This window comes from Pogoniulus pusillus, chromosome 17 (genome assembly GCF_015220805.1).
Source record: "Pogoniulus pusillus isolate bPogPus1 chromosome 17, bPogPus1.pri, whole genome shotgun sequence".
Lineage (NCBI taxonomy): Eukaryota > Metazoa > Chordata > Aves > Piciformes > Lybiidae > Pogoniulus > Pogoniulus pusillus.
In genome coordinates, this window is record NC_087280.1 from 5,725,533 (window position 1) to 5,949,499 (window position 223,967).

Consider the following 223,967-nt stretch of genomic DNA (forward strand, 5'->3'; position numbering starts at 1 on the left):
AGAATCCAGTCTCTTAGGCAGTTACAAGACTGTCTTGGAGCAGAAGATTTTTCCACTGCAACAATGCACACTAATTTGAGAGAAAACCAAAGTCTCTACTGCTTCATTATTTGAAACAGTTTAAAAAGTATCAAAGTGGCACTTACTTGTATCTCAATAAATGACAGATAACAATCTTTTGGGAAAAGGAATCATGCTGTCAGGTATGAACTGTCACAGGTATAGCATTTCCACAGTCTCTAAGACATGAGGTTGCTTCAGCCTGCCCCTTGAACTGGGCCATGTCTAGTTGAGATTGATTCTCTTATTGAATTTCTCTGATGCTGAAACAATGCAGCCCAGAACAATTCTGCAGTGTTGAGTCTGGCAGCATGCCTCTATGAGCACTGTGATGAAAGCAGGGATGTTGCCTTTCGGGCTGCAATACACCCATGGGGCTCTACCCAGTGCTGTGTGCGTTCAGTGACATTCACTCGAGCATCTCTGCTCTGCTCTCCGCTGAGCCATGCACTGTGCCCACGGGCAGAGTTTGCATGTTACTGTGTTTGGCATCAGAAACTCTGTGTCACACAAATGTGTTGCTCATTAACATAAACAATGTGTTTAATGACTATTACTGAGAGTTGGGAAGAGCGGGTTTCAGGAATCATGAGTTACGGGCAGATAACTTTCTCTCTGTTAATCATGATGCAGTACACATGGACAACACCTTCACAGTATGTGGCAGAAATTAAAAAAAATAAAAAACCCAAACTCAGAGATTAAAAAAATGCTGGGAAGGTAAACAGTGATGGCACATGCCATACACCTAGGGTGAGTATCTTCTCAGTTTGGAGTGATTAGAAGCAGATGTATGCTCATGAGCTGAACACATTTAGTGAAGAGGTTTCTAGATTATGCACTCATCTGTCATTAGGAATTAAGCAATGAAGATACAGGAAGTCAACGGGAAAGAGACAGATGAAACAAGAGTCTAGCCTTCAATTTTTGTTTGAAAACTTCTCTTGCTTTGAGGCTTCTGATGTAGAAAAGATATAGACAAATGATAAAAAGCTCAAATTATTTTCTGAATAGCTGGAGAAACAACACTAGACTATTTGTACACAAACAACTTTGAGGCATTTTGCTTTTAATTTGTATACAATTCCTTAAAGTGAATTCCACAGGAAGAAGAGCGAGATACAACAGAGCTTGCTTACCATTTCACAAGTTAACAGAACAAAGTAAACATCTTTCTTTATTAACTACCTTCCATCCCTTACTCCAACTCGTCACTTCCTCCAGCAAGTCCCCATGCCAAATAAATGCATGGACCTGTTCCAAACTCCACTGACATTCATATGTGGACTTCAGTGGTACTGCAAATTATAACAGCACAAAAAAAAAATTGAAAGATTTTAGGTGAGCTTATGTTCTCTTAATGGTTCTCAAAAGACCCCAAATTGGAGTAAAAAAATACTTCAGTTGTTGAGCTCAGATACTCATCTGACTGTGGTTCTTCTATGAAGCACAATAGCTAAAGAGAAAAAAGGGCATTAAATCAGAAATAGAAAGGTCTCAAAATAACTGTGCTAAAATGGACTACCCAAACAAATTCATCTGGAACACAGTTTGAGCGTGCTCGTTTCTCCTGTATGCTGATGAAGTTTTCTAGCTATACAATTTCCATACATAGTTGCATTGGACCAGGTTTTTGGCTTCTTTCAAACTGGAAAATACCATCCTGATCAAAATATATGACAACAGTATTATACCTACAATAAAATACTGGCATGGTGCTAAGGACAGCATCATCTTCGTGCTTTAATGAGACCAAATAATGAGAGTTTTCTTTAAGTCACATAGCAATAAACACTAACTTTACCCCCTGCCAAAAAATTACAGGAAGCCTTTGTTTGGTGTAGGAATTCTTAGCGTCAAGATTCTGTGACACTGCTCACAGTAAGTGGAACTCAAAATTTCATGTCTCTGATAGAAAAGACTTGTATATGCACATAAGCCTACACATCACAGCATTATCTGTCAATGCCAGCAATTCCATTTGGGATTTGCCCTTTTTTTCCTCTCATGATTGTGAATTCTCCAGCAACTCTACCGAGTCTGAAACACGTCTGCACCAGAGAAGAGACTAACAATAAACTTTGTACACTTCAGTATTTATCAATTGTCTAGTCTTTTTTTTCCTATATATTTTAACACTAGTGTGACAAGATTCCTGATAATTATAGCTCATGCAGGTAACTTAAATGCAGAGTTAGCACTATCTAAACTGATAAAAGTACCACTAAGGGGGTTACTGTTGAGTCTACAAGACAAGTATTTCTGCAGCAATGACAACTAGGTGGGTATGCATGTAACGTCACAGGCTCAGCTGAATGTACTTGGCAGGTATCTAAATGATAGCACAGCCTTCAGAAGGACTGAAGTGGCAATGTCCTCTGACCTAAATAGACTTGATGTTATTGTTTGAAAAGGCCTGGAGCTGAGTTTGAGGCATGTTGGAAACTGGTGTTAGGAGAGATGTGTTTCTGTAGTCAGTCAAACAGTCTAGCTTTTGCTAAAGTTGCTGTGATTTGTGCTCTTTCTTTGACAGGGTAAAACGTGTTGCTAACTCTACCCCTATTACTATTGTTTAGGTCACAACAGAGATATTGAGAGCATACTATACCTTTCTGCAGCTGATGACAAAGACTGCTGATTGCTGCTATTCCTTCTCTGCAATTCCTTGAGGAGTACTTTTTCATCAATATCAGCTATGAACACAAATGCCCTAGTGTCCAGATTTAAAAAAAATGTATCACAGAAAAAGTCTACTTGTAAATCACTTATTCTTTCCTCCTACAATACCCACAGGTTTCAAAAGAATAGAATTCTAAATGAAATCATTAAAAGGAAAAAAAAGAGTTGTGATAGTCTTTTGTTGTACTGGGCACTTGCCTTTTTTGACTAACATACATTCTAACAGAAATCCCACAGTATGAGCCAAAATGCAAGCTATTCAGTCCAATGTTAGAGCAGATGTATGTGTGGGTAATACTGTAAAAGTAGTCACACATCAGAGGTATATCACTGAAACAGCATTTTCCTTCATGAACCTCCTAGTAATGAGGCAGTGACAAGGTTTCCATATCTTTGTTTTCTGAGCTCTTTTAAAGAATGGCTATTGCCACATTTTGTAAACCTAAATACTGCACAAGCAGAAGCTTGTTGGTATCAGGTAAGGAGCAATAGTGCAAACAGGTGCAGAGACACTTCCTCCAGTTTTGGGGAGAACCAGCTATATCACACTGAAAGAGGACAGGCATCTTCTTCAAATCCACTCTCATGCATGTTTCTCCAGTCAGACATACACATCCTTCTCCGCCTTGGTCTTTTCACAAAGGTAGCTGGGGGAGAACCACCAGCTCACGTGATATTTATCATATGAAAGATCATCTCTTGACTGTTTTCCTATTAATATTATGAATGTTTTATAACAAGTCAAGGAACAATAAATACCTCAATCATCAGGAAAGTGACAATAATACTGACTTAGTGTCTTTAGTAAAAAATGAAACATTCTCTCCTGAGATACAAGTCAAGGAAGGAACAGGAATGATGAACCTAACACTGTACCATTGTTTGATCGTCACGCATCTCAGCTGACCAGATGAAAAAGAACAATTGTTTATTGCCCTCTGCTCATCCAAGGCTATGACAGGCAGTTTATTTAGGTAAGTGCTTGGCATACCAGAATGTTGTCAGAGCAGTTCTCACTGTACTGTCCTCCTTTAGCTTATTTCTTTAAAAGAAAAGAAAAAGTTAAAAAAAAAGGGAAAAAAAGGGGAAAAAAAAAATCTCAGCAGGTTAACCTTCATCTTCTCTCAGCTCTGTGGGTAGAAATTTGTATTGCTGCTGGCGGATCTGAGCCAGTTTTTTCCTTGCCTCTTCCAGTTCCCTCTCTTTCTTCAGCATTTCTTCTTGAGCTGCAATGATCTAGAAAACAGAAGCATAAATTATGACAGCAAGGAATACTGTCTATAAAGCAACACTACACTTCTGCGATAGTTCTTGTCTGCTTTACTTCTTGAGTGATTGTACTAACCTGAGCAATGCCACCCACAAACTTTGTTTTGACCACAACGTCATCGTCCTCTGCTTTCCCAAATGCTGCTTTCTGGGCTGCCCGGACAAGATTGTCTGATGCTCGCTTGACAGCATTTCCTGCAGCCTTTGAAAAAGGAAAGTGTGTAACAACAAAAATGCCTAACACACACAGTCACCCGAGCATCCAAAAAAAACCCCAACATCTTTGCTTGACTACACAAAAAAGGTGTGTTTTGGTTTGTTTTTTTTTTCCCCAGTGAAAAGCAAATAAATCTTTCACGATCTGATACAGAGGGAAACACAATTCCCTATAGTTTGAAAAACCTGGTGGATAAAATCACAAGCTGTTTTACACACAATACTGATGAGATTTGGGTTTTATTTGAGGAAGAAGCACAGAAAATGAAAGGTAGTGTATGAAGAAACAATTTAAGCAATGAAGTTCTTAAAACAATGAAGTCCTCCCTCAGGGTAAATTAGCCACCTAGCCATAACTATCTCACATTCAAGCTTTTATGTCCCAACAGTAAAACTGCCCACAACCCAGACTGGCACTTAGACAAGTGCTGCATTGAACATATGCATAACCTTGCAGAGGCCAGGAGCATACTCACACGTGCCCAAGTTAAGTATGCCTACTTGTTTGCAAGTTCACTGGCAATCCAACTGCAGAATAATTCCAGAGAAACCAATTGTGCTCAGTGGCTACAAAAATGCACACAGTAAACATTCTCCACTCCTCTCCTGTGGCTAATCATGAGCATCAATCTACTGATACTGCACCTAAACCAGAGCTTGACACAGGCCAGTCAACTTCTCAGCAACTTTTACAAGTTAAGAGTGAAACGAGCAGTGAAGTGAGCTATAGCTGAATAATGATGAATGCACAATCGCTTCACCTTTTATAAACAGAAGTACTCCAGAACCCCACAAAGAAGAACAATTTGAACAGAATTCTGAAAATTCAGGTTGGGCTTTGGTGACACAGGCCTAAAACAGCATTTACATAGCACCACTCTGGGTTTTCAGTAATAGAAAACACAAATACCATACCTGTAGCCTCCTCATGGCTTCAGAGTCATGATCAGCCTTCACTTTGCAAGCCACAAGCAGCTGTGCTGTAGAAGCTGCCACTTGCTTGGCAGATGAGATGAGTTTCTCCTCACTAGCGTGGCCTTGTACTGAGGCATTAGCTGCTTCACAGAGATTGCTGGTTGCAGCTGCCACCATTCGGGCCTAGAAGAAAGCAATAATAGTCACTCTGTTCTCTCAGAGGATATTGTTTATTCATATACCTTAAGAGAAGTTGTTACTTACAGCGGAAATAAGTCCCTGAGACCACTGTCCATCATCAGCTGCATTTGCAGGGATTGCTCCAACCTGAAAGAGCATTTCAGAGATAGCTTACAATGGAAAAGAAAATATCATTGTTTTGGCTCAGATCTAGGCAAATAATAATCCACAAAAAAAAGAAAATACCTGCACCTGTGACCATGCCCAGCAAATATGGGATCAGAAAACCCATATGAAAGTTACTTGTCAGAGTAAGTGTGCTTCCAGCACATATCTGCCAGCTCATGTAGCATCCAACTTGCTATGCTGCCTAACTTGTCTTATCCTTAGAAGATGTGTAAAAGTCCCATAGTCTGGATTGCTGCATCTGAGACTTCGGCTTAAACAACAGTATTTTGGTTGTGATTAACCTCTTCCCTTAAAGACCACAGTATTATTTGCAGATTCTCCAAGCACGGTGAAAACTACCAGTAAAATTTCCTGATCTTTCAGGAAGTTGCTATATCAAAATGGCTAAATTCTGTAAAGCAGGATGAACAGATCTGATAATATGGCACCATATTTGACAGGTGTGCTTCCATCATAACAGCAAGCTGCAGCTTCCCTCAGGCAGATTAAAGTGATTCTAGCAGCTACCTGAATTTGTATGGAGTAGCATACAAGTGCTGTTAGCCTCAGTATGAAAAACACATATAGAAACAAAGCTGAGGGAGCAAAGAAGCCCAGAACTACCTGCTACCTGATAGAGATTGAGGTCTGATCTCAGGATATAAATACATTCTGTCTTATTCTTATCTGTATAACTTCACAGTGTTGAGGGAAGTAAAGCAAGCTCTGTGTTATAATGAAACTAAAAAAGAACAGGTCTTACCACATAAAAGCAGGCTGCACAATAACCTAAGAGATGCAGGGAAGTAAAAAATCTCATTTTCTGGACTGTCTTCACAGCCAGATGGATATTAATATCTTGGTTTATGCATTGGTAAGTTCTACAGCTACAGCTTATGATGAATCTTTTCAAACAGTTACATCACTATCGTTCTGAAATAAGTGCTTTGTGCTCCTGCTAGAACTAATAGCACAAGGTCCCCAGGAATCCTAGCTGAATCATGGACCACACGTTATAAACACTCTTTCTCTTGGTCTCAACAATGATTACAAGCACATTCACTTAAATTGCATGCAGGCCTGTGTCCTCATTGAATCAGGCAACAAAACACTGAGAGAGCAATTAGTGAGACCCTTTGCCTTTCTGATCCACAGTGGTACTGTATACTGTGACACTTGTTTCTGGATCTCCAACTGTCTTGTAGGACTAAACACAACCAGCTTGAAGCACAGATCTTCACAAAATATCAAAAAAACCCCAACTTACAAACACAAAACATTCCCTGCAGCTGAAACACTGAAGAGCTAAAACACTTCATTACACTTAGGAAGTTTAAAAATACATACAGAATCAGGCCTAGGCCATATACTGTCATATGCAATGAGAAGACTTACATTTTCATTAGTCATTTACAAGCTCCTTTCCTACTGACTTAGCAGAGAACAGTTAAAAGATTAGATGTATGTTTTAGGCTTTCCCCTTACACTGTTGCTGCTTGTCCTGTTTACCCACCTTTCCCTGTGCCACCAGTTCTCTCTGGGCTGCTGAAGCTGACTTCACGAGGGCACTGGTAGCAGCTGCAATGGATTTAGCTGCTTCCAGGATCTGTTCTTCAAAATCCAGTGTCTCATCTGCCTGCTATAACCAAGAGAGAATGATGTCACACATTACTCACTTGAAAGCAGTTTTATTTGCAGTATTGTGTCAAATAACTAGAGGAAGACCAGCTAAGTGAGCTTTGAGTTAGATAACTGGGCATTTAATTTACAAGTCTAAGTGCACCCATCTAAACCTAAATCGGGTTTAGTTCTCCTGTTAACTGTGATCCCATGAAAGAGTAGTCAATTATAAAAGCTAATTATAAGTAATTACATATCATTACAAAATGGTTCATCAAGCAGACCTCAATCCTAAAACACTTCACGCAACTGCCATATAAAGTCCAGGAGATGAAACCATGGCAGCCACAGACATCAGAAAATCCAAACTATCTGAAAATAAAACCTGATGTATAGAGGAAGTTGCTTGTCACTTTAAAACTTTTCTTATCCTTTGGAAAAAGCCACCTAATTCAAGGAAAGTAGTTGTCTTGCCTTGCTGTTGGGCTAATCCCATCAACTCAAGTTGATACGTCTTTGTAGTAAGAGTTTAAGAAGTTGCCAAGTGAGCAAGCCACGTTCCACATGAATTTCTGGCCACGCTTGCGATGTAACATCGTGGCCATTGTTTTTTAAGTAGCAATCACAATGGTGGTTTGTGAAAAATCAGCCACCAGAAAGGGGCTGAAGAGAAGTAGTTGTTTGAACTTAATTCATCATAGTGAATAGACTAAATATTGCACTTAAGTGCAAAGCAAAAATGACTGCATTCAAATGGAATTCGGAGAAACTAAATCTTGCATTAGTGAGAAAGCTATTGTACAATGACTGGATCAACTTTCATTAAGCAGCAAGTAAAGCCCACAGGAAAACAGATAGCTAAACATTAGTATCTCATCAGACAGAGGATTTCCACCCCCCTACCCTGCATACTAAGTGCATTTCATTCCAATTATACTGAAATCTTGGGGATGGGGAGAAGAAGGCACACCTCGAGATTTTCAAACTTCCAAATCCTACAATCCCTATCCCACAACTTCTTTTATTTCGTAGGGTGGAAGGAATAATGTTTTCTACTGACAACTGATGCCTTCTGTGGAAAATTTATTTTTGAAGCAACCTTACACACTCCATGGAAGTTCTACTCAGTGTGCATCTTCACTAAGAAATCGTTGTTTTCTAGTCCTTCCCTGAAGTTTTCCCTTCAGCACTCTCAAGAATGACATCTAAGGGCTGGGCATTCATCTTTGAAGTGGAGATGCAGGTCATTTTACCTGCCCATACTCCCCATTCCTTAGCAATAAGGACATGTCCAAGACTGAATACAGCAAAGGGCCCTACAGGAGTAACTCTTCTACCTATTCGCATTGTTGAAGCGTTCACACTCATTGACAGTGTGGGCATAGTACAACATGTCAGTTCATGGCCATCATGAGCAAAATTAGGAGCAATGGTATGATGTATGGCAGAAAATGTCTTTAGAGAGCTAGGTGGGTTTCTTTAGAAAATCAGATCCATGAGACAAGTGGTTAGTTTCTCCTTTCTCAGGTAGTCCCAAGAAGACCAGCATCTCTTCTTCCACAAGCTTAAACTACTAAGGCATTATTGACTATATACAAGTATTAATGGACTGGAAAATAATCAGAACAGAAACAACATTTAGGCTAGCTACAAACTCTGTAGCTTTAAATAGCCTGAAAATGTTGACTATGCCATTAAAAAAAACCAAACATGTTTTGAGATGGTTTTGCTCTGTATTTTAACTAGTTTTCTACAGAATCTTCCTTATTAGGGGTAGCATAAATAATGAGTTAATAGGAGAACAAATGAGCCCCTGGTCTCATTGCTAAAGACTGGAAAAAAATTACAGAAGACAAATCATCAAGCAGCAGCAGCAGCAGCTTCCACCTTCTGTTTTATACAGATAACACCAGTACAGGTAAGTTACTGCAATGAGCCATGGAAAACACAATAACCATTTCAGTCAAAGTCAGTTCTTGGCACTGCTACTGCTCACTGTCATAAAAGGCTCTACAGAACTTAAAGACCCCTCCAAGAGCACCTCTACTGATAAAGGAGCCCTCTGTGTATATATTTTAAACCAAGTTAGAATTCTGCAGGAAGTCTTCTAAACCTGATTGTGTGTCAGTGTACTCCTTCATATTGCCTTCTACTATGTAAAAACCCCCCGGAGACAGGACAGGACACTGTAGGAATATGTTTGATATATAGTTGGATTAAATAACAACCTAATATATCAAACATATCACACAGAGTCCTGCAGAAAAAGGCATCCAGGTTTGATTCATCTTGGGGAAACAAAAAAAGGACAAACTGCTGGAAGTTAACAGCAGGGAACTCATGGTGACTACTATAAACACTTGTCTTGGAATGCATAAGCCTGCATAGAAGCATGAAGAGCATATCAACAGAATCAAGTAGGTACAGCAATGCTCTCTGCTGTTGTACCACACCTTTTTCCTTAAAAGTGTTTGTTTTCCACTATGAGTGAAGCATATGGCTTTCATTAGGTATAATATTTATCTTCTAAAAAAAATACATCTGATTTTAGGTGGTTGGTTTTTTTTTGCAGCCAGTGACATATTTGCATAACAGGAGGAGTGGTTGCAGCCTAAGAAATGTGACCCTCCAAAAAGGGAAAACTGAAAAAAGAAGAGTCCACACTCCATACAAACATGTTGTATTAAAAGAAAACATGATGGCCAAAACTTGTTTAATAAACAGTGAAGATCTCATTGCTTCACAGAACATCCCCCACCTTGAACAGCACAATGAGAACACTGAATAGGTTTTGTGTTAGGGGAAGGAGTAGTAACACCTGCTTAGAACAGTCCTCAAAGTGCTTGCAAGATATCAGGTCAGAAGACAAATACTAACTGGGTATCAGTGGGACAGTGGGCTAGGGACCAAGCATTTTAAGAGCACATTCAGCAGCAGCCAAATGACCAGGATTTAAAGCAAACAGAGTATGCACCATACCATAAAACACAGGCAGCAGTTACCACATCTGTGTCTTATTAGAGATTATTCTCCAAGGTGATTCCCAGTAATGGAAAAATCTCATACTTAGACTAAGTCCCAGCTCTCGGTCTAAGACATGAAGGGATTATGATCGGTGCAAAAATATGAAGAGAAAACAAAGAAAAGAAGAATTAAAAAAATACATAAGAGTATAAAAACTACTAAAGAGACTGGAATAAATGAGAATTAACCCCTCTATCTTCAACTTCTGATTTTTCCTTTAGTGGTAACAGATGAACTGGAACAGAGAAAGATGAAAAGTTCAAGCCTAAATGAGATGACTCCTATTCTCTGCCCAAATAACAGAAGCTTACCCAAAAAGCCAGCCACCAATTCGTGATGATGATTTCCTTCATGGAGCTTATTCTAAACCTACCAACTATGGACTTCTCTGCAAGTTTACTTGATGGTGATCACTGCGAACCGAAGTAGCAGATATTGATCTAGCTGTGCCAGCAGTCTCTTCCATTGTAGAAGGTAACTACCATTCCTACCTTCCACAGACTAAGTATAAGGAAAATCAATATTATCAACTCCATGACCTAGTCTAAGCTTTCACATTACATCACTGTGACAAGCATCAGAAAGACAGAGTCTGTTCAAGCAGGAAATCCAACTCTGGGAAGACATGAGCTACAAGTGCTCAGCAGTAAAAATGGTATTTGAGTCACTCTGTGATCTTCCTAGGGCCTTTAGTGTGTGTTGCAACCCACATTCTGAAACGGATTAAACATTTAATGAAGGATGTAAAACAGCTGGATATGAATTTTTGTTTCAGAAAATGACAACAGATCAGGGGTAGGCTGGATACTCAATGAACATGTTAAATGAGGAGCAGGTGTGAGGTCTCTATTCACTGGGAAATAACAATGACCCTGGAGTGCCTCAGAGGTTGGAAGGAAACTGCTCCATGGTTACTAGGCAACATACATATGCTATTGTGCAGTGATTGTATAGAAAAGGTGATGGAGGACTCTTCCTCCCTTAGACTCAGTCTGTGCCCTCTGCTCTGTAGAATCTCATTATAAAGAACCATTTTTCTTTATAAACAAATGCAGAACAAAGAGCATTTCTTTTTCATGAGCTAATTTATTCCCCTTACTAAGCAAAGGGAGGGTGTGTAAGAGGGTGGGAAGTCCTCAAAGATTGAAGCTACCAAAAATTATTTCATCTGATGTTCCTGAATGACAAAATAAATCCCTGCACCAAAGCCAATCATCCAACATTGAACCTTCCTGAAGGTCTACTTTTTAGAAAGATTTCTCATTACCTTGCCTTAGAAAACAGTTTTGTAACTACAAAGCAACAAAACCAGGGTAACAGATACACAGTTCTGAAGTCAATTATAGAGGCAAAGCATTATTTTCACTTTGAAGAGAAGCAATTCTAGGCAACATGGTAATTTCCTCTAAAACATGCCTGTTACTCTACAATAGGCAAAAGGCAGCAATTCTCTGTGATCCAGTCTTGTGAGCTAAGCACCCAACCGTAAGTACCAGCAGTTTCACCTACTCCCTCTGTACCATGCATGAAAATCATTGGCTTAATTTTACAGAACATACTCAAAGACACGTTTGGAATGACCTGGAAACATGCAACTCCACTTGCTTTCATAATTAACTGTAGTTACTTTTCCTTCAGGGAAATGAAATAGAGACAGACATACCCCATATATGATTTGATACTGAAGCAGCTATTCTTTAAGCATGGCATGAAATGCTACATTTATAGTCTTAGAAAATCTTGAATGTCTTGCATTCTGCTGAATCCCTTCTGTGTTGCTGCTGCTTTCTCCTGCTATACTAATATGCATCAGATGAGAACAAAGGGTCTTCAAAAGGAAAGCACATGAGAATGACTTCTCACACCAGTAAAATGTGTTTGGAAACAGTTAAGTAAATAATCAACAGTAATGACACTGTAACTCTTAAATGCATTTCTAATGGTTGGCTTTTCTTCTTGCTTGCTCAAGGCTGATGCTTGACCCACTCTCTTGAAAAGCATCTTTTTATACTCTTTCTTCAGGGTGAAATCCAGTGCAGTATCTGGCTAGTGGCACTGAGACTGCTGCATGTTTGACTGTTGATACCATTATTGTGGACGCTAACAAAGTATATACCAATATAAGGGCCATATGCACCTTCTGCTTTATTAACTTCAAAGAAACAACGGGGATGGACACTCACCTTTGGCTTTGCTCTTGGTTTCAGCTGCTCTAACTTCTTTGCTGCAGCCTCAATTGATGCTGCAGCCCCTAGTAGCTCTGTCTCTGCAATGACTGTTGGGTCTTCTGGATCCACCCACTCCGTCCCTGAAATTAATGGAGATGAAGACAATAACTTCAGTGCCACTGTGAGCTGCCATTCAAAGAGGATGATTTACAATCACACTTCAAGTGTCAAATACAGAACGTACGTCACTGAAAGCTGCTGTTAGTACCATAATGGCATACAAAAACTGGACTTCATACCACTGAGAGCAGAATCTAAGTCAGTGGGGAAAAAAAGTATTTAGTAGAATTATTCTGTTCTGAAAGTAACTTAACAACTGTGTAAGCAAAGCAGCTTCAAAAAGAGATACTGTCCATACTGGGAACAAAACTGGCTGCCATTCAACTTCTGTTTATCACAACTCTTCCTAAGGCGGTTTCTACCTTGAGCAAGTCATAAGGTACACTAAGAAGTCTGAATGGTGAAAAGAACATGTTATAGACAGCAGATACTCCTTGACAGAACACTTCCCAGAGTCTCTTTTTTTTGCACTGGTTAAAGATGAAGTTGAAAAGGACATATTAAAGGACATGCAATCATGGATCACACTGTTGTGAATGTCTGCTACAGACCACCAAACCTGGTCAAGTGCAGAGTGCTGGATCTAGGGAGGAATAACTGCAGGCACCAGTACAGACTAAGGGTTGTCCTGTTGGAAAGAAGCTCCGTAGAGAAAGACCTTTGGAGTCCTGGTGGACAGCAAGTTATCCGTGGGATAGCAATGTGCCCTTGTGGCCAAGAAGACAAATGGCATCCTGGGATGCATTAAGAAAAGTGTGTCCAGCAGGTCTAGGGAAGTTTTCCTCGACCTCTACTCTGCCCTGGTGAGATCACACTTGGAATACTGTGTCCAGTTTTGGCCTCCCCAGTTCAAGAGAGAGTGACTTTTTGAAGGCAGTCGACAAAGAGCTACAAAGACGACTGAGTGACTTGAACATCTCTCCAATGAAAAAAGACTGAGAGATCTGGGGCTGTTTAGTCTTGAGAAGACTGAGAGGCGATCTTACCAGCATCTTCAAATATCTGAGGGGTTGGTGTAAAGATGAAGGTGCCAGTCTCTTATGGGTGGTGCCCACTGATAGGACAAGGAACAATGAGTACAAACTGGAACACAGGAGGTTCTGTCTCAACATGAGGAGGCACTTCTTTATGGTGAGGGTGACTGATCACAGGAATAGGCTGTCCAGAGAGGTTGTGGAGTCTCCTTCTCTGGAGACTTTCAAAACCTTCCTGGATAAGTTCCTGTTTAGCCTGCCCCAGGTGATCCTGCTTTGGCAGTGGGATTTGATTCGATGGCTTCTTGGGGTCCTTTAACCCCTAACATGCTGTGATTTTGGGAAAAAAACCATGCTTTTGCCAAAGTGTTTCTAACACTGTAGAGAAGGCTAACATATCCAAAGATTCAAAGATCAACTACTTTGCTGTTGTTGAGTTTTTGGCATTTCTCTTGGTTCAAAGACATTTTGCAGATCCACAAAATGAATATATGGCTGGAGATGGTCTTAGATTTTTGGAAGCTCTCAGTGCATTGTTTTTCACATCATAACATTACTCTCTGGATGACAAGCCTCACAAAGCACCCGTGTTCTGGATTGAGGGAAGCAATGGAACAGCCAAAAGGAAAACCATAGAGAGAGAAAAGGAAACAAGAAAACATCTAATGTTGTAACTACTAAAGGCAAGGGGAAGTGACTTGCAGATGGAAACACAGAAAGATGGAAAGCCGCATACACCAGGTGACAAAGAGTAAACTAGAATGAAGACAATAAAGAAGAAAATCCCAAACACCTCTTGTGGCCTCATTAAACTGCATTATGAAGTTTCAGTGAACCTAATAGTGAAATATTGACTGAAACATTAAGAGCAACTGGAAAGTATACTGGCACTTAGCATCAGAATAGCACAGGCCACGTCTGTTCGATCATACAAAAGGAAATAACCTTTAATACTTATAGACCAACACTGCACCAGCCAAAGAATGAGGCAGTTTCTGCTATGGATGACTAAATCACAGGAGAACACAAAATGACTGGCTCCTATTTATGATGTGCAGGGAGAAGGCTGAAGCCCATGGTACTGTATCCTAGTGAGCTGTTTCCAGCTGCTGTACAGGGTTAACCCTCCTGGGGGGAGTGACCTTGACCCTGATCCCAGGTGGGCTTGAACCCTCCCCAGAGGTGGATCTGAACACTACCAGATAGTTGTTAATCCACTCCCCCTTCTTGTCTAAAGATCCATAAAAGCAGGGGGCCTTCCTGTTCTTGCTCTTCTTCCTGCGTTCCTGCTCACCTGCCCTGCGTTCCTGCTCACCAGAAATCACCATCCCTGTTTCCTGCTGCTTATTGTTTCACCCCGTGGCCATCATCACCACAAGGCAGACAAAACCCATCACCATCAAATCTGGTTGTATATTTACATTTTTTGTATCTTGTTTTCCCTTCCCCACACCTTTGTAACTTCCCTACTTCATATACCTTGTATTTATTGTTAAACATTTCTTCTTTTAACTTCCAAATCACAGTGAGATTATTTATTTGGGTCTGCATACCTTTTCTTTCTCTCTCCATCTAATTCCTTTTAATTTGGGAAAGAAAGGGAAAGAAGGAAGGGCACCCTATAAATTGTTACTGGTTCTATCAACTATATTTGAGCCTATGGGCAATTTAAAGTAGAACTGAGACAGCTGCTAATCCCAACAGGACAACAAAAGATTTTTCAAAAAGCCTTTAGGGAAACAGAAAAATTCTGATACTGGTTTGGCTTCTTAGCAAATGGGAACAGAAATTCTGAACCATGAGTGCACAGAAAAGTGCAGAAGTCGTCGATAACTTTACCTGCACAGGGTAAAACCATCATGTAGATCACTGTAACTACATTAGACGTGGTGTGGGGAGGATAGGCAGACAACACAAACCCTAAGAAAATAATAAGGGATTCCTATACATGAAAAAGTGTTTCATTAAGAATCTTTCCCAAGAAATAGTTACTTATAAAAGCAGGAAATAACTGAGGAAAATCTGCAGTTCAGATTACTCAGAATATCAGGAAAAAAAAATATATAGTGTTCTCTGGTCCAGCTTAGGAAAGAATGATTAAATAAATATGCATTTACTACAAGCCCTTAGGGAGTGGGAGCAGAATAAAGAAAAAATGATTATTTTTTCTGTGGTATTCTATTATCTCTGAGATTAGAATGGTTAGATGCCTTCCTGATAGCTGCAAAGAGGTCTTGAAGTTCCCAGTAAATCTAGCAGTAGATGTGCTTCAGCAGTATACTAATCACATGTGAAATGTTAAAACTGTTGCTCTCAGAGTTGGCCCACACCATTGGATAAAAATTGTACTCAGCAAGTCAGTATCTGCCAAAAACATCTATTGTAAGAACAGTGAACTTTGGCTAAGCAATGGAATGCATTGCTTATCTGAGTGCTGAATTGTACTTACCCACAATTCTCTTACGTCTTATTGTTTCATTAAGGTACTTTGTCAGGGCAGGACCCAGGCAAAGGAACGTAAGCACTACGGATCTAAAACTGACATCAATGCTAGCAGATGAGTGTTAGTTCAGTAAAATGACAGCAGCCCCTCTTATGTGAAGTTGGAAATCAACTTATCACTGCAAAGGAAAGGACTGTTTGACTGAACGCTGGGTGACAGAACACTGGAACAGGCTGCCCAGCGGGTTGTGCAGTCTCCCTCTCTGGAGATACTCAAAACTTGTCTAGACACATTCCTGTGTGATCTGGTATAGGAGATCCTACTCTGCAGGGGAGTTGGACTAGATGACCTTTCGAGGTTCCTCCCAGCCCCAGACAGTCTGTGATTCTGTGAACAACCATGAGTGTAAGGAAAGGAACCAGCCATTCAATTAAAATTCAGTCACCCGTTCAAGAGGAGTGGTGTTTTATTTTGTCTCTGCTGCTGTGGCTCTCAAGTGCTTTGCTTGATGGCTTGACCTGCAAAGGCCACATGACTTACAGATGAGTTAGGATCAGTCCTATGAAGTTAGAAAGGAACTACTAGACATATTTACCAATGCTGTGCACATGTGAGTATCAGTAGAGACATTAAAAGAATGGAAGTAGACGGCACCAAGACACCCATAACATACTTCAAAGGGTCTTAGTTTTAAACTATAAATATGATGTATCATCATCCCTGAAGTAAAAGGCATACTGTACTGGTAGCCATGCTACCCCACTCACCTTTCATTGCTTCTGCTGATTGGATGAGCTCTGTAACAGCACCAGCCACTCGCTTGGAGAAAGAGGCCAACTGATGCTTTAGTTCTGGAGTTGGCTTCTGAAGGATCTAAAGAAACCAACCAACCAAACAAACCAACTAATGCATATTAGTGAGTATTCCAGAAAATGCTGGAACAGTCCCAAGGCCCAGCAGTGAAAGATTTATTTTATACAGCAACTGGCTGAGAGCAAACATGACTCCAGTGAAAGAAATGCAGTTGCCAATGAATCACTAGGAGCAATAGCTTATACTGCAATGTAAGAAAATGGCACTGCTGTGCATGCCTACAGGAATTGACAATATCAATTGCAATTACCCATCACTAAGCTAGGATGCTCCAAAACAGAGATGTGTGTGTGTGCAAGAGCAATATGCAGCTTTAGCAATACATTATCAGAAATTATCAACATTGGGCTTAGTCTCTCTCAACTCCTGAAGAAGACCCCCTTTTATAGTATTACCAGGGGGTGTTTTCTTGTGCCCTGCCTCTAGTTAGGTGACTCATGTTGCCCTGAGCAATCAAGTCAGTCTTGTTCCACTTGCCCAATGCAACCTCTGCACAAGTCAATACACTGGCTTAAGAAATCATCAATACTGCATCTGATAATTCTTGCACCTAAAAAGTATTATAGAATCACCTTCCAAGAATCAGATGCTGAATACAACTCCTTGTCATCCCTGTGTTGAGGTATCTATGCAATCATCCCTAACTACCAAGGTCATGATTACACTTATAAACAATTATATCACAAGATGCCACATCAACTAATTAAAGATTTCTAATCTGAGATGATCCATGTTTCTGGAAGCTGCACATTAAATAAAACTGTAGATCTAGGGATTCTGAACTACCAGAGAAACAAGCATTGGGAAGCAACAAGATTTTCTGACGCTGAAACCGTCTTGCTAATGTTTTCTTCTACCTGAGCAAAAAAAAACCAAGGATGTTAAATTAGCAAGATTATGGAAGGGGAACAACTCAGGCAACCGCAGAAACAGATCACTTGGATTACATCTAGACTGTGTCTCTGCCACAAGTCTAAGAGTTAGAACTCAGGGGAAAGAGGGCAAAAGTCCCCAGAGCAAAAAGTCTGTCGTTTACTCCTTCCACTGCTCCTCCAAAAGTGACCTTTTTTTTCCATCTACTTTCCAGATCTTGTTTATATTCACAGAGCACAGCACAGGTGCATGATGTGACTAGTTCTAGAGAGACTGCAGACAAGAGTCAGGATGAAATTATCATTCCACACATTTTTTTTTCTATGCAGGCATTGTGCTTTTCACTTGCAGTTTTAATCTGGGTCAATTTTCTAAGACAGCAAACATTGCTGGGGAGAGAGTGGGACATTTTCTCATGGCTTCAGGGCTCTGCAATTAAAGCCCCTTAAGATTAGAAAGGCCTTTTCTGCTTTATCGAAGGAATAGGCCTTTCTTACCTTAAGACTCTTTACTTAAGCAGAGAGGGAAAATTAAATGAGCAAAAATTGAATGGAGTCTTTGGCTTGTTCTGACATAGAGTTTGAAACAAGTACTATGAGTTCAAAAGACCCAATCTGAAAATTTCACCAAGATACTTCTAAACTAAAAATGGATCATGAATCAAATGCTCACTTACTTCTATGCAGCTCTAAGAATTACATTAGCAAGTTTAATCTTTCTTTTCCATGCCAGTGGCAAGCATAACTGCACCTTTACTTCTATGTTACATAGATTTCAACATCTGATGTAAATGATTAGACATGCAGTAAAATCAAATTAGATTTGCTAATCTGAAGTTAGTGGCTGCAGATTCTGGTTTTGGAGACTTTAATATGCCATGTTAAAGGCCTTAAAAAGACATCTCTGACTGTCCAGGAAGCCAATTCCTGATTTAAGTCACCTCCAGAAACTCCAGTATCTCACAAGTGCTAGCTCAAACGCATAACTGCTTCCTACAAACATAACAGCAACAGAAGAAAAATACATAATGTGGTAATTATGTAAGGTCAAGAAAATCCAATTGACAGGAAGATTCATGAGTTTTGATTTGAGTGGAGAAGTTTTATGTAGAGCTTTCAGAATGCCACATCTTGCATGAGCTGGAGTGTTTCTTGTGAGGTGGCACTGGCTTGGGATTTTGGGATGGCTTTGAGTAAGTGCCTCTTATTTTCCTGGACTGAAGAAGGCATGTTTAAGTGCTTTCATAAAGATTATGTCAGTGCTTTGATTTGGGGGAAAGAAGTGTGCCTAAAGTATCTAACACAACAATCTTAAAAGCATGCTGTTGAGTCTTATTCTAATTTATTTCTGGGGGGCATTTTTTGGTCAGGGCTCTTACTGCCTACAGATATGACCCAGAAACCAATTTCTGGATTTAAGAATCCCATATAAGTATTTACAGTCTTCCTTCTGTCTCACAGTTTGAGCTGAAGTACAGAGTTTCCTTCAGTTTGCTTTTCTTGAATAACGAAATTGTTTGTAAACTTGTGACAAAGCGATAAAGATGTGTCATTAGCAGCCCATATAGAAAGAAGTCAAGATTGTTCTCCTTGGAAGAGATCCAGCATGTGGATTCAGACAAATCCTTACCAGGAGAACATGTTCCAGGAGTTCCAAGTATCCCAGGGTACATTCTGTTCCAAAGCGCAGGGCTCGCTCTCGAACTTCTTCATTCACATCTGGATGATATGATGCTTGCTGAGAAGGCAAAACAAGATTAGTACCCCAAAACTGCTCCCACAAGAGAAGGGTGACACAGAGAAGATACGGGAAAGGAAGAGATTTTTCATTAAGTACAAATGACATTTGAGATCGAGGGCCAGTCGTTTCTGTTGTAAAGGTGTAAGCCAACCATGCTCAAAGAGCAGCAGAGCTCCAGTTCTGAGAATGGCATTGGGAACACTTGTCAGCACATCTTCCTTTCTGGCTGTGCACCTGCAGTCTTTCTTAGTGCCTTTCCTCAGGGACTGTCAGCACTACTACTACTCCTTCCTGCCAGTTGATAAAAACTAGAGAAATCCCTGAAGAAGCATCTGAAAATACAGGAAGAGTTACGATTTCTTCTAATGAAAATACATAATAACAAAAGCTCTCGGGGCTGAAGGGCTCTTGGGTTGCACATATACTGTTCTACAATGCCAAAGTTTTGCTATCGAGGCTCTTCTTTTCCACTAATAGCACCACCACCAGAAATTAAGTGTCACCCACAAATGGCTGCTTACATCTTACAGGTTAGAAATACACTACCATTTTTTGGTTGTAAGCCTGTAAGCCTGCCTACCATCAAGGAATGAAACCAGAAATGACCATCTGGTTTAGAGACTGGGCTGACTCCAGAAGCCTTGGGCCAATCAGAGATCAACCACCAGCCCAATGCGTGGGTCAGATGTAGGTCTGTCACTTTTCCTTCTTCACTCAACAAGCTGAACATTAGTTCCTTATAAAAAGCTCTGGAAACAGCAGAAGGAAAGTGCTGTGGAAGTGCCAGGATATCATTATTCTACACGAGAGATAAAATCAAATCCAACCAAGCCCCTCAGAAAAAAGCCTCAGAGCCGTATCTGCTTTCTGTTAATTTGGTAGCACATTGTCATAAGCGCTTATTAATGGTTTTAGCTTGATGCAGGTATATACATAGCAATAGGCTGTGCTGGAAACATCTATTTAAGGACAGAGGAGAAGCAACAGAGTCGGTACTTCAACTTCTGCAGGACTTTTACTGAATATCATGTCTGACATGAGCCTGACTCATGAAACAATTTCCTTATTAATAAAGTGAAAATTGCAACAAATCCTAGTTGTTGACAAGTGAAATTTCCTAAGAATCCTTTTAAAATCATCGTTTCCTCTCACAGAACAACTCTTTCCACCCTGGCAGCCTCCCATCTTTCAGGGTGTTGAGGCATAATCTCAGCGCACTTACTAGGAGCCCTTCCTGCGGCTCGCAACAGCCTGAGCAAGCACTGCTGTCAGCTGGGCTATGGCGCCCTCTGCCGGCAAGCTCAGCATCAGCAGAGCACAAAAATGGCGCTCGGTAGCCACCTCCCACCTCCTAAAATACTCATCTGAAGAGAAAGGAAAGGGGACAGAACAGGACAGCATTTCCCCCGTCTTCAGCATGCTTCAAATAAACTCTATAAGCCCAGAAAACGCAGTGCAGCTTATCTGACATTTTCAAACAGGGCTGGAGTATCCTCCGGTGTTTCATGTGTGAATATGCTGTAAGAACCTCAAGGTGCTGCTTTTCTCAACATAACACTGTTACACATGCCATTAGAGCAAGCATCTGCAGAAGAGCAACAGGAACTTTTTCATGTTTTACATATCAAAATGTTGTGAGACCACTTTTTAAGTTCAGTGAGTCTTGAAAGAAACCATATACATCACAGGAGACTAAAGAGGTGATAAGTAATTTTAGTAACCCAGAAACCTCGCAACAGAAATCTCACTATTACTTTTCCACACTTGCTCAGAAAGGCCACCAAAGCATCTCAAACTGAAAGATACATGTCAGAAGAACCAGAACACACATTCATTCTCTCATGTTGAGGCTTCTTTTTACTCTCAGCCCTCTTTTTCTGCTTGGGCTTTCAAAACAGCAAGGCAGCAAGGACTCTAGTACTGCAATTTCCAGCTTGTGAGCACTAAGGATAACTCATGGGGGTAAAATATACTGAGGTAGTCAGACTCAAAGTCAGTGCTGTTTGGAGGGACCTGGAGAACTCACATATTCCACCCTGCTGCTCAGACTAGATCACTCTGGTCCTTGGAATCAACTGTGCTCACAGCAGAATAACTGGAACTTCCTGTGTTTCAAGTTTTGACCACCATGTTTCATTCTCCTGTCACGCACCTCAAGTACACAGCATGACTCAGTCTATTCTCCTGGCAGGCCTTAATGCACTGCTTTGAGGTTCCACCAAGCTGAAGAACCCCCAGGCTGCAAAGTTTTTCTCCAGGCCAAACAGTTCTTTACCAACTCCTCACAGGGCATGTGCTCCAATCACAACTGTCTGCTAAACTCATTCCAGTTTTATCAGCGCCTTTCTTATTTTGAGAGCCACCAATATGTATAATCAGAAATTGTTATTATCTTAGATACTGCTCTAAACTTCAGCAACTGCAATTACAGTGTTTCTACTGACTTCTGACTTTAAAGTTGTCTTGGTTCATTATATCCTACAGTAACCAACCTCACTGTCCTTTGAAATGGCATCTACTTGTAAGTGTAGAATTAGTAATGAGCACTGTAAATTCCTGTATAGCAGAACAAGCACAAGCATGTATGTACAACTGCCAAAAAGTCAAATCCCTTACACTACTTGCCTTCAGCAGCTGACAATGAAATAGAGCTTCAATTTAAATTCCTGACATGGGGGAAGGCTGAGCTGTGTTCTATACAATTCTAGCACAGATCATATACACACACTTTCACCTTTGTCCAAAGTCTTATTATTTACCATTCCTTATTGTAACCTCACTGGAACCTCCTCCAGTATCTGTCTCACAAACCCCAACCTGCACTGCACTGCACAGCTGTTCCTCTATTGTAAAGTAGGACTGCTGCTCCTACCACTGATGTTCAAGGGCTGTGTCTTGTCATGCAAATGCCTTGTGCAGGCAATCAATTTGTACAAATAAATGGCAAAACATTTTTTCATCTGAGCAGAAATTGTAGAAAGAGGATTTTCTAAAGGAAGTCTGGTACAAACTGTGTATTTAAAAGCTTTGTTAAATGACTAGGCTACTTTGTTGCACATTTTAAACAGTGCATGTATTAGCATACCCAGAGACTTTTATGGCTATTTGGCTCATTTGGGAAAGCTAGACAAGATTAAAATAGATCTTATGTCTTGTCAGTGTGTCATTACAGGTAAATAAAAATTTCCCGCTGCAGGTTGTGTGCTTTGTGTAGTTAATTCACTGGGAAATCATGAATATTCTTCTAGCATTCCAGACTTCCACTGACTAGTTTGCTGGAAGTTGCACCTTGTCAGCCACTTGAACTGCGTAAGCTCCGAAGCCATTAATATTAACTGAGAGCAAATATAAACTTCAAAGGATGGATGTTCACAATGAAATGTTTGAAATTATGCTTTGAGCTACAGATCGTGTATCTGAGTGTCCTTGTAACATTGTTTGAAACAGAGGATTCTGGCCCCTGAGAATTTACTCCCTGTTTGGAGAGATTGAAACAAAAAATGTGTCTGCAGTAGCCACTTCCAAATGACAAAAGATCTTCAGTGCACCTCATCATCTGAATTCATGCCTGAATTGATTTGCCAGAATATTGTACAACTATGAACTGATCTTAGCCTTCCTTAGATGTTCTAATTAACTGGATTGCACCTAAGATGTATTAGGCTATGTTAATTCTCATTTAAGTAGCACACTTGTTTAATTTTCCCATGCAAATTAGAGCTTCTTTCTTTGGCTTACTTTCTGAATTTAATAAAGAGAGGACAGAATCAAAATCTGAACCACACAAAGTGGTCAAGAGCTGTCAGACACTTAAATTCCGGTCAGAAACTGAAGTAAAAATATAAAATCTCACTCGATACTTTTGTATAAATCCAGTTCTAAGCCACATAATTTGCACTTCTGTATGAGGATCATCGTAAAAAATATCAGCCTTTCCACCTGAGCAGTGTTAGGCTAAAAATTATTGTGGGACTGACGCGTGCAGCTGGGGTTTGACAGAACAGAAGAAACCACACACGTCAGAGAGCACCATTATCCTACTGCCATCTTCCATACACACAAAAGCAAAAGTAAATACATATAATTTACAGGCAAAGGTGCTTTTGTGTTACTACTAAAGACCAAAAGAATGAGATATTTATAATGCCCCCCCTTTTTAATTCATGTGGTTTTTATCATGAGAACAAAGCCACATGGTTTAATAGCCATTTAACACATATACTTTCCCCTCAGTTGTTGCAAGTCAGTTTTTGCAAGATGTCTAGCTCAAGCAAGTGTGAAAAACAGGATACCAACATTTTTAGTGCAAAGGCACAGAAGAAACTGAGCCAACCGACAGGTTTGATTAGGAAGGCAAGGGCTACTAAAAATAGACCAGAGTGTTTCCTGTGACCATTCTTTTCACTCCTCCTAGAAATACTGAAATCATATTGGTGACCACAGGAATACATCCATTACTTGCACAAATGGTTTTGTTTCAATTTAGAATACTGAAAACAAAGACATTTCAGGCCAAGTACAACTCCTCATTTTCAAAAACAAAATAGTCAGTATTAGTTTTGCTACTTATCTTTTTTTCATGTGCATAGCACAGGAAAATCCTGAGGGAAACGTTCCCTTAAAATGATCATAATTTTCAAAATTACCATACTTCCTTATCTGGAAGTAAAGCATAAATATAAAGAAACTGAACAGAAGAGGGTTTTAGAGGAACACACAAAAAATAAAATCACATCAGTCTTAGGCAAGGAAGTCAATCTTTACCTTACAAGCTGTTAGCATGTCAGCTACTGCTTTGCGGCTCAGATTTGCTGTAGCAATCACATCCTCCTGTCTGCATGAGTTCCCAGCTGCAACAGCTTTGGCAGTTGCCATGGTGATTCCTTTCGTCATCCGGATTGATTCTTCAGGTGATGATGCCTTTTCTGGAACCTCGCTTGACTGAAACACCTAAAAGTGAAAGCAGAAGGAAGGTCTGATACACCGTTCACGTCAAAGCACAACAACCACCAGAACGAGACAGCAAATGGAAGCAGCCTTTGAACAGCAGGAAATTAGAAACACATTCAGAGTACTTGAATATCATTCCTGCTTATCATGAGCCTGCTCATGATATCAGGCTGATAAGCCTGCTCACCTATAGACAGCAGAGAGAAACAATAAGCTGAGGGAAGCATACAAAAAGGTTAACCCATTAATTTCTTCTGCCATTTCACTACTTGGATGACAGTTTGTTGCAGGAGCATAAGAATTATTATTCTTTTAGTTATACATGGTCTTTTTTTAATCCTGACTGCTGGTTAGCTCAACGAGGAGATCCTTCCCCTGAAAAAACAGACCCTCTCAAGTCACTACTGATAGCACAGTGCAGGACAGACTGAGAGAAACACTGAAGTATCCACATGTCTCTTTAAGAAGTGGAGATGGCAGGTTGTCTCCTACACTACACTTAGTCCCCTTCGAAACCTAAAGACTTAATTTTGCAGTGTAAATGGTGTGCAAACAATTTGAATTATCTGACAGTACATACCACTGTCATGAATGCTGAGGGACATGAACTGTGCTAAGATGTCAGTAGTAAGAGCAGGGTAACGTGACTTTTATCTTGTATTTCCTTTTCCCAAGCTCTAATCTGTATTTGCTTGCCATTTTTCTACTCGCAGGGCCAAATCTGAATGCACAGTTAATCAGGAGAGGTTTCTTGACTACATGCAGTACAACCTCAGCAGGCTAGTGGTTAGAGAATGTGGGATGTCTGGACAAAAAGTGAGCCTCATCTATCCCATGCTTCCAGTTCATTAGTTTACACTTTCTCTCTGAAAATGGAGAGAGATGTTAAAAAACAGAGTCTAGTTAACTGTGTAAAGGACATCCCTCAAACTGCTCAGTTTCAGTCCCTGGACTTGGAGAAGTGGTGAAGTCCTCAATCTCTGGAGATATATAATAGCCATGTATATATGGTGCTGAGGGACAGGGCTTAGTGGCGAACTTGGCAGCACTTGGCTAACAATTGGACTTGATTTTAAAGATCTCTTCCAGCTAAAATGTATTCTATTCTACCAATTTTAGGTATTAATTTATGTCAGTGACCTGTGCGCTAGTGGAAAGAACTCAATTGCAATGCCAGCTGGAGGCTTCATTTTTCTATCTTATGGAGGAAGAAAAGCAATTGATATGGTCTAACACCTACTTTGGGAGAGAGCTCCATGCTATTGTTAAATTCTTGCTGAGACAGAATCTCAGCAGGCTTTGTGTCCCAGAGTGTCATTTCACAATGCAGGAAAAACAGAAACAAGATTAAACTGCAGGTACAATATAGGTGTGATGATGAGGAGACATTATCAGAGCCAGGATCAGAAAAGTAAACAGCACTGGACTCAGTGTAGTAAAAGCTTAACATCTTAAGAACAAAGAAGCAGTCACATGACAGTATCATCTCAAATCTCAAAGTAGGGACTGGTAACCTCTAAAAGTAGACAGGCTGAAGTGGCATTGTCATTTGTGCTAGTTTGAAGTTAGATAGAATGTTTTGGTAAGAAGAACTAGATTACAGGCTGTGAAAGGGAAACACTCAGGCTTGCTGAGAGGTATAAGAACAAGAGTATAAACAGAGATAAGGCATTTGGTATTCGGGCACTGCCTGGGTTCTGGGCATTTTCTCTCTAACCTCACTCTCAGTCTCTCTGATTAACGCACTTGCTTCCTAACCCCCCTGGCTGACCCTCCATTCTTCCTTGGGGCAGAAGGCAACATCTGGGGTAAGGTAGAAGGGTGGGAGAAGGTGGAAGGGCGGTTGGGAGCCCCTACTGGGGGCTTAGGTTTCTGGGAGGACTGTTGTGTTTCTGTATTACCTTTTACCTTGTATATTTCTGTATATAACTGTATATAGTGCAAATATCTGCTTGTATATTGTGCTAAGCTGTAAATAATAAGCTTCATTCAGTTTCCAGAGCCGGTTAAGTCTAGTCTGGATGATTTCTAAAGGGTGTGGGTGGGCGAGTAACACCCAAACCACCACATAATTGTACTTTCAGAGATGGTTTGCAACAGGTAGAGAGAACCAAACTGCATTCACTGCACTGCAAGGCAGTAAAAGACAGCTTGAGGAAGAGGCTCTGGGCAGGCTGGTTTGAAGGTAAGCGCATACTTTCAAAAACTGCCACGTATGGCCACTTTGTTCTGTACCGTGAGTTCCTGTTTGATGTACTCAATTGTGGCTTCAAGAGCTCTTGTCCCTCGTGTAGCTTCATCTTCTACTGCTTTAACAGTCTTCAAAAGTGAAGTAACATTTGTTACCATCACCTGAGGAAGAGAAAGGTGGAGACAAAAATGTGATTCTTTCCTCCCATTTTTCAGAGACAGCAGCATATGAAGTAAAACAAATTAAGCTAGGTTGTATTATTACTTCCAATAGATGTAAAAAGCGTCATCAACTGTACATCTCACAGGACTAAATACCAGCACTCCTGCTGGCCGCTTTCTGAATGTTCCCTGTGAGCTGTAGAAACTTAGCACAGCTGCAGAGCTACACCATTTCAAGTGTGACTGTTCTGACAACAAATTCACATTTCCAGGCCAAGTCTCTTATTCAGATTGGGTATTTTCTTCATGCAAATCTTGTACTGCAGGATGAAAGAAAAGTGACTCAAGGTATGGTATTTCTGTTTGAAACTTGCCCAGTACATTCTCTGCAATCAGAGATAAACCCAGGTAAGCCAGCAGCCAGACACCAGCCTCAAGCCCATATAAAAGCACATAAAAAATCAGTGTTACTGTTCCAGTTACAAACTGAATAGTCCTGGTACAGAACAAGCTAGTTGTCACTGCAGTAAGGACACCTTTCCTTATTCCAGGATGTTGAGATACAAACTGTAGTTACAATGAAAACAAAAGAGACAGAAACGCCTGCTCCTCAACGATTATGAGTTAAAATACAGCGAGCTCTTTGCAGCAAGAGCAGCCAAGAAGTCATATTCTTGGTAAGTAATTTTCGAGTAACATCTCAACAGTATACAATTACCATGCACTCTGAAAGGAGAATGAGAAGAGCTTCTGGTTAAGCAAGAAGCTGTCATGACACTCTTATAAGGTATAATAGACCTAAATCTCTGCATTTGGAAATATTTTATTGATATGAAGCCACAAGATCTTCATGAGACAATTGCCATAACACATTTCAGGTGAAAGGAAAATGAAGTACACAAGTATCACAGGTGTGGTGTGATCTCGAGTTCTCAGATTTGATACCTATGTACTTCTTGGGAAGATCTAGGGAAGAGGGGACAGAAGTGCACAATATCCTGCTGTATTAGAGTTAGTGGAGGAGTCTTTTCTTCCCCTTGTTCCCCCTCTTCCTCCTCTCTCAAGCTGCGACGTCTAAATAAGAGGGCTGCATCCTTATTCTGTGTATGTATCTTTGTTTAGAATGTAGTATTTTGGGATGATGCAATACTACATAAATTTCAGCCTATAACTTTATTAAAGGAGACCCTGCTCTCAGATACAAACATGCAAACAAAAGAAGTTTCTCTTCAGAAAGAATACAGTTCTTTCATGAAAAAACATGAAAGTAATCTGACAGCCTCCAGAAATTGAGAGCTTCAGAGAAACACAACAGTATTATCCTGTTTTCCTGTATTGTGCCAGGATGACAAAGCAACAAAGCAAGCAGTGAGATGTCAGGCAAACAGGAATTATTAAAACCAAAGCTTTGCATGTTTAAGTCTGATTGCACAGACACCCTCGAATAAAAGGTAAGAATAAGCTTTCACCTTGGCAGCACCTTTCAGCTGATACATGGATGGATCATCTGCTGGTTTGCTGGCAGCTCCTTTGGTAGCGCCAATGAGATCAGAAAGGGCCTTTGCAACATCTTTGATAGCATTAATCAAGACAACCTATAGTAATGAGAAATAGCTGTAAGCCTCAGATGACAAACAGTAGCCTGGATGAGGTTGTGATTTTTAGAACATAGCTAAAACGTCTACTACTGCTTCAGAAATAGTATCACCCTCCCTCTACCCTAATAGCTTATATAGAAGTGAAGTCTTAGCTTTTGATAGCTCAGAAGCTCTTTGGGCATGGAAAGAAGCAGATGAAACGCAGCACAGACTGGTGTGATTCTCTGTTGTCTAACTGCCTACTCTGCAGAGCAGCTTGTGGTGTAAGACATATGAAACTATCACTGCAGGTAAAGAAAGTGTTGCTGCTATGTAAAAAAATGTTGTGTGAGTACTGTGTGTTCCATGTATTAGAAATGCTCCACTTATGACACATGATTCCCCCCCTCAGCCTGCAATTTCTGCAAAACACAAATACTTATGCACAGTAGCTTCTACTCTAAGTACTGCATTCTTGGCTTTTACGTATAGAGAGAAACAAATGTATGATGAGTATTTTGCAAATGTTGCTTGTTGATGGAAAACAAGAAGAGGGCTTTCAGAAGTATTTTTCCAGAGAGGCACATCTTGGAAGTTCAGTCTGTAATACAAGTCAGATAAAAGAACACACATCCCTTTTTAAGAGTACTGTGTAAACAAGCAGGCTTTTTCTAACTCATCACAGCCACATCTGCAATATGGTTGCCAACCTCCATTTCACCAAGAACCAAACTAAAGAAACATTTGAGATAATCCACATTGGAGGCTGAAGTTACTGAGTTAAATAAAAAGAGAACGACAAGAACTTATTAGTCTACACAAGTAACACACAGTGCGCAGCCCAGTATCAGCTGCCTAAGAACCTTCAAAGTCATGTAAGCTCTTTAGAACAAAAATGGTATGAGTCAGGACTCCAAGCAAGGCAAATACTTAGCCAAAAGTATCCTAGGCAGCACACACCCATGAAAGGTGTGTTCACTTTGTTAAACAAGGGCTTCTCTAGTTTCTCTTGACTGCATTCTCAAAAGAGCAATGTCTGACTAAAGCCAGGAAAATGCTAGAAGAGATGAACTGTATTGCATTGCTTTAAAGCAGAAGTCCCACAGAGTCTGATCAATTGAAAAATGTCTCTCAGGTCTATCAGAAAGATCTTAAAACATCTCACCTGTGTTTCTGGATCATCGGATCCCAAGCTAGCTGCTCCCAATTTTACTACCTCTGCAAGTTGAGTGATGGTGTTAGCTGACGACTGAGCAGCTTGGGCCAGTTTGTCCTGACTCGAGGCAGCACCAGAAACCAACAACTTTGTATCTTCAACTAAAGCTTTTGCTGTTTTTAGGATATTTTCCCTGTAGGGAAAAAAACATGCAGGGAAGGAAGTGAAAAAGGAGAAGAGGAAAAAAACGTGGTTTTCCATGTCATGGTGACTAACAGCAACATAAAAGAGCTCATGTAAATCATCATGCCAGTGCCCACTCCTGAGAATATACCACAGGCAAGGATGCGAGTTTAAAGACAAAACAAAACGCAAAAGCAGCCTGTCTCAATTTTGGGCCACGAGCTTACCTGGTTCTAGAGAACAGAATTGACTCTTACCCCTTTTCAGGAGTGAGAATAAGGATGCTGCACACCGATTGGAAGTTTAGAGAGAAATTCTATTTACAAGAGCAAAGGCAATCAAGTAGAATAAGCACAAAAAACCTATTAAGCCCAAACTGGGCTTCCAGAATCCTCCACCCCTTCCACCATCAGTCGGTCTGAGGCTGAAATCACACACTCCCACCCCAAGCTGTGCCTACAAGGCCTCAGTGGTTTAATTCTCTGCCCGTGAATTCCCCCACGAACCATGAGATAAGAGCATGTGCTGCTTGGAGAAGTGGAAGCAGTAGCAGCAGGGGAGAGATCAGGCACTATCTTCTAAGCTATGATACCAGAAAACTGAACAGAATAACAATGTTACAATATTCTGAGACGAGCAAGTCCATCCCCCCAGGATGGGCCTCTGTCCCTATGGTTTTGTTTAAGGGGGACCTAGGATCCCTCAAACTACCACGTTCCATCCCTTTATTCTGTTTTGTTTCCTGCATCAGGCATATAATTGAATGATGCAGTAGACTATTCTTCATCCTGGCATTTTGTTTAAGGGGAGCCTAGGATCCCTCAAACTGCCACACCAGACTAGTAAAACAGCAGCATATTATTGTAATTTTGTATTTTGGGCTAGACTTAAGGCAGTTTATTAAAATGAGAAGACATGAGATAAATGGACTAGTAGAAGAAAGGATCTGGTCATGCTGTGGAAATGCAACAACTGTTAAACTTCCAGCATGTTGTGAGGAAAAGAATTAGTTGTGAGGAAGGCAGCAGCAAGTATGGCAAAAGGAACGGAGAACGTGTCAGAGTTCTTCCCCTACCATATACATATTTTGACATGCCAGAACAACAAGTCCAAAGCAACGTTTGGGTTAAAAAAAGAAGCCATTTTGAGTATGCACTTCACAAATGAGTCAATTTAACTGAGAACTAGAACCATATTCGTGTAGAATGCCAGCCTGGAAATTGACCACACCTGTATGAAAATCCCTGACTTTCAGTCTGCAGAACGGCAGCCACTTAAACATCTTTCCTCTTCCCTAAGCATCTGTCAAGTCAGGAAATAAATGCTGGCCATGCAGTTTTTGACAGGCCAACTAGGTTGTGAAGCAGTTAAGTCAGTGTCTTGGCTGTGAAGCCCTGGAAAGGAAGTAACAGTCAGATGCAGCAAATCCCTTAATGGGATGAAAAATGCTGTGGGATTATTTTGTTGCAGATGCTACTGGAAGGGAAAATGAGCTTATCTCTGCCAGCAGGGAAAATGGATGGCATAGCTGTGCCATTTCCATTATTACTGTCCACAAGAACATTAGCCATAAGCATGATTTAGCAAGACAAACAGCCAGACAGTCAGGAACAGCTGTTGGAAAAAATTATATAGAAGATTCCTCTTTGATGTCACAACTAACTTTTGCTACTGGAATAACAGTGTATGGCAGAGTGTGCAATGAGATGGCTTGAATAAAATCAAGAAAAAGCCAAAATAGTGCTAACAATTGTCATCTGCTGTTGGAATTGCTCTCAGCTGATGTTCCCCAGCTGTTCAAAATTCTTTCCTCACAGAAGTCATTGAAGACAAGTTTACACTACCCCAATTTTCATACTTCTCACTCCACTACCACATTCAGTTTCATTCACAGGAATCTAGAAAAGTAAAATATTATCTCCACATGCCAGTTGCTTCAGCCAGTTCCACTCTCCCGCTATGCACACTTCCATCTTCTTCAGTTCCACTGACCTGTGGTCTGCAAATGACTCGTTGTTCTCTGCGTTAAGGGTTCCAGCAGTGGCAAACATGATAGTGGTGTCTAGATCTGCAATGATCCCAGACACTGCACTAGCTGCAGTAATACAGGCTTGTGTGCCTCTGTTTCCTGCTTGAAGAGCAGATAAAACTAAGGAGACCTGGAAACAACAAAAAGCAACAAGTGGTCATTGAAACAGAGCCTCATGATGGGACATTATGTGAAGAGAGCTCTTAGCTTGACTGTAATCAACATTTGCAAACTTGTCTCAACTTCACCTTCCTCTTCCTTGTTCTATTTGTGAAGCAGTCATTGTACCAACTAAAGTTTGTCTCAGGTAGAGTGGACTTCAGCTAGGAAGCCCACTTCTCAGGCAGCATGGAGTGATCTGTTCATCACGGGATGAAGCAAATCAGTTAAAACTTCCCTGGAATACCAGTCAGAGGCAATGTGGTGAACTTCCACCAGGACAGAGGTCACAGCCAAAAGCTACTGCTTTTGCCCTAATAGCACCAGCCTCAAGCACCTCTCGAGTCCTGCACAGCACACTGATGTAAACCTTAACATCGGAGCAACAGGAAGCATAGACACTGAACATTGTTAGAGTTACACAGAAATACAATCACTAAAAAAGCTAGAGATCCAAATTTCATCTAATTAACGTACTAACAAAGCTCCACAGATGGGATGCTGTTCTCATGGTATACTATGGTTCTAAGTTCTCCTGTGGAAGAAAGGGTCCAGAGCTGTGGTTGTGTATACCAACTGCTAAAAGTGCAGTTCTTCCTGAGGATCTGCTCAGATTCAAAATTGTCCCCAAGCAGTTGGTCCCTGTTATTTATTACAACTCTCCTTACCAGCTTTAATTCTTCCCACATGAGATTGTCCACCCCTGCTTAAGTTTGGAATTGTTACTCCTGGGACACGGCACAGTGGAAAATCTATACACCTGCGAGCACACTAATATAGGCTGAACAAGTGATGTTTGATGAAATCTAGAAGCAACTGACATTCGACTCTCAATGTTCACGCACAACAAAAGGATGGCAGCAGTCAAAAATGTTCAGCAAAGCTGAGCTACAAAAGCTGTCTCTCTGAAGCTGACATTTCCAAAGACCATGATACCTCCAGGCAGTTTGAAGATGCAGTTATAATGCATTAACTTGGCCCAGTGTTAAAGAGAAGGAGATTGCTACATGAAATCACATCACTGACCAGCCTCATCTTGGTAACTGTAGCCATCCATGAGGCCTTGATATTTGCAAAGCAATGCTTCATAGGAAATGAATGATACCTCATGTCTTCGGGATTAGTTTTGGATCAGTTTCTGATGCAAGGCTGAAGGTGTATGAGACATGAGCAAGGGCTAACCACGGGCTAATTGAGCACATAGACTGCACTGAACACATGCAAGAAAGAACTTAGTGTAATTCAACCAATGTTGTACTGTAATGGGAAGCTAAATGCCCCATAAATTCCAGAATCCAAATGACTTGACTGGGGAAGTTTGGCAGACAACACAGAGGGAGGTCTTACCTTTTCTGTGACTGCCCGAGCACATTCTATCAACTCCCTTTTGGTGTAGCTGTCTGTAGGACAAATCTGGAGAGCTCCAGCTTTCTGCACAAGGAAGATACAGCCATGGCCAAGTTCTTGCACCCGAGTCCTGATCTGGAACCCTATCTGGATGGCAGTGGAGGTACAGGGAGAAAGAAAGCAAGAACAAAGTGAATAAACAACTGTCCTGCTGGTAAGTTGTGTCAACACAAATGGGAACACAATCATTCTAGGGACTCTTTGTTACCAATACTCTGCCCACTGATACACTCTGCAGAGACCAGAGAAAAAGGGATAGATGTAATCTACTCCTGGAGCACAACCCTACAAAAGGCTTACTGATGAAACAGGAGTTCTAGGGCACTGGAGTCCAGCAAAGAGAAAGCCTAAGATGCATCCCCAGGTCAATCATGTGTAGTTCAAGCACAGACAGCTTCACCACATTGGAATAACACAACTTCTCCCAGAATGGTTCTGTCAGCATGAGCTGTATTCTAGTATGTACAATGAGTAAAAGAGTAAAAACTACACATTATTCTCCACTGCCGAAACGCTGCCAAACAGTATGTTGCTTGGATTGATTGGTTTTGTATCTCACACTCTCCAGAGCTGATCATGTACACGTGGAAGTGTGGAAAATCATGCCCTTCTGGCTTCTGATTCAGTTACGATCCTACAGCACAAGCTGCATGGTCCCTGTTTAGAGACACATGATAGTTTTTGTACCTGCATGTACTTAGGCACACCAGTGTGTGTTGGGATTGATAAGTAGGCAGAATTACAGCCATTAGTATCACAAATAGAATTATTTCAACTTCAGGCATAAAGTAACATGCAGAAGTTTAATAATATCAAGCCAAATGCAAGCTATTGCTTTTTGCATAGCTACTGAGCATTAACACTCAAAGCAGTCCCTCAGCAGTGGAATGTAATCACAATGACACAACCTCTTTGAAGGTCTTCTATCTAGATAAGGTGACACATCCATTGATGGCAAGACCACACCTCGACAAAGTTTGTCTATGCTCTGTAAACAGAGGCATGCAATGAGAAGAGAGAGGCAAAAGGCTTTCTGTAATTGTGCTCAGACAATACATAGCAACTGTTGTAACAGGTTAATGTACATGAGGCAAAGAGTTCCTATGCCTCTGTTAGCAGGAAGTGTGTCAGCCTCTGTGAGAAGCCTGCCCCTCTTGCATCCTATTCCCACTGAGTTACAAAAGATGTCCCAAAAGCAGAAAGATAACTTGTGCTCCTACAGATTGCATGCATCTCACTTTCAGGACAGAGAGTTAAACTTGAAATTGCTTACAGGCAAGACAAAAAAGGATTTCTCTATACATGTTTTTATATATATATACACATACAGATACATTTGTAATTCATCCAAACACAGATTGAAGGAAAGCTGTGTAGTCGACCATTGGGAGTTCTCTGTGTATTTGCAAATTATCTGTAAGTGAAAGCCCCAAGCAATTTAGGAGGTTCTGTCCAGGCCTAGTAAATTGTCCAGTATTATTGCAAGCTCTTTCTCTCTGAAGTTTGCTAGAAGCTTTCTCAACAGGCTTTAGTTCATTGACTGGATAATTCTTATAACTAGACTTGCAGCATAAAAGGCCACACTTGTGAAGTAAAACATTACATCTCTGCATAGTTCCTATGGGTTTTTAACAATCTGCCTTTCCTAGCATTCCCAGAAAAGACTTGTTCTGTAAACAATCACCTATACTGGGAGCAAGAGGAGGGTTGAAGAGAAACAAAAGCGATTTTCTGAATATTCACTGAAAACATTTTGCAGTAAATCCCAATTGCTCTTCTTAAGCATCCACACACAAGAGTAGTGTTAAAACTGAGGTGTGTTACCAGTAAATACATTCTCCCTACTACTATGTGAAGCTCTGCCTCACTGTATGAAGGCACAATGAATAGAGAGTATATTTTGAAGAGGGAAAGCTTGAATGAAAGACTAAAATAAGTAAAATAGGTACCGCTCCACTAACCACAAGGAGGAAACATCACTTCTACACACACATATAAATAACTCATTAGTCTAAGATCTCACAGCACTTTGAACAGAGGCAATTTCACTACATTCAGTTCCTTTCAGTCTAGCTCAGTAGAGTTCTTGTCTGGCTTCATTTAGTTCGTGTCTTAAATTTTGTTTTCAGCAAAAATAGGGGTAGATGGTCTAAGTGAGAGATACGTGTAGCCGAACTATACCTATAGTGCTGACTCTGCTCATGTCATGGATTCAGTCAAGGATAGTTGGCCAAATGTTATTCTGGGAAAAGGTGTGCTTGCTGTCCATACTCCCAGGATCAGTGGCCAGACATAGTGCATCTGTTGGTCTGTCAGACAGAGCATGTGTAGCTTGTGTACAGAAGTGGCCAACGGTACACAGGCAGTGGAAACATCCACTGCTTTCATTGTAGAATCATCACAAAGACAGAGGTTAGCAGATTACCAGAGGGCTTGGAACCTATTATCTCATCAGACAAGGGGTGTATCACAGCTGGCAGTGGCTGCAAGCGTGGTGCTGCAGCTGAGTGAGGCAAGCTGCCCCTTGTCCCTTCGCTCTGTATTTGCAGTATCCCCTATGGTAAAAGAATACCCGTGCTGACGCCACCGTGTACAGAGAATAAAGAGGCCTGAAAAGTGCAGACCTCCTCTGGTTCTGCTGTAGCTGCAGCCATTCGGCCCTGGAGAGCCAAATGCCCATAGTCATTGGTCATTTGTGAAGCAAGTCCTCCCAACTCTTCTGGGTTAGTAACCGACTTAGTCATCTGAAAAAAGAACACAGGCAAGAGAAAAAAGAAAAACGACAGGCATGAGAATAATTTGTTAATACACTCCAGCTTAGAAGCACACTCATTGATTTGGCCACATTGATGAAATGGGGTAAAGTGCTTGCCATGTCAGGGACTCGTCCTCCAGCAAGAACTGCATGAGGAAACCCAAGCAAACATGCTTTAGTAGAGTCATATGAACCAGGCACTCGCAGAACATTCGGCATAATCAAAGAGCAGCAGTTAGAGCTGGGAGTTCACTCTCTGACACAGCAGGGGACGGGCCAGGTACACAGTTACTATGACTGGGTGGGGAAGCAGGCACTGTGTGTCACAGCCACCTTATTTTGTCAAAGGTGAGCTAGCCTACATCAGGAGCATGGAAATGCAAAATGCCTCAGGACCAATGCAGAACATGTCCATGATATGATAAGAGCACCAAGAAGAATTAAGTAGGACTACACAGAATGTCTTGGTAGAACATCAGTATAAATAACCACCCCTGTCCTTAGAAAAAGCCTACCTTCCATCAGAGATATTTCCTCTGTCACCAGTTTGTGTTAGTAAACACCACAGAATTCCATCATTGGGGTGCAACTAATTTTAGACAAATTTATACTATTTGCCAATAAACTGCATTGTCACAGATAGCAGAATCCTCAACATGTCTTGACTGCAACAGCAATTAATTTTGTTAAAAAATCTGGTCTGTAGGATACTCAAATATCCCCCTCTTAACAACAAAGCAGCAGTGGAAGTACTCTTCAAAAGGCAGACATGTCTGTGAAATAAAGAGTTCAGGAAATCCTGATTCAGTAACTGTCCTCTCTGGATTTGTAAATACCAGGTGAGTCACAGAAATGCAGGAAAAGAACACTCAGAGATGTTGATCTGTATTTGTCCCTAAGAATGCCAGGGGTCTGAATATACTGGCATTATTTCACAGCTAAATGGCACAGTGAGTGGGAAAAGGTAACTTGAGGTCAACAATAAACCTAAGATGGTATTTGGGTGACAACTGAACAGGCTGACAAGGAAGTGCATAGGTGAAATATTTTCCTTATACTTCTCATAAAAATGAGCAAATAAAAAGTTTTTGTGCAGAACAGCCACAAGCCAATCCAGCACTTTTCCTGTACAGGGCCTGCAGATCAGACCACTAAGATCCCAGAGTCATCACTTGGCTCCATTATCTCTACAGAGATGAGGCTAACAAAAATCACCATTATAAGGAGTTTCACAGCACTGTGGAAATCATTACAGGTTCCTTATGCTGGCAGAAGAATTTGGATTTAATTCTAATCACACAGCTTACCATTTCCTGTGCTGTCACAGCAATGGCTTTAGAATATTTCACCACCGTGGTCTGATAATCAACAAATGTTCCCTTGGGATCTGGAGGTGTACCTTCATCCAGCTGCAAGCAAAAATAAGAAATGTGCCAGAAAATAGAGGGTCATAACCCACAGCATCCTTGACATGTAATAATGAAATTGTATTAAATACTTGTTCTTGTAATCTCTTCCCTTGAAATCTGCAACTGAAATCAGTGCACCAGTGTGTATGAAGAAGCTAGAAAAGACTTCAGCCCATGTTATGGGCACGGAAGATGGAGAGGATTTACAGTATAAAGTTTTTGTGCACAAGGGCAGTTTCTAACACAAGTTAAACCATCTGTTTTTCTCAGCTAACACAGATTAGAAACTGTAATAGTTAAGAAACAAAACCTTCCTGCAAGAAAATAAGATTCCTCTGTGGGTGAAGACCTCAGTCCTGCACAATTTTAACTTCAGACAGCAAAGCCAAATATTTGACTTAATCTCATTTACACTGGCCAGCTATACATTTTATTAAGTACTTTACAAAGCACAGCAAAGCACTTCAGGCTTTGATCACAGGATGTCAGGGGTTGGAAGGGACCCAAGGAGATTGTTGAGTCCAACCCCCCTGCCATAGCAGGACCATAATCTAGCTCAGGGCACAGAGGAACACATGCAGACAGGCCTTTGAAAGTCTCCAGAGGAGGAGACTCCACAACCTCTCTGGCGAGCCTGTTCCAGTGCTCTGTGACACTTACAGGAAAGAAGTTCCCCCTTCACAGTGATTCTATCGACAGGCACCAAGAAGGTTATTACGAGCACCACTGCCCACATCAGTTTGCTTTCACAATCTGCAACGTTCTTCAGGTTTCTTAGCACAGAATCAGTCGCAGCCATAGCAGAAGCAAATCAAGAGTAGCTCTTCCAACCCCCTGTACTGCGGATTCACTTCTGAGTGCAAAACAAACAGGGTTCTGGATTTCTATGCTCACCTTGCTCATTGCCTCTGCTATCGAGTCTACCATACCTCCAACCATGCCCACTTCACTTGCAGCTTCGTTTAAGGTAACCATGATATCATCCACAGCTTCTTTCATCAGCTGAGCAGCCTCAGTGATTGCATCATGAGTATGGGATGCCTTGAAGAGAGAAAAGCAGAAAACAGACCATCAGTGAGTGCACAGATCAGTGCACAAATGCAAATGAAGATGCAGGATTCTGCCCCACTCATGGGCTGCTGAGTACAGGGTGTGAGTCACATTGTGCTCCTGCTCTCTCCCCCTGCTCTCCAATAATTCCTTAGTTATTCACAGCAACTGTACCTTGGGGTTTCCTCCCCCTTCTTTGGCAGCATACAGCATCTGTAGGGCAGATTCGGCTAGAGTCTTGCTCTGGTCCAGTACAGTCATCTGTTGCTGATGATCCAGTGTTTTGGATGCCACACCAACAGCAGCTAAAACCAGAGGCTCGAAGTAACTTGCCAGTTGCGTTACCTAAGAAATCAGGACAACCCCAGAAAGCCATTAACTCTGTTTCTCAGTTACAACTCAGACGAACCATATTCCCATATCACCATAAGGCTGTTGATTAGCTCCCTGCTTTAGTGCTTCTGTGCCATAGACTATTTAGTTTGTATGAAGTGCCTGTGTCATTCTGCCTCCCCTCACCATCAAATTCCTTGATACAGACATGTATCATCTCCCATAGTAGGACATGGACTGTGAAGGTCAGAGGCAACTGTGCACAAATCTGTCAGAGAAGCTGCACACCACATACGTGCAAGTGTGACAAGTGTCTCCCCCACGCAAGGGAAGAATTTAATCTTTGCTGCAGAAGATACACAACGAACGCGAATGCACTGCATTTGGACAGCTCTGTCCACCTCAGGCACTACTGTGTTACAACTTCTGCTCCTTAGCCTCTCAAACCCTCTTCATTAGTTCCAGTGCAGACCTAGACAGTTCTCTGCTATGTTAGACACTACAGTGGGCATAAGAGCTAACACCACCTCCAAACACAGTTTATCACTCCTGATGAATGAACACCTCCCAAAGACAGGTATAAAGCTCAACCCTGCAGAGTTTCTTGCTGCTAAAAAGACTAGTGGGGATGTGCCAGTCTACAAGCCAGTGGCTGTCAACTTCAGTCAACATCTACATAACAAGCAGAAGGAGAAAAGTGACTCTCTACCTATATCTCAGTGGCTGTCAACTTCAGCCAACATCTACATAACAAGCAGAAGGAGAAAAGTGACTCTCTACCTATATCTTAGAAATGCCCATTTGTCTTGCACCTCAAAGGGCGAGGCAAACCGAGAATCAAAACTGCAAAGAGCGGAGAAGCTATAAACTACTTGATGATTATCTAAAGCTATATGGAGTTACTTGGATACAACTCTGGAAGCAATCTCACAAAGTGATTTCTTTCCTGATGTAGAAAACATGTATTTATTTTTCTCCCAGGAACATACTAGAGAATGAAGAATTACTCTCTAAGGAACTACTAAAACCTTGTAATAGTCATGGTAAATAACACGCACTTCTGGTACATGCACTGTAATATTACATTTTTGGACAGAGATATAATGAGCACAAGTTCTACCATACTTAGAATGCATCTAGCAGAGGGACATGGTCACACAGCAAATACCTGGGCAATGGTATGACAGTACCTTGTGTCCAAGCTGTGCTGCCTCTCCTCGAGCTGCAGTAGCTATGGGATCAATGAGGTGGCCAATTTCCTGGACAACAGATGTTAGCTGTTCCTGTAGAGCCTGACATGAAGAGCAGTTGTAAGTTACTACCATAGCTCCTCCTTTATCAAGTTCTACCATAGTGCAACAATAACTCATAGACCAATCAACATGCTTAGAATGCTCTTCAAATGATCCCTCACAACAGGATGCAGAAATCCATGCTGTTTGCTCTTCATATTCTTGGTTGTTTCCTCTCCTTCACTGAGTTTCAATAAGAACCCTGAGATTGACTTGCTCCTCTTTAGATTTATATGGCAAACATGAGGAGAGAGGAGGAAGACAACTCCCTTCTACTCACACTGACAGTAGCTAACTCAGGAGCAGGTGTCCTTTGTCACTGCAATGTAACAACATCTCTGCTCACATCAAATCATTCTTGCTTTGCTAAAGGCTTAGTATTACTGCTCTGGTCAGAGAAAGCGGCAGGAGCTCTCACACAACTGTGAAGAAACATTGTTCAAAGCAGAAAATACAGCAGAAGAGCAAAAGGCTCTACTGGAAACCTACAGCTAGCAGAAGAAATTCACTAATAAGGCAAGACAGAAGGAGAAATATAACATCTCTAAGGGACAGAAAAGACTGACCTCCTGAATACTACCTGCACAACAAGAGCATAAGAAAAACATTTAGTGGGCTTGGCAAGAGATAAATACTGACTTGTAATTCAGAGGCACTCTTAATGTCTTGGCAGTCACTGGGATTTAGCTCACTCATGAAAGGAAATAAACACTAATTTTGCACTTCGTTACATTCTTATACTGCTTTATAAATAACTGCCTTTTTTCAATGACATTTACTTCATATCAACAGGGTGTCCAGATGACTTCATTATTTAGGCACAAAGATTTAGATCAATGACCTACCTCCTTGTATAGTTTCCTTTAGTTAGACATGTTTCTAGCATGCAGTGATACAGGCCAAATAACAAACACTACAATGAGACACTAACTACCAAGCTGACACTGATTAGGAGTTGCTATTTTTCACTGATATTGTGGCAAGATAGCCCTTTCTCAATGAGATAAAGGCTTAATAAGAATGAGATTGGCCTCCATACCCATAGTGGGGGAGAAGCTTTTTTAACAAGAACATATCAATATCAGCTCCAGATTGCACTGGCATTAAGAAAAATGGCACTGACATTTACATCACCAGACTTGTAGTAAAAGGGTAGTTTCAGAAATATCCTGACTTCCACTCAGCAAGGCACCAGGGAAACAGTAACTATTGGTCACACTAGCACAGGAAGTCAGACAATACCAGAGTGCAGGTTAGAATAACTACTATCACCCCTACTTCTGTCTGGTGATTTGAGTGTCTTTTGAGAAGTGATAGATTTTGGCCAGTGTGTGGTTTTTGCCTAGAAAGACTCCAGTAAGAATACTTGTCCCATCATTATTAGTAGATTGTGTCAAGTATATAGCTGCAAGTCTTCAAACAGAAATAAAAGCAGCAGGGTAAGTGAGGCTCCTCAGCATGAGTAATGCTTGTTCCTGTGCTATCTCACTTACCTCAACTGAGATGTCATCCCTGGTGGCGAGACTCTGACTGACAGCTGCAAGGGAGGCCTGCTCAATGTCTCTGATGCATCTGTTGATCCCATCAATGGAGAAATCACATTCTCGCTGGCCTGGGGCCTTGTCCCTGAAAGACACAGACAGGAAGAAGGGTGTGGTGGGAAGCTGGGAAAGAGGGTGTGGTAGGCTCTTTCGTGAATGCACATGAAGCATGTGGGAGGAGAGCAACACATAAAGCTAGCTCTGTTCCTTCTACTGCATTTTGATGTATGTACAGGCTACTCTGCACGCTTTCATACACACACTTACACACTGCTCACTCTTACTAATCAGACAGGGAAAAAAATTGTTGCCTTGGATGAAAAGTGCAAATTCAACCTCCTTGGGATGGTCAGACTGACCCAGTAACAAAGGTCAACATGAAAATGCAAGAGACACCGTGGAAAAAATATTCATGTTTCTGTACTGTGTCAAAAAACATTTCCCTGGCCATCAGGTGTTACAGCCAGTCCCAGGCAGCTGTCAATGAAGATAAGATTCCAAGTACTTTAAGAGGACATGCACTCTGCTATTTCAGTATCATCATTAATCAAAGAACAATGAAACTCTAACTACTCCTTAGTTCAACACTTTCTAACATTTTAATTTTATCAATATTAAGAGGTACATAGAATTGTACTTGAAAATTTTCATTAAGAAAGAGACAGACAGGTTTTGTCCAGAAAAATAAAGAATATCCACTTTCTGCTACAGTGTTCTTGCAACTAAACAGAAAATTAATAGCAAAGGTAATTTATGCACTGTTTGACCTCACTTAAAAAAAATGTACTATATGTTGGCATGTGATGGAGATAACACTAGGGGTTTTTTTGTTTGGGGTTTTTTGTTTGTTTGTTTTACAGAATTCTCTTTTTACCTTAAACTGAATCAAGAGTTGGAACCAGAGAAGAACAGAATACAAACACAGCATTATTGAGTCTGATGAAGCACCCAGCATAACTGATAAGATACTATGCATCAGAGAGTAAATGATGTCCACTACTGAAGAACATCAGAGTGCTAATTTGCCATACAGTGTACTCTTTGTGAACAGCTGCTCAATTGCTACCACAATTTTGTTCCTGCAAAAGACATACCTGATAGAGGTGATAAGACTCTTGATAGAATCTGAGACAGTATGGGAATGCCCAGCTAGTACAGACCACGTTGGAGGGTCTTTTGGATTGATAGCCAGAGAACGAGCAGTTTTGATCAACAAAGACGAGCTCTCTAACATGGTTTTAGCAGAGACTAGAATTGGCTCCTGTGCTCGTGATCCCTGTGGTCAGAAAGGTACAAGACAGTAATGAACACTGAAATGGTTACTGACATTTCTGATCCTAAAAATCTGTTCTATTATAACAGCATTACAATGGCCTTATATCACAGTATCACAGTATTATTAGGATTGGAAGAGACCTCACAGATCATCAAGTCCAACCCTTTACCACAGAGCTCAATATAATTATAATTCCTTCTATCAGACTGTTACATATACACATAATCAACACAGGCATTAAATCATTACAGTCTAGCCTTTTCCTCTGTAACATACTGAAAATACTTTTCAAGTTTCCAAATCCAGCTGTGTAAAAGGGAAAAACAATTAAATTATACCTAATGACAGACTACAGAGATATCACTGAAAACAAACTTCATCAGAAAACCTGGAAGAAGCAACCAAAGGTGCTCTTTTCTCAAGAATTAGACTAGAACACTCTAATTAGGTAATTTTCTCTGTATCTATTTTATCATCAGTACTATGGTGAAACATGGGCCTGAAGGACAGGCTCAGATTGCAGTTATAGTCCATGTTAAGACTGAAACAGTTACTGCATCATCTGATATTGCCAGCTGCAACACAGTCTGCCTAAAGCAAGCAGGAGCAGCTGAAGAGTCAGTAACAATACATGGACTGTACTTCAAAGCTTTTATGAAGCTTGAAGCATTTGTTTCATTATTTGCACACACATCCCGCCCTAACCATCAACAACAAGGAAAAAAAAGCACCAATTGACCAAACCAACCCAAACAAAAAAACAAACCAAAGCCAACCAACCAATAAAACCCAAACCACACACATACACAACCCAAAACAACTGAAAAAAAAACCCAAAGCAAAATCTCAAACCCTGTATTAGTACTATTCTGTGGTAGTTACAGGGGTTGAGGATGGAGAATTCAGGAAAAAAATATGGTAGGCTCATAGAAAGTTATTCTTCCCAGAAAACCTGCTTTTTGTCATCATTGCTGCAACATTTTTGTAAGGGAAAAGCCTCAGCAATGTCCCTTTAATCCTCTTCAGAGCTAATTAGGTTCCATATGTTCAAGTTGCTCACAAGAGAACCCAGGATATTTGTCACACAGAACAATCCAGCTAACAAGATGTGTGGGTTTCCTGTAGAGTACTGCTTTACTAGCACGAGACAGACAGCACTGAGAACCACAGAATCAGTCAGGGTTGGAAGGAACCACGAGGATCATCTAGTTCCAACCTCCCTGCCATGGGCAGGGACACTCTACCCTACATCAGGCTGGTCAGAGCCCCACCCAGCCTGGCCTTAAACACCTCCAGGGACGGGGCCTCAACCACCTCCCTGGGCAAGCCATTCCAGCCTCTCACCACTCTCATGCTCAACAACTTCCTCCTCTCATCCAGCCTGAACCTACCCATCTCCAGCTTCACTCCAGTCCCCCTAGTCCTGTCACTCCCTGATATCCTGAAAAGTCCATCCCCAGCTTTTTTGCAGGCCCCCTTCAGATACTGAAAGGCCACAATAAGGTCAGCTCGGAGCCTCTCCTCCAGCCTGTGCAGCCCCAACTCTTTCAGTCTGTTCTCATGATAGAGGTGCTGCAGCCCTCTGAGCATCCCAGTGGCCCTGCTCTGGACATGCTCCAGCATCTCCACATCCTTCTTGTAATGGGGGCTCCAGAACTGGATGCAGTACTCCAGGTGGGGTCTCAACAGAGTAGAGTAGAGGGGGAGAATCACCTCCCTCGCCCTACTGGCCACACTTCTGGTGCAGCCCAGGCTCTGGTTGGTCCTCTGGGCTGCAAGTGTACATTGTTGGCTCACACTGAGCTTCTCATCCACCAGCACCCCCAAGTCCCTCTCCTCAGGGCTGCTCTCCAGCCAAGCAGAGTCCAGCCTGTATTTGTGCTTGGCATTGCCTTGACCCAGATGCAGAACCTTGCACTTGGTCTTGTTGAACCTCATGAGGTTGGTTTGTGCCCACCTCTCCAGCCTGTCCAGGTCCCTCTGGATGGCATCCCTTCCCTCCAGCATGTCTGCTGCATCACACAGCTTGGTGTCATGAACAAACTTGCTGAGGGTGCACTCAGTGCCAGTGTCCATGTCACCAACAAAGATGTTGAACAAGACTGGTCCCAGGAGTGATCCCTGAGGGATTCCACTTGTCAGCAGCCTCCACTTGGACACAGACCCATTGACAGCCTCTCTTTGAGTGTGGTCAGCAAGACAGTTCTCTATCCATCTCGTGGTCTACCCATCAAACTCATGTTTCACCAGCTTGGAGACCAGGATGTGGTGTGGGACAGTGTCAAAGGCAGGTCCAGGTAAATGACATCAGTTGCTTGCCCCTCATCTATTAATGTTGTGACCTGTTCATAGAAGGGCACCAGATTTGTGAGGCAGCATTTGCCCTTGGTGAAGCCATGTTGATTGTACCCAACTACCTCTTCACTGTTCTCCTGTCTCAGCAGTGCCTCCAGAGGAGGATTTGCTCCATGATCTTACTGGGCACAGAGGTGAGACTGACTGGCCTGGAGTTCCCTGGCTCCTCCTTCCTACCCTTTTTGAAAATGGGAGTTATGTTTCCCCTTTTCCAGTCAGTGGGGACTGCACCAGACTGCCATAACTTTTGGAATAGAATAGAGAGAGGTTTAGCAACCTCATCTGCCAGTTCCCTCAGCACCCGTGGGTGTATCCCATCGGGTCCCATGGACTCGAACACTTGCAGGTTCTTCAGGTGATCAGGAACCTGATCTTCACTTATGATAGGCAGTTCTTCCTTCCAGTCCCTGTCATTATCTTCCATTGCTCCAGGAGTGTGGCTGAAGGCCTTTGCAGTGAAAACTGAGGTAAAGAAGTTGTTGAGAACCTCAGCCTTTTCCATGTCACTTGTGACTGTTTCACCTGTTTCCCTTCTGAGGGGACCCACACCTTCCCTAGTCTTCTTTTTACCATTAATATACCTGAAGAAATTCTTGGTGTTCCCTTTGACTTCCCTGGCTAGATTCAATTCAAACTCTGCCTTGGCTTTCATAACCAGATCTCTAGCTGCTCAGGGAGCTTCCGTATATACCCCCCCATTCTAGCTGTCCTTTCTTCCACTCCTTGTAGAGATTCTTTTTGTGTGACAGCACGTCCAGAAGCTCCTTGCTCAGCCAGGCAGGCCTCCTAACAGTCTTCCCTGCTTTCCTCTTTGTTGGTATGCATTGATCCTGGACACAGAGGAAGTGATCTTTGAACACTAACTTCCTGCAGCCTAACTACTTCTATCCTACTGGGCAGAACTCAAGGTCAGAGGCTAAGCAAAAGACAGCAGAATGCCTTCTGAACTCCCAGGAAAGCAGAGACATTTCAGGCTCAGGTCACCACACTCACTTCCCCTCTCCCAACAAACGATGAATCCAGCATTTCCAGCTTGAGGGTGGAAATGCAATATCCTGCCTTACCTCTGTGCTGATCTGTGCTGGTATGCTGACAAACTCTGGATTTGAAGCAAATGCTGTCAGATTCTCCACAGCCTCTATCAAAGGTGCAGTAGCAATCCTGCACTTGTTGCGGTTCTCCTCAGAGAAGTCACCATCTAGGGCCTGGAAACAAATAATGACTGAGTTCAGTAAATTAGTTTATTCACAAGATTGAAGATGGATGAACTTCCCTTCAGGTAGTTGTAGAGTGTGAAAAGGTCTCCCCCTGAGTTTCCTCTTCTCCAGGCTAAACAATCCCAGCTGCCTCAGCCTTTCCTCTTAAGACTTTCCCTTCAGTCCCTTCACCAGTGTCTTCACTCTCCTTTCCATCTTGACCATACAACAGTTATATCACTGAGCATGTTTTCCATTTCAGATCCTTGAAAATGTAATTAACAATTTCTTAAACAACACATACCCCACAGAAGGTAAAAAGATATTTCTAACTATTCTGTCTCGACAGAATAAAAATCCCACAAAAGAAATAAAAACACAAATGGAGGAAGCACAATCAAGGAGCATTTGTACCTTGATAGTTTTAACCAGGTTAGCAGTGCTGTTTGCAACTTCTTTGGCAGACTGCACAAAGTGTCTCTTAGCAACGGGATTTGCTGTCTTTGAGGAAGCAATACGACAAGCATTGCACAAAGCAGAAGTGTGTTTGGCCACAATTGTGGCAGCTGATAATACCTGCAAAAATAGATGGCACAAAACAAGCAGATTGGCAAAGAAGCATGACATTTACCATACTCTAGCTCTGCAAAGTTGTAGTTCAAAACCATATAATACTTTCAACCCAAAACTCCTTCACTTGGTCACAAATGAAGTGAAAATGTGTCCTAACGATGGTCTCACTGCAATCCTCTGGAATCACCTGTGATGGGCTGCTTGCTGGATCGACCAAATTCTGGCATGCCATCTGGATTGCTTGATTGGCTCTGGCAAATTGAATTGGATCAACGAGGCCCTGCTGACCAGCCTGACTGTTCGGATCTGAGATGCCAACCAGATAAGCGGCCTAGAAATGGAGAAAGGAAGACAACAATCCTAAAAGTCAAAGCTAAATCCACCCTGGTTCCTTGCCATGTCATAGCACAGAAATTATACTGTGAGAAGTACCACTACCATATTCTTTTAGTAATCAATTTCCAGAGTCCTTAGAAGCAGAAAACTTACCTGTATACTTGTGAAAAATCACTTAGCCAAAACAAAACAGCCCACTGTTTAAGCAGCTTCCTAACCCTGACAATGTTATTTTCCACTTGTACAGCCAGTGGAAAGAGCTTTAATGGTCACAGGCTTTATTTACTGGAGTAGTCACAGCGGGAGGTGGTGCAGGTTTCTGCCACGCCTGAGTAGAAAACTAATTCACAGCAAATGCACAGTCATTCAGGCTAGGACCCCTCAAGTCTTCAGTGGCTGCCCGTGTTGCAACTCAACATATCTGATGGCCAAACCTACTTTGTCAATTAAAATCAGTTTATTGATTTATGCCTCTCAACAGAGAGGAATAGTCTGAACTGCCAAAACTGTATTGGAAGATTTCTTCATTAGTTTCCATTACAGATAAAAATTATCTATCATTCTGATATGCCAGTACAGCAATGGAGGATAAGGTGTGAAGGAGATGCAGAGTATGATCCCCCCACAGCCAGATTCTTTACTGATGAGGCTGTATGGGCTCTAAAGAGTTCAAGTCACCCAGTTATCAGAGTAGTGAAACTGTCATGACCAGTTCCAGACTCTAATTACGTGTAGTAGCTTCTGCCTTGCAGTTATTCTGCAAGTATCTGAACAACTGAGACAGGATGCTTCTTATTTAAAATGTATCAGTGCTCCCTATGAATTTTTACAAACTAAATAAAACTTGATTCATCCATTTCGACTGTGTCTGGGGTTTGTGCCCTTTGCTGTGATGAAACTGAGCTTGAGCTACAAACACATTCCACGTGCTGCAGCTTTAAGATTCTCTTCATCTTCAGAAAAGTGTCCCTCTTGATGTCACCTCCCTTCCTTATAAAATATGCCTGTTACTGCACTCTGCTGTTTCTGCAGGGCAGAGCACTCTATACACAGCTTCAGTGAATCTGCACAGAGCACACTGCACAGGACAAGGTCATTATTTCTTTGGCCACAAGGAAAACCTGGATTTACACACCCACAACAAGAGCTTGCTAAAAAACAATAACATGCTTGCTTTACAGACGTCAGTAGCTTACCTGAGCTGCTGCCTCTGTCAGGCCACAAAGCGCCTTGGAAGCAACTCCAACACATTCTCCAAAGACTAAAAGATCCCCAGTTTTTGCATTCTGGGAGATGCCTGCCATAGATTCTCCAAGAACCTCAGAAATTAAAAAAAGAAAAGTTACCTTCCCAACATGCTTCCCTACCACTCAACAGCAAGTGAGTCTTGGCTTTGAGCCAATTCTGCCTTCCAAAACTGTTAGTTAATTAACAACATCATGGAACTGTGGTGTAAGGGAGAAGGCATGCAGATCAACACTGGAGTGACAGTGCTGAGCATAACACACCACTACAGCACGAGTGACTATGAGGACAGAGAATCAACCCTGATGAATTTTGCTATCCTCCACCTATCATCAGAGCCACCCTGATGCTACCTACATGGACCACAGAACATGACAACCAGTCCTGCAGCTGTTGTTGATACATCCAGGATCATCTTTGACTCCAGCCCACCGAAACTCAGTTGAGGAAAAAAGCTCCAGCGAGACCTTATAGCTCCTTCCAGTACTGGAAAAGGGCCTACAAAGAAGCTGGGAAGGGACTTTCTACAAGCATTTGTAGTCACAGGATGAGTGAGGCAGTGGTAAGATGAGTGGGAACAGATTGAAGAGGGCAGATTTAGACTGGTTGTTAGGAAGAAATTCTTCACAGTAAGTGTGGTGAGACACTGAAACAGGGAAGTCATGGATGCCTCATCTCAGGAGATGTTCAAAGCCAGGATGGCTGAGGCCTTAATCTGCTAGTGGGAGGTGTTCCTGCCCATGGCAAGGAGGCTGGAACTAGATGGTCTTTAAGGATCCTTCGAAACCATTCTACAAATATATGAATGAAATAAAACTGCATCTAGTTTGCTGGAACCTTCTTCATGTCAGAGTACACATTAATTGTCAATGACTCTCACTGAACTCAGTTTATTTTCTTTTGAAATTCAAAATAAGGTCTGCCTGCTATAGAGCACTGCATTTTAAGATGACACTCACATCCATTAAGTGCTTTTTTCTTTTAGAAAAGATCTGAGATGATTCCAACACGTCAATTAAAAAGGGCACCAAAAGCAAAGCTTCAAAGAAAGAAGTAGAGCAAGATATGTTTAAAAATGCTTTCAACATTCCACACACATTTTCTGATGTACTGCTTTGCACAGAACAACATGACAGTATTTTATTGCCAAGCCTCCCATTTCAACTTTGGGCCATTTAAACATAGCTGTGGCCAGAATATGTCATGGAAGTACAACATGCTGTCTCATGTGAAGAGGAGGAAGGGGCAAGGGTATGGAACCCTCAACAGCACTGCATAGCAGTCACTTAATTAAAAATGGGAAAAGGAAATTACCTTTGAGTTTTCCATTACACTCTCAATGCAATCAAAATACGAGAGATCGCTCACAGGTTCATTTGGGTTATCCAGCATTCCTTTAACTGTCTGAAATAACATAAAGATTATTTACAGCCTGAAATATTGAGCTGAAAAAAACACAGACCATCACAACTGTCCTGCTTATATCAGTGTACTTGTACAACCTTGTCTGCAGCAAGCAAATAGAGCTGCGCACTGAGCGCACACATAGACAAGTGTGCAACACATTAAATGTTGCCCTGCATTAACTAAATGATGGTAACCACACATCTATGCACTGCAAAATGGCTGGAAGCATAGGCTAGTGTGGTTTACCTTGAGTTTGTAACGAGTAATTCATGTCAGTTAGCCATACCCAGCTGACACAAGGAAATTTGTTTGTTCATCAGTTGTCAACAGACTAACACGTGTTTTCAGTATCACTTTTAAATTTGGAAATGAAATTACAAGAGTGATAGAAAAATCAGCTGCCTTGCTGAGTATTGCCTAGAGACACCAGTGATGGTAAAATCAGTGAGTACAGGAAGAGACTATCATCTATATCTGATGTTTGCCTTCCACCTGAAGGAAATCTATTCATAGATTAGCCTTAGATTCTTTCATAACTGAACCCCTAAAATTAAGATACATCGGTATTAATGTTAATATCAGCTCAGCTATTGCCTTACAGTGATTAAACTGTGAGAACAAGGTGATGTGAAATTGCATCTATAAAATATCTCCAATTGCCTCTCATCTCTTTCTCAGATGTCACAGACATTGCAGCAACTCTTCATTGTTGTGCTCCATCTCAAAATAACAACAGTAAAGTAAAGTAAACAAGACAGAACAGCAAGATAAAAGCTAGCACACATTTTCCACTGACATACTTCTATTACTGCAACACCTTTGTTAATCCCTTCCACTGAAATTCTGGGCAAGTTTTGCTGCTGCATTGGAGGTCATACCATAAGGTCCTCTCTAAAGAGTTTTCCAGAGTCTCAAGGGAGCAGACTGACAGTCTGTCAAATCCAAGGTGAGAAACTCTTTCTATAGAAATACTTTCTTCGTAGGAAAACTAGAAATAGCAGGTGATGAATTGGGGAAACACACAGAAGAGGTAAGACCCTTTTCACTGTACAGAGAGACAGCAAGTAAAAATGATGAGAATGTTTTCCCTCAAGTTGCTAGGTTGCTCAGGTCACTTTGATATCAACCTTCAGTCTGATTTAAGGACTGTGTGGTTTTGCCTCACTTTCTCTTTTTTCAGAACTTAATCTATCTCCATACAGTAGACTTTCCTTGCTAACTGTTTCCCTCAGGCAAGTGCTTCCTGAAGCCCGTCTCAGGCTCTGTTCACAATCTGTGTGACCCATCAGCATTGTCTGCAATGGCTCCTTAAGTCTGTGCTGCCTCACATTTCTCTCCTAGGGTCTTGGTTTCTGTGGCTCATTAGCAGGGAATTCTCATCCCTGCTCTTTTGCAGATCTTTCCCCATCAGTCTTTCAGGAATTCCTGCAAAATGGTGCTTCATTCCCCTTGCTTGCTCCACTCCTATGTTCTGCAGTGACTTCAAGTAGCCATTGTAGTGGGGCTCAAATTCAAGTTTTCTCTCTGTTTTATTTGGACTTCTTGTCAGTCCCAGATAATCAGAGAAGGAAGTTCAAGTAAGCAAACACTTGGAGCCCATTTTTATTTGTAAGAAGCTTTGAAATGCAGTAATACCTCCAGTTCTCTGAGTGCATTGTCACATTCCTTCTGCCCAGGAGCTTGCTGAGTGCACAGTGTGATGAGCTGGTTTATACTCTCTGTCACAGCTCTAAGGAGAGTAGAAAGGTAAAATAAGGTATATTTTAAAGTTAACCCCTTCTTCTTAAAACTTCTGTCTCATTAACTGTACACTGCATAAAGACTTAAAACTTTGATGTTCTACTGCATTTTCCATGTTTGGGTGTTAGCTATGTGTTGAACAGTTCACTTAGAGACCTCTTCAACAAGCTTCATAGGAACAAAACTATGCTCATCAATACATTTGACAATGATCCATACCTGGAAACTTATCCCATCAGTGCAAACAACTGAAAAGTTAGTCCTGAAGAAACCAAAGCTTTGTCTCACACCAACAAATATGTTGGGTATCTGTGGCATAATTTTAGCTGCAAAGGTGGCCTCTATGAGAAGAGAGGCTGGTCCACAGTGGGCACAGCTGGCTCCAGACCACTCCAAGAGATCCACTGCAGGACACAGCTGAGCCCAGCAGCTAAAGAAGTGGCATCTCTGTGAAATGAGGTGCCATCAGTAAGAAAGAGCAAAGCCAACACCTGGCAGTGAGTCAAAGCCAACCCACTACACTGCAACAATGACATAACCTAGTTTTTAACACTTCCACAGTTCTGATATTAACTGAATCACTTCCCAATTACCAGAGTTGTCAAGCCTTGCAGAGGACACAACATGGTCTCACAAACATTATTACCATGCACCAGGTACCTGTCACCAAGTAATACACCCAATATATAAACAATCATCTTTGTAGGTGCAGTTTGGAAGACAACAGTCTAAGTCACATTCACAAGAATTCAGACACTCATCTGATTTAGTGCCAACACTTCTGTGTGTAATGTCTACCTGTCCTTCAGTAGTTTCCTTCCAGTTTAGTATATGAATACTCCATTCACAAAGTTAGATAACTAATGTGGAATTTTTTTTCACTGTGAGGGTAGCAGAGCACTGGAACAGGTTGTGCAAGGGGACTGTGGAGTCTCCTTCTCTGAAGATATTCAAAACCTGCCTGGATGCATTCCAGTGTCATCTACTGTAGGTGACCCTGCTCTGGCAGAGGGGTTGTACTAGATGATCATTCAAGGTCCATTCCAACCCCTAACATTCTGTTATTCTGTGAATAAAAGGTTAACACTGAAATGCAGTGTTATTTTTCACATAAAGACTGAGCATTTTGACTAACAAACAGGGTCCACAAGAAGAAATATGAAGTATGGTCAAGAGAATGTTTAAAGTAAGGGTGTCATCCACCAAATAAAGATAGCATTTAATCCTTTCAAGTGTTCTTGATCACAAACACAGTTAGTGACAGGTCACTACAACATGATTTGTAAACATATTTTATGGAAAATAATTATTCAGTTCCTTTTCTTTGTAAGGGATTGAGAAGCTGTTAGCCAGTGCCTTGTCAGAACACAGACAGTGAAAAACCAGCAGGTAAAGCACTCTAGTTCCTTTCAGAAACCAGGCTAACTCTTCAACTACTGGTTCTTATTGCCACCAAGGGTAACAAGTTATGCCACTTAAGGAACTACTCTATAATAAACAGTTTTCCTGCAGCCTACTGTCATTTAAATAGAATTACAAGTTCCAACCACTCAGTTAACTGTCAACAGCAGAAGAGTACAAAAATATAGTTATTAGAAAGGAAAGCAAATACCTTAGGAAAACCTAAAGCAAGCAATGCATCCTTACCTTGCTGCTGCTGCTAAGAGGTTCTTGGCATTAGGAGCCCCAGGATCAACAGACAGAGACTTGGCAGCTAGTAACAGCTTGCTGGAAGCCATAGAGATGCTCTTGAGGTTACCTATTACTTGAATCTGGTCCTCTTTAGTCTGGAAAGCCAGAACAGCGTAACATTAAGGTCATTTTGCAATAAAGACAGTGTGCTAAACCCATATTCAGAAACACACTTTGTTTATCTTCTTTAAACCACTGACACGCAGAAGACCACAGTCCAGAGAAGGACATGGACCAAAGACTCTCTTCACCCAGACAGGTGCCTCTAGCTTCACTCACAGAATGAAAAAAGAACCCCATATTATAACAATTCTTGGTTTCTAACAATGGCAGTATTCACAAAGCAGCAAAAGGAGAAACTTCATTACTTGTTGAACAAAGCTTTTGTTATCAAGAGTCCCATGTGTCTCTGCCTGGCACAACTGATCCGCATTATTCAGTATACGCTCTCTGTATTCCAGCATCATCTGCCAATGATCAGTATAAGTTGAACTCTTCTTTCTACAAGTCTGTTCAGGGGGTTATGTAATAAGATTGCATATTACAGAGATTATGTCAATAGCTTTTACTCCATATTTACATTCTGCTTCCTTCCTAGCTCAAGATTTAGCTGGGCATGCAAAATATCTGGTACTGCTTCTGTTCAGGCCCAATAAAGGCATAGAGAGAAGGCATTCTCTTTTGCAAGACTGGTCATTAACAACTAAGGTGGTTTTCATCCCCTATGTCAGCAGCATAAGCAAATCCACAAGGGCCACAAGATCATCGGCACCTGGGAATCTCTTTTCAAGCAGCCATTTCTACTTTGGACTTCACTGGATTGTCTCAAGAAAATGGCTAAAAAGATAATCAGATACCTAACTTCTACTCCACTTCAGAGACTCATCAGATATTCGGTGCCTAAATTACTTAATGAATCTAGAATCTGAATCACTACGTTTTCATGGAGAGTAATCAGCTTTCTTTGTCTGTTCTCTCTACTTGGCTCTGTCTAAAAAGCATCTCCTCTATAAAGACAGTTTATAAATTACTTCCAAAAACTGGTACACTCAAAACTTTCTGGCTAGTTCTCTTTTTTAAACATTTCTTTAGGTTTGCAAATTCCTCCTACTAACCAGGGCAAAACAGCCTGCAGGTATTTCTTCTGCAAGTCCTCCTATTCCTACTGGTACATGACCATTTTATATGCTGATATCTCTTACGCTAAATCATCTCTGAATGACGAAATTAGGGTAATTCAGTACATCTAAACCAAAGAAGATAAAACAACACACTTCCAACTTCAGATGAGTACTTAGAGTAGTAGGAATAAGCTAAGTGACATGTGACATTGCTGAGTTCTTCAGAAGAGAGCTCTGATTTTAAATCACTGAAGAGAAGTCCAAGGCCTTACTGTCAGATCCATGGCAGCTTAGCCATCCCTCTTCAAATGCTTGCTCCACTCTGCAGCAGGCTGACAGCAGAAAGCATGACAGACTAATATCAAGTCTGGATTCTAAATGCACCTTCTCCTCTTTCTATTCAAATGATTTGAAAATTAGCAAAGAGAGGTGCTAAATTTTGAAAAATGTTGCATAAAATGCCAATGTTGATCTGACTTCACCCCAGATAACCAATGATGGAAGATTGCTTCATAACAAACATCACCTGTCATATTTGGATAGGCTCACACTAGCAGATTGTAGGGTGCAGCTAGACAACCAAGATACTGCACTGCAAGATAATTCTTGATCACCATCAGCATGTTACAAAGATACTTACTTGCGCTTGGCCAGCCATTTCAATGCCAGCATCAAGAAATTCATCAAAATCATCACTGAATTTTCCAGAAGCTGCAGCCAGTTCACCACTTTGGCCCCGTGTAGCATGAACAACTTCTCCTGCTGACTGATTCAGGTCTGCTGCTGCCTGGTTCAGTTCACTCTGAGCTTCTTGAAAGGACTTAGAACTTGGAGGTAGCTGTAAGACACCAAATGCTGTACTTCATTGTCTGTCACATCACACTAAGTTCTCCTTGAACAAAACAAACATGGATCCACCAAACATTTTTGATTGACTGCAATGCTCCTTAAACTAAACTGATCACTGCTAGGTGGGAGAAAAAAAACAACTCATTTTCTAGTTTTCATATTCTTCAAAATGTTAAGTCACACTTTAAACAAACCAAAGCCATGGTGATCTGTAACAACAACTTTCATCTTGCCTTTACAAGCCACTGACACATTTTCATCTTTCCCATAAACCAGAAGAACAGCATTTCTGCCCAAGCAGCAGCTTCTCATAATCACATAAACAAAACTTCTATGAGGTATACTTGAGGCACACTATTAAATAATAATTTGACACATTTCTATGTCAAAAGACATCTCACCGAATCAACAAGCAGCTTCTTGCTAGATTCCCCAATACTCTTCAAGGCCACATCCACATCCTTTTGTCCAGGCAGACAATTTACACAGTTATTCAAGGAGTGAGACACTGCTTTTGCCACCTGCAACACATAAACATGCAAATCTGTGCCAAGAAAGGCTTAAGTGGTCATTTATCTAATATGAGGGACATACTACAGCCAGCAAGTCCCATGTTCCAATGCTGGTGAGTCCACTTTGGAGGCTTGCTGCTTCTTTGGTTTGCTCACCTGGAGTCTATGTGTAACAGTTATTTATGCTCAACTGTTTGACAGGAGAGTGTGGGCAAGGCAGCTCCACAACTGCTCCCAGCACCTGAGATAAAAGCTGCAGCACTGCAGATAAGGGAATGCCCTTGAGGGTAACTATGCACCAATCACAGAAATCTTTGCATGCTTATTTCTTCAAAGGCCTAATTAAACCAAGTATCTCCTCACAAAAATAATTACTTGAAATACAGGCCAAATTTAGAACTTTCCAAGCCAGTCAAAAAACCCTCTTACTTCTTCAAGTGTTCAAAAGCAGTGGTGCCACACAGGTAGAGAAAATGCATTCACTTTTTGAACGTACCATGAATACAAATCCTTCACTTGATAAGAAGCAGTTTTTAACAGCTGGTTCATTTTCATAGTCAAGCAGCCTGCTCCAATATGTTGTTGGTAAAAGCATTTAATGACATTTTCAAATGATGACTAAAACATCAAACTTTTCACCATCTGCATTAACACAAGCATGATGTGACTATAGCAGCTGCTGAAAGGAGTAGAAAGAGGAGAAAGAGGACGTTCCTTGCAGCCTTATTTTCTGTGCTTCTCTCCTTGTTTAATGCTGCCTTCTAAGGCACTTCACTGGGTGTTTGACTCACACTGCTGCTCAAGCCACAGCTTACCTGGGCTAACCTCTGCTGACTGTCTGCATCCCCGGGTGCAGCCAGGGCTTGCTTTGCCTCCTGAATAAGCATAGCAGATCCTTCCATGACATCTCTTGCTGAGTCCAACATTGCATGTGCTGCCACAGGATCAGTAGTAGACGCTGCAACCCCTCGTGCTGCCTGAGCCAACGTCTTCAAAGCCTGAGCGGTTTCTCGGGCAGCAACTCCTAAGTTCAAATTTCAGCAAGGATTCTGTTAGTACTCTTGAAGGTGATCTTTCTATTTTATGACATGAATTCGCAGGTAATGATGTAATTTCAAAACACATTTTCACAGTAAATCTTCAAATGTGAACACATTTGAAATACACAGCATCATTTGCCTACGGAAATGACTGCAGTAAAACCTGAAGCAAATGCTATACCTCAAAGACCACATTCCTGGCACAGCTCTGAACAGTGGCTGTGCTTCAAGCTATGGAGGAAAGTGATTGTCTGAAAAACAAGTGTACATGACTTGAGAGTCACAGCAGCAGCTCTGCTGCTTCTGAAAATGCAACTCTGGATTTTTTTACAGAGTAAGAGACATTATTCATTAAATTAGTTTCTGTTATATTACACATCTTATATACTACACATATTATATCTGTATATATTACACATATTAATATTATTATTATTCAGCTCTAGCACTAAGGTGTACAATTATGAATAATGGCCTCATTCTTCTCTATCTGAAATTTAATTCAGCCTTTAACAAAAAACAACATAGTTTTCTGAGACCTTAATTAGCACATAGTCTAGTCAACAACACATGCAATTCACGTGGGTGGTATATTGACTGAAAAAGTTAGAATCATGATGTTCTTACTGAAAGAAACCTACAGAAAAAGTTCATGTTTGCTGTACAAGACCTCTTGGTTATCCATATTTAGGCATTGAATATAATTGGAATGCTCTAATATCCCTACTGGAACTGTTAGAGAGCTAGGACATTACAAATAAAACACACAAAGTAGCTGTGTTGGCATTTTAACACCAGTGAATTTTAATGTTTTCTCTTCTGATCAGCTGAACAGTTTCTAACACAGAACCTTGAGAAGATAATGAAAAGCAAGTGATATGTCAAAATAAAGCCAGCAAGAAAGAGATAGAGTATTGCCTACACTGCACTTACGACCTGTTTGACTAATCACAGAGATTTTCCTGGATTCTTACTGTAAGAAAAAAAAACCACCAGGAAAAATACCCACATGTTTTGCTTTATTTAGAGCATCAGTAAGCATTTTTTAAGTTCAACTAAAGATTTATCACAGCTTCACAAAATCATAAGGTCTGATTGGTTTCACTGAGTTTGATGCTGCTTTCATCCTTTACAATGACTTTCAGTACAAAGTGAGAAGAAATTTATTGTGGCAGTTTCAGACAAGAGAGAATTATTAAATAGTGAATATAGGCTGTGAAGAATTTTTATGACAGAGTAACAGCAGAGTGTCATAATACAAACACTCAGTGCTTCCTTGAGCATTCAATAGTTTCTGCATAACCAGAGTGTAAGATAGAAAATAGGTTCATGAGCTTTGAAAAGGAACTTTGTAGAGCTTCCCAATGAAACAGCTCTTCTAATTGGATATTCAATACAGCTACCAGGCTACATTATTCAGTATCAGCTTCAAGTATCAGTATTCCTTCACCAGATACCCACTGCTAACTTCTGTCCAACTATGTGACAGAACTGAAAGCCATCTTACTGCAACTACATCCACTTCAAGTGAAGGAATCTTTAAGTTCAGCAGTTCTGATGCAATTAAATCCAATGGAGTGCCAATTGCTGTAACTACTTGCATCCTACACCTCAAAATAAACCCAGAATCCAGCGACCCTTTCAATCTTCTGAAAGGACATAGCAGTATTTCCAGTGGCATTGACCTTTCAATTGCATTACATTTGAGTTCTGTCCTTCAGAGTTTCAGTGCCATACATGTACATAAACAACAGATGCCTCAATCTGTTCTGATTACATAAACACAGCAGATTTCTTCCATGAAGCACATTACTCACACTAGCAATTCCCAGTAAGTTGCCACAATTTACTATCAGCATTTAAAACAAGTAATTTTCCTTGACTTAAGTAGCTGCAATAAGAAAATCTTCTATCAAGTATTTTATGGAAAGCAGAAGTCTCACTGGGACATTTGGAATAAAATACTACCTGTGTAGTGCTCGTTGCCTTGTGCAGCACAAGTTAACAGCTGGGCCATTGATGAACCAACTGCTTTGGATGTACTTCCCAGGTCCTGAGTGCACTTCTCAAGCTGTGAAAAATTGCAAAGCACATAATTCTTTGTTTAAGCTCAGCTAAAACACACTTGGGTTTTTTTTTAGATAGTACTAAAAAATTCCTCATTGCACAAAAACCAGTCTTTTATCTCAGCTACCAAGCACATGTACAGTTTCTTTGAAACCTGACTAGCATATCTGCTCTGAAATAAATAAATAAATTAGGTTAGATTAACGATTAATAAGTTATAATTAGAAATTGAAATAAATACATTCATCTGATGAGAAGGGAGCTTTGCTAAATAAAACATTAGGTTTTGTGAGTCTACCAGGACTAGCATTCTTAGAATATTGAGTTTTTAATCTTTGTCACTATTGATTTTTTTTTAAAGAAAACATCAAAACATTGCAGCTACAAATTGTAGGTTGTACAATAGAGGAGAAAGCCTTACACTCCTACAAGTAATTCTGCTACAGAACATGCTTCTAGCACAGCAGAACATATCCCTTTTAATGGGAACTGTTATCTTATCAAAACCCTGTCCATGTCATCACTATCCCAAGCCTCCTGACTTGTTTTGTCTCTAAAATTTTTAACAGCAGGCTTTGTGTGGTTTTAAATCAAGAACATCCTTCCACAATTACAGTTTCTCCTGGGAGAGGTTTTAGCTGTCCATCCACAGCTGCCATTTTCGCATCTTGCAGTTCACTTTTGAGTGTCTGGACTGTATTCAAAGCAGAATCAATTTCCATTGGGCCACATGCTTCATGAGCCTATGAGAAATCAGATCAATATCACTGTTAGCAGCTGTGGGTCACTATCAGAAAGAGTGAACGCTTCACATATAACCTCCCACTAAGTCCTGTGGCTTTAGGAGCTATTGTGGGCATTTGAAGCATTACACATCATGGATTCCAAGCCCCTGCAACATATTCTTAGCTTGTAAATACAATAACACACTGTTAAGAGCCACTAAGGGAATGAGAGGCACTTGTGTACACACACCTTCACACCAGGCAATCCAGGTACTTGGAAAGTAACTCACATACACACAAGTGGGCTTTCCACTGATTTTTTTTTTTTCTCTTAAGTTTAAGAATCTGTGCATGAAACACAGATAAGCTCTGCTTTCCTCAACTTTAGAGACGACAGTTCCAGTTCAGAATCACACCACTGACCATAGAAGTGCCATATCTGGTTTCTCTTTGACTTGTCAGAGTGCATGACATTGGCTCCCCTTTCCCTGCTCTCCTTCAGAAATAACAGTAGCTCAGTCACCCAAGCCATCTTGCTGTAGCTGATTAAAACTAGTGTTTACCTACCTTCTGGGAGGCCGTTCGTAGCTCAGCTAAGCTGGTAGCTAGATTCTTTGCACACTGGCTTAGCTGCATTGCTGCTGCTTGATCAGTCACAGTGGGGACTGCAGCTTTGGCAGATGCCACCATTTTACTTCCAGGCTGTTCAAAGAAGAGCAGTAAACACAACTGGTTTTACTAGCTCATAGGTCATTTCTTTAAAGAAGGTTTAGGATTCAATAAGCAAACTGCTACCTCCATTCACCCACTCATTTCTAGATTTTCTGTAATTACGATTTCACGGACTCCTCTGCTCCTTAAACACACACTTTTAGTTTCCAGCCTTTCATATGTATACTGCACCCTGTCATACTTCCACATTGCAGTGTCTGCAGCAGGACTCGTTTGTGCTTCACTAGTACAACTACTTCACTGGTACCCGTGTCATCCTGAGGCCTTTGTGTACTACTTAAAAATACTGACATATCAGTATTGTCATTCAGCATTCATGTAGTACAAGCAGGTCCATGTGGCACAGAGCAAATTTGTCTCAATGTTTCTATGTATTAAAGCCTGCCAAAATTCTAGAAATTGAAAACTGTAATCCAAGCAGACACTCTTTCAAAGGGTCTGCTGTTAATACAATTAAAATGCTTTGCTGATTCTCACCATCACCATATTACACAAAGCCAGCCAGAGAAAAGTTGGATGATCTTAATGACCCCAGAGAGAATAATATGGCAAAACACTCGAACAGATCAAGAGTGTGGTTCACAACATCTCTGGCTATATGGGACCATAAAACCACTGCTAACAGCAACCAATGAAAGAGTTCATTCCTACTCTACATTTAAGGCAGGACTAACTGGTGCTGACAAATTATCATGTCATTACACAGGCAATTGTTTTCTTCTGTTTGTTTCTTGTCATGTCAACAATAAACTAAATAGATTTGTTATCAGTGCTCAATGTTTTACTTTTTAAAGACGTTTTTGAAGAAGCACAGTGTCAAATTTTGTATTTTGCTGAAAATCTCAACCAAGATGCAGGTTATTATCTAAAAATCATAGTACTACTTCCTTTCATGAAGAACTTTGGAGCTTGTTGCTGCAACACTAACTTTACCTTCACTAAGAAAGGATACAACAGCATCTCACATATTCAGACCTCTGCTTAGAAAGATGCTGAATTCTCTTAATCTTGGAACTCTTACCTAGAAAGCAAGTGCTACAAAAATTCATGTTACGCCTCCATACACTTCTGTTTTCTTATTACTTTTATCCTTGATTTTGTCAAGAATACAGATTCAAAATAATTCAGCCACCTGAGCTGAGGAACTAAATTTTCCTTTACCTATGGCTCACAGTCAGTGAGGAACTTCTTCACATAGTTCTTAACAGTTTACTGCTTATTTATCACAAATAAAATCACACAAGTTGCTTTTTGCTCTAATGGAATCAAATAGAACAATTCATTCACTTCACCTGAAGGAAGTTCTGGCTGGAATTTATTAGAGCAAGCTGGGCACTGAGGTCTTCTGCCTGAGCTTGACTTCCTCTTACACCCTGCACCAGCTGAGGAATGTGGTCTGCAACATTCTACAATAAAGAAAGGGAAAAACTTTTGAATGCATAAAGACTCCAAACCCTCAGACACTAAAACAAATGATCTGACCAAACTGAATTAATGCATGACAGGAATTCTCAGAGACTTACTTCAGTGGTGCAATATTAACGTATTTCCTGCCCTCCACCCCAAAAAAGTGAACAAATACGTGTTGGGTCTTGTCTATCTAACAGATAGTCATGATCAAGATCAAGTAAGAACTGCAAATAATACAGTGGATCAGCCTGCTTTTAAAAAAGAAGCATACTGAAATAGTGGCTGCCTATAACATATTCTTGACATGTACCTGAGCTACCTTGTTTAATTCCAACACCTCTTAGCACTACCACCATGACAGGAAATAATTGCTGAACATTAATGTAGCTTTTAATGATGCCACCTTCATTGGTTTTGTTCTTGTTCTCCACATAACTGCTCTTCCATCCAGAAGGAAACCCTTTTGCATTCTATTGTCTTTTTCGGTTTTTTTGTTTAAATGTAATCTATTTAAAATCCCTAGGGCAACATTAGTCAGAACCAGAAATTAAGCTGCCAAGTGTAGCTTAAATACAAAGGAGAACAGTTCCACATCAGACTCTGAATTCTAGCTTTGAACTATAAACATGTGCTTGACTTCAGGCATGCTCTGAAATCAAGCTAGGAATCACATTGGCCCTATAGTAAGGCACATAACTTATTTTTTGCAGTGACTTTTAAGGCCCCAGTTGCTTGTAGGCTGAACAAGAGAACAGCAGGATCAGTGCTGTTAGTTACATGACCAATTATTTAAGTAACACATTAAAACAGGATTTCACTCCATTATAGTATAAATGACTACTGCTAATCCATTTTTTGTTGTGGAAAATTAAAGGGTTACCTTCATATTACAGCAGACCTCAGTCCCATTTCACTGCATGCATCATTCAACAGCCTGTTTTGACAACCGTAGACAACTCATCTTCTGAAGAGCACACTTGTGTGCTTAATGCATGGGCAAGGCTATTCATCAGTGTACAAATTTCTGAGACACTGGGCCACTCTGCACAGCTCTGCAGAGACAGTCCCACTCAAATTTTACTTAATGTACTTGCTTCAGGTAAATTGCTTGTTACTCAAAAGATACATGCTGAGGTACATAAGCATGTCAATCCTTTCTAGTGGGGTGTTGGCAGGTGTATTTGTAACAGTCAAGCACTTAGAGTAGCTCAGCTTGTCAAAGCTCAGCTCTCTGCACAGTAATGCCGGGAAGCTATGGATAATATAGTAAATGAGGGCTCTCCAGAATCCATACAGATGAACACGAGTGGGGCTGGGTTTTAAACAAAACAGTATTATTACAGAAATATTACTACAGAAGGTGCAACAGTGTTATTATAGAAGGTGATCCTTACTTCCCCATAAAGCAGTTATTTGTCAGTGCAACACATTTACCTTACAGCTCTGCACAAGTTGCTGGTGGGCTGCTGTGTTCTTATTTGAAACAGCTGCGTTCTGAGAAGCTGCGATAGTCTGAGTAGCAGCAGCCGCAGCTTGTTTAGCTGCAATCTTTGAAGAAAATGAAACAGAGTTAAATCGGTGGTAAAAGTCTTGAGCAATTCGAAGGATGAAATACAGGTTAACTTCGACAGTAACAGCTTCAACAGACCAGTGAATTACATCTCTTGATTAATTTGATTTGCCTTAAGGGAATTCAAGACTGCTCTTCCCTCAAGATGAAAATCATCTGAACACTTATCTAGCTCTAACTTGCCAATAAAGAAAAAGGTTGAACTACAAGTATTCTAAAGCTCTTACTTGTCCATAGCTTAGATTGCAATATGGCCAAAAGAGAACAGAAATGGCGTGATTAGTTCCTTACAAAGAAGGCCATAGAAAATAGGAAAAGTACCTACAGTGCTTTTCACTGCTACATTAACATCTCTGACCAAAGACTCAAGGGAGCCAGTTTCTACAGAGACGGCTCTCTGGCAAAAGACATGAAAATGCTGCAGAGGTACAAAATATTTATATTACTTAGACTAAATGCACTGAGAAGACCCTTCAAACATCTAGGAGTGCTTTTATCAACCTCACTCTATTAAAAAGTCAACAATTTATCCAAGGTATTCAAGTAGTTTGTACAATACTTCAACTCACCCACTAAATATAGACAAGCAAGAAGTATTTCATTTCATCATCACATATTTTGGTCCTTTGTAAAGCAGTACATATAACAACAACAAAGCAAAGTCCTTTCTATAAGGCTTTCTCACATGCAGATGGAAAACTGACACATTAGCCTTTATTTCCCCAAACACTCCTGATTTTCGGTTCTAGCCAGATACAGTAATTTAAGTGCACTTCTGGAACATGATTCCCTACTTAGATCTCATGTTTTTAATCTCACTGCACCTGATTCAGACTATTGTAAAACTACATTTGAAAACTAAGAATTACAAAAGGCTTCTTTTTCCAATCTGCCTTCTCTGCATTTTAGTTGAAAATAGGAAGATCAAAACTTGCCTACAAGACCAAGTTCAGAGATATTTAATTGTTAGTGCACAGTAAATGGCCTTCCCCCTCCCTTGGCTGTGCTACCAGGTATGTTGTGTCTTTCCAGTTTCCTTTTTGGTCACTGAATTCTCTGAAAAGCTTACCAGTTTAATTGGATGTGTTGCAATTCAATACATCTTTGTATGGAGATTCACATATAACTCTGTCAGATATACTAGTAACACCATCAAATGATATCATGTGTAAATGATAGATTATACGGATTATACAGTAATGAAGTAGTTTCAGCTCAGCTGTTTGAAACCTCAGCTGTGTAATGTTATGACTAAGCCGCTATTAAAAGCCTTCTAAATCAAATTCTTACCTAATTTTATTATAGCTGTGATACAAATTGCTCCATTTTCTGAGGACTATGGCATGATATATATATTAGCATCTCCAATCCCAAACACTGTGCCCTGGCTCTGAGCTTACAGTGCTCTCATTTCTGTGCTTAGCACTCTTCCTGAAATAAGCATTTCTACTGCTTTGAATTATCAACAGACATTAATTATGAAAATGGAATAAACTGAAAACTTAGCAAATATTTAGTTTCCAACCTCTAATCTGTTGACAATTTTCTTCTTGATGGCATTCTGAGCAGCAGCATTTGTAGCAACCCGCAGTCCCTCTGCTGCTTCCCTCAGACGCTGCTGTTGATCCTCATTTTCTGGATTGGCTGCTGCTCCCTGCACAAAATTTCAGAGCAAATAACTCAGTAAAAGTTCCTGGACAAAATGTAGATTACTATCAAGGTTTTAGTTCCAGATAGTGTTTTCTACGTCAGCCTTAATATTCCTTATACTATTCTAACTGAAGTTAGAAGAACATGAAAATGTTACAAGTCTTTGAAGTGGAGAGTTTATTATTCGTGTGAGATTGTTACTATATGTGTCAGGTACTTTGAGGAAGAGAGTTGAATATTTGCTTCATGGGCTGCTTCAGGTACTTGGGAAAAAAGCATCAGTAAACTGCTTCCACTGTGACCTGCAATAATCTCCTTTGATAAACATAGGTTTCAAAAACCAGCTTTTAAAATTCCCTATTCGATATGCCTTTCAGTAACTGCAGTCCAAACCTTGAGACTTAACACAATGGTCTGAGAGAAATCAAGGATATGCTTAGAAGCCTGGTATATATGCCTTCTAGAGCCCTGGCAGAAAGGCTGCACCTCATCTGGAAAAACGTTTAAATGTAGGATCTGGGAAGCAATTGAAAGAATATACTCCTCCTCAGTGGATTTAAATAGGTGTCTAGCATGGAAAGGAAAAGTTAGAGATTTCCTCTCTTGTAAGAATAGAGAAATAGGGGGGGAGGAACAAAATGAGTAGTATTCCCTAGGCAGAAGAAACTTCCTAAGACACTGGCACAGTCACATCATTAACAGCTTTTGCAAGAGGCATTTGTAAGAGATTGCTACAGGTTGATTGTTCCATTTGAATCAGTAGACCGGCAAAAGGCTTTGCATCACAGTGGTTACGGCTGGTGACAATTGCCCTAGATGGCTTGAGTCACAACCACCCTGCACAGAGCAAAGCAGTGCAAGATTGATTTTTAAAACAAAAAAAACTCACAGGTAACTAATACTTGATCTACTTTTTCCTGAACCTATCTAAGGTAAATCACTAAACGAAGAACATCTACAGGATAAGTATAAACCACCTTCTACTATCAGCCAGATCCTATCTCTAATGTCCCACATACCATTGCTTCATGTACAACCAATTTTAAGCTGACAGTTTATTTCTCTGGTACCTTTGCAGCTTCAACCATGCGGGCAGTAGAATCTGCCAGGAGCTTTGCAGCGGCCAGAAGCTTCTTAGAGTTGTCCATGTCAATTTCTGCTTCAGCGTCTGACCTCATGGCATTGACAAGATCAGAAGTGGCTTGAGCCAGTACCCTGGCCTGCCGCACCATTTCACCTGTGGTATACGAACATATTTTCACTTCCCTTCTCTCAGCATTTCAGTTTCAAAAGTCATCTCAACAAGCTGAAAATCACATTATATTTGCTGATGTATTCTTTAGACTTGAAAATCATATACAAGTAGTTCATAATTTAGAAGATTTTGTTTATGAACCTTGATCACAACACAAGTGAAAGAAACTGCTATAAAGGCGATGAAGAAATAATGTGGCGTTTGCATTCTAGATAGCAAGACAACCTCCTCAAATCAATGCCTACAGTAATTCTGAATATACAGTTTAAGGAAACTCCTAGCCTTATAAAGATTAGTAATTATGCCGTCAAATTACAGAGAGGGTTTCAGTCCTTTAATAAAAACTACCCATCTTTCACCTATTCTTCTTTTTGGGCAATTATCTTTTATCTATTATGAACTAAATTAAAAGCTGTCAGAAGAGACTCAGCATCAATTAGGTGGTTTTGGACAAAAGTAAGGTGTACACAGAAGATACTGGAATCATGCTCTGGTGATGGTGAAGTACAAAGACAAAACAGCAATGCTGCTGAAGAGGTGACGTGCAGAGAGGGAACAGCGGTGCTTCTGAAGTGGACACATACTCTTTCTAGTGCCAATTAATTTGGTTGTTAAAATACACACTTGAACTCCTTCATAACAGACTTGAACCCATGAAGCCTCTGGCTTCCTGTATATCATCAAATCCATACATGTTTGGGTCCAAGACCTTATTCTTTTAAATCACAGAATGGTTTAGGTTGAAAGGGACCTCAAACACCATCCAGTTCCAACCCCCCACCAGAGGCAGGGACACCTCCCACTAGAACAGGTTGCTCAATGCTTCATCCAACCTGGCCTTGAACACCTCCAGGGAGGGAGCATCCACAACACCTGTAGGCAACCTGTTCCAGTGTTTCAACACCCTCGCTGTAAAGAACTATCTCCTAATATCTAGTTTTAATCTCCCCTCTTCCAGTTTAAACCCATTAATCCTTGTTCTGTCATTACATGACCTTGTAAATAGTCCCTCCCCAGCCCTCCTGTATACTCCATTCAGATACTGGAAGGCTACTATAAGGTCTCCTTGAAGCCTTCTCTTCTCCAGGCTGAAAAGCCCCAGCTCTTGTAGGCTGTCCTAATAGGAGAGGTGCTTCAGCCCTCGGATCATCTTCATGGCCCTCCTCTGCACTTGCTCTAATAGTTTGATGTTCTTCTTATGCTGGGGGCTGCAGAACTGCAAACAGTACTACATGCTTTTTAGGCTCTTCAAAAACCATGGGAATGAAAATGAAATCAGCATTTTTCTCATGTTTGAAGGTGACCTGTGGATTTCAGAATTTAGTGTCTTCTCACCAGGCTCCTCTGGTCAGGCAGAGGCAGGAAAAAAACTTTAGGCTAGGAAAAGTGAAGTTTTACAGCTGTTTTCAATGACTTCCCAGTGTACAATTTTACAATTAAAATTTCTCCAACAATAAGTAACTCAGCTTCCAGTCCAAATATTCCACATTAAAAAATGCAGGAACTTACCAGCATCTCCCATGGAACTGAAAATATTCTCTGTGACACACATAATGGTATCTGTTGCCTGGTCATAGCGTCCAATAGGCTCTCCTCTGCTGGCAAACTGACGGACATGCTGCAATAGGTCATTCAGGGCTTGGCTGACAATGCTGGCAGCTGCACTGACCTGCTTCAGTAACTCAGTGTCATCTGTGGCAGCCTGGCAGGCCCTTACACAGTTCTCCACTGAGCGGTCTACCAGTTTTCCTGCCTCAATCAGCTGTTCCTGACACACTGGAGAACTAATGGTGGGACTCACAACCTGCATGGGGAGAGGATACAAAGCATTCAGAAAAAGGCATATCTGACCATTTCCTAACTACTAACAGTTAAGCAGGTACTACATTAGTTTCAGTTCTTTGACTTATCTACTTTCCTCAGATAGAAAACCCAAATACTGTGCATTTGAACACATAGCTTCAGACATATAGACTATGAATCTGGGCTCTGCATATCATGAATTTAATCTCAATTTAGATTCTGAGAGTGCAGGCTCCTACTTGGTTACATGCATCTTCAGCAGCTACTGAATTAAGGAAATACAAGACAGTTTCCTTGAAGGCAGGTATCAGCCAAACTCCTCCAGAGAAACTATGTCCACTGGTAGACCTCTGTGCCCTGGAATTCCATACAAAATTGATTCCTAATTAGAATTGGTCTTAAAAAGGCTTCATAGATCAGGCTTTCATGTGCTGAAATAAAAGGAGTGCCTGGCACAAGCACTGTGTTTAAATAAAAGGAGTGCCAGACAAGATTCCACTTCTGAAGCCACCAGACAAGTAATAAACCCCTTAGTTTGTAGATTAGAAATAACCCTCCCCCCTTCTGTTGAGGTCTATCCTAACAGCATTTAGCAATGAGACAACTGTGCATCTCCTACAAGGAAAACAGGATGCCACTGTGTGTCTTATGCCATATTGGAGAAATGCATAAGCAATAACGACATCAAGTCCAAATAATGAAAATTCATATATGTATTACAAAAAACCCTTGCAGCAAGAAATAAAAAAGTAGGAAACTCTAAAGCCTAATACTGGCTATTAATTTTAACATAAACCTTCTGGACGTTTTGCAACAGTTGAATATCCATTTCCCTGCAAAAGATGTCAGCACAAACTTCAAAAGCAGCCTCTAAGCAAGAAAGATGAACTGCTTAATTATATTAATTAAAGGAGTATTTTATTTATTTAAAATAAAGGCTATGGAAGATGTGAAGCTCCAACTGCAGACTTCAGAACTTGACATCTATTCTCAGCTTCCTTGTAATTTGACTAGATTGAAAATCAGTACTTGGCCAAATGCAATATTTCTGTTGAAATCACTGGACTTCTGTAAATTAGCGCAAACATATTTCAAACCAGACCATCAACTTGCTTTTATTTTCGGCAAGAATACCAAATTTGATTTATGTAACTTTACATGAGATAAACCCTTTCTAATTCTAGGCTTTATTAGAGAACTTACATAGTCCCACAGGCAAGCTGTGCTTCTGAAACTAATGTATTAGTACTTTTGTTTTACTGATATTCATCAGATGGGTTCATTGGAACTTACTCTGCAGATTACTCTGCAGATCCTCTGGGGTCCTGATTGTGAATATTATGGTGACACTTTCATTAATCAAGGACTTGCATAAATCTAAAGCATATTGCCTAAGACCCTTAGAAATGCACAGATCTTAACACTTGAGATGCTGTCTCCCCACCTCAGGAACACTGTTAGCCTTACCTTTGCACAAGCCACAAGCTGGGATGTAGAGAGTGCACACTGTGTAGCAGCAGCAATGACCCTGTTCTGCAGGACTGTATCCTCAGCAACCTGTGCTACATTCTTGGCCTTCAGCACTAACATGGCAGCAGCATTTGCAACGGCTTTGGCCAGACTCATCAGAACATCCTGGTAAAACACAGAAAAAAATCCGTCTTACAATCAAAAAGGTTTATACTTTGCATATAGCAACACAGAGTCTCCTGAAGGTAAGAAGGTCGCTTGTACCAGAACTCAAACTTGTATGGTGTAAAGCAGCAAACATGACTGCTAGTATTAAAACCTGAGTTTTCTGTTCCGAGTGCAGCAGTTTCACTAGTTACGTTATCAAGTTATCAGACTGAAGGAGTGTGGACTGTCAAACTTCGACCTAGCTCAGGGTTTTCAAGATAAATCTATAGTGCAGGCTGCAATTGCACTATTAGTACCAAAACATCTGAAGTTCAACACTAAACATGGTAAATAACTAAGGATGACAACGTGGTAAATAAATAAGGATGACAACCTCAAGGGGCAAACTGCTGAGGACAGACAGTACTTGAGTTAATGCTTAATTCAAGCACTTAACTGTGCTTAACTGTAACTGTCACATCATTTTTCAAAATGCCATTTCCAGCCAGAAAATTTCCATGTCCATGATATAAATATAGCTCTATAAATTGTTGCTCCAAAACATAACTCAAAACAGAAAGCATCTTTCTCTTGTGCAGAAATAACTCTGAAGCTGCAAATTATGAATGCACTCAGGTTCATTCTTGTGTGGAAAATGTTCACAAAACTTCTTCCTATTTCTTTTCTTAAAATGCTATGTACACTTCCAATTTTTTAGTGCAATAGAGTCCTCCTAATGCCTGCAGTGCTAAAATGGTCTGGATTTCCTGTAAGAGGTTATGCATAATTCTAACTTCACAGCAGAATCAAGAAACACAGAAAATCAAGAACACTACTTTTCATTTTGCTTTTAGGATAAACCACATTTTTGCTTATCCATCTTCTCCCAACACTCTATAGCAATTAGCAGAATGTTTATGTGTTTAATTTTAGCCAAGAAAGAGAAGGCTGTAATAAATATTCAATTAGGAATGTAAATGAGAACTCTGAGCTTGCAGACAGATTTACTAGTGGAGCAAGTGTCTAAAATGGCCATCAAGTTACACCAGCAGACATCATAGAATCATAGAATCAACCAGGTTGGAAGAGATCTCCAAGATCATCCAGTCCAACCTAGCACCCAGCCCTATCTAGTCAACTAGACCATGGCACTGAGTGCCTTATCCAGTCTTGAAGACTTCCAGGGACAGTGCCTCCACCCCCTCCCCAGACAGCCCATTCCAATGCCAATCACTCTCTCTGTCAACAACTTCCTCCTAACATGCAGCCTAGACCTAGCCCGGCACAACTTGAGACTGTGTCCCCTTGTTCTATTGCTGGTTGCCTGGGAGAAGAGGCCACCCCCCCACCTGGCTACAATGTCCCTTCAGGTAGTTGTAGACAGCAGTGAGGTCACCCCTGAGCCTCCTCTTCTCCAGGCTAAACAATCCCAGCTCCCTCAGCCTCTCCTCATAGGGTTTGTGTTCCAGGCCCTTCATACCGTGCACTTCACAGTATCACAGTATCACCAAGGCTTCAGAGGTGTATCTGTTGCTGTAAATTACTTCCTCTTGGTTCCACTGCAAATTTGGTTTTGGCAGCAAGTGAAAATGTCAGGTATGTTTTTAACAGGGCATTAAAGAACAATGGGTTTAAACTGCTACAAGTTAAGACTGTTATTAAGTCACACAGGCCTTTATGATAGTTGATAATACTAATAATCTTAAAGAAATTATGTTTGTAATAGAAGAATTTCCTTTTACTCAGTTGAACAAAATTGTGTAAAACTTTGGTTTACATGCATACATGGACACACCAAATGTGAAAATTGGAAATGCTGGCTATTTATTAACAAAAATCCATTCTTCTTCATAAATCCTTGGTATAGCAAGTGGCTTGCAAAGGCAGTGAAACAGAAGGAAGAACAAGGATTGAAGTTGTTTGTGTGCATGTGCATTGCTTCTCACAAAATCCCTAGGGCCTTCAAGACAACCAACTAAGACTACACATGTGCCCCTGGGAAACTCCATTATAATCTTGCATCTGACACAGTGACTGAGTGAAGACAGGCAGAGTTTTCAAAACACAGTTATTTGCTGTACCTTATTTTCTGTATCTGGCTTGGTACTGCATAACTTGCACACCACTGCTAGTGAAGCAAAAGCAAACTGTGACTCAAACACTGTCCAGTGTGATGTTATGCTAAGAATACAGAGATTGATGGGTCACACTGTATCTCAGATCATCACGTAGCTGGACTCCTGGGCCAAATTTTTATCTGTAAAATGGAACGAGTTTCACATCCTACAGGAAAGCTACAGAAGCTATTATCCGTGTAACTCTGAGGTACTGTAAGTCACCATAAAAGAAGCCAGTGATCAATGTGTACAATCTGAAAAGCAACAGTGTGACCAGTATGCAAATAGCACCAGCCATAGATCCTAAAAACTAAGGGGAGATCAGTACAAAAAGCTGTGTCCATAGAGCAGGAAAAGAGCCATACAATGCCCAGAATGAACTAATGGCTCCCATGCAACCAGCACTCTGTGACTGTATTACTAAAAACAATTTCATAATGGATTAACCTCAGTTAGAATTGAGAAACTTCAAATCTAACATTTCCTAACTGTGCTTTACACAGTAGCTGTCTCATTAGTAAGCTGCACAGCTCTGACAGTGACAAGCAACACCCTTGTTACCTGGAACCTTTCATCTGTTTCATTCTCTCCAATTTGTCTCAGTAGCTCCCCACTTGCTTGCCCAATGCTTCCAGCTGCAGTCAAAACTGTCTGTCGAGGCTGAAAAAATAATGGTGAAATAAATTAATTCAGAGAAAATGAGCTTTACTTGAATTTTCTGCATTAGTGTGCAAGCAATAGAATGGGAAAAAAAGAAAACTCATTACACCACAGAAATACTTTGGAAAGTCTTCACATTTTCATATGCACAACTGCACATCCATATTTCAGTGCTCCCATCCAATGCATTAAGAATTTTGGAAAAGTTGAACAGATGTTGTTGTAATACCACCAAGTATAATTCAAGAGAGGCAGTCAAAGTACCAACTGATCTTAGATACCAGGAGAGTTCATGTTCTTCAGAAAATAAATACCTGAAGAGATCCAAGACATACTAGTTGCAGAATCTAACTCATAATAAACTGATCAAGTCTATACTGATTAGTACTACTCTCATTCCTAGAAAACTACAACAGAGGGGCTAACTTTTTGATTTGTATGTCAAAGCAGACAAAGAAAAAAAATTACTATCTTTCCAGCTCCTATTAAACAAAATCACAGTACTATCTGAAATTTGTTTCTGAAAGAGAACAGGGCACCCAGACAAATCAACTATTTATTACACAAATCCATCAACCTCCTCTTGTAACACAGAACACTCTAATATCAGGGTGCAAGACTTGAAGGCATACAGAGACAGATGAAGGAACATGCAGTTGTCAAAGGAACTGCCTGCACAGGGCACATTATGTAGTACTGTTGAGGCGCACGTCGCAAAAAAGTCAAAGCCGTGCACCTGAAAGAGTGAACCTGAGAAGTTTCCATCTACTCACCTCTCCCGAAGTAGGTTGCACAGCCTTGAGTAAATCCGAGACAGCACCAGCCAATGTTCGAGCAGCTTTCAGGAGGTCTTCTCCACTTCCAACCTCATCATCCATGAGAGCAGCAAGGAGTTTCACACCTTTAGACATCTCGGTGAGGTTGGAAGAGATGGTTGTAATTGCACATCCCACAGCAGTGTAATCAGTGTCAACTGGGTCTCCTGTAGAGCAAATGTTTTTTTCATGATCAGATTGCTTTGTGGTTAAAAGGGAGAGGTAGCTGCCACAAACTATGGTGCTGAGAGACAAGAGAGAAGTTTCAAAATAGCCAAGCAATGCCTACTAAGTGATCTCATTGTCAGAGTCAATATATTAAAGACTATCATTTCTCAAATTTCTACATCTCTTCTACAAGAATTTGTCTTCTAATAGGCTTTCTCTTCATTTGATGCAACTTGCTAAGCCCACAATTTGAGCTATCTTTCAACACTGTAAGAACTCAAGGTAACTGAGTATTGACTCCTTTAAGCCACTCACCACTCCTCCTACATTTAATTTGCAGAAGAAAACAGTCAATAAACACAATCTCTCTCTAACCACTCTCAGATCAATATGCTTTTTTGTAGCAACCTTGCAAAAGCGCTTTGTTCTACGCTGTTAAATAAACAAAATTTTATCTCATCAGTCGTCGTATCTTTAAGGTAAGAGATTAAGTGAGGATCGTGTTGGGAGCGATGTGCTTCTTCTGCACATCTATGCACTTAGCTATTGGGGTATTGCCAAAAAAACCCTCTTCTCCAGTTACCCCATGCTCTGTCCCTATGTTACTTGAATTAGACTGAGACATTACTAGGAGACTAGGAGGAAATCCTTCCCTTCAAAATTTACCTGCTGTAAGGTTAACAACAGAGGCAGTTCCTGCAGTGATAGCATCAACCTGAGAGTGTATTTCATGTTTTGATTCATCAACCTTGTTCTGAACCCATACTCTTGATGCCTGAAGAGCAGTAGCAAAAACAAGAATTAATGACTGCAGTGAAGTTTGGTAAGAGAAACTTTAAAAGTGAAACAGAGGACAACAACAAAGCCTTTAAATTAGAATATGAAAGGAAGCATTTTTCAGTGCCAAATCCTTCACTACAGAGTGCCCATTACATTTCAATAGCTGCCCTTTTAAGGTAGGTGCCATAAACAGTGCATCCATGAAAGCTAAACAGTCAACTGACAGTTCCCCATAAAGCAATATCCTCTTAATCTATGCTCTTGCTCTGACCTGGATCAGGAATGACAGAACCATATTTTGTTCTTATTTTTAAAGTATCCAGGAGGCAGTCACTCCCACCATAAACACTGCCCATCTTTGTATTTAATTGTACATATGCACATGAGATAAATAGCATTACAGACATGATTATGCAAGAAAGCCTGCTACATCTCTTCTCAGAAGACCGGTTACAGCACACTTTTAGACACTGTCACTGGATCTAAATTATCTGTAAACACCCCAAAGCATTAAGATCCAGTGTCTGCGAGGGATTAGAACAACTCACCATGTCCTGCCCCAGAGGTGGTAGGTTATCAACTTCATTGAGGTCAGCCTGTGCCTGCTGAACAGCATGCATGCTGGTATTAATAGTCCCCATCAAGGCCTGCTGAGCTGAGGTCTGAAAGGCAAAATGAGGCAATGGCTGTGTGCTACATTCCAAATGGCACTTCGGGCAGATGTTACATAGGCATGACAAGACAGTGAGTGACAACAATGCAGAAGACATACCAGACCATTTCAGATAGTTAGATTTGCCTTGGTGTAAAACAGAAAGAAAATCTCCCTAACATTCCTCTCACACAGTCTTGATTCTGCCTGTGCCATCTTATAGTCCTCTGTACTTGCACAGCTCCACTTCTAGTGGTGTGTCATGATCTTGAGCATTGATTATATCCCCTACAGCTTGTTTTGGGCTTTTAATAGCTTTTTTACATTTAATGAGAAAAGTCAGCATCAGCTTTAAGACTGCTAAAAAGTGTCCAACTGGTGGGCTAGTGATAATTTCACTGTAAGTCTTTTAAATTTGCTTACTTTTTGTCAGTCTATGAGCCTTTGTTTTTCCTAAACCTTCAATACCAGTTTAATTTCTTAGAAGTAAAGATAAGGCTGGAAGAGCCAGCTTTAAAGAAAGTGAGGAAATCTGATACCCTAAACATTCAGAGATGCTCACTAAGACAGCCAGGCAGTCAACACTTGTTATCTTCCTTCTTGCTGAGTAATATGCATAATGTACTTTTCCTGACTACTTGCAGCACAAACAAGTTGCAAAGGCAGAAAGAAAAAGAAGTTTCAAATACAAAACAAGGAGAGTTCTCACAAGGGGTGGCATATGTCCTCTGTGCATCTGACCAATTGTGACTTGTTGCTGGGGAGAAGGCATGATGCCAACGTTGAACGTCTCTGGGCCACTGGACCCTGAACGCATAACAGCTGGTAGTGCCACTGAGCCATGCTCCACCTTTCCTGTTCGGTTGAACTGCTGCTGCAAGATGGTAGACCTAACAAAACACAAAAGCAAAACAGAAGAGAGACAAATCCAACACAAAGAGAATTAGTTCCTGTGTTCTGTCAGCTGTTCTTCCTGTCTAACCATTTTCTAACATGCTAGAAAATAAACTAATCTGGGGCTTTTAGCAGATCAAATACTAACAGCACTAATGAACAAGGATGGCAATGTGCAGTTTCAGCAACTGTGCTACAACAGTTTTGTCCCTTAAAGATGTATGAGAGAGAGAATCTGAAAAAGGTTTATAACAATTGCTTTGTTTCAGTTCTATCATAGGCTTCTCAACAGACGTATAAACCCTGTGGAGGTGTCTCTTGCAAGTCCTAAATTTGGGATAAAATTTGGCATTCTTCCTTCCCTCTTTATACAAATATGTGCACACAGTGCTTGCCAATAATCTGGCAGTTTACCTGACAATGGACTGAGAGGTAAGATACTTCCAAGAATAATAAAATCTACTGTCATCCATGGTCACAAACTACTTTGCCTTATATACTGCTCATATTTAAATATGGTTCAGGCTTTAGCAGCTAGAAACATTGACAGAAATTCTTGTTTTAACAACAACAATCTGCTAGGGAAAAAAAAAATAATTTCTATTGTGAAAACCCTTGTACCCATCTGGTGTAAGTTTTCGGCTTCTTTGCACAGCACTTTCCCAACAGTACATTCTGGAAGCAATTTGGAAAGGGCAATGCCAAAAAGAAAGCTCATCTGAACATGTGTGATCTGTCAAAAGCTGAAATATCACACAAGTCCACATTAAATATCTAACATGTCTATCTCCCGTAAACCATATGTTTCACAATAAATCAGACAGACTTTTCACATACACACTGCTGACACTGCCAACCTTCAGACCTCCAAGAGGAGGCTTGAGTTGCTCGTTACAGCTTATAATGTCACAAATCCATTTCTATTGCATCAGTGGAGGGAAAGACTTAATATTCCTTTTCAGGAGTATGGCCAGCTCTACAGTTTTGCTTTTAGCTATCTTCAGTGACTTCCCCACCAGAACCACTGACTGATCTACCAGTACTGAAACCATACCTTGAGCCACCTCATACTTCTGATGGGTTTGTCTACAGTGACTTGCTGAAACCAGTCAGTTCTGTTCATAGCACTGGGTAAAACTGACCTGACAGGAGCGAATTTTACTACAAAACATGGACCTAGCAGATACAAGCAACTAAAACCTCATCAAATCCTAGATGCGTTCAAAGATCTAATATGAGATTTTCAGGTCTGTATCACTACCTCCCCTTGATATCAGGATTTTACTGAACATAGTCTGAGTCCCTTTGTGCAAGGGTCATGTTACCACAAACACAATGCTGGTTGCCTTAACCAGTAATTTTAAGAATATATTGACTCTTTGGCCCTCAGACAAAGCTAGGAGCCTTCCTGGGCACAATATTTCCTTCTATTGAAGTACCCTGTAGGAAACAGTTCTTTTAATACTAAGAACTATACTGTATCATTTGTAAAAAGCTGCCACAGCTAAAAGGTGTCACTCTTAAATAAAAAGTATTTCCTCATGTCATATACACTCACTTCTTAGGTGAAACAGATTCTTCCAACATGGTTGACTCCTCATCACCTTCAAGCCCAAATCTATCTTTACTTTGTTTCTAGAATGGGAAAAAAAAGTTAAACAATGTGTATTGTTCTTGCTTTCTCTCGATGGTTTACCTGCAAATAAATCTGCAGTCTTGTCTGGTGCTGAACACTATGCTTTTTGGCAGTGTGTGACAACATAACCTCCCCTTCAGAAGGGGTGCCCTTTGCCAGCGAACATTCCAGGTTTTAAGCCCTCACAGATTAAGAATATAAAGGAAAAAAACCTGTTGGTGGCTTTTTGAGCAAAGGTATAAAGAAAGTGCTGAGATACTGTCTTTCTCACAAATATATTAAAAACCCCAAACACACCAAAGTTCCAAGGAGCAAGTGATGTGCAACAACAGCAAATCCTAGCACAGACAGGACATGTACTACCACTTTGCACACTCTCTTCTAAGTCAGAAATATCAGACTGACTCAGATAACTGGAATTCAGCTACAAGTCATATTGAGCATCCTAAAATGTTACTATATGATACTACCTACTGCTAAAGATGAGAAATGGAATACTGTATCCAAGTTTACCATAGTTCCTTTAAAGTTGTAGAAAGTCTGCACATCTGACTTCTTGAGGCAGATTTTTACAGCAGTACAAGGAAGGCAAATATACAAAGGGAAAAGCTAAACCACTATAAACAACGGGGAACTACCATAAGTCATAAAAGTAGAGCTTTATAAAAATAGCCTATTGCTGCTTATGACCCAGCACCACAATATTGTCTGCTTTCCACCTCCTTATGTCTAAGTATATAAACATAAATCACAGGAACTCTGCATGCACATCCAAACATATAATTTCCACCCCAACTTTTGCCAAAGAATTTCTTAATATTATCGTTTGAGTTTATGCATGAGCTGCCTATTTTTAATCAAGACTGTGCCTTACTTCTGTATTAACATGAATTAAAAAAAAAATCTGAATTGTTTTTAAAAAGGTAAAACATCATCAAGTTCAAAGTTTTCTCTCAACTAATTAATGATTTATCACTGAGAACAGGGGATGGGGGGAATAGTGCTGCACTAAAAATGTTAAAATAAACAACCAACCAAATCAAAACAAAACAAGCCACTAACCCAGAGCAGATGAGTTAGAATGCTCCAGAAGGCACCAAGAATTAGCACTATGTAACTGAGAGCACTAAGCCATACTCTGAAGCATGTATCACAGAGAGAACCTGGGCTTGACAATTGGAAATTGCATGCTTCTCTTAGCATCATGGGTGTTTATTACTTAACCTGCTTCTAATTCATTCATTTTAAAACTAGCTGTGTCAGCAGATTGTAAACAGAAATCAAAGGACTGAAGTGGACTAGAAAAATGCACATCTGTATTCTATCAAGACAGAAAGGCTGCTTTCATTTGGCATTAGAGAGCAATGCTACTTTTGAAGCTTAAGGGTTAGAAATGAGTTTTAATTCATCTTTAAAAACCTGCAGTTTATTTAATGTTTATTAAATTTGAGCCTAACAGCCTCAGAGAAAAAGGCTTGTGCTGTGATGAATTTTGGCAATCCTCCTCAACCTCTCATTTCATAATGCCTGATGCTACATCCTACATTGTTCACAGGAACAAAGGCCATAAATTCTCCTAAGCTGCTTGGCTTTCTGAGAGTCTTTCCTTTACCATTAAATATATTACAGCAAATAATGATGTAGTTCAGTCAAACCTTAATAAACTAAGAATTTATCAAGGAGCAACCAGTGCTGCTGGAAACACCTCACTTTGCTATACAATGTGCTTAAAGTATGGCCATCCAGCTACATGCTTAGTAACACAACTGCCATTTTTTACTATTGCTCTTATTTACTTCAGAATAATTTGAATGCTGGAGATGTTAATCAGCCTCTCCTCTCTCCTGAAAGGCACACTCCTTAAACCCAAGTTTTAGGACAGTCTGGCCTCCTCACAGTGATTTTATCCTCCTCATTGTACAACTGAGAAAATCTTTGCTTTTCTGATCACAGTATTTTGAAATCAAGAAAGAATTGCTGGACAACTGTTGTGCAGCCCTTAATGTAGTTTTAAATGCTTCTTCCAGGGGACCATTTCTTACCACCTGATTTTCCACTTTGGTTCACAGATGAAAAATTATAGCTGAAGCTTTTGATTCTGCTCTGGACACTCACAGTTAGCTGTCTACCTTCCAGATCAAGAAACAAAGCCCCAGTATGCTGTATAGACCTATACTACTGATACAGTTCGCAGCTTTGACACCTTTGAGAAGCCCTCACTTAAATTAAACAGAAACAGCTCAAAGGTAACAATAAGTATCAGAAAAACATAATACTGGCATCATGAGAGAAAGAGAACTGTAGTTTGCACACATTGGAGCATTTGTACTGCTGTATAGTGATTTTTTACTACATGTCATCTTAATACTATACCTTCTTTAGGATGATATCAATGTAACCTGCAATTAACTGAGAGATCTGTTCTCCTTCAGTGGTCTGTACTGAGTAATAGCTTTCCTGATATTCACCAAAATCCTGGTGGAAGGAAGACAAGAGGAGGGAAAAAACAAAAATGAAATCTCTTTGAAAACGGGCAGTAAATAAATGAAAAAGCATACCAAATATAAGCGAGAGAATTCACATTTAAAATTCATTTGAACAGACATTTTATTACGTCCAACAGTAAATGAAACTGTTCCAAGATTGTGAGCCAGTCTATATGTGCAGTGAGGGTGGAAAGTATGCTTTTTACTGCAGCTTAATCATGGAGGTTTCATCAGTTGAAATGCCAGAGCACTAAGAGATATTTAGTCCGCCTTTATCAGACTCAGTCTCTGAAGGATTGAGAGATCTTTGGGATTTTATTCTAAAGCACAATCACTGTGCCATTGGAAATGAGGTGTACATGATAAAAGTGAATATAATTTTCTAGCCATTGCCTCTTGCCCTACCAGTGTAAACGATCTTTTCACATCCAAAATACTTCTGCTGCAGTGGTCTCTTGTGAGCCATGTAATTAACAAAACATCACTTTCAGGATAGTCCTTTAAATCCATAATTGTCCAATGTATTAATGAATCTTCCAGCTTTAAGTTCCTACCTTGCAGGTCACAAAGTGCATCATGGCAAGCAGCATATGGATTACAGTCTCTTAACTGTTTTAGAGGTTATGCACAGAACAGACTTAAACAGTGTTTTTTTGGAAAACATTTAAACAGTACCATTGAAGAATTGGTCTGTCTAGAAACATCCCAACAGAGAATGACCCTAGACAGACTGACCCTAGACACCATCAAGGGCCAGTTCACTACTTTCAGACACAAGTGACTTGGACAAAACACATACAGTATCACAGTATCATCAGGGTTGGAAGAGACCTCACAGATCATCAAGTCCAACCCTTTACCACAGAGCTCAAGGCTAGACCATGGCACCAAGTGCCACGTCCAACCTTGCCTTTAACTGCCCCAGGGACGGCGACTCCAGTCACATTCCATTCTCCTTGCCACATAGATCTGTCTTCCTCTAAATATACACCAAAAAATTACCAGAGTGAAGCTTTTAGGTGATGCAGCCCAGCGTTTCACAGTTGTTAGTGGCCATTCCTGCAACACTTCCTTGGTCTTTTCATCCACACGCATCACTGAGTCTTTGGTGACACCCAGCAAACGAGGAACCAGTTTGTTTTTGCCTTTCATTTTTTCCTAGAACAAGATGTGAAAGACATTTTTTCATTCAAATGGGGGCTTCCCATAGAAGAAAGGAAAAGCATGATGGAATACACTGACAAAAGGAAGCAGCTGGCATGCAGTTTACAAGACAATTTAAAACAGTAGTTAATTTGATAGTCTTTTAAAAAGATATTAATGGAAAAAAGTATATTTTTACCTCCTGCCGTACAGGGCAACTACTCTGTTAACAACTCCCTACTGAAGCAGTGTATTGTTCTAACCATGTATGCTTTTTATATTTAATATTTTAGTGGCTGAATATTACACACCATAACTTTAGTATTGCTTCTAATACACAGCTTAGCTCAACAGCTCTGTTAGAGTTGGGACTCTTTTTGCCAGTAAGGGTACCTAACAAGGCATCGTCCACTGAATGCAGACAAGATACCAAGGTAATTCTTTCAAAGTGTACCTCTGCACTCCTTTGATTATATTTTCACCTTCTACCTGCTTCACTAGAATTTGTGGATGACTAAGTAGTTTAAGGAAAGGCAACATATCAATAATCAGGTACATACAAAGACTCTATAATAAATGTGGGAACCTAAAAATGAAGATGTTTGCCTAAGTTCAGCCTCCTCTCCATTCTGTGTGAGTCGTACTGAATACTCAGCCACTAATGCTTCAGTCTCATTTTCACATCAGTACCCTGCTACCAAATTACTTCACCCTTCAGATCCTTGCAGCTGATAAAGTTATTCCTCAGATGCAATTTTTCAGCATGCAATTCCTATTATCATTAAACTTCTAAACAGGAACAAATTATGAGTTTTTTGTGCATGTTTTTCTGAGGACAGTACACTGTTGGCAATCAAAAGAAAGAAGAAGACATGTCAGTTTGTAGATACTGAATCACAACAGACTCAATTTTCTCTGTGGTAGCAGCAAAACAAGAATCTAACCTGAAATTATAGTTCTGGCCCACACACTAATTTACACCTTTTTCTAAAATCTGCTTTTGGACAGAAGCTGAAAGAATCTCTTTTTTTGCTCAGTGTAGAATCTGAGGTGCAACCACACAGTATTTTCAACCTAAAATCTACCTGACCTTAACCAGAAAAAATGACACTCCGTAGGTCCGCAGAGATCGGGCGAGCTTCACATACTTCACTTTGGCTTCTATTTCAGTCATCTCACCACAGTTTTTGTGCTCCTGTAAATGAGAGTTCAGTATCATTTGGGTGCAAACAATGCCTTCTGGAAACAAACAAACAATGGTGTAGATTTATCTGTTTAATGATGCTTAGTCAGTAATCATTGCAAGTACAGTATTGAAAAAGTACTAGATAGAAATGTTAGCAAGACTCCATCCCACAATTCCTCACACTGCAAAACAACCAATTCATGCAAATGGAACACTCCTCTTGGGTCCTCATCCATTCTATCACTGCGTCAGATCAAGCACATTTAAGTCACTTCCAATAGTGTTAAATTGTAGGTATTGCTGCTATTTGATTCCATTGGGTATCATACAATGAAGATCTCCTCATTTGGCTTTTTGAAGTCGAACAAATATCCAAACACTCATAATTTTTTCCAGGAAAAGATTATTTATTCCTGCTGTGTGTCCAAAACTGCTGACTCACAAGAGACTCATGCCTTCTAAGTGACCATTTCTCATCTCCTGTCTTTCCCATGTTTTTTTTCCTGCCAGTTGTCATGTTATATACTTTTTTTTTAATTTCATGAAGAGTTCTACTAGTGAGAAAGAAGCAATGATTTTTCTCAACATTTCACCCTGACATACTCATGTAGGTGTGTCTTATAATTCGATTTCTGTTTGTTAATTTACTTATTAATAAACTTGATTACCTCTAAGCAATGACAACTACCAATATTATGTATTCAAACTTCAATTCAGCATCTGTTCTCCTACCCCTCACCGTTTTGCTGGAAGTCCTATTGTAAGGTCCTGCTATTCAAACACTGTTTATGGGACTGTCTTTCACAGTCCATGTTCCCATCACGTTCTTCTGAACTGTTGGTGGCCACCTCTTTCATGACGACTGATGGCAGCAGGGGGAGCAACAAGAACATGGGAAACACTCCTACTCCAATTAAGTTACCATCTTGACAACGTTCCAAGAAGAGCACAGAAAGGAGCAATTTCAACTCCAAAATTCCCCATGCATCCCAAGGGCACAGATTGATCTTATCTGTCTAGTTTAGCACAGAGAACACAACCAGGATCCCAAAAGAGCAAGGAACCCAGATGTAGCCACTGCAGATGGAATATTGGGCGAAAAGAACCTGCTAAATAATTTTATAACTCAGGAAAACAGACGATTTTTTTAAGTAAAAACACCTCCCAACAGTCCCATCCTCCACTACAACAATAAAAACCCAACAAACAAAACCCACAAAACCACCCAAACAGCTTGCTTATTCTATCCTGCTATTGCTTTGCTCAGCATCAGTGCCCTTACCAATGAACTTCTTGTCTCAAACTTCTAATAAATAATATTTGACATGGGCAAAAATCATGTCTATGAATAGCACTCAGAATCGAATTCATCTTTTTTTGCAACACCACTTCCAGCAGCTGCAAGCATACAGAAAAGTGTCAGACCTACTTATCTACAAGGAAGCACTATGAATTTCATATAGGACAAGCCTATTGAGATACAGAACTCTGAGACATGGAATATAACAGCCAGCCAAGTACATCACCTATTCCTGCTCTTCAACTCATCTTCCAAGCCGAGGTCACAGATCACTGGTATTCTGTCCAGACACCTGACGACTTCATTTTAGCTGCGCACCTCAGAATTTTTCAACTTGTGTTATATCACCAAACTTGTATTTCGGTAGGCACAGATATTTAGTGCATCTGCAGCACTTAAACTCTGGGACCACTTCTGACACCACGAATACATTTTATACTCAATTGCTTCAGCCTTCCAATTGTGTGTTTCTCGCACACGTCACTGAACTCAAGCATCGGCTAGCCAAATTCCATATTTATTGAAGCTCATGTTCGAAGAAAGAAGGCACAAAACTAAACCCAGATTTCCTAAATGTGCTTCTTTTTTGCTACAAATACACATCCTTACATTTAAATGCAACTGAGAAAAAGGTCCTAAGAATATTGAATATTCACTCTCTTGCCTTCAACAAAGCACACTGAATAATCATCAATGAAGAAAAAAGAATCAGGACCAAACAATATGCTTAAGAAAGGAAATGCTGTCAGATTCTTTACACTTGATTTTCTCTTAGCTATATAATTCAAGTATATATAGAGATTATGCACCTGTGAAAGCTTGTATTTTTCTTATAAAAGGAAGTGAAATTATAGTAGGTTTTGCAGCTTCAAAATTACCTGAAATATTCTCTTTTCAGCCCCTCTTTGTTTGGTATATTCTTTAGGCAGGAATTCTTTTAGGCTAGGGAAAAAAAAAATCATAGTTAATGCTGCCTTCATGAGAAGTAATGCTTTCCATTAAGTCCCCCAAGCTTCCCAAGATGGACAGAAAATAACTACACAATGAAATAAAACTGACTAAAAAGGATAAGGATACCTTCCACAATGAAGGAAAACACTTTAGTTACATTCCCATGTAGTATCTCTTCATGTTTTGAGAAGTCATAAGAAAATAAGTAGTATCTGGGAACCTTTCCTTTCTTAAACACTATGTCATCTTCCAGCAGCTCAGAGGAGTTAACATCCAAATCCTAATACACTCCTTGTAATCTAGGGGAGAAGGGAACATCAAACCTTGTGCCAGCTGTGTCTGAATTCAGACACTCCTATTACTTTCCAGTAGCACTGATTTACTGACATATGGGACCAAGCTCTTCCTCTGTGTCTCCCAAGAAATGTTAGAGCACAAATATTTTACTGAGAAACTGCAAAGCCATTTAAGTGGACACCTAGTATCAGCCACTATCTCAAAAACTGTCATAAATAACTGCTCCTAAACCCTGCTACTCTCAGATACTAAGGGTTTCAGAATACAAAGTAAACTACGTACATGAGGCCTCAGCCATAGAATTTAGTCCAAAGTGTCATCAGTGACCTGGATGAGAGCAGAGTGCACTGACAGCAAGTTTACTGATGACACCAAACTGAACAAGGTGGCTGCCACACCAGAAGGCTGTGCTGCCATTCAGTCAGACTTGGACAGGCTGGAGGGTTGGGCAGGAAGAAATTTAATGAAATTACATGAAGGCAACTGTAGTGTCTTGGACTTGGGAAAGAACAACCCCAGGTATCAGTACAGGTTGGGGACTGACCTGTTGGAAGGCAGCAAAAGGGAAAAGGATCTGGGGGTCCTAGTTAATGGGAGGTTGACCATGAGCCAGCTATGCACTCTTGTGGCCAGGAGGGCCAATGCCATTCTGGAGTGTATTAGAAGAGGTGTGGCTAGTAGGTTCAAGAGAGGTTCTCCTGCCATCTACTCTGCCCTGGTGAGGCCACATTTGGAGTACTGTGATAAGTTTTGGGCCCTCCAGTTCAAGAGGGACATAGAACTGCTTGAGAGAATCCAGCACAGGGCCACAAAGATGAGGAAGGAAATGGAACATCTCTTTTAGGAGGAGAGCCTGAGGGAGCTGGGGCTCTTTAGCTTAGAGAAGAGGAGACTGAGAGGTCACCTCATCAATGTTTATAAATATGTAAAGGGTGAGGGTCAGGAGGATGGAGCCAGGTATCTTGGTGATACCTGATGACAGGACAAGGAGCAATGGGTGGAAGCTGAAGCACAGGAAGTTTCATTTAAGCATGGGGAAGAATTTTTAAACCGTGAAGGTGACAGAACATTGGAACAGGCTGCCCCGGGTGGCTGGGGAGCCTCCCTTTCTGGAGATATTCAAAACCCGCCTGGATGCATTCCTGTGTGATCTGGTATAGATGATCCCGCTCTGGCAGGCAGGTTGGATTGGATGATCTTGTGAGACCCCTTCCAGCCCCTGACATTCTGTGGTTCTATCTTTAAGAACCTCCTCTGTATCACCTTTCATTATTTTTCAATCACCTGAACTGAAAGGGTGAAATGCTAGTTGTAAATACACTGAAATTATTACAGTGTTATCTATAATCAAGGTATTTTCTTCATGATGCAAACAATAGTTTCACTTCATTTAGCATGTAGTTTAATGTATTTGGCAAGACCTCCTAGAATATTACCAATTAGTCTTCTCTAATCTTTAATTATAGATTATTACATGGTCAATGAACTCAGTTTTAAAAAAAATCTAATAGAAAGCAGTTTTTATTTAACCTGGTTTACTCTGAGTTTGTCCATCCAGTTCTTAAAACAATTACACACAAGTACCAACATATTGGTGGGTTTTCCTTAGTGCAAAGATATATGCACTGCTCTTGAAAAAGACAGTTTAAGACAATAAATCAGTGGAGATTAAGGAATTGAACCTACTGGTCATCGAGTGGAGAATAAAAAGCAGAGGAGGGGAGTTTCAGCTGGTCCCTTCCTGTCTGCATATGAACAGTACAAATTCTGTATTAGATATTCCCTCAGCAAATTCAAACACAGCAGAGTACACCTCTGTAGGTGTAATGCAAAACTTCAGCTGTATGAGGGAGGGCATGAAGAAGAACTATTTGCAATTTGATAGTTCAAAAGCTTTCACAATTTACTTTGGCATGAGCTTCAAGGACATTCCAACAACTGATACCAATGTGCTAACAAGATGCAGGCAGTAATTTTAACCTGTGCCAAGAATAATCTATCAATGACAAAAAAGAGAACAAAAGATCCCTCTATATAAACATATTCTAGACATGGCAAACCACACTAAGATGTTCCAAAACAATGCTATGAAATATTAACGCTGTTCTGCTACAAGTTGTATTCTGTATGGGCTGACAGATTCATATGGTATGGGTTGAAAGGGACTTCAAAGATCACCTCCTTCCAATCCCCCTGTCATGGGCAGGGACATCTTCCCCTAAGCCAGATCCTTCTGAAGGGAATATGTAATGTGGTAAGTGAATGAACATCTCGAGTGTACTTCATATATTGAGCTATACCATACAGTTTACATAAAACTTAACTACTTTAATGCTTTAAAAGGATGAAAGAGGAAGAAATAGTCAGAGAGATTTTAAAAATCTCAACCTTTTTCAAGGAAATAAGACTCATCAGAAAGAACAAGATGCATTTTCAGAAAAAAATCCAGCAGTGATCTGCACTGTTTATAGGTATTGTTCATGATGAGTCAGGAACACTTGGCTTGTTTAGACTCACAAAACAAATGAATGAAGTTTCACAAAAAAGCTGTCATGAAGGCTATGTACAGCCAACTGCAAACACTAAATTATGAACATGCACACTTGAAATTAGAAGGCAATGACTAAGCACTTTAGACTTATGGAGTAGGCTCTTTTACAGTGGGGAAAAGAGAAATCAGAAAAATCTTAATGAAACTGATTATACACCAGACCAGCAAGCAACTGTTACACAGTGTCCTGTAAGGTCTGACCTTAATTTAAAAGAAAGGAAAACAATAGCAGAGAAATTTTCCTGCAGAAAATAACAAGGTTCTACATTTTGCAATTCTGTTTCTAGATGACTTCCAGGGGAGCAACATTCTCTTTCTAATGTACAGCTCGACTATCCAGACCTTTCAATTTTCCTAAGATGAAAAAAACCCCCAACATTAAATAATTATGCACTTAGATAACTTCAATCTGTGATTGCAAACTCTGCAGCACTGTGTATGAAGTAGAAATATCATCCAGCCTGCTGCTTCAGTCCACCATAAAACACAATTATATGGAAGCTTAAACTTAAAAAATAAAAAATCTTTACACAGAAAAGACCAATTTTAGCACCTAAAAAAAGCAAGGAAAAAAGGCACCTGAAGTCTGCACATCAATTTGCAAGAGCTGTGGGGAATTGCTGCTTAAAAAATTAACTTGCCCCCACTGCTGGAACACCTAACTCTTGAAATTACCACCACACTGCATTGGCCTGTCATAATATAATATCCTAATAGTTTGCTGCAGGAGTACCCAAGTGAGTGGATGGAAAAGGGAAGAATAAGTTGGCAATGGTCACAATTCCAGAGAGTAAGAATCAGGAGTCCACTGAAGCTATTAAACTAAGTGCCTACTAGGAAATATCCATGGGCCAGTCAGCAGCAGACAAGCAGTACAGAGAAAAGCTGACTGTCCACTGGAACTTGGGGACATTGGTTCATGTGGTGTGTTTACATAATGGAATTGCTACTTCAGGAAAATCTTTCAAAGGCAAAATGTTTCAGACAACCAGTGCTGCAGCACTGCACGTTCCAAAGCATGCCACCATTATGAAGCGATTCCCCGAGATAGAGTAAACCCCAGACTCAGGCTCACAAAGGGACTACAGAAGTGGAAACTGAGCTTCACCAGTGGAATAGGATGGAAATCAAATATGCACCCATTATTTGTGCATGGCATTAAGGTATCTGAGCCTCATATGCAGGCAAGACTGTCCATAAAACAGCTTTCTTCTGCCTTCTCACATTCCTTTCCTCAAACTCTCTACCTTGGGCAATTCCACTACAGGCAAACCAATCCAAAAAACAAAATGGACATTACAATGAGACATTTAAATTTCAGTCAGTCAAGTTGCCCTGCTGATAGCAGTAAAGTATGACAATAAAGGTTAAAGAATGGGCCACCTATAGGCAAAGTTCCTGTCCACAACTGAAACAATGAGCACAATTCTAGATGTCCTATTCATACAACACCACAAGAGGGTGAATTTGAACCAATTAGTGTCACTAAAATGCTTGGAATATTTAAGCTCTACACAAAGCAACATTAACTTTATTCAAATGACACAGCATCTTGCTATTTATGTATCTTGCTTGCAAATTAAATGTCTGTGACATGTATTGGTATATACCTCATTCACATGTGGCATTACTAAATGCAAGCAGAAGTAGACTTCCAATGAAGAGGAAAATCCAGTTTTCCCACATCATGAGGTGGTTGGGAAACCCAGCTGTGTACTTAACTGGAAGCCTGGGAGGAGATGGTGCCCAGTGCTACCTGATAAGCCACTGCCAAAGGTCTCTTCATCAACTGGGTTGCTAATTTGTGCAATATGCCTCCTTGCAAAGGGAGACTGTTATAGAAAACATTGCGAATCTGATGGGCTCTACCTGGAGTGTTGAAACACAATTAGTCTGTGACAACTCAGCCTTAGTTACACTTGAGGTCACCCAAATTTAGAAGTTAGAAGTGTTTACTCTAAAAATCCAGGTTTGTGTTTGTGTTCCACATGAGGTCCAAACTGGATCTGTGCTTGAAAGCCTCCAAATTCACAGGCCTTCTCGAAGGAGACAGGATGGGAACCATTCAGAATGTCATCACGAGCCTACGGGAGGTAAGCAAAGCCATGTCAGAGACATCCAAAGTAACTACTACATCTCCAAAATTCCTTGAAAGCTTGAACACGGCCCAAGAATCCCAGCACCTCACTTTTCAGTCTGAATGCTTTATTTCATTCTGCATATGTCTATGACTAAGAAAGGGCTAGACTATTTTTCAGGTGATGGATTATCTATGGAGACTTATTGAAACCTTGACTGTAACAACTTGCATTAAAAAGTGGACCTGACACCCATTTTCTGCTGCACATAGAACTCATGTGCATATTCATGTATATTTGTATGTACATATACAGAAATACATGTGCATAAGCATACTTGCATGCAAAAGCTTTTATCACACCACTTGGTAACAGCATGAAAAATCATCTGCCTAAGTAAGCAAAAACCAGATTACTGCTACATAAATGGCAACAAAAGAAAGCAAACAGCATTTTCTTTCCTTTTGTTTAAGTTTAGTGGTGATGGAAGATGAGAGGTTTTACAGCTGTGGCAATAGAAAGCTTATCTATCCGTAGACAAAACAATGACAAGGCAGTATCAACACATACTGTCATAACAGTAGCCTTGGATAAATATGTAAGTGGCAGGAGAAGAGCTCCATGTGACATAGTCCTCTAAGATACCTGACAAATGTAATTCAGTCTTACATTATCTTTTGCCTCAGAGTTTTAAAATGTAATTTAAAGCAATTCCATTTGACTCATCTGCAAGTGTAACAACTGAACATTCCATTTCAATGTAGGGGTTTTATTTTTAGAAAAACACAACTGTAACTCAGTATAAAAGCCTGAATTTCAGACTGCATTAGAGACAGCTGCATTGGAGCATTCAGTTATATATTATCTTATGAATATAACTGTAAGCCTTGCTAAGGTATCTATAGTACTTCTAACAGTGTGAGAGCCTGCCTAGGTGGACTCACACCATGTTACATGATAAGGTCCATTTAGAACAGGAAGCCTGCCTTTTGTGCTGACTGAGCTGAAGACTGTAAAGGGTGCAGAAGCAGCTCTCTCACTGATTGATGGAAAAGAGACGAGAAGTGAAAAGCTGGTGGGAGAACTGACCTCTAATTCCATATGACAGAGAACGTATCACCTAGAGAAGACTCAAGATATTCATGAATTTTAAGGCAACCAGGACAAAGATTAAGAGTTGCTGATTTTTTGTTGAGCATCCATTATTGGGTTAAAAGTACTAGATTAAAAACACCCAGCAAAGCCTCTGCACTATCACATGTTCTTACTGGGACAGACTAAAATATGAAACCAAAGCACATCCAGAACAGGGATTCTACAAGATGTTTCAGCAAGATGTTTCTACTTAACTGACACAGTTTTCCTCAAAGAAGAATCTGTATTTCTGGTCCACATACTTTACCTGAACATAAAGCAAATTAAGCTGAACAGGATCTCTTGAATCTACATTTTGGTCTGAATAAAAGAACTTCCGTCTCAGCAATAGCGTTTCATTTTCATCAACTCCTTGCTCTCTAAACGTTCGGCTATGATCTAGCCAATTCACTGCAACAGAACCACAGACATGAGCACTGTTAAACACACAGCCATGTCAGTGTTAGAAGCTGTTGTGAAAATCATGTGATAATTGGCATTTCCACTGGAGGGAGGAACTACAAAAATGTGGGGTTTTTTTTCATTTCTCTTTCTAGCCAGTGCTGAATTTTGCTACAAATGAGAACTGAAGAGCAGCACTGCAGAGAAACAAGAATGTACCACAGTGTAACACTCAATTAATATTGTTGAAGAAACGACTACAGCAACATTTTGATACTTAATTTGCATCCTTAAAACTTCACTGCAAAATTAGCTACAAGTCTAGCACATTCTCCCTCTAAAACCATTTGTTCTGTTTACTTCTCTTCTCCCTGAAAAGAACATTAAAACATCTTGCTCCCAGTCACAGTTAATCTTAGCTCCTTCATTTAAACCAGAAAAAATGTTTGCCATGACTTTACACACAAATCAGACAGTCTCTTAGTTCATTGGCACTTTTCATTCATACTTAAAATTTATACCTTCAAAACCGAAACTCCTTTGGAATGGCTTTCAGTAAGCATCGATATTTAAATACCCGATTTTAATGAATGGGAGAAAGTAGTCATTGTAGAAATGACCCTTCACATTTCAGTAACAAGCACCCTATCAGAAAGTAACAGAGCACACTTGAAAAGACTCACTAACTCTCACAGCTGCAGGCAACAGCTTGTCCATTTTCGTAATTAAAACATATTCAGCAGCAGACAACATTATATACATAACAGGATGCAAAATACAGGTAAGGATCAGCTGAGACACACTGGAAGATCTACAAATGCATTCCTGTATAGTTTTCTTGAACCACACTGTGGAAATATATTAACTGGAGAAATATCCTGCAATACATCACTCACAGTCATCATCTGTATGAAGCTTTGCCTTCAGTTTTTCCATTTTTCTTTCATCACGCAACAATGTCCTATCTTTCTTAAGTGTTCCTGTACTCTCCTCTTTCTTCTCTTCTATGCTCTCCTGGATCAAGGAATATTCCTCATAATTTGTTATTCCTAAAATGATAAATAAATCCAGCATTTGTAAAAATAAATGTATACTAGATGTCAGGTCAAGTGGAGTATTTGTTTCTCTATATTGAAGTGCCAGTGGTTCATTTCAGGTATCGTAAAGGTATTTCTGATTAAATGCTAAAACAGTGTTGAAGGAAATCCCAAGAATGATCTGCAACTGCTGCATCCAAGACACCTCTCCAATATGTGACATTATCCTTCAGAAACATCATTTCTCTGTCATATGCTGTATTTGCCACTTGCAGAAAGACTTTAAGAGGCTTTTTGTTAATCTGCCAAGAGATGCTGCCAATTTAAAACACGATGGAATCTAAAATTCCAGAACGGAGACACACCATAGTAAATTTCATTACATGGATGCCTACAATCACTTCCTGAGAAGTGAGTCATTTCAGCTTGCCCACAATGTGCAGAAGAAATGGGATAGAGCAGGCTGAGCAACAGAAACCATGTGAAACATATTAAATATTTTGTCTGGTTTAAAACTCAACTTTCCCGAAGAACTTTACATGAAACTGAAGTGAAAAGCAGTTCACAAGTTTATTTGCTCAGTTACTCTTACTTCTTCCCACTGTTTGGTAATGCAGATATATGTGCTACAGGAAAGCAAACCAAATGCTCATCTACATGACAATATTCATGAAAATAAGTCAAACTACTTTTTGAAGTAAATTAGTTACAGCACATTGGAATCCAACATAGAAATGGTCAAACAAGACTGAAATGGATTAAATTCAGCTTAATTGACTTTTCAAGTCAATTCATCTTAATCAAATTAAGGCCACTTTTGTTCTTAATAAGAATTAAGTAAAAGTTTAAGATTATTTAAACTAATCCACATTGGATGCATGTTTATAGTTAAACATGAATTAGTTTTCCAAAATGTCTGTATTTAGATAAATACAAAGACAGCCTATAACCAAGACGACACATTTTTGACCAGCTGCTCTGGATAAGCTCCAGATGTCATTTCACAAACAATACAGTACTGCGATCAACTCTTCATCACAACAATGCAGATCCCCAAGTTTTGGTGCATTCCAGGGTTAAAAGTATTTATCTTTTATCTCATTAAAACCAAGCATAAATTTAGTTCTGTTTCTCAATCACATAGAAAGTGTATGTAAACATAACAGATTCTAAAAAAAATTATGACTGTATTGTCAAGAAAATTCGTGTCTTCAACTGCTAAATACTGAGGTTTTAAGACATAGTTAGCTCTGACTTTCATAAACCCTGGATAACAGACTTTAAAGAAGCATTTGGCAAATGCAAATGGGTAGCAAATTTAAGTACCTTTTTAACATGTGCCTATTTGTAGGCAGTAATGCATGTAACATCCTAAAACTCTAAATGCAAATGTAGCACAAAAATACTTTCTTAAGTGTGTGGGTCCCAAATTCTTACCTATCCTACTGCAAATAGTAACCAGCAATTCACCAACTGTTTTAGAATCATCCACCATGACTGTTTTCACTGATCCATCCAGCATACGTATTTTCTGAGGCCTTTGTTTCTTTTTGTACTCCAATATATCCTAGAAAGCAAACAATAATTTTTCTAAATGCTTTTGGAAGCCACCACAAGCCAACCCACTAACTTAGATGCCGAAAAGAGGACTTCCTCCCCATTCCCCAAGCCTTTTAGTTGAAAGCAAGCTGGCCATTATGTGAGTATGTATGACCTTATCATCTTTAGTATAAAGGAAACCCAAATATAATACTAAGTCACCTTAAATTTAAACCTTCTTACAAGCCTTTTTCTTTCTGTTGATCATTCTGTGAAGAGATTACAGGGCACCATAGTTCAGAGTCACTATCAGGTACAGAAAAAACCCTAACTACTGAGGCAGAGCAAGGAAGAGAAATTGGTCATTTTCAGGAGCAGACTCAAGACCCTCCTGCCCCTTCTAATGCTAAACATTTCTCTTGCTACTTGGGAAGCAAGTTTTCTAAAATTATGTCTGTGAAAGAAGCAACAGACTTGCAGCCTACCCCATTTCTCAGCATGTAATAATCCAGCGTTCTTCCAGCTTCCAGCCATATACCTTTCCGTGGATCATCATCTGATAAGAACAATCCATAGTCAGAGGCTGCGAAACAGAAGAGACAGAGATTCACTGACAAATAGTAAAGCCATGAAGTCAGCATGGTTCTAATTCAAGGTTGTTCAGCTTCCACTACACCTACCTTTCATTCTTAATGAACTTGGATATAAAGTTTTTGTCAGTGCTTCAGAAAACAATCAACTTAGCAGGGAGAGGAGGGTAGATCAGGCTTTACAGAAGACTTGGAAAAAGCTTCACTAAGCAAGAAACTTGTCACACCTACTGTGTAATTTATATTACATTTGCAATTATTTCTCCAAGACTACCTTTTTTAAATACTCAAAGGTTCTGCTTCAGAACTGACTAACCAAAATTTAAACTAGTTTTGGCTTAACCACAGTATATTCTTTAGAGCAGTAGTCCCAGTTGAAAAAAACACACAGTTTGTTTTAAATCCTTCACATACTGAGGTTATGTTAAACTTGGAAGTCTTTTTGGTAGATGCTTCAGGTTTAGGCATGTAAAGAAATACAAGGCTTCCACAATCCATTATAACCATCGCAGGGAAAAGTTCCATCTAGTGCAGGGTACAGATACGTAAACTGATTCTTTCAGAGTAAAACAGGTAAATGATAACACTTTCATTGTCACAGAAAAACAGACCCAGGCTTAGGCTTCAAAGGCTAAATTCCGGATAGACAAAATGAAGGACTGCACCTCTCAACCTAAGGCCCATGCATATGCATGAAGAACTTATACAGGAGTACACTTCATTATCACAGAGTTCTTGTCTGTCAGCAGAGCCTGCTCTGATTACAGTTTAAGAGACCTTTTTCACACGAGCTGGCCTGCACTCAACCTGTTACAACAACTTGGTGCAAGGAACACACCTTGTTTACCTTCAGCCACGTGTTCAGACGCTCTGATGTGAAAATGTTAAAAACAGCTACATTTTTTAACAGTGTTTCACCTCTATATCTTGCGCAGCAACACTTTAAACAGTATTTACATTAATCATATTATGGCTTACACAAATACATAAAAGAACTTAATATAAGACTTAGCATTTCAAAGGAAGAACACTTCCAAAAACAACTGAATAAGATGAAATATTTCTTCTGCTCGCCTTAAAACCCACCCTCATGTAGAGCGATGAGAACTTCAGTACAGAATCAGCTCTGTAAAATTTTCAAATTTGAGCCTATAAATAGGTTGTGACCTTTAGAAGCACACAAAGCACCTTGCGCAGAGCACAGAATTATCAAGGCAGCAGCACAAACTGCTTTGATATTTATTTCTAGGGGATGCACCCTAGTAAGGAAGCAGAAGCGGGCATTCAGCTTCCATGTTAATATCATGGTCACTGTTATGCTAGAATGTAAGCTTGTTGGAGAACTCAGGGTGCAGGACAATTACATTTTCTGCTGTGCAGGAAATAATCTGATCTCTGAGCTAACATGCAGACACATACATTTTAGCAGATACAAAAGAAAAAGAGTATGTTAGCAATCTTATCTCTGTTTATCACACTACTTTGTAAAGTAGGTTGATGGAAATGTCTCATTGTATAATCCAAGGGCAGCTCCTCAACTTTTCTGTGAAGTTCATGATATTTAGGAATATTTACTACTAACTTCTCTGAACACAACAGTGATTCAAAATTTGTGCCTTGAGAGATCAGTATGGGACAAATGTGAGGCTCATATTTGAAAACTGAACCTCTCTAACTAGATCTCCTGCAAAACACAGGTATTTTTAACTAGCGTCCATTACAGGTAATCTTTTCTAACAGCTCACATAAAATATTCCCAACACCTCTAAAGGTTGAGAGCTGTGCATAAATCCAAGTTTTAACAACTCAAACTGCGTTTAAACTAGAGCCTTTGTCCTAATGAAGACTTATTAATCAGTCTGTATTTGCCTAATCTGCTTAACAGGTGCTGATCGTTAAATCTAATTAACACATACTAGCACTGTGAATATGGTACACACAGCATGGTGATGCTGTTTGATATTAATCAGCTTTGAACATTTCCTTTTGCATAGGAAACATCCATCCATTATTTTGCAATTTATGTAGTCCCTTCCTTTGCTGAGGCACAAATTAAGTCTGCCCAGATTTTGTTAGAAAGTTTTGCCATAAATATTGTTTTAAAAAGGGAGTACCGCAGAACCTGTTCTCCAAGTGAGCAAACTCCATATTTCAGGCAAACAAGCAATTTAATTAAGAAATCAAAATTACACACACAACAAAAATCCTTTCTGGAAAAAAAACGCTCTTAGGACAGAAGAAAAATAATGCAGCTGCCTTTTGTAACTTAAAAACCTATTTGCAATTTTCTGCCTTCCACTCCAGAAGCTTATAACTTCAATAACACAAACCCACCAACCTAAAAAAAAATCAGTGGAGGAACAGAGGAGTGTAAAAAACCACGAGTTTTCAATTCAGTCAATGAATGGACTAAGTACAAATAGAGGAACTCACCTTGCCCTGTTTGAGCCTCTGGCACTCGTTCACGAATTACTCTACAGGCATCATAGACTGCAGTGGACGGCTCAAATTGCATTGTCTTCACTACATTGCACTGACGGACACAGATCTTCAAGGAAAGAGCTACCATGGTGTCAGGTCACTTGCAAGGTTCTGCTAAAATATCTGAAAAGGCAGTAATGGCATTGATTACAGGTTTCCATTTAATGCTCTAATACACTCAACTTTCTTAAAAAAAAAAAAAAAAAATCAGTGAAATTGTAGGTTTTTAAATGCAGTTCTATGTAATGTCTCTTCAACATAGTTAAGCTAGAAACCACCCAAACCAGATGCTTTTCTTGGTATATTGGATATTTGTTTTCCAAAAGCTTCTGTACACAGTCGTTAATGCTTTGTCTCAGGTATGTCAAAATGGTGCCCAGGAAAACAACTGTGCTTACTGGGTACATTCCCAACATAGTTATGGCCGACAGAAAATTACTTTTCTCTCATTACACCTTTTTATCAGACTATTTAGATTAGCTGATAATTAACAGCTTAGAATAGCTACCTAAACAAAAGCAGGATTTTCTTCACAGCTTCTCCTTTGTGAAGATTCTGAAGTGTGCAATACTGTGTTGGTTTTTTCCCAGGTCTCCACACAGATGTGCTAGATGCTTTTGTCTTGTTGCACAGCTATGCAGAGCTTCAAGAAGCAGCTATTGTTCATTGCAGTTCTTTTTTGAAAACTTCACTGCATTTGACAGCATTTTTCTACAGAAAGAGGAAGCTGCAGATGCTTTTGGTTTTGCTTCATTTTAGAGACTGGGGTTTGTCTCAAGTGTCTTCCCTGCCCGTCAGAACACTGCAAACCACTATTCCATCATAAGGCTTTCCACAGTGATCTCCAAAAATGCTTCAGAATTGAAGTCCTTTCTGAATAAATACAGAATCTACCAGAATGTTCAAACCTTTTCTGACTAAGTTTATCTGTGTGCTTTCAGAGACACCAAAGGACGATTTAACAAAAAAAAAATCTTAGGAAAAGAGCCCATGAGTTATCAGCTTCCTCCAACACCAGGTTCTCAAACTTCAGAGAAAGGTTTTCATCTGTCTCTTCCAGATTACCCTCAAGCTCGAAACCTTCCCATTTGGCTTTCAGTAGCAATCAGGACAGGCAGTTTCCATCTCATGAGTAACAGCCAAAACAGGACAGCTGTCTTTACTCAAAAGAACTAAGAACTTGGTCAGGAAAATACACTGAGATCACAGAGGAAAACAAGGGACTAATACCTTCCATGTTCCCTTTATCTTCTATACCACATTTGGTATAGAAGATAAATCCACACCACATTTAAATATTTCTCTGTGCAGGTAATAGACTCTTTCTGCTTCCTCATACCAGTCAGTCTTGGGAATGCTTGGCCAAAACTAAAGGGACCCTGGAAATTAAAATTATTTTGGAAGGAATGGTTTGCCTGCTATAAGGTCCAACTTTCTCTGAGTCATCAGGTAGGTAATTTCTAAATCAGACTACAACTGATATGTGCTTGCAAGGCTAGAGTACTGAAAAGAATCCACTATGCATCTGACAGATCTGGGAGAGATAGCAGCAGCTCTGAGCTCTTAAAGGACAATCAATAGATCACTAGTGAAAGAACCCAATATCTGCAGGTACACAGCAGAGTGTACACACTAAGGTCTGAAGTTGAGCTGCCATAGATCCCAATTTCTAGGAAATCCGAACAGAAGACAGTAACCTGCTCATAACCTTATGGAAATGTTTGCGGCCCTGAGCATCAGCCTGTTCACTTCTTCTCAAGCAAATTTAAGGAAAAACTCTAAATTATTTCACTTCCAGGGAAATTCTTTCTAGAACGAAGGAAGCTTTAGGATATCCAAATTTGCTTAGACCAAGTTTTCTTCCAATCATTCCAGAAATCAAGGCCAGTCTGCTCTATTTGCTCCATGCTTCAGAAAGCTGTCTTGCTAGGTTGCATTTAGGACTTCTTTCGGTCCAGGAGATACCTTACCAGGTATTGCAAAGAGTGACTCAAGTTTTAATCAGGAAACTTATCAGTCTTTCTGACCATGGGCAGAATATACATGAAACCAAATGGCACCACCATGGAACTTAAGGATGTTTTGGTTGGTGGCAAATTTCTGTGCTGTTCCAATATATGGCTTTCCCAAACAGCTTCTTGAAAAGCCTTCTATAACAGTAAGTAATAATGACTGATCTGCTGTTTGTGGGTCTGTGTATGTTTAAAGCATTCAGATGTCACCCGCACTGATCAAGGACAGAGCTGTCAGTAGTATTTGACAGACTCAATAAAGAGTGCTGAAACAGTTAGGAATCCATCTCCACATTACTTTAAGAGTTCATGGACAAATCTATACTTATGAATATCACTCTCAGGTCATGTACAGAACGTGCCTCTGTCCCACAATATCTTCCTCAACCTAGCATAAGTCAAGAATTAATCAAATCCCACAAAATATTCCCCAAGAATCACAGAATCATAGAATGGTTTATGTAGGAAGAGATCTCAAATATCATCCAGTTCCAACCTCCTGCCAGAGGCAGAGACACCTCCCACTAGAACAGATCGCTCAAGGCCTCATCCAACCTGGCTTTCAGCACCTTCAGGGAGGGACCATCCACAACATCCCTGTGTAACCTGTTCCAGTGTCTCACCACCCTGACTGTAAAGAACCCTCTCCTAACATCTAGTTGCAATCTCCCCTCTTCTAGTTTTAACTCATTACCCCTCATCCTGTCATTACAAGACCTTGTCAATAGTCTCTCCCCAGCCCTCCTGTATGTCCCATTCAGATACTGGAAGGCTACTATAAGGTCTCCTTGAAGCTTTCTCTCCCCAGACTGAAGAGCCCCAGCTCTTGTAGGCTATCCTCATAGGAGAGGTGCTTCAGCCCTCTGATCATCTTTTAGCCCTCCTCTGGACTCACTCTAACAGTCTGATATCCGTCTTGCGTTCCAGAATCATAGAATGTCAGGGGCTGGAAGGGACCTCCAAAGATCATCTGGTCCAGCCTCCCCGCCAGAGCAAGATCACTTAGAGCAGATCACACTGGAACGCATCCAGATGGTTCTTGAATATCTCCAAAGAGGGAGACTCCACAACCTCCCTCGGAAGCTGGTTCCAGGGCTCTATCACCCTCACAGTGAAAAAAATTCTTCCTCAGGTTCATATGGAACCTCTAATGCCTCAGTTTTCCCCCCATTGCCCATTCTCCTGCCACTGGGCATCACCAAGAAGAGGCTGGCTCCATGCTCCTGGCACTCGCCCCTTACATATTTATAAACACGAATGAGGTCATCCCTTAGTTGTCTCCTCTCCAAGGTTAAAAGCCTCAGTCTCTCCTCATAAGGAAGATGGTCAACTTCCTTAATCATTTTTGTGGCTCCATGCTGGACTCTCTCAAGCAGCTCCCTGTCCTTCTGGAACTGAGGAGCCCAGAACTGGACACAATGCTCCAGATCAGGCCTCCCCAGAGCAGAGTAGAAGGGAAGGAGAACTGTACACAGTACTTCAGATGGGGTCTCATGAGAGAAAAGGGGGAGACTAACCTCCCTTGCCCTGCTGAAACTAAATCATACTTGAGAACTCAGCTCTGTTGGAAGGGTGGCACTGATGTACCAACAACCTTATCAGACTACGGCAAGGGGAGGTGGAATTATCTTGAGAGGCATTTTACAAGAACTCTCAAGAGACACTGATGAGAACACAAGTCAGCATCTTCCAACTGCAACAAGAAGCAACTGTCATCAAGCTAAAAGCATAAAATAAAACCAGCAGAAAAATACTTACCAGCTGCATAGGAGAAATGAGATTTAGAGAGGAGACTAGTTAGTGAAGATAGATCTTCCTTCACACACCCATCTGGCTTAATTTATCCCATTCCATTAGTCTGTGGTGTTTGACAGCTGATAGGGCCATGACTTTACCTGTATTATTTTCAACTACGCTGCTAAATAAACAAAGAATGCAAAATTTGGCCTTAGTATAATCCATAGTATATATAGTATTATTTATAGGTTGGACTCTATGATCTCAAAGGTCTTCCAACCTGGTCAATTCTGCCATCTCTCCTTAATGCTCTGAGGATGTGAGCACTTCTACACTTTCTATTTTGCACCCTTGCCGTAGTGTTTGAAGTAAAACACAATCCAAAAATATCTGCACTTCTAAACTAGGCAAATGTGGAACAGCTAACACTGGCGCTGCCAAATATGGACTACGCCTACCCAGTTAAAGCTAAGTTGCACTGCCAGTGCTATGTTTAAAAGCAACGCTCTGCTATGATTTAGTAGAGGTTGTCTCCCTGGAGATATTTCTTAACTGGTTCATTCAGGCTTGAGCAAACACAAATCTAGGTCAGAAGGCTGTCACAGACAAAAATCCTGCATGCTACTATAGGTAAAGTTACATACTTGTTGATAAGTCTGAAGGATGAAATGCCATCCAGAGGGACAGGCTGGAGAGATGGGCTGAGAAGAATCTCATGAGGTTCAATAAGGTGAAGTGTAAGGTCCTGCACCTAGGCTGGGGCATCCTAGATATCAATACAGGCTGGGGAATGATGAAATTGAGAGCAGCCCTGCGCAAAAGTACTTGGAGGTGCTGGTGGATGAGAAGCTGGACGTGAGCCAACAGTATGCACTTGCAGCTGAGAAGGCCAATGGCATCTTAGGCTGCATTAAAGGAAGCGTGGCCAGCAGATGGAGAGAGGTGACTCCGCTATTTCACTCCACTCTGCCAAGACATCACCTGGCGTACTGTGTCCAGCTTTGGAGCCCTCAACACAGGAAGGACATGGACCTAATAGAGAGGGTCCAGAGGAGGGCCATGAAGTTCACCGGGGGGCTGGAGCACCTCATAGAATCACAGAATCAACCAGGTTGGAAGAGACCTCCAAGATCATCTAGTCCAACCTATCACCCAGCCCTAACCAATCAACTAGACCATGGCACCTCTGCTACAAGGACAGGCTGAGGGACTTGGAGTTGTTCAGCCTGGAGAAGAGGAGGCTCTGAAGAGATCTAATAGTGGTCTTCCAGCACCTGAGAGGGCCTACAAGAAAGCTGGAGAGAGACCATAGCAATAGGATAAAGGACAATGGTTTGTAATTATAGAAAAGAAGATTTAGATTGCATGTCAGGAACAAGTTCTCTACCACAACAGTAATGCAATACTGCAACACATTGCCCAGTAAGGTAGTTGACATTCCATCCCTGGAACCTGACCTAGTGAAGAATGTCCCTACTTAGTGCAGGGGCAGTTGGACTAGATGACCGTTGGAGGTCCCTTCCAGCCCAAACCATTCTATGATTCTATGATTTTTACACTAGATTAACTCTGTAAGAAAATCCAGTGCTCCCACTACCTATTGGTTGGCATGGGGCAGCAGCAAAGCAAGCCACATGACATTTTCTGTTGTTCACAACAGTTGAGCTCTACTGCAATGTACCAAATACTTGTTTAGTGGACTGGTGCCTAGTTAGACCTCCTCAAGCAAGACACCTGAAAACACAAACCTAGGTGAACTGATCCTTACATGTGGTATTTCCAGAATCACTAATCTAAGTGCATCATCCTTCAAAATCAAGGCTGATAGAGCCAAAAGGTAGGCAAGTGGGCTGATGATGGCACAGGCATGGAGGGTAACACCACCCACCCATGTTACTACCAATTCCATCATGTAAAATGCCACACTGCTTATTTCCAAGGAAGACTGCCCTTTCTTTGGTGCTCCATTGCTGTTTATTTGGAACTCATTTATACTACAGTTCTCTCAAAGGTGCCGAATGAACAACTGCAGGTTGTATGCCTGAAATGTATGCATGTCATGGCATGGCCTTCATCATCAGCTCCCTGTCAGACAGGACACTGAAGATGTCATTGCTGGACAGACACTTTGCCATTCCACTAAGACTAGCATAGAGAGATGCTTCTGGGACAACTAAATTTCATGTGCAGATATCACACTTGTAAACACTGGAAAATGTGTCTGGTCAGTAAATTTGGAAGGGAGCAGTATGAACTCTTCTAGTGGACAGAAAGGAAGAAAGAATACTCTCAATTTCCCCCCTAAATAGCTCAGAGATCACAAGAAAAGCAGCAAATCAATACATTAAAAGTTGATATTCTAAATGAGCAATGAGGACAAAGATAACATCTTAGGGCAGTACAAAAGCACTCTGACAGTCTCAGGCACTGCAAGCTGTCTGGGGTGACTAGTCATGAATATTGGGAGTTTGAGCAAGCAAGCAAAAGAAAGGATGCACCTTCCTTCCATCACACTTCATTCCGTAACACAAAAAATTTATGACTACAACACAAACCATTATTTATTCTCTGTCAGTGTGTGTGGACAACTAAATTGCAAGACCTCTTACATACTCTTCTGCCCCAAAAAAAGCCTTACTCAAGAACCATGTCTGATAAGCAAGTTTACAGTTAAGACCTTCAAGAATTTCAAGAAAAAGTCACAGATTTTATCTGTAGCATGCAATAATGAAGCTTTAAAACAAATTATCAGGGAAAAAAGAACAGAACACCAAAATATATATTAACTAGAGCAAGCTTTAAAAGATTACTCTGAAAGTAGGCTTTAATCAGTAGTAAGCATTAATCATGCCATTCTCAGTTCACATATTTCAGTTGCACACGAACAGTATCTGTTTTGCTAAGAACCCAGGAAGGAAGTACCCTCAAGCACAATTATGTAAGGGACAAAAATATTTGAGTCTAATTAAAAGTTGTTTACAGGACAGCCAGCTTATTAGTGGTTCAACTTGAGTTTGCTCAATTTTTAAGTCAAAAGGCGTATTTGCAAATTAACTTGCTTGAGGGTATCTTCAAAAGGAAGTATGGATTACGAGGGACCACAGGAGGAATGTCATTGTTCCAAACAGAGCTGCAACAGCTTTTAGATAACAGAAGCAAAGCCTGACTAGAACTAGTTGTAACACAGAAGTCACTAGCCTCAGGAGTAAAGCCGCTGACATGGCAGTCAATGACAAAACACTGAAGGGGCCTTCCTGGCTTTTGTCCCTGTTTTGCAAGAACATTGCAGGAGCAAGGTGAAAATGAGGACCACGAGTTTGATGGGAACCAGAAGTGCATCGACACTATTTTCCTCGGTTCCACCCCAAATGCTTATGTTGTGGTAATGAGCCTCTTACAAGAGAGGTCTTTGGAGGCTGGTAATAACGAGGTTCAGATTCTAGGAGTAGTTGAGATAGAGATGACAATTTTGTTCACTGGGGTTTCATTTGCTTTTGCTGCTGTTGTTGTGAGGGTTTTTTTTGAGGGGTTTGTAAGAGTGGGTCAGTGTGTGCTTTTGTTCAAACCAGAGAGAACTGCTTGTGAGGTTATTCTAGGTTCATCACAAGAACTTTGCCCCACTTGATTACAGTGGGATATATATTTATGCAGCTTCAACTACATTTTCTTCTTTCTGGTAAATTCCAGAATAGGAAGAATGAAATATGTCTAGAAATATCTTACTTTCTATGGAAGAGTTAAGCTGATGCAAAAATGATTTTCCAAAGCAGCAGATTTACTTATTTGAAGCATTTCACTCACAAATTCTAAATTAACACTAACAACAGTTAATAGGGTGAACAACCAAGTGAGCTGTTAAATCCAGGCTTCCACAGTTCTGAATATTCACACTATGCTGACCTGCTGAAATGCTAGAATGTTTTGAAGGACAATTTTGGGCTTTGTGTCTAAGTTTATAATCTTTGAGCATACTCACTTCAATGATTCTTTTCACTGAATTCATTCAAAGCTGCCACTCCAAGGTCTGAATTATATCTCCCTTTCTTGGTAACTGCTCCAAAGTAGCATTGGAGCTGTTAGTTTAGTAATTGAATGACAGTGCTGTGGTCTAAATGTTATTCTGCATTTTCTGCTTTTCTTTTTAAGTGACACGTGTGCGCAGAGTTTAGCATTAGTTCTGTGCAGCAATACACTCTGCCAATGCAATACAACATCAAGGAATCTTTTATTTTGGACGCAGAACCAGTATTGCTAAAATCCAGATAAAATGTCATGTAAATCATAAAGATTCTTCTGCTGCTGCTTTCCTCCCACCCCCCTGTACACTATCTCATACTGCCCTGGAACTTTTTGATTATTTTCAGCAGCCAACAATTACTTCAGAAATACTCCATTTGATTACCTACCTTAGGGAACGTGAAGCTATCTAACAGTCTGCTCAAGTTTCCTGTAAGCTTTATAAACAACTTTCATTACTTGCTATGGAAGCTAAACTATTGAATAAAATAAAATCCACTTAGCTACTGAAATGAGAAAGTTCTTCACTGAGAGAGTCATTGGCTACTGGAATGGGCTGCCTAGGGAGGAGGTGGAGTCACCGTCCCTGGGGCTGTTCAAGGCAAGATTGGACGTGGCACTTGGTGCCATGGTCTAGCCTTGAGAATTGTGGTAAAGGGTTGGACTTGATGATCTATGAGGTCTCTTCCAACCTTGTTGATACTGTGATGACTGAAATCAATTCATATTTATAATTTTTATCAGCAGCATCTAGAATTACACGGGGTACACAAATCTTCAGAAACAGCTCTGCCACACAGAACAGGAAAATTAGTGAGAATCAAGAAAAATTATACTTTTGAGTTTTATACAATAGTGGTCTGCTCTTATTGATTTGATCTGAAATTGTGTGCTGAAGAGGTATTGAAATTGCTTTTCGTTTTGCTTGATGAATTGATTCCAACAATCATTTAAAACAGTTCACTTAAATTAGAAGTGAGGTAGATTAAAAAAGTTAAACACTTAAAAATAAATACATTTTAAAACAAATTATTTAATAAGTACAACTATAGTCCAGCAAGTTAATATCCCATCTACTTAAACATGTCTAGAAGAACTTGAAGGGGAGCTACAAAGAACTGGTGGACAATCTGACAACCAAACCATCACCTTCACAAAGAACCTCATTTGCCTATCAAGAATCTTCACAAACTGAGGATGAAGGCAAAGGGATTCCTGACTTGGGAAACCATTATTTTTTCCAGGCCCATTTGGAAAGCACAAAGCTTGGTGAAGAGCTAAGTCATTTAGCAAAAATTTGGGTTGGCATCTCAAGGACTGATTATCATTTGTATTAAAGCATGGCAAAGCAGTTCCTAGGCAGAATGTTATAGCTACTCTTCAGGCAAACTAACTCGTATTTTCTCTGTTCAAGTACATAGACTGTATTAAAGTTCATTCTGTGGTAAGCAGGCATACACAGGAAGATTAAGTGCACTTGAAAACTATGATTCAAGATAAATCTAAGTGCCTGAGCTATTATTTTCATTTGAATCTTCAGTATACACTGAGCTACTAATGAATATAGATGACAGCAAAACCAGTGTCACAAGAAACATTTGTTGCCATTTGTGTCAGTTGTCCTAAGATGGTGAGTAAAAACAAACAAACAAACAAAAAAACTCCACCACAAATGAAATACCAAAACCCAAACAAAAAAGAACCCAAACCAGAGAATTAAATAAGTATGCGGCATACCAAATGCTATCTTTCTTTCCCACCAGGATACAAGTCCAAAACTTGTCATATCACAGAATCACAGAACTTGGAAGAGACCTCCAGAGATCATTGAGTCCAACCTCTCTGCCAAGGCAAATTACAAACCACCTCCTAGCCCAACAGCCCAGCATGCATCCTAACACTGACTTTCATAATACACCACTTCTGTATAAACCACACAATCAACCAGACTGGAAAGACCTCTGAGATTGAGTCCAATCTATCACCTAACCCTTATAATTAACTAAACCATGTCACTAAGTGCCTCATCAAACCTCATTTTAAACACCTTCAGGGATAGTGAATCCCTGGGCAGCCTATTGCAATGGGCAATCACTCTCCCTATGAAGAACTTCTTCCTAAGAAGTATACAAGATGTCATATGGTACAGTTAACGAGAAAATAATTGAGTTAGTAATGCTTTTAATACTTCAGGTATTTGATTGTCTGACCTGTACATATAGCATTTTATCAAGTATTTTTTCTACTTCAATACTTAGGCACCTCTTACTGTGATTAACATCAAGCGTTACTCCTGTATTTCCAATGACTATCAGATATTTTAGATTTAAAATTCCTCTGCTGCCATCATGGACATCTCTCATTGAAATAGAATAAACCACAGAACAAAGAGAACATGTAAAATCATCCAGCTGACATTAAACCTCAATTGGGGCAAACTGAAAGAAGCCCAGAGGTTAGAAACTGCAAAACAATCATCAATCTAACAGCCCAGCTGGCAGTAGTAGTTTTAACAGAATTTGTTGCAAGCAAAATAATCCCCTGTTGGACTCCTAATATGAACCACAGAACATATGGTTATAGGCCTGGAGTCAAAATGGAAAAACTCACTAAGTGCTTTCCACAGATACTTTTCAGACTTGAAGATACATTTTTTATATCACACAGAATGTTGAAATTGAACATGAATTTCTCCCCGCATAAACAACTGGACAATAATAGTGATTCTACTGACAACACAATGCAACTTCCCTCTGCACAAAATATTACTGAAGAGGACAGGAAGTAAAACAGGGAGGATTTCAACCAATAAAGGTACATAGTAATTCACTGCAAAGGACTGGCCAAAGAGACACTTGAAAAACAACCCTGAAAAAGTACTAATTGAATTGTGCAAAATATCATCTACAGTTCCTCTCTCCATCTTTCAATACTGCTTTTTAGACCTTCCATGAGGATTCAGGCTGTCTGGGATCAAATGGGCAATAAAAAAATACTCATAACAATTCTTCAATCTTGACTTTACATAGCTCATCCATTGGAACTACCCCACAGGCTGCTGAGCTGATTCTTGAAACAACAAGTAGAGTGTTAGAAGCCAAGATACTGGACACTTCATTTAAGATCATTAAAATGTGTATGTGAAGTGTAAAATGAATATGTGAAGTGTTCTTCAAATTTGAGCTATTCCTCTCTTACTCCCACACAGAAATCAGACTAAATCAGGGTTTGGAAAAGGCAGGTACACATAAGAAGTGAGAGAAAAGAAACCATTTGACCATTTCTAACCGCTAAACAGTTTGGTTTGTTATTTTTTTCCATTAGCATTGTCATAGAATCAGAGAATGGTTTGGGTAGGAAGGAACCTTTAAAGGTCATCTAGTTCAACCTCCCTGCAGTAAGCAGAAACATCCCCAACTACACCAGATTGCTCAGTGCACCATCAAGCCTACAGTGAACATTTCAACACATTTTTTCTTTCTGTTTAATGACATTTACTGGAAAATTTAGAAGAAAGCAAATCGCTATTTGAATCTAACCTATAATTAACTGAATTCTGTTTCTGCATCTTACTCTAATCTTGATCCTCTCTGTTGTAGTACTATCCAGACAATTTTGCCCACAAGCCATGAAAAATTAGATCAGTATGAGATTAACACAATTTCTGTATATATCATCACTTTTCATCAATTTTCATGTCATGGAGAAAAAAAGCTTTACAGAAAGATAGTAAAAATCAACAAAAGACTTGCATATTGGCAAAGGCAGCAATACTAATCCAACACATTCCTCACTGGAAAGGTGGTCACATAGACCTGGAAAAACTGCACTGCATTCTGGCAAATGTGTTTAAGGAGGTAGCCAGACTATGTAGGAGAAAAATTAGAGAGGCTAAGGCTCAGCTAGAGCTTAGGCTGGCCACTTCCGTGAAAGCTAACAAAAAACACTTTTATAAATTTATCAATGCTAAAAGGAAGGGCAAGAAGACCCTCCACTCCTTACTGGACCAGGAGGGGAACACTATAACTGATGATGAAGCAAAGGCAGAGGTCCTGAATGCCTTCTTCACCTCAGTTTTCAACAGTAAGGAGAGAGGAGGAGGAGGCAAATGGCCTCTTAAACTGGGGGATGGGGTCGGGGAGCGGTGTGTTCCCCTGGAAATTCATGAGGAATTAGTTCAGGACCTGCTGAGCCATCTGGACACCCACAAGTCCATGGGACCAGATGGGATCCATCCCAGGGTGCTGAGAGAGCTGGCAGCTGAGCTGGCCAAACCACTCTCCATCATTTTCCAGCAGTCCTGGCTCACCGGAGAGGTCCCAGGAGACTGGAAAATGGCCAACGTGGTCCCCATCCACAAGAAGGGTCGGATGGAGGAACCTGGGAACTACAGACCCGTCAGCCTGACCTCAGTGCCAGGGAAACTGATGGAGCAGGTTCTCTTGGGGCCAATAACTGCGCACCTGAGGGATGGCAAAGATCTCAGGTCCAGCCAGCATGGGTTTAGGAAGGGCAGATCCTGCCTTTCTAACCTGATCTCCTTCTATGATCAGGTGACCCGCTTGGTGGATGTGGGGAGGCCTGTGGATGTAGTCTATCTGGACTTCAGCAAGGCCTTTGACACTGTCCCCCACAGCAAACTGCTGGCTAAGCTGTCAGCCCGCGGCTTGGATGGTAACACTCTGTGCTGGGTTAGGAACTGGCTGGAGGGCCGGACCCAGAGAGTGGTGGTGAATGGTGCCACATCCAGCTGGCGGCCAGTCACTAGTGGTGTCCCTCAGGGATCAGTGCTGGGCCCCATCCTCTTTAACATCTTCATAGATGATCTGGATGAGGGCATCGAGTCAGTCATCAGCAAGTTTGCAGATGACACTAAGCTGGGGGCAGAAGTGACTGAGCTGGAGGGCAGAAGGGCTCTGCAGCGGGACCTTGACCGCCTGGACAGATGGGCAGAGGCCAATGGGATGGGGTTCAATAGCTCAAAGTGCAGGGTGCTGCACTTTGGCCACAACAACCCCATGCAGAGATACAGGCTGGGGTCGGAGTGGCTGGAGAGCAGCCAGACAGAGAGGGATCTGGGGGTACTGATTGATACCCGCCTGAACATGAGCCAGCAGTGTGCCCAGGTGGCCAAGAGGGCCAGTGGCATCCTGGCCTGCATCAGGAATGGTGTGGTCAGCAGGAGCAGGGAGGTCATTCTGCCCCTGTACTCTGCACTGGTCAGACCACACCTCGAGTACTGCGTTCAGTTCTGGGCCCCCCAGTTTAGGAGGGACATCGAAATGCTTGAGCGTGTCCAGAGAAGGGCGACGAGGCTGGTGAGAGACCTCGAGCACAAGCCCTACGAGGAGAGGCTGAGGGAGCTGGGGTTGTTTAGCCTGGAGAAGAGGAGGCTCAGGGGTGACCTTATTGCTGTCTACAACTACCTGAAGGGTGGTTGTGGCCAGGAGGAGGTTGCTCTCTTCTCTCAGGTGGCCAGCTCCAGAACAAGGGGACACAGCCTCAGGCTGCGCCAGGGGAAATTTCGGCTCGAGGTGAGGAGAAAGTTCTTCACTGAGAGAGTCATTGGGCACTGGAATGGGCTGCCTGGGGAGGTGGTGGAGTCGTCGTCCCTGGGGCAGTTCAAGGCAAGGTTGGATGTGGCACTTGGTGCCATGGTCTAGCCTTGGGCACTGTGGTAAAGGGTTGGACTTGATGATCTGTGAGGTCTCTTCCAACCTTGGTGATACTGTGATACTGTGATACTGTGAAATGCTGGGGAAATGTATGTAACAGTTTACATGCAGTCTATGGCTCAAATGACATAGCTACCAAACATATCATATCAAAAGATCTGTACATCATGCAATCTCTGCCCCATGTGTTTAAATAGCTACTAAAGAAAAAAAAGCATTCTCCTCTTCCAACCTCCATCATCTACTTGACATTTGCTATGAATGCAGTTCGCAATGACAGTTTACAATACCTAGAACACTGATGGTTTGGCAGATTGTGTTTCTGCAAGCTTGGATGAGCTTAGTGCAATGCTCCTTTCATTTATTGATGCTAGCAACTGAACAGAGAAGGGAGAATGGAAGGAATAACAGGATGTCTCAATATTTAACCATTTCATGCTGTCTAAAAGCTCAGTGCTACTTGTAATGATCTTTTAAAGCCTGAAGCTCCAGGTAGAGGTGTCCAGTTTCTCTGTGCTTTTTGATTACTAATTTCCTTTTTGTTTTAACTAAGAATACTCTTTCAACAGAAGAAATAAACATGATATGGCTAGCCAAAGAACTCTGAGTAAGAACTATGTAGAGGAGAAAACAGAAAGAAATAGTACCTGAGAAAAGGAATAAGAGCTATAGCAAGAGACTGCAGCAGGCTCAGCTATTACCAGAATCACTGACACTAATGGAAACATAAAAGCTGAGTAACTTGCACCAGTCAAATCAACATCTGTGACACAGTCACAAATCAGGAGAACATGGAGAGGCACATGATAAAGCTAATGTACATCAGAGTGAATGTTTCAAGCAAGCACCACAGCATTCATTTCACTCCATCTTTTTAAGAGTAATCCACTATCCCAAGGTGAGAAGCTCAGAACTACTAGAAGAGGGGAAGGTGATTACAATTCGTGTAATCTTTAAGAAATGTTCTGAACACATTTAAGCTTCAGAAAAACCATTACCTCTAAAGAGATTTGGATCCAACCCCAAAGCCCTACTGCTCCAATAGGAACAGAAAGGAAGAGATAAACCAGTGCTGAACTTATATCAGAGTGTAACAGCGTGCACAAACATTACATGTCAGTTAGCCTAGCACACTGCCAACTGCATGCTAATCTAAGGTCAAACCTCCTCCACATCGAATATGCTCAGAAAGAGATTATGACAATCTTAGTGAAAAGCTCCAAGTCAACTTGGCAGACTTGAAATGGTCGAGTCTGAATTCAGATATGGGAAATCAACCTACAATTCACAACTACAGATACAATTTCCTACTTAACAACATGAGATTCCAAGCTATTGTTTCAGCTGAGCTGTATCTTTGACAGTTATCATTTTAGCTACCTAGAATCATAGAATCATATAGTGATTCTATGATTCTACCTGAGAAAAAACTTTCCATTAAAAAAAAAGTCTTATGCTAAGAAATGCATACTATAAGTAGGGCAGCAAGATTCCCCAGTTGGGAATTTCAGAGATTCAGCAACGATTACCAAATGATATCACCATTACCAAATAATATTCACCAATGATATCCCCAAATCTATAGTCTGAGAATACCTCTCTCTCACAATAGTTCCTTAAAGGAAAAAAAAACACAATAAAGTGACTTCGTGGGGAGATCTTTAGAAGACCTAAAAGTAACACCTGAACAGCACTTTTCCCACTGCAATATATTATACTCCTGTTTTTCACTTCCAAACTTCAGAGGGAAATTCAATGTTAATTTCTGCAGACTACATCACACAGTCAAATTAATTTGGTTTTCACTTTTATGTACTTTGTAGAGCGTTCCTAGTTCTTACTCTTGTGACAAAACTTTTACTACTGACTTCTACTGTGAGTTTCAGGCAGTTCCAAAAATAAATCCATGAAAAGACAGAAAAGATGACTTGGATAAATAACAATATACAGGACAGGTATGCAGGAGATACACTTTTGCCATTACAGTGTAAAATCTCTTCATCTCTGAGTAGCTACAGAATCATAAAATTGGTTGCCATGAGATGTAGGCTCAACTTGATCCCCAGCAAATGAGCCTTTTGTGGAACCAGCACCTCTGAGAAACAGAAGACTCTTCACAAGGTTTTGATATCACACATATAACTTTCTGTTTCTTTTCTTTCAAATGTTTAAATGAGTTTTCAAAACAATTCCTATGTCAATGGAACAGTAAGACCATTGTAATCCCTAAACTGCTATTAATACTGTGAAACTTCAGAGTTATAAATCTGTATTTGAAACTTGAGTAAGCTATAATATCAACCCCCTAGCTTTATACTATAAAGAGACATAGAGAGGTGCATTTCTAAATAGAAATCCATCTCCATTCCTATCTGATCCCATCAATGCTGTCTTTTGTACACAGTGTTGTTTCTGTAGCAGCAAGAAAGCACAATGTATATAGGCAAGAGGTTAGGCCAATATTTAGTAAAGACCCATTAACTATTTTGGTATCTATTACCAGGTGAAAACAAACAAAAAATCCACTAAACACACAAGATATTCACCATCAAACTAATAAATTACTCAGCTTTTTGAAAAACACACCTGTTAGTGAAAACATTAAAATTACTAAAATGGTAAATAACATGTTTACCATTGTAGCAAGTCTCAGTCTTAGAAGTACCACCTGAATTTGATACACTATACTTAAAGGTTTGTGCATACAAACATGTCAATATTACACAAATAAAGTATATTTGTGTGTGCATAGAAACATAGTCACACTCACAACACATTCCTTAAAATCATTCCTTTTAGGCAGAGTATCATTGATAAAGTTTCCATCTGAAAAAGAATTAAGAGAAGACACAATTCCCTAATAGGTTACCCAGTGCAGTGAGTACACTCAAGGTCAATGCCCTCCTATTCTTCCTCCTCCCTCCACTACAATCACTGACTGAACTGCTCACTATTTAAATTTACAGCTGAAGACTTCAGCAACACACATTAAGCATTTAAAATGCAACCTCCTTGTAGTTGCTGCAGGCTCAGCAACATTAATCAAGTCCAGTTTCTACAGAATGCTTATTGGATTGCTCATAATGAACTAAATGTTCGCAACCTGATTAATAATGTAGTACTTTAAAAAACTGAAGCAATCCTATCCATGGACTAGCAGCAGCAGCTTGATACAGATTAAAAGTCAGTGGAGTATTCTGAAATGAAACTTCAGTGTAATTGCTGATACTAGTGGTATTACATTACTTTTTTGGGTTTTGTGAGGATACTATCATAGGTTACAAAAGAAACGTCACAAACCATTATTTTTGCAAGGTATTTATCTAAACATATCTAGAATTAAGCATTGTGCTAAATCTTATGTTATGTACCTGAAGGATGTGCATCATTGACCCAGCAGTACGCAATTTACACCTACACTAGAATTCTTATGCATAAACATGAGACTCACTGACCTACTTTTGAAGCCTTCCACATCCCTCTTACTCTTACAGAAATGTTCCATTACAGGGAAAAGTCCTTTCATGATGCTGTGTTTTATTTGCTTCTGCAACTCCAGTCCTTTCCCCTCAATATGTTCCTTACTGTATCAACGAGGCAAAACAGGAGTGAAATGTTTTCTTCTGCAACACCTTTCACAGAATATAATCATAGAATGGTTTAGGATGGAAATGACCTCAAAGATCGTCCAGTTCCAACCCACTGCCAGAGGCAGGGACACCTCCCACTAGAACAGGTCGCTCAATGCTTCATCCAGCCTGGCCTTGAACACCTCCAGGGAGGGAGGGTCCACAACATCCCTAGGTGACCTGTTCCAGTGTCTCATCACCCTGACTGTAAAGAACCCTCTCCTAACATCCAGTTTGAATCTCCCCTCCTCCAGTTCAAACCCATTACCCCTCATCCTGTCATTACAAGACCTTGTCAATAGTCCCTCCCCAGCCCTCCTGCAGGCCACATTCAGGTATTGGAAGGCTACTATAAGGTCTCCCCGAAGTCTTCTCCAAGCTGAAAAGACCCAGCTCTTGTAGGCTGTCCTAATAGGAGAGGTGCTTCAGCCCTCCTCTGGACTCACTCCAACAGCATGATGTCCTTCTCATGTTGGGGGCTCCAGAAATGTACACAGCACTCCAGGTGGGGTCTGACGAGAGCAGAATAAAGGGAGAGAATCCACTCCCTTGACCTGCTGGCCACACTTCTCCTGGTGCAGCCCAGGACACATTTGCTTTCTGGGCTGCACGTGCACACTGCCTGCTCATGTTGAGCTTTTCATCAACCCAGACACCCAGGTCCTTTTCCCCTGAGCTACTGCCCAGTCATTCACCACCCAGCCTGTATCTGGACTGTGCCAACCCCAGCGCAGGACCTTACACTTGGCCTTGTTGAATATCCTGCCCAATCACACATCACCATTTTCTGATCCACTCTACATTTCGATTAAAACATCAAATCAGTTTCTTAACAGTTTCAAGGTCTATTTACACCCTGTTCTCCTGGGATAAAACATTCAAAATGGAAAAAAAGCATGAAAACACTGAAATTAAGTACTGACTAGCAAGCCAGATATTAAAACCAGGATTTCATCCTGCTTTGTCATGAGTTTCAGTTTTACTGCAAAGTCCTACTCGCTCATTGTGTGTTGGGCTGCCAACTGCTCTGCACTAGAATGCCCCTTTCTTGTGGAAAACATGATACAGTAGCTGTCTAAAGTGCAACTTCAGCATTTAAGTGACATTATTAACAAAACCTGAAAGTAATACACTGTTTAGAGGTCAAGACACTCTCCAGAAAAAGAAACTTGGACCATGCTATTGATCTGCCTATATCATCTTCTCTCCTCAGAGTCTGCTTCCCCACCTATTCTTTTTCAGAACCAGCACACCTTCAGCAATGCCTTCTTCCACTAAGCATTTAATTAATGTTTTTCTTGAAAAAAAATCAATTATTTACAAGCTCCTCATACTGAAGAAAACAGTTACATTTTGCTGAGCCTCAGTAATATTAACACCAGAAACTCAGGAGAATTGAATGTGAAATTACAAATAGATGGTTTGACGCTATTTAAATGAAAGAAAGAAGATTAAATATGACTTGCAGTTCATTTTGAAGTGAGCTAGAAAACTTTCCACCTGATTATTTCTTTCCCATAAATGATTAAGTCAATAAATTTTCATTTGTTTGGATCACATAAAAAAAAAAGTTACCATAATCTCAGTTTTAACAATAAACTAATTTACTGTATTCTCACTTGAGCAAGTTCTTCCAGTGCAGGGCCTACAAGAAGGATAAAAGGAGACTGTCTGCAAAGGCCTGTAATGACAGGATGAGGACCAATGGTTTCAAACTACAGTAGAGGAGATTTAGATTAAATGTCAAGAACAAGTTCTTGACCATGATAGGGGTGGAACACTGGGAATGGAATGCCGAGGGAGGTGGCTGTGGCTCCACCCCTGGATATATTCAAGGTGAGCCTCAATAGGGCTCTTGGCAACTTGATCTAGTTGAGGATGTCCCTGCATACTGCTGAGACTAGATGACCTTCGGAGGTTCCTTCCAGCCCAGGCCATTCTATGACTGAAAAAAAATCAAACTGAACAAAAACTCAGTGAAGGGAGCAACGCTCATGAAATCTTACAACACAAGACCAAATTCTGGTCTGCTTATCCTGTATTACTGCAACAGCTGCAGCAGAAGTTAGATGCTGACACAACATATTTATCTTTGGATTAAGTCCATATACATTTTGTGCACCATTGTATCAGTACTATTTTTTTTTTAATTATTCAACTATCACCACTAATAAAACAATATAAATGTTAAAACACAGTAAATTAAGAAAGGTTACTACTTCCTTCTCAGAAAACTGCCACAGTATTGACTCAAGAGCAACACAGGTAGCTTTTCAAACTCATTCAATAGCAATAACTCAGTCACCCCATGAAAGCCACATCAGGCAAGCTTTCTTTAACATCAAGTGTCTTGTGTCTTAGTATCTGACCTATTGGATGCAGAAAACTCACTGAATCATGGCAGACAACAACAAAATCCATTTCCCTGGCCATTTTGGCATCAGTAAATTCCAAGTATACATGACATTAACTCAAGAAGTCTTCTAATGAATGAGATTCCCACAATCACATAGTAGTTAAAACTGACTCAAAAATTTTTCACAAATTTTAGCTTCTGTTTTCCTTCCAGTCTGTGCATGAAAAAGGCTTGAAGTGCTCCTTACTACTCATATTCTTCCCTGGCTGTGATTCCACAAATAATTGTTACTCAGTTACTTTCTGCTTCTACTGGGATACTGTTCCATCAGTTCACCAAGATTCTGTGTGAAGAGGTCATTCGAATTTCCTGAGTTTTGGTTTCTTCTCCTACCGTTCCCTTACATAGACACCAGCCAAAAGCACCGACATATTGCCAACAGAATGAAGGGAAATGACTCTGGACTTAGAGAGATTCATTCCTGAATCAGACCAGCATGAATGAATTGAAAGTGTTTCCTAGGGGACTCTCCCTTCACAGAAGAATATTCCTAAAAAGGCTGGCATTATCTGATTAGCAAATAGCTACCAATCCAGTACCACCAGTTGTAGAGTCATGTACGAAGAGTCTAACCGCACAAAGAGAGAATATTCTTTTTTCCCCCCCATATTTCTGAAATATGAAGTTAATGAATACCTTCAGCCATGTTATTTGATACCACAACCCGTAACAGTGAACTGACAGTGAAATAAAGAAAACAGACATTGCAGAAGGACTTAAAGCAGTGTTAATTCTTAAGAATGCAATAGTTAAAGGGTTCTTGCTGGCAGGCTTGATTATAAGAACACTCCATAAATATTTAGCTCTAACTGTAAAATAACAACAAAACAGTGCTAATAACCATCTACTGCTCTCTTAAGATTTGCACCTATAATAAAATGCGCATCATCACAGAACTATTTACTCTTTAGTGCTTTTCTTTCACTTAATCTTGTTCTTAGACAGATCTGATGTAATCTGACATGCTGCCTTAATTATAGGCTGCTCTGAAAGTTCACTGAAGACATATTTTCAAAGATGGAGAATAGCAGGTCAAAATTCCATTAGCGACCTTTTCGTATTACAAGCACCACTTCCAGATGAGCAGTCAAAGCCAGAAACACATTTAAAACAGTAATGTGTGCAAGGTCAAAATAACTCCAACAGATGAAGGATCTGGTATAAGATTTATCAGCAAATTGCCCACAGCCAGTCCTACCACTTTGTGACATTCTCTTCTCAAAGCATTACTGTATGGACGCAGTAATATGTCTGTGAAGTTTTTCAGGACTGATTTTCCCTTGCTCTTTTTGCCACCTCTCTTAAAGGTTTTAAGATAAAACAAAGTTAAGTCGTCTTCTCAGCTATTTGTTCTCATACCAATGAAATGCATGGCCCTTTTTCCTAAGGCTTGGAGAACTCATTTATTCTATCATCATATTCTTCAGTCTCCTTGGAAACTGTTTAAAAATAGTCAATAGCTGTAATGGTCAGGATAGTATTTTAGCTGTTAGTTGCAATGTTTATTTAAAGCTTCTATATTCATGCACCACATTTATTTTTCAGCTTGATTTCTCTCTTCACAAACACAACCACAGCTGTACAAATTTTATGCAGTCTCTAAAATAAAATTACACTAATATATATAGGCAGCAGATAAAAGGTTTTAACTTTTCTAAGAGTTTTCATGTCATTATATACATAACAAAGAAAACAGAACCTTACCTCAGTATTTTACTTCATTTAATAGAAAATAAGCTTGTCTGGAAGTACTGCTTTATCATGTGGAATGCCTTCAGAACCAGCCCTGTAACACAAGATACAAACAAATTGCTTTCTTTTCCCCAGTGTGTTAATTTCTAGTTTTAAAGTACCTACTGTCAACATACTGGAAAGGAAGCAACTCAGGAAGTTGCTTTTCTCTTTGGGAGTTGAAATTGGCATTGACAAAATGAATAGCCTTAAGTTCAGGAAAATAAAATTCACTAGGTTTCCGAACTACTCACACTTAAAAGCTTAGCATAAATGAAGTCTTGAGTTTATAAAATGTAAGTACCTTGAAATTGCCTCATCACTGAACAAAACACTTGTAGCATAACTCTGCCTGTGAACATAAAAAAATACATTGACCCCTAAGAGACATCTATTTGACATTAACTGGACTTTACAGTCTCTGTCTAGAGTAATTTAGCACAAGCCTCTCTGAGCCATTTCTCTTCAAAGTGACACCCCATCTGAGAGTACAATTGCAAAAAAAATTTGCAAAAAAATAAAGACAAAACCTATAGTTCTGTCTGTTAAAGATGGTTGAAACTCCCTTTCAAGGTTTTGGTTGTTTTGAGAAGGTTGGCTTAGTTGTTTGGGTGATTTTAGACTTTGGAGTCTAGACTGTTTTCTTTTTATTCCCCTGGTTTGAAATTTATCCATTCCCCTTCTGCTCTTCCCCACAGTGCTATGAAATAAACACAATATTATCTTTAAGTATCTCTAAGTTTAAAAGATCAGTCACTTTTCAGGCAAAGTAATAAGTCTGGACAAACAAAAAGCACAAGATGGTGCAAGCAAAGGCCTGAGTATGTTCTGTGTGTGCAGACTGTAGTTATGGAAGGTTCTTGTCCTATGTTTAGAACTCTTGGAGAATGCTTACTGCCACCAAAAAATTCAGATGAAGTTCTGATTCATAACAGCTATCCAAATTTGACATTAGTTTATTTATCAGTTTTAAAAGACCAAGGAGTTACATGAGTATATAGCTGCATAACAAGGAATGCCTCTGAGCTGAGAAAGCCCAGAGAGGGAAAAAAAACATTTAAAAAATTAACCACAGTTGGCAAAAACATTTCCAAAAGTAAAATCATCATTCAATGGTTTTCTTCTCTAGGTTGGTTAGAGAAGTTTGTGGGCTTGTTTTTGGTTTGGTTTTTTTTTTGCTTTTTTTACTTTCAGTGAACTTATAAAAACAACATCAGCTCCATGAACTCCAGATTAACTCATCTGGTGTAGGACAGGTGTAAAGAAATCTACACTGAGACAATTTCCCCAGCCAATGGATCATCTGCAGATGCATTAAAACTGGCACTGTAGTAGCTTGCTATGAAATTCAGACAAACTAATTCAACTTTTGAACTACCCAGCCTCCAGCCACCCACAGAAGGTGGAACTAAAAGGTTTGTCATCAGCCTGCACCTCATGCATTTTTCTGCTAAAATCTCACATCAGGATAAAAGCAAGTTCAGTGCACAGAACGCCTGCATGCATAATGCAATCTCAGACAGCTGTATCAGTGAAGAAAGGATTTATCTGTAACGCAACTATTTCTATCACAGTAAGAAACCAAAGTCTCCTGTTCAGTACAGGCCTTGAATTTGCCAGCCATCCAGCTTCCTGGAAGCCATGACTTAATTCTTCATACTTGCATACAGGTTACATTTCTAAAATTTGTTTTTAACATGACTGTGAAGTATTTCAGTCACAGCACTGACACCTTTCTTCATTTTGGGTCCTTTGCTGACAAAAACCTTTCAAACTTCCACGTTCTGAGAGCAGCAAGCACTAGCTAGACACATCCTCACCTCTACTCTGAGCCACCATCAATTAAGGCTGACATTTACTGGACTTGCATAAAAAAATAATGTCTGAAGAAAGCACCACATCTAGCGAACAACAAAACCTGACAGTGCAGAGAATGAAGTGACCATCCTAGTATTGCTTCTTTCTACTTATATCTAACAAATATCCCCACATCTCCTCATACGAGCCTTTTATCAGAAACTTCGCTGATAAAGAGGAAAATGAAAGAACAGCTCTTGTGACAGAAGGAGCAAATACACATGCTGCCAAAACAACTTACTGAGTAGAACGCCATCTTTCAAAATTACAACTTCATTTAAAATAGTGGACTTCCAGTATCTGAACATTTAACAGCAGAAAAAAGAATTTTGCAAAGGCTGAGGGAAAAAAAATTTCTTCCACTACGTTACATTTTAAGACTAGCTTGAACAAATCTGACTGTGAAAGAATGTTCATTTTTCAAGTGGATTCATTACTGCTGAGGCAGTCATATATATTTTTACTTAGCAATTGCAGCTAAAGAGAGCCTAAAAACTATTAATCACTGTTTGTTTGTTCCATTGTACTCACTTCCTGGAATGTAGTCAGAGATGGAACTAAACTGCCCAAAAGCCCAGTCAGCAAATCAGCTGCCTGAACCCTGCGTTTGTTCACAGCATGATTCTACTTACATGTAGAATGGGAACAGTAGATGGATAAAGTACATAATTGTGGAAGTTGACAAGAAATTCAACAGTGCTTTGAGTATTTGGAATTTTTTTTAGCATAAGTGTAAGTAGTTTTGGTTTAAGTGTTAATCATGTTATTTATAGGATAAGGTGATTAAATAAGAAAAGCAATAAAACACAGCGTGTTTTGTCAATTCCACTACAGAATTCTACACCGTGAACTACAAGTATATTATTATTTTGCCCTTACAGATATTTCCTAGATATTCCGCATTCTCAACATCCTTGGTGATGATATAGTTGAATTCAGGATTATTTGGATTACAGGGTCACTGAGACTTCAACAATTAACTGCAGCATCTTTTTATACTACATCTTTTGCATGAAAAAATAACTACATATATTTGTACATGATGTACATTTTCTTATAATGTGTTTCCTGTGGATTTTGTTTTTATCAAGTTTTTTTGCCAGTTCAGTCTGTGGTTTAGTTTTTTTAATCATTACTTCCTTACTGTTGTTAGCCAAGTTTTAAAAACCTAAAGCAAATCAAAATTCACAGTCCGTAACACAAAGGATAGACACCTATGTTTTAATTGTTTTGCTATTCATCACGTTACCCTATCAACCCTGCTCAATCAATCTGATAATAGCTTAATATGTTAAGCTATAAATAGGGAAATAGTTGTTTGGGTTTTTTTTAACACTCAAAACATTGGGAAGTTTAGTTGCATCATGTACTTAGTTCCATCATGCTTCAAAACTATGTTCCCTGCACCCAATAAAGGTACTGAATGTCCATTTTAATCTGGTGCCAATTTAGATGTTTTGTAGTGTGTGACTTCTTTCCCACACTACACTATGAAAGTTCCTCCAATGATCTGTCTTTTGATACTTTCTTAAATACTACAAGAGAGCAAATTTTTATGAGGATATGAAATAAACAATATTACGAGGCAGAGGTACTTCAAGCATAATATTCAGAGACTAAATCCCTGCTACCAGTCCCATGCCTATAAAACAAAGTTGAATTCCACCAAACAGACTTAAGAAAGAACGGAAAGATGCAGTCTACACAGCCATCCACTGTACACTGTAAAGAACACAGTCCACAGACTACACCCAAAAGCAGACTCTCACTTTCCCTCAAAACTCTTCTCTGCAACTTCTTACTTAGATTTCTTTGCACCCTGAAACTAGATTCCAGCTCTATGTATTAAAATTACCCAGACTGACCCAGCTCCTATCCTCCTTTTAAGTGCTGCCTCTTCTCTCTTCTTCTGACCTAATCAGCACAAAAACCAAGGTTACTCCTTTTAAGGTAGGCAAAGAAGGTTTAACAACAATTAAATGGTAGCTTACTTCATTATTACTATTATTACCACTACTACTACAGAAAACACCACATCAAATACTCAGTCACACATGGCAAATTCTCTGAAAGCTGTTTGCCCAGAACAGTATGTGATCCTGGCATCAAATTGAAATGCCTTTCATTTGATGACAGAAAGTAAGTTTCACTGATTCACAGAAGGGACATGAAGTATGAACAGTTATGCTTTACTGCCCTCCTAAGAAACCATGCACTAGAAAGATGCCATGTATCAAACCCACCTATCCTTTTGTATGATGTGACTGCCACTCACACTCCAAGCACTACTACAGGAAGTGTATAGAGCATGACAAGGATCAACCACTTGTGATGTCTACAAGGAGTTTAAAACATCATCAACGCTTCTTCAATTATTATAAAACCTCTGACTTTTAAAAGCTGAGCTAAACATCGATTTTCAATCATGTGGCACAAAACATAACAGTTGAAAATTATTTCACATCACGTAATGGTTTGAAGTAATAGACGTTCCAAAATATCTATCTAGAACTTTCTTTATCAGTGTACCAGCCACACTAACTCTAATTTCTGACCTCTTGCAGTTTGGAACCCACAGTAACATTATCCTTTATTTCCAGCCAGACAACCTGCAAGCTTGTAACACCTGAGCAGCGAACACAACTCCACAGTATCACAAACTCCTCACCACAAGCTTTGTTTTCTTCCCATGCTATGATACTGTACACTCAGAATATCCAAAAGCTGACTTGCACTCAGGTCAAAATGAACAGTAGCAATTATTCAGCTCCACTGACAAAAATTCACTGGTTCAGAAGAAGCTCAGCAGTTCTATGGCACCATTTAAAAAAAAAAAATCAACAGTATATTTGCATCATATTCATGAAGACGTGTGAATTCAGCTGACATAAGTAACTACTATTGAAAAATAACAAAAAAGAACTTCTGCTTTTCTTTACTGGTAAGTCATGAATCACTCAGGCCTTGTACCCTTCTCCTAAATAAACATCTTTCACAATGGGGTCACATTTCCCTTCAAGTTATTCATCCAAGAAAGGCATATTAATCCATGACATAACACTGTCCCTGCTCCAAATCACCAGTCAAGCTTAACTCTCCAGGAAAATATATTTAACTTGCAATTTCCCCCAAAAACCCAAACAACAAACCATTCAGATGAGCTTACGGTTGGATGAAATAGAAGATTACAGCACAAAGCAAAAAATGCAGAAGACTGTCTACTGCGATGGCTACCATTCTTACATTTCTTCTCAAAAAAGTTCAATAAAATACATTAATAATAACTTTTTAAATAGCTTGGTAGATTTTAATGCCATATGAAATAACAGCAGATGCAGATTTTACAATAAAATCCCTGCAGGAAGTGTAACAAAGGTGGCTGGTTCCAGGTACAAAGAGTTAAGCTAACTGAAAAGAAAAATCTCTTGCTTTGCCAATAGTAATTTAAATATGTCACTACTGAGAGATACAAGGTTATGATCTAATTAGAGGTTTTCCGTAATGTGAACACTTTCATCTTGAATGTTGACATTAAATTTCCATGCAATTTTGGCTGAATGTTTGCAAATAAAGCAAATAAAGTCACCAGCTGAGTATTAGCTTCAAGAACATGATTTCACATCCCAGGTCATTGCATGAGCTGAATAAGCAACAAAAGGAATCACTCAATGGACAGATAAAAATAAAGGAAACAATACCGTCCCCCAAAAATCCCAACACCTAAACCCACAAAACCTAAGTTTGTTTTGTTGGTGGTATAATTCCTTCACAAGTATATTACCAAGAGAGCACACCTGCCATTCTAACGGCGTAATTCTCAAGCTGTTTATATTTAGCATGAAACTGTCCAGCTCACAATAGAACTAGGCCCCATTTACAAGGGCGCATACAATTTACCTCTTTGGCATGCCTAGCAGGAAGTCTGCCAACTTTCCAGGCATATTCCTTGAAAGCTGGGCTGCTCTATATTTGCATCCAAAGGGCCAGTACCATCACAATTTAGACACTCCAGTGTTGCACATTCACTTCTAATAGAAATAGAAGTTGGGGTTTTCAGTTTCATACTATCCTTGCTGTTTTACTAGACTGAAGAGATTGTTATACCTCGAAGGGTTCTAAATCTCTTTAGAGGAAAAAATGCACTCCTCAGTGCAGACTATCAGCAATAAAGTTTTGCACTAATTTCCAAGATAGCATGTTTTCATTTTCTTCAGCTTGAAGATCATCTTCCCAGCACAAGGATTTGCTATCAGCATTCCTATACAGTATTTCTACCTTGGCAATCTGTGATTTTTAAATCACTTCCCTCTCTAAGTAACAGCCGTTCATGCAAGTGAAGCTGCATCAACCAGATGAAGCAGCTGAGTGGCTACCTCCCACATTAAAATGCTGTTGTCCTTTTGGTAGGAAGTAAAATAAGTCTTTTGATATAACTTAAGGGGAGAACAGAATTTAAAAGGCAGCTTTATTCACTACTACTTGTTAGAGTTTCTCAGTGACTGAGAAATTAGTAGTCCTACAGAGTGTACATGTAACTGTTGCAGATGCAGATAAAGCAATTCTCTTCCTTTCTGATTCATCTTGGAATATATTTAGTTAACATCACAGAAAAATACAGCATACCTTTAACTATACAGCTGCCAAATCAATTCTTTCTCATTAAAATACACTTAGAATTTCATAAGGTCTTCCCTCAGACATAAATCTTTCAGTCCCAACCACTTCCTGTCATTTTAATTGCTTCACTTCATGTCCCCCAAAGAACAAAAATGGAATTCTGCAGTGACCACAGACAGGCTGAACAGCACTTGTTGTGTCCTAGGGGAGAATATTGTCTGGAACAGCTATTTAAATGAGGGAAGGAGGAGAGACATCGATGAAAAATGGATACAGAATAAATACATGCTGCTAATACTCTTGATTGAAATCAAACACATGAGAAGTTCAATCTGACCTCCCAATAAAAAGAACAAGACCAGTCCTTCCAAGCATGTGTTTTTGGACTGAGGCAGTGTTTGAGCTGTAACAAACATGAAATAACCCTTTTCAAGATGCTTTCAGTACTTAAAAGTTACGTGGTCCTAAACCAAGTGTGTTTTATATAAATAATGTAGATTTATACAACAGAGCAAGGAGCAAGCAAATTCCGTCATGCTTTGGCACTGAAAGAGTCCTGAACTGAACTATCCAGTTGCACACATGGGCTGTCTAACCCCAAACACTTTATCTCTTTCAATCACTCCCCATACACGAGCTGCTTCCATTTCAAATCTTCCTACCTCATTATGGTTCACTTCTCAAGTTAGCTCTTTTAAGTTTCCTCCATATACTAGTCCAAACTTCTGTAATCTTACAGTGAAGAAGTTTAATGAAGTCACCCTAAGACGTTTTGAGAGACAGAAAGCATTGTTTGGCTTTACACTCCAATAAGCCACTTAAATACTGCGAAAGTTGAGGGACACAACAATCCTAGTTGCTTGGACCTGGTTTCTGTTGCAGACCTGTAACAGTGCTGCTGCAAATAATGCCCTTCACCTACCACTGAGAAGCACACTTAACACGGGTGCCAGGATGGCGTGGTGGACACAAAAAAAGAAAAGCCAAACTAAAAGAAAACAAACCACAAAATACCAAAACCAAACAAACCAACACCCCCCACATGAACACATTTTAGCAATACATTGAGTTGTTTGCATTGACTCCTATCACAGAAGAAACACCTGAAAGAGATAGATTTGCTAATTTTCCATTCATTGTCCTGGAATTGAAGGTAAAAAAACCCAAACAAATCAAGTGGTTTTCCTATCTGGTCTTTTTGAAACAGGTTATTGTGACACCAGACTCCACAGACCTATGGCTCTAGGAAGGCAGAGGTGAAATACTGCATTCTTAGCTCCAGTACACACTTAGCAGTATTTCAGTATTTTCAGAATATCATGGAGTGGACTGCCTAAGTTAATTCCAAAGATTTTTTTCACACACTGCCCAAGGGAATGATTCCATTGCATTCAGAAAGAAGATTTGAAGTGTTTATTGCTTCCAGATTTTGAAAGGAGAAATTACTGCTATAACTCAGCTGAGTTGTCTTAACAGCTCTGCTAAAGTCTCTCTGGTTTTCATCCCAGAGTCTCACTTCAGAATTAACAGATTTCCTGTGTATCAATTCTTCATGTATATAAAGCTCATATTCAAGTTTTAGACAGAAGAATCTATTTTGTAAGGAGGATGAGCACAACCCAACCCTTGGACCACAGGCTACTTGAAACACATAGAAAGTATTTGTAAACTTGAATTGCTACATATAATGCCCCCTAACCTTTCTGCCATTCTCTGCCAAATGTCTGAAGCACTGCATTTAGAATTTGCACTAGAAGCAAAATGTGATAATCACAACACACATCCAATTCTTTGCTTAATGGTTTTACTGGCTCAAGCTAGCACATAAGTGTCAACTGACCTCACTATCTTACATGTATGAATTGTGTCCTGAAAAGAGCAATAGCTAACACAGGTCTGCTCATTGATGATAAATGAAGTTTATGTATAACATTCAGGTCTGAAGGACCAGCACTGTAACAGCCTGCCTACCAACCCGCCTCTTCATCAGAGATTGGATACTGGTCACAGCTGCAAAACGTCCAAAACTTCTGCCCAGACAGCTTTTGCTCTCACACGTCACAGATATTAAAATCACGAGAGTCTACTAAGAATACAACTGACTGTCAAGTACAATAGCTAAAATATCTGCTTAGGAGTGGGAATTGTAGTCATAAAACACAGGAACATAAGAGACAACATTAACTAAAAGCATGAGCTGTTTGGATGCACAGAGGAAGTGAACATGTCCATGAAAAGTGGGAATGTAATGCAATTCCATTTTGCTGTGTAGCATTAGCAGGTAAATAGCCCTTCATTGTTAAGCTTCTAAAGCTGCATTTCAATTATTACATGGATTTTATCATTAAAACTTTTAAGTGCTGCTCATTAGGCTTTTAAGTGATAGAATCCAGCTATGTCATACTATACTTTAGAAGCTCTGACAGTTCAGAGCAGTCCAACCCAAGTACACAAGTGCATGTAACTGCAGAAGATAGTAACAATTCTGAGACATTACTGAGCATGGTATCAGACAATCATTATCTTCCATAATTAAAAAGATCACATGTTAATAATATTTAAGTATTTTTGAGCTATTTTCTTGAAGGTAGATGCTTCAAAGAGACAAGAACACTTCTAAAAATTAGCTACCTTTTTATGAATTCCATTCAAGAGGAAAGCAACTGCAAAATATCCTTTAACATTAAATTTCAGTTTGAGATAATTCAGAACTGCTTTCTGGATTGCCTTTCACTCCAGCTGCTCTCATGAATGATTAACACTGTCTTCTACAACTATGTATTACTGGCTCTGCAGACAGCACTTTGCTGCACAAACAGATGGACAACATGCTTTTGGAAGGAATTCTAGCCAAGATCGTCCAAGTCAAACCTTCAATTCTGGACTGGCATTGGCAAGACCACAGGGGAAGAACGGCACTTCTAGTTGACATATTTTCCATTTGGCATGTTGCTCTGAACTTGCAGCTGGCAAGCATATTGGAGGGGCAATTTTTTTCTTGGTGAGAAATCTACAGGGGACATGTCAGTCTAAGTGCATGGGATATGACAAATCCAGTATTATACTTGGAAGTACCACTATACAATTAAACGGAAAATTAAATGCATTATGGCCTTAGTGTAGCTTAAAGATTAATGCACAACAAGCAGAGGAACAAAGTTTTATTAATGGAAAATAATCACTTGCAGGACATGCAATTCTTTCAAAACACTTCTGAATTGCTGGATGAAAGGAGGAGTATTCTTTTTGTCTCAAGGATAGGATATTTGCAGTCTGAAGAAAACTCCCAAATTGTCTAGAACTTCCACAGTGTGATTAAGAAAAGGCTCGTCTATTCTGGTATGGTGTTCTACCTTTGCATATCTTTGCAGGCATACAAAAACCTGACAAGGTGGAGAACAGTTTCCTTTGACTGCTCAAGTTCTCAGGAATGTGGATCCAGAAATGAAAACCTAAGAAATCTGAGCAGCAGAAAAGATTTTTCATAGCAGTGAGATAGCTGGGGAAGCACATAAAAAGCCCTGTGATTGACCGTCTGGATCCCTGAACTTTTAGTTCTTCTATCCAAAGAATACATATGCTTAATGTCATTACAAAATCACAGTTTGGCTTGGAAGAGACCTCCAAAGGTCATCCAATCCAGCCCCCTCTGCAGTATGCAGGGACATCCTCAGGTAGGTCAGGTTGCCCAGAGTCCTGCTGAGTCCCACTTAGATTATTTCCAGGGACAGGGCCAAAGCCACTTCCCTCAGCAATATATTCCTATGTTCCACCACCGTCTTGGTCAAGAACTTGTTCCCGATATCCAATCCAAACCTACTCTTCTGTAGTTTGAAACCATTGCCCCTCATCCTATCATTACACATGCTTCTTTTGACGCAACACAGGATGCCATTGGTCTTCTGGGCTGTGAGTGCACACTGTCTGCTCATGTCCAACTTCTATTCCATCAGCATTCCCAAGTTTTTCTCTATAAGGCTGCTTTCTGTCACCTCACATCCATGGGTCATGTTTTGTCCACTGACATAGACACTTTGTCACAGAAAGACACTAGGTTAGTCAGGCAGGATTTGCCCCTAGTAAAGCCATACTGGCTGTTTTGAATCACCTTCCTGTCCTCCATGTGCCTCAGCCTGGTGCCTAGGAGGATCTGTTCCATAATCTTCCCAGGCACAGAGGTGAGGCTGACAGGTTGATAGGTCCCAGGGTCTTCCTCTCTACCCGTTTTTAAAAATGGGTGCAATGTTTCCTTTCTTCCAGTCATCAGGAACTTCACTTGACAAATATCATGGAGAGTGGCATGGCAACTACATCAGCTCATTTATAGATGTCCTGTGCTCTGATGAAAGCATCCATAAAAATCTGCCAGCTCTGCTCTCCCCCCTTGTCTCAGAGGGCTGTCTCCCATGAGGTCCTGTTTACTAACTCCTGGAAGAGCAGGAAGTTTTCTTTCCTAACCATGCTTCTCATGAGCCTCATACCACTTAGGACAGTAAACTGCACTAGCACATGATAACTGCAACCCAGGCTGCCTTGAGCTTTGCCATCCCTGATGACTTCACTTGCATTTGTGACCATCACATCCAATAACACACCCCCCTGGATAGGGCTGTTATTTTCTTGTCTTAAGAAGTCGTCATCCAGGCACTGCACGAGTCTCCTGGCTTGCTTACAGCTTGTCATGCTACTTCTCTGACACATGTCAGGGTGGCTGAAATCCCCCAGAATGACAGACTGTAATGGCAACATCTCCTCCAGCTGCAGTAAGAAGGCCTCATCGATAGGCTCCACCCACAAGGCTCCCCTTTTTCACCTTGATCCTCAATTCCTACGCATACTTTAATTATGATACTGAAATTCTAGTCACAGGGAAAGCAGTTAAAAAAAAAAAAAAAAACCAGATGGAAGAAAAATAACAGAAATAAAGCTTTATTTTTTTCTTCAATTACTTTCCCTAGCCATGTATGTATAATGTGTATATTCTCTACAATCCTAACCTGTTTGTGACACAGGCAGCAAAGAGGACATGCAGCAAGTGAAAAACAAAGCCATCTGACAAGTAATATTAGCAAACTAAAAATAAAAGTTTGAAGGAAATGCCCCTGCACAAAGGAAGTGCATATAATGCTGCTGTACCACTAACAAGCAGATATAAAAACAAGTAGAATGCTACTCGTAACAGAATCAAGATAGCATAAAGCACATAACATCAATAGCTGTATCTGCAAGGAAACACATCTGAAGAAATTTCTGCCTTGACAGCAGTGGTTCAGTTGAACTGACAGGTCGCTGGCTGCTAGAATCCTTTGCACAGATCAGGCTTCCCAGAACAAAGGGACATCAAGGCATGCTCACCTGCTCAGCCGTTACAATTCTGGGACAGTAAAACAGATCTTAACAATTTCAGAGATGGAAGGAAACGACGCCTGCAATACACTGAGCTATATTACTCAATTACTGAAGTTACATTCCACCTCCACATCTTCCTTCTGGTTATAAAAGCCTTACTTGAAATCAGTTCTCCAGAACAACCATACACTGTAACTGTAGATTACAATTACAGACTACATAATTATTTCACAGAAGGTGAGGTGCACAGCAATACAAGCCTGAGTACATGGACAGAACACAAAACACATTTCAGCAAAATGGTCAAACTGCAGCTGTGACCTTAGTCAAGTACACTGCAATAGAGTGATAAAAGCTTAAAAAAACCCGTTGAATTTAGCCCAGAGAATGAAATCTGTGTCTCTGTGACTATTAAATCTGAGATTTTCAACAGTACCTTGCTTCAACTTAAACACTGCAGCAACCAACCTTCAAGTTTGCAGGGCAGTTCACTCGACTACATGATCCAGTCTCCTTCCACACAAGCTGCAAATTTGAAAGATATTCAAACTGGATATTATTCTAGGACTTCTGTAACTATAACTAAGATCTGCAGACAATACTTCAGTTAGGATGTTCTTCAGCAAGTAGTCAAATTTACCCACAAAAGTAGCAACTGTGAGGTAATTAACTACTGTGCTATTTCATACCTTTTAAAGATAACTGGAAACCTAATTTCTTTTACTAAACAATCAGGACTCCTGATAGCTCTCTCAAACCTATTTCTTAGGAATCTATGATGTCAGATGAGAAAAAAGGCTGACCTAAGAATAATTCCACTGAAAAAAAAGACCGCAAGACTGTTTTGCTGTTAGTTTTTTTGGAGTCATTGTGGGTGTGTGTTTCTTTTCCTTCACCTTTATGGTGAAAGTTACTTCTTTTTTTATAAAAGTATTTTTGAAAAAAAACCAAGGAACTTTGAATCAAAAATCTGTTGTTCTTCACTGAACAGGTCAATTTTGGATGCAAGACATCGCAGTTTGTGTGCACACTCAGTTAACTGGCAAAGAACCTCAGCTTAGCCCATAGTGTTTAAGAAAGGGGCATCAAAACTCTGCTCCTTGACTATACAACAGCTTTACACAGGCAGCTGCATTTTCTGATTAATAGTCAGTGTTTCTAACCAAAAAATTATTTCATATGCAGGTGGAACATCCCCAAAATTGGCACAGTCTATCTCAGATTTGTATTTGTTCATATACAGTGCATGCTTTGCTAGCATATTTTCAGATTTGCAAAGCAGGTAATTTGACAGCTACACTGTCTAAAGCCACAGTTTAAGTACTTCTAGCTCCAGCATGGCTTGATTTGCCCAGCTGCAGACTGAGCATGACGTGTCTGAGGTTAGATAAAGTCAGCCACTCCTAATGAACCGTCAGTGCATTCAGTAAGGCTATAATGTTTGTGCTTGTGTCTTATATCACTGCACCAATCTACTACTTCAGATAGCTTTTTAAAAGGCACCTGAAAACCAGTTTCTGCACAAGACCTCCCTGCATTCTTAAAACATACTCCTCCATGTCCAAGAAAGTTTCTGTATGTGATCATTAAGTCCAGAATCACAACACACCACTGTTTAATACCTTTACGTTTCAATTTGGGTACACAGTAGTTTCTGCCACGTACAATCATCTCAGGCTTCAACTGTTTTTGCCTTTTCCAGGCCACAAAAGGCAGAAACGAAAGAGAGGAATTCTGGGCAAGGAGCATGCTAAACTTACCTAATGCCTTCCTGAACACAATCCTTTTGAATCATACCTTGCAATTACTTCCTTTAATTGCACACAAAACCACAAAGGCGATTATGAATCTGGTTCTATTGACAATCAAAATTATCATCAAGACAAGTTGCCTCTGAAAATATAACTGCTGTGGACTACTAATTATTGTCAGCATCACAAACCATTCTGACAGCTTTCCAACAATTGCCCTGGATTCCTCCATGTGTACTCTGACATCCAGTCTACCACTTTGTTTCTTTCAGCAGTGCTTCCAAAGTAAGCTAACCTGATCCAGGTTTTGAAGAGCCTATAGAAATGGAATCCCCGAAGGGAACAGGTAAAAGGTGAATATCTACATTCTTAGCACTATCATCCATGATTCGTATACATGACAGCCTAGTCAAATACAAAGCAAAGTAGAACAGAATGAAAATTAGGGCAGCACTGACTCAGTTGTTAGAACAACAAAAAGGCAGAGCAACACACACACACAAAACCAAACCAGGCACAGAGGCCAAACACCAGTGCTTCTCTCACTTCAGCATCTCTGTATCACAAACTGCATGAAACTCAACTGCAACCACTGAGGCTGTCTACAACTAGAGTAACTGAACAAACAACGAACACATAACATTTTATGCAATAATTTTACAGAAATTCACAGTGACCACTCAATATTCAATTAACATATTCCACTATATAAGTTTTGATACAATTTCAACTGTTTCTGCCATGAAATTTTTCATCTTATGTGTCTACCAGCATTAAATGATAGGTGGCTGACACCATTACACTCTGATTCAATTCTGACACCTTATTGCTTAAGCATTTGCACAGCCCCCCACAAACTCAGTATTATCATTCATCCTAAGCTAATTTGCTTTACATAAACTTTGCTTTACCAACACCTATTCACCTAACTGTTTCTCAGAAGAGCATGCCAATAAATTAAATTATGCTACCATAAAAAATGTTTACTTGGTGTAGCTATAAAAATATTAAAGTCCTCTTTATTTACAAGGAATACTTTCTGAATGCTGAACTTTTGGGCTATGCTGCAAGGATATATTTAGCTGCTACACTACAGTTCATCTCAGATTACACAACTGTTTCACTCTAAAAAGCAATGCATGTGTTCATGAGAACTGTTACAAGTAAACATGCAAGTTGGAATGAACAGATTGTGCACACTGGGTTAAGCCATATAGAGATGAAAAAATGTAGACATTACATGGGAGAACTTAGATGTCTTGCTTGTCACACTTTTTGACTCTCAATAGCACCCACACTAATTCCTCAGTTTAAGACAAAGATTAATTCCTCTTCCAATTAGGGAAAAGAGTCTTTCTAACTCAGGCTAAGATAGAAACAGAGATACCCCATACTCTAAACCACAGATGACAGCTTAGTCCTGTAGGTCCTCACAAGCCACAGGAGGAAGAGCATCGTAACAGAATACTCCTTTCGCATTTCTAAGAAGTCTTTCACAGCCTAACACAGCCACATAAGTTTGAGATGGTTTTCTCTGGATATGGAGAGGTCTAACAGTGTTATTTCCTAAACAAAATACTTTAAAAGGACCAGTAATAAAGACTTAACCTGAAGGCAAAGAGTAGAAACCAGAAGACTAATGGGTAAAGAAACTTAAGTATCAAGCCTGTCAATTGCGCACACTTTTGATGATAAGAACCTCTAGAACAACAGTTCAGCCACAAGAAGCTGACCAACTAGCAAAACACAGTATGTGGCTGTCAGAAAAAAAAAAAAATTGGAGCCACAGCTTGTGCTGCTTATCAGAGCTCCCACACAATTCTGTACCACCACAGAAAAGTCACTGATTTACTCATGCTCATATTCTCAGTTGAATCAACTTCATCTTGCTGCAATGAGATGAAATACAGCCCCTCACTTGTAGCTAAATGAATGTCAGCACTATTTAAGGGAATCCCAGCTATGTTTAATTTCCAATACAAAAAACAACCAAAACCATCTGTGACATATTTAATTACTATCAACAATAAATAACAACAGGAAAAGTACTCTGTGTATAGAAAGCAGCTTACAAGATTTGAAAAAGGAAAGAGGAAAACAGTGCTTAAAATAACAAAAATTTACAGAGTTGCCATAGTAAGGAAAGTTGACATTTATTAAATCACCTGCCAAGTCAGGTGATTCAAGCTGAAAAAAACCCAAAAGCTAACAGTATCGAGTGATTATGGACCCATACTCCAAGAAAGTCATAATATCATCTTTGCATCATCTTCTTATCTTTCCTGAGCAATTGATTCTTTTTTCCCCGTTTCCCCCTTCTTTTTCCTTGTAACCTAGGGTATTTCTTCTCAGTTCCCAAACAACAGTAGCAGGGAGGAAGTGGTTTTCAGATATTTTGGTGAATGAAAATGGTAAAGGTACCACAGAAGAAGGAAAAAAGACACCAGTGTACATCCTAGACATGCAAACAGCTTAGAGAACTAGCCCCTCTCAAGTTCACATGTTTTATAAAATTCAGTCTGTTATTTTATAATCCCATTCAAAATTAGAGATATCTGATAATTTTGCCAAACCAAACCAAGTATAATTTAAACAAATCATCATGCAACACCTCCACCCGTAACTGCTTCAAAGGAAGCTTGCTTTGTTTTGCATAATCACTTGTTAAATTGTAGAGTGGATGTCTGAAGTGGTAGCATCTTTAGATGTCTCACTGCAAAACAAAATTTCAGATTCACAAGTATACAAAAGCAATCCATTCTTCAATTTACATTAAGCTTCCTTGCAAGAATTTTATAGAAAAAACATACTAGTTTGCATAACCTGGCAGAGAATGCTTTTTTTGATGACAAACCATGTCTTTGTCTGCAACACAGACTCTTTTAGGTTTAAAGTTTCCCAAGAGCTTGTGAAGACCTGGAAGCAGCAGCTGTTTGTCAAGTGGGGAAAATCCTAAGCTGCAGAGCCAGTTTCCACAGCTTTTGCCCTCTTCGCCTGGTTGACTCACATGAAAAAGCCACAAATCACTGATCTCACAAAAGGGTAAGAGGAAGCCTAATTCATGGACAGCAATCAAATCCTCACTTGAAAAACGGTAAAATGGCTCCTGCCACAGAGCTCCTTGACACATGGTGAAGTTTCTTCTGTAAGGCTAAAAGGGGATGTGTCCAAGGAACTTCAGTGAAATTCTAATAATTAAGCTCCACCCATATATTCTTTATCTTAAATAATTTCAGACAAAAACTTATTTATGTCACGTTGAACACTTCAGATCAAGAAAGCACAACTTCAACTCTGTTCCCTTCTCTTATCTAAATAAGATCTTTCTTTAAAGGACTCTTGATGGAAAGCCCCTATCAATCTTAGTAGCACATGAGTAATTCCTGTCCACTATTTCAAATATCACAGCCAATGACCTTCTGAATGCTGGAAGGCTGTTAGCTGTGTTTCTAGTTCCTATACACCTCAGCTTTCAGGAAAAGAATGATAGTGCTATGAGAATATATGCAGTCATGACATAAACCCAAATTTTGTATTACACACTCTGTGCAATATATTTGGTGTCTTGGTGGCTCAGTGGCTCATGCACTTAATTAAAAAGCAGACTTTATAATTTTAATATTCCTGAAAGGGCAGATGATTTAAAATGCGAATGAAGTTGCACTTAAAAGTGAGATTTTTCTCCACCACAGAAATGTAGTTTAATATATAAGTTATCCATTTTGGAAGCATCAGGATATCTTAACTTTGGCTTGGATTACTTCATTGCCACTAAAACTTTTAAGCTCTTCTTCTGTTTCACCTCACCTATAAAAATGCATCTTGATCATTTATTTGACTTTGTTAAAGCAACTGTTTTGAGCTCAAAATTTCTTTATACCTTTTCACAAGATAACTAAGTCCACATCTATTTATTTAAGATAACAGTTTCTGGCATATCCTGAAATTTACCTGCCAGACCTGCTTATGTATTTATTTTATGTATGGGAAACATACACAAGGAAAAAAAAAAATAGTAGAAAAGAATATTTAAACTGAAGTTCTCTCACAATGTAAGTGAAATAAACACACTCTTTCTGACCTTGCAGACCCAGATGTGAAAGTCATAAACATTTCCAAGGAAATTAGAAATCCAAATCACTTGAACTACTCTGCACTTAAGGCAGAAATCAGTGAGCCATTTAATGAACCATTAGCAAGCCCATCAAGGGTTTAAACATAAGTTCCAGAAAGATGTCAGACAAGCAGAATATACAGCCTAGACCTGTCACAGTAAGTGCTGGAAGCCCACCCTATACATGAAAAAAGCAGCACGGGGAAAGGAACAGAGAAAGCCATAAGTGCAAGGGAACCCACACCACCACCACAGAAAACCTCCCAAAAAACCCACACCAAAGGAAGCAACAAACGTTCTTTGCTGTGGTTGCCTTGGGAATTAAGTATCTTCTGGGACTGAACTCAAAGCTGTTCTGGAGCAGCCTTTAGAGGGGCTACGGTGAGGAAAAAGCAAGGAAAGACAGGGATACATGAGGCTGTATTGGGATGAATAAGGATATATGTAAATCTTTCGATGAGTTTAGAATAGGAAAAAAAAAAGTTACATTTGCAAACTACCCTCAGCATTCCAAGGGAGCAACTTGAGATTTAGCAGCAAGTGCTTTAGTCAGCAGACATAATGCCTTGATCCAAAACCTCTCCCCCTGCTAACTCTAATTCCTTCAGACCCTACGTCTCTGTGACATCTTCCTCCTTCTCGAACAAGACTTTCCAAGTGCTTCACATCAATTGAAGCTCCACATCACATATGTGGCCAACTACAAATAATTTCACATACACAAGAGTGAAAAGGTGTCATAACATCTGCAACACTCAACAGACAGCATGTGTCCAGACAAAAGGAAAAAGTTAAATTCAAACAAAGTGAATGCTAAAGCTGCTGAAAACACCTAACAGAACAAGAAAACATCAGGAAATTCTCTAGAGATTGACACAGTATTAAGGAAGATGACTGATAAGCCAGATGTCCTGATGGCCAAGTCTCACATTAGTCTAATATTAATTACAGAGCCATATAAACTGTGTTTAATTTTCTTGGAGAACACTGCACAGAAATCTAAGAGGAAAAACAAAAAAAAAAAACAAACACAAAGGCAGAGAGGAAGACAATCCTGGAATTACAAGTAACAGGAATAAGATTAAGAACATCAAGAAAGATGTTGAGGTGCTGGAACATGTCCAGAGAAGGGCAACAAAGCTGGTGAGAGGCCTGGAACACAAATACTATGAGGAGAGGCTGAGGGAGCTGGGGCTGTTTAGCCTGGAGAAGAGGAGGCTCAGGGGTGATCTTATTACTGTCTACAACTACCTGAAGGGGCATTGTAGCCAGGTGGGGGGTGGCCTCTTCTCCCAGGCAACCAGCAATAGAACAAGGGGACACAGTCTCAAGTTGTGCCAGGGTAGGTATAGGCTGGATATTAGGAGGAAGTTCTTCACAGAGAGAGTGATTGCCCATTGGAATGGGCTGCCCAGGGAGGTGGTGGAGGCACCGTCCCTGGAGGTCTTCAAGAAAAGACTGGATGGGGCACTTGGTGCCATGGTGTAGTTGACTGGCTAGGGCTGGGTGATAGGTTGGACTGGATGATCTTGGAGGTCTCTTTCAACCTGGTTGATTCTATGATTCTAACACTCTTAAAATTTGAACGGATGGAGAAGAAGCATCAGACCTTCCTACTTTAAAGTATATGAAGAAGAAAGAGGTTCAGAGTGCACCAGTGAGCCAGATGCACATAGTTTAGTTGAAATGCATACCATTTAAGGCCTGTTTCTACAGTGATTTAATTTATTTAGTTGAACTAAGCTAAGGCATTGTTCTTACTTTAATATCATGACAAATATTTCAAGGCTTAATCCAAAGAGTCTTCCCCTACAGCCAGAAAAGGAAAAGGAACACCCATTTAGCTTTGCAACAGTCTGCACAATTTCTTATAAGCTTTACATTTCCTCAAATACCACTTGACATGACTCTCTCAGTCATAGCACTGAAGGTTTCTGTATTATGCCATATAAACTGGCTTTTGACCTCAGAGTGCAATTTATTACAGCAACATCGGGCAGTTTCCACCAAGTCTTGGTATATCTCACAAAAGGAACCTTTGGAATCATCTTTAAACTGTGGACCCCTTTTAACACAATTCATTAGGATAGCAAGCAAAAAAATATTAAACCAAAAGTTGTACATTTTGTAGTCATAACATCCAGACAACTATTGTACTTGAGAATTATGCCTGTCAGCAGCACACAAAAACATAACCCGAGGTTGTAGTAAGTTTTAAAATAAGTTAAACCACAAAATATTGGCAATCTTCCCAGATTTCCATTTGAACAGAAGTGAAGGACACTTTGGCACCACTGCAGTATTGGTGATATGAGACAAACCCTATCTATAACAAAAAAAATGTTTCAGAAGCAACTTCAACTCTGCTTATGATCTGACTTGGCAAGCCAAAAAGGGGTATCAGCAGGACAGTAAGGAGCTAAAGCAAACTTCAGAGGTGAAAATTCCACACAAGCTTTGAGTGTTCACATTTCAAAATCAATCAAGTGTCAAACTAAAGTTAGTATTGAAGCAATTAAATGTAACTGATACTAAGAATCAACTGTATTGACACAAGAGAGCCATGTCAATGGAGACAAGAATGTCAGTGGAAGTAAAAAAAAAGTAGATTTTATTTATGCCTAAACATTCTTGTGCCTAAAACCAGCCTCAAACAAAACACTAGGAAAGCTAAGTTGCCATACCACTCTTAATTAAAAAAAAAAAAAAAAAAAAGGGGGGGGGGGGGGGCTTGTCACATGATGAAATCTTTTCAGGGCAGGGTAACTGATGAAGACATTATTAGAGTCTCTCAAAGAGATGTGCAGTTTCCACATCTGAACTGCCTTTCGACAGAAACGTTTCCTTCTTTATGCCTCTAGTCATAGCAAGATGTGTTTATGGTAAAAAATAACCTAGCATTTGCCATTTTTTAATCATCACTGCATGAAATCATGTTCACATGTTTCTCTAACACCAAATTACTGCAGGTCAGAGGCATTTGAAATATCATCCAGTGTTCTGCACATTCCCAGTAAGGAGCACCTGACCAGTTGTTCTTCAGACAAATACTTTCTTCTTTTTTAGTGCTCTTAATAGAACACTTTTTAGAGCAGCTATTATCTTCATTTTCCATTCCTCTACAGATAATACCATTTCCTCCAGAGTACTTGTACAAATATAAAATTCCTAGTCTTGCCCACTACTTTGCAACAATAACACAATGCAAGGCAGCAAAGGCAACCCAACCAATCCCCAGAAGCTGCTCTTACATGGCACTCAAACTCAGCTGCCTGAAATAAGACATAAAGCACTACAATCAACTGTTTGTTGAAGAATACACACATTGGAGATAACAGTTTCCGTATGGCTAAACTAGAAAAGTCTTTCAGCATGCCCACTAATGCTCCAGCTGTAGAAGTGACCAGGAGGTGAGCTCTACAAGAACAAAGGCAACAGAACTTGCTAAGCACGAGATCAGTGCAGAGACTGAGTCACCTCCTACAGCTACAGTGCTTCGGTTTCTGAGGCCAGCCCAGACACCTCAAGAGAACACAGAAATCTTAAGCAGCATTCCCATGACACTTAGAAAGAACACTGCTTGGACAGCAAGACTTGTTTCCAAACACAACTGCAACAAAACAAAGTACAACACAAATCTTTCTATGCATTTATCACATTCTACTATACTAATAACTTCTTCAAACACTTCACATGCCATGTGGTTAAATACCACATATATTACACCATGTCTTCAAAGATTTCAAGTTCATGGTAGCAAAGTCCACACTGTCAAATGAAGTCTTCTCATTTCAGTTATTTTCAATGTTTCCCTATAGTATTCCTCCTCCTGTTGATACAATGTTATAGATTATGCAGTCAATTTCCCTAAGATTTTAAAACTGTACAATTACAGCAGCCACTGAAGAGACATTTTATTAATAATTTTTTTCTGCTTTATTTTAGACATTTTATATTTTAAGACATACAGAGGTAAAATGTAGTTTTAAGACAGCAATGCCTAAACTTTGATTATTGAGCAGCTGCATATACTACATCATTGCAGAGCTAAGTGGTACAAAAAAGCTACTCCTAGCCACTTGTTTTGCAAGGCTTCTTAAAGTACATACAACATTCTATTAAATAGTACTATCTGTCTTTGAGCTATGTAGAACTTTAAACGACAGCAAAATATTCCCCCATACTTCTATATTTACTGATACCTTCCTGCCAATCTCAGAGCTTCAAATACTGGAACAGGTCAAGAGGACAATCCAGTAGCAAGCAAGACCTAGATGTTAACTCGCAGCAGGGTATAGCTGGGAAAAACAAACAAAAATTGAAGTTGTGAGAAAACTTTTAATATCCCACCTAAGTAAAGAGGTTAGAGAAAACAGCATGTTATGACACTGCTCTTCAGAAAGGTAGACACATCACACCAAATAACTAAAAAAAAAATCCCCAGCAACTTGAAATGTGGCAGCCAAGTCACCCATGCTGCAGTCCTGCTGCTTCAGAGTTAAGTTAATAAGAAACCAGAGCAGCTCATATTGCAGAATTTAGCTGGAGTGATCTGACAGCAACAACTGTTAGCCAAATGTGTATGAGCTATGGCAGATCTACAGTGTTCGATCAATACTCCTCAGAACGTACATATTGGAGGTGTGTTGAGAAAAAGGAAATTCTTGATAAATATTCAGATTTGCAGAGTCACTATTTCTGTCACCCAAGACTTCCTTGTACACAAATCACCATTACATTCAAGATAACTGTGGTAAAATAATATGACAAATCAGTGACTCTTCAGGCACCCAGAAGGTTCTGACATCTGAATCCACTTTAAATGCCCAAGTAATTTGTTCTGACATCTATAAATCTCAAGGTCACAGTCTGAGGCCGTCTACAATGACAATATTTTGGCCAAATCCTAACAGTTTGTTTTTTAAACTATAGAAGCCACCACTGCCATTTTAGCACTGATTCTCCTCTATGTAGTAAAGCTGGATATTTCCAGATACATCAGATACACACAGCATGAGTGCTTGTCTACCCTACAGTGCAGAGGGGTATCAAAGTTCTACAACTACTCAAGCTAATCTACAAATCCTAAAGTCTTTTAAAATATCAGCTTTTCCCATGGACTGAAGACATCTGAATGTATTAATATCTTTTCTTCAGTTTTAAGGCTCAGTATAAGGAGGTACTTCATAGACATACAGATGGGCAGATCAATCTAAAGCCATTTCATCTCAAGAGTTTAAAGATAAGGGCAAAGGTAATTTCATATAAGAAAACTGAAGGCATGCCAGAAATAACTGGGGATTCAAAACAAACCTATACTGTAATCTATTCTTAGGTAGCCATCTTTCTTTAGTCCTTACAGGAACTCTATGCCTGCTGACACCAGACAGCAACTTAATTTCTTCTGCAAATGCCTGTTGCACAGTTTAGAATCAGAAAGACACAGTGGCACAGAGAAAGCGTAAACTAACACTAAAAAAACTGGCTCTCATATAAATTTGGGTTAGACTCCATCTTCGAAAGTCCCTTCCAACCTTCACCATTCTGATTCTATGAAATAAATCTCTGCAATTGTAAATGAAAACTGCATGTGACTTGTCTACTATGGTAATGCCAACTAGAGACCAATTCACAGCTCATTGATTTTACATGTAGCATTGTTTCCTCATGCATCAATCAAGATATTTTGCATCTCCTGATGATTTAAGGCAGACTGGATCATCTCTCACCTCTATACTCAACTAATGCAAATACAGAACAAGTGCTCCAAATGCTGTGCAATTGGGTTCATTACAAAGAACAGCAGGAGCAACTCTCCCCTAGAAACATTGTCACTTTATTTAGTTTCTGTCCTAGAGGAATAACTAATGGTATGTTCTGAAGATATTTTGGCACTACAACATTGTATGACTCTAGTGCTACAAAGGGAAACTGTCAATGAATCCATTCTGATAATATGATGGGGAATGAGAGGAGTTGTGGCATGCAGCACAGACTAAGCTAGACTGGAATGCTCAGATCTCAACACAAAATGCCTCAGTGTGAAGCCTGTCATTTAAATGATGTTCAATGTTAAGGCAGCTCAAATATAGTTTGCCCTACATTTGCAATTGCCTCTTTATTTTACTAAAATAAAATTGCTCTCTTCCAGAAGCTCAATAGTAAACTCTCCCTGAGCAGCAAAAAGTATTGCAAGGAATATCTTACAGTCTCACCATGCTGCTTCCATTCAGCACATTTTTTTATGGTGCAGACAAAGGTCGCCAAGAAGTGTCACAGCAGCAGTCAGTGCTGACTATCACAGGGTAAGAACTGACCACTTCAAGTTGCACCACAGCTTTCCTATGTTTACCACCAGCAGCCTATATATTCATTCACACAAAAACATCATTCTGCACCTGCTTGACCCTGGAGTTGTCTTTCAGACTGGTCTACTCATAAAAAAAACAGGTGACATTTCCTTTGCAACCTCTTGAAGAACTTCAACAGGCTATGCCACAGAGATAGCCCTTTTTTAGCAACATAAACTTGGTGCCTCCATGTCAAAGAACAAAATTATTCTAAGCACAAGAAATAAATTTCTCTCATTTTCCACAAACAGAATTCATGGCTTCACATTTACTTAAAAGGAAAATGCCAAGTTATGAACGAATTAGGTTTTCCTCACTCAATATATTTGACAGCTAATCGTGCAAATTACTGGCTTTTTTAATACAGTAGAATCTTCTAGACTGGCAACAGCTAACCTTGAACATCTGCTGTGCAGGTTCTTAAAAACAGCAACTGTCATTTCCATCATCAACAACAGTGAAGACTGAGTAACATCTCTCTGAATTTTTTCTAGTACATCCAGCTTGCAAATTTGGCCCATCTAAAGTAAAGATACTAAGAACAGCATTCCAAAACCATGCTACTTTAGTTTGTCACTTTATCTAATAGCTCAGACAAATACTGCTGATCTGTCAGAGACAGTGGTTGAACACTACCTCTGAACATCAAATGCTATGCTGAATTCTGAGGTCCCAGTACTGCAGCTGTATGACTCCAGCAATTCCCAGGACAAGAACTTTACAAAATGCAACACAGCCAGCACTGTTGCAGTGTTTGGTGAACTCGCTGCACTCTTGTGGAATTCTTACAACAGCGGTTGTTCCCAAAATGGGAACCTATGATCACTACATTTTCCAGATACAGAATGTGGTATTATGTTACAAAATTCCACAATGAACATTCAGATTTTACTTCTTTAGCATATGTAGGACCCACTATGTATCAGGGAACAAGGACATGTAGTGTTACTGCATTTTGCTATTAGCAGCAGATTGTAAACAGTACTGAAAGCCTACTCAGATTCTTCCACTGTGACAGATAGGTTGAAGTGAAAGATACTCCCATTTGTACATGTCTAAGTCCTTGTAGTGTTGAGTAAAAACAACTGCTCAGACCCAGCTTTCCGTTTGTTGTAGAGGAAGAAAACACTGCCAAGGTACCAAATATTGCTAAGCTAATCACTCGAAAGTAATTAAGATTCATCTCAGTGAAGTAACATAAAACTGCTCTCATTTACACACAGTTCAGCTAGTTCATTATATTGCAGAGACCTTCCTAGACTGATATATGTAGAAATGTTCTGATCTGTTGCTGTATTCCTCAATAATAAAAAACATAGCTGCTGGCTACTACTACTTCTAAACCTGACATGAACCTTCTACCAGTGTCTATCAGTACCTATCTAGGACAATAAAAAGCAATCTCACAGCCAAACAACATAGTCAGCATTGCCAAATCACAGTACAGTACAATTAACTGGAAAAAATGTGCTGGTTTGTATGGGAACTCTCAAGAAATCTGCAAACTCCAAGAGGCGCTTTAGTTATATTTCCTGCTATCATGTCAACCCCTCTTTCATGGCACCCAAGAATAAAAGCGCTGCTGGTAAATGCATACCAGGAAAACTAGGGAAGACTTTCCATCCTCAGGTACACCACACGCACATTTAAGATGCACTTGGGAAGCTGTTATCCAGTGAATTCAGGTTTATTACTCTCCACTTCAAAGCACAATGGGTTCTGGCATTAACGATGTTGCCTGTAAAGCACTTGCATATTATCCTATTAGCCTCTTGTGTGATGTGTTACAATAACACATCATGGCACTAATCAGTACTGGATGACTTGTTTCTTCTATTGATCCAAGGCTAGTACTGAAAACAGCATGTGTGTGAAATAGATATAAAAAGAAGTTACTCTGTTACCTTTTACACAAAGCTGGCCCATAAGTGCAGAAAATGATGCTTAATTAACTTCTAACTGACAAGATTTAACAAGTACACTGGACATTTCCAAATAATTTGAACAGAACGAAAGCCAATCTATATTTGCACAGCTTGATATATTGAAGTATATTGCACTGTAATTATTGCTATCTAAGTTATCAGACACTTCAAAAACACACTATGTGAAAATTAAATTCCACCCATGAAGGCAAGCAAATTGAGGTAACAAAACACAATTAAAATAAAAAACACCAAAGATAACTGCTTAGAATTTTAACTGCATTAACAAATTTGCAACCACTCCAATTCTGACACACAATGCTAGTTGCAGAAGGCTGTGGTGGTATTATTTGATCCTACTAAGTATGTCATACACAATTAACTAACTGCAAGACTATCAGGTAATTTAACCTTTAACTAAATTATAATTTCTAACCTTCAGAATGCTAAGTTGTAACTGGTATCCTAACAATACCATCAGCATACACAGTACTCCATCCAGACGTATCTTAAAACATCCAGTCAACTTCCCAAAAGTGGCCAGTGTGAGTCCAGACAATTAAATACTCTTCAGAAGCATCATCTCTTTCAGAGCAGACAATGGGTGAACCTCCTAAGAAAACGCAGAGAACAACGTCTTAGAACACAGAGTATTCTAAGGCAGATAGTGTAATAACTGTCTTCCTGAACAGCACAACTTTGAGGACCCAGAAACTCCAAACACAGCAATAAAGCTACTGTTACTGTGACACAAATTTTTTACCATCTCATGGGCAAGATCTGCAGAATAAAATTCACGTCTTGCTCTTGCTTCTAGACCTTCTATTAATATCAAAGATCTTTCAGGTCTAACTCAGTTCTTACAGCTTCACTTGATACCCTTTTGCAGTTCTGGACATACACCTGGCACAACCCTGCTCATTTCTCTCAACAGATAATTTCTCTCTGCTGCACATAATAATACAACTATTTCAAATTGGCACCACAAAACATTTTTCACGTTCATTTGGATACCACTTGAAGAAAGCCTGTAAAGCAAACACAGTTGTTTGCTTGCCTCATATCCACTTTCCCATATGTGTATCATCAAATGAACTTGGCCAAGGTAACAGCTCAGTCAATGCCTCAAATAACAAATCACCCAAGAGCATTTAAGAATTATTTCCATCAAAATCATTAATGTGGAAACTGTGGAGTAACAATGACTGCTGAATCCTTTTCCACTTGCATTAGTACTCAAAACAGGTGTCTATAAAGTCTACTTTTCCCACCTTCTCCCATCTGATGCCTCTGTCTCTGGATACAATGGCAGGAAAAAAAAACCCACAGATATTCTCAGACCTGCACTCTGAAGAGCAGCAATTGGCCATCCATATGATTTTATGTAGGGTTAGAGAAAAAAAACATTTAGTTTACTTTTCAGTATGTGTCTAGTAGCTTGCAACAAGAACATTCATCATTGTTAGAATATCCACACATTTCAGCACAGGTCAGCAAGCTAGTAAGAAAAGGTTTACTCACAGTGAAAGATGGCATTTGAGAGTTGTTTGTTATTCTTTCCAATTGGCCAAAATAACAAATTTGATACAATATAACCATATAGTCTTTGCAAGAGCTAGCACCTCTTCAGCTGAAAACAGGCTGAGCTTTTTGCAGGTGAAGGACATGTCTTTTCCCATGTTCACTGGACAGAATCAGAAGGCAGGGGGGAAGGGTAATACTGAAGAAATCAAGTAAAACAACACTGATTCAGAAAGTCAAATTATTAAACTCCCACAATTTTACACAAATTTTGGTTTAGGAATCGATCTCTCCCCTAATAAACTCGCTCCCATGTGCGTTTCCCCCCCCCCCCCCTCTTTAAAACTATCCACTCTCTCCATCAATTCTTTCTTGATCAAGTTTTGGTAGAGAGGCAAAATGAGTATCAAAAAACAGGTTAAGAAGAAACTGTCCACTATAGTCTTTAATTGCATGCTCCAACTTGGTTTAAATTTTATCACAGAATAAACTCTGTTCACACAATTATTACCTTCCTAGAAGTTGGCTTCAACAAGACACAACCAGTCTAATAATTTTGCTTTCATGCAAATGAACAATGCCAGCTGTAGTCAAACTTTGCTGCACAACCTGTACTCACTAGAGGGCATTAAAGCAAACATTGCACTCCAGAAGAAACCTTTTTAACTAATTTCAAATTACAAGCTCATAATGCTGGAGGACATTAACAATCTCACGCCTATCAAGGAGGCTACTTCTCCTAAGAAAACTCTATTCTAAATGCAGACCCTGTCTCAGCACTGCCACAATCCCATCCTTCCCTTTACCCCAGTATCAACTTTTTCCTATTCCCACTTTACACTTGCACTCTGCCTTGCCCATAGCACATATCCAACTTAGTCTTTATCCCCATTCCTTTTCAAGTTACACCTGAGGCACTCACAGAAACAGAAGAGACAAAGGTCTTCTCTGCACAGTAGTCCACATTACTTACTCTAACACTAGGAAAACATGGCCCAGGCAGAGGACTGCAAAAACCAAATGTCTTTTGTGCTTTACGGAAGATAAGGAGTGTATCAGAACAGATTTGGCAATCCCAAAGTACCAGGAAGGCCTGCACTGCTGAGCTAGGCTTTGAAATCCTTCCTGATAGCGAAAATATCCAAGCATAGATGCTCCAGAAGTAGTAAGAATAACTCAAAGAGGTTCTTTGTCAGATTCAGTTATTATTTATAGCCTATCAACAGAGATTCAAAGTTCGGTCACCTCTTTTGCTATTTTCACTCTATTGGAAAAAATAAACCCTCATAGGCATGTTATTTTGCACAAGAAGTGGCATAAGGATTTATCCAAATCTGCCTAATAAAGAAGTTTAATTGTCAAAGCTTTTACAAAACCACAACCACTGCTCAGTTCAACTTAAGAGCAGCATTTATGGCAACATCTGTCAAAGGGAGAAGGCATAAAACTATTATCTTTCTAAAGCAAATGATCATATTTATTTATTCCCAAAATTCATTCACTTCATCTATTTCAGCACAAGTCATTTACACATTTCAGGCACTTCACTGCAATGCTTACAGGAGACTAAACTTTTAGACATATGGAAAAGAAACAGTGTGTTATTAATATCAAGTTGGATATCACGATCACTTCTACTTTCTACATTTGTGCCTAAGAACAGTATTCCACAGTGAGGGAGACTGCATTTTATTTATCAGCTGCAGAGCCATAATCTAAGAGATGATCCTGTTACCTTAGCAGCTGAAGCAGCTATCTAAAATGTAGGGTAGTGGAAATTTCTTCATTCTGTTCTTAACCCATCCAAGTATAAAACTGGTTCCCAGCACTGAAACAAATCCAAATTTCCCAACTAAGTTTGACTAAAAAAATAGATTTATCACGTCTTACCAAGATGTTTTCTCATAACCGAACAATCACTGAACTTTGCGAGTTCCTAGTTTCACAGGTGCTACAGATTTCAAAGATGCTTGCAAACACAAGTTTGTAGTACAGTTAAACAGCACAGGCCTTCACAAGCACAAGGGAACAAACAGCCTGGCTTACAGTAAACCCCATCATTTTTGCAAGCTACATCACTCTGGAATGACAGCTGGCTTTGCCCTCCTCCCATTTCTCATTTACACTGTTACTCTTAATAAAGGCCATATATATCACAGCCAACTTTATTTAGCTGCCATTCATTCACAATGAATAGAGGATTTGTTTGCAAGTTTGAAATATAGAAAGATGGTCTACCTCACACACTTGACAAGCAAGCAATCTGGAATGCAACACCATAGCAGCCTTGAACTATTACTGATTTCATACCTACAAGATGTGGGTTTGTCCAGGAGCTGTCAAAGCTGAGTAGTTATTACAAACAACAGATCTCCACCTTAAGAAAGTACTGGATACAGCCCAAATGCATAGCATGCAAGCACATAACTGATCATTTCAGTCTACTCAATTGTCAGATCGCACTATCTTGAGCCCAGAATGCCAACTGTGTACTGGGCTGCATAAAAAAGACAACCAGCAAGTCATGGAGGGTGCTTCTCCTCCTCTGCTCTACTCTTGTAAGACCCTATCTGGAGGACTGCAATCAGTCCTGGGGCCCCAGCATGAGAAGAGCACTGATCAGCTGAAGCAGACCCAGAGAAAGGCCATAAAGACGATCAGAGTGAGACATTAGGGCAGTCTCTCAACACTTACAGGGTGCTTATAAGAAAGATGGAGAAAAGGTTTTTACCAAGATGTGAAGTGATAGACAAGGGAAAGCATTTTAAACTAAGAAAGGGGAAGTTTAGACTGGGCATAAGAAAGACTTTTTTTTTAATTATGAGGGTGGTGAAACACTGGAGCAGCTCACCTAGAGCAGCTGTGAATGTCACATCTTTCAAAGCTGTATGAAGCTTTGATCAATGTTATCTAGTGAAGGATGCCCCCATCCTCAGCAGTGCGGTTGAACTACATGATCTTCCAACCCAAACCATTCTTCGGTACCATTAACTGGCATGTTGACATGAACTTGACTGCAGTGCAAAGAATCAGAAAAGCATGAATACCTGAAAGGTTACATTTTGTCCTGGTTTGTTGGTTTTTTTTTCCCACACTATTCTGATTTAAACAGTAAGATTTAAAGGTTTGTCTTATTTCCTTTGACCATTTCAAAATTCCCACTAATACCTCCTTAAACAATTTTAAGCAATCAACTGTTTCCTCCCGACATATCAATGCATAGTGCATTTCAAAGTCTGAGTTATAAACACTATAACTTGAAGGCAAGATGTGAACTAAACATGAGTACCAACCTACATTCGACCAAACACATATTTTAGTAAGACAACTGATGAGCTAGTCAGCCACACAACATATGTAATTAAACGGTTGAGAATAGTTAGAACTATTAATATTTAATCATCTTATTAAATTAAAGTGTATTTTTATTAATGTTTCATGACAATTTCTTCGAAGAGGTTTAAGTACATTGTCTCAAGAAAGAACACACACCAAAACATGACTACATGACCATTTACTTCAAGTGCTTTGCTTCTGTAACAGCTACAGAACAAGAACCATAGTTCTCTAAGAGAAAGTCACATGAACAAAGCAAAGTGCTGTCCTTATACATAAGATTTTCTTTGAATTTCAGGTACATAATTTCACCATTAACAGCTTGTTAACTCACAATTCTACATAGCTCACCTCAATGCATGAAGCACAAAATAGCACATGGTGGTAACTATCAAAAGAGCATTCTTTCAATAGATTTTGTGACATCTCTAATTCTACTAACTCTCAGACACAAAAAGGAAAGAAATCATTTTATCACAGCAAGTTTACCTGCTCATGACCTCAAGTACATAGGTTTTGGAATACAACCAAATTTTTTGCAGCATGTGGAGAGCTGGGAGTACGCTGCAAGAGATGGTTCGAACCAAAATAGAAAGCCATGAATGGGGATTGACAGTAGGGGAATCCCCTCCCTTGTTGCCACTTCTTACTACTATTTATAACTGAAGGCAAGTAAGGTCATTTAAAACTTAAAAACCTGTTCTCAAAGCAAGTATAAGTGAAAACTTACAAGCCAAAATCCAACAACCAAAACCCAAGAAGTTTATTTTCAAGAGGGTAACTAAGAATGGATCCACTTTTGCTTTAAGTATACATAAAGTTTTCAACACACCAAAGATCCCAGGTGCAAGTCAAAGTTAACAAGATCTTACCATTTCTTTTATTTTGTCCCCAGAAACAAGAAAGTGCACCGTTAACAGTTCAACTTAATATTAAACAACCTTGCAACATAAAAAATCCCAAACAAGGCACAAGAGAGAGCAAGCCAGAAGCAAAATAACTCCCTACAAGCTCTTCACCCGAAGTGTCATTAATACTCAGGCAGCTGGAATAGACTCCAAGCTACATGTCACTGCAAGATGAGTTCAGTTACATCACTGAGTACAAAAAGAGATATATATCCCCTGGCAAATGGATCAAACACTTCCAGTCTTTCCTGAATTGCTGACTATCTCAAGACAAAATGTCATTAGGTATATAACCCAGCTCGAAAACCTTAAGTTTGATTTTCAATATTCTCTGTAAGAGACAATGATTTACTCATTAAGAATATCTAGTCAGCTTTCATTATAAAAAATAATTTCTCACTGTACAGTATTGTGTTCTCTGAAGCAGTTGTCAGAGTATTATGCCAGTATCTCAGATAGCCAAGCCTATAATAGCAAGGCACACATGTTCTTATCCTAAGCCACAAACACCATAAAACACAATATCTCCTTGTTCAACTATATGGTTTATTTTTTAGCCTACTAACTAATATTTTTAGGAAAAACCTCGATGCTCAGAATTATGATTCAAATATAATTGTTAATCAGTGATACTAGAAACACCACCACTGGTTCAGAGCTTCAGCCCTACAGGAAACAAACCCACTAGAACAGTAAGGTTAGGCATACCACACTTGAAGTAGCATTTATCAATCAATTCAGTTGCTAATGACCACCTCTGGAAGCTGCCCTTTTTTTTTCCTTCTTCTTTCTGTCTTTATTTTAAAATAATGCTACAACTTTTCAGCTCCTTGAAAAAGTGCATACTCAAACAAATTAGGAGTTTTAAACACTATTAACACTGATGTAAGTTTCTAAAGTACTATCAGAATACAGTCATTCAGATGTGTTATTTCCATAATGCTCAGTGAGTATATGAAAGTTTACAAGAGAACAGGATGTGAAAGAAGAGATAGATGGATGCAAGTTTAATAAAGCTTTGAACTCAAGTCATAGGTCAAAATATGCCTGCAAAGTCAGTATTTCAAATTAAATTCCAAATCCAAACCTGACATTTGGGCTCAGGAACTTAATTTGCTATGGCACACATAGTTAGTTCATTCTTGCCCATCAAGGTCTCTGCCTTGACCTTTGATGGAGCAATTACATGCCTGCAATGCTCCTCAGAAGGGTACAATCCTGATCACTCAGCCAATCCATGTAATTTAAGAAAAAAAATTGGTCCCTCCTAGGCTCTCAGCTTAAATTGCACTGTTTGTGGCTGAAATTAAGGACTTCTATTGTAGCATACATAATCACATTGATTTTGTTCATATGGCTACCCAGCTCTGATGCCCCAAATTGCCAGAGTCCACAGATTGGCTACATGATGCATGGAGAGAATGAAGTATCAGATGACAGCAGAACTTGACCTTGAACTATAAGACCCAGTTTTCTCCAGTAGACAGCGCAGAAAACAAAAAATGCATGCCAGTAACTCATTCATACAAAGTATGGATGGACATCATCATTCTAGGTAATGGAATGCTGCAAAAACAGTTGCAGATTTCATTACATTGGCAGCTTAAGCATAAAGACAAATACCGATTGTGACTTAAAATAATCACATTAAACCACTTACAATTGATAACTCCCAAGTCTTTTTATTTATCCTTAAGAAGTCACACAAATTGTCTTAGATTATTGACATTCTTCATGATGAATGAATATATAATTCTTTCTGATTATCAACACAAATAGGGTGGGTTAATTTTCATGCATGGGTTGAAATACCTGAAGCAGTCATCTGCCAAGGCCAACCAGTTTGGGAAAGACCTCCAGGATCATCGAGTCCAACCTATCACCTAACCTTTCTAATTAACTAAATCATGGCACTAAGTGCCTCATCCAACCTCCTCTGAAACAACCTCCAGGGATGATGACTCCATCACCTCCCTGAGCAGACCATTCCAATGGCAAATCACTCTTTCCGTGAAGAATTTCTTCCTCATGTTCAGCCTATACCTGCCCTGGCACAGCTTGAGACTGTGTCCTCTTGTTCTGTCACTGGCTGCCTGAGAGAAGAGACCAACTCCCACCTAGCTACAGCCTCCTTTCATGTAGTTGTAGACAGCAATGAGGTCACCCCTGAGCCTCCTCTTTTCCAAGCTGAATAACCCCAGCCCCCTCACCAGCCTTGGTACCCTTCTCTGGACACATTCAAGCACCTCAACATCAACATCTTTCTTAAATTGAGGGGCCCATAACTGGACACAGTACTCAAGGTGTGGCCTAACCAGTGCCAAGTACAGGGGCAGAACAACCTCTCTGGTCCTGCTGGCCACACTATTCCTGATCCAGGCCAGGAGGCCATTGGCCTTCTTGGCCACTTTGGCACACTGCTGGCTCATGTTCAGTCGGCTGTCAACGAGTACCCCCAGGTCCCTCTCTGCCTGGCTGCTCTCCAGCCACTCTGTCCCCAGCCTGTAGCACTGTATACGGTTGTTGTGGCCCAAGTGCAGAACCCAGCACTTGGCCTTGTTACAACTCACGGTGTTGAACTGTGTCCATCTGTCCATCCTGTCCAGGTCCCTCTGCAGAGCCACTTGCTCCCAACTTGGTGTCGTCTGCAAACTTACTCAATCCCCTCATCCAGATCATCAGTGAAGATATTAAATAAGACTGGGCCCAGCACTGATCTCTGGGGCACACCACTAGTGACTGGCCACCAACTGGATGTGATACCTTTCACCTCCACTCTCTGGGCCTGGCCATCCAGCCAGTTCTTCACCCATATCAGAGTGAATTTGTCCAAGCCAACAGCTGCCAGCTTGGCCAGGAGTTTGCTATGGCAGACAGTGTCAAAGGCTTTGCTGAAGTCCAAGTAGACTACATTCAAAGTCTTCCTCTCATCCACCAGGTGGATCACCTGGTCATACAGAAAAAAAAATAAATCAAATTGGTCAAGCAGGACCTGACCCTCCTAAATCCATGCTGGCTGGGTCTGACCCCTTGGCCATCCTGTAGGTGCTCTGTGATTGCACTGAGGATGATCTATTCCACTACCTTGCATGGTACTGAGGTCAGGCTGACAGGTCTGTAATTTCCTGAATCCACCTTTTGACCCTTCTTATGGATAGGCAGGACACTGGCCAGCTTCCAGTCTTCAGGGACATCTCCAGTGAGCCATGACTGTTCATAAATGATGGACAGCAGCTCATCTGCCAGCTCTCTCATCACTCTAGGATGGATCCCATCTGGTCCTATAGACTTGTGAGGATCCAAGCAGCTCAAAAAGTCCCTAACTACTTCCTTCTGGATTGTAGGGAGACTGCTCTGCTTCCTGACCAGCTCGGGAGGCCAGCTAGCCTGAGGACAACCTGCCTTGCTATTGAAAATTGAGGCAAAGGTGGTGTCAAGCACCTCTGTTTTTATCTCATCTCTAGTCACTACATTCCCCTCCTTGTCCAACAAAGAGTGGAGGTTATCCCTGCCCCTCTTTGCTATGAACATATATAGAAACACTTCTTGTTATCATTCACAGCAGTGGCCAGCCTAAGTTCTAAGTGGGCTTTTGCCTCTCTGATTTTCTTCCTACGTGACCTAGCAACATCTTTAATTTTTTCCTGAGTTACCACCCCCATTTTCCAAAAATGATATGCCTTCATTTTTTCCCTTAATTCCTTCACAAGTCCCTCACCCATCTAGGCTGGTTGTCTTCACAGGTAGCTCTGCTTTTGGCACATTTGCACAGCTGATTTCTTTCTTGAAGTAGGTCCAACCCTTTTTCCTTTTAAGGGCTTTTTCCCAAGGTACCCTTAGACTTAGTTCTTTGACTAAGGCAAAGTCTGCCCTTTCGAAGTCCAGTGTGGATGTTTTATTGATGCCCCCCCTAGCTTGATTCTATATTGAAAACTTTATTATTTCGTGGTCATTGCACCCCAGACAGCCTCCGACCACCACATCTCCCACCAGCCCTTCCCTAGTCATTACAGCAAGTCGAGCAGAGCCTCATCCCTGGTAGGCTGGCACATCAGCTGTGTCAGGAAGCTATTCTCTATACTCTCTAAAAACCTTCTACACTGCCACCTCTCTGCTGTGTTGAGTTCCAGCAGGTACCTGGCAGGTTAAAGTCACCCACAACAAAGGCTGGGAGCCTTGAAACATCTTGCAGTTGTTTATAGAACAACACATCCACCTCCTCTTTCTGGTTGGGGGACCTGTAACAGACTCCAACCAGTATGACAGTCTTATTTGTCTGTCCTCTGATTTTTATCCATAGGCATTCAACCCACTCATCATTAGTTACAAGCTCCATGGTGTCAAGGGCTTCCCTGGTATACACAGCCACCCTTGCATCCTTTCTACCTCTCCTGCCTTTCCTGAAAAGCCTGCATCTATTCACTGTAGCATTCCCGTTGTGCGACGCATCCAATCATGCTTCTGTGATGGCAACCACATCATAGCCTTCCTGTTGCACCAAGGCTTCCACCTCGTCCTGCTTGTTGCCCATACTACTTGCATTAGTGTACACACATTTCAGCTGGGCTGCTGCTTTTACCCCTGACACTGGCTTACCACCCTCAGCTTCCTTTGTGGAGAGCCTGGTTCCATCCCCTACCCCATCAAACCTAGTTTAAAGCCCTCTCAATGAGGGCTTTTGCCCTTTTTTGGTAGTTGGACTCCATCTGAGTTTAGCAGACCAGAGGCAGTAAAGGCTGCCCTGCGGTCAAAGAACCCAAACTTTAACTTTAGGCACTAGCCCTTGAGCCACTTACTGATAATGCTGGTGTTCTTGTACCTCTCAGTGTCCATTCCTGCCACAGTGGGGATGGAGCAGAACACCACCTGTGCACCTACCCCACTGATCAGTTGACCCAGTGCTTGGAATTAGCTTTTAATTACCGTGGTACCCTTTATGTCAATTTCATCACTGCCAGCCAGGACAAGCAGCAGTGGGCAGTCATCAGAGAGACAAATTATCATAGGCAACCTCCTTGCAATATCCTGTACCTGGGCCCTAGGGAGACAACAGACCTCCCTGTGGGATGGGCATGGACAATATGCAGGGTCCTCTGTTTCCTTTGGAAGGAAATCACCAAGCTCTACTATCCTTCTTTTCTTTTTAATACCAGAGGTTGTAATGCCAGGGGCTCTTGGCCTAGACTTTGGTGACACCTCTAAGCTGGAAGAGCCATCATCCTCATTCTCTTGTAGAGCGCTGTACCTGTCTTTGTCTCCATCTTCATCCTCCTGACTGTTGACAGTGCCATTTAGACAGATTAAATATACCATATACATGCTGATTTTACACAAACATTCCCTAACAGACATTATGCTCATGTACACAGATTTCCATAGTGCTTCAAAGGTTTTGACTCATGCTTTTGTGTACAACTGAAAACTTGCGTTCAGTAAATGAGAAGACTGAGTATATGCAACAGAAAGCCCAACCTCACCATCTCATTAGTAATTTAGTTGCTTTCAGGAGTGGTAATCATACAGCAAGGTTACTCTTTCAACAGTTCAGTGGTAGCGCAAACTATTATTTATATAACACTTCCGGTGTAATTTGTATCATTTCTATAAGCCTCCACAGAAAACAACTGCAAAACCTTTCTGTACTTGAACGCCTAGAATTACAAAACTGATTTATGTTTTAAATGTTATGTACAGTTTTACACATTGCCTGAATAAGCACATTTCCAAGTTGAAAGCATAAACCCAAAGACCCTACAGTACCAAATATATATTCCTTAGTTTTCAGGAACCCATGGTCACCACAGGGACTCAAATAGTAACTATCTCTATTTTGCATTTCTAGCTTGGACAATTATTAACAACATCTTTAAAAATACCAAGTGCAGTCAAAACAATTGAATAGGTATCTCAGTGGGACAGGAACTTGAAATAGCAGCTCAGAAAATGCAACCACCAAATTCAGTGTCAGAAGGTACCAACATCAGCACACACTGCAAGTCAATTTAGAAGAGTGCAAACCTTCATGTCTATACTTTGTTTTGTATAGGACTAAATATAAGTTCATATGCACTTGGAATCATTAAACAGCAGTCAGTGAAGTAGGACAACTAAGCCTGCATGAGGAGAGCATACACGGAGCAAAGAAAGGGATTTTTCTTGTCAGAGTTAAAAATGTCAAATCTGAGTTACTGGGAAGTTCCTTTTCTCCACTACCCAAGAACTGCCTTTTGTCTGTTTATTATTTTTCTCTCATATGCTCAAGAAACAGTGCTCCTTTGTTCAGATGCAGGAGACAACTATTGCAAGACTTGCACTATGTAAGCCAAGAGCAGACATTTAGAAATTACTATCTACCAGTAAAAACAAACTTAAATTAAGGTTTATTATACTTATAAGTTAGAACACCCTGTAGACTTCTCCAGAGAATCTCAGAACAATTTAAACACATCAGCTTATTTCTTCTAGGGGAGGGAAAAAAAATCAGACTCTTCTAAAGTAAATACTTGCTTCAAGTGTTTTAGTTGTTTATTCATTCTTCTACCAAGATACAGCACTGTATAGTTCATTTGCAGTATAACAAAAAGTTAAACCAACAAAGCTTAGAAACAGTAAGCACACTCAGTCTTTATCCCTCTTGAGTGGAGAGCAGCCACTGTGTATTGGGCAGATAATTTAAAGTTTTGCATACCAGAGAAGACTTCTTTGACAAAACACCTATAATTATCAAAACACTCCTGCACACAGAGAATCTGGATTGGTGCTCTAAAGATACTACTGTGATCCACGTATTCTGCCCTCACAGAAATGGGAAGGTTTTGCCTTCCCTACGCCAAAAAAGCCTTTCAAATTATTTGAGTATGCAACAAGCTCTGCAACTTCTGCATACGTAGTCACCTAAGACGAAATCTGGGGCAATTCGTGTCCTCTGACGCCAGACTTAACTCTCAAATCAGTGTTTGTTGGTGGTGTCTATGGTCTCTATTTTGTTTCTTGAATAAGCAAAATATCCTTCAGTGGAAACAATAGGATGCTGGACATGTGCATTTTGAGTCTTCAAAGTTCTGCTCTAGTTAATTATTAGTCTGGATTTCTGCTTTCCACATAATACTAAAACTTTTTTTTGTTGAACAGATTCCTTGCTACAATCCCTTGAATTTTGGGACTTGCACCAAGATAACACATACCACTTGAGTTTCATTTCATGGCTCCCAAGACACTGACTACCCAAGCAGAGTATGTCTAACAACAACCCACATTCACCTGTTTCCAGTCTTCATCAAGACTTAGATATTTTTTTTCCTGCAAATACTTCAGTTTGGCACCATCAAATACATTCTGGAGAATGAGCTAGTTTCCTGCAAACATTCAATAACCCCAAACAACATCAAACATCAGAAAGAAGCAAAGGCTGACTCCGTCCTCTATCACATATGCAGCGGTTCCATCAAAGTTGGTCACTCGCACTGATAAAAGAAGACTAAAATCCAACACTGTCAAAAGACTGCATTCCAGTAGATACTTACAAGACAGTCATACTCTTTAGGCAAGCTTCATTATACAAATGCTAGGCTTTCATTAGCTTATTACTTATAAAGAAGGATTTTCATATTGCTTAGTTGAATATCCCTTGAATATTGTCAGAAAAAAAGCTTTTCTAATTCTAAGCTACTTGTAGATATCTTAAGTATGAATTGCTTAAATTTCAAGTAGCAAATTTTCAAGCACAAGTATTTCAAACATCTATAGACTGACCAGGAAGAAAGAAAACAACTGACTTGAAATGCAAGAGACCCCAAAAAGATAAACTTGCATAATTCCTCAGCACTTGTCCCACGTTAAGTTAGGTCTTGTAGAATAAAAAAAAAAAATGTCCCAAATAAAAACAAAGGTCAATTTGAGATTGCTTCCCAAAGAACTTATGAAGACAAAAAAATAAAATTGATAAAATATATCAGGAAATAATTGGTACTGAACACCCACACCCATTCTTGAAAGTCTGTCCCTAAGAAGAAATACCTGCTTTCTGCATCTGATCTTGGTAGTACAAAGACTATTCCACAGGTAGTGCAGTTTGGACTTAAAAAATGAAAGGTACACCTTAAGCAAGAATCTTTCAATGTTCATGGTGCAAGCTATAGGTCAGAAGAAGAGGCAATCAGTCAATAACTCACCACTGTAAAACTTCAGTCTTTACAAAGTTGTAACTGGTTTTCAAAAAGATGCTTGCCATTTTTTTTGGTCCTTTTCTGGTTTCATTCTACATTTTTTCCTTCAGTTTTAACAAATGCCTTGCAAACAACCTTCAGAAAGGAACTCCCTGCTTTATTCTCCCTTTTTACTCAGTGGAATGTTATCTGCAAACCCACCTTGCTTTCACATTTTCTTCAGAGGCTAAAGCTGTCCTTCATTCCTTACAATTCACTGTATCAGCCACAGAAAGCTGAGCTGTAGAGGAAGAGATACACTTATTGGGTGAGTACCAAGGCAGTAATGGTGCCTGATAGCTCATGTTCAGCAGGTACTTGAAAATTATCTTAAAGAGTAGACACTGTAGCCTGAGGCAGGAAGACAGCTATGTCGTGCTGGCCGCTGAACAAACTAAATAAGAATTGATGCCACTTCTTAGAAGTCCCAGAAAGAAAAAAACTACGCAAAATTCCAATCATTTTGGAATGCTTGTTTTTAAAAGTTTAACTGTGACCTATGGCCACAACTTACAAAAGCATGCTTACAAACATTTGCACACTGTCATAATACATGTGGGTCACATTAAATGCCATATTTTCAAGTACAAGAACATGATACAAGTGAAGACAAGGAATACTAACCAGGGAAACACAAAAATGGTTTAGGGATCACTACGGCTGCAATCTTGCTCACTCCCCTCTGAGCCTGATAGTTGGGTTTTCTAATTGTACTGTGCTACTAGACGGTCACCTACCAAACATAACTTTCCTTTTTCTCATTATCATCAAGCTTCAAACAATTCTTTTCCACAATATTACAAGGCTCTTTGTTGATGGTGAATGGTTTGCTGTGATTGCTACAATGGGATTTTTCAAAATTGGATCACTTTCAGCAACAGCCACACAGAAGTGGCTAAGCATCTGGAATGAGGGATCCATTTCAGACAAAACAACAGGCAGTGTACAAAAATGAGAGGAGAAAGACTGAAGTGTATTCAGTCCTCAATTCTCCCTGCAGCTATGGATACAGGTACACCACTAACAGACTATCTTCCTGATCCTAGGAAAAGGTCCTTTTGCTTAGCCTGGCCTTTGCTTTCTCTGTTCTTTAAGGACAGAGAGAAGACAAAACATCACTCACCCATAACGCGTCTGTGAACCAGCCTGAACAGAACCCTTACAAATCCTTGTCCTCCACATATAAAGGCCTCAGAGAAGGCTTGTTAGATCCATAACAACCCCCTTTCTCTCTGCATCTGGGTTTGCCGCTTATTTAATCCAGAGTCTGGTCTGTCCAGTCTCGCCAATCAAAGTCTAGTTAACTACCCTTTCTTCACAGGTTTCCATATTCTGTACATTCAGTTACACTTCTCCTTGGCTACTTGTTTGTTTGGTTAGTATCACAGGCAGTCCAGCAACAGTCAGGCTGATCTGGGCCTTATTCCTACAAACACAGTCATTGAAGTTTTATAAATTAAAAACCAAGTATTTTTTAGGCTTGGTACACACAAGACCTTGGGTTCTGTCTTGGGATCTATACATACTCACCTTTTGCACATCTTGTTTCCAAAGAGTACTTTAAAGAACACAACAGAGTCAGCTCATTTCCCACAGCTTTTTCTTTTTTAAACTGAAGCTGGACATTTATCTCCTTTGCCCTGTAAGTGTGCCTTCAGTGATACCCTGACCCAGGAGCTGGCCCACTGGTTCCTTCTGCTTGACCCTGCATGCCTGCTGTACAGTAGTGGCTCCCACTTGATTCTTTCCCCAGATGGTTTCAGGTATCTCCTGTTGGCAAGGAGACGTTTCCTTATACATCTGCCAAAAAAAATGTGAAAATCTTTTGGACATAAATAGGAAAATTACAAAGTCTGCAGGGTACACGGAACTATAATACTCAAATTCTATTTCCTGATGTCATTTATTTCTATACTCATTTGTAGCCCCACTGATGAATTTTGCCTCTGTCTTAATATTTCAACATTTTTATGGTATCTAAGCATCATGTGACCCAGTCCTACACAACCACCATGTTCCTCCTACCATCTGCTCAAATAAATTACCATAGGTCTTCTATTCAACAAGTGATTATAATTTCTGTATGACATTCATAATCTGCCTTTGCTGCTTCCATGCTCTCTGCTAAGCGTCACCTTGCTGTTTCTGGCTAGAAAAGCGTTTGGCACATATAAATCAAACAAAGGTAAAAGGTGCTTTGCCATAAATGCCTTTAGGGATAATTAATGCCTCCACTTGTATAGACTCAAGCCTGATGTTTACTATCAGTAAGTTTTTGAGACTGCTTTATGCTTACCTAATCATTAAATCTCACTTTCTATAAAAATCACAACTTTCCCATTAGCACATACCACCACTGTGGTTTAAACTGGGCTTAAGGTAGCTGAAATAAAGAGTTATTTACCACAGGACAGATATAAACACCCAAGAAAGGTAAGAGAGATCATCATAGGAAAATTAACAAGAATATGTAATATGAAAAGCATCACGCAACTCTGAAGGCCTTTCTAAGCTTAGGAAGTCAATCTATTGTTTAAGAGGTTCTTGCACCACTATGCCAACAACTTCAGCAAAAACTAAACACTTTGATATACTGCAGAAATCAATCTCTCTACCAGAGCTGACAAATGTGAAGTGTTATTCAATTCAAAAAACTAAACAGCCCATGTAGCACCACCGATTTTCTATCACCTCAATTGTTATTTGCTCTGATTTAGAAGATGGAGAGCCTCCTGCTTATTCCTGGGTTACATGTCACATTTTCATGGAAATGAGAAATCTCAACCCTACAAAAGCTGGTACACAGAAAGGCAGAAGGTTCATTTATAATTCACTTCAGCTCACACTTTCTCCCTGCTGCCCAAACACAGAAAGATGAGCTACCTACTGGGAATGCAAGGAAGGCAGATTCAAGTGCCAGCCTGACCCATCTTGGCAGAAATTCAAGTGGTTGCTGCCAAGCAAAAGGACTACATGAATTCAGCACTGTAGCACTGTAAAGGTATTTGAAGACAAGACTTACTGTTGTATGGTCACCCTCACCTTGTGTAGTCAAGCAGTGCCTTTTCCAACTTCATGAAGATGATTGGGTAAACAGGCACTGCAGCTTTGAGAGCTGGGTGGGTGGATCTCTAGCTAGGGATGAAATCCCAGCTTGCAAATTGAAGTGGAAAATATCAAAATGTTATCACTATAGCTTCAAGTACACAGGCTAATTCAAACTCAATTCCAAGATAAGCACGTGTGCATACAACACACCCAGGGAAATGGTTCTCTCACACTACTGTGAAATAGATTTTCAGCAGCATAAGCAGAGACAAAAACCTAGAAAATTCAACATTTACAGTTACAAGTCTGACATGAAAACTAACCACAGGCTCCTCGCCACCCTTCTTATTCCCAGCTACACCAAAGGCACAGCTTTACTGCACCCAGAAGGCCACAATTCTCCAACTGTTGATCAGACCCAGGATTTCAGCATCCTGTCAAGCAGTACTTGTGCACCAAGAGTAGCTTGCACTACCTTCAAGACAACCTGACATACTTCTGGTAAAACAGATAGATTGTTTAATCACAACATTAAAAATTAAGCATAAAAGCAGGTAAGACACAGCACTATATCCATAATCACAACCATCTCATCCACCAAGTTGCAAAAGCTTAGATTATTCTCTTAATATAGCCTTTGGAACTTGGGAGCCAGGCTATTCTGAAAAACATTCTGCTTTATCATTTGCATCTCTCCTGCCCTGCCAAGTTCCTCAGTTCAATCCAATTTATACTCATTTAACCACGTGTGGTCAAAAGCACAACTCCAGAAGCAAAATTTATGCATTCCCCTTCAGATGCCAACAGGCAAAATTACCTGAAACTACAATTTCCAAATGTATACCACCAACATTTGTCCCAACTGACACACCAAAATCTGACAGTAAACAAATGAAACCCAATATGCAAAATGCTGCCTATTAAGACAGCCTCTCCTCATTTGCAACAATACTCAACCATTTTGCTTGCTGTCTCAGTTTGCATCAGCATTCTATTGTCTGCAGAAACATGCATAAGCAGACTTGCCAAATCTTTGAAAGATTCAAGAGCAAAGAATTTCTGAAAACGGGATACGGTGGTCTGTAAACACATGCCCATTTTTCCTAATTATGGCCTGATGCAAAGACAGCATCTTAGCACAAAAAGCCCTCCAAACCCAGGATGCCTGCACATTCAGCAATCTACCGAAGTCTCAGAGGTTCAGACAGGACTAGAAGATGAGAATTACTTCAGCCAGTGTTTTCAGTACTTCAGTACTAAAATTTTGGCTTGGAATGATGCTTCAGCAAATGGTATTGCTCACATTCTGTAAACATACAAACTGGTATTCCAACAGCTCTCTGACACTACAATATCACAAGAAGGAATGAAGGTGGACGTCTCTACTACTCTTTTACTGTGATGTCTTAGTACTGGCAGCTTCGGAAGCTGCCTAGACCTTGCATTTGCACAAATGTAACAGATAGATATCTATTATATAGCATATAAAAATGACACCATCCAAACACTAATGCCTCAGAACATCCTTGCTGTGCTGAGTCAAAGCTTTGCAGAAACAATACCAAGTAAGAGAAGGATTGCACAGCAAAATAATTTATCATGAAGATTATGCAGTTCAAGCCTACCATTCCTCCCCTTTCAAAATAAAATACTTGGATCTATTGTAGTGGCATTTCATACCAAACAGTTATAAATATAACTCTAGATGCATTTCCTAATGTAAGCAGAATTCAGTAATTAGATTATCTGGCAAATGATGAAAGAAGTCTCAGTAAAACTGTACAACAAATTAAGTCTAGAACAAAATTACTTAATCCTCTGCAGTTCAAACAAGAGTTCATCTTTCTCAACATCATCTATTCCTAGCTGATCTATCCACCACACATACTGCAAAAAACCTCTTGCCCACTGAGGCACAACTGCAGTGCAACACAACATTTCAAATCAACTTAAATTAGGCTGCACTACATTCCATCACATGATATCGTGCAACAGATGTTACTCTAAGAACACACAGGACAACTATTCAGGGCAAAAAACTCTAATTTGAATGGTTAAATGAATGAATATCCTATATAAAATTGCTGTCATCTTGATAAAAATTAATACTGAGATTCAGAACTTGAAAATTTCCCAAGTTTGTCACAATTAAACCAGTGAGACTGGTCATCAGAAAGAACTAGTCTTATTTTACTTAAGCTTAATAACTCTGCCACCAACAAATAAGCTGGATGAAAATCCCTTTTAACTCTTGACTTCTGCAGTGACCAGTAAGTTTAAGGAGGCTTTGCGAGACTTGTGAAATGCACTTGTCAGAGGCAAGAAATCCCTTCCCCACCTCCATCAAGCTACATGGTAACCTTCATTCTTAAAGCACTGTCTTGAAAAACTCAAGTTTCGAAATTAAAGCAGAAAGGGTATTTCAGCCAACTTAATTCAGAGTTTACTTCACTAACAGCTGTACTGTTGGAAGAAAGGCTGACCATTATCCCAAACAGATATGAAAGATTTCCTTATATATTACAGTATTTAATATATTTATAACTAACACTGACAGCTTGTAATCATACTTGCAACACACTGCCATACAGAAGTGATGTTTTACATAAGCAAAAGCAATCTCAGAAATATGACGCTTGTTTGCTATTTAATCATACGGGAATTTTCCATGGCTGTTAGGCTCTCTTCATGCACAACTCCTGATGTTTTTAAATACGCTTTCAAACTCAGACCTAGCTTAATATAGCTCAAACACCAGCTTTAAAATACAGGTTTGCAAATAAACTTCTAAAAGATTCATAGAGATGTGTGCAATTGTTTAATCCTAACAGTTGTTTCAGTCAATGAACATTCCCACAATCCTTCCAACTTGACACTGCAGCAGCGTTTTAACACACAAAAAGTAAAACCTAAATAAACTGAAGTAGCCGGTCAGAACAAAAGCGCTACAGAAGGTGAGCACAAAGGCATCATAGGCCTCAGTTCTCAGGCAGGTGTTCCCACGCGGTGTCCTGGCAGTGGCACTGTTTCGGGGCCCGCTAGTCACCCGAAGGGAAGACTGCACCTCAAGCCAACTACTAGGTAACGTGGAAGCGAGAGAGGTGCAGGATACGCAGGGGTACCCCAATCCAGAGTGTGGTCAGACCCTCTGCAAGCACACATCGCCGCCTCATACCAAGGGAGGTTTTACACTTCGGTCAGTGGCGGGCACGAAGCCCTGCTGCACAGGGCCAGGTAGCCCTGAGCCACTGGCCGATTTCAGGATGCCAGGCCAGCCTGGGGAAGAGGGAGGCCACGAAGCAGTGCAGTTCACCGCCCACCCATCCCTGTCCCCGCTGCGCAGGGGCGGATGCGTCCGATCCCTCCCCTTGGGGGTAGCCCTACGGGATCGGCCCGAGATCTGTTTCCAACCCATCCCACGGGTTGGGTGTGAAGAGGTGGACATATACGCAGGCAGATGGAGATAAATACACGCATATACACGCGCAGAACGATCGTCCTTGGGAGGTCGTCTATTCGCAAAGTATTGCGAAAAAGATTTTCCCCCCATTGCGGTCGCCTGTAGCGCCCAACAGTTTGGTCCCTCGGGCAAACCCACCCCCCGACCCGGCCACGCGGAGAAGCTCCCCCAGACAGGCTAGTAGGAGCCAGGAGCTGGACGTCGTAGCACCTCCCTCCTATACTAACGCTATACGGAATCCTAAAGGACCGCGGTTTCCCTCCCAGCCCGGCTCCACACGAAGAGAAGGTGAGCCGAGGTCGCTCTTTCCTTGCCGGGGCTCAGCCCGCAACAGAGCCCCTACCGAGCCAGGGTAACCCTTCTCCCCGCACTGCACCGGTCCGGGCAATTGCAGTTTTCCCTGGAACCGGCAACTTGTTGGGCGGGCAGTACCCGGCGCGGGCGAGGCTGTGCCGGACGGACCGCAGCTCTCGCCTCCCGCCGTGGGAACGGCCACCGGCAGCTGCCGCCTGCCTGGCTGGGGGCAACGCTGTGCCCGCCAGCGAAACCCAGTGGCAGCTGAGTCGCCGCAGGCACGAAGCGGCTCCGCGCTCCCGCCGCTCAGCTCTGCACTGAGTCTTCCCCCTCTCGGCGGCTTAGCACGGACCAGACACTCCATGCAACGTGCAACGGCAGGGCAGGACAAGGGGGTCCTCGCAGGCTCCTACCGGGAAAGGCGTTACTGTAGCATTGCAAAGCGCCTAAGCCCCGCCGCTCGCTCGCTTCCTTCCTTCCCCCCCGCTCGCTTGCTGCCTGCTCCCGCCTGCTTCGCCGCCGCCCGCAGCTGCCGCCGCTGCGGACTCCAGGCGCAGACCCCCGCTGGGGAGGGCAGGAAACGCGTCATCATTCCGGGACCGCTCCACCGCCCTTCGCCCGGCACAGCCCGGCCCGCTCCGCCGCAGCGAAACCCGCGGCGCGGGAAGCCCAGGACGCCGGCCCACCGGCCCATCCCGAGTGACGCGCGGCTCCCGCCCGCCTGGCTCTGCGCTGCGCCTGGGGAGCGGCGGGAAAGGAGCTCCGCCCCACCTGGTTCGCTGCGCTGAGGGCTTGGGGCTCGTTTTACCTGAGTATGAGGGAGAGGCACCTCCGCTGACCACAGCCCGCGACGGGGTGGCGTCGTGTTCGCTCTGCCCGTCCACGGCCGCGGTCACCGGGGAGAGCAAGGACTCCTCAGGAGGGCGAAGGAGGGCGGTCGGGGGACCGCAGCATTTCTCTCTTGGAGCGGGGGCTCCAGCAGCGGCACGCCGGCCCCGCGGCGGGGGCTGCAGCCGCCCTGACGGGGAGGTGCGAGGCGCGCGCCGGCCCGGCTCCTGAGGCAGCGCGCGCGGCCTCGCGCCTCCCGCCGGCGCTGCGCGGAGGCGCGCGCGGAGCTGTGGCGGCTCGCGAGGAGCCTCTCGCGCCAGGCTGGGGGGCGCGCGCCCCCTGCGCTCGAGCCCGGATTCGCGCCTGAGCGCCCCTGGGCTGGAGCCCCGCAGCTGTGCGCCGAGCCGGGGCGGCCTTCCCGCGCAGGTAACGCGGGCGCGGGTGCTCCCCGCCCCCCTCAGAGTGCGTGTGCCCATCCCCTGGGCCTTGGCCGGAGACTGCGAGCGGAACGCTGTGGGCAGGGATGGTTTCAGAGTTGCAGAAGTGGCTAGATGCAGCTTCTGTTGCATTAAGCACTTAGAAACATCACCAGTAAGACCTAGACTGCTGCAAACAGCAGTCGTGACCGTCATTGCACAGCCGGCATCATTTCAACAGCTCTGCTGCTGTAATGGTGGTGTAAATGGATTCCATACCTATATACGGGGCAGTGATTGTCCACCGGTACTCGGCAGCGGTGAGGTTTATGACAGGCCGGCTCTGTCAGCCTGATCTTCTGCAGCATGGTGACCCACCTAACAGATGAGCTAAAGGGCCGTGGGCTTCAGCCACCTTTGATACTGTCACCCACAGCCTTCTCCTTCACAAACTCATGGCACAAGGCCTGGTTAAGTACACTCTGCATTGGATTAAACACTGAGTGGTTGGCTGGGCCCAGACAGTGGTGGTGAGTGAATGGAGCTAAATCTGGCAAACAGTCACTAGTGGTGTCCCCACTAGTGACCCTTCAGTATCTTTATCTGTGATCTGGATGAGGGGATTGAGTGCACTTTTCAGTAAGTTTGCAGCTGACACCAAGCTGGGTTGATCTGCTAGAGGGTAGAGCATCTTTACAACAGTATTTGGGCAGGTTAGATCTGTGGTCCAAAGTTAATTGTATCAAGTTCAACAAGGCCAAGCACCAAGTCCTCCGCTTGGGTCACAATAACTCCATGATAATCTACGAACTTGGGGACACATGGTTGGAAAGTTGCAAGTTGGAAGTGACCTAGGGGTATTGGTTGACAGCTGACTGAATACAAGTCAGCAGTGTGCCCAGGTGGCCAAGAAAGCCATTGGCTTTCTGGCTTGTATTAGAAACACAGTGGCCAGTAGGAACAGAGTAATTCACCTGTGCTCTGCACTGGTGAGGTCACATCTTGAGTACTGTGTTTGGTTCTGAGTCCCTCAGTACAGGAGGGACATTGAGGTGCTGGAGTGTGTCCAGAGAAGGGCAGGGCCTGGAGCACATGGCCTGTGAGGAGCATCTGAGGGAGCTGAGGTTGTTCAGTCTGGAGAAGGGAAAATGGAGGGGAAACCTCATTGCTATCCACAGCTACCTGAAGGGATGTTGGAGCAAGGTTCAGGCTGGACATTAGGAAATATTTCTTCACAGAGAGGGTGTTGCTATTTAAGCTTTCCCAGAGCCCACAAGCCCAATGGAACAGGACTTTAGGATGCCTCCCTTCTCCCCATAGAGAAAAGAACTAGGCAGAAGTAAAAAGAGTCAAACAACCAAAGGAACAGCCTTGCACTAACTTAGAAGCTAAAAAGTAATTTTAACAAAAAATAAAAGGTATTTATGGGAAAGGAAGGAGAAAGAAAGAGAAGAGGATGTTGACTGGCTCTTAAATAGGGTTCTGGACAGGAAGTGTGAGTGGAATGAACTTTGACCTCTGTGTGTAGGGGGCATCCTCCCCACAGCAAGGGCCAGGTTTTCAGTTCACTCTCCACACCTGGGATGGTCTTAACCCAGCCCTGGTTATCAAATACTGGAATGGTCTGCCCATTCCAGTGGTAGAGTCACCATCCCTGGAGGTGCTTGAGCAGCATGTGGACCTGGCACTTAGGGACATAGTTTAGCATTGACCTTTCAGTGCTGCATTAAAGGTTGGACTGGATAATCTTTGAGGTCTCTTCCAAGCAGAGGTATTTTGTGATTCTGTGATTGCTCTTCACAGCTACCTGAAAGAAGGTTGTAGCAAGGTGTATGTTGACCTCTTCTCTCCAGCTGCAGTTATCAACTGTGACATAGAATGTTTATGATTTGTTGCAAATGGAAAAAAATACATTTTTTTAATAAAATACTCAACATTTCTATGTTTTATTTGTATTTAAGGAATATTTTACATTTAAGACACTATCTGGCAGCTGACCTCACTTCTGAGATTGAATTTTCCTTCCATCCTAACTGTTTTAACACTTTATCTTTTCATCTCCTAATTACTAAACCCCAGAGCTTTAAGGGCAAGTGTGCTTTGTCACATTAAGAGCTACAGCAACCTTATGTGTGTCTATGAAGTGAAATGGGACTGGTGTGTGAACATAGGGAAGTTTAGTGGTTTGCAGGTGGGACAGTAAGATTGTGGACATTTTTTTCCTTTTTGGCTCCGGAGGCAGATGTTAAACAATTCCCTCAAAGTAGAGGCACAAAACATCTACACAGATTATCCATAAAACCTTTTTTTCTTTCATTTACTATTTAGATGTTCCTGAAAAAAAAACAACCCACTTCTATGTAGATGTTCTTGAAAAGATTACTAATTTAGGTGAGATTCCTGCACTCCTCTCATGTAAGATTATTAAGACTTTATACCTTTCAAAATCTGATGCAGCTGTCTGTTGACTTTTTAGCTTTCATTTGCGAATCAAATTAGCCCTCTAGATAATTTCTACTATTTGGATACTGAGCTGATTATTTTCTGTATATGGGCTTTTTGTTTCCTCTTTCACTGACTAATGAGGTAGTTCTTCAGATTTCCACAGTAACTTCCAGTAATTAATTTATTATAAAAAACCCTCTTTACTGTTAACAAAGAAATTGGGTAACTGAAGGGGTCATTTCCCTCTCATCTTAAACTAGGTGGCTTGCAGTATTCAAGGTCGGGCAAAGCTGTAGCAGTCTTGTCATGACCTTACCTATTTTTTGCAGCCTCACTAATTTTAGTTATGATAAAGACAAGGCATTGATTGATGTCTGTCAGTGCAGGATCAGCTGATCTTATCAAGTTCTTTTTTAGTTCTGCAGCCATGTTACAGTCTAAAATGCAGTTTCTCTTTGAGATTGTACTTTTCCTGTGTGGCATTTATATCTACAGAAAATCACTCAGCTGTTTCTAAGTAAGAGACTTTAGACTAGAGTTAACATTTTTGGTAAGGAATACTCAAGATGAAGACTGCAGAACATGAAAGAGATATTGTGGTACCTAATATTAAAGGAAAGAACAGTTTCAAGAACTCAAAATGAAGGATAGTATTGTAATTCAGATTTGGTTCCCACAGAAAATGTCACCCCTAACAAAGTTAATGGGATGCAGATTTGGCAATGTGGGAGGTCAGAAGAATAAGAATGAGAGCAGTACCCCTCTCAGTGGTATCCCAGATAGTATTCAGAAATGGAAGGGTCATAAATTGGTACCCTGGTCCCTCCGTCTGGCTACCTTCAAGCATGATGTTGGTATCATCGGAAAAATTCTGACTCCCAAACAGCAGTGTTTTTCACTAATGCTGTCCTTCAGAAGGTAATCCAAGTTTCCTTTTGAGTATGAGCCCCTTGTGACTTATATTTTAACATTAATGTTTGCAGCCTAACTCAATGTGATGAACACTTTCAGGTTTTCAAAGACACTATGGGAAGAATCAAAGTAAACGGGAGGACTGCTGTCTACAGACCCACATGTGTTTAGCTAGCAATTCTCAATAGAACAGTAGGCAACACAGAGTGTTTGGGTTGCAGATACTCCTGGGTATACATATAAACACATTTTTTCCTGGTTGTTTTGAAAGGCCTCTACTAAATTAGCATTGTATTTTTAAAGTTTGGCTCTGTAACTTTTATTGTACATATCCAAAGATGGGCCGTTAAGTTAGCTGCACAAAGTACACATGGAAATACTGTATTACAGTTTTGAAAATAAGATTTAGCCTTCTAAACTGCTTGAGTATTAGAGTCATCCAAATCAGATATGACTCATATGGAATTATGTTGAACCTTTTTGCTTTGCCTGAAATTCATGTCATGCAGCAATAATGGTGTTTTTTCAATCCCCTGTATTTTAAGGATGCTGATAAAGCACTGGAGCAATGCCAGGTATTTTAGGAAACACGTTGCTGCTTCTCTGGCTTGCCAGATGTTGCACTATATTGAGTTTGTAGTTGGAATAAAGAGTATCTTTACTGTATTTCCTTAACTATGGTGATTCAGTGTTACAGAAAAATCTTCACCTTTAAAATGAGAGATGTTGTTATCACCTTGTCTTAAATCACTTGGATAACATGCACTGTAATGCATGTAACTGTTTTCTTTCTCTTTTACAATCTCCTTCAGTGACTGGCAGCAGCTGAGCTTCATTTTTATCATGTGGCTTTGCTGTTCAGAATTACTGATTAGTCATTATGATTTATAACAGCAAAAGTCTTTGATGCTTTAAAACAATGAAACACAGACTTAGACATATTTAAATGAGTCCAACAGATGCATTGTCTGAGTCTGTGCAGTACCAAAGGAGAGAGCTATGGCTGAGACAGGATTATTTCCTGCTGGAGTTTTGCCAAAGGAAAAACTGGCAGTGGTCACACTGTTTTTTACTGGATGCCTCTTCTAATGTGTGTGTTTAATAAAGCACTAACATCTGGGCCCACAGGGTGAACTTCATGTATATAAAGAATATAGTTCTTCAAATTCAGTATTTATTTGCAAACTTTTAGCTCAAGAGAAAAACATCCCAGAGTATCAGCTTTGGGGCCACTTTGTGCTTTAAAAGTACTTTGGGTTTGTGGAGCTGAAATACTAGATAAGCTTTGCTCCTTCCCGTGCCTCCTATTCAATTGCTGTGTTCTCTTTATGGCCACACAGGGATTTACATGGCATGGCCCCAGGCTTCTGCACACAGCCAGCACTACTGCAATTATTGATCTCCACTGGAGAGCCAAGGAATGAAATCACAGGAAAATAGAGCTGTGTCCTGGGATGGTTACCTCTAAGGTAAGGCACGTGGTAGGGCAGAGCACAGGAAGACATCAGTCATCTTGGCTGATGGGAAGCTGCCTACATATATTCCTCAATCCATTTCTCCCTTCTCTGTATTTCTTTCCCTTGTCCTTGTAACTTTCTTGATATGTAGCATTTTGAGTTGGTACTGTAAGCAGGTGTAACTTGAGCATGGAGCTGTGACCACAAGCAGGTGAGCTTGAATGTTCTCCAACTCTGTTTTTTCCCCAGCAAGACGGAAGTTCTTCTGGGTGCTCAGTTCTGCTGACCTTTTGAAATATTTCTTCTCACACCCTCTGAGAATCTTGCTGGATTTCTTCCTAGATCTTTGGATTTTCATTGTGTGTCTTCCTGGTTTTCTTTAGTATGTGGACCAAATCCTGAGGCCTCCTCATACAGGAGAAGCAGTAAGTTTCTCTTTATTTTTGTTAAGCAGTGTACCAACGGGCAAGCATAGGTTGTTGTGTAATAGAAATATGCTGGTCTGTTTGCTCACGTATCTTACTGTATTGCTGACAAATACTCATCTAATGTCTGAGGAAAAAGAGAGGTGAAGGATAAATTAATCCTTATTGCTGGTCTCAATGCTTTGAGTGGTCTGAGGAACTCTGAAAGAGATCCCAGTAGGTGGATGGAAATTTGTTCCATAAACAAAGTGGCTGCATAGTGCTAGGCAATCTATAACTTAGCAAGACAAAAGGAGTTCTTAGGAAGAGGGCAGCTGGTTTTTTTTTGTAGTGTCTTCTACAGTAATGTCTTAAATCCGTTTATCCATCTCTATCCAAATATGTAAAGCATGCAATTTTATAAAACCATGATGAATTAGATCAGCTTGTACAAAGGACTGCGTGGGAAGGAAAGAGCAACTTCTGACATTAAGTGGGAGAATGTAATTATATGTAACTCACAACTTTTGCATAACATATCTTAAGGGTAAATGTGCAAGTGGAGTCCCCTGTCAGTGCTGAGCAAGCAACTTCTACCTGCGTGCATGTTAGGATGGCCTGTGTTTGACTTTTAAAATGCTATCCGGATCTTGTGATAATGCTTTTTGCAGAGGCATTTTATACAGGTTTGTGCTAGTGCCATTATTTCTGCTTCTGCCTCTAATCAGAGCACATCTTGTTGTCTGTGCATATCCAACCAGGTTTATAAGACTAACGTTCTGAACCAAGTAATTAATCATTTCTGATTATCAAATTCATACATAATCAGCTTTTCACCCACGGGAATAGCAAATTAGATCTTCCCTCAGTAAAATGAAAAATTAACACTCTTCCTATGAAACCACTGACAGCACATAATTACTATAAGAAGATAAATTACATGGAATAATTTTATAAAAAAATAGATCAGTGCATCCTCTAGTTTTTTCCTATATATCCTTATGTTAGTCTGCTTCAAAAATAAGCTTCTTTTTCTGCGACTTATTGATAAATCTCTTGACTGTTGTGGTCTCTTGTTGATAGATTAAGTCAATAATGATTGAACAGACGTTTTTAATGATAACAGCAGTTATTAATGAGAACTGCACCACTTTTGTCATGCCTGAGGTCTGAAGGGAACATAAACATAACAGCCCTGACTCTTAATTTTATGCTCAGTTTTGAGCCACATTATACATTCTGGAGTTTTGGGACACTTTAGTGTTCGGGGTTGGTCTCACATATGTTCAACTGCCCTACCTCCTGCTGGGCTGTGGGAAACCAAGGATAGCTGGCATTGCTCCTTCTCCCATCCTGTTTTGTGGACAAGTCTCTCCTATTGCTGTAAGAAGCCACACTGCCAGTGCTGTGCTGCACATCAAAACCCTTCTCTGCACTTTAGCCCCTGAAAGGGAGCATTTCCATCCCTTTTCTGCTGCCTGTGTAATGCAAATGAACTGGAATGCCCTGGGGCAGCTAATGTATGCAGATGTAACTACATGCATTAGAACAGAGCTAGGCATTCTCCAATCTCTTCCATTTTAAAGATCTCATAACAGAAGAGTCTATTAAATCTACTAATTGTAATCAGGACTTGTAGATTTGGCAGCTTTCCCTTACTCCCTAACCAGCTTTACTATTTCTGCCAAGCCACCCCTTCCTTTCCAGAGCTGACTCAGCTCTTTGCAAGGCTCAACCTCAAGCAGCTTGTCCCATCTTTGGAAAACGGACTCATGGATTTCTTTCCACAGATCTAATGAGTTCTGCAGAATGATTTGTTCATCTTCAATTCTATTCATCACCTCAGGGGCAAAATTCACTGTTTCAGTACAGATTTAACATGCCTTCCAGAAATGGTTAGTCTTCATTGTATTATAGGCTGTCCCTCATCGTGCAGGAAGCTCCCTGAGAGTGCAACACTGCATTTCATGGCGAGTTGGTAACAAAAAGTGTCCCACAGCAAGGGTGCACTACAAGGTATTTCTCCAGCCTTGTGCTCAGAGAATGTGGGATTTTTGAAGTACACAGCAAACATTTCTTAACCATGAAACATGAACTTAGACTTCACTGAGGCATGCATCCTAATGGAACTTGGTGCATACTTAGGTCCTTGCATCCAGTTCTATACCTTGCTCTATGCATATCTGGCATTATAGTTTGTTTTTTAAAGTGCCTTTGCAACAATTTGATCATTCAAATAAAACACAAATACATTCCCTCATGAATAGAGGTGTCTGTGCAAACGTGTGTGCACACACCTGCCTGCCTAGCCTACTTACCAGAGAGAGGCAATGACTAGCAGTGACCTTACCTGTTTGTGCAGAGGTGGATTTTCTTAAATTAATGCTGTAGATTTTGGTAAGAGTTAAAATTAAGACAGTGTGGAAGCTGGCACATACTGTATGGCCATAAGTTTCTATTTGATCCCTGCAGGCAAGATTATTGACATGTTAATTATTTGGAGTGAGATGAAAGTATATACATAGGTAGATTTGAGGTAAGGAATTTTCTTTAGTTTTGATTGAGGCTAATTTCCTGGTGCTTGGTAGGGCTAGATTTAGGCACAGGCAAAGGCAGCAGCAATAGGGATGGCAGAATGGGCCCTGGCAGAGCCCTGAAAACCAGACTGGCAGCTGCTGCTGCCAGGAGGAGATGATGATGTATGAAACAGCAACTACTTAGTGAAAATGGTGCATATGAGCCTTTTCTGGATCCCATTTACATTTGTGGGTTTTTTTTAATTGGTGGGAGAAAATCAGCTCTGAGTATAACCTAACCTAGGCACTTTATCTCTAGGGCAGCACATCTTAGTTTGCTTATGCTGATAAGAAGCCTTGACCCAGTTCTGGTAGCTGACTGGCATTCGTGTACAACTGTTCATTAGCCACCTTACACAAATCAGATATTGTTCTAAAAACCAAAACAATCTTCAGATAAAACTACTTTCTGAATGGTGGCAGACATTCACGGATATTTACAGATTAAATACTTAGGCATTCATGAAATATTTCCAGATTAGCAAAATAATTGAGGAAAAAGTCATCTTTTTCAGCACAGTAGTTACCTGTGGACTCCTACAATGTATGAGGACAAAAGTGTCAAAATGAAGAAATACAGGGCAGTTCTTTCAGTTCTCAGTTGCAGAGAAGGCTCTCATGCTATTGTGAGGCATTATGGAGGGACCTAGAAACAGCCACTTCTGAAGTGGTGGAGGAAGAAATGGATAAAGACAAACTATGAATAATCATTAAGTGCTGCTTCTACTTTTCCACAGTTCTATCCAGAAAAACTGTAATAATGTCTTTAGTTGTTGCTGAGTCAAATGAATAAGCTTCACCAGTGGCACACATCCAACTATTTCTGGCTTTACAAGGTGAAATACTCTTCTCTTGCTCAGAAGCATGAGCCCTTCTGTGGCCACTAAACTGGCCACAGATCTGAATTTCTGTGTAGGAGCCCAGACTGCCAATTCTTGCACAATTTTAGGTGCAGCAATTACTGAGAGACAGATATTGTTGCATTTGGCAGGAATGTTGCCATGCTGTGGCAAAAATGAATCCTGCTTCATTAACATACTTAAGAGGGTTGACAGTGAAGAGCCACAACATACAGCCCTCTGTATCCCTGTGATTAAATGTGCAGTCAATGCTCAAAAAAACCCCACTTGAAAAAAATTATTTCAGTAGTTACTGGCACCATGATTTTTTTTTCATTGGCTCTTTCTACCACTCTGACAAAGCACTGTGTGTCATTGATTCTTCTTCTGTGCCAGCATCAGGATTGGATGTCTCATCAATAGTATCATAGTTTATAGTTGTGAGTGCAACTAATTAAAAGGTCAGATCAATTAGGTCTATAGTGGCATGCTCTCTCTTGGAGTTAAAAACAGTTTGGTGGGCAAGGATGAGCTTTCTAGAGCTACTTGTTGCCTAGGAAGTCCAATAGACCCTTGTGGCAATTCTGAAAATCCACACAAGTCCTGCTGATCTGCTTATCTGTGAAAAATCTGTCCTTTGCCTACCTGTATTGTGTTGTTGAAGATGGTGGCACAGGTCCTGCTGAAGTCCATGAGGTAGAATTTGGCCTTACCACAGATTGATTTTGAGCATAAGCATCATTGCTTTCCTGACAAGGAGGAAGTAAATGGAGAAGTGATGAGGCAGAGCCCCGTTTTGTATCTAAGCAAGCACTTAAAGGTGTTGCTGAATTAGAGCTGTAAAATATGATAGTCTCTGACCCCTGGCCTACCAGACATCAACTGTCTGTCTGGGCAAGTGTTTAGGGAATCTTAAAAATGGCTGGCATGGTACTGACGGAATAGCTACATCACAGGATTAATTGTTCTGTTTTATCAAGTATTTTTAGAGACCTAGGACCTGCAAGCCACGTGACACAGTATCTTGAGCTATTCCATTCACTGCTGCTAAGGTTGCCAGAGTCATTTTATGGAGTCAGACACTTGCAGTATTACAGCAAGAGGTACTGGATAGTACTATTAAATGTGACAGTTCTGCCTTAGTCATGATTTCAGCATTCCCTCAATAATATGTAATAATGCCACACTAGAAGTTTCATACAAATTAGAAACACAGCTTGCCCAGGAATGTGTTGTATGCCTTAAGTACTCAATTTTATCCTGACATGAATTTACCCTAGCAGTTCTACTGGTATTTTAATTATTGTTACTTCATACTCATAAAATTGAAATGGTTAAATATTTCTTAGCCACTTAGGGAGGAAGAAGTTTCTTTCCTGCAGCAACAGAACAGGCTCTTTGGTGTGCCTTCCATTGTCAGTGCCAGCCTTTGCCTTTGGAGGCTGGCATGTGCATTTTGCAGGTATCCCAGTCTCTCCCTAAGAAACATGATTTCAGTTGCTTGTGCATTGTGCATGTTTGAGGGTAGGAAGCAAAAGGGAAAAGCAGGTATTTTCCTTAAGTTCCTTGTTGAAGGTAATGATTCACTGAAATGTGAGTGAGAGATTTCTCTACTTGTTACTTACCCAAACTGAACTTTTTCATCATTGTCTACTGCAGCCCTAGAATTACAGATATGAGAAAAACTTTTGTAATTGCACTTTATTTACAAGGTTAGGAACCTGGAATCCACTTTGTAAACTTTCATACTGTACTTTCCAGAGACTTGTTAACATAATGTAGTCCTGTGCACTTCTGTTGCACAGATTGATTTGAACAGAGTTGAGCCGGGGAGGGAGTAGGGGAAGGCTGTGCAGTGTAACTACAGCTACAGTATGGAGTCAGCAGTGCCATGGTGGTAACCACAGATCTTTGTGCCCTAACCACAGAGCAAAAGGGTTGTGTGCCACTTTGCCTAGGAGACAACAAAAGGGACATCACTTACACCCTGTGATTGGACATGGTCGATCAGCGTTTGTTGCATATGTTTACAAAGGCTGTACCTCCTTTTTGTGAGGCAAACATTGGCTTCACAGGATTTGCCAAAAAACAGAAAATAGAGGTTGGTATTTGCTCCACCAGTTTATCAGAGTAACTGCAGGGGTGAGCTGATGTGGCCAAGTCTCCTAGAACCCAGTCTCTTCCATAAACTGAATGCATTAACTGTAGGCAGGAGTAGCTTTTTTTTTTAAGATGTACAATATGAATTAATTGTACTTGACATTCACCTCTAGTTTCCCTCTTACAATGCACTTGGATAAGGCAGAGTTCCATCTGCTCAGCTGAAAGCTTTCCAAAGCTGAGACTGCAGTCTTGTAAGAGCAACAAGGGTTTTGCATGATCATGGTGCTCTTGTGCTAAGGCACTGCTGGGTATAGGGAAAATGCATCCAAGGTACTGAAATAATGCCATCCTCAGACAGGAAGGGCACACACATAAGTCTCCACTGCATCTTTTAATGAGTCTCAGAAAATTATCAATGACATGCAGCAAGGAGTCAACCCAGGATACATGCAGCCTGTCTCATGAGACTTGCAGGGATTACTATCACTTTCATGTTGGTAAGATAAGTAGCATGCCCTGAATACAGCCATCTTAAATGGTATACTGCTCCATTCCCTATCGAATTAGACCTAGGATGCACAGGCCTCCAATGTGGCTGACTTGTCTGTTACATGAGAAAGCAAAAACACAATGTCAGTGAGCAATAAGTTACATTGCAAACTCAAACCAAACCAACCAAACAACAAAAACAGGAAATTAAAGGCAAATGAAAATGCAGCAATGACTAAGTGCTTAAATAAAATTAAGAGACCTCTGAACACATGAGGGACTAGGAGGACTAATGTTAGCAGGGATTTGGATTCCAAGAAGCCATCCTATTGTACAGTGTTGGCATTAATGGAAGTTCAGATGATGAACATAAATTAAGTCTTGGTCAATAGAATAATTTGTGATTTCACCCCAAGATTTAATTTTATCTCAGTTCTGTGATGTTCCATGTCAGTAATTGTTTTTTCTCACTGGAATTTAAGGAAGAAATCGAAGCCTGTATCACTGGGCATTTCAGTGGTAACATAAAAGGCTTTGACAGCAATTGCCCCTTACGAGTCACCAGAGACCAGACATGCAAAAATATAGCTGAATCATGAGATCTCAAAGGTTGTGTTGCTTATATACCAAGGATGCCAAAGCCTAGATGCTGAGGACTTTGTGGCTTTCTGTGCTTTCTGTACTAGTCAGTGGCTGGAATTGGCACTAGCTTACCTACTACCTTTCCAGTAGGTACTGATGATCACATTACAACACTCAGAGGTGGACGAAGTTGGGGAGGTGCATCTTTGTTTTGAATTCAGGGGAAGGGGTTGGAAACAGTTGGCTATTTGACTAGATGTAGCCAGGCATATGATGTGTGACCAAAATCAGTATATGTTTTGATACAGATTTTAGTTAAATCTGAACTGTGGTGGAGCTAAACTCAGGAACCGCCTCTGTAGATAGACTCAAGTAGTGCAGACTGTAAAAGCACCTAAGCATAAGTGCAAACCACATTATTTAGATTCTGTTTTGAAATAATTTAAAGAATCTCTATCAAGTGTCTGTTCACATCACTGAGTGCCTTAAAACACTTGCAACTCAGTTACTGCACATTTAGTTCTTCTGTACTTTGCCTCCTTGAAAGCAGCCATAAGCACTCCACATTGAGCTACATGGCTTAAACCTTACTGAAGCAGAGTTGAAATCCCAGTCAGCTGAAAGTCCTCCACTCAGATGTCAAATTCTTGCCCCTCAGTGTAAGTCAGGTTGTCCCACTGCAGAAAAAAGGTCCAGCACTGTAGCACAGGTACAACCTAGCCCATCTCATGTGACTGGAGTTGTGCAACAGCAGTGAGTACCAGGAAAACAGCTCGTAACTGGTTACAGTTTGAAATAGTGAAGATATTAGATATGGGGGTGTGATGGTTTGGGAGTTACCTGCCCCCCGCTCTTATGAAATCACCCAGACTAGACTCAGCTGGCTGGAAAGTTAAGGAATGAAGCTTTATATTTACAGCTTACATACATATATCTATATATATATATGCACACACACACACACACGTTACAGCTTACAATATACAAGCAGATATTTACAACATTTACAGCTATACACAGAAATATACAAGTTAAAAGTAATACAGAAACACAACACCCCTCCCAGAAATCAGAGTTGCCTGGAGGGGCTCCCACCCACTCTTCCACCTTATTTCCACCCCTCTACCTTATCCCAGAGTTTGTCTTATGTGCAAGGTGAGTTTGAGGTATCGGCAAGGGGAGTTAGAAGCAGAAGGGTTACTTACACAGAAGCAGCCCAGGGAGAAACACAGACTCCAACAGACACACACACACACACACACACTGACTGTCTTATCTATATTTGTGTTCTTGTTTTTATACATCTCAGCAAACCTATGAGTGAAGTAGGCATCACCATTGTTTTCATAGCCTACAATCTAATTTTTCTCACTAAAATATTCCAATTAGCCTCAAACTAGCACGGGGTAAAAAAAGGAAAGGGAAAACATGGTGTCTGATTTTCTATACATTAGTGGCTGTGGAGGGAGTTGGTTACAACTTCACGGTTTTGCAAGGAAATTTATACTGCTTCAGAAAACCTGGCCACAGGGCAACAGTGCATACCCCAGACATACAACTCAAAATCCCTTTCTGGCTCTTGGGCAGATTTTGCAGATGTTTCTTGTGTGCTTACACACAGCAATTCAATGAGGGAACAGCAAGCATTCTCCTACCTAGTGCTGAAGCACAGCCCTTGTAAGAGGGGCACTGTGCTTATCACCAGCTCCCTTTTTCACGTGTTGAATGTTTGAGGGGAAAATAATCCCAAAATCAAACAAAAAAAAAATCCCATGAAGGAAGATGCTTTTCATTTATACACATTAGATGGAACTATGTCAATAATGAACAGCTCTCTGAAGTTTTTGTGGAGATTTTGATATGGTGGTGCAGACCTAGTTGGTGCACCTCAAGGAAGAGGAAAGACATGTTGCTTCAGTGCACATGGCCAGCTCTGGGCTTCTGCAATGGCACAGTTCATTTCCCCCCAGAAAACTCAGAGCTGTTTGTCACAAGAACGATCATAACTCCTAGTACTTGATATCTGCGGGTTTACAGCTGACTTGAAAAAAAGATGTTGCAGGTAACTTGACATGCATGAATGCTTTTGAGATAATTATTCCCTGTTACTGATAAATGCAAGGATTGACTTGTGGGTCAGTGAACTGAAAAAACACAGACATAGTGCATTGTGTATCTTTGTCTCTCTCACTTTTAAATGAGGGATTCAAAGTAGAACACTGAGGTTTTTCTGTTTCACCTCTTGGTGGGTTTTCAATGCATTGGCTGCCTTAACATTTTGTATCATATCAGTTTATATAATTTGCAGTTGTTGGCTTTATTAAAATCAGATGAAAGTTGAAAACAAACCCAGCAAAATAACCATAGGGATAAACAGATGTGGTTGTAGATCTGTCTAATTCTGGGGACCCTTTAAATAAACTCATTGAATGTGTGCTATTCCACTGACAAAACTTTTGTAAAACGTATTAAGACTACCTGAGATCTTGAATTTTATTCTGAGTCTGTTACATGCCCTAATATCCTGCAGAAGACTTAAAGCATTTAAAGAAAGAACAAATTAATTCATTCTTTCCTTAACTCTGAATTTGTAAAATGGAAACCAACAGCTGCTTCAGAGCCAAGAGAGAAATCAAAAGCCTCTAGCAGGTGGTACCATGTATGTATGTCTAATTGCAATCTACCAATCTCCTAGCCAGTTACCAAATAGTGAGGAATTACATCATGACTCATGAAAAGAAAGGGAGAAAATAAAACTGGAAAAACAAAGTTTTGGCACAGGAAATTAGCATCTTTACAGAGGAGAGTAAAGAGTGTTACTAGGAGAAGTGAGTCGTGTCTCTTTTGAAACGTTTTGCCTAGATACCATCTAGAGAAACTGCCTATCAATGCCAAGAAGATTGGTGAAATGATGACATCTCCAGTATAGGGCCCAATATAAGTAAACCTGATGGACTTTGGCACGTAATATGCAGGCCATAGTTGACAGACTGATGTAAAGCAGTGATATGTCTGTGTCTAGGGATAGATTTGATATATTAAAGCAAGATAGATTTGGAGATGGCAAAAATCCAATGGACACTTCTAGGAGAGGAGGCAAATGGAGTTCTGGAGTACATTATTTTGCTAGTTTAACACAGTCTTTTCCCTACAACAGAGGAGTGAGGGAAAGTAACACACACACACAAATAATCCAGATTGAGATAAAGAGTTAATATAAAAGAGATAGGACAATGCACAATTATCTTATCTTATTTACAGAAAAAGCACAGCAGCAAACAGCAGCAAGGAGAAAGCCAGTGAGCTAAAAACCCATCCCTTCCTAGGCAGCTGCCATCCCAGCAGAAGAGAGCCAGCACCCAAGACCCAAGAGAGCCAGCAAAAGCATCAACTAGAACAGGAAGCCTCTCACATTACATTCTGAACTTTAAGCTCCATTTGAAGCTGGCATAAGGCAGGATGGTTTTGCATAGTAGCAGATTAAAACTCAATCTGTGTCATTCTCCACCCCTTATTCTATACTATCTGTGTCATGCCCAGCCGCCATTAGCATCAAACAACACACATCATACATCATTCATTATCTGTGCTCACTTAAAATGAGATTGCTTTGCAGTATTCAGAAGACAGCTCACTGCACATGCTCTGGAGCTCCACCCTATTCCAGCAGTTTGGATCAGTCCATGACCAGTCCAAGTGGAGGGGCTGTGTTTCCACCTCTGGGGCAGTTGATTCCAGTGACTCCATCCACTCCTTCAAGTGAAAGCAAACAGTGGCTTGCATTCTGGTGCTTAGCTTCCAACACATCCAGGAGCAGACACTCCCCATCACACTAGTGATAGAACACTCAGGTGTAGTACATCTGCTTTTGGACTTGATGGACCTCCTGGAACAGTTTTTTCACAGCTGAAACACAGGCCTGTACAGAGGAAAAGAGATTTTCCTCACACTGCTGAGGCCTGTTGTTTATTTCACCCACTGTTTGTCCTTGGCCATCTTCCAAAACCAGCGATAAGAACTGAGCAAGCAGCCTTGGCTCTTTCTCTTGTTCCTGTGATGGCCCTGGCATGTCGTTATCTTTTGCAGGACAAGCTTCTTCCCTTGTATGCTTCTCTTTCTGTGCAGGGCAGCTGATACTGGCACAGTTTGGTTCTTTGCTGCAGCTGCCATGCCTGCCAGTCTGCCTGTAGGCTTAGAGAAGGAATATATACACCAGAAGGAATATATACACAATGTCAGCACATAGGCCCTAGCCTCTCCCAGAAAGCAAATACATCAACATATTGAACACACCACAGGAAAAAAAACCAAAACAACAACTGTATAAAATTCTCTTAACAAGCCCCAAGCCTTAATTGAATCTTGTCATTATCTCACTTCTTGTTATCTCAACCCTTTTGTCTCCTGCCAAAAACAATTGTCTTAGTTAAGCCAGATGCTTTCTCTGCCCCACATTGGGCACCAAATTTGTAGACTGTGCTAGTTTAACATATCAGGGCAGAAGATAAAAGGTGAAACAAATTGGAGGGAGGCAGTGCTATCCGATAAATATTTTACAAGATGTTATGAGATGCAGTGTTCCAAGTTGCCTGGGTTAGCCTTTCTTTGGCTGATTTTTTCTGGTGTTTCAGTTGCATAGAAATGAGAGTGAGATGAATTATGATAAATGGAGTTATATTCTGACTAGCACCAGTATAGATGAAAAAATAAAAGGGTGGCATGGCAACTGTGCTCTATGAAAGAATCAGTACTGAAAAAAAGTCTAGTGAAATGGAAAAGACCTGAAACATGCTTTGGGGGATCTGAAGAGGGAAATTGCTACTGTTTGTGATATTACAGATTTTAAATGAGATGTTGATTCAAAAGAAACATAAAAGAAATGAACAAGTATATACCAACAATTCCCTTGCAAGAGAACTCTTTTAAAGCACTATATTTTTGTGTATGGAGCTCAAAGTGCCACAGCAAACCAACATGGATAGGAACATTGATGTTGAAAAATCTAGGGTCACAATTGCCAAATTGGGTCAAAGCTGGCATAGCATGTCTTTGGCATGTGAGTCTCTTCTCACTTGAGCAGAGCAAGTCTGAAGTCAGCAGGATTACACAGAGGTAAAGCCAGCATGACAGAGAAAGGAGCATTAGTCCATTTCCAGTTGCTGTCTCCAGAATCTGATAGTAATTTATTTTAATGCTGAGCTTTTCACTTACCCCCTAAAGGCATAATATGTTTGCATCTCCTGTGATCAAATCAATCTTCTATCTTATTGTCAGCCATTCACTGATAGCAATCCTCAGTTCATTCTTTCTTTTAATGTTATCTTACCATATAGGGAAACCATAAATGATTTCTTTGCCTGGAGGCCATGAAGTGCTGCTAACTCAAACTGATTTATGCAATGCTTTTCTGGAGTTTCACTGGGCAGCACACTGAAGACACTTTTCAAAAATATTTAAAATCAAAGCATTCAGTATAATAACACAAGCCAAAGAGTGCTCTCTTCCCTTAGTTGCCACTTTTCAGTAGGTGAAGTGTGCTCCTGTGTAGTCCCAATATGGTCATGTACCACTGAAACCATCCTTGAAGGGCTTGTATCACTGTAACTGTCATAATAGCAACCTGATTATCAGTGTTATACCTAATATAAATAAATACATACTCCCCAATCCTATAATTCATTTTGCAATTTTCCTTTAGAAAAGTGACTGAAACCCAGGGTTCCTGGAGTTCTCCACAACTCCCAAGGTGCTCTGACTCACATCTAAAAAACAGAATCGAGAAGGAATATGCATTATATTCTTAGAGGAGAGCAAATTGTTGACAGGCTAAGTGGGGCAGTTTTAATGACTTTCAGACTGCCTGAAACAGCTGATCTTTGAATGGACCATGTGGGTGAATTATCTAAGCGCTGGAGCTCCTCTGGCCTGACTGCCACTTCAGCTGTTGTTGAATGCTGACACTCCAATGCTTTAGGAAAGTCACTGAGTATATTTTAATTATTGACCAGTTTCATCTGACCAGAGTAAATAGAGGAAAAGAGCAGGCAGCACACAGAATGCTGCTGTTATGTAGCTCAATATTAGCAATACTGGAAGGCAGTGTACTATGCTGTGCTATGTACTGTGCCTGTGCCATTTGCTGGCCTTCACTTTGCTGCTGAATTCTGCATAATTAAAAGCAGCAGAAATGAGCTGATAGCCTTCTGATCCTGGCCCTACTGTCTGAATAGTGGTGACGAGGCAGACACTGCTCTGGCACAGAAATGAAAAGCAGTCTCTGTCCCGGAGGACAGAGAGAGGATTTTCTGTGTGAACCTGCAGTTTTCATGTCTTTTCAGCTCCACAGACACTTGGGAGGGGCTGGCCCCTGCCCACCCTGTGTTTGCACAACAGAGCGTCTGGATATAAATGGATGATGCATAGATCAAGACTGCTGACCAGGGAGCTTCTTTTGTCATGTATTCAGGTGGGAGGAAAATACAGAACCTGATGTACCACTCAGCTCTGGGGATGATGCTGCTGGGCATGAAAAAAGAGCCGTGCTTCACACAAATATAGTCTGGATATATCCCTTCTTTCTTCTCAGTGACCTGTCCGTGTAACTCCAATGCTAGAAGAAGCATTTTCCAGAGTTTTCATTGTGTTGGTTTTTGTTTTGGTTTTCTTTTTTTTTTTAGACAAATGAAGCACCAAAAGATACTTATAAGTGCTAGAAAATAGGAAAACATCTCTTACTTCACATGCGTGGGTAGGAAAAACCACAAATGTCCCAGCAGCTGAAGTATCAGGTTCTGCCATGGTTTTGAGTAGTGTGAAGCCTCAAGTAAAACATGTACTGCAAGTAAATTGCAGCCTGTTTTCTGTTAAGTGGTTGGGGTGGAGGAGGTTCCCAGCACACAAGTGCCATGTGTTCCACATTGCCTGCTCCAGCAGGAGACTGCTGGCCCTAGGAGATGAGGGAGGGAGGCTGAGGCTGGATTCAACTTAAAGCTTGCCAAAGGGAATGAAAGAGGATGACATAGCTGAACAATGAAGGTTTAATTTTGTCCTCTCCACTTAAGCAAAGCTCCACACCATGTAACAATTTTACAAAGTGCCAGAGAATGTTATGGTCACATGAGCTTATTTCTGCTTTTCACAGTGGGAATGTGTGTGACAGGAATAGCTTCAGTTTGTTGAGTTTTTTGCTGTTTTTTGTTTTGTGGGGTTTTTTTTGTTGTTGTTTTTTTTTTTTAATACAGTAATATCTGGCCATGTGTTCGAACTCTTTGTGTTTGGAAGCAGTTGTTGAAGTGCTTGTTTTCTTATGCCAATGGATTCCCTGACTTCGGATGAAGTTTGTCAAAGAAAATCGTTGCCTTTCTCACACTCTTCCAGCTTGCTGCTGTGAGCCAGTGTTGTTTCCCAAGCACTTCTAACCTAGTTTGATACACTTCTCTGTTTGTAAACTGTAAATTGATGACAGATACTTAATGCCTGGGGTGAGTGGGAGCCATCCACAAAATGGCCCAAAAGTTGTTAATCTATCCCAAGGTATAATTACACTATCAGGTTAATTTTCTTCCACTTTTCTTTTAAATTGAAATTAAAACAATCAAATTCCTCCTTATAACCAAGCTGTCACTGTCTGTTTTCATCCTGTCTCTCTGATTCACCAAACCAGCACCTCAACAAAATCCTGAGCCTTTTCTCAAAGTTGCCTGAAGTCTACAGGGCCCTTCCTATCGGCTCCTGGAATCAGATTGTTCTTACTGGTATGAGTTTAATTAATAGATTTCCCCCCACACTGATATTCCCAATTACTTTTGTTCTCCAAATACTCTTTAGGCAAAAGTAAGTCTGAGATAAAGGGGTAATCACAGGTGATGAGGGTGCAGCTTTTCAGGGTCAGGGCTATTGCAGGCTCTGTGTTTTAAATGAAAGTAAAAACGGGGAACACTTTCTCATTCACAACAACCCAGTGGACAGAAACCTACAGCCTTGCTGCTGACATGCTGGCTTCTCCTAAAATTAAATTTCAGCAAGAACTGTCCTTCTGCCCACAGAAAAGCTCAGGACAGTCTAAGGATGAAGAGTCTAACTTTGAGCTTTGCTTTAAAGGTACTGCAGTGTATCAAAAGCAGTATCTGTTTCTTAATTAGGTGCTGCTGATTAGTGATACCATTCTGAAATGTATTCCACTTAAAGATGGCACTCTCAGGATTGCATGTCCTACTCATCACTATATTGAGGCCAATCCCATCAGTGTACCAACTTCACATAGAAGAAATGTTCAACTATATCTCACTACTCAGAAGATGCTCTTTTGCTGTTTGTGAGCTTGCTGTTTAATATTCACTCTGCAAGGAGTAGCTGTAATGGTGGTATGGTGCCAGATTTTATTTTTCAAAATTAACACAGTTCATTAATTTTGCTATTCAGGCTCTTGCCACTGACCAGTATTTTTAGTAATAGGTTCTTTGCAACAGTTATGAAAACATTACAGAGGAAAACAGAGTCTAGAACACTTAAAAGTAACTAGCAAGAATACAAACAGTAAAGTATTAGAACTGGAAAAAGGTTCTTGTGGTCGATTATACCACTTGTCCACTAGAGAGACTTGAGAAGTTTCTTTCTGCTTAAGGCAGAAGGCACTTGGATTCAATCAAAGAATTTTACAGAGTTTTCCAAAGAGGCTTTTGAGTGTTTACTCACAAAATTTACCTCAGGATTCCAGGGGGTAACTAGTTTCCAGACAGTACCCATACACTTGAAGGGAGTTCTGTCAGTGTCTTAATAGTCATTAAGACTTCTGAATCTTCCCAGGCTCTAACAGGGTGCTGGCAGAGAGGCAGACAATCTCTGATGTGATCCTGGTTCTTCTTGGATGATTTAAGATTTGGCATGGAGGTTTGCAGAGGTGCAGGCAGGATGTCTTGCAGATGTGCATATGGGCATGATGTTGTGCTGGCTAAGCAAGCCTATCATGTGAAGGCACTTAATGCCTAATCCTGGTAAACATGAGGAAAGGCAGTTTCCAGGTAGACAAAGTATGAGGGCTTGTTATGTAGCAGGTAGAGCATGGCAGGATGCAAAGCCAGAGAGCAATGAGGCAGAAGCACAATAAGGCAGAGCAATGTCAGAAGCATATTAAGGTAGAGCACAGCATCTTTACATGCTCATCTCTTTTTATCAATGTAGCCCAAGACCAATGGCTCCTTGGCCACAGATCAGCCAATCAGAATGGCACTTTGACAAACTTAACCATATTAGGTAAAGTCAGAGCTTACTTGTAACCTTTTTAGGGCACTAACAAGTGTATAAATACATGTGGGTACCCTGTTTGGAAGGGGAGGAGGAGACTGGAAGGCACCAGGGCCTTTGTTTACTTTCCTGCCCTTGCTTTCCCCACAGTAGGGGAGAGGGGGAACAGGGAAACATGTCTGGCCTTCTACGACACTAGGTGAAGCTGGATAGACTGGCTGGCCCTAGACTTGCTGCAAAGGAGGAGTATCTCTTTAAGTCAAGTAAAATCTGTGTGGAAGCTGGTATAAACAACTGAAGTCACTGCATGTGACCTGGAGAGGAGGAAGTCAGTTGGAGGCTGCCATTTTTAACCACTTCACACCCATCCCCCCCACTCCACCCCCTCACTGCACATGCAGCACAGGATTCTTCTACCTGGTAGCTCTCACAATGGAATTCCCAACTACAACTGGGAAGTGTCTACCTCCTACCTTGCACTGTCTGCCCATGAATGGGAGTGGGCTGGGGCCAAGGAAGGAACATCCAGAAAACCCCTTCACGCATGACTCCTTGGAGTTGCCCTCACAGCCCATGGCAGTACCACAGAGTATGGCCTGCAGGCAGCTGCAGTTGTTGTTACTAGGGCTGAACCCAGAAACTCTCCTCTCAGTGGCACTTCAGTCTTTGTAGCTCATTGCATGGGAAATAGGGGGAAGCACTGTCTGCCGATACAGCTGGTTTTAAAGTGTTAAACACTCTGCATCAAGAGTTAGCATGTTTTGACATGGTGAATTATCCTTTTTGAAGTGTCCTTGCTGCCTCGTTCATTTTCATGAGCCTTATTTGTGCTAGCAAGTTGCTGCTTCAACATAGCAACGTCATCTGATGCATTTAAGATTTATACGTGCTGTACCTGCAGGACAAACTGCACCCACCCAGGATGCCCTAAGAACATGTATTTCAGGTGCTTTAGAGCACTAATCCTTCCTCTCTTAGCAGTTTAAGGTTGTTTCTGATCTGTGCTCTTTGGGGAAGGATTCTTTGGTGTGTCTGTCTGGGCAGGGGAGAGGTTTTAAAGAAACACTCGTTTCATAAAACCTGCCAGTAAATACTTTGTAGTGCACAGGTCATCCCTGCCATGCTTTTGGAAATCAAAACCACCTTTTGGCAAAATCGCCTTTACAGCTTTAGCCTTGCGTCATGAGTAGAAGGTAGACAAGCCTAAGAGTTCTTCCTCCGAAGACCTGAACTGAGAACCCAAAGCCCTCCTGATGAGCGCAGCGGCCTCCCCGCAGCAGCGCGGCCGGCAGGGGGGGCCCGGGCCCTGCTGCGGCCCCTGTCCTGCTGAGGCCGCAGTCAGCAGGGCCTCGGGGGGACACGGTCGGACACTTCCCGGGCCGGCTCCGTGTGCCAAGTCCAGACAACCACAGAAAAATAGTATCGGCGCCACGCCTCAAGGACAAATGCAGGCGTCGTCCCGTGTTGCTCGGAGAAGAGATTCCTTCTGTGGCAGCCTTGCCAGGCCCTGGCCAGCTCCCAGGGTTTCCCCTGTTACTGGTAGAGGAGCTGTAATAAAGCCCTGCCACAATTTGTATCCCTTCCGGTTTAAAAGTGGTTTATTGCAGACACAGGAAGCCTTGTTGGCAGCGTGTTTTAATTATGCTCTGAAGCTAATCAAAGAAAGAGAAACCGTTTTGAACACAGGAAGCTAAACAGCTAATTAATTATATATGTGAGTGCCTATTTCCAGGAGGGGTGTACAAGTACTTAACTGTTCCTGAACTCCCAGCACATCAGCAATCTGGTGAATAGCTATAAAGTGCAGGGTTTATTAGGAAGGGGAAGGGGAGGATACGCACCACCCGGTGTTAGGCACCTGCTCTCTCTTCGCAGTCACTAGAGGGAGAGAGGCAATTGCCATCAGGAGACTGAAGCACTCTGCAAACCCCCTAGCTCTTCTCACGAACTGCGAAGGAAGTCTAACGAGACTAAATGGATATTAAGTACGTAAGCCAGGCTAGCTACTTCATTTCACCACTGTCTGATGGCACCGCTGTGGACCCGAGGCCAATTGCTGTGATTGCCATATCCAATTTACTTCTATGAACTGTTGCTGGAGGCAATAAGGTCCCCACTAAAACTTTTATATCCCTCCCTTTTTTCTTCAGAGTCAAATCTTTCTTTGGCATTAAAAGCAGAGATGTATACATTTGAATGAAGCTCACAAAGCTATGTGGTGCATAATGTGTGATGTCTAGTGCTGTACTGCCTGGTACAGCTACAGCTGAATAGGTAACAGCTACATGGCATGCATTCTGCTTCCCAAAGAAAAGTGTCCCAGTGTCTCCAACAGCTCCTCTTCCTATGCAAGACTTAATAGCTGGGCAGCACAAACCCTTTCTGTAAGTCTCAAAATCAATCTGGAGATTATTTGAACCACAGCAAATAAATCCAAGTAAGTAAACTGCAAAAGCACTGACAATCAGAATGCTACCAGGGCATTCAGGATCTTCTGAACCTTTAAAGAAACACTACAGAAAGAATTTTCTCTGATTTGAATCACTAGATAATTGTTATGAAATTGTAGCTTAACTGGTACAAAACAAGCAGGAGAGAGGAAAGACTCAGACCCAGAACATGTACATTCCCAGATAAACCTTGCAGCAGGTTCTGAGTGTTCACTGTCCCTGTAACCCACTTGTTTTGTTTTCTCTGAGCACATTTTCTATGTCAAACACTCCATAAATGTGAACTTCAGCTCCTCTGCAGGAAAAAGAATGACAGAAAATTATTAATCCACTATTGGGTGTGCTGCAGGCATACTGCTTTTAATTGAGCGTTTGGCCAACCTGTTTGGCAGGCCTTCCTGGCTTTGCAGTTAAGATTCCTACTTGCAGCACGCAGGATAATTATAGAGAGAATGCAGAGGTTGTTCAAGTTCTTATGCATTTCAGAACTGTGGGGAGAAAGTTCATGGATCCCAGCTGGCTCTGTGCAGTGTCTGTTAAGCATCATGCATGCCTGTGCCTTTGACACTCCATTTCAAGGGGACTTGCCAAAGGATTTTGTGCCTTTCTCACTGCATCTGCATTCCTCTGTTATTTCTCAGTATCAGTGACAGGACTGCGAGTTAGGGCTCAATTGTCTCTTGTTCTTTTTGGGTAATGGGGCGGGATGTGGGAGGTCGGGGGCACGGCACGCATTCAAATAGAGAAAAGCATCAGCAAAGCTCCTTTCAAATCAGCTTGAAAACCCACAGTCCCCACTTCCTACTACTCTGGTGCTGGAGTCCTGCCAGGATCTCGAGAAAAAGAGAAGCACCGAGACAATTCCGCTTTTGTCCAGGGTTTGTTAGTTAATCTCCGAACACCTCGGGACGCCTCTGTAAATCTGCATTCATCAGAAAGAAACTGGAAGCAGGGACGGACGATGGGCTGCCTACCGTGCGGGTGGCATTGCCCACCGTTACGAACGCCGGGCCGGGCGAGGGCAGCCTTGCTCTGCCACGCTCGCAGGCGGGTGCCGGGCGCATCTTGGCTCCGCGGGGCCACACAGCCCACAGAGCTCCGCCGCCACAGGCGCGTTTTGCAGGTCACTTCCCTCTGCTGTGCTGTACACACGGCCCCGGTGCGCGGCGCGGGGGCATTTGCGGCGCTGCTAGAATCCCTCCCCGTTCTGCCCCGCTCCGCCGGGAGCAGAGCCCAGCAGGGTTTCCCCTCCCTCCGCCGGCGGCGCGGGTGGGAGGCGCCCAGCGGCACTAGAAAAGGGCCGGCTCGGGGCTGGCCGCGGCTGTCCAGCTGCTGCTGCAGGTGGAGTGCGTGGCCGGTTAACGGCGAGGGAGCGAGGGCTGCCGCAAGGAGTGAGTGGCTTGCGCCTGATAAGGTACGTCCTCTGCTATGGGACAAAATGAAGTGCAGCTCATCTGAGAGGGACGTTTTCCCCTGGGCAGTGCTGGCTTATCTCTTCAGCGGTTTAGTGTTGCTCTTGAGGCAAAATACAGTGGACTTCCCTAGATAGTGTGCTGGGAAGAGGCTGTTTTGAGCCTGTGGGCTGGCGGGGATTGTGTTACTTCTACATCGATTAGCATCCTCCGTCCTTCCTTGGTTGTAGTGTGTCCAAGAAGAATGTTTATGTATTCTTGCATCTTTGTATGTCTGCAGGTGGGTTCGCACTTCAGGCTTTTTCCTTTGAGGATCTCCTGCCTGGCTGTAGTGATGTGGTTCTTGGAAAAGATCCGATCATCACATGAAAATGGAAACCTCCCTAGCTCCTCCTTCCTGGGACTGCCGCCTGCCCAAAATCTGCCTGAAAAAGCCCGAATGGGGACTGTTGCTTTTCCTAATGTGCTGACCCCTGACAGAATCCCTGAATTCTGCATCCCCCCAAGACTGAGCAGTTCCAGCCCTGTAAAAGGCACAGGTTTTCACCAGGACCACAGTCCACAGGATGCAGACTGCAATTCTTCTGACTACAGTCACAATTCTTTCTTGCCACATCTCATTCAGGTGGAAAGTGCTGAAGAGATTCCATCCCTGGAGGAAGAAAGCACCAACTCAGACCCACAGTCCCAAGCAGCACTTTCCCTGCCTCACTTTCCCAGAGCTCCCACTTCTTATGGCTTCTGCACTTTACTGGAGAGTCCCCACACCAGGAGAAAAGAGTCCATCTTCCACACTGACACTTATGGTGCTCTGCCCAGCCTACTAATGTCTCGATCCAGAGCTAACACTTTCAGTGGCAAAGGGAGTACATCTAATCCCATTGCTATCAGCTTTGCTTCTGTGAAGCTGCCTCCGAAGCATCTCTCTCTGCATAGGCAAGGTGCCTGCGACAGCGATACTGCCTCCTCCAGTGACTCCTCTCCTTTCAGCTCTCCACTTCTCAGCAGGTCTCCTCCCAGATCCTGCTCCCTGATCAAAACACAGAGTCAGGAGGGATTGCTCTGCCGAGCGCTGAAAGCCAAGAACAAGTCCAGCATGCCCAGGAACAATTCTCTTTCTACAGAGGAAAGCAGCTCCACTGATAACAGCCCCAGTGTCATCAGGCGGGCCTCAGAGGGGCTGCTTGCCATGCAGAGCTTTAGCACATCCTGTTCTCCCATATTTCCCCTGGATCTGGCCCACAGCCGGGAGAGACTGGTGGGAGAGAGCACTGTGGTTATGGACAAAGGTGGCATGCTGAGGCTATCAGCTGAATACTGCTCAGAGAACGAAAGGCTGAGGATCCGCCTGATCAGTGCAGAGGGTTTATATGATGACTCAGTCGAGTCCAAAAACATCAACTGCTGCATCACCTTTTCCCTGGTGCCAGGAAAAACACAGAAGCAGAGAAGCACTGTTATAAAGAGAAGCAAAAATCCTATCTTCAATGAGGACTTCTTTTTTGATGGCATTGCAGAAGAAGAGCTTTACAGCCTCTCTGTAAGGATGAAAGCAATGAATAAAGGGTGGAGTATGAAACGAGACTACACCTTAGGAGAACGGGAATTGTCTTTGATGAGTATGTTCTCAGTGTAATACTTAAAATATTCAGACTAATTTTGTCTTCTGAAAGTTTTCTACTAAATAAAGTTTTGGGTGCACTCTTTTTTTCAAAGAATACTTGAAAGCACTGTGTTTCTTGGTATTACTCTCATGCTGCTGTGATTCATTTTGCTGCTTAACGCTTTCAACTTTGTGAGGTATTTGCTGTTGCATTAAAAAATGGCTGTTGAAAAGGAGAGGAGGGGAGAAGGGCTGTTTTGCCATTAGGATAAAGGATTAGGTAGTTACCCAGTCAAAGCTGATCTTTTTTCTGGCTTTCAGGGTGGGGAAAGGGTTGTTGTTCACTCACTCTGGTCCCTAAGCAGGTACAAAGCATGTGCACGCAGTGTACTGGCACTCTGCATAGGCACAGAATCCTGCTGCAGCTCTCAGGTACTACATCAGTTACCAGGCCTTCTTGACAGCACTCACATCTACAAAAAAGAATGCTTTAGGCAGTCCTATGTCTGGCAAGGGCAGAAAGTGTTGTGGAACTTGTTTTAGAATTAGCCATTCTTCTACAATATGAGGGCTGGATTTGGACTCTTGAAGCAGATACAAGTTTGTGTTGAGAATAACAAGCTCAGCTCCTGAGCAGCAGCTGAAAACACTACAGGCTGGACTGCCTGGAGTCGCTACCAAGTGGGTGATCACTGTAGCACAATTAGAAGCTTCATTTACCTTTCCTTTCCCTGGCTGGCTTCACAGCTGTGAAGACAAAGTTGCCAGGCAGTCGTGGTTTGGTCAGGAATGTACCCTGGAGCTATAACACTCAGCAATTCAAATATTGAATCCTTTCTGAAACTGAAGCAGGTGGGTTTAGATAGCAGTACAAAGGCAAAGGATAGTTTGGATTAAATTCTTGCTTCAGCTAATGACATGCTGCATACCTTGTTCAAGTAACTGTGCTAAAATTAGGATCATCATTCCCTATCATGTACCAGCAAATGGTGAGTGGCTCAGACCTTTTGGTTGCTTTACAGCCACCAGAAACACAAAGGTGCAGTGCTCCTGCATGCTTGAGTCCATCTTCCTTCTTTTTAATTTTTTTTCCTGAGGAGGACTGGGGCCTAGGTAAAATGTAGAAACTGCAGCAGTGCAATTAGGAGGAGGCAGACATTTTCTCTTGAAAGTCCAGGCCTGTTACAGCCTCCCCTGATTAAATTGCGTGCTTCATTACGTGGAAGTAGATAAGCCTTAATGAAGGAACAATCCACACAGGCATGAGGCACGAGGCACAGAAGAGGAAGGTTTTCCTCGTTGTTCTTGGTGAGGATGTAGAAACAGGGCCTTCCTTGTGCTAAATCTACAGCTTAAAAGCTCTTTTGGAAGATTTCTACCAGATCTTCCCCCTATGCTGTTCTGGCCAGAGTGTAACTACCGGGAAATCAGTGGGACTAGTCACGACAGGCTCTGTTTTCAGACCTTAGTACCTCAGGAAGGACTTTTTTCCTTCTGATAGCAGAAAAAGCCCAGAAGATGTGAACTGTGACTGCAAGTGCTCAGAAATGCTCACAGCTAGTCCTTGATCCAGCTCACATGTGGTGCCACTAAAAACAGAATCCTCATGCAAAGGACAACTTGTATAGGAAAATAGCTGTGTCCATTCCCAGAAGCCGATTACAATCAAATGGAAGAATAATCCCTTTGTGCCAAAGGAAAGAATTAAAAATACTGAAAGGCTGTGCAGCTGTAAGTGATGTATCCTTGACTCTGGGCAAGCTGGGTATAAGGGATAGCCTAAATGAAGTGGGTGGAAGTAAAATGAAAAAAAAGTAATTTCAAGGATGAATGAAAAATGTTGCAGAAAGTTAGGCTTATTTAAATAGTTATAGCAGGTGGTGTCCTGAAGGAAGGCAGAGGTTCCCTCTTCAGGCTCATCACTCATTCACCATCACATTTCAGTTCTGCAGACTTAAAGTCTCTTCACAGGTATACCTTCATGGAGAAAGAGGCTGAGGTAACATGGAAGAGAACAGTTATGTTTATCAGAGGACCACAAACAGACACACTACAGTGGACATCTATTTGCCCTGTGATATATGCCATGCTGGTGCGTTACTACAGGGACACAGACTGATGGAATGGTTGAGATGGAAAGGGGCCTCTGGAGACAGTATTGCCTGACTTCTGAAAGGAGGACCAGCTCCAGCAGGCTGCCCACAACCAAGTCCAGCTATGTTTAGAGTGTCTCTAAGGGCAGAGAATCCACATCCCACTTGGGAGCTCTACTCCACTGTTTCACCATCCTAACAATAAACAAGTGTTCCTTTCTGCATAAGTGGAATTTCAGGTGCCACTCATTGCCTGTTGTCCTGTTACTGGATACCCCTGAGAAGAGCCTGCCTCTACCCTTTTCATTCCCTCCCAGCAGTGTCATATACATCCAGCAGGTTTTCACTGAGCCTTCTCTTCTGCAGGCTAATGGGCATAGTGTAGTTATTGGCATAAGAAAGAAGTGCTTGTCAAGTCTCATTCTTTGTCAGGCAGAGAAGGAGTTAAGATCCTGGAGAAAGACCTCCCTTCCTGTCACAGGGGAGTAACTTTCCAGCTGGGCTCATTTAGTCAGATATTTTAAAAGGCGAGGGCTGCATTTTTGGTTGGTTGAAGGAAAACTGAGCTGTTTTTAAGGCTCTCCAAACAATGACTAATATCTGAGAAAGCCTTCTTACAGAAGTTTGATGATAAGCCTGTGTGCTGGAGAGTGACTTTCTCCTTCATCTAGAAGCAGCAGGAGACTTGCAGGCCTACGTCAAAGGCAGAGTTTAAGCCTAGCAATGCCAGCTGAACTTCGTCAGTGTTTCTCTGGTAAAGAACCTAACCTCAGGTTTTTATTGATTGTTTTGTTCTTTAATATATGAACTTTGAATTAGGTTCCTATTCAGCAACATTAGTCAGACTAGAGACTAAAAATGACTGAGAACCAATGGAAAACAGGTAAATGGGTTTGGTGCTCTCTTTCCCTCCTCCCCCTTTTTTAGAGTGGTTTTCTTACATTTTGGAGTATTAGGTCCCTTCTGAACTTCTGGGGTGTTGTTTATCAGGGTGTTGTTTTGATTGGCAATACAAAGCCATAACACAGTGGAAACACTTCAATTTGCTTGACTGTCAGAGGACGTGGGACTTGTTTTCTTGTGCTGTCAGAGGCCAGCTAAGCTGTAAGTGGTAAACTCCTACACTGCTGCCTGTGCCGCAGCTGCTTTCCGAAAGCGTCAGCCTTATTGGGCCATTACGTAAAGCACCTGCCTAAGCAAACAAGAAGGCAACTGGATACTTCCGCCTGGAACAACTCCTGATGCATCAGTGCCTTTGGGAGAGTCAGCAGCAAGGAGAAAAATCCACCTCCTGGCAAAAGCAAACAGCCACTCAGTTAAGAAATACTCTCTTTGAAACTTCTGTTAATTTTGCAGCTACCATAACAATATGGTAGTGTAAATGATTCCTTCTAGCAGAGCGGTTCAGATTAGTCTGATCATCTGTACTCAGTGGTGTGCACTGGTTGGAAGAGCACCTTAAAAATTTCACTTAAAAAAACCTCTGACAATTGTTAGAGGAAAGTAAGGTCTTTCTGCCAAGATCTTGGACTCATGTTTTGCTAAGCAAATATTTGTTTCAGCTGCAGTGTAAGTACTACCTGTGCTTTCTTCAAGCCCAATTATTTTAAGCGTGCCTCTTCAGTTCTGGACAACAGTTACTGTAAAGCAAGTCTTAGGTTTTTCTTTCCAGAGATCCACAAAGGTTTGTTGCCAATGTAGCGGAGTAGACACAATCCAATTCCTCTAACTGTGCTGCTTTTCAGGTAAAGTTCAGGAATAACACCAAGGGAAGGAAATATTTATGACCTAAAAAGCCTAACAGGACAGATGCGTAGACTGGGGATTAGGCAGCACAGTGTCTGCAGTATCAAATTCCATTTATTGCACCACTTGTTCTAAGCTGATCCCATTTCCAAGACTGGCTCTGGAGGGGCGCTGCTGAAAACAGTACCTACACTGTCCTAGGTGCCTTCTCTGTGGGGGCTCTTTGAGGAGGCTGATACTTCTGTTCCTGCAGCTTGGCTTTGCAGTCAGCCACAGGGATTGTGCTGAAAGACTGAACATGTGATGGAGCCTCATGGGCAAAAATTCTTCTAGTTTTTAGTTTAACCATTTTAATTTCTTCAGAGAACTGAGGAAAGTACATCTAGATGACGGCATAAATCTGTGAAAAGCCTAGGTTTGGGTTGCTAAGATACTTCCCCCAGGCTGTGAAATTTGTCCCAGAGAAACTGTGTAAATTGGATTGCTCAGCATCAGGACCTCTCTGTAGAGAGGGCATGCTATAGGTGATGGCTTGATGGGCCATCCCCATGCTTTCTAGCAAATGGGGACTGCTTCAGAGAGGGACAGCTGTCCTGCATCTAGGTTAGAGAGCATCTAGCTTGCACAGGTGGCTGAATTGTTAGGCATGATATTTGGCTGGGGTAGGAAAGGTAATGAGTCACATCTACTTCGTGCAGCAGGATGTTTGGTTAAAACAGTGTCCTTACACTCACAAAATGAGTGGCATAATTAGATGCTGTTTTCCATCACTGTTCTCTGAACAAAAACAAGGTGTGTAAGATTAATCTGCATATGTAAAGGAGATGGCATTTCAGTACAGACTTCATGCTGATGAGTGTCCCTGAAATGTACCCTAATATCATTAGTAGTAATGCTTTAGAAGAAAAGACCAAAATTATTCTGCACAATCTGTCCTCACAGTGGAGGCAGAATGAAGACTCACGTGGCAGCATAAAGATTCATGCTGCAGTGTCTGTGAACTAACCATCCTTGCACCAAGCTGGCTGATACGAAACACAGGTGGCAGGAGGGGACAGAGCTGCAGGTGCCCAACAGCAGACCTCAGGTTGGTCTGTGCACAGCACTGTGCCACCTGTGAAGTGGGTAAAAAGAACTACTGTGTGCACTGGCTGTTTGTGCCTCCCCCAGGATTGCTAAGCAGGCAATGTGGTTTATGTTGCTGGTTCTTTGCATTTAGGGTGTCCTTACGAGTGAAGAGCTTCCAGTAGGGTGTTGGGGTTTTGTTTGTTTTGTTTTGTTCTCCTGTCAGAAACAGAAATAGTTTGCTAGGCTGCTGGTGGTATATGGCAACTGGGCTGAGGTACTGGTAACTGAGCACAGTCTCAGAGATGAGAGAAAGGGTTCAGCAAACAGGAGTGAAAAGAATTAACAACCTTGTTTGACTAGAAACCACTACAGATTATCAGACAACTCTGTCCTCTGATTTCTTGTTTCCTTCTGCTATTACTTTTCTGTTTCTAGCTATAAATGTTCTAATGCTGCAAAATTAGCTATCCTGAGTGGTACACTGAGAACCTGACCTTGTCAAGCATTGTATGTACTAGGCAGGAAAGCACTGAACAAGATTTTCCATCTTGTTTCCTTTCTGTTAAATCTTACTGATTTTTCTACTTGCATTTCTCAGTCTCATTGGTGCAAATCCAGGAAGTACTTGAAGGAGCAAAAGATGTGAGAGAGAGTTGCTGAAAGAAACTTGGATTTGCTTCTTTTCAGTGAGAGGTCAGCCAAATTTCTGGGTCTTGCTATTTAGAAGAGGCACATACAGGAAAGCAAGTCACAGTGTGTCTGGTTAAAACTATTGCTGTGAAGCAGAGCAGAGGTCAAACTAGTTTTCCATCCCTACTTGCTGTGGATTTCATATGGCTACATCTCACTACATTCTTCAGTTTGCTGTAAGGAAGTGCTTTTGCCTATACATAATAAATGAGAAAGACATTGAGAAAAGCACTCAAGTAGGAGGGTTGTATTCAAGGTGCTCATTTTCATATGTGCAGAGGCAAAGGATGAGATGAAGTAGCTTGCAGTGGCACTGCATGAATTCTCATTATTATTTGTATCATCCCCTTATGAAAGTGCACAGTTCCAGAAGTTGAAGCCATTTAACTTCAGTCTTTGCTCTGGTTTTGCTTTTTCTTTTTTGTTTGTTTGTTTGTGTGGTTGAGGTTTTTTTTTGGTCAAACCTTCCTGTGCTAATGATTAGCTCTTTCCAGCAAGCAATAAACCTGATATTACCATAACAGTAAATATGATAGCAGTAACAGATGCTGTCTTGAAATGCCAGAGCCAACCAAGTTTGTCTGTGCTTTCTTTGGTTTAATCAGATGAGGTAATGTAAGTAATCGTGATTCTAAACAATACTCTGGTTGTAAGCATGTATTACTTGACCCCTTCTGGCAGCCCAGAGCTATACCTGTCAGAATGGCATTCTGCTGAGATGCCAATCATTACATTTTACAGAAGTTGGGCACTGGGCACAGCTCACTTTTGGACTGCTGGATACAGGAGCTGCAGCTGAGCTGGAGGTGGCAGCAGTACTGCTGCATGTGCTTAAACTATGTGACAAAGCTTTAGCATTAGAGACAGACTCAGCAGGACCTGCTGCCCAGCCTGTAGGGACTGCTGTGCCGAAGCTGAGACTAAACTCTGAAGTCAGGGGGTGGGAAGTGGGGAAGGGAATCAGCTAGTGAGGCTTGTTAATGGCAAGTAGCTGATGCCGAGTATCGGCAAAAAGCAGCGTTGTCAATGATGAAGAAGCTGCCGTGGCAAAAGCTGACTTTCACACCTCTGGTTGCCTTTGTGTGAGCAGCTCAGCAGTGCAAGATTGCCTCATCTGATGCCACAAGCGAGTGGTGCTTGAGACTTGCACTTCTTGTCTGCTTTCAGGACACAGGGCTTACACCTCCAGCAGGTAATAACCCTTTCTGAGGGGTTCAGAAGGTGACACCTGCCAGACTGGTGTCCTGAATTTCCTCTTACACAAGATCTGACTAACCTTGTCCTCAAAACAAGGTTACAGCAAAATATAACCCAGACACAAGGTGTTTTTACAGGGCTCTGATCTACTGCAAGCTTGCCCAGTGGCTGTGTTTGTCCTGTTTGTATTTGTTAAATGATGTAATTTCTTGAACTAGTGTGAACTGTGTAACTGACTTCTTGAAATTCTTTAACAGTGCAAGTCTAAGTCTTGTTAGGAAATGGCATTCATTTAGGAGAAGCTGCATGCAGCAGGATTACTGAGAAAGGGGCATCTATGCACCAGAACATAAATCATGCTCCCTAATTACCAAGCTTCCAGGTAAACACCTCTTTCCTCTGCCCTTGTCCAAGGGTAACCAGTCGTCTTGTACCTATGAAAGAGCTGTGGAGCAATACCTGATCTTGTTGTCAACAAAGTACTTGGGACACCCAGAGGTAACTGGTCTTCTCCTGCCATGTGCGCACCATTTGAGGACAGAAGACAGCTGGGCTGGAAGGGGAGGCTTTGTCAAGTGGGGTGCTGTAAAGGAGTAGGTGCAACTGGCTCCAGAAACATCTCCTCAGACAGGGTGAGAGAGGAGGCAGTGCACCTGAGAAATCATATTGCATTTTGCTTTTCAGGATAGGATTTCTGTTCAGCAAAGTTCCTACGCTATTCTACATCTTTCTTGCTCATTAACCCAGCTGCCTTTGTAGCAGGATGCTTTGCTGGGCTATGTACTTTATTTAGAAGACTCTGAAACAGAACCATTAGTATGAAAAGGCTGTTAAAACTGGGAGCTATTCTTAACCCAAGTCTGCAGAAAACTTAAGCACAAATCTAATCCAATAGTTTCTTAAGATTTGTTCTAAATATTTCTACTGGAAAAAAGTGGGCACATCTAGTAATGCAGTCAAAGAGGCATGTGAAGCATCTTTCTTTAGCCATCTGCTTTAAAGAGGCCTTACTAGGAATGAACGGGTTAACGTTGCCTTACGGATGGGACTGGATGGAAGTTACAGGACAACAGACACATCCATCAGGCAGGAATAATCTGTGACCCGTGGAAGTTACTGCATGGGCACAAGTGAAGATGAGGCTTTGATGCTGAAGGGACAGCAGAAACAGAATGCTTGAGAATTATGTAAGTACAAAGGGATATTTAATCTGTGGGACCTTTCTAAAGGTCAAAATAGAGCATGCTCTCAGGGAAGTTACTGGAAGAAAAAATAATCAAGTAGAAAACCAAAATGCAAGACTAGGTGTATCAGTGGGGTGCTAATCTGCTCCACTTATTTATATTTCCACTCTGTGTTTAACCAAATTCTGTTTGAAGACTGAGTACCACTTGCAGTTCACTTTTGCTTGATAAGAACTCCCTATTTCTAAAGAAAAGCAGTCTTTGTTATGGCATTGGCCCATGCGTTTTTCTCACCTTCAGAACCACAGGATAGCTGAGGCTGCCAGGGACACAGCGATCACCTAGTCTGAACCCTTGTTCAAAGAAGGATCAGCTACTGCAGGCTGCTCAGGACCATGTCCAGTCAGATTCTGACTATCTCCTAAGGATGGAGACTCTACAGCCACTCAGGGCAACCTGTTCTAGTAAACTCTCAGAGTGAAAACCTTGTGTGATTTTTCTCCTCTTGTTCCTCTTGTGTCCTCATGTCTGCAAATGGAATTTCCAGTGTTTCAGTTTGTGCCCATTTCCTCATGTCCATCCTGGTATCACTGAGAAAATCTGGCCCCATCTTCTTTACTTCCTCAAATCATACTTCCCTTGCTCCTTTCAGCAGTTTCACTTTCCAAGTACAGATTACTTTCTGGGACATGTCTGCTAATACTAGAAATGTAATATAAGAACTCTTGCTCTTTTTGGCTTTCTTAAAGTATTACAAATATCTGTGGTCTGCTGCTGATCACATTACATGCAAATGGAATCTCAGGAGAATGCTTTAAACACCAGGTATATGTATGTGAGATGTATTGTCATCAGTATAAAATGCAATCAGTAGTGGAAAACTGAGACTTAAAACCTGAAAAGCTGAAAGCCTCACATAGTTGCCTGTAAGAAATGCTGCAGTATTAAAGCCTCCCCTTCCATTATTTGCCTGTAATGGAGAACTTGATGCTCATAACTAAAATCCAAAATTAGTAGTGTGGGCCATCAGAGAAATGCAGGGCAACTAATGGTCATGTTCCTTATAGAAAACAGGTGTTTTCCAACAGTGGGGAACTAGAAGGTCTATAGAAAAAGAAGTACACAAATGGAATGCAGCAGAGAGCTGAACCAGACTGTATTAAACTAATAAACATTACTGCTGATGTTTGCATTTGGTATGGGTAAGTCAGCAAAGATCTCAAGCTGTTTGGACTGTGGATTGCAGAGTTAAAATTCTGAAAGCTCTGAGGGCAGGGGTTTTCAGTCGTTGGCTGAAATGGATAATAACAATACATGTTACTGAGAAGCACCAAGATTTAGTGCATCTCTGTCAGTGCTGATATGGGGCAGGATGGGACGTAAGTTGTGTCAAGTTGTGAATATCTGGTAGGCATAATATTTATTATGTGTGATGCCAAACACTGTAAGATGCAAGCATCAGTTTCTTATGGTAAGAAAATACTTTTGTACCTAGAGAATGAGGGGTGTGTGTGCAGAGCTCGAATAAGACTTTGTTAGGAACTAATCTGCTTGCAGTGGGGACAAAACACCTTAATGAGAAAGGTCTTAAGACCTTAGACACACAAGCAACAGTTCAGAGTAATAGATACACAAAGCCAGCTTCCCATGTGAGTGCTGTTTTTCACTTGTACCAGTACTTGACAGCTTTCATTAACAGTGAAAATACGTCAACTGATACCTTGCTTAATGGAAAGCTTGCCTGTATACTGCTTGATCTGCTAAATAAGATACTCTTATCTATGGCCTCCCCTTTTTCTTTAATTGCAGGAGGCTTAAAGTGGAAATAGTGCAGGAAGGTGAAGACAGAAGTAGTCTGAGAAGCCACACTCGTAAGTTTTTTCACCACAACAGAGGTTGAATTTCCTCATCTGTGTCTAATCTAAGAGTTCAGCTAGGGCAACCAAAACTGCCTGCAGTTTCAGGAGGGAACTGCTCTAGAGAAGTATTTCTGTAGAAGTCTGGGGCTGTGCAGCTGTCAATTAGCAACAGCTCATCCTGATACTGAGAAAAGAAAGCTCAAATGGCAAGGATTGTTTTTTGTTGTGCCTGTGAGGGGTATGTAGCCAAGAAGTCGAGCTGGAATACAGGCAACTTAAAGGGATTCCTTTGGGAAAATAACATCTGCATTGCATCCAATAAAGCATCTCTTGAAGACACTTCTGGTTTGGGCTTGTTTTTTTTCCTTTTTTTTTGCTCTGATTCTGCAGCCTGCAAACATCTGCCACTCAGTTACTGCCATCTTTGAATTAGGTAGATAAATGTTGTTGTTGCTTGTTTAATCAGTGTTGGAGGTGGCCCCAGCAGAAAACTTGAGTGAGGGTACAGCTACCTGCACAGCTGCACCTATCCCTTCCAGGTCATCTTTGTGTGTTCTAGGTAAAATGCTTCTGTAGAGTGTGCCTTGGAATAAAAGTCGTGCTGCAAACACAACTAGAGTGACTTCTGATTCTGGCTCTAAACCTCTCTTTAAGATTCTGGCTTTAGGAAAGGATAGACATATTCTCTTGGTAAGTACAGCTGCCTTGGGATTACTGCAGAGGGCTCTATGTTGTACCATCTGCTTGAAAACTAAGTTGCCGATTTCATAATCTGTGGTCTGTGCCTCAACCCCTCCCCAGGTTTCTAGGAGAAAGGAGCCCTTTCAGCAAACCCCCTATATGCTGACACTGGGAGAAGCCTCTCTGGTAGCCACCCCAGCACTCTTTAGGGATACGGAGTGGTCCCAAATTGTGGCTGTTGCTGGCCTTCAAGATGTAATAGGAGATGCTACTGAATGATTATCAGGCAGGCTTACAAGCAGTGGCAACTAAATCAAATTATTTATAATGATCAGAAAACACTGTCAACAAAGTGGTAGTTATTTCAAGGGTAAATTCAGTAATGACATAGCTGTTTTGCAGTGCAGTGTCTTACCTAATGTATCATTAGCTGATACCTTGCTCTTTTATCTGCTGTTGCTGTTTCTAAGGTATGGCCCCCTAAGCTTTTCTCCCAGACTTCTAGAATATCACTTCCATATTTTTTCTGACTCTTCTCTCATAGAAATTATTGTCTTTTTCCATTTTCCTCCTTTGTATACAGTAAACTCTTCCTTTCTCCCTGGCCTGTCCTCGGATGAAAATCTTTTTTTGAGAAGGACAGATCTGACTGCCTATTTTATTTTACCTTTCCCCATATCTCTACCTCCTCACCCTCTCCTAAGTTTTTCTGCCTCTTTGCAAGGGCTTTCTTTACCTTTGGCAATATCTTCTTTGCTCCATCCCCTTTTGGGCCTCCCACCCCCTTCTGGCCTTGGTAGTTCTGGAGCAAGGCAAGTTCTACTTCATGTATTTTTCCATTTGGGCTACTAAAACTGGGTCATTTTGAATTGTGATATGAAACAGATGTCATGACTCCGAAGCGGCTTAGCACTGACATCACTTACCTCCCATTTCCAGTAGGCAATTCCATCTGAAGTACGGACTGGTAAGATCTGAGCACCTGCAGAAAGTGTGAGCTTCAGTACAGATCATTGTTGCTTTACTTAGATCTAAACCTACAGGACAAGGACAATATTGGTACATACTAATATAGCACAGTTAGGCCAGCTCTTCTCTTGCAAACATCATACTTTTTTACATCACAGGTAGTGTCACAAGTTGAAACATTAGTCCCTTTACTAAGGGTTGGACTGGTGTGCACCCAAACTGAAAAAGTAATCTTCACCATGTAGATTGCTTCAAGCTATTACTTTATGTAATATTTCTGGACTTGTAAATTGTTACACACAGACCCTGAGTAAAATAAAAGGGCTAGCTGATGAAGAAGAGGCAATCATCTTCAGTGCTGATGCTCCTCTTCCTGGGAAGGCTACATCACACAGTGACTGCTTTTTTGTTTTCTCCCCTCCTGAGCCACTTGCTGCCACAGCAGGCAGCCTGCGGCTGTAACAGGCACATGTCTGCCTTGCCTATGCTTTCAGTTAGCTTTGACTCTATTAACTATTTCCAGATGCAGTGCCTGAGCATTCACTTTTCATGTTGCACCTTATTTTGTGCTTTAACTGTAAAGATAAGAGATGGGCTCTTTGCTGATGGACCCTTTGGCCCCCAGCATTTCCAAGTCTGGCATCTCCCCTGCTTAAAGTATGCTGACAAAAATGATTTGGAAAGGCTGAAGGCTTGCCTCTTTGATAAATTACCAGTGCATAACACTGTATCAAGAGCCTTGTTAAATAGGTCAGTATGTTTTGTGTTTTATTTGAGGGTTCTGTAATTAGATTCTTGTCTGTCATATGCAAGAGTGGATCAGTCATTGCTCTTTTTTGACTTTTTATTTTCTTCAGTACTTTCCTAAATTGAGTTTCTTTCTCCAATGTAATGCTAAATGCATAATCCAGAGTGACAGCAGTTTAAAGACAGAAATAGTTTTATGTTTTTCTGAAGAGTGACTGTGAACCCTGATTGCAAAAGAATTTACTAAACAAACATGCATTATTCTATGGTGCATGTGATACAGTGAAATCTGAAGAGCTTTATTTAGCCTAGGACACATCAGAAGAGAGAAGCCTATAGCTACTATCTAGGTAAACTTAGGTTTTTTGAAGAGAAAGGCAGAACTAAGTGCCAGTAGCACTATGTGCAGCTGAAGAGGTAGTATACCTCCTTTACTTTCCACCAGTCTCTTTTCATCTGATACTGTATGGTCTTTTCCACCTGTCTCAGTATGCCTTCAGTTTTGTTAGGTGAGAGGGATTAGGGGGGATGGATGCTTTGGATGTGGGCTATATGCAGAAAAAACAGAGTAATCTAAAACTGGCCTCTGTGTATCTAGACTTAAGTGGCCAAGTAAGCAGGAAATGATGCTGGTTTTGTCTATCATGTTGTAAAGATTGTGAGATACAAAAATAGGGAAAGTAGCATGTATATGCCATAGTTCTCTCAAGAAAATGTAGGTATAACAGCAGCAACAACAGAAATATGAGTCTATTGAAGGGAGGCTTGGGCCTTGAAACAGAGTATTAAATATGTTCAAGTGAGATGTCTGGAAACAATAACACAGCTAAGAAGATTATTTTCTATCTGATACATCATACGGAAAGCTAGCGATCATAGACTCATAGAACTGTCAGGGCTGGAAGGGGCCTCAAGGATCATCTAGCTCCAGCCCCCCTGCTGTGGGCAAGGACACTTCACACTAGATGAACCCCAGCTTAGTTGACGTTTAATGACAAGAGCATCTGGGGCTTTGCAAAGCTATGGAATTGTCACATAAGTACCAGAATTGGTCTGATGACTGATTTAGAAAATGTGGGTAGCAATTACCTGCTATAGAAAGAGCTGACAACACAATGCAGCTTGGCTAGTCTGTGCTGCTCTTGCACACTGAGTAGCCATAGGCGCCAGCAGACTTGTTAGCTACACACACGTGGTTGAAGTGACACAGGACTGTGCTAGCAGAATGTCTGTGAACTACAAAAGATGGCGAGACAATAAGATATGAAGGGAGAGAAGAGAGATCGAGCACACCATGCAAAACAGGTTTGTTCTACACCATGTCTACTTCAAAGTCACAGAAGTATAAACACAAACAAAATCCAGACTGAGGAGAATATGGTACATGGAGCAGAAAACATTTAGCAAGGAAATTGATATTAAAGTACGTTTCAGTGACCTCCTAATTTAATGAGACATTGCACCTCAGTGGAACAAGCAGTCTGTGCAATAGAAAAGTTCAGGAAACAAAACCAGGCCTCCTATATCTCATGATTTTAAAATGATTCTAGGAAATAAAAAGATGGAGGAGACAGAGAAAGGGCAAATGGAAGCAGAGCCATAGTGATGTCAAGCTAGCTTTCCAGGTGAAAAAAGGAGGACTTCCCCCCACCTCCCAGTTTCTGAGCCTCTCTATAGTGGCACCAATATATGTTTTACATATTAATGATTGATAAATGTAACAGAATTCTATTCTGTACACGTGAGTGGGAAGCACGCAGCCAGGCTCTGCATCCCTGCTCACTGACTATGAAGCAAATCCATAATTTATGCTACTGCTGAATCAGTCCAGGCACCAGTGCATTGTCATGATTAATTTAACAAAGCTTACTTAGAAATTACACTGCAGATGATAGCTAATGGCACGATGTTTCACCCTTGTAAGCACATACTAGACGTTAACGTTTAAGAAAGAACAAAGGAATGAAAGCCTGTTTTTCCAAGTCAGTTTGCAACTTCCCATTTTATCTGTCATACTTCTGACTTCTCCCACATCGGTATGCAATTGCCCAGGTGTTGTGTCAGCTTGAAGCTGTCTGAAGCAGCTTTTGAGAGGGTCACAGCTTCTCCCCGTGCAAGATCAGGGATTGAAGATAAGTACAATGTGTCATAAAGATGAATGCATATCTGTCTCATCTGTGAGCCCACAGTGGTTACAGACATCACTTTGCAAGGCTGCCAGCACCACTAGGCTTACTTGGGATGTTTTGGAGTTAACTATTGCATCACACCTGGGATGCAGTACACACCCCCACCGACCCTCCCCCCTGGGCCCTGCCTCCTTATCCACCCTGGTCAAATGTATTTGAAGGACACTTTGCAACTGTAACTATGTGCCCTTCTGCCACCTGATTCCATGAACTGCTGATGTTGCTTGGTGAAGCTGTGACTTAACAAACAAGTTCTTGAGGGAAGGTTGGCAAAAGCTTTTTGTTCAGCAGCTCTGCAGTTAACATACTTCCTAGACTGTAACAAAACTGTTGACCATTGAAGCTAGTACGTAAACAAATGAACTTACATATAAAAATGCTTTTATCCTGTAATTTAATGTTGGTTTTTTTTTGTGGGGGAAATTGCCAAATCCTCATTTCACATAAACAGATCTGTGACTCACTACAGTTGAGTATATTTGTTATACGTGTCAGTTCTTTTCAAAACACACATGTTTAAACAGATGGCTTATGTTGACTATTAATGCAGTTCCTGCAATTAAGTTCAGTCTGGATGAAGTAGACAAGAGACTGACATTCTATTGACATCAAAGCTAGTGTATTGCATCTTTTCCCCATGAATGTTCAGATTCAGATCTGATACTCCAGCCTTACTGAAATGTCAACTGTGATAAGTTATGATGTAACTGAAGAGGACAGATAAGGTGCCTGGCATCTTGCTAATTTACTTTTTGTCTGGGAGCTACTATTTGAATATTCATGTTGTTATGTTTTAATGGTGAAAGTCCATGTTTGAACGAATCATAAATAAACATAGCAAGAGGGTGAAACTTGGCTTTATAGATGTGGTGGGCTCAAAGTGCAGGCAAATGAACTTCCATAGAGCAAACCCAAGAACATGGTGATGCTGTGCTCTTCTCACCAGTGCCTACTCAAGCAGTTGCATGGCTCATAAATACCGTTGTCAGGTTACAATCCTGCAGGCAAGGCAGCTGTGCTAGAAAATAGAAGTGGGCATCTACCTGGTGAAACCCAAATCTTCTCTGGTGTTTATGCAGGGTGTTGCAACAGCGACTGGCAAAGAGGACGTGTGAGGGCAGCTCAGATAACACAGCCCACACTACAGAATTAAGGCTGCTTTGAGGCTTCCTGACCTACCCCCCATTTCATTGTGATTAAGTGCCTGACAGGTTTCTCCTTGAAGAATTTGCTGCAGAACTTTTGAAACTGATGTAAATATTTACTCCTGTAGCAAATACTTTCATACATTAGCTGTATGTTATATGAAAAAGTGTTTCCCTTTCTTTTGGACTTTACTAGTTTAATTTATCTGCTAGTCCTGCATCAGAGGAAACACTATAAACACTTGCTCCCTGTTCACTGTCTTTTGCCACTCATGATTTTATAGGTCCATTCTATCACCTCATGTGTTTTGTAGCCTGAGGAGTTCTATGCTATTTGTGATATGGATATATTTCTGATATACCTATCTTTATCACTTTTTTCCTCTATTACCTTACTGATATTTTACTTGCCTATCTCAGTCAATTTTAGATAAACCTCTGCAGCAGGTAACACATTGGCCCTGATGTTGGAGTCTCATGGCTGCTTTTCAGTAAAGAGGATCTCCTGCCCTCTGTGACCTGTTTAGGTGTTGATTGTAGCTTCTGGAGTAATGTAGAACAGGTATGGTATGTTTAGTGAAAAAAGAGTAGCTGTTTAAAACAGCTTAACAAGCATGTTGTGTCTGCTAGATACTGCCTCCATTTCCTCCTTCCTTGGTGCTCTTCTAAAGCAAATTTCATCTTCTGCTACTTCTATTATAGTCCTCGCTTAAATTTGGTAGTTAAAAAACCCCTCACAATGTGTGTTTGGTATATCTTGTTGGATAGAGATGGTTTTAATGTTCCTTCTAAACACATATGCATGGGAGTAGCTTTGTTACAGCACAAAGCTGTGTAGTATTTATGCTGTTTTGGTATCTGCCTTAGGAGAGCCTGTGACACACATTCTTGAAAGACCTCCAAGTGTCACTGTGTGATGCTGGACAAGGCTGAGGCTGAAGAGAACAAGGTCCCTTTTATTTGCAAGTCTGGCACATTGTCAGCATTCCAGGGCTGGTGCTGAACAGCAGTGAAACACTGCCTCCGTGCTGAAATACCAACCTCAGTTGGAGAAGAGAGCTCATTTTCCCTCACACTAATGCATATACCCAGCCAGTCATATGCAACAATTTAATTAAGCCTGGACAGGAGGAGAAACTTGATAACTACAACCTAAAACCCCCACTATTCACCCCTCTTCAAGTGGTCATTGTTGGAATTAAAAAACCTGCAGCGTTCCTGGGAATGCCTTAGCAAAGTTCATTCAGGAGTTTGCAATCAGATTTCTTATGATTTGTTTTCAACTAGCTTTAACAGAATTTACACAAGAATAAAAGGGACAACTAGATCTCCAATTACATACAATCTGTTTGCTTTAATTTTGGTGAACATGCTGTATAAATATGAACTTTACAGTTATTACTCCAGCACTCTAAAATAGTATTCTGTGGAAAGACATCCACACCAATTGAGCAAGCCCCTAGTCCCCCATCACTCTGAAGTCCAAACCCACTCCTTCAGAAAGCCAGTGAAATAGCCTGGCTATAGTAGATTTATTTCCTAAAAAGCTATAGTTATAATTTCAGTTGACACAGAGCTCCAGGAAGGAAGTCTTAGGCCCAAAGGGATGAACAGACTTAATGTTTTTTCAGTAAGGGGTAACTACAGCAACCACCAGGCTTGGCTATTAGTTCTCTACAGAAAGAGGGAAGTAAAGTTAAGTCATGCTGCAGCTTGATTAAATATTTGTGAAGCTGATTTAATGTCCTTGCACCAAGTGAATGTATTATGCTCTAAACAGCTGTGTAAAAATAACCTAAAAAAACCCAGATGCTTTTTATAACTTTTCTTGCAGAATGGTTCCAGAGCACAGGTGCCAAAATCGGCAGGCAGCTGATGAGAATTATAGCTCATAACACTTGGTATGCTGCTTGACACTCCTTGTTTTCAGAGGTGCATTGCAGCCATTTGGAAATTTGTCAAACTTTAAGTGTTTGGTCTTGTTTTCTAGCCTGAATATTAACTTTCTGTAAGGACAGAGTTTAGGAACAAGATCTATTTTATTTTAATTATTGCCTCCAAAGGCTTGGAAAACTTACTCAAATACAGCATTGGTATGGCTCTTGCAGCAGGCATAGACCTCTTGATGGTCTCATGCAAGCTTGAAAGCTTCAGTGAATTGTAATTTGCACATACTCCATGCAGACTTCCATCTCAGTAGCTAAAATCTCATTGAGTCTTATCTGTGTGTGCATACCTGATAAAATTAACTTTTTCTTGTTTCTAATCAAGTTGTGTGTGCATCGGCTCTAAAGAGTAATTAAGCCTAATTCAACCCATGCATGTAGTTCGAGACAGATCTTACCCATCAAAGCTGCTCTGACCCCAGCACAGAGCTTGTCTTTTTTATGCTGCCATTGATCCTCCTGCTAGAACTTAATGGATGTATGAGGAGTGAAGGCCAAGGGGAGGTAGATGTGTCACCTCAGGGAGCTGGCAGGACATGGCAGCCCTTTGCGGGAGAGGAGTCAAACTAGGAGAAGAGGCAAAGCAATGGAGATTTAGGAAGCACTGTAGCTGCACTGGCTAAGGTGAGGAAACATAGCAGCAGTTTCTCAAGCAGCAAAAACAGTTTATTGGTTTTGAGGACAAATTATCCCAGGTTAATAGACTTTTAAATTTACTTATTTAATTTATTTTCTGAAAGTTAGGTTCTAAACCAAACTATTTTGAAAGAATAATATTAGTCACAGCAGGAAGCACCCAGATCTTTCCTGGAGCAGGAGTGACCCAAATTATTTCTGAAGGATTCTGGGAAAGGGAAACAGTTGATCAAAATGCTGAGAGTGGGTGGGGGAAGCAGCCTAGGTAGCTTAGACTCAGAGATAACCTGATGAGCACTGCTTGTTACCCATGAATCCTTGCAGATAACATGAATTCATTTAAGACCTTCTCAAATAAAAGTTATGGCAGAAAGTGAAGGAAAAATGATTGCATTTTCACTGCCAGTATTTCTTGAATTTTACCCCCTACTATGTTAAACACATGATATAATTTTGCTGGTGCCATATTTTCAGCTTTCTGTTTTTAAGGTTTAAGTTCCTCATGCCATGAAAAACTAGTTTGCTAAGAGATTGCAGACAGTTTCTATTGGCTTAGGCAGTGATTCAGATTTTGTCAGGCATTAAAGACCAGCCTCTACTTCCTTTTGGCTTGTGGATAAACATTTTGTGTGTGTGTGATAAACTTTCCACAACCACACAAGTAAATGGAGGAGCCTCGCAGATGAAACAAGTAAGAGTCCTACTCTTCAAAAAGTTATGTCAAGCTTTGAAACAGCAGCTATCAGTCTAACACTATGACTGCTGCACATTGGCAGGATTCTTGTGCTATGCTTTTGTGTCCTCTGCTGCCAGATATAAGGATAGGGTGTCTTCCTGGTTTTAGCCTTAATAAACTGATAGGTCATAAAGCTTGATACTCAGATAGAAATAGATGTGAATGCTGACTGGATGTTTGCTTAGGTTTTGGTTGGTGTTGCTGGTGTTTTGTGGGTTTTGGATTATTTTTGGGTTTGGTTGTTTTTTTTTGGTGGTGGTGGGGGAGAGTTGTTTGGTTTTGGCATATTTTGTTGAGTTGGGTTTTTTTACACTTCAACCTTTGGTGCAAGTGAACAGATTTTGTTTTTCCCATCTAGAGGCAGCCTGTCTGCACACAACAAAGCCACAAAAAAGCCACTTGCTCTTTATGTAGAGTATTAATGATCATTCAGGGAAAGACGATCTCATCAAGCAGCTTCCCCATGCTGCTTTTGGCACACTGGAGATGACCTTTTTCTTCTCTGTGTCATTTGGCTCAGTGCTGTAAGCAGGATATACACACCTTCAAGGAACAAAACAACTATTTGTTGCCTTATGCACACAGTGGATAGGTGGGACTAGTGATTTCCCAGACTAAGGAGAGCTGGCAGGGACCTGGCAGTGAGAGGAGGGATGACCATGCATTTATGTTATGAATTACATCATCCTGCTGTGCACTTGAACCGTCCAGGAAATATTCCCTTTCTTTTATAAAAGCCTTTGATCTGCTTCCTGGGAAAAGAAACAGTTTTTGATCTTTCTTGTTTACAGAGCAAGACTTATTTATTTGTAATTTATGTTATTGAAAGAGCATGGAAACTTATCTGGTATTTCCAGGGAAATTTTTTGCTGTAAAAATTTGAAACCAGATTACACAGTCAATTAATAGAGGAATAATACCTTGCTGAAAGGAAACTTTTCTTCTGAAAAAAAACCAGAGATGTAAACCTGCAGAACTGTGCTGTTAAGCACTCCCATTTTTTGCAGGTTTCTAGGTCAGATCCTCACTCTCGGGATGAGTATGCTCCTTACTCAACCGGGGTGAATCTCTGCTAGCATTGGCCTCACTAGCTTTTCTCCCTCTGTAACATTTTGAGAGCTATGAAGAAAAGCTGTATCCCTATAATCTCTCAATTTGCTAGGCTAACCAAGCTAAACACTACTCTTCTTCTGTAAAATATGGATTCTAGGGGATACATTTTCATATTTCCTGACAAGAAATGACCTACTTTAATAACAGCCTTTGTTTTTCAAAGTTCTGACTTGTGTTCCATGAGAGATGCACAAAAGGCTATTAAATATGAAAGCATAATACAATTGTGTGCTTTTTCTTATTATTTTTTCTCATTTTTCCTTTTTGTTTTCTTCTTTTTCCTTGTTTTTTCTTCTTCTTATTTTTCCTTTTTTTCCCCCTTCTTATTATTCTTATTATGAGAAAGGTCAGTATTAACCTTCCAGAAGCACATCATGTAAGATCATCTATTATAAACTTAACAGTCAAAGCAAAATGACAGTTGAGATTAGACTTTGTGTTACTATCTATTGGCTTAGGCCACCAGTTTATGAAGTCATAAAGTTAGTACAGTGTGTAATAAAAGTGTGTGTCCAACCAAGAGAAGAATTGCTATTTGTTAATTTTGCATCAGGTGATTGAAAGAGGAGCTGTTTCCTTTTGGTAAAGGCCTATCTGTAATAGAAGACTTCAGCAACCTGGGGATTGCTAGTGTCAGGGTTTAATGAACAAGAGACATGGCCTAGAAGAGAAGATAAAGCCTGTGTAGTTAGTCTTAAGGAACTACAGTGTTCTAACAGCCCTTTGCAGTTTTTTGCTTCAAGTCTTCCCCCTGAGATTTTCATTGCAGCACAGTTAGTTATTACTTGCCTTTACCCATATCAGCATCAACTTTGTCAAGGATTTTCTGACAAGGTTAATTTCTGGACCAGTTTTAGGACTAACGACAGGCCAAAAGGGATGGGGGTTTAAAGCACAATATAACTAACTGGATTATGAGCTGGAGTTTGCTTTTCAGCTAACTCTGGAGTTTCTTTACAAAAGCAGTACTGCTTGATCTTCTGTGCTGGCATAGAGGTTAGTTGTGCGTTTCGGACACCAGCTGTGTGACCCAGACCTTTAAACTTTAAAATCTTTAAACTTAAGTCCTGTTCAGAGCTGATCTTCCTCACTCTATGCTACAGAAGAAAATCTCAGAAAAGATCCATCTATCTTTTTAGGTTAGGTACCCACAATTGTAGAGCTGGAAACTTGCTAATGTTTTTATTTATTTTTAATTTGAGAAGATATAACAACTTCTGTGCCAAATGTAATCTTCAAGGTAATTCTACCATGTCTACTGAAGCTTCCCCAATTCCAGGCCATCTGATCACTCATTTTAACCAAAAAAAAAATTCTAAAAATAAATCCTACAATGTTGGAAGTGTATCTCCCTCAGTTGCCATCTCTTGCCTTTACAGAAGGTAAATGGGTTGTATTTTGGAGTTTGATCTATTTTAGACCCTAGTCTAATATTTTGTGGTTTTAGTGCTTCTTAAATATTCAGTAAAATGTGTTTTTCAAAATATTTCTCAAGTTAAAAAACTGTATTAGTGCTTAACAGCACTAACTACAAAATATAAAAATTGGAAAACAGTATTTTTCCAGTCACTGCCTGAAAAAACTCATTTATGCTTGAGCTTACTGATGGCATTATTAATTAGAATATGCTTTTATCCTTTCCTGACTACATTAATTCCCAGAAATATTGTAAGTGGTGCTTCTGCACACAGTTTAACTCCCAAGTAAACATACCCATCTGCTCAGTGTTTTCCTTCCTGCATAACTTTTACCTCAGTGGTAAAAGCAGCTGACTGAGGGCATTAGGCAAGAAATACATCTGTTCCTACAGACCGTCTTGTGATAATGAAATCGGAAATCAGGTGATGCTACTTCTGTCACATAATATCTATGTTGGCAATTGCCAGCTAAATTTCAGGCATCTTGGTGACAGGAAGCTGCAATGCCTACTTCCTTCAATACCTAAGTAGCAAGAAACATCTTTGTTTATTTGTAGATAGCTCTACTTTGGAGGATGTTTCAGTTTCAATTAGCTTTTGTATATTCTCAAAGTAGATAATATTTGATCAGGTTATGGGCCAAATTGTTGTCATGAAACTGTTATGATTCCACTGATACAAACTATTTTCTCTTGTTCTCAAAAAGTACCACCACCTTCAAATCTGATCAGTTCGATGGCAGAGCTATAATTAGTGTTCATCTGAAGTTTAGGATAGTAAAAGAACCTTTCTAAACTCTGTCAGAACTTGGAGGTTTCCTTTTGTATTGGTGATGAGTTTCAGAAACAGGATGCTAGCAAAATTCAGCTCATCAAACCTATGTTTATGCACTGGCATAACCCTATGTTTATGTACTTTGTACATAAAAATCTCAATCTGGCAGTTTTACACCTGAGAATTTTCTCCAAGCAACTACCAGTTTTAGAGGCCCCACAGCCTCCACAGGGAAGAAATTTCATTGCAGATCGGACGGTTTCAACACCACAACCATGGTTTGTGTGCTACTCTTGAGCTATATTAAAATACTGAATACAGAACCTGGGATGCTAGTTCCTGTTACAAGAAATACTTGGTCCGTTCATACCAGACTCTTCTGATAAAGTGAAAACAGACAAGCTACAGAGAATGTGTGCTATATGGGCAGTTGTACCCTACTTGTGCTCAGCTGCCTTGGTCCTCACTGGAGAGCACTGTCCCACCACAGAGTTAGCCAGTAGAATTTTGTTTGGAGGATCTATGTCTCCGTGTCAACTTCAGCTTCTCATACAGTGACAACAAGAGGTTTTTCTTCAGTTCAGAGGATGAGGAGATACCTTTTAAAATGAAGACTGACTTTTCCAATCTAGCTAAATCCTTCTCATTTTGAAACAAGTGTTTGATTTAAGCCCGGTGTTAATCTTATCCTGTGCACTCTAGAGGAGACAAAAAATAAATTAGAAAGAGAAAAATGTAAATTACAAGGACTGACACTTCCTCAGAGCTGTAGGAGGAAGTTTAATGTTGGGACAAGACACTGAGGTAGGGATGTAACCAGCAAGGAATTTGGTATCCCATAAAGGTGAATGAGTTAAATAAGAGCAGCATGGCCAGGCAGGCTACAAGATGCACTGGAGATTATCATTCAGAGGTTTCAGCTGTAGCAAAACCATTTAGTTGAACGTTTTAAATGAGATAAATAATGACCAAAATAAGATAAAGAAATGTCTGAACATTAGAGGTTTTTGATCAAGCAGCAGAATTCAGATGGATCTGTGTGCCCATGCAGTTAACTCATTGATATGACTGGGTTTTGGTATCATGTGTAAGGTAGCAGGGCTTTTGATGTGTGTCTGTAGTTCAGGACTGCTCCTTTGAGTACTTCAAATGCATAAACCAAGAGTTTTGTCATTCAAATAGTCTGATTTCCACAGACTCTTGCAGCACCTGCATGTAAGTGCTTAGTTTGTGTCCATGTTTAATATTTAACAGAGTCCTCCTTTGCTATAGTAACAACAGGAAAAAAGCACATATGGTTCACTGCTGTCAAAAATAAAGACGTAGAAGCTTGGTAAGCAGGGGCTCTTAATTTCTTTCTCATCTGCCAGATATAACCTTTCACCTAAAAAAAACCAATCACCTGTAAAAGGTAGTTGCTATGCTATTATTTTTATTAGGTATTATTAAATAGCTTTTACTTCCTTCTGATAAGGGACAGCTTACAAGGGATACAACAGCTTAAAATACAATTTGTATCCATAAGCTTCAGCCTTTCCAAGTCACGTATGCTGACTGTTCAGGGGGTTAATGTTTCATGAGAAATGAGTACTTATGAAATGAGGCTATATCTATAAATAGTTTTATTATTGAATTCTGGTGTTTAGGGCTGTGGAGTATGCTGAAAAAGAAGGCTTTTTGTATCCCAATATCTTCTACATCTAACAAATTCTGTAGTCTAGGCCAGATTGCTTTCACTGCATCCTAAGCAGAATGCAAGAGGCTGTGGGGGCAGTTCCTTTTTTACCTAGAGGTTAGGAAAACTAGAGTACAGACAGGACTGCCAAAATAATAACTTAAATGGAATCTTGTACTTCCTGCTTTATCTACCCTAACATTACTCTCCTGCACATCCCTACCTTTTATGAAAACTAAAGTGAAGCTCTCCTTTAGAGTTCAGCCTGGATTTACATTGCCCAAGGTTGTCTCCGCATCTGGTTGCCCACTTTGCGAGTCCATGTCCTATTTGTAAGTCATGTCAGCTCTTGGAATTTTTGGCTATTGCAGTTAGTGTCTGACAATTCTTGTACAGTGAAGTGTACAGGGCAAGGAAACAGTGCTTGTGTTTCAGCCACATGGCACAGGCCTGCGAAGCTTGGTCACACTGCAGCTACAGATCCGTAGGTGTGGTCATCAGTATGTGCATCAAGATGAGAAATTCCACAAGCAAAAAGGAGTTTTGGGGAGCAAAAGACAAAGAAAAGCTACTTTCTTTTCTCTGGCACATGCCAACTTCATGTCTTGGAGATGTTTTTGACCATTCCTGACTTTTATAGCAGGCCTATCTTACAAAGGATTGTGGAATTGTGTCTGTCTTCAAATCTTGGTGCTGTTTATAAATTTCATATTCTGCCTACACCTACACATTTGCTGAATATATGGCCTCAGCAGTCAAAAAATAAAGTGAAATCTAAAAAAAAATCTGGGTTTATTTGGGTTTCATTGCAAGTCTTTAGATGCCAAAAGGAGGCAAGAGCTTCAGTAGGTATAAACTCAGTACTTTCTAAAGATAACAAGCATTCAAAAGCATTTTACAAATTTTCATGTGGAATTCAATGATGCTATTGATATGTGGGATATGATGTAATTTTGTCCTGCAGGTACACATATCACGGGATTACAGGATGTTAGGGGTTGGAAGGGACTCAAGGAGATCATTGAGTCCATGGATCCCTTCCAACCCCTAACATCCTGTGATATGTGTACCTGCAGGACAAAATTATATCATATCCCTGTTGCAAATGAAAACACATGCTTTCATGCTCTTTGGCAAAGTGAAAGGTGGTGATAGCTAACCATGACGCTGCAGTCCCACTTTCTGTTTTGGCATTCTGATTTACAGCACTGCAAAGCTTTGCATTTAGCACAATCTGAGCATTAAACTTCATGTCTACAACAATTTTAGAAGCTGTTAAAGTTTCCAATGGAAATGAAGTCTAGACTTCACTAAAACAATAAAAATATTTACGTGGAGCTCCTATCTGGGTGGTGGCACTGCGGGACTAGCTCAAAACTGTAGCAAGGTTTGGCTACAAGTTTAAGTATTTGATTGTCAGCAGAAGCCTAAGAATACCAAGTCGTAAAGAAGCGGGGAAGGTCAAACATAAGAGTGAAAGTGGAGGTAGACTTTCAGTCTTAACATCAGGCTTGAGCTGCTCAGTATCCCTTGGCAGTTGAAAATAACTAAAAAATAAAGAATTTATGGGCAGATATTATGTGTTTAAGTACAGTATTTGGACATGTTATATATTGAGACCTAACCTTCAAGTGCCTTACATGTGAGATAACTGATGACTTGCTACTTACATTCATGTACTTGTATACTTCTTATGTGAGAACCTTGGTATAACCCTGGTATAACGAACACCCTGGTTGTGCATATAAAACAATAAAGCTGGAATGGCAAGTGTATTTAAATATGATAATCTCTGAAATTAGATAAGCTTTAAAAATGCTACTCAGAGACTTGTTCTCACATGAACAGTGAGTCTCGAAGTGAAGTGGAAATATAAAGACCACGTTTTTCTGTTATGAGAGATTACAGTAACCCGCAGGCTGTCTTTGCATTCTTGCTGAGATGGGTGGAGAGATGCATCTCCAGACCTAGCAACTTCCTTTCTCATAAGTATGCCCTTGCAGTGCAGTAATAGATTGCTTGCAGGGCCTGAAGAACTCATGACCCACTGGGGAGAGCTCTGCATAAGTTCAGCTCAGAATAATGGATTTTGCATCCCTTGAAGCCTGCAGCCTTGTGTGCAAGAGGAACCCTGTGCCAACTTCATAATTAAAGGTAAAAGAGAGAAAGAGAAAGAATGTATGTGCATTACGAAGCATGGATTTGCAGTATCAGAAGAAAACACAGAAATAAACCCGTAAAATAAACTCTCAGTACTAAGAGTATTGTGATTTATTCTAGGATTCCTCTTGTGTTGCACCTGTGCCCTAACTCATTGAAATGGCTGATGTAATGAGTTGCTGAAATGTATATAGAAGTTGGCAATCACTGCATCTTTCTAACTGTATCTTTCTTGCTTTTCCTGTCACAGGGTCAACCACCTTCTTTCTCCTTCAATGCAATCCTTCCTTTTTTTCCTCTACTCCGCCCCTTCCCTCTTTCTTGCCTGTTTTTTCTTCCCTTTTGTTAGAGCTAGATCACACAGAAATATGGGAGATAAACTTTTATCCTTTCTCCTTCTGTGTAGAGTAACCTAACTGAAAATTTACTGTGCTGTGTAACTAGCATTGATTTTTTTTTTCAGTATTTATTCTTGTTTTTGTTGTTGTTGACTTCAGCTTGTGGACTTTTGAAGACATTTTGATGAAACTGTGTGTCTTTATAGAGTGAGAAATATCAAATGCCGACATTCCCTGGTATGTTTGGATCCCCTCTGTCGCCAAGAACAGAGAAGCTTTCCAGTAAATATTCCCCTTTTAAGAGTGTCATAATCTCTAGGCTCAGTATATTTTTGTCAAGTCATCATGGACTACATTTTCATAGTTTTTGGGATACTTCCAACAAACACATATGTGACCCCAAATTTCTGTTTGATTAGTTAACATAATTAAGTAATAGCGTTAAAGAAATTACCTGCTTTGTGGTAAATGTGGATACAATCAATGTATTAAACTCTAAATCCTCCAGTAATCTCTTTAATTTAACAGTCTAACACTCTAGCAGTCTGACTATCAATCTGTATTAGTGTATCTGACTTTTTGTTACTGCTTTAAGTGTTTAATACCCGTTCTTCTTTACAGTACCTATAATGTTAAGTACTTATGTATCATTGCTCTATTTCCAGCTCTATTGCTGCTGGAAAAGCCTTCCTTTATCAAGTTCACCTGCTAGGACTGTACAGATATCAGATCAGCACACTCCTGTGATGAAGGGAGAAAACTCTTCCCAGGAAGAGCCTGGGACAGAGGGAAATTACCTGTTACCACACCTAAATATGAGTGGTGACTAATGGTGCAGAAGGAAGTGGAGTTCAGTGCTGCATAACTGAGACTCAAATCCACATGTTACTTTTACAGTTAGTAAATTTTGACAAGACAGTAAATAAAATCTCAACTTACATGATACCTAATTAGTGAAATTAATTATGGGCAGAATAAAGTTTCAAATGGATATAAGGAGAACTTCCACAGTGAGAGTGATTAAGCACTGGAACAGGCACTATGCAGTCTCTGACCTTGGGGACTTTTGAAATTGAACTCAAGAGGGCCTGAAGAAACCTTATTTCACTTGGAAGTCTTTGAAGTTATTACTGGACTGAGCAGGAAGTTAGACTAGATGTTTCCAGATATTCTTTCTAACCTATTCTGTGTGTGTTTTTCTCCAACTCATTGATCTCAATTGATGCATTTTTTGTCTTGCAGACTTTGGCAAACATCAGGAAGTCTGAGCCACAAATTGCCGAGAAGATACTGTGACACACGAAATCCTGGGAATAACTCTTAACATATGTTGCCTTCTTATATTGTACCTACATTGATTCTAACAGAATTACTTCAGTTTTAAACTTAGAAAACAGAAAGAAGAATCACACATGATGCTTGTTTCATTATGTAACATATATTAATTGCCATGAATGATAAATATTGCCAAGAAGAAACATCTGAAGACAATAGCTGTTTGAAATAATACTTGCTGTGTAAGGCTTAGTTTGGAAGCAGTTAAGCCCATCTTTATTCAGAGGGGTTTTTAAGAGTTTTTCCTGTGACTTAAGTGCTGGCTTTGCTAGGTGACTTCCTGGCTGACTGTGCAGTTGCTGCAGTGCATTAGCAAACAGGTCAACCCATATGAATGTATTCAACCTCCACTAAAAATTGTAGGGCATCTTATAAATAGCTACTCTAAAAAGCAAGTGACCACAAATATTTTGTATTTCCTGTTCCATATTTTTTTTTCTTTTGGTGAGAAAAAAACCTCTTATATTGGATGAGTTCATAGTAAGTGGGACATGTGGAATTTTTACTCACTGTATTATTTAAAGGCTGAGAATTCACTTCCACATCTAGGAATTTAACTAGTCTGTAAGTAAACAGTAACTGTGCAACATTCTACTGTCCTTAACTATTTCCAAATCAAACTTTGGCTGATAGTAAATGATTCTGCTGCCTTTCAGCATCCCAATTCTTCAGTATAGGTGAATACTTCTCCAGAAAAGCCACTAAGAAAGTTTAGCTTAAACAATACTGTAATTCATAACTTAGTGGATTTTGCTGTTCCAATGTCCAAGTTAATGTGCAGATGCCTGACATTTTTAGCAAGTGGTTGGGCTTTGCATTAATAGATATTTGTATGTGCTTTCACACCAAACAAGTTCTTGAAATTAATAAAAGTACACTTGGAATTTAAAAGCAAATAAATTTTGTCCTGATTAGATTGTTCTATTATTGTTTCCACCCCCACTCAAAGGTAACAGATAATGACATCCTGGCCTGTATCAGGAATAGTGTGGCCAGTAGGACAAGGGAGGTTATTATTCCCTTGTACTCAGCACTGGTCAGGCCACACCTTGAGTACTGTGTCCAGTTCTGGGCCCCTCAATTCCAGAGAGATGTTGAGGTACTGGAATGTGTCCAGAGGAGGGTGACAAAGCTGGTGAGGGGGCTGGAGCACAGTCCTGCGAGGAGAGGCTGAGGGAGCTGGGGGTGTTTAGCCTGGAGAAGAGGAGGCTCAGGGGTTACTTCATTGCTGTCTACAACTACCTGAAGGGAGCTTGTAGCCAGGTGGAAATCAGTCTCTTCTCCCAGGCAACCAGCGACAGAACAAGGGGACAAAGTCTCAAATTGTGCCAGAGGAGATATAGGCTGGATATTAGGAGGAAGTTCTTCTCAGAGAGAGTGACTGGCATTGGAAAGGGCTGCCCAGGGAGGTGGTGGAGGCACCGTCCCTGGAGGTCTTCAAGAAAAGACTGGATGGAGCACTTAGTGCCATGATCTAGTTGATTGGATAAGGTTGGACTGGATGATCTTGGCGATCTCTTCCAACCTAGTTGATTCTATGATTCTATGATACTCATTAAAACAAGTGCATTTTATTTCTACCAATTTTCTTACATAGAGACTAGCTTTTTCATCTTCACAGCACACTACTGAAGAAAAGACCTGTGATTCTCAGAAATGCCACAGAAAAAAGCCCTCATGAAAAATTAAGTTGCATTCTTCTTATGATATTACTTAACTGTCTCAGGATAAAATATAGCAATGTAATTTATATTTCAAATCTCAATTTATGAGCATGAGATTGATACTGATCAGATAGACTAAGCCTCTTGGCTTAAAGAGGTCATACAGAAATGCTGACTCTAATTAATAAATCTCCTAGATGCAGATAAGATGCAGTACATAAAATAAATGATTCATCAAAGCCCCCTGAAAACCACCTGTCATAGGCAGATTGTCTATGGAGCTATCCTTATTTGGTGATAAAGCATTCTCTCTTACCAAGTGGTATGCATGCTATGCTATTCTGGGTTTTTGAAATACATGAAAGCTATGAAAAGCTTTGGGTCTTGGCTTTTCACAAAGAACAGTCAGTGGATTGCCATTTTTTATCTACATTTCTCCAAAAACTTATTCACAGTAGGCAGTGAGGATATACTTTATTGGAGGGGAGTGAGGCTGTGTGTTTCTTTCTTTGGAAACAGGTGTAGCCCTTTCATATAAGGGAAAATATAATTGTATTGTAATTCAGATAACATATCTAGATTAAAATCACCCTAAGAAACAAAACTGGGGTTTCTCTAGATGACTGAAGTTATTTTTCACAAATACAGATCAACTTTGTCCCATTGTAAAATTGCTGTGCCCTGGTGTTATTAGCTGAAGTCATATACTGACATGCTTCCATTTTTGTATCAAAACTGTTGCAAAAATTTCTAGGAGTGATCTTGCCTGTTACTTAGCAGCTCTCTATCTACTAAGTCAAAGCAGTTATTCTAACATGTTTGCTATTCTAGTTCTTGTAATTTGGCTGTTTATTTCAGTATTCAACATAATGGTTTTGTTTTCCCTTATCTTCTGCAGATGCATTCAGCATTAATCAAATCTCCAGCGCACTACTATAAACAAGTTTAAAAATAGTGCAAAATGAAGTTACTGTACAAACTTAAAATCAAGCAAGTAAACAAAATGAGTATGAAATGCTACTATTTCTGCAGAACACTGAACTGTCCTTTAGGAAAGGCAATATGGCAAAACCATTCATACTGTCCCCTCCCTCTGTTAAGTACAAAAATAAGTGCCTTAAACATGTAGTTCCCTCTGAAACTGAAACAATCAAAAACTGCACCAAGTGAAATTCTCAGTATTTAAAAGCAAAAATCTCCACCCTTCAGAGCAGATAAGGAACCATGGGCTCAGAGAAGCTGTTGCACAACCAGTTTTGGAGATTTTCAAAACTTGTCCACCTTACTTTTGGCAATCCCATCTAACTCATCACAAGTCTCCTCCTCTCTGTAGGCTTTGTACTGAGAATTGATTCTGCATTATCTGGCTGATTTCCCAACTGCTAATAGGCACACACTCTGTTTGGTGAGGTACAGTGGATAAAATTTCCCATCTGTTCACTTGCCAACAGTCAGATGGTAAGAGCTGGAGAATTTTGTAATATTAATGCAATAAAAGAGGAGAAGAAAGCTTGGTTATTGAGCTATCAATCCATGTACACACCTCAGATTAGCATTAGAATTGCTGTAACTATTATTTATTTATGCATGCAAAACTCGGTAACCAGCAACACTATACAAGCATTTGTTGCTGCAATGTGTAATTCTATAAATAAACCTGAGGCTTCAATATTTTCAATGTACATTTCCTGGGTTTTCTAGGCTTAATTTTTTGTAACAGTCTCCCTAAAAGGTCTGAGCAAATCTTGACGCATAAATCGCAAACTCAAAAAAAAAAAATTAAGTGTAACAGTGTTGTATTTATGTTTCCTTTTTAGTAATTATGCAGTGATGGAATCATCAAATCCTCCTCTTCAATGAAGTGCTACAATAATACACAAGGAGCCTCTATACATCAACCAGATGATGTTGCTTTTCACGAATGCCAGAGAATGAAACTACCAATTCCATTTGTATTTATCAAACTATGCCTATCCAATGCTGGTATTTATTAAAAATGGGCAGAATGGGTCTTTTCCCTGAAGCAAATGAACATTATCTGTCTATTCAATGAATAGTAAGGAAATACCAACATCTCTGTTTGTCCTTGTAACTACAGAACTCATATGTCATTAAACTGTACTTGGGTTAAGTGGTTTGGTTCTCCCCTATTTAGGGCTGTTTAGTTTTTTCATTGAGAACACACAAGGCATGGTACCTACCAACAGAGAGAGCTACATGAGTGTAATTTCTGAGTGTCATCTTATTGCCAAGGGAGGCTCAGGAAGACTAACAGGATTGTTTGAGAATAGAGGTGCGAAAACATTTTTTT

The 223,967-nt window shown here is 40.7% G+C and overlaps 2 protein-coding genes across 9 annotated transcripts; one reads left to right on the forward strand and one right to left on the reverse strand.

The window, feature by feature from the left end:
• Nucleotides 1-1,112: 1,112 nt before the first annotated feature.
• On the reverse strand, nucleotides 1,113-165,530 carry TLN2 (talin 2). 4 transcript variants are annotated; one of them, XM_064157421.1, is made up of 58 exons: nucleotides 165,343-165,530; nucleotides 117,774-117,855; nucleotides 96,536-96,706; nucleotides 93,998-94,095; nucleotides 93,411-93,540; nucleotides 91,833-91,985; nucleotides 90,803-90,945; nucleotides 89,279-89,406; nucleotides 84,402-84,465; nucleotides 82,128-82,232; nucleotides 80,897-81,052; nucleotides 79,782-79,883; nucleotides 77,331-77,407; nucleotides 75,588-75,768; nucleotides 74,775-74,888; nucleotides 74,113-74,221; nucleotides 73,237-73,445; nucleotides 72,365-72,463; nucleotides 69,537-69,704; nucleotides 67,776-68,070; nucleotides 66,082-66,248; nucleotides 64,887-65,015; nucleotides 63,226-63,339; nucleotides 61,674-61,787; nucleotides 60,217-60,351; nucleotides 59,539-59,667; nucleotides 58,826-58,928; nucleotides 56,633-56,841; nucleotides 55,707-55,826; nucleotides 55,097-55,294; nucleotides 53,291-53,430; nucleotides 51,539-51,632; nucleotides 49,811-49,900; nucleotides 48,448-48,570; nucleotides 47,103-47,246; nucleotides 46,757-46,918; nucleotides 46,211-46,351; nucleotides 42,610-42,791; nucleotides 41,468-41,600; nucleotides 39,873-39,974; nucleotides 38,524-38,694; nucleotides 38,194-38,340; nucleotides 37,198-37,299; nucleotides 35,760-35,879; nucleotides 33,076-33,222; nucleotides 31,533-31,699; nucleotides 29,367-29,550; nucleotides 28,094-28,219; nucleotides 26,508-26,624; nucleotides 24,087-24,272; nucleotides 19,212-19,319; nucleotides 16,604-16,709; nucleotides 12,315-12,439; nucleotides 7,001-7,126; nucleotides 5,404-5,466; nucleotides 5,140-5,322; nucleotides 4,085-4,210; nucleotides 1,113-3,975 (listed from the first exon to the last, which is right to left on the reverse strand). In XM_064157421.1, exons 3-58 carry the CDS (start codon nucleotides 96,669-96,671, stop codon nucleotides 3,847-3,849), a joined length of 7,629 nt encoding a protein of 2,542 aa, XP_064013491.1. In that variant the 5' UTR covers nucleotides 96,672-96,706; nucleotides 117,774-117,855; nucleotides 165,343-165,530; the 3' UTR covers nucleotides 1,113-3,846. The 4 variants fall into 4 exon arrangements, with proteins under 4 accessions (XP_064013491.1, XP_064013493.1, XP_064013490.1 ...); XM_064157423.1 differs by lacking the exon at nucleotides 165,343-165,530 and adding an exon at nucleotides 164,948-165,043 and having other exon boundaries at nucleotides 7,001-7,123; XM_064157420.1 differs by lacking the exon at nucleotides 165,343-165,530 and adding an exon at nucleotides 164,948-165,043.
• Nucleotides 165,209-192,408, forward strand: LOC135182875 (C2 calcium-dependent domain-containing protein 4C-like). Of its 5 annotated transcripts, XR_010305329.1 has the most exons (4): nucleotides 165,222-165,308; nucleotides 170,476-170,604; nucleotides 170,976-171,017; nucleotides 184,052-185,197. XR_010305329.1 is itself a non-coding variant. In XM_064157424.1 (3 exons), the coding sequence occupies exons 2-3, from the start codon at nucleotides 170,590-170,592 to the stop codon at nucleotides 192,324-192,326; spliced, it is 1,371 nt and encodes a 456-aa protein (XP_064013494.1). In that variant the 5' UTR covers nucleotides 165,209-165,308; nucleotides 170,476-170,589; the 3' UTR covers nucleotides 192,327-192,408. The 5 variants fall into 5 exon arrangements, 2 of the variants coding, with proteins under 2 accessions (XP_064013494.1, XP_064013495.1); XM_064157424.1 differs by lacking the exons at nucleotides 170,976-171,017; nucleotides 184,052-185,197 and adding an exon at nucleotides 190,971-192,408 and having other exon boundaries at nucleotides 165,209-165,308; XR_010305328.1 differs by lacking the exon at nucleotides 170,976-171,017 and having other exon boundaries at nucleotides 183,924-185,197.
• The last annotated feature ends 31,559 nt before the right edge of the window (nucleotides 192,409-223,967 follow it).

Excerpts from the sequence above, each read along its gene's own strand:
- TLN2 (XM_064157421.1), bottom strand. The coding sequence starts at position 96,671 with ATGGTAGCTCTTTCCTTGAAGATCTGTGTCCGTCAGTGCAATGTAGTG. Across the intron at positions 84,466-89,278 it reads CACAAACCTGGATTTTTAGA|CCTAAAAGAATTCCTGCCTA; the intron begins GTAAACACTTCT and ends TTTTTTCCCTAG. Across the intron at positions 29,551-31,532 it reads GAGTCATTTGCAGACCACAG|GGAAAATATCCTAAAAACAG; the intron begins GTCAGTGGAACT and ends TTTTCCCTACAG.